The sequence below is a fragment of the Perna viridis genome, chromosome 7, assembly GCF_037379345.1.
Source record: "Perna viridis isolate PV_CMFRI_1.1 ecotype Kerala chromosome 7, ASM3737934v1, whole genome shotgun sequence".
Classification (NCBI taxonomy): Eukaryota; Metazoa; Mollusca; class Bivalvia; order Mytilida; family Mytilidae; genus Perna; species Perna viridis.
Genome location: NC_142451.1, coordinates 4384293 through 4672650, shown reverse-complemented (window position 1 = coordinate 4672650; position 288358 = coordinate 4384293). Strand labels below are relative to the sequence as shown.

General features: G+C 32.9%; 13 protein-coding genes and 1 long non-coding RNA gene across 26 annotated transcripts; 8 read left to right on the top strand and 6 right to left on the bottom strand.

The window, feature by feature from the left end:
• Nucleotides 1–46613: 46613 nt before the first annotated feature.
• LOC148611042 (uncharacterized) lies at nt 46614–48384 on the bottom strand. Its single transcript, XR_015924044.1, has 3 exons — nt 48144–48384; nt 47628–47682; nt 46614–46985 (listed from the first exon to the last, which is right to left on the bottom strand). It is a non-coding gene; the product is annotated as an uncharacterized LOC148611042 (long non-coding RNA).
• Nucleotides 48385–50117: 1733 nt separating this feature from the next.
• LOC148611041 (organic cation transporter 1-like) lies at nt 50118–60075 on the top strand. Its single transcript, XM_088595206.1, has 10 exons — nt 50118–50335; nt 53088–53271; nt 53601–53704; nt 54848–55002; nt 56198–56366; nt 57157–57378; nt 57747–57973; nt 58281–58462; nt 58912–59063; nt 59861–60075. The coding sequence occupies exons 1-10, from the start codon at nt 50193–50195 to the stop codon at nt 59934–59936; spliced, it is 1614 nt and encodes a 537-aa protein (XP_088451332.1). The 5' UTR covers nt 50118–50192; the 3' UTR covers nt 59937–60075.
• Nucleotides 60076–61080: 1005 nt separating this feature from the next.
• On the top strand, nt 61081–78118 carry LOC148611040 (nose resistant to fluoxetine protein 6-like). Of its 2 annotated transcripts, XM_088591102.1 has the most exons (15): nt 61081–61530; nt 62246–62397; nt 62880–62955; nt 63716–63809; nt 64497–64732; nt 66728–66895; nt 70935–71031; nt 71599–71691; nt 72185–72350; nt 72713–72792; nt 73585–73689; nt 74646–74772; nt 75976–76162; nt 76413–76555; nt 77828–78118. In XM_088591102.1, the coding sequence occupies exons 1-15, from the start codon at nt 61146–61148 to the stop codon at nt 77951–77953; spliced, it is 2235 nt and encodes a 744-aa protein (XP_088447228.1). In that variant the 5' UTR covers nt 61081–61145; the 3' UTR covers nt 77954–78118. The 2 variants fall into 2 exon arrangements, with proteins under 2 accessions (XP_088447228.1, XP_088447229.1); XM_088591103.1 differs by lacking the exon at nt 62246–62397 and having other exon boundaries at nt 61392–61530.
• A 4344-nt stretch (nt 78119–82462) lies between these two features.
• LOC148611039 (DBH-like monooxygenase protein 1 homolog) lies at nt 82463–89803 on the top strand. Of its 3 annotated transcripts, none has more exons than XM_088591098.1 (10): nt 82468–82905; nt 83570–83716; nt 84365–84538; nt 84937–85020; nt 85824–85997; nt 87307–87576; nt 88230–88421; nt 88678–88737; nt 89125–89412; nt 89700–89803. In XM_088591098.1, the coding sequence occupies exons 1-10, from the start codon at nt 82606–82608 to the stop codon at nt 89772–89774; spliced, it is 1764 nt and encodes a 587-aa protein (XP_088447224.1). In that variant the 5' UTR covers nt 82468–82605; the 3' UTR covers nt 89775–89803. The 3 variants fall into 3 exon arrangements, with proteins under 3 accessions (XP_088447226.1, XP_088447224.1, XP_088447225.1); XM_088591099.1 differs by having other exon boundaries at nt 82469–82905; nt 89125–89406; XM_088591100.1 differs by lacking the exon at nt 88230–88421 and having other exon boundaries at nt 82463–82905.
• A 117-nt stretch (nt 89804–89920) lies between these two features.
• On the bottom strand, nt 89921–101104 carry LOC148611038 (DBH-like monooxygenase protein 1 homolog). The gene is made up of 11 exons (XM_088595205.1): nt 100820–101104; nt 99645–99791; nt 97964–98137; nt 97114–97197; nt 95901–96071; nt 95466–95568; nt 94497–94663; nt 93379–93570; nt 91229–91288; nt 90677–90925; nt 89921–89995 (listed from the first exon to the last, which is right to left on the bottom strand). Exons 1-11 carry the CDS (start codon nt 101102–101104, stop codon nt 89921–89923), a joined length of 1707 nt encoding a protein of 568 aa, XP_088451331.1.
• Nucleotides 101105–107742: 6638 nt separating this feature from the next.
• Nucleotides 107743–129334, bottom strand: LOC148611037 (kelch-like protein 36). Of its 5 annotated transcripts, none has more exons than XM_088591094.1 (8): nt 129177–129334; nt 124920–125230; nt 123706–123806; nt 122638–122818; nt 113122–113237; nt 112240–112440; nt 109810–109926; nt 107743–108110 (listed from the first exon to the last, which is right to left on the bottom strand). In XM_088591094.1, exons 2-8 carry the CDS (start codon nt 125174–125176, stop codon nt 108016–108018), a joined length of 1068 nt encoding a protein of 355 aa, XP_088447220.1. In that variant the 5' UTR covers nt 125177–125230; nt 129177–129334; the 3' UTR covers nt 107743–108015. The 5 variants fall into 5 exon arrangements, with proteins under 5 accessions (XP_088447220.1, XP_088447223.1, XP_088447219.1 ...); XM_088591097.1 differs by lacking the exon at nt 129177–129334 and adding an exon at nt 126529–126688 and having other exon boundaries at nt 107743–108141; XM_088591093.1 differs by lacking the exon at nt 129177–129334 and adding an exon at nt 126529–126687.
• On the top strand, nt 121481–147400 carry LOC148611036 (uncharacterized). Of its 2 annotated transcripts, none has more exons than XM_088591092.1 (13): nt 121481–121865; nt 132715–135498; nt 136029–136083; nt 137172–137367; nt 140962–141105; nt 141307–141495; nt 141886–142141; nt 142679–142811; nt 143015–143574; nt 143857–144050; nt 144664–144772; nt 145319–145561; nt 147251–147400. In XM_088591092.1, the coding sequence occupies exons 2-13, from the start codon at nt 132723–132725 to the stop codon at nt 147307–147309; spliced, it is 4914 nt and encodes a 1637-aa protein (XP_088447218.1). In that variant the 5' UTR covers nt 121481–121865; nt 132715–132722; the 3' UTR covers nt 147310–147400. The 2 variants fall into 2 exon arrangements, with proteins under 2 accessions (XP_088447218.1, XP_088447216.1); XM_088591090.1 differs by having other exon boundaries at nt 135996–136083.
• A 6213-nt stretch (nt 147401–153613) lies between these two features.
• Nucleotides 153614–168224, top strand: LOC148611035 (uncharacterized). The gene is made up of 8 exons (XM_088591089.1): nt 153614–154226; nt 163797–163884; nt 164109–164269; nt 164733–165042; nt 165332–165418; nt 165805–165923; nt 166621–167468; nt 167751–168224. The coding sequence occupies exons 1-8, from the start codon at nt 154097–154099 to the stop codon at nt 167910–167912; spliced, it is 1905 nt and encodes a 634-aa protein (XP_088447215.1). The 5' UTR covers nt 153614–154096; the 3' UTR covers nt 167913–168224.
• Nucleotides 168225–173123: 4899 nt separating this feature from the next.
• LOC148611034 (carbohydrate sulfotransferase 1-like) lies at nt 173124–178276 on the top strand. Its single transcript, XM_088591088.1, has 3 exons — nt 173124–173246; nt 174998–175169; nt 176093–178276. Exons 1-3 carry the CDS (start codon nt 173144–173146, stop codon nt 176982–176984), a joined length of 1167 nt encoding a protein of 388 aa, XP_088447214.1. The 5' UTR covers nt 173124–173143; the 3' UTR covers nt 176985–178276.
• Nucleotides 178277–191219: 12943 nt separating this feature from the next.
• On the bottom strand, nt 191220–198958 carry LOC148611033 (ciliary microtubule inner protein 2B-like). Its single transcript, XM_088591087.1, has 6 exons — nt 198768–198958; nt 197210–197457; nt 196163–196341; nt 194633–194771; nt 192696–192917; nt 191220–191723 (listed from the first exon to the last, which is right to left on the bottom strand). Exons 1-6 carry the CDS (start codon nt 198827–198829, stop codon nt 191638–191640), a joined length of 936 nt encoding a protein of 311 aa, XP_088447213.1. The 5' UTR covers nt 198830–198958; the 3' UTR covers nt 191220–191637.
• Nucleotides 198959–202093: 3135 nt separating this feature from the next.
• On the top strand, nt 202094–205281 carry LOC148611032 (neuronal acetylcholine receptor subunit alpha-6-like). Its single transcript, XM_088591086.1, has one exon. The coding sequence runs from the start codon at nt 202204–202206 to the stop codon at nt 203392–203394; it is 1191 nt and encodes a 396-aa protein (XP_088447212.1). The 5' UTR covers nt 202094–202203; the 3' UTR covers nt 203395–205281.
• A 2753-nt stretch (nt 205282–208034) lies between these two features.
• Nucleotides 208035–233121, bottom strand: LOC148611031 (uncharacterized). Of its 4 annotated transcripts, XM_088591083.1 has the most exons (8): nt 231994–233121; nt 224462–224479; nt 220362–220476; nt 218758–218898; nt 218214–218240; nt 215269–216216; nt 212702–212781; nt 208035–208171 (listed from the first exon to the last, which is right to left on the bottom strand). In XM_088591083.1, the coding sequence occupies exons 1-7, from the start codon at nt 232887–232889 to the stop codon at nt 212713–212715; spliced, it is 2214 nt and encodes a 737-aa protein (XP_088447209.1). In that variant the 5' UTR covers nt 232890–233121; the 3' UTR covers nt 208035–208171; nt 212702–212712. The 4 variants fall into 4 exon arrangements, with proteins under 4 accessions (XP_088447209.1, XP_088447207.1, XP_088447210.1 ...); XM_088591081.1 differs by lacking the exons at nt 208035–208171; nt 212702–212781; nt 218214–218240 and having other exon boundaries at nt 212825–216216; nt 231994–232836; nt 233016–233118; XM_088591084.1 differs by lacking the exons at nt 208035–208171; nt 212702–212781; nt 218214–218240; nt 218758–218898 and having other exon boundaries at nt 212825–216216; nt 231994–232836; nt 233016–233118.
• Nucleotides 233122–233528: 407 nt separating this feature from the next.
• Nucleotides 233529–255764, top strand: LOC148611030 (phosphatidylinositol polyphosphate 5-phosphatase type IV-like). 2 transcript variants are annotated; one of them, XM_088591079.1, is made up of 11 exons: nt 233529–233615; nt 237158–238419; nt 245117–245240; nt 246939–247036; nt 247363–247487; nt 247908–248027; nt 249168–249254; nt 249414–249584; nt 250473–250588; nt 251843–252026; nt 253626–255764. In XM_088591079.1, the coding sequence occupies exons 2-11, from the start codon at nt 237194–237196 to the stop codon at nt 253703–253705; spliced, it is 2331 nt and encodes a 776-aa protein (XP_088447205.1). In that variant the 5' UTR covers nt 233529–233615; nt 237158–237193; the 3' UTR covers nt 253706–255764. The 2 variants fall into 2 exon arrangements, with proteins under 2 accessions (XP_088447205.1, XP_088447204.1); XM_088591078.1 differs by lacking the exon at nt 233529–233615 and having other exon boundaries at nt 253626–254006; nt 254238–255764.
• A 2620-nt stretch (nt 255765–258384) lies between these two features.
• Nucleotides 258385–282033, bottom strand: LOC148611029 (uncharacterized). Its single transcript, XM_088591080.1, has 7 exons — nt 281834–282033; nt 269910–269999; nt 267806–268048; nt 267366–267432; nt 264074–264241; nt 262499–262598; nt 258385–261975 (listed from the first exon to the last, which is right to left on the bottom strand). The coding sequence occupies exons 1-7, from the start codon at nt 281913–281915 to the stop codon at nt 261886–261888; spliced, it is 840 nt and encodes a 279-aa protein (XP_088447206.1). The 5' UTR covers nt 281916–282033; the 3' UTR covers nt 258385–261885.
• Between the last annotated feature and the right edge of the window lie 6325 nt (nt 282034–288358).

Below are 288358 nucleotides of genomic sequence, written 5' to 3'. Positions count from 1 at the left end.
GGAATTGCTAAAATCTGGAAAAAAATGAGTGGATCCCTACGGTTCGTCGTAGCGTCCGTGCGTCTTGCTTTTGTGTGTTCTTTGTTGCTTTTTCATTTCGAGTCATTAAACTTGCTCTTTGTTATTTTTTTCTTTTGGCATTCCTGGCTTTATGTGGCCTGCAAATTTCCTCTAGCTGCTTTTAAATATTGTATTAATACTTTTCTTTCTTAAGGGGGGGTAGAAAATTTCAATACACCTAGCAGAATATACAGCACAAATTAATGTTTATATCGTTTATAAGAGGAGAGTAATCAAGGGAACCAATATTCTAGCGGAAAACAAAAGAAAACAATCCAGAGACAAAGACCAAACATGAAAAACACAACAAAGAACACATTAAGTAACTACAATCATACATACAAGTAACAAAAGCAAATGAACAACTCGCATTCCACTAAAAACTAGGAGCATGGACCTGGTGCACCGGTAGAGTAAGCGTCCACTGTCTAGAAACACTCGCCGAGTTGCTCAGAAAAAGTCAAGTCCGGAGTAGACGAAAGAGGAAAGGAAAACAGCACCCAGAAACATGCTCTATCAATATGATTGGTATTTTTTATTTTACAACCAACGATCTATACCACTACTAAAGTTCCACGAGGTTATTACCAATCATGTAGCCAGTCTTCACTGACCCGAGTTATTTGATATGTGTGGTTATGAATACTGCTTGAATAAAATTGCTCTTTGATTTTAGGTCTTCATTAAAAATTGAGAGGCTTTGCATTGAAACACGCGTATTGTACATTCGTATTTATCAGGTGTACTGAAATTTTCAATATTGGAAAAAAAAAATTGTTACAGACATGAGTTGTACATAGTATTTAATAATGTTTACGGCGGTTTGACAACATACTGCTTTAAAAGCTATTGAGCCGATGGATAAATTCAATATAGAAGGAACAAGGAAAATAGGTCGTATTACTAAAGACACAAAATGAGCTTCCCTCGATGGAAATTATTGGACAAAATTTATTTAAGCAAAACGTGCGATACTTTGTTATTCAAATTAATGTTTTGACATGTTTTGACTTGTGTAGTAATTTAACGTTATGGGTTTTTATGCACACAACACGAAAACTTTGTAGCTCTTGACTGCATCCATTAACTATAGATTTTTAAATGGAAATGAACGCACATAATTTACCTTACTAAATTTAATGCAATGTATAAAATTCTATTGAAGCCTTGTTGATATTATTCCTGCAGGGTTATTTAATGATATAACTGTATCCGTCTAGAAGTTTGCAGAATAAATTTTTAAAATTTCTTTCTTGAAATTGTCATTTCGCCATTCCTATTGCGTGTTTAATCAATATTATAGAAAACATCCTAATTGGTTGGTTGTACCTGAAAGGGTTTGGTATTTTTTATGTAATCGACTGACACTTGCGTCAATTGGTCTGCTGTCTACAATTCAAATAATCTATTCTCAAACTGATAAGCAATACTATTTATACCCAATCCTTACTTCTGACAACAAAGATTACTGAATTGGACCATATGCATTTAATTCAAATATTATGCAATTCCGTTAAATGAAAGGTCACCTGTTTGAACCTTAAAACAATCCCTTTTAAGCTAAGTATCATTAAATCGACAAAGACAGACCCGCCATGCAACGGAAAGGGATCGGTGTAATCATCATAGATTTCAGGATAAATGATAGTTGAAGTAATTATCCACCGAATTGTTCATAAAATGTTACGTTCGGGTTGGACCTTTCCTCACAAACTTTTTGTTTAAGGATGCGATTTTACATTTTTTTCAACTTCAAATCAAAAAGAAATATGTTTGTACACCAAGCAACAGGTGATCACTATGCTGGAGTTTATCATCGACAACATATTTGTAACTTTTCGAGGGACAATTTTGCAACAAAGTATCGTCTTTTCAATGGGCTCGAATTATTCCACTGTCCTAGGCGATCTGTTTTTGTATTCTTATGAATCGGAGTTCCTTCACAATCTTGTGAAAGAATGCTCAATCATTTAATTGCACATATCGATATTCCATTGCGTCATTTTTATACCTTAACCTCGAATTTGACGACAATAGTGATCTCATTAAAAAAATATATGACAATCTATCTATCTATCTATCTATCTATCTATCAAGACAGGCTGCATACAGTGGGGATATGGGAATATTATATCAAAGAAAGAACCCTAAGTGGCCAACTCAAAAAGAACAACTAAAAATTTAGAAACAATCAAATGAAGTTTTGATGAAAGAGTTACGAGATGATCTACTCACATTTTATGTAGTTAGAATACATCACTAGACATTAACACAGGTGAAATATCTGAAGATGAGATCATTCATGCCATTAAGAAACTGAAAAACCAATAGTCGGACATAGGACTAAGTGTGGAAATTTTGAAACAGCCATTGAATAAGTTCATGAGGGATGAAGTTATACCAGCAGAATGGAAACAAGGAAATATTGTCAAACTACCACGGACAGGACAACTTGCTGATTGCAACAACTGGTGTGGTATCTGTTTTTTGTCAGTGTCAGGAAAAAGCTTGAGTCGTATTGCACCAGACAGACTTAAAGAATCAGTAGTTTTCAGGGAAATGCAAAGTGGCTTCAGGAAGAATATATCTTGTGTTGAAAATACCTTTATATTACGAACTTATATAGAACGGATAAATGAATGGAACACATTGCTTTTAATATTAATAACATACAATTTTAAAGACCTTTGATAGTATACATAGAGAGTCGCTTTGGAACATCCTTAAACATTATGGGATTGACACAAAAATTACCAAAATCATCAACAAAAAATTTACAATGTACCTAAATGTTTTGTAAGACATAATGGCGAGCTGAAAAATTGTTTTTGATAATATCAGGAATAAGACAGGGATGCATTTTGTCTCCTTTACTCTTTCTCCTTGCAATTGACTATATAATGAGAAGAGAAACAAATGAACCAAGAGGCATTCAGTAGAGACAACAAATGCATTGGTTGACATGGACTATGCTGATAACATATTGTCCCATACTTTCCAGCATATGTAATTGAAATTGAATGAAAAAAGCAAAGAGCGAGGACAATTGGGTTGAAGGTAAGTGATAAAAAGACCAAACTGTCAGCACAGTGGTAATCTTATAATGAATGGCCACCCAATTGAAAGAGTAATCAAGGGAATCAAGATTCTAAATCAAAAGAAAGTAACAGGGACAAAAACCAGACATGGAAGAGTAATCAAGGGAACCAAGGTTCTAGCGGAAATAAAAAACAGTAATCCAGGGACGAAGACCAAATATGGAAAACAGATATACACAACAAAGAACATTAAGAACTACAATAATACATACAAAGTAACAAACGCAAATGAGCAACTCGGACTTCACTAAAAACTGGGAGCATGGAGCAAGTGCACCGGTAGGGTAAGCGTCCTCTGCTTTTCTAGAAACACCCGCCGAGTGAGTGACAAGTCATCGAGGGTGTAAATATGGTATAATTAAGAGTCCTAAGTCGGAAGTTAGGATTGAATAAATAACTTTTTATTTGAACTACAATATAATTCAAATCACTTACTAAGTCACTCATGCCTTCTAAAAAAATATTTCATTGTATTTCTCAAAATATACCATATCCAATTATCCCATTGTACATTGTCTTCATTATATATTATAAATGTGTTTTTTTTTTCGAAAATATAAATAAATATTGAACCTTTAGGCTTTTCCCATATGAGGAGTACCATTGCAATATTTATCTGTTTATTTAAAAAACGATAAAATGAAGGCAACGATCTTAGGAAAATATATAAATTTTTGTATTCAACATTTTCCTTAATTGCGTGAAACAGGAGAAGAAATGTTATGTATGGTTCATTTGCCATCAGCACAGATTTAATATAATGATTCTTTTAAACATTGTACAGACAAATATAACTGGTACATATTTAGCAACCATAACGAATCTTCCTAGTCGTATACCATTGGATATCTACTGTCCAAACACCGAGCTTCTCAGGTTTTATATTTAAAAGTTATCATAATTAGATTGGATTGTAATTATAAATACATTCCAGATTTAACGAAATTTGAAAAAAAAATACAATAATAAAAGGATGAGATTTTATTCTGGCTGGCTTTATTTTCTTGAAGGAAAAACGTTTGTTGATTACCCTACTAGTGCATTAGAATCATTATTTTATTCTTTTGGTTGCGCATTTACTTTAAATATTTTCTTTTACTTGGTTTTAGAGTGAAGCTCCATTTTCTTTTCCTCATTACAATTATTTACATGAAGGATTTGAAAATCAATGTTCAATTGCTATTAAAGGCAACTGTTTGACAAAGCACAGGCAACATATATTGCTGTTCAAAAGTAGAATTAAAACATTTATAGAAGTTCGTCAAAACAAAACAATTCTTAAAAAACAATTATACTAGTTGCTTGTCGTGTTTGAATGTATTGTTATAGCTTGAATACATGGACGGAGTACTTTTCTCAAGAATAATATGATTTCTTAATGACCATTTTGTAGTTAAGACTATAGCAATAAGATTGCAACGACGCGTGCACAGATGCATTTAAGACTCATTCAATTAATGTTGATTTCAAAATACAAAAACAAAAAAACCAAAAAAAAAGATGATGATAGTATAATTCAAGTATGTCGCATTAGTGTTTTAAAATGCCTACCTCTCCTATTGTCTACAAGGAAAAGAAAACCACTTTAATTTGTAATGATCGCATAGCTCATCGCCAATTGGTCAATATAGTACTAATCATAGAAAGAAACAGTTAAGAGCTGTACGTATATTTAGAGATCCTGATGTCTTTTTCCGTAAAAATCTTGATCGTCAGTTCTTTTTCGTGAATGTTGTCTAATATACAAAATACCTACAATATTCAGCTAGATTTATCATATCAACTTAACTACATTTCGGTGGAGATGTCAAGCAAACTTCGCCTTATTTCTATCGGATGTCGGCTTGTACAAGTAGCACTAGATAACTATATTCTGTTTCTTTTCTCTAAGTTACGGTCGTAAAATGTTTTGAGTTGCTCATTTACTTTTGTCACTTTGTATGTATGACTTTAGTTACTTTATGTTCTTTGTTGTGTATGTCTATTTTCCATGTCTTTGTCCATGGATTACATTCTTTTGATTACCGCTATAACCTTGGTTCCCTTGATTACTCTTGATGCAGATTCATTAATGAACAGATTCGGATATAATATTTTTTGTTAGGTCTATAAAAAAATCAACATTTAGTTTATCAACGTCCATCATGTATAAGGATTATGAAGCATTTCTATCGTCTCTAATGCAGAAAGGGGTTATGTCTAATCTAATACATACAGCGAAATGATCTTTGCATAAACAATTTGAAGCTAAGATAAATTTTCGTTTATGTCATGAATATTGGAGAGCAATTAAGAGATGTCAGGGTCTTTTAAATTGATTCACTTAGAACCTGTTGTTAATGCTTTATAAGACACTGTAAAGTACAGAGAAAATCATTGCAATACATGAAAAAAATCTAAAGGGTGCAGGGCACAACGGCAAAATCAGTTAGGTTCACATGAAATGAAGGAGAACATTATATTGAGCCAAAAACTTTGAAATAAATTGCTACTAAATGAGGGATCAACAGCATTCAATGAGATATCTCAAACGATCGTTTCGTTTCCAGGTATAACGTCAGGGAAAACAAACCTCTGAGACAATTTGAATATTACAATATTACATTCAGATAAGGGACTCCAAATGGCAGCTGTCGACAAGAATACGCATTCAATACATATGATTCGACTATATCCAATTGAGGAAGTTTCCGAAATACTGCAGTTGTAAATCTTGTTAGAAATGTTAATTCGATTATATTTGACAGTAATCCCGGAAATATCCCGTCTGTCAGCTTAAAAGGATTAAACCAGTTATTCAGTATTTATTTGCAGTAGTTGGAGAAAATGATGTCAGAATCTTTAGAAAAAACATCGGTACAAGGTTTCTACATCACTTTTGGTAAATATGTTCAGGTATGCGTGCAGATATTCGTTTTCATTTTATCGCGACATAAAGTTGCATTTGCATTTTCTATCATGTTAATTTGTAATACTGGAGTTACCTGGACAAAGCAAAAAAAAAAGTAATTATACTGTATTTTGGTGAGAAGCAGACAACACACCTTGTGGAAGAGTAATCAGGGGAACCAAGTTTATAGCGGTAATCAACAAAATGTAATCCAGGGACAAAGACCAGACATATACAAAAAAGAACATAAAGTAACTAAAATCATACATACAAAGTAACAATAGCAAATGAGCAAGTCGGACTCCACTAAAAACTGGGAGCATGGACCAGGTGCACCGGTAGGGTAAGCGTACTTTGCTTTTCTAGAAACACCCGCCGAGTAGCTAATAAAAAGTCAAGTCCGGGGTAGACAAATGAGGAAAGAAAAACTATGACCCGTTGAATAAATTAGTTTTCATGGTGCAGATGGATACACAATAACGATCCACGAGTTCATGATGACGACCATAAAACTTCTGTAGTGATGACTTCAATCTTGTAGCAACGTAACCCTGTTCCAGAAGCCTATTTGGTAGAGTTCTAGCGCGATACAAAAAGTCTGCGTAGTTTCGGCAAGCTCTGGCATAACGTATGAGTTATGATATGAACACTCCATACGCAGGTGCCGAAGGGATGTTGCAACAGATGAAAGGAAAGTTGACAATTATGAATGAAAAGTCATCACGTTTGTCGTAAAGTTTGGTCAATAGTTTTCCTCTATCATCGATTTCTAAGTGTAGGTCAAGATATGAGGTTGACTTCACAGTGTCTGTAGTCTCCTTTATCTCAAGTTTTTTTTGGGGAAGATGCGATGTATCAAATCCCCGAAATTAGGATTGTTTAAAGATAATACGTCATCTATATAGCGGAAACTGAGATCAAAGGATCTAACTATACGATATTCTTTTTTTTCGGATCAGATCAGCTATAAGGTCAGCCTCATAAGTGTCAAGGAATAGGTCAGCAAGTAAAGGAGGACAATTTGTTCCCATTGGAATGCCGACCGTTTGTTGAAAAACACGTCCACCATACTGGACAAATATGTTGTCGATCAAAAATTCCAGCATTTTTTAAACATCTTCCTCTGCATATTTGGAAAATGATTGGGAATTATTTCTTACAAAGTATGAGGAATCTCTACCAAGAACTATAGTATTTGCCAAAGGTTTTGAAGGAATAAAAATCAAATTTCAAAAAACTTTTTGTAAGCAAAAAAGAGCATGGTACAAAACGGAATAAAAAAGAAAAAATCTATGTTGTTCTATGGTGTTTCTATAGCTAAATCTGTTAAATGTAATAAAGAGACTTTCGTCCTTTTGTACTTTAGATCAATTTATAAAAGTTTTGGTGATTTACCAATTAAAGGAGAAAATAATTGTAATTAAATATTTAGGTAGATTTACAGATTAATAAAATGATCCAAAAGGTACGTAAAGAACTAACACAAACCATAATTCGTGAATTGTTTTTACTATAACAATAATAATCTATTGAAAATACTTCAAAAATACCCGTAAGATACTTTCACATAGGCTTATCTATAAAGAATTTATCCTATATAAATGGTACATGTTTTTAGAAAGTACAAATATAAAAGCTAAATATGAATGACAAAAACATACGCAAAATGTAACTAGACGGCGAATTGAACTTCAGTCACGATTTTTACACGAAAGAAATGATACATTCAAGGCAATATTTAAAAAAAAACTATAAAGAGAACGGATCAACACGACTTGCTGTCATCAATGCGATGGCAAGAATACAAACGACGGATACTTGTAAGTGAACCAGGAAGACAGCTCGCTTTACTGGGTACAAAAATGATAAGAAAAAAAAACATTGATCATAATACACTTAGCCGCACCATAATCTACTAAGTACACATGTACGTAATGATAAGTGTATTACAATGTTAAAGAATGAACTCTTGCGGATTTATTTGCAGCTTGAACATGTACTAAGTAACACAATACACTACTTAAAAGTAATATATCAAAATAAATAAAGTAATTATTGAGATAAACAGAAGATAACTTGTATTACTAAGTTTTCGTTTTTAATCATCACGTTTTCAACGATTTCTTGCTAACATACAGAAACAAACTACTAAAAAAACAATTTTATTTTACAATTACATTGACGCAAATATTGTAAGAAATGTTCCGGGAAAGACAGCATCTTCAAATTATAAGCTTTATTTTACAAAACATAACATCGACCAATCATATCAGAAAATAAACAGACGAAGACCGTAAAAGCCCCTATTATTCACGATCAATCTAAACATTTTGTTAGGTAGTAGAGGGTTTAAAAACGGTCACTGACAACTGATATATAACTGAGTTCTGTTTTCTACATGATAACAGGAAGAAGATATCGGTCACATTGATAATAGCGCAATATATTCAGTGTACTTCAACATAAATAAACAAACATTCTACTTAGGATTCTCTATTACTAATGTCCTGTTGTTAGATATCAATTCAGTTTATTAAGTACAAATACGTACATTTGAAGGACTTATCTAGAAAATATACGTACTTAGCTTTAATGTTACTTTAAGCGAAAAAATACAAATTATAAGACTTGTTTTTTTTTGTTACAAGTAATATACCGATTCTGTATTTTGAAATATTATCCACATTAAAAAAACACAACATACAAATGTTTTGTTATAGAAAGATTTTCAGCTTTCGAAGGACTTCACCTGGAGCAAAATCATTGCGCAAAAAAGAAAGAGAGGGTAGATTTTCTATACGATTTTAGGCGGTTGCTCATTTTCGCGCATTCTTTCAAGTAAACATAATCGTGGGTATCAATTTTCGCGGTTTTAAGAAATATCAATTAATAGTGCTACAATCAAATTTTGCCGCTGTTATCAGTCCACCTTCAAAGTAGCAAAAAGAACACAAGGAAATTTTGTACGTTTTAAGTTGAGTAAATATATAATTCCTGCAAAAGAAGTATTGAGGTATTTGATCATCATTAAAGTACGAGTATTACAAATATATATATATATATATATATATATATATATATATATATATATATATATATATATATATATATATAGATATATATATATATATATAGTCTACCTTTTAATTAAAACATGAGGTCCAAAAGTAGAAGATGAACGTAATTCAAGTCTGTAGAACGATCTCTGAGTATTATCACATATCATCTTTAAATAATTTAAATCTAATTGTTGAATTGCTTCAGCAAAAATACCTGGACAATAATTCCTACGAAGTTATTTCATTTTCTTAAAAATATAATATTTGAAGTTTTAATTTCTATCTGTCTTTTTTCACGGTTAAACACTGCATGCAGTTTAAAAACTATCCCTTTATGATGACCATTAAGTGGTTGAAAATACATTTTGTACTGATATATAAAACTTCATGTGCCTAAGTCACAGTAACAGTATGATGCTTCTTATCTTATCTAATTGTTACATACGATTTATTTTTGTGTGACTTTTACTTTTAAAGGTATAAAACAAATTTACCGAAATCATAATTAAGAAATGATTATGAATCATGTATGCTTAACATGAAATGTTCTAAGACATTGATTAATTTTTTGACGATGATGGCAGGCCATCGCACTCACAAGCAAATAATATTTGCAATAAAAAAATCAATAAGATTAAGATAAACAGCATTATACAATGACAACCCCTAAAAGTAAATGACTGAGATTTAATTATTCTAGCGTTTTAGGTTTGAGGTAAGTCTAATTGTATAACATATTTGCCACATATTTTAAAGAGGGAGGGTTGTTATCACGCAAAATTGCCCCCCATTTTTTTGCGCCTGTTTCAAGTCGGGAATTTATGGCTTCTGTATGTCTTGTTTCGTTTTCACCGTAATTTTATTTTTATTTATGTTACCTAAGTGTATCGGGGCAACTCTTTCGTTGTACCTGTGTATAATGATGTTTTGGTGCCAGCTGCAGTCTGACCAATGGTATGATGGTTTCCTCGTTGTTCATTAAAGACCAATGGGTAGCCTCGGGCTGACATTTTCATCCCGTTGGAGTTGTTGTATCTTTTACATATACACCATACCTTTTATCGTTATATTTGTAGTTGATGGAAAAATAAATGTAATTAAATACTGGCCTTGCCGTCTTACTAACAGACAATTAAATTACCTCGGAAAAATATTTTATTGCGGTTAAACAATATTAATGATATTGGGCTGAACATAACTTTACCTAAGTATATTTTTACGGAGGTAAAATTAACTTTTGTGGTTAAAATCAAAATATAAATATAACAAAGGCTTGGAATAAAGAAAAAGCGCTTTGCAAGTAGGCCAAAAAAAAAAGGCAGATATTCATTGAAATAACGAAATTACTGACTGATAAACTCTAGGCAATAGTCAGAAGGAAAGTGCGTAAGTGACAAAATCAAGGCAATTGTTTCCGTTCAGGGATACTAAAACAATGTACTTACACCATTTCAGAGCATTATTCGTAGACACAAAACCACTAGGGTTTTTTTATGCTGTAAAAATCATCGGCTTTTATAAAAAACGACAGAAAATCATATCATGGTTTAGAGTGTTCAAGAGTAATCAAGGAAACCAAGGTTAAAGCGGAAATCAAAAGAATGTAATCAAGAAACAAAGACCAGACATGGAAAACAGACATACACAACAACGAACATTAAGTAACTAAAATCATATATATAAAGTAACAAAAGCAAATGAGCAACTCGGGCTCCACTGAAAACTGGGAGCATGAACCAGGTGCACCGGTAGGGTAAGCGTCCAGTGCTTTTCTAGAAACACCTGCCGAGTTGCTCATAGAACGTCAAGCCCGGTGTAGACGAAAGAGGAAATGAGAACTATGACACGTTGAACAAATCAGTTTTCATGGCGCAGATGGATACATCGTAACGATCCACGAGTTCATGATGACGACCATAAAACATAAAAACTGTCGTGATGACTTCAATCTTGTAGCAAAATAATCCTGTTTCAGAAGCCTGTTTGTTAGACACTTGTAAAAAGGGAACCACTTATTATAAAGTATATAGTCAAACCTGTCTTTAGTGACCTTACTGTAGTAATATTATTATCATTTCTATTGAATAAAAAAAGAAGAAACATAATGTTTATAAAGTCTTTGGACTTGAGACATAATGAAAAATTTGGTGGCAGCAATTTGAAGGGAGCAATTTGATGGGAGCAATTATATATTTTAAATGTGAAGTTACAAACAATTGTTTAATGGGAGAGTTGGGGATTTCACACAATAACAATAAAAGATCAGTGTTACAATTATGCATAATAACTAAATAGTCATGATATGTCCGGTTAACTATGTTATTTTATTAACTGTAAACAGTCATGAAAAGTCGAACTTGATATTGACAACATATAGGTCTACAGAACATAAAGTTTTCCCTACGAGAAGTTAATATAAAACCCTAAGATATAGAAATAAAAAATAATTATGTTTTCATGTACATATATGTACGTTTAAGATAGGCGATTAAATATATTCGTATGTTTTTTGTTATCCTCATATCGTTATCTTCTCTTAGAGATTGATGAAAATTGAAAGTCCAGGGCAAAGAGTAATCAAGGAAACCAAGGTTATAGTGGTAATCAAAAGAATGTAATCCAGGAGCAAAGACCGGACATGGAAAACAGACACACACAACAAAGACCATAAAGTAACTAACATCATACATACAATGTAACAAAAGCTAAAAAAATAGAAGACAAAATGTGATGACTTCTTGTCTCGTAGATTTCATATAAAACTCATACGTTATGACAGAACTTGCCAATACTACACAGACCTTTTAAGGAAGTCACAATGAACTCATGAATCGTTATCATGTATCCATCTGCCCCATGAAAAAACCGATTTGTTTACGTTGTACCGTGTCAGTTTTTTTCCTTTTCCGTCTACCACGGACTTGACTTTTTATGAGCAGCTCGGCGGATATCTATAGAAAAGCAGATGACGCTTACCCTACCAGCGCACATGCTCCATGCTCCTAGTTTTTGGTTGAGTTCCGATTGCTCATTTACTTTTGCTTCTGTCTCCGTGTTATTGTTTATTATTTTATTTTTGTTGTTGTGCGGGTCTATTGTCTTTGATTGATGGTTTTCCCTAGATTGCATTTTTTTTCATAAACGATTTAATATTGGTTCCATTGATTTCACTTTCATACCATTATTATGTTATCATTAAAGTGTGTGTGTGTGTGTGTGTGTGACAAGTAACATGTCATTTGCTACTTTTCAATTATATTTGAATTTTCATCCTGTATTAAAATATATATTTAATTGCACACGTTATTCTTATCATGGATTTTTTTTTTTATTTCAATAGCCGATACTATACTTTGTTGTCGACTAACATGTGATTTATTGAAGTTAATATAAAATATTTTAGGACGTTCCAAAAAGCGGGCTTTAATTGCAACAACTGATTTCAATTAAAAAGAAACATGATGAAATCGCAGCAACGTGCATTATGCAATATGTTATCCGAAAGAAACATGCTTTTATTGTATCCAACTGCAACATGCTTCTGGTGTAAAGAGGGCAACACCAGTAGAACATTTCCATGTTATTTATAGTTAACATGTCATCAAATTGGTAATCAAATCGCAAGTAATCATTGTGATGAATGACTGTAAGGTGGTAGCAGTTATCGGGTCTTTTACAGGACCCTTCCTGGTTGTGTACCATTGAACCACGCACCATTCAGACATCAACGTTCATTATATAGTATATTAATCTAAAAGAAACATGCCTTTTATTGTACCCAACTATTTATTGCTCATTTGTCATCAAATTATCAACCAAATAGCAAGTTATCATGTAAGGAAAGAATAAAAGGTATTACTAGTAATCGGGTCTTTCACAAACCCTTCCTTGTCGTTTGCTATTGGACAACACACGCTCGGTGGCTTAGAAGAGTAATCAAGGGAACCAAGGTAATAGTGGTAATCAAAAGAATGTAATCCAGGGACAAAGACCAGACATGAAAAACAGACATACACAACAAAGAACATAAAGTAACTAATATCATACATACAAATTAACAAAAGCAAATGAGCAACTCGGACTAAAACTAAAAACTGGGAGCATGGACCAGGTTTGAATTTTAGAATTAAAATAATAAAAAAAAAAGATTCATTTGCTTCGTTAAAACCTCCACAGTATTTGGTTCTAATGCTACAGATGAGAGATTTTTCCTCGAAAAACGTGTACATTATATCGCAATTTGAAATATTTCTATGATTGGAATTGCTGTAATAAACGGTAGAATAAACGTGCTTAAATATGTTGCAAAAATGCCAATATCTATCGGAAATAAAAAAAATATTTTCGATGATAAAATATCCAAGACATTCTAAGACGTCTCATATCTAATGTTTATATATACAACATTTTGTGTAACCACACTGTTAAATGGACACTTTGATTCATCATATTTTAAATTGTTTTTTTATTGTTTTTAAATTTTAGACATAAACTGTTATATGGTGAACAAATATTTTAATTTTCAGATACTAATTAATAGTTGTATTTTAGTGATACATGTATAAAGTACTTTTCTTTACAAGAAGTTATTGCACATGAAGAAAAAACACACAGATTTTATTGTATTATCCAATTATTTATATCTAATAACCTCCAGAAATAACGATCAAAATGCCTGTTTAATATATTGATAGGTCAAACTTAGTTGATTTGCACTATGGAAAAAAAGGCGGGAACATTTTCCCCATTTTTTTTCCTATATAAGCTGTCAAAACAGTCAAAACATATCAACGTCACAGATTCTTCAGGATAAATTTAAATACTTTCCGTTTGTGTTCTAGATGTATTGAATATATCTGAGGCAAAAAGGCCAAATTGAGGAAACGATATGCCATCCATTGTCTGTTTTTTACACAGATTCTACATCCAGGACAATCTAAATGTGTTGCCATTTGCATATAAGAGTAATAAAGGGAACCAAGGTTCTAGCGGTAATCAAAAGAATATAATCCAGGGAAAAGACCAGACATGGAAAACAGACATGCACAACAAAGAACATAGAGTAACTAAATTAATATATACAAAGTTACAAAAGTAAATAAGCAACTCGGACTCAAACTAAACAAAGGAAATTAACAAATAAATAATGGTTGGGGTACATAAAAAAGTCACTCCCATAAAAACAGTTCAAACATTCGTTAGTAAAACAAAAAATAATTACGAATTTTGGGTTTGATATCCCAGTTCTTCTTTTAAAATGTCATTTTCAGTACGATCTTAAAGGAACATTCTTAATAGACAATTGAAATAAAAGAAAAACTCAAACACCACCCAAGGTTATAATTATATTACATTGTCAACGTCTTCATTATAGATTATTTTCCAAAGCCGATCAAACTCTGTTGTGTTGAAAAATTATACATGTATAACATTATTGGCAGCTGGCAGTATTCTTCCCGGAAAAATGACCGACGGAATCACCGCAAAATACAAACAGCTATGTCGGTCAACACATATAAAGTAATTTAATTTTCACCATAACATTGGATTTGGCTACAGCATACATGATGAAGAAATACCACGCAGCGGTAACAGAACGCTGTGCAAGATCTAATTTCAGTTAAAATGACCAACACTTAAATTGTACAATTAACATGACCAACACTTAAATTGTACAAGGAACATGACCAACATTTAAATTGTACAATTTCCTTTATTGTACAAAGCGAAACTAAACAAAACAATGCTACCAAGAAATAAAACAAACATAAAAAAATCTATTTATAGGATTGATTGATTGTTGATTGATTGTTGGGGTTTAACGTCCGAGCAGCAATATTTCAGCTATATTCAGACAATGAACATGAAATGGATGATAAAATGAACATGAAATGAAAAAAAAAGGATGGGTCACAAGGATAATAGGGTCGACAAATTTTGATTGCCACTGGAAAAAGGGGGGATGGGTAAGGTCGGGCAATTTAGCCTCCTGTGGCGGAGCGCAAAGGTTCCTACTCCTATCGAATACCACAGCAGGGTTCTTTAACGTGCGAGGAACGTGGCATCTTTCCGAACACGGTGCACCACTATGGTTTGCGGTCAGGTTTTCCGTATTATAGCCTGACAACCCCAGCATGTAACACGCCAGGGGTACCCCATTCCACCACCTGGGGCACACATCCCAGTTGCTCTGTGGGCAGAGCGCCTAGCCCCCGGATAGGTTTCTGAGCACTATTTAGTCGCCTTTTACGACAAGCTTAGCGCTGCTGCAGGCCTATTCTTTTAACACCCGGACCTGCACGAGGTATTTCATCTTTGACCAACTTGTTTTAAAAGTGACCTGCTGTTGGAATATCATGATACTATTTGAATACTGTGTCCCTCTATATCTCAAGTACTCCTGCTTCTGAAATCCACTGGACATACAATCACATTCTCAGTAATATTGTCAAGTCCACTGACTGGTCTGAAACTGCATTCCAATTTGGCTTTTCACCTTTCCCTTCAAATTTTGCCATCAAGGCTCCAATATACTTATTGACAAGTTGTTCTTTTATTACATTCTGGGAGAATAGATGGGATATTTTCTTTTTCTGGCTTCTTATTGTTACTCGTCTTGGGTGTCTAAATTTTCATCATTACTATCAAAGGCAGTACACACACGTTTCTGTCTGAAGCACGTTTTTCATGGGTTTCTGGATACTGCATCTGTATTTTTCATCCCTGACTGTGAAGTACGTTAAGGACATAAGCTCCTGTAACCACCTGGCTACTGTCCTGTTGACGTTTTCAGTGTTTTCATCCAACTAACTACTGCATTATCTGTACAATGCACATAAAAGAACATACTGTCAATATTTAATAAATAACACTAATCAGTTCTGACGTTAGGAATTTCGTGAAATTTTACTGACATTTTCTCAAGTATAAAGGGATTGAAAAAGCTTCCAAAGAATATAGGTCACCTTGCTTTTAATGAAGATATGAACACAAAGTGTTTTATCAATCTAAAAAGAACCTTTTATTGTTAAATTTTTGAACCATATTCACAGTAATCTGAAATACTTCTCAGGTTGAGATTTTTTATCAAACTTGCGGTATGAAAAGGTATCCATTAACTGATGATATAAACTCTTTTAAAATGGGGATCAACGATCAAATTAGAAGGTTAATCACATTTGTGTATCTCTTCTGCACAATTTTGTTTGGTTATTGGATGTTTTCTATTCCAAATGTTATTTTTGATTACGTTACGTCATAGTCATTGACGGGACATCTTTACAAGCTTCGAAAGAGAAAGAAGAAATAGAATATTAAAATGGCAGTACAAAAACTTGACAATGAAAAAAAAAACGAAAATAAAATTATGGACATGTTAAAATCCGTATTCATATTCGAAAATTTAAGTAACCACAATACTATACTTATACTTCAATAGGGAATGACTCATCGGGATCTAAATTTTCAACACTTACAAATGTACGTGGAGCATTTCAAAAGTTAGTACATGTAATAATATTTTTACCGAACAAAAGGAAGAGAATATTGCACGACAGCCGCTGGTAAAGTATTTGTACATGTAAGACAGTGCATATATACATACCATTTGTACTTGTAGAAGTTTGTGGCGTACTTTGTATCAAATTTGAAATAAAAAGTCCTACTCTGATATTGCATTATTTTTTTTGCAAATGGACGACAGTCAATCATTTTCATGAGATCTAGATTTCAAGTGGACTAATAAATACAATTTAAAGGCCGAGCGAACCGAAGCAAGAACATTTGTGGGGATAGAATGTGTAAGAAAATCATGACTTCATGTAAAAAATATATCCACAAATTTCGGGGGGGGGGCATTTGCTTAGTCCGCCACTATGAATCCGCGCCTGGATGAGATACTCTGCATGAAACTATTTCTGCATTTTTACCCCAGTAAATAAACTGGAAAATTGTGTTTAATTTGCAATAATACGGAACTATCTTTGATATTCCTCAGTTCAACAACTTTTCGGGGTTAGGAAAACTAGCTCACATTCTCCAAGAAAAGAACATTATTCCGTATTTCGTCTTTCCAACCCGACACCCGCTAAAACGTTTGATAATCATATTTGCATGACTCCCCCAAAAACTGTCGGACAATGTTGATTATCAATTTTTTCAAAGTCTATGTATTAGTAACATTTGGTAGAGGTTTTGTGAAATTGTAGTCGTGAGTTTGTGTAGAACAGACAGACACTCGGACGGATGCCTGGCATTACAAATAGTCATCAAGGGAACCAAGGTTATAGCGGTAATCAAAATAAAGCAATCTAGTTGCTCATAAAAAGTTAAGTCTGGGGTAGACGAAAGAGGAAAGGAAAACTATGACACGTTGAACAAATTAGTTTTCATGGTGCAGATGGATGCGCCGTAACGATCCACAAGTTCATGGTGACGACCATAAAACTTCTGTAGTGATGACTTCAATCTTGTAGCAACATAACCTGTTCCATAGGCCAATTTGTTAGAATTCTAGCGCGATATAAATAGTCTGTGTAGTTTCGGCAAGCTCTGGTATAACGTATGAGTTGTGAACACTCCATACGCAGGTGCTGAAGTGATGTTGGCACAGTTAAAAGGTAAGTTGACAATTCTGTATGAAAAGACATCACGTTTGTCAATAGTTTCCTTTACCGCCGATTTCTAAGTGCAGGTCAAGATATGAGGTTGACTTCACGGTGTCTATATTATCCTTTGTCTCAAGTTCTTTGGGGAAGATGCGATGTATCAAATTCCCAAAATTAGGATTGTTTAAAGAAAGTACGTCATTTATATAGCGGGAACATAGATTAAAGGATCTAGCTAAACGATATTCTTTCTTTTGGATCAAATCAGCCATAAAGTCAGCCTCATAAGAGAGAAGGAATAGGTCAGCAAAAGAATTTTCAAAGCGGCCCTTGAACTTCGACATCATATTGCTTCAACAGTAAAAGGGAGATAAATCGCAAATTTCGTGCCAAGAGCGACGTCACAAATCGACGTCGATATAACAGTTTGCGGCATACAATGCGCAAAAACAATAGTATGCTTTGTCTTTACGTAACACTGACATGACGTTATTCAATTACAACTGCTGGTAACTCCTTTCTGGTAACACAATGGCTTTGCTCATGTTTGTTTGTGGCTTAACACATTTATCAAATTAATCGTTCCTGGTTGTCTTTGACTTAAGACAGGACAGTTCCGACGTCTTTGTTAGTGGCATCAGTGTCAAAAATGAACTGTAACTTTCTTTTTTTTTAATATGCAAATATGAAACAAGACACCAAAACGTCTTTAGTTTGTTGAAAAAAGATTCATATTCCTCAGTGCAGTTGAAGGTGACATTTTTTTCTCATAATTAATGAAGCGCTCTTTTAATGTCTGCAAAATTTAGGATATATCTACGGTAATATGAGAAAAAGCCCAAAACGTTTCTTATCTCTTTTTGATTCTTTGGCCTTCTTAGAATACTTGGAATTCTTGACTGTCTCTATCCTTTCCAGGTTTCCACTAGACTTTTGGATAAAATATGACCTAGAAATCTAAGACTTTTGTGGGGGGAAAACACACATTTTGATGGTTTTAATTTCAGGTCTGCTTCATGTACTATTTGAAAAAGATTCTCCATACTTTAATTGGACTCTGGGATTATTGCACCGAGAATAATGATATAATCTAAATATAGCAGCAATCCTTCTACTAGTGTGTACTACTACTTCTAAGCACATTCTCTGTGAGTCTTTCAAAACTAGGTACAGGCCTTGACAGGTGGAAAAGGCAGCCTTTTTTTCAGACTATTGTCAAACATACTTTATTGTTAAAATAGGAACAAAAGGATGAGACACAAGTTTCACAACTTAGTGGATTCCTCTCCGAAATACAATTATATAAGGGTCTGAAAATTTCCCAACCATGTTAGAACCGTCAAATTTGCAATGCAAACGGTTTGGTCGTTCCCTCCGCGGAACTCGAACTCGTACCGCTGTGACATCTATGGCAACACCGCCTGCACAAAGTCCAGCGCCCTAGACCACTCGGCCAGCTAGCCTATATAAAAAAATATAGCTTTCGCTGGCCGGGTCATTCCGCCTCGTAGGATTAATCCAGGGCTGTAACTTAGTACACGATGTATGGTAGTACGGGACAGTTCATCTAGGTGTTATTATGTGGGATAGAGGATCAAATTAACGATACATGTCACAACAAATCAATATTATACAACTTCTCAGAATGTGACGACTCTGTCCGCTGCTCTATGAATATATATATTACATACATGAAGAAAGACTTTCATTCCCATTTGCCAGAAATCTATGCTCAAATCTACACAACCGGGATATTTTGCATATAAGAGAGGTTATCCAATTGATATAAAAATCAACAAGAAATTCACTTTTCTGGAATGGATTTTTTTAGGGTCCCTTATTAATGCTATTTGAATGGTTCAAAATATAATTATGTGTACCTTTGTACCTTTACAATTCTTCTTTGGTAATTAATGGTTCCGGAAAATAACTAAGTACTATGTACAATGTTACCCGTTCGGCCATTCGGATATTTGTGGCTAGCTACTGTTAATATATCTGAATTCGGGACCATGTGACTACAGTTGACCAAGGAGATAAACTGAAAATAAAAATGGCTATTGTGCCTGGCTTTTGGCAGGCAGTTGAATGGACATTTTGTCAACATAATGTCAAGTAGCCAATGACTTGCCAGTTAGGAATATAAATCACATATAACTCTTTCTACAATGAGTAAAATATGATTTTATCTTTCTAAAAACTCCTTTGCCAGGGTGCCTGAACGCTGTCGGGTTAGCATACAATGCATGAATACAGTTAATTAATGTATTTCTATAAATAAGTCTATGTTGGTGGTAACATTAATAATTTATTCTATGTCACAACTGAAATTTAATACATTATTCTGCCTGAACCTACAAACATATTACTGTCTCCTTTAGAGGAAAAACAAAGGTGTTAAAACGTGATCAAACTAAATTAGAAAAAAAATAACATAGATTGAAAATTAGGAGATATGATAGCTCAAATTCTTTCTTTTTATTTCATTTTTATTATGTAAGAAGAAATTACAATGAAAGCCAACTGTAAATCGAAACCTTAGTTAATATACCACATAAGTTTCTTCAAATACATCGAATTACTGAATCAACATTTCATGATGGAGAGTCTGTAAAATGTTTCATTAAAGTCCTATATATAATCTACGTATTCAAGAAATGGAAAATCAAAACCATTTTGTAGGTTAAAATATCATTGTCTTTGCCTGTAACATAATGAAAAGAATAAACTCAGAAGACGCATGGTTAAATGAGGTCTGATTTCGGAGAGGGATTGAAAAAAAAAAATAAAATGAATGCTATTATAAATTGCAAATACATTATACTTATACAACGACATCTATTCGTGATTATAATATATATTTCAACAAAGGTCTTTGTTTTCACCCAAATGATATGAAATATTTTAACAAAATATAAGATTTTGCTATAGTTAATCAGATACAATGACAGTTCAAAAATGTTACAGGTAATGGAAAATTAATATGACACAACAATCAGATAAAACAAGGCTGGTCCAATGTCATCTTCTAAATACCCCCTGTCCATGGACTAGTTCTTTATACAATACACTGAGTGGTGATTAACAAACATAGTTCCAGTCTGGTTTAGCTTGGCTAAAACTGGTTAAGGAGTCAAATTTTACAGTAAGTAAACAGTTTGGCGATCTATAATTAGTTGATTTTTGTCACTTGTCAATAATATTGTTGACTGAAATAATAGTAATACATCTTCTTTTTCTCAACATGGTATCAGGAGAAATAAATTACGGATCGATATATAGGATTTTAAAGCAAAATTTTAAACGGTAAATTATGACCTTGACTGCCTTACTTCATTTAGATATGACTTATAACAGGCAGAAATTTGCCATTTGAAGTAGATGTTGTTTTAATTGTGTTAAATTTATTGAAGATGAACAACATATTCTTTTACATTGTCCTGTGTATATATCTTCGTTGATCCCATTACAATTTATGCTTCATTTATGGATTTTACAAATATTCAGAATGCCAGCGCCAGTAACTTCCACATTGAAAATAGTTAATTAAATTTGATTTGAAACTAACTGACTGATTGTTTAATTCTCTTTTGAGCAAACCTGGATTGGTACTAAGACGTCATTAACGTCGATTGGTCTGCATTCCGCAATTCAAATAATCTCAAAATGAAGTATTGATTACGAATGAATTTTCAATATTTTGGCTGCCGTTCATTAGAAATTAAATTTTAGGAAAGTTTAATTTTGGAACAGGTGATACGTAATAACCTGGTTTGGGCCAGTTTACACATATTATAAACTGCTTCTTGGTTTAAAGTGTAAACTGCCGCAAAATAAGTTATTTTGTATATCCTTTTCAAAAATAAGAAACATTACTTAAATGAACAACATAAATGAACAACATAAAACAAAACCAGTAAACAATATATACTATATATGTAGTCCTGTTTAAATAGAATGTAAAAGAGTAATCAAGGGAACCAAGGTTATAGCGGTAATCAAAAGAATGTAATGTAATCCAGGGACAAAGACCAGACATGGAAAACAGACATTCACAACAAAGAACACAGAGTAATTAAAATCATACATACAAAGTAACAAAAGTAAATGAGCAACTCGGACTCCACTAAAAACTAGGAGCATGGACCAGGTGCACCGGTAGGGTAAGCCTCCTCAGCAAAAATTAAATTTACGCAAAGATATACGCAAGGTTTTGGAATAAGGTATGATATGAAATATAAAAAATATATACATGCATCAGCCGATAGGTGAAATATGTAGACGGAATAACGTGTCATCACTGCTACACTGATGATACGCAAGTATATTTACTTGAACAACCGCTAGATAACTGGAACAACACATCTGACTTGAATCTTGCCTTTCCGATATAAGCATCTTGATGTGTAGTAATATGCTAAAGCTGAATGAAGATAAGACCGAACTGATTATTTTCGCACCAAAACATAAAGCCAAAGACCTCTCGAACTGTAGTCTTCGTTTTGGAGGAAACATCGTAAGTAGTACTGATTGTGTTAAGAAGTTAGGAGTCTACTTTGACAAAACACTCTCGATGACAAAAAAGATCAGTGCAATATCAAAATCTTGCTTTCATCAGATTCGCAATATTGGCCATATTCTTCGTTACATCACAGAAGACGCATGTAAAACTCTTGTTTGCTCAATGATAACATCAAGACTTGATTACGGGAATGTACTTTTATATGGACTCCCAAGTGGTGAAATTTAAAGGCTGCAACGAATTCAAAATACCGCCGCTAGAGTTATATTAAGGAAAAGGAAATCAGATCATATCATCCCAGTGCTGAAATCTCTCCATTGGTTCCCTGTCTCCGTTGTCAATTCAAGTTGTTGCTGTACGTTTTTAAAGCTCATACAGGCAAAGCTCCGTCTTATATTCAAGAACTGATTAAAATCTATAGACCGTCGAGATCGTTAAGATCGGGATCTCAATCTTTGTTAGAAACACCGACTACCCGAACAAAATCATCCGGTGAAAGACGATTTGATAGATCAGCTGCCTTTCAATGGAACGCTTTGCCAAATGATTTGTGGGACACAACAGTGAGTGTGGATGTTTTTAAAAAGAGACTAAAGACCCATCTTTTTAAGCAAGCATTTATGTGATAACTTGTATCAATCTGTTTCATTTTTTATAGTATTATTTCTTTCATGATATTACCATACTTGAATGTTTTCCATGCATGTTTTAAATTTAATTTTGGTTTATTTATTTTATATTCTTTCAATTTTGAATACGTTTTCTTAAACTTTACAAATTCGATTCCAATCAATCATTTAAATAAATTAAATTGCTTTTAAAGTAATAGTTTAATGAAATTTATATTTGCTCTAAATTAATAATTTGATAAATTTCATAATATTAAATTTGAATAAATATCAGATTTAAATAAAAAAATGTAGTCTTTTAAATTGTAATGACAATTAAATTTCAAATTTAAATGAAAGTAAATTAAAAAAAAAAAGGATGATTTATTTGCAAATAATATGTTATTGAAATGTGTATGGTTCTATTATTCTGTGTATGCATATCAATACATGTGCCTACAATGTTGGAAAAAAGCCACATTTGAGCAGCTGATTTATGGCAATTTTGTTGTATCTAAGTACAATCTTTACATGTATCATACATGTACTATGTGTATTTTTTTTAGATCATCACTTATTTAAGTCGAAACCATACACAATTAAGGACTGCTTATGGCAGTTTTGTAATGAATTATGTTGGAAAGGGTAAAATTATCAAGAACAATTTGACAAATGGTGAGGGAAAAAAAATAATGAAACCTCCATGCACAAACCAATAAAGTAAAGTATTTTATGTAAGGAACAGAGGCAACAAATATGAATGCATTCCAATTTTTTTTTCTGAAAAGATTATAATACATACTTATTAATTACATTAAATAAATTTTTTCCTATAGTACAAATGACAAATCAATAAATAATATAAAATGAAGTTCATACTTCTTTGTCTTTCTGCAGAGTTCAAATCATGACTTCTTACTGTAATCAAATATATTATATATATATATAATTTATTCTGATTAAACCGATGTAGTACAAAGGTATGCAGAAAAACATATTATTACAAATTGCATTGAGTTGTACAGTTGCGGAGGGAAATACAATCATAGTTTGTTTAGAGGTCAGAGAGAATCCAGAGTGTCATTTATAATTCTAATGAATTTGCACAATTTTCTTAGTTTGGATTGCTGTTTTTGATTCATAACAGCACTAAATTTTAAAATATTACAGTTAGATATGAATTTTTTATCAATGTAAAACTTTCTATCGTTTCGAAAATTTGGACATTCCATCAGGTAGTGGTATTCATCACCAATGGCCTCTCTGCATACAGGGCATGTTCGTTGATTACGCTCTATATTTTGCCATCTGCCGCTTTCTATTGGTAGTTTGTGGTTCGTTGTCCTAAACTTCGAAAATGTAATAATATCTTTGTCATTTAGTATGTTAAAATATCGTTCGAAGTTATGTGAATTCTTGAATAACCGATAGTTAATAGTTTTTGGTGAGTTGTTGTTTCCTGCCCATTTCTGCTTATACTGGCCCTCTAGTCTTTGTTTTATTACGTGTTTTATATTAGTTGTATTTTGAAAAGTCCAAAGATACGGAAATCCACAATTATCGAGAATATTTTTCATCTTGTCTAGAAGTCGTGATCTAAATGTAGATATTTGCGTTAATCTAAATAGGTATTTAAATATGATTGAAGCAATTTTGTTTTCTTTTCCTGTTATCAGTTTTGTCCAAAACGATATCATTTTGGTTTGTATGTCTATTATGTATAACGGAAAAGATAGAAAAAAGAGACAGGTGGATAAAATGTACCTCATCCAAATCTAGCACTAGTAGTAAGCCATATCTTATAAAACAACACCAATAATTGCGCAATTAAAAAATGAGTTATCTTCCTTTCTTTAGTAAAAATGCTCTGCTTGATTTGTTTCAGAGATGATGCTGTCTTATCAAGACTTCTTATGATAATAATGATAGTGCTGCCACTTAAAATTATGATAAGATGAGTTTAAAAATGTACACACTTTACAACTGTTAAGAAAGTTATTTTTATAGTAGAAAGAAACATAATTCTGATTTTTGAATGATTTTTTTCCTATGTGTGTCAATCAAAAGGCATGTGCAGTTGATAAATGAATAAATGCTTATAAATAAAAGCATATATACTGAGAAGCTACAGTGCATTTCTTATACTTATATTGATTTATTGAAGAAAAAAGTTATGTTTATACCCATCAAAATAAATAAAGTAAAAAAAATCACTAATTAAAAAATCAATATAAAATACAAGAAAATATCAACCTTTTATATAATTTTAAGATTTTTTTATAATTTATGAAAAGAAATAAATTCAATTCAATTGCCTCATAAAGATTAATACTAAAAATAAAGACGGTTGATACAAACAAATTTTAGTGATACATATATAATAGCACCACAACATACACAGAAACATGATGAATACAACTATATTAACGTTTCTAACATATAATTGGTCTGTTTTTATACAGAGTATTGTTATATCTAGACATACAAATTCACCTTGACATTGCTTAAACAATAATTGTTTTGATAATGTGGTCAGTTCTTATTTGTCATTGATGTTATCTCCCTTTGACCAGTACACACCTATACTAACGAACAATCAAGTTGTGATTTCATTTTATTTTTTATCAATTATTGTAGGAAAAAAACATAATTATTAGCAATAAACATATCAATTTCTTTAACGATTACATGTACAAATTTATAGATAATGAATGACCAGTTTTGTTTTTTGTTTTTGTTTTTTGTTTTTTTAAAGTTCATGATATTGTATTACAATTTAAAACAGGTCATTGGTGTTATCTCCCTTTAATTAATACATGTACACAACTACATTGTTAAAAAAAAACATGATTAACTGTCCAGTTAATTATATAAAAAAAAATATTTTAAATTATTCCCTGAACTACATGCATTTGAAAAAAAATACATTCACTTACACTTTGCTAATTAAAAATCTCACAAAAATGGAATGGTGCCTCATTAACAGTGTCAAATGGATATAAATTATCAGGCTTAACGAAAATAGATGAGGAATTTTTTTAATGTCACAAAAATAGAAAAATAAGGTATCAATTATAAATTTAATGGTTCTACTTATGCATGTATAAGCTTAAGTTTTTACTTTACAAACATGTAACTGAGCAAATATCGACGCAATATTTGTTGTTTAAGGGTATGGCCTGACATATCTAGATGACTTACTAACTATTCTTCTTGATCTTAATTTTTCCCCATACATTTAGATCATTCTGATAATGTTGTCTACTTTTTATCAATGTTCGTATAATCGCATACGTTTGGTAAGCAGACGAGTATCATCCTTCCCAGTTGTTCTTTGCTCTGTACAAAAAGTCAAGAGCAAGCGCCTTAATCTGATGTTTCTCCTCTTTGATGGTCATTTTGTTTTGCCTTGATGTGGTTTTGCAATTTCTGAGGAAAAAAAGCTTAACATTAATACCAGTACAAAAAAATGTACTTTAAAAACCATTGTATTGAAGTATATTAATTTTTGAGTATTTTGAGATAGAAAAAGAAAATGCAATGTATTGTTGACCAAGAACTCAACAAACAACAACAAAGTCGCAGCTACATGTATGATAATATGAATCAATCGATATAATTTTAACTTTAGTTTATACATCCATATTAATTTAAAACCCACAATCTGATCTCCAATTTTGATACCATTTCATGCAGATAATGTTAAGTTGCTGTACTGAACAACAAGGGGACATAAAAAAATTCTCATATACATCGACATTATTTATTTCAGTTTATTTGTGGCTGCTTCTCATACATTGTACAATGTAGTTTAAATTACAAGCTGCACATGTTACATATTGGCTAGCATTTTGTTAATGTCCAAACATACTTAACTCTTACCTTGATACATGCACATTTGTATGTGCGGGTACATGAATGATTACTTCGGTTTTTCTCAGAGCTTCAACTGTATTTAGTTATCCATACTGCTTTTCATTTTGTGCTTGTACTGCCTGTTTCAATTTCTCCTGTTTTTCTTCCAGTTTTTTTACTTCCTGAAAAGAAAAGCATATTGAAAAGTTTTTAAAAAGGGAGGTAGCTGGTAGTGGACTACAGATAAAAACTATATAAATGTAATACATGTACATTGTAACATCAACCAATCATGAGTGACTATTTTCCATGTTCTTCAGTTTCAGTTTTTTAATAATTGATTAATTAGAGGTCTTCATCTTCCACAATAGAAAATAATTGCAGTAGAAATAAATAGATTTTTTGCATGCTCTAATGTGATACATGGAAATTATCGGTTAATACTAACAAGACTAAAGTTATGATATTTTGCAAACGCAAACCACGGCGACTGCCAGATTTTAAACTTAATGATGCATCACTTGAAATTGTCGACAGTCATAATTATTTAGGATCATTGCTGAAGTATAACGACTCATTCACTGATGCCAAAAGTAAATTGGTTGAACAAGCTGAAAAGGCATTATTTGCCGTTTACACTAAAATTCGAAACTTGAATTTACCTATCGACATTCAATTAAAGCTTTTTGATTTTATGATTGCTCCTATTTTATTATATGGATCTGAAATTTGGGGATTCGAAAACACAAATTCCATAGAAAAGGTTCACTTGAAATTTTGCAAGCGCATTCTTAATGTTAGAAAAAGTACGCCAAACTTCATGGTGTATGGAGAACTTGGGCGATTCTCTTTAGACATAGATATAAAGCTGAGGATGGTGTCATTTTACTCTCGCCTCCTCAAAAACGAAAATAAACTAAGTTGTATTGTATTTAAACTTATGTTTAATTTACATTTTGATAATGTTTGTAATTTTAAGTGGATCTCGTTCCTGAAGTCAATATTTGATTCATGTGGATTAAGCTATATATTCACCGATCAACAATTTATAGATTTTTCTTTATACAAACAACTAATTAAGCAGATATTGCAAGATCAATTCGTTCAAAAATGGCATAGTGACATTGATAACTCCTCTAGAGAATCTTTCTATGAGTTATTTAAGCAAAACTTTGGTCTTGAAACTTACTTACTTCGTTTACCCGAGAAATCCCGAATCTGGATAACCAAATTTAGATCGTCCAATATAAAATTTCCTATAGAAACAGGACGATGGCACAATATACCTAGACATGAACGAATATGTAGCTTATGCAACGAAGGTTTATTAGGAGATGAGTTTCATTATTTATTTGTATGTAAAAATTCTATTGTTGTAAATCTTAAGAAGCTATATGTACCAAAGTATTTTTCATCCCACCCATCAATACACAAGTTCAAGGGTATGTTTTCAAATTGTAATACAACTTTGTTATCTAAAATTTCCATGTTTATCAAAAAACTGTCAGCTATATTGTAATTTAATGCATATATTTTATGTCATTTTTGTATATCTGTCTACCTTGCCATTTTCATTAATTGTATTTGTATTTTCCTCATGTTACACATAACTTGTGTCTGACTGAAATAAAAAAAAAGAAGAAATAAACTAACAGAGTACAATATATATGTTTGTCAATAATACATGTACATAGAAACTAAAGACAACATTTACTTTGAGCCCTTTTGTGTTTTGCATGTAGTTGTACATGGACCAGGACGACAGTAATAGCATTTAAATTAAACTTCTTCAAAAAAAATTATTAACAGTCACTTTTCATTAAAAAAGATTATGTGATAGTATGTAAAGCCGTTTGATAAATTCAAAGACACGTTTAGTGCATGAACAGGCCTGGGACTATTGCAATGTGATTTTGTCTGAGATTGAATTTCATTTCATTAGCAATTTCCAGAAGCGATGAATCAAGGGAGACCAAGTAGGGACATTTGGACTTGATAATGGTACATGTACATGTAGATCTGAGGCATATAATTTTATTCAATAAGTATGCATATTGTTTAAATCATATTTACGGATAATTCCCTTTAAGAAAACTCTCAAAACAATTAATTCTTTGATGTTAATGAACTAAAATCACTAGGGCAGATCCTGTTTTTAGCAACCCCCCTTTTTTCCCATATTTCTGGATGTGCATTGTTATAACTATGCATATTTATGACAAGGGCTAAAACCATAAGGGAATGTGTCCACCGTAACGGGAAATACATTTATCTTCATTGATCAAATGTACATGTACAATGACATGTAATTATAAATACTGACATGTCATGCGATAGATACTGCGACTTGAAAATATACCTGTGCCCTAGAATGTAAATTCAACCCTTCGAGTTGTTTCATAAGGTATCACATCTCATTTAAAAGACGCATTCATAGCGAAAGAATAAGTTACAGCAGGGAAGTAACTGGAGACTCCATTTTTATCTGAAAGTCAAATCTTATTCAGTCATGGAGGACAGAAAAAAAAGAGTCGTCTTTGCTTCAAAATATAGACTTTTCAAATGAAAAAAATCGTATTCAAGGGAAAAAATTTTACCCATTTAAAAATCCCAGCTCTCTCGAGAAAAAAATGGTCTAAAGAGTAAGCAATTATTACCTCAGTTTCTGAGCATGTATTCCATCAGTTCTTCAAAAAATAAACCTGCTTGATCGGTTTTGACATCAAAGTTCTTTGCAACATAAACGTGTTTGCACACTCCGAGGTTACTGCTGCGAATACAGCATCACTTCATTATACGTTTCACGGGTAGAATTCAAAGTGAAGACATGTTTTATCAGTCTCAAAACACAAAGTATTTTTACTTTTCTCTCATTCCAAACGAAATTTGAAAGGGTACCAATATCTTAAACAGTAATATATAAGCGAAAAAATCTTAATCAGATTCCAGTAGGGAATCTAATTTTGCCAAGAGAGACAGAGATAAAAATATTATTGTGTTTTGTCTTTTAACCAATCAAAAAGAAAAAAAGGTAAGTGTCAAATTAACTTTTATAGTTATATTGCAATCAATGTTGACATATTTTCAAAATCAATGTATTTAAAGGCAAAATGTGGATCATCGTACGGCAAGGTTAATCGATTAATATAATTATAATTATATCTTTTCATTGCTTTGTATACGATTTCACCTTTAACCCACAACGTCGGTTAAGTTTATGATAATAAGAACACTAAAATTCACACATAAACTAGTTTTAAACTACGGTGCACTTGTGTATGATTGGGATCAGCACGGACAGACTTCAAACTATCTCTATAATCTAGAACAAACTTCATACAAACCAAGGATATGTGATCCCAAGATGGACGGGGATTCATTGGAAGGCGGACCCGACTAGCCCTTTTTACATAAAATCTTGATTTTCATGTCTGCCATGCAGAAGTTGTCTTTCCTCGCTACGCTCAGCACTTAATTCTATGAATAGCCCACCATTAAAAAAATAATAAATAAATAGTCTGAGTTGGCAAATTGCTAGAAAAAAATCGTTCTGCCCTTGGCTAGTTAATTGAAAATAAATATTCTCATCTTGGCTAGTAAATTGAAAATAAATATTCTGACTTCCGCAAAACCCTTGAAAAGAATTGGCTCGTTACGCTCGCCATAGTTTCATAGTTAGAAAAGTATACATGTTTAAGTACTCCACAAGTTTTATACAACACCCTAATAGTCTTCAATGGCCATAATAAATACATGTACATAAATGACTTTACTGGGGTAATGTGTAGTAGTCCATGGGCCGGGAGGGTCAACCATTGTGATTTTGAGGTACCTTTATACCCCCATTACCGAATTAATTTGTCGTCAAAGAATATTCTCCGATTCTTTTTCAGTATAAGCGTATATTTGTACCCCACTTGGTAAAAAAATCAAGATTGTTGAGACTCAATTGTTTGATCGTCCTTCCTGTGAACAAACTAAATAAATATAGGTATCATTATGTAACAACATGTCTCAACTTTAAAATGGTATCAGGAAAGTTGCAGTAACGCTTAAGGTTTGGGGTTAAAAAATGTAATCATACCCTGACATATTTTTCCATGTCAAAACTCCTAGAGTACTTATGCCTGAGTAAAAAATAGCTTATATGGTATTTTTTGCCTCAATGAGGTATATAAACTAGCCAAAAAAAGTAATAATAAAAATACAAAAATGCTCCAATATATTTTTTTGGCGGCAAAATGATTCGTAAATAAGAGGCATAAGGGTACCTAAAAATCATATTATGGTTGATTGGTGGTGGTGGGGGGGGATGCACCAGGGTTATCTCAGCCCACGTACTATATTTCAATATTGCAACTGTAGATTTCATTCAAATACATAGATATGCCAATCTGTTCCCTAAAAAGTTCCTTGCAACATTTCCCTTTTTGGGGCATATTTCAGGTCCAGGAATGCCACCTGTAGATATAGTAGAGTCTATGCCTTGTACTATGGACAATGAACTTCGTTTAATAATGTTTTTAACAAAAAAAATCATAACAAAGTAACACATGCTTTGATAAAGAACCAAAACCACATACTTTGGTAACCCGGATCTGCACATTTAAAAGTTCATATAAAAAATAGACTATGAGTATGGAAAATAAATAATCAAGCCAAAGTTATGATAAACATAAATAATATGACTTTCACCAGGCTGGAAATAACATTTCTGACCAGAAAAAAAATGGCTCCCCTAAGAATCTAATTGACGTCCCCTAAGAAAGAAAGAAAAAAGCAATGGACAAAACTGGTTAGCCAAAATACTCGAAGTTAGATTACGCTAGTACATGTAATATCTTTGTGTCTTGGAGAGACGGCTCCACATTTGTCTATCGGCACTTGGCGCGACATATAGAAAAATCAACTTTTCATTGAGCAGATGTAGATTTTCTAACAATCACCAATAAACATATCCACATGTACGAAGAAGAACACAAACATTATTTTTTAAGGCTTACAATTTCCTAACGTTTCAATTTGATAGGTACTAGCATTTTTAGCTATGTGCAAAAACTTGAACCCCATTTTCATACAATTAAATTTCCTCAACCCGTAAACGGAAAATTGGAATTAAGAAAAAGATGGCATCTTAACTCTATACATATACACTTTCCCATACTGTCATTTTTCAATTCGTCTGTGTCGTCGTTAACATCACCCGTGTCGTCGTTGTCGTAGACTTTGTCTTATTTTTGTACGAGAGATTGACTATTAGTTTGTTGAACTTTAAACTATGTGGTAACAATGTTTTAAACCAAAAAAGGAAGTCAGTATTGATTTTGGGGATTATGGTCCAAACCTTTACGATTATGGACAAAATAGGCCAAGGGTCCAAAACAAATATTTCATAGACTATGAGTAATAACTTCAGTTCCGATACATATACATTTTACATATACATATATTCGGAAACATGCTTGTCTATGAGGTAAATTTTAGAAGCACTGTCCCGGTTAGATTGCATGAGATCGTTACCCTCATTTATTTATATAAGAACTGTGGGTTACCGTAATTGCATGTACTAAGTCTTGCAAAACCTTATTTAATTCATGAAGTTCAAGATTAAGTATTAAGTTAAAAATGACGGATATATTTGGATAGTTAAATTTGGTACCGGCGCCCATTTGAATATTTTATTCTCTGACCGAATTGTAGACTCAATAGACAGGATTGCTCTAGAAAAAAAGTGGGTTACAAACAAGAAATGTTTAAAGTGTGTGTTTAAATTTGGTTCTCGGCTATTTGTTACAAACATGACTGCATTTATTGTTCTCAAGTGTTCGAACTGTCGAAAACTTACACAAAATATATAATCATAATAGGTGGAGGTTCCATTCCTAGACTTCCTATTGACCCGCCACAGCTAGAGTTTTAGTAATTTCTTTGATATCAATCACATACACTTTCACATGGATGAATACATCCTCATTTTCTCTTAAACCATACAACTCAGTTTCGCTTTTCATATTTCAAAATCGTTGTCAAACGAAACAAATATCTTTGGTGAGAAAATAGGATGAATCAACCATGTCCCTCTTTCGAGTAGCTCTTTTATATCTGAGGGTTAGAGAGAGAGAGAGAGAGAGAGAGAGAGAGAGAGAGAGAGAGAGAGAGAGAGAGAGAGAGAGAGAGAGAGAGAGAGAGAGAGAGGGGGTGCTCTGATAAAGGATTACATGTATCATATTGCCAGAAACATACATGAGGTTTAACAAATGCTATCTAGACCTGGTACTATTATATTTTTAATAACAATTCCGTATGCGTACTAGTATAAGATAACTTAAAAAAAACTTGCACTAGTATCTAGTATAAAACATTAATTGTTTTGTATGTCAAACATTTCAATATGCAAAATAATATGCATCAACAAGGTTTTACAGAACGCTGACTATATACATATAGCATGTGAAGAAATGCTGTTTTGGCTTGGTATTTGGTGGCAGTCTTGCGGAAAAAAAATTGAAATGAAACTTTGAGAATACATACATGTACCAATAGAACATTCCGAAAAGATTAATTGGTAAATCGCAAAGAGAGAAAAAGTAAAGCCAAATATATAAAAGCTTAACTTTTATCGGATAGAAAACTCACACGATTGCAATAATGTAGCTGGACGCCGAGCAACAATAAGATTTTGCATTTAAGTTCGACAAGACAGGGATGCTATGGCCCCCACCAACTGGTACACATTTAAGTTCGACGAGACCAGGATGCTATGCCCCTCCACCAACTGGTACACATTTAAGTTCGACGAGACCAGGATGCTATGGCCCTCCACCAACTGGTACACTTTTCAGTTCGACGAGACCAGGATGCTATGGCCCCCACCAACTGGTACACTTTTAAGTTCGACGAGACCAGGATGCTATGGCCCCCACCAACTGGTACACATTTAAGTTCGACGAGACCAGGATGCTATGGCCCCACCAACTGATACACATTTAAGTTCGACGAGATCAGGATGCTATGACTCCCACCAACTGGTACACATTTAAGTTCGACGAGACCAGGATGCTATGGCCCCACCCAACTGGTACACATTCTATCAAGATATAAGAAGATATAAGATTAAGTTTGTCGTTCCCGTAAAGATGTTGTATGTCGTTCCGGAACATCGGAAGCAATTACGGAAACTGTATAACTTGCGTGTTCATTTATCTTCTGGATCAATATATTAGGATCAAGGATTATCCGAATGCTCTGCAATTTGTGGTTTAGTATTTGAAGTATACTAGCATATTTTTTTTTAAATTTGAGTGAACGGCATGGTATCTTGAGGAAACGACGTGGTATCTTGAGAGAATAATATGGAGTCTTGAGAGTGTAATATGGTATCCTGAGTGATCGACATGATATTTAAGGGAACCACATGTACATTTTGTACTCTGAGAGATAAAAATGGTATCTTGAGAGTACGACATGAGATCCTGAGGGAACGACATGATACATGTATCGTGAGGGACCTACATTGTACTTTCAGGGAACATGTATACTGAGGGAACGGCAGGTGTTTTGAATGAATAACTTGTATCTTGAGGGAACTTCATGGTATTTTTAGTCATCAACTTGATATATGGGTGCAAAACATGATACCTGAAGCTTGATTAAACAATGTGGTAGGTTAAAGGAGCGACAATTTTATTGTTTTCTCCAGTCGTTCTGTTTTAAACAGTCTGAACTATAATTTATTATCCAAAAAGTGAAATCACAATGTTTCAATGATTTTGTGTTTTTTTCCCGGACTGCGTGTGTATTCTGCATTTTGAACATTTTTCTTTATATATGGCTTTCTTGCTAGCAGTACATTTTGGAAATCCTTTTTCCAAACAAACAGTTTTATTGTATTCAAAGTTTCTAAGAATTACACTTTATTGTTATGAAAGAGAGAATAAATAAAAAAAAATCTTTCCATGCACTTTCCACATACAGTAAGACTATGAAAGTAATGATTCCCAATGAAATACGTATACTAAGCAAGTTTACCATGCTTCGAAAGATTCATAGAAATATTAATCTTTATAATTTCTTGAATTACCAGATTTCATTGTTGTTGTTCCCTATTTCAAACACAATACTTTAGTGATTTAGTTTTTATTATTAAACTACATCATAAACTGGTATAATTATTATAAAAAAATCATAACCCATAATTATATAGGTTTCTATCTGTCTACCTGTCGATCTGTCTGTCGATATATCTTCTAAGTACATCTCCTTTAACTTTTGAATAAGAATTTAGAAGCTTTGTGTGAATTGTAGACACTATACATGTACTTGAGTATGAAGGAAGAAAATGATCCACTCATGGAGAAGATCATCCAACTTGAAGGTTTTAATCTTGAATTTAGGGGTATATTTTTTGAGCGGGTTCACAGTATACCTAATACATAAAAAGAACCTGGGTTTTCTGATTTGAATATAACTTAAACTGTAATTAAACCTGGAAGGGTAGTAACAAGCATAAGACTGAGATACGGGATTTGGTGATTTAATTGATAGTATACAAAGTCCGCTATTGTTCATCTTTCTGAGACATCATTCAAAAACAGCTGGCATAGTAACCTGCGTTAAGAATATTGGACAAAATCGACACAATCTGCAACACCATAATATACATTAAAGATGTTTTAAAACGAGATCATACTCTGTATCACACTCTGTTTAGTTTGTATACTATTGATAAAACTTTCCTTTGTCCTCCCCCTTATTTTTCTTATTATGTGATGTGAAATATCAACCTGCATTAATACACTTCAGTGTTGATTTCAAACGTCTGGACACTATCAGCATTCCTACACAATCCCCTAAAACCACAATATGTCACCAGCCTACTTAAAATAGAAGATTTATTATTCTATTTGCTGATAAAGGCATGTGTGTACTACGTGTTTAATTTGAAAATAAGTTAATTGTTTCCTGCTTCAGCTGTGTTGCAAACATTGAATGTTTTCCCGCGTTAAGCTTTCATCTGGTGTAATTATTTTAAAGTATACAGGGATTTTCTTAAAATCAAAACCATCGTCAGTGTTAATAGCGTAACATATTTTTGTGCACAAACTTTAAAGATGATACAAGACTTTTTTTTCTTACCACCAAATCCTTGATTACATGTAATTAAAACAAGCCTTTTTAGTTTATGTTTTGTTAAGGGTCATATGTAAATAATTAGTTGTATGAAATTATTAACTCTTTAAACGATAAGGAGTAAAAGCCCTTGCCGATAGTTGGTCTTACATTTGAAAACCTATCGAAGTTAGCAGTTTTTTTTTCTGCAGTATATTGTATCAAAAGTACATTTATACACTTAAGATTATTTGTTACCCATACATGTACTACGTATAGTTTATTAAATTCCCCTGTGTCTTATGATATATTGAATGATATATAGACATGTATATGATGGTGATGCAGGTGCAGGCGTGTCGTCAGTCTTGTTTTGATAATGATTTGATTTTGTTTGCAAAAACACGAACGCTTTATACATGTATTAACTACATGTATGAGTTTCATAAGTGTTCATAGTTTAGGCATACAGCCCTATTGACATTACTAACATATGATATTGTACTCCATTTTTATAACTTTATTAAATGTGTATGAAACTTTTAATAATGTATGCGTACAAGTCATGTACGTGTACCACGGAACCGTTTCTTCGATTTTGTGTTTGATTTTAGGGGTTCTGACCGTTACCTTTTAGGGTTTAGGGGGGCAAAACCTAGTCCGCTTTTTCCAATAGTATCCTGTATAATGCATTTAATCGCAATCCAAATTGAGAACTGTGTCGAGTTGGAATGGTCTATTATGCTTTTCCAAACTCGTGATGGTTTGACTTCAGAGGCAATATCAATCAACGGTCCTGGGAACATTTCATTGGTGTTACCACTTGGGCTTGCTTCCACTTTTAAATATGTAGACTGAGAGGTACATGTATATACCGGTATATAGGGATATATACTAGTCGGTCTGCATGAGTGATAATGAAAACAAACCCGCCTGGTGCTATGATGTTAGCGGCCATTATGGTAAGGGGCTGGGTAAATGACTCTAATATAGTCACAAATTAAAAAAAATGGATGTTATTATAGTTTGATAATCTTCAAGTACAAAAGTTAGAGCTACTATATTGCTATTGCGTTCGACAGATCTAGAAGATACTAAATGGACATGATGGTAGAGCATGAAACAACACTCTAATTTTCGTCAACACTACAGTTGAGGACTCTAATGCATGATTAATCCATTGGACCATTAGTTATTAAATATTATTAAACAATGCATTAACGTTTCGAGCGCTTTAAAACACAACAGTCAGAGACAAAAGACAATAGAAGTTTCGTCAAATACATTGAAAGTCAGAACTTGGTATAATTTACAGTTAACGATATTCTGTTTGAATGAACGCATATGTTTTATCGAAGTATGATCAGTAATAGAGTAATACTATGGCGTTGTTTATTATGGTATTATGCATTCACCACAACATTCTACATAGACTGCTTATAGTTAATGTCCCGTCTTTTAATTGGTGCATGCATTTTTTTAACATTTCTTATAAATTTCTTGAGTGATTATATATTTTTCAATTGTTGGATCGTGTATTGACGGGCATCTGTCGAGTTTGCAGACCTCTTCGTTCTGATAATTCAAAAATGCAAATGCATAGCTCTGATAATTACGTCTCCCGTATGTTTTATTGGATCATTGCTGTTGTACTAAAAAGGCATCAATGACTAATAATAAAGTTCTTTGAATAATTACAATGCGTTCTGTCTTTGTTGGGGCACATTTGTAGCTGTTTAAATACTTAAAAAAAACTATTTCTGTTGTTGAAAGTAGGGGTGCTTTATTAAATACAGGATGTTGATTTATTGTTTAGTATCGCAATTGCCATGAAAATCAGATGCAAGGTTTTAGTTTCTAACAAGTAAAGAAAAATGGATGATTTTGTACATCGAATCAGAACAAGAATTTCGCTCATCTTTGACAGGACCAGGCCTTGCAGATTTATATATTTTCATTTTAGAAATATTTAGTAGCAGAAAACAGATGAGTGTACATGTATTTCTATAGTGTTATAAATAAGACTCGTCCAACTATGAACTTGCGTATGCCTGAAGTAATCAAGTAGGGTTGAATGCAGATCCAAACCTTTCATGGTAGTTTCAACTTGGGTTTTAAGCCGAACAGTAAACACAGAGATCGCAATATGCTATCACATAAAGTATGAACTAAGATCAGATTTTACAGGATTATAAATCGGAGGTCCGTCGGGTGCAATATGTAACAGCTAGTGGATGAGAGAATAAAAGAAGTTAAAAACTCAGTCTGGGTCTTTACACGACCACTTCCGACCACTACTCGACGAGTACTTTAAGTATTCCCGAGCTCCTGTAACCAATTCTCAATATTATTCATTTCAAAAAAGTCTAAAAGGAAGACTTAGGTTGACCCGAATACTTTTGTCAATCATGCCGGACCCGTCGCACAACCGTTTAAATAATCTTTGATTTGGTATGAGCATGTAATTTGAACCCAGTTTTAATAGTACTATACAAACACTACAGTGTATATTGCCTTGGTAATTTCAATTAAGCTGAAAAAAAAAATATAATCCTCATAATTGCACGGTATTTTACTCATACAACTTATTGAAGATATTAACATTATACAAAGCGTGACCGCTTTTTTGTCGGATTACATTGTGACAATTTTGACTTGACGGGAGTAATGCTTGATTCGACGTTATAGTGAAAGTGTTCGCTTAAAGCGCTGAGGTTCATGGATTCAACCCCCGGCCTATAGCTATGCCATGAAATAAAAAATGGTTACTGATTTTCCGCTACGAATGCAGCGTGACGACTGTTTGCTCTAGCGACAGAGAATTTTCAGGATAGGATAGAATAACTTTATGTTGGGTCTTGCAGGGGCGGATCCTGGATTTGAGTTTAGGGGGGGCGTAAAATGAATTTAATGCCGTGCAAAGCAAGGCAAGAAATATTATGGGGTAAAACTTGTGGAGATTTTTTTTTCTTACTGGATTAGGGAGGGGGCGTACGCCCGTTACGCTAGTCCTTGGATCCGCGCCTGTCTTGGGTTAGCACAATATAGAATCCGGGTAGGCGTATTGGGCTAGTGTTGCAGGGTCTGTACTATTTTATGCCATTTTTCTATATAGCATGACATACATATATTTGCGAAATCAATCAGTGCGTGAAAAGGGTCTATTTCTATACTTTACATTGAAATTTCATAACTTGATTTTTTATCGCACCTCTCTGCCTTCATGATATCGTACCCCTACTCGGTATGTAGTCGAAGAATAGATGGACAGAATGATAAAATAAACGTAAGTTGGCAAAATCTGCATCACATGTAATACATAAGGGAGTCTCGGATATACTCTAACATGTATATCTCTACTTTCCAAGTAAAAAAAAAAGACTAACATTGTTATTTTTATTACAAGAAATATCTGAAACTAAAAAACTGATGCTAGTCAGTTTGGTAAGCGTTCATTACTGACTGTTTTCTTTACGCATATGCATTTATTAAAATATATTAAGACCAACGGGCTAGTGGGGCTGCATATTTGGTATTGCAAACACCCATGGACAAACTATAGGCTCAAGGATAGATTAGGACCCGTTGTATATCCCACAAACTGGATTTAAAAAAAAATACTCGTAAATTTTTACCACGAAAAGCTTATTAAAACCATCATTCCATTAGTTCAGTTTTGACTAAATAGATTGATTAACCGGTCACGAGATCTTATTGGAAAAGAAAGTGATCGTTCATTTTACTTTTAGAATTATCGATAGGGTTAATTGGTTATAAGTCGTCTTTTCATATATAATCGTTAAATTTGTTATCACTTTAATAGTATATATTTTTTAATTTTCAATTTGCACTATCGGCGCACATACAAACACACCCACAGAGGGGAATAACAACTACTGATCGATATTTATCATGGACACACCAGTGAACTCCCTCTGTTATTGAAGTGTAATAAGCCTAACATCGATCGACACTATTTTGCGATGGAAAGATTATTGTTAACAAATACACGAGTAGATTTGATTCGATAAGTAAAGGTTTTACCTGACGGTACATCGCAAAACTTAAGATATGTTGTGATATAGTTAACACACACGAATAAGTCAGACATTTGTCTGTAATAACCTTGTGACCAATGAAGGTATTTATTATGAATTTTAAAGAAGGACTGACATTTTACAGCAACAAAAAAAAAACAAAAAAAAAAAAAAAAAAACGAAAGTGCACATCATATACCGTATAAATGTATGTGTGACATGGTAATACCAATGCCAGTAAATGATACATTTCAAGAAACAAAAAAATTTGATAAAAATATTTGTAAGAAGCTGAGTAAATTCATGGTTTTTTTTTTTTTTTTTTCAAGATTTCAAGATTTTATTTTGAAACTCAGGCACATTACAGTGCAACATAAGCATGTTATACAATACTAATCAAATATATAAAGACAATACAATATACATAGAATTACAATTAATGAATTCAGAAACATGGGGGATAGTGAGTTGACAGGTTTAATGTTTGATAATCGAAGTTTTGTAATATATAATCTTTGAGTAGGGTTTAGGCGAAGTAAATATGGTTCCAACACGAACTCATTTTTAAACTTAAGATAAAATTGCCCTCTCGATGTATTAGTAAGTTCAGCATACCACTTTTGAACGAATTGGTCTTTTAATATCTGTTTGGCATGAGTCTTCAGCCATAAAGAGCTTACATGTAGATAATCTGAGAAAATGAAAGTCAGACCAACTTCATTAAAAGTTGATTTAACAAATTTGATCCACTTTGTATCTAATAAACCATTCTTGTTCAGGTTATATTGTAAAAGAGCAAATTTTGCAGATAACTTATTAGAGCCAACTAAAGAGTTCCAAAAGCACAGTATTCGACATTTAATATCAACAATCAATGGAAACCGACCAAGTTCACCGTAAACTACATGGCTAGGGGTTGTTGCTCGAACTTTAAGAATTTTCTTTAAAAATTGCAAATGCACCTTTTCTATATTATCATTCTTTTCATACCCGATTACCTCACAACCATAGAGCAAAATGGGTCGGACTAAAGTGTCAAATATTTAAAGTTGTAAATCTATGGGTATATTAATGTTTCGTATCTTATAATATACAGAATACAACGCTTTTTGTGCTTGTTGAACAAGCTTTTTCTTAGTATTATCAAGATTACTATTATAATGGAGCAAGATGCCTAAATATTTACAGGAATCACATACATCAAGCTTATTATCATTGAACATAAATTTTACATTTTGAGCGATCTTCTTTTTAGAAAATATGACCACCTTTGTCTTCTCCACATTAACATTTAACTTCCATTCCTTACAATAATCTCTAAAAGTATCAAGCATTTTTTGCATACCTTCAGCACTTTCTGAGATAAGTACTGTATCGTCAGCATAAAGAAGTATAAAGATTCTTAAATAAAATTCTAACATATCATTACTTAAATCGTCAATTAAACCTAGTGATACCACATCATTATTTTTTAAATACTTCTCTATATCATTTATGAAAAGTGAGAAAAGGAAGGGAGATAAATTTTCTCCCCGACGAACCCCAATATTACAAGCAAAAAAATCCGAGTTAATTCCATTTTTAGTTACACAAGATTTTACATTCTGATAGAGGTTGTAAATTACATTATAACATTTTCCGCTTATATTATTTTTGTGTAATTTCTGCCATAAGCCGGCTCTCCAAACAGTATCAAATGCTCGGCTAAAATCTACAAATGTACAAAAGATTGTTTTATTCTTTGAGAGATATAAGCTAATAAGTGAATGTAAAATAAAAATATTATCAACTGTCGAGTGAAATTTTCGAAACCCTGCTTGTGACTGAGATATAAGATTAACTTCGTCTGAAAACAGAGATAACCTATTATTCAAAATACCAGTGAATACCTTCCCTAGACAGCTCATCAAAGTAATCCCTCCATAATTTTTGGGTTCTTTCTGACTCCCTTTATTTTTAAATACAGGGGTAATAATTCTTACTGACCAACTATCCGGGACAATTCCCGTATCAAAAATAAAATTGAACAATTTTTCATATATAGGAATCATAACATGTAATGAGTATTTTATGTATTCGTTAGTTACACAATCCAGGCCACTTGCCTTTTCATTATGAAGATTCAATATAACATTTTCTATTTCTGCACGGGATACAGGAGAATTAAGAATCTCATTGCAATCTCATTGCTCTCAAAGTTAACTTCATTATCTATATCTATATCGACATTCGGAACCGTGTCCTCGTCATCAAACTCGTTCATTTCTTTAAAATAATCATATAAATCTTCCAAAGAGACTTCAATCGAACTGCTCTTATCTTCAGAAAAACGATTCAACAGTTTCCAAAACTTTTTGGTATTTGACTTCGAGGATGTTCGATTTTCAGCAGTTATATTATTTTGATATTTTTGAAAACTCCTGTTCATAGCGAGCTTGTATTCTTTACTCGTGTCCGCTAATATTAATCGATTTACTTCAGTTTTCGATTTATTATATTGCTTTCTCGCTATATTAAACTCGCGCCTCTTCACTTTACAAGTTTCGTCAAACCACGGACGAAGTTTTCGAAGTACTCTTGCCGACCGACGACTTTTGTTTAATAGTACAGAAAGTGGCCTTAGCTGTTCGGTTAAAAAGATTATGTATGCCATCGACTATCTCGTTAATATTCTCCATGTTAATTTCACTACTCGCATCCTCTAGATTACAAAGCTCATCGACCATAAAATTTAATTCAGTGAACTCTTCATCTTCGAGGATACGATCGATGAAATCATCATGCTTTTCGTTATCCCAACGTTTCGCCTTTTCTCCATGATCATTTCGCTTATCATCGTCATAACTTTCCGTTTCTATATTTCTGATGATATCTAAAGTTAAAGAAATCGGCTTATGTACGCCCGAGAACATGGGGGAAAACTCTCCTATCTCAAATGCAGATATATAAAACAGTAAATTGGATGAACATAGACAATAATCAACTATAGTTAAATCTTTACAAGTACGCTCACCTTTGAACCGGTCATTACCTACTCTACCATTTATTATATAAACATTATTTTTTCTACACATATCTAAAAGTTTGTGACCATATGTATTTGGCTTGCCTGTACAAGTACTTTTCCTTTCTAGAGGAAGACCAGCCCGTAATAAGTTTTCATAGTCATACATAAAAGTTATAAGATCTGGATTATCAAACAAATCAAAAATATCCAATAAAGAACTATCTGGTTGAACAAAATCTGGTAAATTACATGTTTTGGCATTAAAATCACCTAAAAGGCATATTTTTTCACCCGTTTTATAAAAATCAAACATTTCAGATTCGATCTCAGTAAAAGCTTCATCTGATGCATACCTTGTGTTTTCTGGTGGAATATAAATACACCCTAATAATAAATCATATTTTAACCTTTCACTTTTCATTCTCATCCATAATACAAAGTCTGACTCTGAATCTATAAATTCAATTATTTCTTTAAATAAGGTTTTATAAACAATAATAAGACCACCTGATTTTTTTGTACATTTTTTTCTATGTTTTGCTTTAAATGAATATCCATTAGGTAGTTCTAAATTGTCATACATATCAGTTTTAGTTTCTTGAAACATGAGAATATCATAATCTTTTATAAATAATAAAAAATCTGGGTTCAAAAACTTTGACTTAAGTCCACATACATTCAGACAACCTATTTTTAATTTATGTAAGTTACAGAAATTGTTGTTTATATTAGGGTTTCTCTCTCTATCCCACCTGTCCTACTTGAATCTGACAAGCTGATTTCCTGGCAAATTTCTGCCTCGGCCCCCGGCTGTTTGCTGGCCTGGCACAAAGCGTTGTCCATCTACATACAGTTTGTCCACGACTATAGATGCGCGTTTCCCTTGATCTCTAAATTCTTTCATTATCGGTACAAGTTCCTTACGTCGATTGCTGATTTCCGGTGGATACTGTGAGTAAACTTTTTGCGGTTTCCCCCATAGATTTTCTTGTGCTGCTTTTATAACCGATTCTTTGTCCCTAAAATGAACGAACCTAGCAACTATTCCTCGTGTTTTGCTACGATCATTATTTCTTTTGAGCCGATGTACATTTTGGAAGTCTATGTTGCCATCCAATTTCAGCTCATGGACTAGAAAGTATCGCAATACCGCCTCCGTATCTTCTTTCACATTTGGATCTTGATTAAATGTTTCAGTAATATTTTCAAACATTAAATTATATTTCATAGATCTTGTTTGTTGATCCAACAGTGTTTCATGAAGATCGTTCGTGTGTGATTCTAACTCCCTACGGGAAAACTCTAATTCTGATATTCTATTACGAAACTGTGCCATATCGGTTTCGTTAACATTTAATTTTCTATCTTGATCCTGTACCGCCTGTTTTAACTGGTGTATATCTTTGTCAACAGCATCAAATTTACGCTCTATAACCGACAACCTTTCACACACGCTATCGAGCAGATCAAGTTTATTTAATTTCAATTGAATGTCTTGTAATACAACTTGCAAATTCGGTTGCAAAGGATACCCTTGTACCTCATTTTCATTTGTCAATTGATTTGTTGATATTGTTGGTAAGGGATAACCTTGATCTTGTCCCGAAACAATTTGAGGTGCGTTCGATTGTACTAAATTGTGTATTGGCGTAGGCGTATACACATTTTGCATCGGTGGTTGCAAGGTGTGAAATGTTTGCATAGAACCGAGTGGAGATATGACTGGTGGTGGTCCATATAAGGCTTGATGGGCATTGTGGACTGCATTATAAGCTAAATTGTTTTGGGGTGTAGTGGGTGTACTCGACTGCATACTTAACTCGCTTAAATTCAGTCGCTTTCTCTTCGATCTTTTACCCATAATAATATCTTCAGGAGATTATAGTCTGTATTTGCAAACTTCTTCGTCAAATCAACACTAATCATTGTTTCTATAGAATGAAAGACTTCTCCAGACTATGCAGATGCAATCTTATTTCTCCGGTTTGAACACACCTGCCAGGGGAGTTCATAGATAGGGGAACCTAAGTCGCCTCAGATGTTAATGAAATATGGCGTACATCATCGGAACCTCTCTAATTATTGCCATCTATTTCAGAGAAAAATTAAGTGAATAAGAACAGTTCCGGATTTTTTTGGTTCAGATAACTTACTACGACAGATAATTTGCATATTGACTGATTGAATATTCAAAGACAAAGTTCACTTTTTTGTTATTCAAATAGGCATATAATGTACACACATGCTTTAAAGAAGTGCAAACGCATGGACTACGTGTATGTGTGTGTGGACTGGGAAGCAATGTGGACGGAGTTACCTGCCTTTCTCGTTGGGCATTGTTTATATGAATAATATTTGTGTTAATTATGGACATTTAAATTGAGATGCTTACTTATATGGAAATTATTTTAATATTCTTTATGTTTGGATTTGTTTTGATTCTGATATCATAATGTGTTATTATCATTTGTGAAATTTAATAAAAGAAATGACACCGTTTAAAATGCTCACATTAAATTTAATGTCATGGTAAATTTCTATTCAACTTTATACTCAAAATTACTATCTACCTATTCGATATGAACGGTCATATATATAATGACTGATGATAATGAGTCTTGATATTGCATGCTTCCTCCTGGAAGGTGTACTATGATTTATTTTGTAAATTTCAGGATACAGATAATGTACCAATTTTATACATTAAAATGATCAAAATGTGGTAACTTACTTACATTGTTATCATAATTAGGTCTGTTACACAATGAGGGTACAGAGACTCATCTGAAAATTCATGTTAACAAGGGATCGCCAGGTTTTAAGTAGACTTTGCAGAGGTTGCAACTATAAAAAAAAAATCTTGCATACATTTTTTGTACATATAACAGTTCACTTTCATGATGTTAAAAACCATTCTTATTAATTTTTCATACCGTACAACTTTCAGTACAGTAATATAATGTAAGTCCAGATACACATATCCCTGATATTCGCAGTGGTATAATGCTACATTTTTATTTTTAATGTAACATTTGGCAATAATGAAAAATAATGTACTTTAATTAGAGAAGCCAGTATGTCACTCCTGTAACACTAAAGTCACAAGTGCAGGCGATAATGATACCAAAATTAGCCTCCGATGACTGCATGGCATCCTCGACTTCTGTTATTATTAACTTAAAATGTCAAACTTTTTCATTTTCGATTTTTTAAACTGCTGACCACATATATTATTCCTAGGTCAAACCAATATGTACAAATGTACATGTACATGTACTAAGTCCAGTGTTCTAGGATTTTTCAAAAATTGAGTCTTCCTTGGGAAAAATCCATATAAAATCAACATTCCCACAGTCAATGACTGCTTTCCTAACAAAACAAATCCTTACAGCATATGAAGTTTTCAACTTTCCATGGGAAAGTGTAACCAAGTACCTAACTTTCCATGACCCAAATTTCACTTGCCCTGGGTAACGGGAATAGGAATCCTAGTTGGTTGGTTGGTTATGCAAAATTTGCGTTCACAGCACAGAGTTATATATAAATCCTTGTTCACAGTAATGGTTACGTTTAAATTTAAAAGTATGGTTTAATTGGACTGTCCATTGTGTTGGCTTAATGTGTAAACACAAGTGGAAAAAAAGAGATAGACACCTTAATGCATACTGTATATGCATGCACAAATGTATATAGTAAATGTACCCGATATCAGAATAATGAAATTTCCACTGGGCTTTGCCACATATAAGAAACAAGAACATACTTAATGTATTCAATTTTCTTTTATTATACATGTACAATGTATCACATTTTACCACAATATGTCTTATAGCAGATACTGAAAACCTTTACAACTGTATTGTGTTACATTTTTATATTAAGTGTCAGTCTTGGACAGATACTTTCCCCTGGAAATAGGTAAATACATGTAATATTTAATCTGGGCCTTCTTCATGCTCAAAATATAATGTGTTGATTCTCCCATACTAAACATTTACTGAATTTAAGTCATTGTGTGTCCAATATGCTGTTGAAATGGGTCAAATCAGTTGAATAATTTACATGCAAGTCATGTTTCCTTCTGCTTCATATACATGTGCATTGTCTATTAATTCAACTCACACTGCTTAGGATGCTGAAAATTAAAACAAACCAATATCAATATACATGTAACACATATAAAAATTGAAAGCTTTCAAAATTGTAAGCTTATAATATCTATATAAGATTATAAATTGCATGTACAATGTACTTGTACTATTTTGTTAAGACCTGATTGAAAAGGATGGTAACAGCTGTGATACTGCACTTGATTGTGTTTTATGATGCAGGTTCAGTATGTATTCAATACATTGTTAAGTAGAAAATACATGTTTAATGACAGTTCCCAGGTGGACTCATGACATATTTAGCAATGAGTAGGAGGTTCGATTTCTCTTGTTCTGTAAATCATTGTAAAATTGAATGGTTAAATGAAATAAATTAAAATAAAAAAGGAACAACCATTTGATCTCTATGGGAAGAGCTACATTTGTAAACTCTATCCTGCCTTACTATTTTGTGAAAAAAAGGTACTGCCTTTATTATTTTAACAATTTTATAAGGACAATCATTGATCCTGTTTTTTTGTTTTTGTTTCATAAAGTGAATATTTCAATGTTTCTTTTTTATTTCATTTTTAAGCATACCCTCCCCCACACACAAAAACAAAACACACACACACACACACACACACATACATGTAAAGTGCAAATGATACAATGTATTACTGACTTACTGTTGTCTGTTATTTTTGGTTTGTAGTACTATAGTTTCTAAGCATCTTTTTAATACTGTAATTAAGACGACTTGACTGGTAACGTGTTTGAAATAAATGTACATTTTGTAAACGAAGGTTAATTTCATAATACTGCTTTTCATGATAAAATTTCTATCTTAGTAACTGCATCAATATTAAGCAAATTAATTTCGTTGATGAAATTAATCTTGTTTACGATCGCAGCATCTCATACATTATGTATTTCAATGGGCGGTTCCTAAAAACACACATTAGAAATGGCGGACTAACAAAATATGAACAACAAACTAGCCATGTGTGGAATGAGCTGTAAATGTGAGCTAGATCAATAAAATTTCTCAAAAATGCAAATAAATATCATAAATGATGATAAATCATTGTAAAATCTGATCATAATTATGAAAACATTAGGTACAAATAGGCAAAATCAAGTTTTTTCATAAAACCAAGGCTCGGTTTTACCAGGACAATAATAAACATGGCTTTTCCACTTACTTGGTTAATTTTTTTTTATATCTACCAGATTTGTGTATCTTCTTATGATAAATCCAAAATTTACAACTTTCTGAATCGATCACAATTTCGTGTAAATCTGTCCACTCGATCGCTAGAAATTACATTTTGAAAAAGTTATGTTTAAAATCTTAATGTCATATAGAAATTTTTAACATGGCGGCAACCGGAAGATTGAGCCCCCTGCATCTGCCCTTCACTATCCGCCATGTTTTTTGGTAGATACAAGTACATGTATTAGCGTTATGATTTAAAAGTTTTTTTACATTTAAATCTAAAATTTATATTTGTAGATAAATTCATGAAAATTTTATGTATATTAGTAGTTTAAAGCGAAAGTAAATTTGTATTTATATTACATAAATGTACATCAAAACATTAAAATTTCAAATTTATTTTGTTATTATTTTTTTCATAAATGACACATTTATTTGAAAATAAATTTAAAGAAAACACGAAAAAAAACTTGAAATTTAATGAAAAAATTATTCTTCACGAAAGATAAAAAATAATTCGTCGTAAATTATACTTTAAAATTTAAACTAGAAATTTAATAATTAATTAAAATATTTAAACGTATCATTTCGTGCAGTGATTGTGTTACATGATATTCATTCCATTTTATTTTGTCTATATCTATTTTTTATAAAATGCATGTTATGTACAGCGCTTTGAGTATATGTATTATAGATATAGCGCTTTATAAGAGATGTAACAATAATAATAAATGATAATAGTTATGTGTAGTGGCAAAAGTATGCTATGACTCAAAATGATGAAGTTGCTTTGTTTATCTTTGATATTACTATATTTAGCTTTTTTTGCCAAATGCTGTTTTAAATAGGTCATGACAGAAGACGATAAGGTGTCAGGTGACCCGATTAAGTATTTTCTTCATGTAAACTAGATAATTTTCATCACCTGTCTGAAAACGAATGAAGGAGAAGGAACTATAAAAGTGCCAGTCATTATGAAATTTAGATAGTGGCTAGGGTAGAGGTGATTCATGGAGTAGAAAAACCCTACGAGCAAACATTTTTTTTTGGTCATGATATGCAATATATTTTAATATGTCACGATAGTAATTTCGGTATTCAGATAGTAATTTCGGTATTCAGATATGTATTTTTTAGAACACTATAGTTTTCAAAAACAGCATACTAAATCAAAAACGATAACTCTTGCAAATTGCCAATTTCATACACAATCTCTAGTTTTTATCTCAAAGGTGCAAAAACCAAATGACAAATTCAGATTGGTTATATGGTCTGTAAATGTTTCTGAATAAGGTAAAACAAAAATCTGAATTCGGTGGGTTTTTTTACATGCATGAGTCAACTCCTTTCCGATTTGTATAAAAACTGCTACTTAAAATAGTTTTAGGCCATTCTTCAACAGCATTTCTGTACGTAGCAAAACGATATTATTTAACAATTTACGTGTTGTATTTGAAACGACAATATATGAAGCGCTAAATGAAGTAGGCAGGTTATTTCTTTTTCGGGGAAAGAATATGCAGAATATTTGCAAAATGAAACTTGGCCCGGTATTTGCAATAATCATTTTTATGCAATAACTTATTGACTTGTAATAAAGCAATAAAAACTTCGACTTAAAGTGTAAAGACATGAAAATGAGAGACAATTATGTATGGCATTAACTGGTTAATTTCTCTGAAAAGCAGGGGCATATTATACCTCCAGTGTTCCGCAGCCTTGGTTTTTAGAGACGACCTTTGACATCCTGGTCAAGCATGCATTCTAACTACTCAACCATGTTTTTTTTTTTTAAAAACCAAATGGCTGGCATAAAATAAACCTTTTAGGAGTACTGACGTTAATAATAGTTTACTGACATCAATTTCGTACAACCTTCAAACAAACTAGAGTTACATGTATCAAGTTACACATGAGTTACACTATTCAGCAGAATAATGTTTTGAATTAATGGACACATATAGCATATGCTTTGGCACGCGAGTTTAATCGGTAAATGTAAAATAAACTATTTAAAAACTATTTCATATTCGATATGGAATACGATGAAATCCTGGAGAGTATTGGAGGCTTTGGTAAATATCAAAAGGCTTTGCTGCTGTTGCTGTGTATTCCATCAATATTTAATGCCATGTCGACTTTTATGTTGAATTTCATATTAGGAGAGCATGCACACAGGTATGTTTAAACATCAAAGAATCTTTACAAGAAAACATTGTATCATTGCAAATAAAATACCTAAACACTTTTCAATACTCAATGTTTGAATACCATTGAACAATTTATCGGCTTCATATGTTATACATGCATTATTTTCCTATTGGTAGCCTTTCGTATAAGAATACTCACTGTTTTCAACGCCTTTGCTCATACATAAACACTTTGCAATAAAACCCACCTCGTTTTTTTGTAAATTGATACATGTACATGCAGTAGAACGGAATCATCTTCATCAATTACTGGTACATGTATGTATTAATCGCATCATATATATCCTATTGTGGGTTCCCTGCATGTATTAAGGACCATTGCAATAAAAAGTATTAACGCAATATTAAGAAATTAGTTATAACTATGCTCTTTGTCTGACCAGTATGGTAATCAATAATAAAACATTATTGCATGGATATTGTCCTAAAAATTCGGTAAATAAGTGGAAGAATTGTTTAGTTGTAAGCTTTTTTTTCACATTTTATTTTGTTTAAACATACGTAACAAAGAATAATTTCAAATGATTTTACATTTTACTTTTTTGGCTAACAATTTCTAATACAAAGGTGGTTTAACTGAAAACCGATATACTTTTTGAGGCGTAAAAATAACAAAACAATTCACAAAATAGAGAATCGTTGATACTCTTTCTAGGGTTAATATGAACATAAATCACTCAAAAGATAGAAATTAGATCCACATGACTTATTTTAACCCTAACTTTTCATTGTCAGAGGTAAAGGTGCGACCCTAAGAGTCGTATTAATAAACATCATTTTACAAATCATTGGATGGTTTAAATCCAGTGAGATCGTCAACCCATGGTGGAATAAGTGATTCAGTTCAAAACAACCTTACTTAAAGACAGTACGTAAACTTCGAATGTAAAAAATCATTGTATCACATTGGCTTTTCTTAATAAGTCGCACGGTATGTTATCCTGTAAACAGAGAATTCGACTAAAGTCAATGATCATTATTTTACAAAGGTATCGCTTACAGGGGACTGTGTATATAATGGATTATACAATATAGCATAATTATGATGCTTGAGGTATTCGAAAATAAGTATCAAGAAATGTAACGTCGACTCGCAAAATGAGGATTGAAAACTGCTGATTAGATCAGTAAACGGGAATTAATGATAGATTTAAACATCAGTCAGTCGAGATATGTAAAAATGAAATCTAATTAAATTTTGTAGTTCATGCTACATTGTTTAATTTTTGAATACCAAGGCAGTTAACATGGAGAACATTTCACTTATTATAATAAATTAAACAGTCTAAAATTTGAAAAGGAAGTTGTTGCATACAAAAACATCAAGCTATTCTTAGGTAGTTTGTCTGTGTATACATGTTATGTGTCGTGTGAATGTTTTTTTTCCGTCTATTGCTTCTTGCATCGTCTTTTTCGTGGATATTTTTCCCGATTGTATTTTTGTTATTATAACTTTTCTTAATAAAATAATGGACTGATAAAACATCCTTGGATAGCATAGGCATGATAAGAAGCATTTTAAAAGAAATAATAATAAAAAAGAAAAAGAAAACAAAATGTTACATTTGGTTTCAAAGATTTAACCAACCTTTTGAATGAGTGTTTCAAACTACAACGTTCGTAGATAAAGACCACACAAAGACAATACCAACACAGAAAAACAAAGACAACACCAATACCGATAAACAAAGACAACACCAATATGTATAAACAAAGACAACACCAATACGGAAAAATAAAGACAACAACAATACCGATAAACAAAGACAACACCAATACCGAAAATCAAAGACAACAACAATACCGATAAACAATGACAACACCAATGCGAAAAAAAACAAGGACAACTACAATACAGATAAACAAAGACAACAACAATACCGAAAAACAAATATAAATAAAAACCGATTAACAAGTACAACACCAGAACTGAAAAACAAAGACAACACCAATAAGGGAAAAAAAAAGACAACAACAATAAGGAAAAACAAAGACAACAACAATATCGAAAAACAAAGACAACATCAATACCGATAAACAAAGACAACACCAATACCAATAAACAAGGACAACACCAATACCGAAAAACAAAGACAACACCAATATCTATACACAAAGATAACTAAAATACCGATTAACAAGGACAACACCAATAAGGAAAAACAAAGACAACAACAATATCGAAAAACGAAAACAACACCAATACCGGTAAACAAAGACAACACCAAGAAAAACAAAGACAACTACAATACCGAAAAACAAAGATAACTAAAAAAACCGACTAACAAGGACAAAACCAGAACTGAAAAATAAAGACAACACCAATAAGGAAAAACAAAGACAACAACAATATCGAAAAACAAAGACAACATCAATACGGAAAAAAACAAAGACAACAACAATACCGATAAACAAAGACAACACTAATACTGATAAACAAAGACAACACTAATACGGAAAAACAAAGATTACCGAAAAACAAAGACAACAACAATACTGATAAACAAAGACAACATCAATACGGAAAAACAAAGACAACAACAACACCAATACCGAAAAACAAAGGCAACAATAATAACAATAAACAAAGACAAGACACACTTGCATTGTAAAATGGAAGGTAAACTGTCAATCTATTTAGCAGACAATGGGTAGTATCCGTTTGTATAACTTAGCATCATCTTAATATTTCATATTTAAAGTGTCTGTCTTTTATTCAGATGTAAAATTCCTGGATTGGCAAACGATGTTTACTCGCCACCAGGAGAGTATGACGTAAATATAACATCCGGGTTTTACACCTACAACATCACCACGTGCAAAATAGAGAACAACGGCACTGAATCACCATGTGACAACTATACATATGATTCAAGTATTTTTACTGCAACAATCGTTTCTAAGGTAACCCTATTGTCTTATTGACATACTAGAATCGGTGAGGTCAATTACTATTCGCATTTTTTCAGAAATGGGGAAAACATATCAAGTTGCACAAAGCTGATAAAAATTGAGCATAATGTAATCTTCTAGTAAGAATGTCTTTGAGTTATGGAAAAAGTGTCAATGTGGTTTTAGAGTATTAGCTTCTGTTTTAATAGCCTTGATTTATTTCTAGTTTATGATTAATAATAATCATAAAAAGAGACAGATATTCAACCCACATACTTTCATTTAATTTCTTTAAGATTCATGTATGATAAATTTATATAATCATTGTATTTTCGTTGAAGTTTGATGTGGTCTGTGATAATAGGATGTCCAGAGCTCATGTACTGATGGCACATTACATTGGTTTATTGGTTGGTTCAGTTATCGGTGGTTTTGTCGCTGACATGTACGTATTTGAAGCAGTAGTATATTAGCATTTTGCAAACATTTTGTTAACCTTATGTTCGGGCAGATAAAATGCTTTAACATTACATGGTGCTTTCGGAATAGTGAACAAAAGAAATTTCACTGGCTGTAGACCTTTGCATCAATGAAGGCCTTCAGCATCATCTGTTTGTATTTAGTTTTCTGGATTGTTTATCAGTAAATGTGACCGCTACTTGCATATGTTTCTTATGTCTTGCTACTTGTAAAATTAAGAATTCATTTTGATGTCATTGTTGAAAATGTGAGGATCTATTTAGAATGTGATTTTGACTACATAGGCAAAATTATTTCACATGATTTTCATATTATTGTCACCTGAATTGAGCAAATAAACTTAGTTACTGAGTTCACGTGAAATTCACGTGCATTTTTCACATGAAATTTATGTTAAGTGAATTTCACATAAAAATCACGTTAATTTCATGTGTAGTTCACGTGAATTTCATGTAAACCTCGAGTAACATGAAGGTCATCTGATAAATATTTGCCTATTAATAGTAGGAGTGTATTTGTTCCAGTGTCTACTAGAGTTTAGTGGAGTCCGAGTTGATTATTTGCTTTTGTTACTTTGTATGTATTGTTTTGATTATTTCATGTTTTTATTGTGTGTGCCTGTCTCCCATTTCTGGTCTTTGTCCTTGGATTACATTCTTTTTTTTTCCGCTAGAATCTTGGTTCCCTTGATTACTTTTTGTATAGAAGAAACTTGATGGAAACTTGAAAAAAAAACTAGAACCACTTTTATGTTTTCCAACCGAATGAACTAGAACGTCAATTTTGGAACATTGACACAAACAAAAGATGCATCAGATATATATGATTCAAGAAAACTTGTCCTTTGCACAGGTTGCAATTCAAAACACAATCTTTGAAACAGAACAGCGTTTTTTTATCAAGCCTTGTTGTTCCTAGACAATTTCCAATTTAACTTGACGGTACAAATAAACAAATTTAAAGCAACATTGTCAAAGGATAAAACGGGAAATATTTATGTGTAAATTCAAATATTCTTTGCATTGTGTATATTAGTTTGAATTGCATATAAAATAGAGATCTTTTCAAATGTATTTTAAGGAATCAAAAATCATCATTACCTTTTTAGATTTGGTCGGAAACTTGTGTTATGTTCAAGCATAGTGATGGTAGCAATATCAACAGGACTCCGGCCATGGGTACCAACTCTTTTCGCCATGGGAGTCCTAGAATTTTTCAATGGAATAGGCAGTATGACGTCATACAACGCACCGTTTTTATTAGGTAGATAAACACTATTGGCGATGCCCCAGTGTTAATGAATACAATTCCTGAAATTAAATACTGGGAGTTCAAAAGCACATAAGATTACATTTAGGATTTGGTGTTATTATTTTTACCAAACATTTCAATCTAAAAATGTAAACAAACAGTCGTTAATACCTATACATGTTTATTCATATCACACCTATAAATAACACTTTTGTGGTCCTCAGATTTCCACACCTCCCATCTATTTGCCTTGTTCTTTTAATAAGTTCCTTGTTTCTTGTTAACATTTATTATTTTGTTACTTCTTTTGCTCTATAAAGATAACGTATTGTCGTTAAACAATCCTAGTTTCGGGGATTTTATACATCACATCTACCCCAAAGATCTTGAGGTAAAGGATACTACAGACACTCTGAAGTCAGCTTGATACAAGATTGAAATCATCGTTGCAGAAGTTTAATAGTCGTCATCATAAACTCGTGGATCGTCACGCTGTATCCATCTGCACCATGAAAACTTAGTTGTTCAATGTGTCATAGTTTTCATTTCCTCTTTCGTCTACCCTGGACATGACTTTTTATGAGCAGCTCGGCGGGAGTTTCTGGAAAAGCAGTTGACGCTTACCCTCCCTGTGTACCTGGTCCATGCTTCCAGTTTTGACTGAAGTCATTGAATTTTTTTTTATTTTGAATGTATCATTTTGGTTATTTTGTATTTTTGTTGTGTATGTCTGTTTTCCATGTCTGGCCTTGTCCATGAATTACATTTTGTTTTGAAATCCGCTAGAATTTTGGTTTGCTGAACCGTTCATTTTGTTTTTTGAGTACTTTTTTTCTGTTTGCAGTAATTCTTTGGCGTACATTGTCTGTTTCCTCTTGAGTAAGGTTTGTAATATTTTATATTTGTTACTTTTACAGGAAGTTGTCTCTTTAAAACACGAATTTTCTCCCCTTTTCTACTCTGAATTTAATGCATGTCTCATGAAAGCGAAATTACCGGCATTGGCTTGAAAACTATACAAGATAATACCGGTAAAGCTATACAAATCGTGTCTTTCTTTGACATTTTTCTTTAAGTTCGGAAACATTTCTGAAATGTGTCAATATTGTGACATCTAGTTCAGTATTGTTTTAAACATTATCAAAAATAAGTCTACAGTTAATTAACTAACTAATAAGTTTTCATATTTATAAATATTTCTTTTCAGTAACGGAATTACTTGGACCAAGAAAGCGTTTGTTTGGTTCATTTTGTGTTTATATCACATACTGTATAGGGAACTACATCCTATTGATAATGGCTTACTTCCTACGTGATTGGAAACATCTAGTTTGGACCATTGGTCTATTAGCAGCGCTCTACGCATGTACCTTATTGTAAGTACCATAAGAACATATCTAGTATGGACTATTGGTTCACTGCCAACACATTTTCCTTATTGCCAGTTACTGGGCACATCTAGTATGGGCTATTAGTCTATTAACAGCGCTCTAAGCCCCCATATTATTGTGAGTAACTGGACATATGTATGAACCATTGGTTAACTGACAATACTCCACATATTTCCCTTATTGTCAGTTACTGGACACATCTAGTATGGACCATTTGTCTATTATCAGTGCTCTAATAATTCTCCTCATTATGAGTAACTGGGTATATCTAGTAGGGATAATTAGTCTTTTAACAGCGCTCTATGCATTAACTTTTTGTAAAATAATGGACACAAATAGTATGGACCATTAAACAATTAACAGCGCTCTACCCAGTCACCATATTGTAAGTAACTGGACCATATGTAGCAGCGATCTGCACATTGTACTTATTGTAAGTAATTACACACATCTGGTATAGACCATTAAACAATTAACAGCGTTCTATACGTTTTCTGTATTGTAAGTAACTAGATACACCTAGTATGGATCATTAGTCTATCAGCAGCACTCTACACATTTCACATCTAATTCTTTTCAGTGGAAAAGGCTTTCTCATTTTTATTTTTATTTGGATAATTTTTAGAACTACCCTTTTTACATTTCAAGTTAAACATTTATGGTTAAAATCGCTTTCTATGAAGTTTTTGAATGATATGAAATGAGTGGCTTTAAGTTTTGCATTCAGTCTAATGGGTAAAATATGAATGGTACATGTGACTGAACTATATTTCAGCTTCATAACAGAATCACCAAGATGGCTAATCATGAAAGGGAAAACAAAAGAAGCCATTAAAATATTGGAAAAAGTAGCAAAAACTAATGGAAAGATAACTGTTTTATGTGAAGATGGTATTAACTTGAAGAAGGAACAAAGGTTGTCCTTTACAATGTTTGTACGAAAATTACTAAATTCCAAGACGTTAATGTACAGACTAATCGTTATGTCGTTTATATGGTGTTTTATTCTGTGTAGATACATACATAACAAGCAGTCACATTCTGGTATAACAAAATAGTTATGTTGGATTCAGATCAGAATATATATTGTCATCCTTCTAGGAAACAAAGGAACTTTAAAGTGCATATCAAAAGTAATAGTAGGAGTAAGAGCTAAACATGTTCCTATTTCATGCATATTCTTCCATACATGTACTTCCATAGTGATTCCTGTTTTTGTTAAGGTTGATTTAGGATTTAGTAGTGAAAACAATTTACCGTAAACTTTTTTCTATCAGATGGTCATATATTTTTTTTTTCATTTTTCCCGTTCGATTGATACTTTCTGCAGTAGTCTTAATAAGATGTATAATTTCTGCTCTGCAGGTTGACTGTGTCAATGGTATACTATGGGATAGGCATGAATGTTGCAAAGTTTAGTGGAAATATTTTCGGAAATTTCGCGGCGTCGTCGTCAGCAGAAACTGCTGGTGTACTGTTTAGTTGGGCATTAACAGATCGAGTGGGAAGGAAGAAACTTCTGACTAGTGCCTTAATCCTTGGTGGAATTTCTTGTTTATGTACCATCTTCACAAAACTTTACGCTACCGAATGTGAGTTTGTTGTCTCAAGCATTCTCGTTAATGAATAAAACGAACACTCATTATATATTAGTGGTCAAGCTTTTCGTTGAAAGTATTGCCCATTTTAATGATTGTCTATTTTAAAATCGTGTCATTTTCTCATATGATATATTATCAACTGATGCTGCCGGTTTTAACTTAAATTTGAACTGAAGGATAACAGAAAAAAAAAATTTAAAGCAGGTGGTAGAGTTACTTTTGAATACCAGTTTATCAGATGGAACTCCATATGTTGGAAGAACTTATAGTTTTTTAAATGTCTTTTTTTCTCATCCAGCAGAGGCATGGATTATGACAGCTCTTGCTATGATTGGTAGATTTTGTATCTCCGTTGGATTTTTCCTTGTTTACCTCTTCACGGCAGAACTATTTCCCACTATGCTTAGAGCTTCATCTATCGGTTTCTGTAGCATGCTTGGACGTGTAGGAGCCATTGCATCTGCTTATATAGGGGAACTGGTTTGTATTTGTGAGATATCATTTCTGACCTGCGCATGTGATTCAGCAATTTGTTTAGTAAACATTACTAGAATGTTATCAATAAAATACGCTACATTTGTTATTTAATGTTACTGTATAATTTTTATTTTTATTCAAATTATAGTTTAAATGTTAAGAAAGTTATTTTCTTTCCGTATACACATAAAATTTCGAAAATATTCGACGTGTATTTAATTCACTTATTTCACGTATATTAGTTATTTGCGAAAATAAGTATCTATGAATATGAATAACAAGTGTTTAACATATTGAAAGTTTTAAGGTAACGCGATCTTAAGATCTCGCGAAACTGTTTGAAAACTACCAATCGCGAAAATAAATACAATATCAGTAGTACATTGATTTTTTTATTCGCTTCCTTCCATACAATATATCGTTAGACAAAAGTTTATCTTTATTTATTCAAGGGTACAACCATTCAATCAGACTTTGGAGTTTCCTTACCATTGATAATTTTTGGAGTATTTGGATTGGTTAGTGGAATTATGACACTTACCTTACCTGAGACAACAAAAATAATGCTACCTTCTACATTCGAAAAAGCCAAAGAATTGAAACGGTATTAAAATTATTCATATTTGAATGATTGGTTGAAATTAGTACATGTATGAAGTCAAGAACATTCAATGTAAATGTATTGTCTATTCATATTCCCGGTTTATACCTAATTTTGCCATTTTGTACTATTTTATATCTCCCATCCCAATATGTGGTTGTTAGTTCCATGGCTTGTTTCTTACTTATAATTAATACATATATAACACACGTTAACTATGATTCTATAGACATAACAGTTAAAGGACCTGACTAAGATAAGTGCCGAATCGGGGCCACATGTAAAGAGGGCAGGTTTAACATTTTAAAGCACGAGAAGCGAGCATATCTAAATCTAAGTTGTGCTATCGAGAAGCGAGCATATCTAAATCTAAGTTGTGCTATCGAGAGTAAAGAAACATTTCAGCGGTCCTTTTCACAAAAAATCTTAAGTGTAAAATTAGTCTTAAGTTATAATATCATAATGGAGTTAAGTATTGCGAAGTCACAACTTACGACTAATTTTACTCTTACGATTTTTTTTGTGAAAAGGGCATCAGATCAAGATCTTGGTGAGGGAATATTGATTGGAATTACATAAAAGCAGTACAAATATCTAAAATGATTATGAAACCAACGCTCCGTAGTTAAAAGTCAAGTACTGGCTTGTAATTGGAGCAGTCTATTCACAACAAAACTAGAACATAGTTTATAAATCAATGAATAAAATGGCCTCAAAACAAAACAATGAATTGTATATCAAACGTATGTGGTCTCCAAAAAACAGTTTACGCACTAATCATGTATTTTTAAATATTTTAGGTCCAATAAAAAGAATACAGGGCAAAGTCATTCTACAGAATTAGAAAACTTAACAACTGCGAAACCTTCTGACTAATAATTACGTATCAACAACATTTAAATAAGAAGAACATCTCATTTGTTCAACGTAGTTGAAAGTGTCTCAGAAAGATTTTAGACACGATGTGTAGTTAGATTTTGTAGAATACAGTTAGACATATAAAAGTGTTCTATCAACATTTTCAAGAAAAAATAAAATAGATATAAGAGAATTTTCCATAGATTGTTCCCCGTTATTTTCTCAGAACGAAATGTGTCAAGTGAAAGTTTTCAATTGACAAATTTGAATCGCATCATGTGGTATTTCTTTATATTGTAACGAATCACAATATGAGAGCATAGTTCTACATAAGATGAGGTAATTAATCCCTCTTAATGTCTAGCAGTGTCAATGGTTATAGGTTTAAAAACGGGGATGGCTCCTATTATCAGGAACCCGACAATATTTCGTGTTTATACATAGTTGGGCTGCTTATTTTATACTGGGAGCAAGCCCCTGAGCTACTTAAAATATGAAAAAAAAAAGAAAAAAATAGGCTTTCGATCTCGATCGTGGAAAAAATACGTATCTGATAACAATATACGGCACGTGCATGAAATGTGTACCAACTTGTTAGAACGTACCAAATTGTCCAAACCCGGAACCCGAATCGAGATGAATGCGTCAGATCGACACCGAATGGAGAACGCGATCATTAAACAATACGAGAACGAAACTAATTGGATCTCACATCGTGACGGAAGGTGGCACCGGGAGTTTCTTAATCGGTCCAAAGAGAACTTAAACATAAAAAAACCTATCGAATCGCATAACTGCGTACCCAAGCTTTATATGTCAGAATCTTTTACCAGCAACTAAACATACAGGAAGAGCGGGTTTATAAAATAGGCCTATATTTAATTGTGGAGTTTGATATCCGTCTGTCCTCTGTGTTAGATATGGCTAGTTTTTCACGGATTTCGTAACTAGTCCAAATTCTGATCATGCTTACTTTATGACCCAAGAAATTCAGATTACCAGTAGCAGTGTTTATGCACAAACATGACAGCGAAGTTTTATTATATTTAAGTCGTACATGGTTTTTGACATGTATCAATATAGATAACTATCAAAATCCCTTCTATCTAAATATTGTAAACTTTACTGATGACTAAGTATCATATTATTATTATTATTTATTAACATACACCCGACGTAGATATAAATACCAAATATCTAACCGCATCCTTACTTTGAAGCTTCAAAATGCCTTGGTTAATGTCATGTCTAATTTTCGCTTGTATCACAATATCAATGGCACAACAAAACATACAGACATACGGACAGATTCGGAAGAATGCATATGAGGCATTGAATCATTCCATTTATAGTTATTCTTCCTCGAAGAAGGTTGCTAGGCAGCTGGGACATGCATTTGATATGGAGGAAATTTTAAAAACAGTTTACAATCCTTCAAAAGACCCAGCAAATTATACTGATGTAAGCGATGCTTATCCTGCTTCTGCTTCCTTTCTAAACCCGTCAATGCTGAAAGGACTACTACCGTTATTAAAGGATAACGCTCAATGTTTAATTGATGTCCAAAGTGTTATTCAGGGCCTACAGAATGGTGACCAAGCAGCTATAGGAAGTACGTGAGTTAGGAATGTCCTTTATTACATTTGTCAAGTACTGTTATACTCACACATATAAAAATGTCGATGCTTATACGACAAGGTTAATCATCTCATATTTAAAACGATCATATTTACATGTAAGTATAACTTGTATAATGTACAACTTCCTCTGAAGCTAAGGGAAATGTCAATCACAAAACGAAGCAAACTTTTGTGTGCGAGCTTTATGTATTATAAGGTTTGGAACCGGAGCGTCTTGAACATGAATTGCATAAAACTGTCCTGTTGGAAATGGGCAATTCAGGAGTCAATTATTCACCGTTTAGCTCAGGTGCAAAGTGGCTATTTTATTTATATATATTTTTAAAAAAATAAAAGAATAAAAATCTTAAAATAAAACATAGTTGTAAAGTAAAGGCGTAAAAAGCCTTTTAAGATGAATAGAAGTTTTACATAGCCCTGCTATTTGAGACATAACCTTTACCAACACGACATTATCACCGACAACATTATAACGAACGGGGATGTGTTCATACAGTTCATTTTTTTCAAGAGCGCTAAAAGTTTTTTTTTTCAATTGAAGTATTTGAAAATACATATGTACATGAAACCATATGATCACTAAGAAAAAGTCAAGGCACTCATGAATAGATTCATTGCCTGATAACCCAGTTTTATTAAGGCAGGGAAAAAGAACAATGCTATAAATAACTTTTAAATTTGTTTGAGTGATTGATGCCATGGCCAAACCCCCATCTGGAATACTTTCTGGCGCTACGAATTGGCCGGGAGCTTATGATGAATGTCACATGGTCAAAACGGATAAATTTGACGGGAAATACTGTTTAGTAACGATGTATACAACCCTTTTGAAAAGTCATGTATGTATCTTTCTTAAAGCAAGTTTCCTCAAACATGCCGCATCATGTAGTTATTTGTGTGCATTATTATATTTGTTTTTCCTCATAATTAAGTAAGAATAGTAATTAAAATCATACATACAAAGTAGCAAAAGTAGATGAGCAACTCGGACTCCACTAAAACTGGGAACATGAACGAGGTGCATCGGTAGGATGAGCGTCCTCTGTTTTTCTAGAAACATCCGCCGTAAATAGTCTATATGCCATGATCGAAAATATTTTTTTATAAAATACATATTGATTAAATAAGTTCATCACAATTTTGAATACGCATTCTGAGAGTTTTTTTAGCTTAATAAATCAACAAAAACCGCAATCGAATCAAAAGTTTGAAAATATTTCCTCAATATGCAATATGTGGTTAAAACAATGTCCACTGTAAAATTGCACATATTGTAGAATTAGAAATATTTTCTTTCGATTTGTTTATTTTCTCCTAATAGCCTATGACCATTAACGCTGGAATATGCATGCCGAGCAGCTGTCAAGAGGCGGATATTTTAACTATACTTAAACAAGGTAATATATTTAACAGGGACACAACTAGGGACGTGTATTATACACCGTCTAAAAGCGTCATTTTAATTGTTAATAAATCCCCAATAATACAACTACAGTTATATAAATATTGAATTATTAAATGATCATTTTTAAGACTGATAAGGTCTTAATGATGTTATTTTGTGAAAATTAAACCAATACAAAAATATTTTTAGCATTCTGTTTGCATCAGTCACATTTTTTTATGACGTATCGTTTGTGCTTATTAACCGGCCTCAAATAGTATCATTTTCGCCGACAAATTCCAAATGCGAAAAATTGTCAGTGCAGAATGAGAGGTCATAGTGTTTGTCATTCATTATGAATATATACCGAGTAGTTGCATTGTGCTATTTCAGCTTTTGTTTTAAAATCATTCATGGTGTTTCCATTATATACATATCTTTTCAGTGTCATTCTATCAAACTTTGGAGTAGTCATGGTCGTAGCAACAATATATGACATTGTCATAAGAAAATTACGTTGCCCATTTAATGAATGACTGCCAGTAACAACACTTATATAAACATAAATATGTTAAGATACAACGTTAAAAGTAAATACTAATTCTTTCGGTGCATTAAGTTGACATAAAAAAAAATGTTTCAGTAAAGGGAAATGAGCGGTAATACAATTATGAACTTGTAGCTTGTTCGTAAATCTTTTCTACTAATAACATGTTTTGTAGTGTGTCTTTGTCAAGTTTGATACTGTCTACAGATTTAAGTATGCATTTCAGCTTTGCCTCAAATATCAAACAAAACAGTCTTTCCGTATGCCATTAAGTGCCCGGATCCAGACCCAACATTAGATACAAGGGCCATTGTAGTAATGTATGTTTGTACTTATAATGCTTATAAAATCCCGATATCAATTGTGTACAATCATTTCTTAAAATCAAAGCTTCTCTTCTAAAAGAAAATTATTCGAAAGTGTAGTCAAGGGAACTAAGACTAGAGCGAAAATCAAAGGAATATAATCCAATGGTAAGGAAGAGATAGGAAAAACGGACACACAAAACAAAGAACACGAAACAATTACAAATGTCATTTAGAAAAAACTAAAAGGAACTAAGCAACCCGGACTGCACTAAATCTTGGAGCATGGAACAGGTGTACTAATAGAGTAAGCGTCCTCTACTTTTTCAGAAACACCCACCAAGTTGCTAAAAACGATTCTCGAGTTAATGATAAGAACAATGACACTTCTGTAGCCATGACTTTAATCTTATACCAACAAAACCCTGTTCAAAAAGCCTTAGTCAAAATGTAAGAAGTTTAGCACCTTACAAACGTCCGCGTCGTCACGGTAAACTCTGGTATAACGTATGAGTAGTGATGTGAAAACTTGACACGTAGGTGCTGTAGGAATATTGCCACAGATGAAAGTTGTCAGTGCAGAATGAGAGGTCATAGTGTTTGTCATTCATTATGAATATATACCGAGTAGTTGCATTGTGCTATTTCAGCTTTTGTTTTAAAATCATTCATGGTGTTTCCATGACATACATATCTTTTCAGTGTCATTCTATCAAACCTTGGAGTAGTCATGGTCGTAGCAACAATATATGACATTGTCATAAGAAAATTAAAGAAGCAAAAGAAAACTGAACACAACACAGGAGTCGTAAACGTAGCATATATTGGCAACATGACATTGGATGAAAGAAACAATTCGAATGAGACAAAATCACCATCACAAGAACCACAAGAGATAGTCAACGTCGATGAGGAAACAGTTGTCGAACATAATCCTGGTATATAACCATAATACAATAATTGTTTGTTTGTTGGGGTTTAACGTCCGAGCAGCAATATTTCAGCTATATTCAGACAATGAACATGAAATGGATGATAAAATGAACATGAAATGAAAAAAAAAGGATGGGTCACAAGGATAATAGGGTCGACAAATTTTAATTGCCACTGGAAAAAGGGGGATGGGTAAGGTCGGGCAATTTAGCCTCTTGTGGCGGAGCGCAAAGGTTCCTACTCCTATCGAATACTACAGCAGGGTTCTTTAACGTGCGAGGAACGTGGCATCTTTCCCAACACGGTGCACCACTATGGTTTGCGGTCAGGTTTTCCGTATTATAGCCTGACAACCCCAGCATGTAACACGCCAGGGGTACCCCATTCCACCACCTGGGGCACACATCCCAGTTGCTCTGTGGGCAGAGCGCCTAGCCCCCGGCTAGGTTTCTGAGCACTATTTAGTCGCCTTTTATGACAAGCTTAGCGCTGCTGCAGGCCTATTCTTTTGACACCCGGACCTGCACGGGGCTACAATAATTGTAATATGAGACAGGTGAAACCTGAAGCGCTACCGAAGGAACATAAATTCAAAGCAAATTTCAGACCAGATATATTGTTCTTATAACCTCCCAATATGGAAAACAATTGTCTTTATATCAGGTTTAAATTGTCGTTATGCATTCCACTAATTTACTTGGGTAGAAATGTCTATCGGCCAAAATGCCCGACAGTCGTAAGAATTATGGGTTGATGCATGCCTCTTGGCAAATTGTACGACATTTATAAGAAGATTACGCCATTTACATAACATTCGGGCGCCATGCTTTGACCATCCCTATCTTGGAAAAAGCTATTATTCGATTTGTATTTAATCATCAAAGCTAGCGTATGTTTTCCGAGACCTGTGTGGTTCTCAATCGTATTTACAAAGTATACGAAAGTGGAGCTGACATGACGGTATTTTAAGGTGTTTATTTTACATGCACAAACCGGATATTGATGGTTTTTTTTTCTAGCCATTTGTATAAAGAACCCAGTTGATAGTACAACTAATAAACGCTCGTTTCGGGAGCATATTAATTGCAGGTACCAAGAGGGGCTAAGGGCGAAAGATAGGGAATTGCGACTGTCTTTCCATCCATCCATCATCCAACATGAAGCGAGGGTGAAAGCCTTTCCCTCCAAAATCTTGAAGGGGTGAAGGGCGAGGGAAATGAAAGTTGTTATTGTCTTTCCAACCCACATCTAGATGGGTGAAGGGCAATTGATATGGTAATTGACACTGTACTGTCCAAAAGGGAAAGGGCGAGAATATTGAAATTGCTACTTTATTTCCATCCAACATCTTGAAGCGGGTGAAGAACGAGGATTATAGAAATTATAAAAATCCCACATCTATTAGCGTAAAAGGCAATTGATATGGTAATTACTACTGCCTTTTCCATTCCACATCGAGCAAGGGACGGGCGAGAGATATATCAATCGCTAATGATTTCCAAACCCACATCTAATGGGTTGAAAGGCCCGGTATTTGGAAATTGATATTGTTCATCCATTTCTCATCTAGTAGGGGTTTAATTAGGTTACGGGACAATGAAATTACTTCTGCTTTACCTTCCAACATCTAGAGCAGGTAGTTGGTGAGTGATATGGTTATCAGTTCTGCCTTTCCATCCTACATCTATAGGTATAAAGGTCGAAAGATTTGGTATTTGTTACTGTCTTTCCATACATCATATTGGGTTACCACGATAATAGATAATTGCAAAGAACATTACTCTAGATACAGACCACAAATATGATCACAAATGGAAATTATCTGTAAAATCTTCACAATTGGTGAAATGAATTTATAATTGTTCTAGTGATTAAGACTATATTTGATTAATAACTTTGGTAATGATATATTTTTTTTCAAATGTCACACACAAGTTGACAACAAAGCTGACAAGACGCATTACTAACATTTTTATGTTCATCACCTTTGTCTATTAAAGGAACTGCAGGAAAACTGTTGTTATCCTTTTCTCTATACACAAATACTGAGAAGATTCTAAACACGACACAAGGATCTGGTACACTAACAGCTGTAAATGGAATCCGGTTTATATCCATGACGTGGGTAATTCTTGGACATACTTTTGCCTTTGGACTAAGTGCAGTAGGTTAGTAAACTTTTACACCAATCATTCTTGATTAAGCGGACTTAATATCATTCCTTAAAATGTTTAATTATCCTGGAATATAATTTATCAGTAGACACATAGGAATATTCTATGAAATATCATGTGATATAAACTAAGATAGACACATGAGAATCTTTTATAAAGTATCCATGAATATAACGCTGTAGATAGACACATGAAAATCTTCTGTGAAGTATCCTGGAAAATAGTTAGACACGTATAATAAGAATCGTGTATTCTGAAATAGGAAAAGCTGGAAAGGAAGAGTAAACAAGGGAACCAAGGTTATAGTGGTAATCAAAAGAATGTAATCCAGGGACAAAGACCAGACATGGAAAACAGACATACACAACAAAGAACATAAAGTAACTAAAATCATACAAACAAAGTAACAAAAGCAAATGAGCAACTCGGACTCCACTAAAAACTGGGAGCCTGGACCAGGTGCACCGGTAGGGTAACCTTCCTCTGCTTTTCTATAACCATCTGTCGAGTTGCTCATAAGAAGTCAAGTCCGGGGTAGAAAAACGAGGAAAGTAAAACAATGACCCGTTTTATAAATCAGTTTTCATGGTGCAGATGGAAATACAATAACGATCCACGAGTTCATGATGACGACCATAAAACTGCACTGATTGTCTCCAAAAGATCTACGAATTTTTCAGGATCCACATTGAATTAATACCACTACGGGAGCAACAAGTATTGTGGTAGGACTGTAGACCCTCTTTGACAGTTGTGAGTATAGACGTTAAAAGTTTTAAAAGATGTTAGGTGGTACATTTTGCAGATCCAGCTATGAAACGATATTTGTATGGATTCATGTGGAGTTTAGAAATCCAATATATAGACGGTAAATCACAATCACCGTCCTTGGTAGAGAGACCAAAGATGATAGCACAGATTTATGGTTTCCTATAATCTCTTCTTTGGAGAGAGTGGTAGCAGTATAGGTCTTATCACTGCTATTATTTTCTACCTCTACCTCTGATAATAAACATTGGATGTAAATGTTTTGCAGACAAAAACAATGTTCTTTTGGGCTTTGTCTGCTGGTACGACAACATATTTGTCATGTATAGTAGACAATGTTTTTGCTACATCGGTTCTTTGAAAACCGATGTAGCCTTGGCACTCATTGTCCTACTTAAAACTTTCATTCGTTTCAAAATTACGGCCTTTAACCACTCAGACAGAGAATCAATGTCTTCTTGTTCTCGTTTTATCCATTTTCTTGCATGGTCCTCGACGGCATTCATAAGAACTTTAAAATTATGATTCCAATTTATGGAGCGTGGTTCACGGTACTTGGGACCTTTAGAAAGGATATTACGTTTCGTTTTCGTTTTCGATGATGGTTAAATCTCCTGTAACGACGTGACCAGAAGGACCATATTTGAACGGAGAGTTTTTGGAAGAACAGTCAGGCGGTTTAGCCTTGAAGTCCTCAATCTCGAGGTTCTGCAATAGCCTTTTATAATTGAAAAGTTTGGATGCAATGGGTGAAGTATAGGAATATGAAATGATTGGTATGGATTTGTCTTTGAAATATGGGAGAATTTTGTTGGTAACGTTTTTGTGATGGCGGATGTTAGCCAAATTAATTGCATCTATACCTTTGTTGACAAACGGTAGTGGAAGAAATGATCGCTTTTCTTCATCTTGACTTTTCACACAAACTGGTTTAAAGAGTCTGTGGAAACCGATATCCAAAATGATGGCAACAAGTCTGTGTAATGATGAGGTGGGGTCAGAAACAGGAGTGTCAAGACTTGTTTTGTAAAGGGAGTGTAGTAAAGTGAGAGGTATAGAATAAAGTTTGGTTCTAATGTGATGAAGTCCAAGAGGTTTTTGTATGAAAGGAAGGAGACCATCTAAAGAGACATCATGTAACTTAGGTGACGTATAGTGGCGATGGCCATGACTCCTTTCTCGTCTTGGATTTTTGTCAAATAAATTCATCACATTTATGCTATTGTTATATTGGCTTGAAAGGTTTCCCATACTTTTGATGTTGTCATTGCATCCGTAAGGTATTGCAGTACCTAGTCAGCATATCCAGTACTCCTCTCTTTCTCTTGCGTTTCTCCGACATATACTAAACCACATAAGTTGCATTCTAATCCATATATTCAGTTTGTTGATTTGCAACTTAAGTCATCGTGACTTCTTGTATGGAAGGTATTGTTTGTAAGGGAACTGGAGAAGTAAGAGTCGGTTATAAGAATGTTGCAAGTCTTGCAATTTTTAATACCACATTTTGATTCGTCATCGTTGTAGTCAAATATATCATTTAAAGTGATGGAACATGGTTTGATAATTTTGAAATAGTCAGAATTTTTGTACTGGAATAGATGGTCTGCAGACTGAACGTGTGATTGGGTACTTTTAGTTGAATTGGTCGGGGCACTTACCATACCAGATGTGAGTGTGCTAAGATTCCCATCTGGGGACACCACATTCTTACAAGACAACAGAGTGTCCGATGTGCTGTCATGTTTGGACCTTTATATACTGGCCGACGTCCGAGTCAGTTTTTTTTTTTCATTCCTTTTGTAAAAACCATTATTTTTTTAAAAAGAGATTGTATTACTGGGTTGATGATACCCTCGGGGACAAAGTCCACAGGCAGAGGTATCGACCCAGTGGTGACAAAAATCCAAGACGGGAAAGGAGTCATGGCCATCGCCACTATACGTCACCTAATATTGTCTTGGAATTATATATCCAAAGAGGATATTAAGAGGAAATCTTTCATGGCAATACCCAATGTGAATCAAACATCCGATTTACTGCCAATAAGGCCCTTTATCACCCCTTTTCCTTTGCAGCATTGCATCAATAAGATACTTGATTATCAAAACTTGATAGGGTGGCCTTCAATGAACATAAAATCTAGACTGGGTACTGCAATACCTTACGGATGCAATGACAACATCAAAAGTATAGGAAACCTTTCAAGCCAGTATAACAATAGCATAAATGTGATGAATTTATTGACAAAAATCCAAGACGGGAAAGGATTAATGGCCATCGCCACTATACGTCACCTAATATTATCGAAGGGAAAGAGAGGGGTACTGGATACGCAGACTAGGTACTGCAATACCTTACGGATGCAATGACAACATAAAAGCCCCGTGCAGGTCCGGGTGTTAAAAGAATAGGCCTGCAGCAGCGCTAAGCTTGTCGTATAAGGCGACTAAATAGTGCTCAGAAACCTAGCCGGGGGCTAGGCGCTCTGCCCACAGAGCAACTGGGATGTGTGCCCCAGGCGGTGGAATGGGGTACCCCTGGCGTGTTACATGCTGGGGTTGTCAGGCTATAATACGGAAAACCTGACCACAAACCATAGTGGTGCCCCATGTTGGGAAAGATGCCACGTTCCTCGCACGTTAACGAACCCTGCTGTGGTATTCGATAGGAGTAGGAACCTTTGCGCTCCGCCACAGGAGGCTAAATTGCCCGACCTTACCCATCCCCCCTTTTTGCAGTGGCAATCAAAATTTGTCGACCCTATTATCCTTGTGACCCATCCTTTTTTTTCATTTCATGTTCATTTTATCATCCATTTCATGTTCATTGTCTGAATATAGCTGAAATATTGCTGCTCGGATGTTAAACCCCAACAAACAAACAAACAAACAACATAAAAAGTATAGGAAACCTTTCAAGCCAATAAAACAATAGCATAAATGTGATGAATTTATTTGACAAAACTCCAAGACGGCAAAGGAGTCGTGGCCATTGCCATTATACGTCATCCAATATTATCTTGGAATTATATATCCAAAGAGGATATTAAGAGGAAATCTTTCATGGCAATACTCAATGTGAATTAAACATCCGATTTACTGCCAATAAGACTCTTTATCGCCCCCTTTCCTTTGCAGCATTGCATCAATAAGATACTTGATTATCAAAACTTGATAGGTTGGCCTTTAATGAACATAAAATCTGTTGAATTGTATTAGAGTAACATTTTTCTCCAACTTATACAACTCATTTATCTTTGTAGATAATCTTGGAATTATATATCCAAAATTCATTCAAAGGAAATCTTTCATGGCAATACTCAATGCAGAAGTATCAGTAGATTCGTTCTTTGCTTTAAGGTAGATATACTAGTTAAAATGATTATATACGTCTAGATAAATAACAATACTACCATAATGATCCTACTCTTTGAAACAAAGAAACTAATGCATATCCTTTACATATGTATATGGATGAAGGAAAACAACCTTAAAAAAGATTTTCTGATACGAAATGAGCAATGTATTGCACAGCACGACATGTGATTTGCAAGAAGCAGGAATTGCTCTCCCTTCCTGTGCATCTGAATTCACCGCCAGTGTTTTTATTTTGGGGTTCATGCTTCTCGTCTCTGTGTTTATTTTTTTTGCCAGTTTATCCGTTTTTCGTTAAGACTAAAAATCATATACAAACATAGCATCGTCTTATGCTGGTCACAACGTTAGAATGCGATGAAAAATTAAATGAGTGATTGAGTATTCAGAAGAACCAAGATTCTGGTGGAAATCAAACGAATTTAATCAAGGGACAAAGACCAGACAGGGAAAGTCGTGAAAAAATCTATTCAATCAAAAAGCATAATCATGTTTTAATTAAAATATTGACTGTACTATAAAATTAAATCTGCTTTACTATATTTATTTCAGTGGTACTTTATTGGCGTACCTGGTGTTACAACAACTACAAAAGGAGAAAGGAAAGATCAATTGGTTCTTGTTTTATTTCCATCGGTTCTGGAGGTAAACGTCACAATTATTGTGGTACTCCGAAATATAGTGAAAATAACGAGTTAACGTCACAATTATTGTGGAAATATAGTAAATAACGAGTTAACGTCACAATTATTGTGGAAATATAGTAAATAACGAGTTAGATAATGGAATAGTTATTGTGTTACTCAGAAATGTAATGAAAATAATAAGTTAGATATTTTGGTAATTGAAGTCTTTTTCTGGCACGTTACAAGAAACATTTTTATGTAAGTTTTCTTTTCAAAAATATAGCATGCAGATAAATTTTAAGTAGCTAAAATAATTGGTCAGTATTACAAAATTGTTTATTTTTTTTTTACAAAAAAAATCGTATTTAAAATAATTGATACAAAGCACGGACATTCATTTTAAATCGGTTCTGGTGTTGAATTATTTGCTATGATTGTTTATGGTATTGAAAAAGATGTTGACAGTTTGGTCATAGAAAAAGTAATTAATTCACCATAATGTCATTTGATAGGTTGACCCCTCCATACATGTTTGTTCTTATGATATTTGCTGCATTATTTGCATACATTGGTGATGGACCATTTTGGCATTTGATTAGTAAAAATGCTGACAACTGTCATACCAACTGGTGGTATAATCTTCTATACATTAACAACTTTGTCAAAGAAACAGATGAGGTATTCAAACTTCTAATATTAGGGAAAAAAAAGGTTCAATATATAACATGTTTCTATAAGGTTGAGACATCATTCATTGACTTTAATTTCTTGATAATTTCTGCGATAACTAACATCTTTTCCAGTTTACTTCAGTATAATGGGTTTAAGTTGGAGAGCTAATTATCTTTCTAATGAGATAATTTTTATATGATATGCCGACTTCAAACCTTTCTTGCCTAATTCAGGTCGGATTTATTTTTAAAACACTTTATAAATGACCTTTGATGTGTTTCAAACTTAAACAGTGGGTGCAGCTTTTATGTCCAACTATCACGTCTAGATGAATGTTTAAAATCATATTTCCATATTATATATTTCAGTGTTTTGGATGGGCATGGTACCTTGCCAATGACATGCAGTTTTTCGTAATCAGTCCTTTATTTCTTCTTACACTATTTTAGTGAGTATAGATTTGACCAATCAACTTTCGTCGTAGGCAAATGAAAGAAAATATAGTTTTGCTTGGCAAACAAATTCATTTTTGTGATTTTGGCTAGAATAGAAAATTCACGAAAATATATTATCCAGTAAATGATTCTATTAATTTGTTTTTAAACAGTAGGATAATGATGTTCGTATTACATTTCTTGGTGGCATTACCGACTATGCTAATAACACAGACATGTGGTGCCAGCTAATATTATGCGTTGTATATCACACATGTAACATGTACACTAGCTATAAGTTATTTTTGAGTTCAATAAAATGTATTACAATGAATATTTATCTGTTTGTGTGTGTGGTGTTCTTATTTTTTGCAAAGGGACTTTTCTACTATTTTCTTGATTTTTACATTGTGTAAATCCCCATCTAATGGACGAGGTATAGAAAATCAATCAATCTGTCAACATACATTGCTTATAAAGAGTAATCAAGGGAACCAAGGTTATAGTGGTAATCAAAAGAATGGAAGTCAGTTTTCATGGTGCAGATGGATACACTATAACCATCCACGACCATTTAAACTTCTGTAGTGACGACTTCGATCTTGTAGCAACATAACCTTGTTCCAGAAGCCTATAAAGTATAGACTTTGTCTTAATAGAGGAGAAACCCATTTGTCTTTAAAAAGGAACATCATACTGTCCTCGTTATATTCAGAAAAAGAAAAACAGTGAAAAACATTACAATTTTGTAAAGCATTTAACAAATTAAATGTAGACTACAACTATTTAATACTGTTGATCTGTAGCTCAAAGATCATTGGTGGTACCATATTGGGAATGTTCTGGCTAGGATCTGCGATAACTACTGGACTTGTTTCACGTCACTATCCACTAGGTATTACACAATCTGGGTAGGTAGCGTATTTTTTTTTTATAGTTTATATGGTTTAACAGGACGTGTAAATGCAATAATCAATATCATAAAAGCGGTATCCGAGGCCATCGAAGCTCGAAATCCGATGGACAAAACGATGAAATGACAAAAGTAGACAAGTACGTAAAACAAACGGAAACCACATACACAATAAATCTATATACAATACCGACCCGTTGTACCGCAAGTTTAATGATCAAGCGATTAACATTTCTTACTTATTATCGAAGACCAGTAGAAATATCGACGTAGGAGAAAGCATTGGCGGAAAACAAACCGTTAACATCTGAACAAAAGATAAAGAATAGGTTAGTCATTTAAACACAAATGAATTAAAATTTAAATAAAAATAATTAACGAGCAGCATGAACATAAAAAAAACAGGAGGTTGTTGGAAGACAACTGCCGTATCGCCTGTTAAAGGTAATGCCCGATGTAGGAGGAAAAGAATCTATGAAAGATACAGTGTCAATCACATCAAAGCGTACTGTTTGTATGGCATATAAAGCATATACCATGTGGGTCATTCTTGAATTACCAAAAAAGTAAATAAAAATTACAACTTTTTGAAAATGAAGAACTCATGGTGATACGAAGTACAGCTTGAAATGATAAATGCGAAGTGAATTAATCAGGAAAACCAGGATTCGAAATATAATTAAAAAATTTAATCGAAGGATAACGACAGGGAAAATAGACACAAACATCAAAGAACATGATATAACCAAAATAAAACATACAAAGAAACAAAAGCATATGAGCAACCCGGGCCCCACTGAAAACTATGAGCATAGACTAAGTGAACCGGTATATTTTCGGTATAGTTAGATGATTTGGATTCATCATTTTTTTTTCTTAACAAAGTATGGATAACTCTATCAGCAACAATACAACTAGATATATTGTCTGGACTGATTAACTTTATTTTTACAGACCACACGCCGCTGATTACTTCGACAAATACTATCAGAGACCATACACACGTATTGGACCATACTTAGTTGGTATTCTCTGTGGTTATTTGTTGTATATAACCAAACGCAAGTGCCATATTAACAAAGTAAGTTTTATCGATAGGTATTTTACAATGCGATACGTTTCGATTCTGCTTATCAATTAAAAATGAACATATACAATACCGCACAATTTTCTTGTAGTGCAAATGAAAGAACTTTTATTGTCTTTTAATCCGTTTTATATCTCCTATGTTTTGTAACGAGTAGTTCTGAAAACTAAATTAGTATCTTGAATTACCATTGTATTTGGTACTAATGCTGTTGCTGAAAGGTTACTCCTTGAATCACGTGTGTGGAATTTACAATATGTATATTAGAACGGGTAATACCATACTATATAAAAAGTAAATATGATGGTATTAAATAAAGCTCCGTGTCCCACTTTATGGGCATTCAATGAGTTGACAGAAACATACGTATAAAAATAACTAGGCTATTACATGACATTTTTAATTCTTTTAATTTTCAATTCATTCGTGATGAAAGAGTAATCAAGGGAACCAAGGAACTAAAATAATACATACAGGATAACAAAAACAAATGAGCAACTCGGACTCCTCTATGATTGATTGATTGATTGTTGGGGTTTAACGTCCGAGCAGCAATATTTCAGCTATTCAGACGATGAACATGAAATGGATGATAAAATGAACATGAAATGATGATGAAATGAAAAATGGGATGGGACACAAGGATAATAAGGTCGACAAATTTTGATTGCCACTAGAAAAAGGGGATGGATGAGTAAGGTCGGGCAATTTAGCCTCCTGTGGCGGAGCGCAAAGGTTCCTACTCCTATCGAATACCACAGCAAGGTTCTTTAACGTGCGAGGAACGTGGCATCTTTCCCAACACGGTGCACCACTATGGTTTGCGGTCAGGTTTTCCGTATTATAGCCTGACAACCCCAGCATGTAACATGCCAGGGGTACCCCATTCCACCACCTGGGGCACACATCCCAGTTGCTCTGTGGGCAGAGCGCCTAGCCCCCGGCTAGGTTTCTGAGCACTATTTAGTCGCCTTTTACGACAAGCTTAGCGCTGCTGCAGGCCTATTCTTTTGAAACCCGGACCTGCACAGGTCCGGACTCCTCTAAAATTTACTGCGTAAGAATGCCAGTTTACATATTAAATAATACGCAAAAGAATTGATGAAATTATATATTAAAAGTATAAATTCAGCTTTAAAAAGTATGAAGTAACTACGTCTACTTAGTGAGGATTAGAACTAAGTTTTATATTTGTAGTATGTGAACCTTGTTCTATGGGCAGTATTTACTGTCATATCAAGTGCTGCATTGTATGGCGTATACAGGAACTATAATGGTCATGAATTTTCCACGGATTTAGCTGCCACGTTTAACACCCTTCACAGAACAGCATGGAGTTTAGGAGTTTGCTGGGTAATATTTGCTTGCGCAACAGGAAATGGAGGTGATTACTAAAAGGTCATATTAAATATAAAGATCGCGTCATGTTGATACTGCTGGTAAATCAGCTGAAGTATTTATTTGACAAATGTCGAGTTACAATCGTTACTCGTGCGAATAGAACTAAATGATTTATATATATAAAAAAATGAAAATTAAAGAATAATGCTATATGACCACAAAAAAAACCTTTTAATTAATGTGTTCGAAATCGTTTACAACAATAATACATGCACCCAAACGTGTACTTGCAGGTATCATCAATACATTTCTGTCATGGAAAGCTTTTGTACCTCTTGGTAGATTAACTTATTGTGCATACTTGGTCCACCCAATTATCATGTTTTATTTCGTTGGTTCAAGAAAGAAACTGCTTCACTGGGATATTCATGAAATCGTAAGTACAACTACAGGTAGTCATTTGTTGCATTACGTACATTTAATATCGGAATTTTGTTTAAATATTTAATTGCCATCTACAATTTATTACAGTACTAAATTAATCCAAGTCGATATTGCTACTTCTTCTTCATTTTATGTCTCCATTTTGAGATAGTCGGTAGTCCATGTTAAGTAGCACTTCAGTTAAAAATCATGCAAAATTTGATTCATGGCTGGAAAACCTACAATATTTTAATTTTTGATATTTTGTTTGATTGCCATGCAAACAGAAATTAACATTTGTTTTTTTTCTATAACCCATGTTGTTAGGAGATAAAAATCGTATAGAATGCACTGTAGATTTCAAAATTTAGGGAGATAAGTCTGTAAATGACACTCAAATACAATATAATCTACTGGATTTTCAATGTTGATTATCCCGTAAGGGAAGACAAATTGGAATGAATAATTACACATTTCATGATATGGACCTATAAATCAACTTAATTACAAAAACAAATATGGAGCCTTTTTTGGGTGCATCACATTTTTAAGATTTTGTATGATTCTAACAGACTGCTACTTAATAATTATGTTGAAATGAACCACATTCATAAAACATTCACTACCGAATTAAAGCGTCGTTAGACAGCAAATACGTTGAACGGTTCGTCAGAAAATACATGCAAATTTGGCACTAAAACACCAATAGACAATATATGCGATCGCCAGAAGATACACATGAACCTGCTGCCACACAGTAGTCAGACCCTGTCAACACGATTACGACACTACAGCGTCTTTTTAACACGTAATGTTATCGACACTCGGTTGTCTCATCTTGGAAACAAAAATTAATGCATGAAAATACATTTTTTTCCTTTTTAGTGATTGTCATTTTTCCTTTAAATACTGTATAATGTTATGTGTCTGGCTTCCATCATGATGTTTCTATTTTCTGTCATGTGTTATTCGTACCAATATGTCCCTTGTTACAGTACAGACACAAGTCAAGATATGGTATAATAAAACTGCACGAAATTACATTTGACAAAGGTTCATATTGTTTGAAACATAAGCACTTATGACGTTTATCTTATCCAAACATGTGGTTTTGTTGTCTGTATTATCATGTCCTATTTATGTAGGATGTAAGACAAGGACTATGAATGACTAAAACTAATTCTGACGGAAGTGACGCAAGCGCGGAGGCACTGTTTCGTCTCTTAATACGACATTGATCTCCATTCATCATAGGCATAGTCTAAAAATCATATATTTTTTGTAGATATACGAGTATTTGGGCAATCTCGGACTGTCATATGCCTGTGCGTTTGTTGCCTCCTTGGCATTTGAAGCTCCTATGATGGGGCTGGAGAAAGTTCTCTTAAAAAGAGGAGAAAAGAAGAAATAAACTTTGTAACATGGGTATTCTTCAATGAAAAATGTTGATGACTTTCTTTCTATCAATTAACCTAAAATATTGTAAATTTTTTATTTTGTTATTCGAGATTAGTACCTGTGACATACCAATGTATACACTGTAACATATTTTTCTAAGAAGCATCGTACAAAGAAATGCGTTCTTTTCATATGATAACGCTTGCATTTGTCGACAACTGTAACAGTGACGTGTACGTATTGTTAAAGTATTATTGTTCGTAGGTTACCAATTTTCATGGTTTCCCTGGGTAGGCAAAACCACGAAATTTGGTCCCCATTGCAAAATATAAATAACCAGACCCTCCTAAGAGTGAATAGTATATAATATGAACACTGGAAGTCTTGAACATGAACAAATATTGCAGAAAGCATAAAGCACTTGTAAGAACTTGTAAAGGTAGTAAAACAGATAATGTATATATCAAAAACACTGACAAATAATGGAGCAGTCTGATTGCTTAACACAAACAGGGCAGAAAATGAAATAAATAAAACAATAATCGAATTGTTTTGGTATACAAAACATACAAAATCAAATATAAATCAACAGATATAGATCGGGGATTTGAACGTGCTAACAAAATCATCCGTAAAGATCTCCTCGAGTACAAACCTAAGAAAAAGAACAAAAGAGGTCCTATTTGTGCTTACATACCATCCAGCCTTTGGGAAACTCTCGCAGTTACTGCATTCAAAGTGGAAAGCCTTTCATAAACATCCCAAGCTCTCCAAGCTCTTTCCTGGAGCCCCGGTCCTGGCATTCCGTAGGCCTAGGAGCCTAGTAAGAGCAGAGATTTCATCTCAGCCCAAACAAAATACAACAGGCCAGTGTCGACCATGTGGAGATAAAGAGATGTAAGACCTGTACCCAGATGCTGCACACCAAAACGGTTAAAAACTACTGCACTGGAAAGAAATTTGCCATTTTTTGCGAAGTGACTTGCAAAACCGAAAACACCATATACATTCTCCAGTGCCGATGTGGTATGCAGTACGTTGGCGAAACAGTTCAACAGGCGTATGCATGGTCATCGCAGTGACTATTGTTTTTGTTTGTTTGTTGGGGTTTAACGTCGGAGCAGCAATATTTCAGCTATATTCAGACAATGAACATGAAATGGATGATTAAATGAACATGAAATGACGATGAAAAAGGGATAGGACACAAGGACAATGGGGTCGACAAATTTTGATTGCCACTAGAAATAGGGAGAGGTGGGTAGGGTCGGGCAATTTAGCCTCCTGTGGCGGAACCCTATGGTTCCTACTCCGGCAGAATACCACATTAGGGTTCTTTAACGTGCGAGGAACGTGGCATCTTTCCCAACACGGTGCACCACTATGGTTTGCGGTCAGGTGTTCCGTATTATAGCCTGACAACTCCAGCATGTAACACGCCAGGGGTACCCCATTCCACCACCTGGGGCACACATCCCAGTTGCTCTGTGGGCAGAGCGCTCTAGCCCCGCCTAAGGTTCTGAGCACTATTTAGTCGCCTTTTACGACAAGCTTAGCGCTGCTGCAGGCCTATTCTTTTTTTTTTTGTGGAGTCTGAGTTGCTCATTTACTTTTGTTACTTTGTATGTATGATTTTAGTTACTTTATGTTCTTTGTTGTGTATGTCTGTTTTCCATGTCTGGTCTTTGTCCCTGGATTACATTCTTTTGATTACCGCTATAACCTTGGTTCCCTTGATTACTCTTTTTAACACCCGGACCTGCACGGGGCCACAAATGCAAACCAGACCTCCCTTTAAGTCGCCATCTTAGATCCGCCGGACACACCCAGGAGGATCTCCACAACATTGTTGTTACGATCATAGAACATAATAAAAACTGGTCAAAATGTAAAAGAGTATCTCGGGAAAGCTTTTGGATGAAGAAATTGCAAACAACTTCTCCAAAAATAATTCACTTTTAGGTCTTGGTCTAAGGCTGGTACAGCACTACTTGCTATACACCAATACGCCGTACTACTATATTTGGACTTTTTTTAAAATTATTTTTCACAGTTAATTGTAACTTAAAAACACCCTCTTTGTTATTTTCATACAGGGTCCTTATCAGTTGCTTATGTGAGACTTTGATAAAGGTACAATCACCAACAGCGCACGCGATTCAGCTTCTGAATCTGTTTTGATCTTGAACTTTGTGAGTTTTATGCTCGCGTATGTTTTGTGCGTTTTATGGTCATATAGATCAAATTGATACAGGGAAGATAACGTAAACTTATAGAAGGGTCTGAAAAATTCCCAACGATGATAGAACTGTCAAATTTGCGAAGCAAATTTTTGTCTTTCCCTCCGCGGGACTCGAACTCGTACCGCTGTGACTTCTATGGCAACACCGCCTGCACTAAGTCCAGCGCTCTAGACCACTCGGCCACTCGTACCGCTGTGACATCTATGGCAACACCGCCTGCACTAAGTCCAGCGCCCAAGACCACTCTGGCCGAGTGGTCTAGGGCGCTGGACTTAGTGCAGGCGGTGTTGCCATAGAAGTCACAGCGGTACGAGCTTCGCAAATTTGACAGTTCTAACATCGTTGGGAATTTTTCAGACCCTTTTATATATATACAATGTGACGACTCCATCGGATCAAATTGATACAGGGAAGATAACGTAAACTTATAGAAGGTCTGAAAAATTCCCAACAATGTTAGAACTGTCAAATTTGCGAAGCAAATTTTTGGTCGTTCCCTCCGCGGGACTCGAACTCGTACCGCTGTGACATCTATGGCTTAGTGCAGGCGGTATTGCCATAGATGTCGCAGCGGTACGAGTTCGAGTCCCGCGGAGGGAACGACCAAAAATTTGCTTCGCGATTTGACAGTTCTAACATTGTTGGGACCCATATATATATAAATTCAAATTGTTAAAAAAATAAACACAGACAAAGTCATGACAGATAGGCGAAAAATTCCATTAAAACACTCTAACATCAAAATTTCAATTCTTTATTTCTTGATCAATAAATAATATATCACAGACAACCTTTTTAACAGTTCCATGCATTATAATACAGCCATTACTAGGCCACTTTAGTCACACTGTGTAATATGTCTTAACCTACATTGTTGTAGCTAGCTTTATCTGTTTAGGGAGTACCAAAATTAGAAATACAGATATATCATACGTGTTAAGGTCTATCCCATTTTCTTATGAAAACCCCGTGACAAAACTTTTTGTCATTACAGAGTTATTTCCAGAAAAGCGAAAAATCGTATTTCATAAAAAAAAAGCTTAATCAGAACCGAAAGCTGCATCTTTTTTTCCAGTACTAATTGACAATGTTTTGAAAAGATTTGAAGTTCCCCGGTTACGTGATCTCATGACTTAAAACGATGTCACTAAATCTTTAAAACCGTAAGTCGTACAGACTTTGATCCTAGATTGATCCTTCTCTCTTCAGTTTTTTGGTATTTCTTTAAACATTTTGAAAATCCGTCTAAAAAAATTAGGGATTTTTCTATGTTAATGAAAACATTATTTGCGTATCATTATTAATTGACTGTTCTAATATGACTTCCTTAAAAGCTTTGCGACCAAAACTGTGGATGATTGAGCAGCACGCGACTTATTGTATTGGGGAGGTGGCTTGTGTGTGTGTGTGTGTAAAACACTGCCCACCTGAAATCGTGTAAACAAACAAACGTAACATTCCGATGTGTATTAGCTGTTTTCATTGATTCCAGTAGCGTGAATGAACATCAAATTAATATCTAATAAAAGTATTAAACGTTATCTTTTAGAAAAGATATACTATATCTTGTAAAAATCATTTAAACGCGTACACTGTAGCACTCGCCACGTGTGCCATCATGTATGAAAACAAACAATAACAATCGTGAATGCAAAATTGTACCTGTCCATGTGTGAACACTGTGACTTTATACTGCAATTAACTATTGCGATACCTAAATAGTGCTACTTAACTCGCCCTTTCCTTCATTATAAATAATACAAGGCACTAATTTCACTAGTGACCATTTCGAATAACATAGCGTAAAGTGTACAGCCAAATATGTACAGTTATGGCGGGTCTAAGGTTACCGTTATAGGTCATGAAAATGTAAAAAAAGTACCGTAAATGTCCTATTAGAATCGAAATAAATCATGAAATTCCAGTTTATTATTGTTTTGCCATCTTTCTCAATGACCATCTGTATTAAGCAATAACATACTTTAACGGCTACCTGTATTCAGCAGTAACCTGCCATATTGAACTGTGGTTAATTTCAAATTCAAAATAGTTTATTAAAGAAAACAAACATGGAGCATTAAAGAACGCTATCGATGCATATATACGCAAATATTGAGAAAGACTACAGCTGACACAAAAGAGATAATTGAAATGATGCAATTAATACCAAGGGAGAAAACCTAATTCTTATGTAATAATTAAATTACAAGATCCGAATGTAGTGAACTCTACCTGAAATAAACCTGCATATAAGAACAATCTGGCATATCTGACCATGATTTCACCCACATTGGTAGGCTACTTTTGATGGGTTTGACTGTAAATAAAATGGAAAGACACCTTTCTTGATTATCTAGCGTCAAAAGATTATAGTTTATCTTACTGTCGGCACAAGGTAAATAATCATTTATTTATTGGAACAATGAGAGTAACACGTTATAGTGTATTTCTTGTCACTTTAACATTAACATCTGTCAAATCATCTCCGGTACAAACTTTTGCACCTTGGGAGCCAGCACCAACGGAATCATACCTTTTGCACGACGTTTTAGACCATCTTGGTAACTACCATGTATTTTGGAAGTTTAATTCGACACACATTACATTGGAGATTCACGTAAATACTAGTGGATATGTCGGTTTTGGTTTCTCGCCTAATGGTAAGATGTATCCATCTGATGTGGTAATTGGCTGGATGAAAGATGGAATTTCTCACTTTTCTGTAAGTACATACGCTGTATACATTGTTCTGACAATTAAACCAGTTGAGATTGATGGCATTGTTAAGTACCTTCACACCAACAAATTATATTTGTACTTTTATATTATTCAACATTGCCTTGTAACACACATTCCTAACAGGCAAGGCGCAAACTAACAAGTGTTCGCTGAAGAATCAGATGATTTTTTTCAAACTGATACATGTAATATGGTACATATAGACAACCTTACTATCAAGAGGTTTTCCAGGCAAAAACCAGGCAGTGGATCGCACATGACAAATTTTGTTTTCAAACAAATTTCACCTATTTCATATTACAAATTTTGGTTTTGGATTAACTGCAGCAATAAAAAAAATAAATTGGAAAGAAAGCATTGAAATTCATTGGAAATTAATTTGAGCAAATTTTAGTTGCAGTGTTAGGGAACTTTAAAATCTTGTCTTAGCCATCCATTGTTAATTCAAAACGAACTTCATACTTTTTACATACATATATGGCAAATATTTTACATTGGAACAAAAAAAAAAAAAAAAAAAATTGTGTGACAACATTTACCCTGTGCCACTCATATCTTAGGATTGATTTTTACATAGGCAGCTTTTTAAAAAAAGACTAAATTTGATCTTGTGTTTTAAACGCACTAAGTACATTATTTATTGTCAGGATCGTCATACTGTTGGACATTCCCAACCACTGGTAGATGATTCTCAAGACTATCACCTTTTACATATGGAGGAAAACGACAACGGCACAATGCTGAAATTTACTCGACCTCTAGTCACTTGTGATGGCAATGACACCGATATAGTTGTACGTTAAAATTACAGGAACGCAGTGTTCATCAAACGGAAATTTTGTCCACAAACAAGGGAAATAACTCTATAAAAATTAGCCATACGTTTTATTTTGTGACATTCTGATATCAAACTCAAAGCATCTTAGTGATCAAAAGTTTTGTTGATGACGCTACCTTATGTTCATTGAAATTATTCCCATGAAACATGTTAAATTTATTGAATTTATATATTTTGCTTCCTTTATCAAAGTAAAACCTTAAATAAAATTTCAAGAAATTTAAAAGAGCCAAATAAATTTTAGAAAAATGTTAAGGACCTCCTCAACATGTTAGGGAAAATCAATTTTAATTAAAACAAAGCAGTGAGTGAACCATTAAATATAGAAATCACAACTGTTTTTGTATTTGTAAGATAATTACCAATGTGTATATCATTGAAAATTCAAAAAAAATATGTCGGTGCAAAATGAGGGTCGTGTATTACCATTTGTGCTATCGTGATAGCATTAACCTGCATTTTTTATGAATCTACACTACTCACGCGAAAAAAAAAACAACATTGAAATAACTATTACTCATTTTTTATCATGCAGTAAATATTTGGCGAAATAGAAAGACCGGTCTTATTTTGGTAGCTGTGATCCTACATATATTTCTTTAAGGATGACACAATGAGAATAATTTTCTCATACCACCCTGACGACCCAGTTGACGAAAATAGCCTACAGTGGCATGGTGCCGACAGAAGAGGAGCTAAGAGCATGCTTCTACTCTCAACATCTGAACAGAATCCCCTTCCAGATGACGCTCAAACTAAGGATTTCATTCATCATAAGGTTCATACCTTAGTTAGCTATTGTTATAAACTGACTTCGTAATAATTGAAGTGACATCTTTGTTATCAATGATTAAAATTTTCGTTGAAGTTATACTATTATACAGACCGTGCTTGAGCATTGTACTTCAATCCACTTCTTTGTGTACATTTTGTAACACTGCTCACATATAATTCTTGGAATCAACACAAAACCGGTGTTATTTAATCCATTCGTGAGGTTTAAATTAAAATTAAAGAATTTATAGCAATACTATTTTTTTTTTATAATTTTAGATGAACATAAAACTCAAAGATTTTCTGTTTTCAATATGTATATTTTACAATGTTTTTCGATTCAAGACTACACATAAGTATATATTCATGTACAAACATTTTGCTTTCTTCATTTTTACCTAGTTCCATATTCCAACAAAACGAACCACATATCAGTGTAGAGTTCTCTCATTGGAAGAGGTGAAAACAAAGCACCATATGGTAAAGGTAAGCACTGTAGAGAAATATTAGTCGATGTTTACAAACCTATGCTTTATATTATAACATTCATCTGTAATAAAATTTTTGTAATCAAATTTGTTTCGGAAGATAAGGCAGAATCGAACTTTGATATGAACGTATGATATCAGTCCGTTTGAATGCCGATAACCAGATACATTACAATCTAAACATATCATGAGCAAGAGAGATTATGATTTCCCTATCAGAAAAAAATGTTGATATCAATAAAATTGATGAAAACATGATATACTTTTCCAATAAGAATTGTGCATAACTACATATTTCATTAAAGTAGCAACAAAATATATATACATGATATTTGAGTGTATAAAACGGTATAAAATATAGGTATGTGATATTTGAGTGTATAAAACGGTATAAAATATAGATACCTGATATTTGAGTGTATAAAACGGTATAAAATATAGGTACCTGATATTTGAGTGTATAAAACGTGATATTTGAGTGTATAAAACGGTATAAAATATAGGTAAGTGATATTTGAGTGTATAAAACGGTATAAAATATAGATACGTGATATTTGAGTGGATAAAAAGGTATAAAATATAGATACGTGATATTTGAGTGGATAAAAAGGTATAAAATATTGCATCTTTAGTCTGGACGCTTATCTATTCATTGGCCTGGCGTGGACCTGTGCTTACAATTTATCTATATTCATTGGCTTGGCGTGGACCTGTACTTACCATTTATCTATATTCATTGGCCTGGCGTGGACCTGTACTTACCATTTATCTATATGATATGTTTCACTTATTGTTTTTTAGTTTGAAGCTGTAATACAGAAGGGTCATGAACCTTACGTCCATCATATGAACGTCTACAAGTGCAAAAACTATCCCAGGAAGTATATAGGTACTAACTTTGAATGTTACACTGGTGCTGATTTGTCTAGATATCCCTGTGGTAACGTTGTTGCTGGATGGGCAGTAGGTAGCGGGGTAAGTTTTCATTCAGATTTCCATACAATAATGTTGTAGCAGAATTGGCTACTAGCAGTTTGATGAGTACTTGACCCGGGCATCATGCCGGATGGTGATTTGTTAGCTGTTGTGTTATTTGTACTGTCGGTATTTTGATGAGTAATTTATCAATATAATGAGTAAGGACAGGATGCTGGCAATGTAGTTCGCGACTTATCACAACACCTGTTGTAGAGAGTAATCATGTTTGGTTAATAGTTATAAAACGTTTTAAACAGTTGCACTGCCGACAGTGGGAATAAACTTGATAAACGATAACGTTGTAGGCGGATAGTCTTTCGACAGTGAGGAGAATGATAAATCTAGATATCCCTGTAGAATGTTGTAATTATTCAGTCTGTAGGAATTTTAGTGAGTAACCTGACAAGATATATCAGTGTTAACCTTATAGCCGGTTCGGGTGTTACATAAGTTATCTAGATATCCATGTGGTAAACAAGCTGATTGAGCTAGGGGTTTAAAAAACTGAAATGACTTTACATTTGAAGCATTAGTCATGTGTTCTTGTCTTTTATGTGATCTGAATGATAATATAAAAAGGTGAATAGGTTTTGTTTCTGTTTCAAAGTTGTCTTGGTTGATTTCTTGTTGTCAATGGCAATACTTAAACATCTATGTTGTTAGTCATCGGAAGGGATTCTAGGTTTGAACTCCGTGTGTACGCCAATACGTCTGTCTGTCAGTCTGGCAAATACGTTTTCTGCACATTTTTGGTCACGTTTGCAGATATTCATTTGATATTTTGTGGATTGCTTTATAATGACAGGTTGCAGGTCTTGTTAGAATTTTATTCCGTTTTGTTAATCTTTTGTTGAGTAATGGCATTGGACTTCGAAAATAAGTGTAAATTATTAGTTTCCTCACTTTTTTAAGTTAACAAATTATGCATAGAGGTTGCATTTTGTTCTCAACAACAGATTTTGGTACCGGTATTGTACTTTGTATTGCTATGCAATACTCTCATAATGGTTGTTATAAATAGAAGCAAAAGTCGTAAATATGTGTATTGTGTATATAATTGCATTCTCTTAAAGTATTTGTGATATTTCGGATTTTTCCTAAAGTGTTTTCGTTAAGCTCTTGATTTTTGGTAATAAATCTGCATTATTTTGGTTTGTTGTGTCCAATCTCAAGTAATGAAATATCAATTTAGTATAACATATATAGCAAAATACACGTCTTTTTCTGCTAAGTTTGTACTCAAAGTGTCCAGAGATTGAAGGTTTTACGTTGTATTTTTTTTCTCATTGTTGTTTTTGTATTGTAGCCGTTCAATTTTCCAACGAATGTTGGTTTACCGATTGGAGAAAACGAGCATGAATATGCATACATTATCGAAATACACTATAACAACCCTGGATTTGTATCAGGGTTGATTGATAGTTCTGGCATCCGTTTCACATACACCTCTCATCTAAGGCAACACGATAGTGGTATCTTGACTATTGGTGGCTACGAGAATAGACAACAGATTATACCTCCTCATTACAAAAACTTCACTGCTCGGGTGGAACTTCCAGAGCAAGTTATTACACAGGTAATTGTCTGATCAACAGACATCAATGGTGAATACAGCAATATAAAGCCCACTGATAAAGAAAGAAATATGGTTACAGAAAAAATAAAAATTGAGATCCAGACGAAGACCATCATACAGAAAACATAGCGAAATTTTGGCAAATAAATTGGGACATAAAAAAGTGACACAAAACACAAGTGCACTAGATAGCTAAGCGGCGTCTGCTTTTCTAGAAGCATATTTATACCATATCTTTCTAGAATGAATCAGACTTTAGTATAAAAGACTTGTTATACATCCAGGTAAAGGTTCGATCTCATTCGGAGTAGGTTACCTCTCATAATTAATAACAATATCATTCATTATATGGAAATTGTCGTACTGTTATATTGAAACCAATAAGTAAATGTATATAATTTGTGTGTTTTTGAGTAATATTTTATACTACATAAACTTTTTTTGTTTTTGTTTTTATCAAATAATTGTAGCATTGTCTGCCCGTGGTAAAAGTTTAACAATACCTTTTTTATAAGTTGTTATTTTGTTTTTCTTTTTCTGGTTTCTTCATGAGACCAAGTTGGTATGTGTTTATACCGAAAATAAATTGCAAATTAATATCTTATATTGTTAATGAATAATACAATTAATAATACAATTTTGAATTTGTGAAGGCTTTAACTAATGCATCTCTAGACGAGGTTAAACTATTTGGACTATGGCAGCATGCCCATCTGATTGGCAGAGGTATCACAACTAGGCATTACCATGGAGACACTGAATTGACACCTATTGCAGTGGACAACCATTACGACTTTGATTTCCAGGAAACAAGAATGTTAAAAAATGAAATTTCTTTGCGAAAGGTATTGGAAAGAAGTTTCAGCTACAAAACTGAAAATATCTAATTTCCGATTTTATTTTATTTTGTTTTTGTTGATGTTTTTGAAAATTTTAAATAGATATCGTACATCAAAAAACCTGGATCCCTTAATAAGCGGTAAGATAGTAACAATTTAAACAGAAGTAAAAACTTCAAAGTCTCTACCTAAACTAATTAGTATTTAATGTACTTTTAAAACTGCACAACCTTTTTTAAATACCTGTAATATTTTATTATAGGGGGACACCATACAGGTTGACTGTACATACGATTCTACCGGAAAAGACAATCTGACTTTTGTGAGTCTCCATTTTCTTTATTTTTCTACATTGTTATTTGTAATACAGATATAGTTTTAAATGAATATGATTTATAGTTGATGAAAAAGTTGGGCACATATATTGATTAAATGATTCATTGTGACCAATTAAGTTAATGTACTATTTGTTTTCTTGGTCCCTGGACTATTTATATCTTGGTCTCCGGACTATTTATATCATCTTCATCGTTCTAATCATAGTATTTTACTCACAAAATACAGTTTTAATCCGTTTATAATTTTCAAAATTGATAGATATGTACGTGTGATAACATCTTCATGCATTTCCTTTGCTCGTAATTTAGGTTTTGGAATTAAACTTTACGCGAAAGCGAAATTCTGTTATAGAAATCTATTGTTGATTCAGGGAGGATTTTCCACAAGTGACGAGATGTGTTTTTCCTTCATCTATTACTACCCTCGACTGCCCTTCCATATGTTATTACAAGCCACATTATACGACACCATACCTGGACACAACAAACTCAGTTCTACTTTCATAGATTGGGTTAATCATGAGACAATTGTAAATGAGTTTGTTGCTTCTATGGAGACGTACGACTGGTCAAACAAGACCGTCAGGGATCAATTCCAGGTTGATTTCTTGAATAGTACAGTAACAAGTTTGTTATACTGGCAGAAATCTGGTGTAAGTGTAAGTTAGAATCTTAGTTTTGTCATATTCAATTTCACCCGAAGTATAAGTGCCGTATTCGCGACCAAAATGAAAGTTGACATGTGGGACATTGCTATTTGTTTTAACGAAAGCTATAAAACAGTGGGTATGGTATATTTAGAAGTTTTGATTTTTCAAATGCATATTTTGTTTGCTAAGGGCTACTTTTCTGAAATATTCCGTGTCGGAGACAAAATGAAACGCGTCCATTTCAAGAAAAAACATAAAAACTGTACAAAGTATATTTGAATTTTATATATTTTCAGGTGGTAAAATCAGTATATAGACTAAAGGAACCGAACTTTCAAAAGCCCGCACCTTCTACAAATTGTAAAGAGTAATCTTTCTTAATAAAAAATACTGTTTTAAATTTATTGTATTAATTTCCTTAAAAGAACAGACTTGCATATAATAAAATAACAATCTAGAAGTTTATACAATTGTATTTTATTTCAGACATACGAGTAGGCGGGTCAATAAGTTTTTACTAAACATCGCACATTGAGGGAGGTGGGTGGTAGAGTTTTGAAGCTCGCAATCTATCCACATGTTTGAATTCCAACTGAAACAAAATGTAAATCGTTTACCTTGCTCTAATACAGACATAATTAAGAAATTAATCACGTGTACTTTTCGTAGATATGTTAGACAAAATTATGCAAATTATGTTAAATAAGTGTTCTGATATTCGTACCAAATGCTTTCGTAAGGTGAATTTAACCAACATGGGATGGAGAAATTTTGATAAAACTGCACATTTTGAATTCATGCATTGTTTACATTCATTATAAAGTTTGTTTCTGACAGTTCAAGTAAATAAATTTCCACTCATACGAACTACTGATAACGTTTTCTGCGAATTGGGTAATTGTTATTGAAGCGGATGTAAAACCATTTTTTTTTTCATTTAGGAGTGTTGAATATCTATTATATTGGGGTTTTGTTTATATTCAGTAGCGCATATCGTTATAGCTCAGTAAAATTTCGTGGTACTGTTTTGGTGATATAGCCCTTTATCTCAATGAGGAGCAACAAACACGGATCTGTAACTGATGCAAGAAGACTCTCATTTTGGTTTGCTATCCTCTTCCAAAATCTATCTTTATTTTAATGTTCAAGTGATTGGAATGTAAGATAGGAATCATATCTAGAAGCACATCTTGGTGAAGTACTCTACTAACCTCACATGTAAATATGATCATTTTTATATTATAGTGAAAGTACTTCAACTTTATAAACTTACATATGATGGAATCCTTGAGTAACAAGATGCCCTGTATTTGGTCTTCTCGATGTTTTGTCTGTACAGTAACCTGGAATGACGGTCTTCCCAATCATAACCGTCAAAAAACTTCAATTTCTCTGCAATTGATTTGTTATGAATCTCGGCAAAGGTGTCGAAAATGGGATCTGCTAGGCAACCATCCAATGGCATTCTGGGATAGTAAAACAAGAATGCAATGCACATTTCGTCCGTTGTTGCTTCTCCACCCTGTGTAAAACCAAGGAAAACTAGTTTTAGAAAATTAATAAAAAGTCACGTGCTTGACATCAAGACAACAAATGAGATATGTCAGCAGGAGTTTAAGGTTAAAACTAGTCGGTGAATTTGAAATAGCGAGTAAAGTCAATCTTTCTAGCTGTTTGTAGAGTGCATGTCTGAACTACTATAATGATGTTAGAAAATTACAATACCGTATGTCAATCTTATTTCGGTTATTTAATATTTTTATACCATAGATTAAGTTTGTTCTTGGATTTGTGGTCATTATCGTTTAATGATTTATGAACATGCCTTCGTAAGATTTCGCCTTGATGTAGAGTCGTAAGTACACTGAGTAATTAAACTGTCACCCTGAAATAAATAATATATTGTCGTTAATTTGAAAATCACCCTTAAATACAAAAAATTAAATACTATTTTCTCAATCTACAGTAAAAAAAACTTTTATCCAAACAATGATATAGTAGTAGGTTGGTTTGTTTGTTTTTTGGGGGATTTCAACCACGTGTATGCTATATGACAATTAAGTTTTCCTCAAGGGAAGACAACTCTTCTGTCGGGAGTGAACTACATGGATTTTATGGAGACATTTGTAGAATTTATACATGTGTGATAATTTTGTTTTCATTATAGGACGACAAATCTTTTAACAAGGATAAAAATTTCTTAGATTGAACAAAAAATAGTATATTTTAAATAACTCGTGAAGTGTCATGGACTGTACTGTGTTATCAAACTCATTTTCGAACGAATTCAGGCACCAGACCAAATATTGGCAAACAAATACCAAAGCGACAGCTATAAGCTTATTATCTCAAAACATGGCCTAAAGGTGAAAACAGGATCTACATACATAATTCAATGAACCGAATAAAATAAATTGCATATTAAAACTGAAGGTAAGAGAAACAAGACGTCATACAAAACACTAAAGCGCTAGCAGTATGAACTCCAACGAAAATAAAAGAACAGCGTTACAATGCCCCCCGCGGAAAAAAAGTGCGGAAAACTGCCCCCGCGGAAAAAAAGTGCAGAAAACTTTGAATTCACTGAAATTTCTTAAGTCCAAGGGCCGTAACTTCTGAAAAAATCATTCAACCGTAACCAAAGTCGAACTTCTCATAGTAAGACTACATAAAGATATATTAATCATTTGGTAAAAGTATTACAAAAAAGTGCGAAAAACTGTGAATTCAATAAAATTTTTTGAAATTCCAATGGCCATAACGTCCGTCAAAATCATTCAACCGTGACCAAATCCGAATTAAACTGTAACTCTTCAAGATATGGTCACATATCAAAAACAAACTTATTTGGTAAAAGCATTACAAAAAAAGTGCGGAAATGCGGACGAACGGATGGACGCCCGGCATTTCCATGTCCCTAGGGGACAAAAAGAAAAGTACAAAAACGGGAGTGACATCAGGTGGTCCAGAAGGGCCTCTAAGGGTGCACTATATAGTTCACTTAGGCGCACTTTTTCGCACACCAAGTTGGTGCTGTCTAATTTTGTAAAACTTAAATTTAAGTTGAAATTTATACATAGACAGATAATATATGTAATAGTAAAAAAGTGTACTTTAAATGAAGAAACGTATCCGGAATATTTCAGTCCCATGCCGTATTAGGTTTTCTCCTCAGAATCAGCTGGCTGATTTTCAAAACATCTTATTTCGCACCAACTTTCGGAACTAAAATTGCGGAGAAAATGAATCGAAAAGGGTGTTTTTATTTTTACCTTATTACACCTCCTTCATGCATGCTTCCGTCCTGTGCTAGTTTCTTAGAGCTTGATATTTTATAAAACATAATGGTTTCTATGACAATAATCACTAATTTACATTTGAATTACTTTAACCTTCGCACACCAAGGGTTAGATAAATATATACTTTTTATGGAAAAAAAACACTTGAAATTTCGGTGTGGACTACCTCAAAACAGCTTGATTTCAACTAAATGAGACCACATTTTCATAACTTATCTAACCTTATAGTACTACCTAAGGTAATAATATGTATATACTTTCTGGAACTATGGAGAACAACTGATTTGAACTTGTCTTTGTTATTCACGCCAAAGTACTTTAAACCCGCTGCATTTTTTGCGCCTGTCCTAAGTCATGCATTTCTGGCTCCTGTATGAATTGTTTCGTTTTCACTTTCAGTTTTCTTTCATATTGCAAAAGTACATAGGGGCAACTGTTTCGCTGTACCTGTGTAGTATGCTTCTTAGTGCCAGCTGCAGTCTTTCCTGTGGTGTGAGGATTTCCTCGCAATTCATTGAAGACCCATGGGTGGCCTTAAACTGTCATTTTTCATTCCAGGTGGGTTGTTTTCCCTTTGACATATTCATCATATCCAATCTCGTTATATCATGTATTAAATGTTGCTGTTAATTTATAATTTTTGTGTTTATTTCTTCGACTGTCCACTTTTCTTACCATTTTTAGAGGAACCTCCTTTGGAAAGAGTCTTATCTGTTGGTAATTGAAATCATACGCTTGATCGTCTGCAAATGGTTCTATTTCCTGGCCATTCCGTAAATGATATGTAGACATAGCATATGCAAGAAGGTGTGAGTGTTGCCATGCAGCAAAAACATTCACTTCTTGTCCAGGCATGTCTTTCAACCCCTTGAAATGTAAAATCACTTTAATTTATGTTTACTTAATGAAGAAAAAATACACAGATCATAGTCTAACAAATCGATGAAAAATTTGATATTGTCAGATGAATTAATCTACAAATGTTGACTGTGTATTGGTTGCTGTAGTTATAATAATCCATAAACAGTAGACACGCTAATTGTCTATCTATAATATTTTCTCATGGTGCGATAACACTTGAGGTTTGAATGTTTGATGTAACTCCCCAGGTACCAAATTCTGCGATTTATTTTCAGACACAGAAAAAAACCTGAACATGGTGACAAGAAATATGATATCTGTACTTTTGTGTAAATTCAGATATGATGTTAACCTAGATAAATTTATAGATTTTGTTCTCTCATTAAGTGTCATCTTAGTATTTTAACAAATGATTGTTTGACCATGTACAATAATACAAGCCCCGTTCAGGTCCGGGTGTTGAAAGAATAGGCCTGCAGCAGCGCTAAGCTTGTCGTAAAAGGCGACTAAATAGTGCTCAGAATCCTAGCCGGGGCTAGGGCGTTCTGCCCACAGAGCAACTGGGATGTGTGCCCCAGGTGGTGGAATGGGGTATCCCTGGCGTGTTACATGCTGGGGTTGTCAGGCTATAATACGGAAAACCAGACCTCAAACCATAGTGGTGCACCGTGTTGGGAAAGATGCCACGTTCCTCGCACCCTACTGTGGTATTCTCCCGGAGTAGGAACCATAGGGCTCCGCCAAAGGAGGCTAAATTGCCCGACCCTACCCACCTCTCCCTATTTCCAGTGGCAATCAAAATTTGTCGACCCCATTGTCCTTGTGTCCGATCCCTTTTTCATTTCATCATCATTTCATGTTCATCGTCTGAATATAGCTGAAATATTGCTGCTCGGAATCCGAACAAACAAACAAACAATAGTACAAATAACCTTTTCTATACATTCGGCTTGACAGAAACCTGTCGTGACAAAGTTTGTTTCATGAGGTGGTATTAAATGAGTTGGTCCAATCTGCACGCCAGTCGTTAGAAGTCCAGCGTCATATTCTCGAAGCTCTGGTGTGTAAGTTATACGCATGCCTGAACTATCAACGATGTCTACAAAAGACAAAGGAAATGCTACCTATGATGGTAAAAATTAAAAGGTCTGAGTGAAATGTTCACTGTTTTATCAATGTAATTTCAATAATAGTATATGATTTTTACGAAGCACAAACTCCAGGATTGAGCAGAATAATAAGATACTAATTTTCAATCAACCAAGACTTCAAACAATTCCGATATATATATAGAAAAATTAAATTCAATATGCTTGCAGGCGCTCGTGTGTTCAAAGTTCAAGTTTTAATATTTCGACTGGAAACAAATCCTTTCAGCACAGCAGCTCAAAATTCGGAATCCCTAAAGCATTGTGATGTTTTTTCTTGGGTCTCACTTACATGTACCACTTCCATGTCAAATGTGGTACCAAAAACACACTGAGTCTAGATTTATGCATTGCAGCTACACAATTTACACGCGCGCTGAACAAAAATAGTCTAAATAAAACTGAGAATGGGTACTTTAAATTCATATTTTTTAATTTACTACACAAGTGAATGAATATTGTTTAAATATGTGAGAAAATTGCCTTCATATGCATGCTATTAGCAGAGAAAGGTAAAAAAATGGATTTTCAATATTTAATGTTTAATCTGTCTTTTCTTTGGTAATTTTTGTGGAGAAAAACTTCTTCGATCATCGTACCATTAATACTATAAATGAAAGCCATATTTTCCATGTTTCGCAATTGCGTGCATCTTTATGTTACCTTGGAAAATACTTCTTACATATCAAGTAGAAGAAACCATATAACTGGTTAGTGAGAATGGTATCTTTGTTAATTGCTGGTTTAACTCACCATCACGAAGGTCGGGGTTGTTATAATGGACTTCCATGATGTATGTAGCATCGTCTTCAGGCTCACCAATCGGCATGCCAACTTTCGCGGGGAAGAAAAAATCCTGAATCCAAGAAATAAACAATTCAAACAAACGACAAAGAAGTACATGTACATGTATGATTCCATATAAGTTCTGTCTACTTTCATATCGATCTGTTGTGTGCCTGCAAAAGTCATCTATACCTGTTTTTTATTTATTTATTTTTTTTAATTTTGTGTGTGTTTTCTTTTTTTTTTTTCGTTTTACTTTTTGTTTCCTTTTTTTCATTCCACACATCAAATGAATGTCAGCACAAACTGCATATCTTAATGCACTAATTAGTCTGTTCACTAAAATCATGGCCATATACCTACCAAAGTGATGATGTAGCGAAATAAAGACGATATAGTTACCTGTCCACCGTATTCCCATCCGAAGAAAACACTTCCACATGGTGCAACATCTCTACCATTGAGATAACAGAAATAATCTCGGTTGATCCATTCTTTACTTAGGGTTGGACACTTATAGACTAGTATATGATGGACATATAGTTCATTCCCATGCTGAATATGTGGCTCAAACTGAAAGAAAAGTTGAACAGACAGATATCACTGACTATTTCACTTAATACCATTAAACTTTGATTAATTAGTATGTGGGAAAATAGCAATGACGAAACAGTCATAATCAAGGTAGAATATAGATCTACTGCAAGTTGTAGATACCGAGAGATATATTGAGATTAATTATCCATTAATTATCGAGTGATCGTGTACTGTTATAATGCTAATATTTCGTTTTTACGATTTACAATAACTAAGACAAGTAAACTCGATGAGAAGGTCAAACATTTTAATTTGTAAACACACTCTGCAGAATAGTGACAGAGGAAGGTAAAATCGTCTGCCACTTTTAACGAATATATACACAAAATACCGAATCGTTTGCATGGGGTGGATCAAATAAGTCAAAATCCAAAAACTTGACCTAAACGTGAACACATGAAATAAAGAATATCTACATACAATGTAGCGAACTGAATTTACAAAGATTACATATAAAAAAAATGAAGATTTGGGAAACAAGACGTCACATAAAAAATGAAGATTTGGGAAACAAGACGTCACATAAAAAAGCTAAAGAACTAGCAATATGAATTCCAAGAAAAAAAAAACTGGTAGTGACATCAGGTGATCCGAAAGGGTAAGCATGTCCTGCTCTGCAAGCAGCACCCATCATATTGCAATTTAGTATCTGAGTAAATGTTAGTACAATAGCCATCATCAATTATTTTTAAATAGAGAATTTGATTTTAAACTTGATATCACAAAGCAACAAATCATGCAAAAAAAATACAGCATAGAGCCAAAAAAAATACCAAAAGATTTTAAATGAAAAAAAATATACCTCTCTGAAATCACTAACACGAATGCAAGACGTTTCCAAATAAAGGATAAAATGAATTTACAATTAAAAAAATGCAACTAAAATATTTAGCCGTACCTGCGTGTGAATATTCGTGTACCTCGAATTTTGGACATATTTTTAAAAACAATTTATTTCATTAATCATAGAATAAAACTCAAAATAAAAAGCCTTCTGAAAATACCTATAGCTCTATACCTTGATCATGTGGTGTTTCTTCCCCAGATCAGAGAGCGAGAATGTCTTGCATCTGTAGGTTGTCTCTTGGGGTGGTATTCGGTACTACAAGTATAATATACATGTATCGTAGTCATTACTTATATAATGAAAAAGGTAATCACGATTACAAATTGGAATATCAAAGTCAATGTGGTTCATTGTCACTTTTAAGCTTTTGAACTAAAACATTTTAAAAGATATTTTTTTTAAACAATAAAAATGTGCATGATAAATAAGTTCTCTTTTGGTCAGAAATTGGCATTTCAATAATTATTTAAAATCATTCTTTTTTACAGATTGATATAGTAGTAGACTGTTGTAGTACATTCCCATAATCCCATGAGAAACAAAAATGTTACGTTTGTATTGTTTCTTTGTTATCATCACTCTATGCCATCAGCCCTGCCAAGAAGTATTGTTTATATTCTGCATGACTCAGTTTGGTATCTTACATTGAACTACATTTCGTGACTTTATATTTATACTGTAGCTAATGTATTAAACCATAAATAAATAAAAAACAATTTTCAAAGCAGACTCCTTTTTGTACTTTGTAATTTGTTAAATTTCTCACTCTGAAATTAAAAAAAAATGTCGCATTCAAAAGTGAAATCACTCATGAGATGTTATTGTTCAATGAATATCTCAATGTTCTGTCAATGTTTTGATAACCAGTTTATTTTGAATGAGAAGGGTGTTAAACTCTACGTCATAATAAATAAGGATGACAAGTCCATTCTTCATCTGGTTAGTAAAACGAATCCTATAAAACAGAAATAATCACAATTATAAGCGATGTAAATATATCAGTAAATTGAATTCAACATACCTTATCATGCAACAAGTCCCTTGTCATAATATTTCCTGTAATTTCAGGTTTGACGACAGCATTCAGGAGGTATATAAACTTTACACCCCTGCTCTCGCTACCATGCCATCTCATATCCTCCTCAGAATCTGGGTCTTCATCCCGGTGGGCAAAAATTATCCTTGCTGTATCGTCCTTCAAGAGATACAAATCGTTTTAACTTTTGTTACTTTTTTTCTATGCTTCATATTGCTTACAGTTGTAGAAAGGAATAGTGAAAACATAGCAAAGACCTAAATGTTAGTTACATATAAGGAAGCCCATTGAGCTCATTTTCGTAGACTGAAAAATATATTTTCGCCTAATAACGCGAAACTTTTGCATATTAACTCGAAACTTGCACGTAATTACGTATACATGAAATAACGCGATAATTTCGCGTAATAATGCGAAACTTATGTAAAATATTTCATATATATTATGAAAACAAGCATTATGGAGACCGAGATTTTATTTTATTTTTTTCAAATGTCTATCAGTTAGTTGAAATGTACGTAGCAGTGAGCTTCCTCGCTGCCATATTGGTCCTTGAAAGTGAAAGCATTCTGAAACGATGACAACCAAGAACCTATTAAGCGGCCGCCATTTTCTTGACATATCAAACCTTCATAGTGATCCCAACATAATCATTGGGGAGAGGGACAGCTAGGTAATTTGTATGCCCCTGCTTAAAAAAAACATTAGGTAGGTAGCATCTATTGGCTCGGTTAAGTGCAGATACATACTTTATATTCTTGTCATTTCTGTTGTTGATGCATTTTTATTTTGGGAGGAAAATAAGATAGCTTCAAGATTCAAGTGAGAGTGTTTTAATCCACAAGTTTATATCTGTACTCACATTATCGCATATAAAAACGAGTAATACTTTTCTCTTGATAGTATTTTAGTGTTCATGATTGGTTCTCCTATATTCCGTTTTTGTTTTGTTTTTGTTTTTGTTTGTTTCTTGTTTTGTTTTATGTTTTTGGTTTCTTTCCGTCACATTTTCATCCTTGATTTAAATTTACATTAATGACCAAACAAAATATAAATACTACTTTATATAAAGAACAAAACAATTTTAAATTCCTCCATTTCGAACTCCAACGCTAAAAAGGGAAAATTGAAGTATCTAGAAAAAAATTAGTCAAAGTGTAAAAATACAAGCGGACAAATCATGCGTTTTCTTCTTTTATAAATACAAACAAGACAAACGTTTCGCGTTATTTCGCGAAAAGGTCTACGAAAATGAGCTCAAAGAACTTTCGTTTACATACATCTATCGATCAACACAAATGGAAGAAATGGCATGTCATGTGAAAACTCAAGAAAACTCTAAACTTAACTATAATGTGCTGAAATGTCTTAATTGAGATAACTCAGTAGTATACAAAAGCAAAAGTCCATATCATTTCATAATACAAAACTTGCACATCAAAATAAAAGATACATGTATACAACGTATTTTTCTTTTTGAAATGAATTATAAGAGGGGGTGAATGCAGCCAGCCTCTCCGTTTAGTAATACATGGTTAGTAGATAATTAAGTGTTATGCTTAAAAACGAAGTGGTTGGTATTAAATTTCATGTTACATTTGTTATAATAATTGTGATACATATATTTGCATAATGAGATTTTTGAATAAACTATATCTTTATATACCGATATTTTATAGTCGTTTTCATCACAGGTATCAAGTTTCCTAACGAACTTCAGTATTGTACCGAAATCATTTTCTTCTCCATGTAGAAGGACATAGTCTTGTGATCGGTCCTTTATTGGAGGGCTGTGTTCTGTTGTATGGTAATCCTAGATATACCAAAGTAAATAGTTGATGACTTACAGTTCTCGTATACGGATTCATTCATTCCCATGTCAACAATTCTGATATTTTGATTAATTATAATCTTTTTAATAGTATACATTGAATTTCAAACAATAGTATAGTATAATTATTATAAATGATTTATGCTAATTCTGCTAAAATTCTATTTGTTTCTTGGTCTCCTATGAACTAGTTTTTGTCATTAACCATTAACATACCAAGACCCGATATCAGTTTCAGAGATTTACCTGCAAACAATATTTCACCAGGCCCATGAAATGTTGTTATTGTTTTAAGCCATGACACTTTATACGCATCTCATACAGACACTGTACTCATTTCAATAATTATGCTCGGAAAATATCTCAGCTTAATTAAAGGAAGTTCCTAATATGTTAAATTACCAATGAAAAAAAAATGGAAAAGTAGGAAAATTAATGATGACGAGAACATGGATATCAGTAATATTTGATATAGTTTTCAATCGTTATGATATTATATTATAATTTTCTATAGTACAATATTTTCACATGTTAGCACACTGACAATTACAGAAATTATATGCTTGTATCAAATGTGTTATTTTGAAAATGGTTGGAAATTATTTTAAAAGACATTGAGCTGGAGTTTTAGAAGTTCGGGAAAATAGTATTTTATTTAAAATATTAAATCGGTTTTTCAGGATAAAAAGACTAAACACACATACAAATTTTATCATTTTTGTTGCCTCTTTAAACTGAAAAGATTGCCAACTAAAACTTTTATTACACGATTGCAGAATAACTAATGGATATTCATCGCATTTCTCTTCTGTTACAGAATGCAAAATAAAGCACGAGTTGTTTCCATTGAAACATATCGGTGTCCAGTGTCAAACTTAAAGCTTCCTATAATGGTTTTTCATAATGTTATGCAAATATCAATTAGTTGCAGTTATTAATAAGAACTTTCTAAGCTATATTCAATTTGATATAACAATAATGTAATCTCTCTTTGTACATTACAAACTTACCGCAAAGTAAGTAATTCCATCCTTAACCCAACCGACGACGACGTCGGAGGGGAACATTTTACCATTAGGAGAAAGGCCAAAGCCGACATATCCCCGGGTTCTGGCATGAAGCTCAAAAGTTATATGTGTTTGGTTAAAATTCCAGAATAGGTGAAAGTGTCTATTAGTATCTAAAACATCGTAAAATGCGAAATCTTCAGTTGGAATCGGCACAAGAGAAATAAATCCTTTTGGTAAGCTAAAAACGGCTGTAAAGCAAGCACATAAGATAAGTATCGTGTACATAGTGGCATATAAGAGCAGATGGAGATGCAGTTTTATAGCCCCTGAGTATGTTACGCAAGAAGTCCTACTCGGGAAATTTTTCGGTGGACAAGGAGGCCAATCATATAGTGAGAATCAGGCATATGTGGATACATCTTTTTGTGATATTTTTTATCGCAGAAACGCAGTATATAAACCGATAAAACACTTTTGACACAAATTATAGAGCTGAAATAGGATGAAAAAGAGTAAAAAATATTTGGCCTGTTTTGTGGGAATTTTAATTAATATTGTGGTGAGAAATTTTTGTATAGCGTATAGCAGTTAATCAAATTTTCCAATAATTGAATCTTTCTCCATTATCCTAAATCTGTGTATAAGGGTTGTCTTTAGGATGCACTGGATGTAGTTTAGTAATTCACTAAGTCCGCAGAATCGTTTACATGTAGTTGGTTTAAGTGTATCAATGTTTCGGTAGTGTCTGATTCTTATAAGGATCTGTACTTAATTAAATGTTTATACAAACACAAAACGACAGATATCTTAATTGTTTATGTTATGATATTTGCCATTGGCCAGCAATGACCGTCTACATTCCCATAGTTGTACATTGTGTGTATCTTAAATATCACCTGTTTGGTTTCCTTTTATTACTGAACTATTAATCTTTACCAGTAAAAAAATAAACAAATACTTCAAATTAAATTAAAACATGTAAAATTGACTTTCACATCGATAACCTAGTTTTTTTTTAAATGTTATATTAATATAATATCAATACAATTTTCTACACGTTCGATCTACAACAGAAATCAAAGACTGGAGTCTTCAAAGTTGCTAATCGTCAAATATTCTTTGCCAATGATTTGGGCTTGTTTTCAACATCCAGGCGAATTCAATGGTCTAACTTAACTACCACAACCATTTCCTTAATGGATTGACTTGGTTCAGAATTACAAAAATCACAATTTTTAGAAAACTGAATTTTGGATATTTTAAGTCGATTGATTTTATATACATTCAAATTGTTTTACATTTCACATCTTGTGACTATATCGTACATTTGTTAATTACTAGCAAAATAAGTGTATTGCTTTTTGAAAATAATACATACCTGAAATTTAAGAACGTTACAAAAGTTATGTTTGTTTTAAAAGTTCATTAGAGCTTGTGTTGTAATGTTTTATATTTCCCGACTTTACTTTTGAACTTTGAACTTTGAACTTATTTGTGTAACGCAACAGTCCGTCAATTAGCTAAGATCAAACTTCAAGCAAAGTTGCGATATGCTCTATTTAAAATCGTGTTACTGCGATCGTAACCGTGATTACCCGAAAGTTCTCGTATGAAGCTAGAACTTACGGTTCTACGGTACCGATTAGCAGCATAAGGTGGTGTAGTAATATAGAGTTATGCAAATCATATACGAATGTACAGTATTAAAATTACGAGTGCAAGAGTCGGTAACAATACTAGCGACTTGAAAAGGAAGAAAGAAAATTGTCAAGGAAAGTTGGTTTTAATGTCATGGAATAACTAACTTCAATTTCGTCGCCTTTGTCCCACGAGTATCAAAGAAGGTATTTTATTTCATTTGTTTTTGGAGGCTTCCAAATAAATCTGATCTTGCAAAAACTTTTATAACAATGAAATTAATGTACCATCATATATTTCTCCAAAGACAGATCTGATTAAAACTAAAAGAGTATTATTTAAAGATCTTTTTTTTTCATGTACAACAGAAGCTGATCGCTGTTTTAATTTTATATGAAAATAAATATCTAATACATGTGAGATTCATAGAATGTTTTTATTGTGTGTGTGTGGTTTCTTGCTTTTGTTACCAAAGAACGCCAATATAGTAAAAGAGAAGATATTTTGAGGGTTCTTTTGCCTGACGTCACGGCGTCAGGCATATGTAAGGCTAAACACGACTTCCGGTTTTGATCTGTTCCCTGGCAATAATAATTTAAACCAAGGGACGTGTAAAAATTTGTAAACTAGTAATCAAACTGGTACTGATCTCATCAAAGTATGGAAAACCAGTTCAAAGTTCACAGAATCCTATGACGACACACGCATGAGTGATACGTAGGTGAACTCTTTTTGTGTCACCTAATCATGTGACCGGGCTAAGGGTAAATCAGCATCACCGGCTTACAAGCGACAAGTATATAAAAATCATGGACGCGATCTCGTTATAATAATTCACTGTCAAATAATTCGGTTCCAACGGGCCAGCCTGGTTCAATCGGCTTCAAGATTGTTTGCATCAACATATATAAATTTAAGAAGAAAGAAAAGATAAGATGCGAGTTTTCAGAGGAAATGTACATCAAGGTATGGAATATACTTTTGTGGCCTTGGTGACTTGCGTTTCCATGGAAGAGCATCTTAAAGGTCAAAGGGTAAAAAACGAAACTATACCGATTGTGTCGGAAAATGTTTTATCCTATAGTTCTATAGCGTGTATACCATTTCCATGCTGTCACTCATCTACTTCCTGTTTACGGAATACTTATGTGTTTTATATGGAAAATTTACAGGATGCAGGCGCGTAGCTGAGGCCAAATTGAAGTGTAGGCAAAATTACGGCAGGGGGTCTGACCCAGAAGGTCCAGGGGGCGAAGCCCCCCCTCCCCCGAAGCTCCGCGGAGATAGCGTTTTAGAGCATCATTTATGCCTCTTCTGGATGTATTTTATCTCCAAAAAAAAATGGCAAAATTAAGTGCAGGCAAAAGCTTTTTTGCCTAACGGCAGCTACGCGCCTGGGATGAATTAAAAGAATGATTAATTCTAATGCAATATATTTAACAAGAATACAATCAGTTTAAACAGAACGGATACGGAGACATGTAGCGCGACCAAAATCACAGAAAATACAACGACAATTCAATTAATGGTTTCCACTAGGTCCTCAACATGTGAATATTTTACTTTATAATGTATCCCTCCACTTTCGTGGGGAGGCATATTGTTTTCAGACTGACTGTGTGTCTATCACAAAGTTTGTCAGCGCAACTCCTCTGAAATCAACTGGTCAGAACTTTACGAAACGTGGTATGTAAGCTATTGGCATCACTTTCCGTCTGCCGTCGACGGCGGCGGCGATGCTGCAAACTTATAGTTTGTATTTTAAAAACAAAATTTAATTTATTATGGTATTAAGTATATCAGTTCTAACAAACAAAAAAATCCTTCAATAGTTTTTAATATCCAAACACATCTAAGCATATACTGTTATACTGAAAAACTGGGATCATATTACCCATTTTTCATGCTTGATTGATTGGCAATTTTTGCAATCATATCGATGTTCGGTCACTTTTTATGTACTACCTGGTTTTTCAGATATAAGGTGTGCTACTACCATATTTGAATTGATGAATGTCAACATCCCACCTAAATTAGGTCAAATGGCCTGCAAATAACACTTCAGTTACACAGTCAAGCTTAGGACTGGGTAAATTGTTCACATGGAGAAGTAATTAACTACCACATCAACCTTACTCTGAATATTTCCTCTCAAAATAATATCAAACATACTTGTAGACCAGATGAGAGCATAGTAATTGCTCTGTACGTCTGTCCGTTACAAAATCTTGTCCCGACTGTAACTCTTTTGTCTTTTGAGATAGATATTTGCCGTGAGGCTAGATCACCTCAAGACAAAGTGTCGCGTACCATTGATGATGACTTTTGACCTTGAGGTTAAATTATTGATTTTTACATAGTAATTTTTTGTCCGGTCTGTAATTTTTTGTCTCACAAGATAGTCCTTTTGATAGTTGGCATGTGGACAGATCACCTCTAAACATACTGTCTCCTAAGTTTATGATGTGCTCTGGTCTTGAAGTTGAATTAGTGATTTTTACATGGTTATTTCTTGTCCCGGCTGCAACTTTTTTGTCTTATGTGATAGGTTTTTTGATATTTTGAATGTGGATTGAACACCTCCAGATGAAATGTCGCACAGTATAGCTGATTACCCTGGGCTTTGAACTTTGATTTCAAGGTCAAATTATTTTATTTTCAATTCCTTTTTATTGTCAAAACATTTCCTCTCACACTTATCCACTATCTACAATGGTATGCATGTGACAAATAAGTAGTGTCTATCCACCATGATGTGCAAGTGACAAAAACAAACAGAGAGTAGATATTGGTCCCCCATTTGCGGGGCCCACAGAGAAGGTGGCCATCTCATCGATTTCTAGTTGCCTATACAAATTATTGCTAAAAGATTTTGTACAAGTACCAACCTAAATTTTAATTCTACCAAATTTTTAATTATCTTGACCTACATATTATATATGTAGGCTAACATATTTATTAAATGTTAAGTCAGGAAGATTTTTTGGAAAGCTAATACTTTTTGTAATATTATTGTTTTAATATCCTATTTATGCTTGTTAGTTTGGTTTTGGGAAGTCTTCAGTTATTGAACACTGTTCGATTTAAAAACTCTCAAATCATATATTTTTTTAAAAAGCTTATTTAATTAGACTAAATTATCATCCACGTGTTTCATTTGCTTTGTCAAACCTCGGACCATAATTTTTGTCATGTCATTGGAAGAATGACAACGGCACAGGAGCTGCCCTTGAGTTAATGTTGCCAAGTATCAGTTCTGGGTGTTATAGTGAAGATTCAAAAGTAATTTATTGAATGACTATATAGATTGATATGTTGAATCCGAGTCTTGAAAACGTTTCAAGTGGCGTTATAACTAATAATGAAGCTTCGAAGCGCTTGACAAAATTGGATACACTGGGTAATTGATGAAGTGTTGATCTAGAAATATCTGTTTCTGAAGGTTGCAACAGAAGATTCATTCTATTTAGAAAGATGCTTGAATAAGACAAAGCTAATCCGCAAATAATTGAAACTAGTGTTTCGACATTTTTAGAAATGAAAAGTATCGGTTTGTACCTGATATGCTATGCATGAGTGCAGTAATTTCTTTTGATGTAAATGAACACTATACTCGGAGTTGTGGTTTTGATACTAAGTATATTTTGTATCTTCCCTAAAAGTTTATTTTAAAGTAATTAATGTGTTTTTAAAATGTGAGAGTTAATGATTTTATAAATTAATATCATATTGAAATTTAATAGTTTTTTTCTCAAGATAATGCGTTTCAATTTTACAAAAATATGTTTGTGATTTTTTAATGTTGATGGCATTTTTCAGTTGTTCCTTCTAAACAGACCTGTTGGTTTGGGGGTTACAATATCGAATGCACGGCGTGTTTTTTTCCAATCGTAAGGATTCATGTTAAGAAAATGCATAGGGGAAATTTGTATCCATCAAAACACTTCACATCAAACTCAAGAAATATGCAATCAAACCAACGGAACATTGCAATCTTAGGATATGACGACAAAAAATTAAGTTATGAAAATAGAGCACAGAATTAAAAAAAAACGCACACACAAGGAAATAAAGAAATGCATACTACAACATAGAAATACTTTGTGGAACCAACTCCTCAGAGACAACTGAACAGAAATTGCTGAAACTCTGTAGGATTGTTAGTAACTATGTGCAGTTGCCCATATCCTAATGTCATTTGGATTTGACTAATTATACGAAAGTTGTGTGACTTTTTCAACTTTGTGCATACTACAATATAGTAATACTTTGTGAACGCTACTCTTCGGAGACCAAAGTCTCAGCCTCTTTGCTCAGCAAATCCATCTAAAAATATAAAAATGCAAGAATATAAAAATCAGTACCAAAATAAGATCACCCTGTCACTCATTTTCCATACGAACCACTCAGATTATGGTCCAAATCTCAGCCACTATAAGGAATTTAGTGATGGTAATTATCAGCCTGTACATTCGCCGACCAAAAGTGGTAAAAGGGGGGATGTTAGTGGTGAGAAATTTCAATTGAAGCAAAACTGTAGACAGCCCAAGATTAGTGTACACAGTTTTCAAGCAGGCAAGTGCAAAATATGATATAAACAGGGTTTTATTTGTAAAAAAAAACCATCTATCTCCACAATTATTTGTGCTGGAGGAATTCATTGTACTTGGTCAGTTCATGCATCTTGGGTGGTAAGCAACATCCATACAAAAATTATGTCGCATTGACACACATCTTTACGAACTACTCTGTTTAAAGTCTTGGTGAAAATCACTGCGACTTCAAGTATTGGAAGGATGAAAATTTGTTAGTGCATTGATGTATGGTACTAAGCAACATCCCTACCAGATATAGATAATCTGGACTTACATTTTCTGCATAATTTACTTTGGCAAAGGTTCATATCTTAACAACTACAAGTATTAAGGCATGATATTTGATCTATTAGGACAACAACATCCATATTCTATATTTCCACTTATGATATTAATCAAAGAACTGCAAGAGGGTCATAATGAAAAGACCCTGAGATACTATTAAAATACGCCAGAATTTTAATAGTACTAATACTTCGAATTCTCCAACTTGCAAAATACATTCGAATTTAGGTCTCGAAAACTGTTTCTATTCACTTTACATTCTTTAAAATTTGACATTTCCCTCAAATATCCAAAATGAATGATCTCAGTTTTTTTAAAAAGCTAATCTTGTCAAACTATAATGTTTGGTGTCATTTTTTTTTGTGCCAATGAAAAAGCGCTATGATAATGGAAAAAAAACTAGAATCAAGAAGACATCTTTATTGTGACTTGAATTTAGTTTATTAAATATTATATATACACTATTAACGACGTATTCTGATAGACTCAAAGTATCTAACAACTTAGATGATAATATATTAGTCAACAAAACAAAATTGAGTGTTTCTAGTTCCAGATAAATACCATTCTTGAAAGACAACGTTAAGGCAAAAGGACTTCCGAATAATTTAAAATGGCGGTGATCGCATTGTATATGTCACGTGAACACATTCCCTGAACAGTTTTGAGTACCATCAGCTACCACAACACCCATCGTAACCGCTCGTTAAAGTTTTCTTCTTCCAATTTATTAGGGACTTCTAATATTGCACATGTTACATTAGAGACATCACCTTAAAATATATATCGCATTGATGACATTATCTGAAATAATACATTTAACTTTATAGGTATCATATTCAAAATATATATTTGTATAGCATTAGTGACATCATCAAGATATAGTTATCACGAATTCATAAAAGACAACACAAATTAGGTTAATAACAAATCGCAAGGTCATTTCAACCAAACATCATATTTCTAAAATAATTAAAAAGCCAAAAGCCTCCTAGTAATTAAACAAATGAATGAAAAAAACATGACTTTTGGGGGAAAAGTGTAGAATTGATTACATAGAATCGTATATGTTATTGATATTTCTTATAAAAATATTAGGAAAATTTCGCTTTACTAAAAATTAGTTTAACAAAAACAGTGAAAAACAGACAATCCATTTCAATCTTGAAAAAAAAAACAAAAACAAGTAAATTGAACTTTGTTTATGTTAACAAGCTCACTGCAAGACTAAATCAAACGATACATGTATGAAGACAACTACAAACATCCAACACCCGAAATCGGGAGGCTTAATACAAATAATACAACACCAAAATTGTTAAAACAAATATTTTTATAATAAATAAATAAATAAATAAAAAAAAACACAAAAAAACACAAATCACCCAATAAATATGAGTCAAAACTTACCGTGTTCTACAATAATGTAAGACAGGCAAATTATTCATTATTTGGGAAAAAAACAGAAAAAACAAAAACAAAAAACAAAAAACAAAAAAAAAAAACAAAACAAAACAAAACAAAACAAAAAGAGAATTCTTTATCATGAAAAATAAAGGTATTATATATACTATTTTATAAGGTCAACACGATGTGAAGAACAAATGCATTGTTAATTTTTTTTCAAAACTTTTAAAAAATCATTGATTATACGGTGAACTATATATACTTCTAGGCACAAGAGTTAAATAAGGACAATGAATGAAGGGGTATTAAAATGAAAAACTCAACACAGATCAGAGATATCCCACAGGTCAAAATCAGTAGTTATATCACACAGGTCAAAACCAGTAGTTCTATCACACAGGTCAAAATCAGTAGTTCTATCACACAGGTCAAAATCAGTAGTTATGGTAACAAAAGTTTTCATTATGCTGCAGCTACTTTATGGAACAGTCTTCCGAACCATTTCAGGACAGACATTTTTTTTTTTCAATTGAGGAGCTTAGTTCGGTTCTGGAATGGCTTGGAAGGTGTCGCTGTTCTCTGTTCTGAATGCATATAGCTTCTTTCCCATTATATGTCTATTTTTATTCATTTATTTTTGTTGTTGTTGTTGTTGTTTTTTTTTTTGTTTTTTTTTGGCTGCTCACTAGTGCTACAATGTAGTTGTTCATGAGTTTTGATATTTTTACTCAGTCTTATCATGCCTATGTCTTTTATGTGTGTACACAAAAATATGTTTTGTATTGTCCAGGTATGTCTTGTTAAATGGGCTAGTTACTGTGCTATTTGTTTTATTGCCAGTCCATGTTTTTCTTTATGTTTTGTGTAGTTCATGTTTGTGCGTCTTTGTATTTTGCTGTTCTTTGTTTTTATGCGTTGCATGCCTACTTACATGTGCAATCTCTATGCTTTGCAGGTCTTGTGAATTTGATATATATATGTTCGTTCGGTTAAAAGTACAGACTTATGTTGTCTGTTATTATTTGTACCGAATCTAAATAAAGTTTTCGTAATCGTAAAAAATACCTTTCCGGAACCGGAAGTCCTCTTGCCATTGTCCTCGAGATATACTGAAGTACTCAACATTTCTAATGGCTTGTCCGGTTTCCATCATAGACCCACCAAACACGTAGATTCTGTCACCTGCAAAAAGAAAGGTACTAGTCTCTTTAATGAACACAAAATGAAGCTAGATTTTTTTTGGATGTTCCAACTGAAGATCTTAACAGTTTGATGACTTATACAATTTGTTTGTTTGTTTATTGGGGTTTAACGTCCGAGCAGCAATATTTCAGCTATATTCAGACGATGAACATGATATTGATGATAAAATGAACATGAAATGATGATGAAATGAAAAAGGGACGGAACACAAGGACAATAAATCACAGGCTTCTAACATAATACACATGGCATGTCGGAAAGAAGATACTAAAATCGTACCTATTTGATAGCAAGTCACGCCATGGAGTAATTCATGGATTTAAAAACTTCGATTCTAGTTTTTTCTTCTTTACCTAATTTCCGAATTTGGCAACAGATTGGACAAAAACGAGTCTCATGTTAAACAAAGACGACGAACGTCCTAAGGATACTGAGTTACCGGTGCCGCATGTAATTGTTTAGATGACGAACGTCCTAAGGATACTGAGTTACCGGTGCCGCATGTATTTGTTTAGATGAATAACTTGTAAATTACATAATTGTTGCTCTAAGTGTGAAAATTTAAATCTTTGATAATTCGAGTATTACCATAATCGTATTTTTGTAAACCCAGTAAGAGACAAATGCAAAGATTTTATTTCGTGACATTAAGTTCGAATTTGACGAGATTGCACTAGCCGTGGAACAAATATTATATTTTGATCTATAAATGAGACCATTACTATACAGCTTAATACATTGTTTTGATCTGTCCAGAATTGCCATTACACATGACAATTATTTGTTCCTTAGGGGCAATTCATCAACAAAAAGTACAGTTCACTGCTTTTAATTTCTTACAAATTAACAATCTCGTGGGAATATCTATCTTAACAGTTTTAACAAACAATAAATGCATTAACGATATTATATTAGAATTAAATTAAATTCGATAACCTACACTACACTGGAAGGTTGGATATAATCTATACAATGGGGTCGCCTCTATAGAGAATTTTACAGTAACCTTAATCCATCTCATGAGTTCCTTGTCAGACCAAACAGACTTTCTTCTTGTGCATCCAGTTAATAGAGGACGAAGTCCTCATAACCGGAAGCACTGCATAAGAGCCTGATTTCAGTCTGACAGGAAGTTACGTTCTTCGGAACTTTTCACAAAAAGTTACACAGTTTCGTATCTTTTTCACTAATGCGTTTATTATATGGTCTTTAATAACTATTTAAATTCAGATACGACTTTCCGATATGTCATAAGAGTAACCAGAAAGGCCAAAGTATGAACACAAAGATATACCGGTCTCACTAATTAGCGACTGAAGTATCAAGAAGCGTCAAGAAGGGTGTAGCCCAAAATGTTTCCCAGAATGTCTAAAGGTAAGAGTAATCAAGGGAACCAAGGTTATAGCGGTAATCAAAAGAATGTAATCCAGGGACAAAGACCAGACATGGAAAACAGACATACACAACAAAGAACATAAAGTAACCAAAATCATACATACAAAGTAACAAAAGTAAATGAGTAAATTTGACCTTATTAGACCTTTGATTCCAAGATTGCCTAATCAGAAATTGAGGATAATTCCCAAAATGTCTGAAGGTAAATTTTTAACATGAATTAATATATTTTTTTACCAAGAATATCAACCAATATGTTAACTGTATAGAATTTATTACTTTAATTTTGAAAGATAATGTTTTTATAACAATCTTGTCCCCATGTGTTTTATTCTTTTATTCAATTCAACATCAATATCCCCTTTGTCCATGTTGTCAGACATATTTAATTATTAAAAAAAACAAAAGGTGTCGATTCGGAAGACCAACTTAATCCTTTTAAAAAAACAAACAAATTCTAATGGTGTTTGGCTAAAATGAGAAAAATATAAATAAAAATTCATATTTTCAATAAATTTTACATTTTGTTTCTTTTATTACTAATTTTTCCTTTTTAGCCATTTTGGGAATAAAGCTATTTTTTCATTAGACATTCTGGGCACAATTTAATTAGCCATTCCGGGATTAGACATTTTGGAAACATTCCGTCAAGAAATGGTCGACAACAAGCGCCAAGATGTATATAAAAAGACAAGAGGGGAAAACAGCGACAAGACAATTTTTAGATATTATCTTTATATTTTATTTTGTCCTCTTATGTGTATTAACTTTATTTTTACGTGTCATCAGTAGCACCTTGCTTTTTCGAAAATTCGTACGGCCGTTACAATATGCGTCGACGGATTCTATAATCCTATTTTGAAACACCTGACATAGATGTCTAAATAAAAATGTCACCTATAACTATGGCAGCTGCGCTATGCCTGCCACACGCCATGCCTGGTAGGTGGTTTCCCCAAGGGGAGATCATTTCCCCCACTATATCTGATCCATTGGCTGTTCTGGACATCGCTGATACACTAGTAGTATATGAAAACATTCGTCGTTCAGTCATAAACCGATATTTTCCACTCTGTTTGTCCATTCTGCTTGATACCCCTATTAGTTATAAATATCAATAAATTTGTTTAGATGTAATCGACAGTTTGATTTGATGATGTCATGATATGAACTTGGAATGAAAATACTTGGTAACCTTTTTGCATCTATCCATCACGAATTCATCAATTAATCCAGGTCAAGCGGGTTTGAAATATAAACAAATGTTTAGTTTGTGTCCAGAAGGACCTTTTGTAGTTAAAACAAATTAAATATAAACATTTTTTTCAATCGGCGGGTGTATCTAGAAAAGCAGAGGACGCTTACCTTACCGGTGCACCTGGTCCATGCTCCCAGATTTCAGTGGAGTCCGAGTTGCTCATTTGCTTTTGTTACTTTGTATGAATGATTTTAGTTACTGTATGTTCTTTGTTGTGTATGTCTGTTTTCCATGTCGGGTCTTTGTCCCTGGATTACATTCTTTTGATTACCGCTGTGACCTTGGTTCCCTTGATTACTCTTTCATTAAATTATGTTTACTTACACGTATAATCTTCGATGATCGTTGTGATTGCTAAGGGGAATCACAATATTAATTTCATATTGATTGATACCTACAGAAACCTGCGGTTGAAGTATTTTCATTATAATCAAGATACTACAAATACTTCATCACCAATATCATAAATCGTTTCAAATTCACGATACTGTGATACTGATTTAGGATTTTAAACTACTGACCCCCGACAAAATATAGATGTCGTCCATGTGACAAGAGACTAAATCGGTCTAGACTTTGAGGCAGCCGTTGTGGGTAGTCTTTATCTAATTCCTTCCATTTGTTATTCTCATAAATCCTGTTTATAAAAGATGTTGATTTGTATTTATAAAAGATGATGACACAATTAGTGGTAAAGGCCATCAATATGACCCAGTTGTTACAAATGGTTATCTGAATAAAGTAGTGTTTACCGAGATTGTGTTAAACGGAAAAGTAGAAAGAGTAATCAAGGGAACCAAGATTTTAGGGGAAATCAACAGAATGAATCAAGGGACAAAGACCAGACAGAGAAAACAAACATACACAACAAAGAAGTAAATGAGCAACTCGGACTGCACTAAAAACTGGGAGCAAATACCAAGTACGCTGGTAGGGTAAGCGTCCTCTGTTTTTATAGAAACACCCATCCAGTTGCTCATAAAAATCAAGTCCGAGGTAAACGAAAGAGGAAAGGAAAACAATGACACGTGCAGATGGATACACCGTAAGGAACCACGAGTCCAAGGTGACGACCGTAAAACTTTTGTATTGATGACATCAATCTTGTAGCAACATAACCCTGTTCCAGATGCTTAATGGTATGACGTCTAGCGCGGTAAAACAAAATCTGCGTAGTGACAGCAACCTCTGGCATAATGTATGAATTGTGATATGAAAACTCCATACGCAGGTGTTAAAGGATGTTGCCACAGAAGGAAGGAAAACGACAATACGAAATGAAAAGTAATCGCGTTTGTCGTATTATAATTTGGTCAGTTTTTACCATCGATGTCTAGGTAAAGATATAAGGCTGATTTCAAAGTGTCTGTAGTATCCTTTATCACAAGTTCTTTGGGGGTAGATGCGTTGTATAAAATCCCCGAAGCTAGGAATATCAAACGATAATACGTCATCTTTAAAGCGGAAACTGAGATCAAAGGATCTAGCTAAACGATGTCCTTTCCTTTGCTTCAGATCAGGTATAAAGTCATCCTCATAAGAGCTAAGGAAAAGGTCAATAAGTAGAGGAGCACAAATTATGCCCATTGGAATGCCGACCGTTTGTTGAAAAACGCCTCCACCACACTGAAAAAATATGTTGTCGATCGATATAAAATTCCAGCATTTTGAACATCTTTTTGGCATACCTGGAAGTCGATTTGGAGTTAGACTAATTGTAGACTTAGTAGAAATATGGATGTTTAGACATCAAAAGTCTTTTTATGCATTATATACAGATATATATACGAGTAACAACGATGTATAATGTATTTTAGTCAGGATTTAAACTGAGTATTGGGAACAGAGTTTTCTTCCAGGATCCACATTGAATTAATACCACTACGGAAGTAACATGTGTCGTGAAAGTTTTGAAAGAGGTCTGGTGGTACATTTAGCAGATCTAGCTATGTACTTTTATTAGTATGAATTCTTGTGGACTTAAGGAACCCAGTACATAGGCAGTAGATCGCAATCATCGTCTTTGATAGAGAAACCAAAAGAGGATAGCAAAGATTTGTGGTTTTATACTAACTCCTGTTTGGAGAGTGTGATAGCAGTAAAGATCTTATTACTGTTTTTCTTTTCTACGTTCTACGTTTACTTCTGATAATAAACATTGAATGTAATGCGTTTTACAAACAAAAACAATGTTGTTTTAGGCTTTGTTTGCTAGTACAACAACATATTTGTCTTGTATAGTAGACAATGTTTTTTGCTACATCGAGGTCTTTGAAAACTGATGTAGCATTGACACTCATTGACCCGCTTAAAACTGTAATAAGTTACAAAATTAGAGACCTCACAGCCTTTACAAACTTTGATATCAATGTCTTCTTGTTCTCGTTTCTCGTTTTATCCATTTTCTTGCATAATCTTCCACGGCATAAGAATTTTAATGTTTTAATTCCTATTTAAGGAGCGTGGTTCACGGTACTTTGGACCGTACGGGAAGATTCGTTTTCTATGAATTTTAGATCTCCCGTAGTTTTTTTACCTGAAGGACCATATTTGAATGGAGAGTTTATGCTAGAACAGTCAGGTGGTTTAGGTCCTGCAATTGCCTTTTAGAATTGAACAGTTTGGATGCAGTTGGTGAAATATATGAATATGAAATAATCGTACTGGTTTGCCTTTAAAATACGGGGAAATGTTTTCTTGACGTTTTTGTGACGGTGGATTTTAACCAAATTAATTGCATCTATACCATTGTTGACAAACGGTAGTGACAGATATGATCGTTTTTCTTCATTTAGCCTTTACCACAATCTGGTTTAAAGAGAAACCAATATCCAAACTTATGGCCACATAATGAAGAGGTAGGTTCAGAAACAGGAGTGTCAAAACTTATTTTGTAAAAGGAGCATAGCAAAGTGAGGGGTACATAAAAGAGTTTGGTCCGAAAATGATAAAGTCCAAATGTTTTTTGCATGAAAGGAAGACCATCTATGGAGACATCATGCATCTTAAGTGATAATAAAACTATAAAAATCTGAGAACAAAGCTCACTAAATGATACCCCGTTTCCAACCACAGTAAGCGTATAGACAAAATATAAACAAAGTTGTCACGCAGAGAAATGATTAAGCTAATGCATGGAAATGACCCCACAATACTGCATAACCATATAAAGCAAAGGATAGAAAAACTTGATAAGGAAGTGTCATTTGATGAACTTATAAGACTGATTGTAGACTTAGTAAATATGTAGAAGTTAAATGTTAAGACGTCAAAAAATCTTTTTGGCATTATATACAGAAATATATCGTCAGCAGTCAATTTCCATCAGGACCAATTAATTACATGATAATGTTTTATAGTGAAATTTAATTAAAGCTTCAATCAAAAAGATGAAAAAGAAATTATTGTTCTGCAAATATAACATCAGACATAGACGGGCATAACATTTTATAATGGAATGATGCCAAAGTACAATGTTTACAAAACTATTTACAAAAGAATATATTATTACTTTATTATGATAATAAAATACAGGACAAATAATCATGAAAGCTGTAAGAATTTTTTACAATAATTATAGATGAAACATTTATAATATAATGGACATTTTATTGCCCTAAAGTTTTTCCATGTTTGTTACCGAATTAAGATTTTCTAAGCTCGGGTATAGAAACTTGATAAGGAAATGTCATTTGATGAACTAATAAGACACTGATTGTTGATAGGGAATGAAAGGTAAAAATAAAATAAACCGAACTGATAATATCTAGACAGTAGCTATAAAGAATATTCTAAAAGGAATTCAGGAAGTTCGTATAATAAATGGCATGCAGCCTGTCAAATGACCATTCTTTAAGTCAAAAAGTCGTCCGGTGGGATTTTTCTAAATAAAATTTGTCGTCAAATTCGAGGTACAGGTCTGAAAATGACGCGGAGGAAGCAGTGTCAGTAGTCTCTTTAATTTCTAGTTCTTGTGGATATATAAACGGAAGGAATTTAAACTGGCATGATGCATGAATTCAATATTTTGATAGGATATTCATCAAATTGATTGAATCCAAATAAAAAATGGTGTTGTATTTTATTGCTAAGCATTAAATTCTATTTTAGCCAATACCATACGAGATTAAAGATCGTACTGAATTTTAATGAAGGAATACTACCAAGTTTACGACATAGCAAATCGAAGAATTCTACATCTGATATTACAATCAATTCCCTAATCAATACGAATTTTATGAATGTGAATGAGAAGTTTTCGACTTTCTCCATATTTATGTCTTTTAAATGAAAATTAGTCTGTACTAAAAATGTAATGAATCCGACATAATGAGTATTGTACGATGGAATATACTTGGATACCACTGATATTTTCATCTGTTACTAACACAAGATGATTTAAGACAAGAAGTTTGACATGGCGAGGTTAACTTAACCTGACAAACATGAAGTCAGGGGTCATGTAGTTATGATAACATGATGGTAGAAGAACTATAACAAGCCAGCCGACATTGTTCTGAACATTGAGTCATAGTGATGTGTGTCTAATAAGGTGACTGATCACTGTTCAATATTGTCATGAATATGTGCACTACGTATTTCAGATTTCCTTGAGGTCTCGCATCAGCGAAACAATAGCTTCGTCGTTCCCTGATATTGGGGTACCAATCTCTTATTATCTATAACTCCTTCTACACCACGGATTGGAATTCAATGAAACTTTCTCATAATCTTTATCATCTATTTTCATTGTGCACTAACTGTTTTAGATCTTGGTCCAAATCAATTTGTGGTCAAAAGTTTTCGAAAAGGGAGCTGGAGGGGTTAACAACTAGTAAGTGAGCTCAAAGTTGTTATGGCGCCAATTATTTATTTTTAGAGGTATCATCTGTGCCACCACACACATTTATCTGATTGTTTTAATTGCAACAGTCTACATGCACAGGTATTTCAGTTGTTATACATATACCATTACATTTATGTACCTTAGGTGTGTGAGTAGCGATCGTGAGGCATTAAATCTGGAAAATGGATGTTACGATAAAGCAATTGGAGTCTAATAGAGAAAAACCAGATAAAGCCATCAAGGAACAAAAGTACAGACATGCTGTAGTGAAGAAAAGTGGTGAGATTAGATGGGGATTTGCGTCAAAAACTGCCCTGCTACAGTGTAACATACAGACGAATAATGTGTCACAGGTCTTAGTGGTTCTTTGGAATATTCACATGAGACTAACGCCTAAAGTTATCATGTCAAAATTTAAGAGAAGCATGTAAGAAGAAGGCAACAGAAATGGTGAAAGGCCTAAGATCATCTGTTCCGAGTTGTTTGAAATGGACGAAGACAAACTTGGAAGGGCTGATTTGAAGTATGTACCACAGTCTATGTAAAGATTATTTGATTGTTGGTGTTTAAGCAGCAATGTTTCAGCTATATTCGGCGATGAGCATGATATTGATGATAAAATGAAAATGAGATGATGATGAAAATGAAAAATGGGATGCGACACCAGGAAATTAGGGTCGACGAGTTTCGATCGGCACTGGAAACTGGGAAAGGTGGGTAGGGTTGGGCAATTTAGCCTTCTGTGGCGAAGCCGAGACTACTTTCCCTGTCGAATATCACAGCAGGGTTCTTTAACATGCAAGGAACATGGCATTTTCCCACAAGAAGCACCACTACAATGTATGGTTTGCCGTCAGGTTTTCCAAATTATGGCCTGAAGATCCAAGCATGTATCATGCCAGGGTTACCCCATTTCACCTCCTGGAACACACAACCGAGTTGCTCCGTGGGCAGAGTGACCTAGCTCCCGACCAGAGTTCCTAACACTATTAGTGGCCTTTTACGACAAGCTTAGTGCTGCTGCTGGCCTATTCTTTTGACACCTAGACCCGCATCTCTGTATAGAGAAAGAAGCAATGTTTAACGTGCTTAGCCGAGAATACAAACAGTGTTTCTGAAATTAAATAGACCACAGCTGATTTCAAACAAGGATCAGTACTAAAACTTTGATAGAGGGGATTGTAATAAGGAAAGAAGGCATAATATTTTTTTTTACAATTTCACATTTCATTACATTACATTTAAGAAGCACAATCGACTAAAATAATTATTTGCGCAAATGGGTTGATATTTTTTAAAGCAGGTAGCACAAACGATACACTGCCCAAATAAGTTGTGGCGTAAAATGCTGTAAAAAAACGGCGCAGACGGATATTTCCCTTTTTTTCTAGTTCGTTTACTGAGTCTTCAAATCAAAAAGTTCGATTTCCCTATTACTATTATAAATTTGATGGACTGCAACCTGTGATTTAACAAAACTAATAATCATTTTTAAAATTAAGTTCAGTTTAATTCTTCATTTAACTTAAATAAAAGACAAAGCTTAAATGAGAGCCGCATATCGGTATAAACAAATCTAATGCAGTAAAATCCTTACTTTTAAACCTTTCAATATTTCTTAATATTGCATTAAAATGTTACTTTTATACTTAATGTTACTAAACAACGCAGCATATTTCGAAATATACAGGATTGTCATTGTGATTTTTTAAAATGTTTTTAAAGGCAAGGGGTTCTGGATTTCATTTGTTCATTATTTAGTTTGTCACGACTTATAAATTATTGATAATTATAGGTACCGGTTTCCTTGCTATTTCATTAATTGTTTTTATCAAAATTAATATCTGTGGTTACAAAAATACATTTGTATTGTTAAGTCATGATTGGAATTTCTATTGTTTATCTTTAAAATTGGAACAACTCCGGAATTAAAAAAATGATCCCATCAATCAAAGCCCTCTCGGAGTCCTTGTAATGTTGACATTGTTAGGCTGCGGTTTTGCATACATAGATCTACCCAGTGTCATTAAATTTAAAAAATATCCTAAAAATCCCCAGCATTGTATATGGTGAGCCTTTAAATATCAATCTACAATACATTAAGGTCTTCCTTTTTGTTTTTATTCTGAGAATGATTAAGGACCAATTTTTTTTTTGATAGTAAAAATTTTGTCTGTTCACAATATTAAATGACTATTGTTCGCGTTAGTAAAATATAACCACTCCTTGTACAGAAATCAGGGGCGGATCCAGGATTTTAGATTGGGGGAGGCGCACAGTTTAATTTTTTTAGGTTCATTTTTTAAAATTTAAATAAACCATAGGTCACATGATTAGCAATCACGTTGAATGATACTGTTTCATATACTTTGAATGTTAAAACGGATGGAATGCGACTTCATTAATTTTCATCGTCTCTTCAAATACTTTATTAAGTTGAGGACAACACATGCTTTACAAATTTAAGGGAGTCACACGCCCGCCACGCCCCCGCCTGAATCCGCCCCTGGAAATTTCAATATATGTGTACAACAGCATTTTAAGGTAAATGTCAGTATGTTTGCCATGAATATTCATTAATGGTCATAAACATTCTCAGTCAAATAATATAACAATATCTAAATTCATATATTTATTATTTAAGCAATAATTTGTAATATGTGTTGCAATCATTGTTAATTCAAATAGCATTTTTCATTACTTTTTGATTTACAGCGAGGAATATTATATAACTATAACTATAGGGAATAGAGGTGGCTTTCCCGGTATAAAACCTCGGAAATATCGGAAACAACTTTCCGGTTTTCACTTTGATAATGCCATTTGTGATATGGACTTTGGTCTCTTTACCAGAGTTTATCTGTTCAGTAACTTTTATTGTGCTTGATTAAATGCCACCACTTTATAAGTTAACTGACCACTGACAAAGATATTTATGTTTTTATTAGATAGAAACACCTATGAAATGATCAACGTTATACTTAACTGACCACTGACAAAAACATCTTTTTATTAGATTGAAACACCTATGAAATGACCACTACTTTATAGTTAACTGACCACTGACTATTTTGTCTATTAGATTGAAGCACTTATGAAATGACCGCCACTTTATACTTCACTGACCACTGACAAAGATATTCTATAAAATGATAGAAGTTTTTATAGTCGGTTTAAATATCCTTGTTAATTTCAGTTACCCTAAAATCTTTCTTTAAAAGTTTTGGAAAAAGGGACAATTTGAGCGAAGGCCATGAAAATGTAATGCCTTGAGTGCATCGTACCAAAATTTACAATTAAAATATTGACTTGGTCAATGAATTACTATTACATAAAAACAAATGTATACCATAATATATGAATGTAAATTGCTTTTGAAAACAATCAAGCTTTACAATGAAGTATCATACTATCTTTTAGACACAAAAACGTAGATGGCACTACACATTACTGGGGAAAACAAAAAGTGATGGTAATATACATTTATACATTTTGATTAGCTTTAGAGATTAGTAGTAATTTCAGAACGTATGAGGGAGATTTGAAAAAAATAGCTATATTTAATGATTTGCTATTATGATTGTCATGTCTCATCGAGCGACTATAAAGAAATCTCAAAGCATTTAACATAGAGGTAGTATCCCAGACAGGGGAATATGGTCATTGGAAACTCTGGGCATGAAACCAAAATAAACGATACTTTCAGTTAATTAATAATATAAAGTAGTATAATTCTCTGATCATGTAAGTACCTTAGAAAAATGACCAAAATGTAAATATGTAACAAGATCAGATGTTATTTTCCGTGTTATGTTATTTTCTCTTGTGTCTCTATTTATTTGGTCACTATTCAAAAACAGTTCGATCGTGGATAATGTTAAAGAACGTAAAGTTAATGGGTTGAGAAGAATGTAATCAATCTTACATCAACCAATTATAAATCGATGTCATTATAGAAATGTTTTTGTTTATGTTGTAGATTGGTTTTAATTTATTTGCTCTCAGTCGTGTTTTTGGATTTTATTGACACGCTGTCGATAGAACATTGGATCGTCAAATAGTCAAACGGGTAATAATGCGAAATAGACATTAACTATAAAGGTTGCATTTGCCTTTTAGCTTTGTACTTGATTTTATTGGAAATATATCAGAGTCTGAAAAATCGTTAACAATTGTCGCATTAAAAGACAGTTTTCACCTGCTTGCATCTATTGGTAAACGGATGAGTCTCTTACAAGACGCATGATGAAAAATAGTTTACAGTTCATCATAGTTGTTGTATGTATAAGTCATTAGTTCAGTGAATTGCTGGTTTCCATTGTTTACTGGAAGTCATCGTGTAATGTTATTTAATCGGAATATTTAGTTGTCAGTATTGTCTCTATACTGTACTCCAAGTGGATGAATTAGGCCAATAAGGTATGTATACTAATCTGTTTGATGACCATCAGGTTACTTTACAAGGATAAAAGGTCATATATACCGAAACCATCGAGTGAAACGTTAATGCATTTCCTTGATGGTACGAGGTAGTAACCGTTCTATTATTAATTTTTTTTCTATCGGTCTCTATTTATTCCTTTGCGTGTAATGTCGTATTCGACTTCGACATCCCATACTATTTATAAAAAATTTTGGACCATCGTGGTTTACCATAGCAGTCCCTACAGTTTTACGCCAAAACAAATTTCTATTAATATGATACTCCTTTTCAATTTCTTGTATACAATTTTTATTTGGGGCTTTTAATATTTCCGATAAAGTTACCACTTCAACAGCTAATACTTAAATGACATTTTTATTGTTAATGGAAGAAATGAAAGACATTTTTTTAATTCAATAATGTAGCTCTACGTTTCAAGCGATTACAGAAACATTTCAATATTATTTTATGAATGGAATCACAAGCTGCAATGTATTCTATGTGACAACTAATCCCTATACACATCCGTGTTTGTGGTATTTCCCGTTATAACTACATATATAATCACTAGATACATCCGTGTCGTGTGACAGTTCCCACCATAACTATATTACTTTAAACACCCGTGTCTTGTGATATTTCCCGCAATATCTATAATCACTATACATACCATAGTGTCTTGTGACATTTCCCGCCATATCTATAATCACTATACATACCATAGTGTCTTGTGACATTTCCCGCCATATCTATAATCACTATACATACCATAGTGTCTTGTGACATTTCCCGCCATAACAGCCACCAGCACAATAAATTTCGTTCTGGAACGTGACAGTGGATAAATTAGAGCGAGGTGATATTAGATCAGCTCCAGCCTCCCATACATCATCCTCTGGACTATATACCTCACAGGATGATAAAACTTTACCGTCCTCACCTTCACCTCCTGAAATTGAGGGGTATATATTAAATAGGGTTGTAACAGCAAAGGGGATTTTCCACCTACATTGTCCAACAATCAAGAGACAACAACCCCACCAGGATGAAAAATTTCAACTCAAGGCCATCCATGGATCTCCATGGAACGACGAGGAAACCCTCACACCACAAGGCAGACTGCAGCTGGCCTCAACATTTATGTGCTCTCCGTGAAATAATACTTAACCCCTTTATCCGTAATATCACCTTTGGGTTTATAGCAATCCATGTGTTTCTTACAGGACGACGATATTCTACGATTCTACGATAAAAATAAGATTGATTTATCAGAATTGGAATTATATTACCTAGACTTTACCTGTACCTTGACTTTATTGGGTCTTCACATAGACTTTATATATTCTGTCTGTTCAGACTTGGATGACACTAGTTGAGTCGATTTTTTAAAGCTCACTCCCAGTATTATACACAGGCAAAATTATTTCATGTGATTTTCACATGAATTTCACATGATTTTCACCTGAATTGAGCAAATTAACTAAGTGACAGAGTTCACGTGAAATTCGGGTGAATGGAGCCTTCACGTGAAATTCACACGAAATGTTCACATGAAATTCGTGTTTAGTGAATTTTCAATGAAAATCATGTTAATTTCATAAGAATTTCACATGAATTTCATGTGAAGCTCGATTAACATGAATTTCATGTGAAAAATATTTGCCTGTTTAACAAGATAAATGTCAATGTCAAAATACCGGTAGATGTGGTGAAGGAACATTTGTTTGTTTGTTTGTTTGTTTTGTTTTGTTTTGTTTTGTTTTTTGTTTTTTGTTTTTTTATCAGGTATCTGTCATTGAGCTTTAATGCTAAATAATGCTTTGTTTCCAAACTTACCTATAACTAAAATTTTGTTTTCAAATACTGCTACAGCAAACTTTTGTCGAGCAGTTTTTAAAGCTGATTTTTCTACCCATAAACCAGACAGCGGGTCGTATCTGTAATAAAAAACAGAAATGTAACATTGTGTTGTCAATTGACTCTGTCTTTAAACAATACTGTATGTAGGCACGTAGGTTTGAACACTATTGTTTATGGTGTTTTCAAGTAACCTACTGATCATAAATCTATGTATTGATTATTATTCAAGGTCCATATCAATAACAGTGCCCAACTTGTATCCTTTGTCTCTATTTAACTCCAAAGACACACCACGCTTACATAGATACAATATTTGGGTAAAGCCGATTGATTGGCATGGTAACCGTGGCATCCCTTATCCTTAAATAAAAACACCCATTAACCCGTGTTGCTTTCAATTTCCGAAATGATTGATACAGCATAGTATCTACGTTTTTTTTAATTTTAGTGGAAATTCAGATGTAGAATTTTAGGATCAATTCAATTCATCTAATCTTTTAATAATTGATTTTTATTAGAAGGGCAAGCTTAGTACATGATATGATATATTAATGACAGGTATTTAATTATAAAACTGGCACTAAGCAATTCACTTACGGTAAAACGTTTCCGTGAGGTTCAAAGAAATGCTCGAAAAACAAAAGTTTATACTTGTCTTTTAAACTGTAAAAATTATACATGTATACATACATGTAAATATACACACGACGATATTACAATTAACTGTATAGAAAAACATATTTAGTACTATAAATAAAGAAACATGTTTATATCCACTTAAAATATAAATCCTCCTACAAAGAAGAAATTGTTCCGCGAGTTTGAAACCCCGTCCACTCGAAAATGAATAAATTATAAAAAATAACCACACTGAAGGTACTTATGATAAAACAATTCACTACCAAGAATACAATTCAATTCAATACCAAGTATAGGGACCCCAATTGATATGAATCTGGTTTTGGGGTTTTCTTTTTTATATATGTTGATCTTTCCTGACACACTCACAAAGACGCTTTATAGAAACACGTCTTCGTATTAGGTTGACTCATTTGGGTTACACGTAGCTTGTGTTGTATCAGAGCCCTTTAAGAGTGATTTACCAAGACAAATTTGTGGTACATGTAGCATTTGTTGTGAGTGGTGACCTTTATGATACATTTAGCCTTTTCAGTACCTCAGTAACTCACCTAGAAACCTTCGGGATACAGATAGCCTTAGCTGTGTCAAATCCTCCAATAATGTAGAGAAAGTTTCGATATACTGCCACACCAAAGTTTGATACTCCTGTTGTAGCGTTCCAATGGTCAATCTTAATCTGATATGACTGGATCTCTGTTTTATCAGCGGTGAGTAGTATATAAGAAGCGTCCCCAGTACCACTACGGTTTATAATATAAAGTCGTGTCTGTAGTATTGGCTTCTTAGTGATCAATCCATTCATCATTGGTAGTTATCATTGTTTTAATAGAGTAGATCTATATATTGTGCCGTATTTAATCTGTAACAGGAACGGGAAGCCATTTTAGTAGTGTATACAGAAAGGTGATAAGAATGGTTCATTCAAAGTTTTCAGCATCTGCTTCTGCAGTCCTCGAAGCTGTGACCTAAATTTGCTTTACATGACCCAAAATTTAATATGAATAGTCTATTATCACTGGTAGATATCAATAAACTGGTAACGTCAATTCTTTTTTTTGTTTTTGTTTTTGTCAAATGACAAAATATTTGGCGAGACGAGTTTGCTGCAAAGCTTTACAAATACAAAGCAAATGCAAAAAATAATAGACTGGTCCTCAAATTGTAGCGAATCGGTGGACAAATTCAGGTTGATTTAGGTATATCTATCACATAGTACTGCTCTAAAATCTTACCTGTAGAACAAAGTTTGTGCAACGATGTCTATGAATTACAAGATGAAAGCTCTATCAGTAGACGCAAGGAGTTACGACAAATATATTCAAAATTAGACGATATGGAATGCATGCGTGAAATCAACATGATTTGTTTGCTCCTCCATTCAGTATTAAAATTGTTGTTTAGATAGGATTTTCCAAAATAAAATGGTTGTTTATCTATTAAAATACTATTTAAATGTACAAATAAAAGCTGCAACAGTTGACATGTATATGTTAAATGACGTTTAAAAAATATAAATTTAGTTTCACTACTATGATTGATATTGACAAATTTTAAACATAAAACAGAAAAGTGAAAGTGCTAGATACATAGAAACATACAAATCTTCGATTTTACGTCCTACTGTGTATGTTTACACAAAACTATTACTGACGCAGTAAGATTACAGCAAAACATAGACACCATAAAACAATAGGTTTAGTTTACTAATAAACTCCAGCTATACAGAGGTGATAATGGAATGAATGAAACTGAAAAAATCTGAGAATACAAATTTATCGACCGATATCGTGTCCATCTTCACTATGAGGTTATATGTATGCCGTTCGCCATAGCTCTCTCTATTATACCGAGCATAACATCACTGATTTAGTTATATCCATGGTGTTCTTGTAATGACTTCCGGATTTATTTCAATTTCATTATCATTGACAAAAATAAAAACACGATATAAACACGAGTTTACTTCGCGTAATAATTATCAAATAATCCCATCCTAACCAACTTATATCTGACAGAGATGAAACTGATCCATACTTACATTTGTCCATTGATCTGAGTGAATTTTTCTATTAGCAAGACACTGCTGCTTAAGTAACACAAAGATGATTGCTTCAGAAAATAACATTTGCCCTTAAATAATATGGAAGATGTACTCACACTTGAAGATTTGAATAAAATTTCATCTTACAATACAAATGTTTAAATATGGTACACCACTTTAAGTCTCAACGCATTGGATGACACCTTGCCTATTTAAATTCTATTTTAACAAATGTTTACGAAGCCTTTTGAAGCCGAAATTCTAATCGAACAACTATTAAAAAATGCACTACATTTAGATTTAAATTTCAGAAAATATTTGAACAAATAGTAATAATTCATTCTGAATATATTTACACAAGCTTATCAAATTTAAGTGGTTAAATAAAAATTATGCATTACCCAAATAAAATAATTGGAGTAATTTATTAAGTAGATATTAAGACATATTAAAGAGTGAAAGTACATGAAAGAACTTTATCTCTTGTATCAAGATTTAAACAAAAACGGTGTTTTCCTTTAGGTATTACGGTAAATAGCCTGTTTGTTTACTGTCCCATAGTTAAGATAATCTACTGCCCTAATATATACACTGCATTATTCTATCACCTAGGTTCCTGTTAAGAGTGACGTCCTCTGTCCATGTCCAAAATTTTAAACGGTGCCGGAGAAAATGGGATATGTTCAAACAATGCATTAAACAAATATTTGTTTATAAACAATGAACTTGGAGATTAAATAACCTGTGCACTGTAGGGGTCCAAAAAATCTAGAACAGTCCTTGATGTGAAGACTATATGACTCGTAGGGTCCAGAAAATCCAGAATGGTCCTTTAATGTGAAGACTATATTACGGGTAGGGATCCAGAAAATCCAGAATGGTCCTTTAATGTGAAGACTTTGTGACTGGTAGGGGTCCAGAAAATCCGGAATGGTCCTTAATGTAAAGACTATGTGACAATTATCTAGTATCATTTAGTCTGTGATGACTAATAGCATCCTCTGTAAGCACGTACTAGGTGTAACGAAAACCAGTGAATTTTGAGGTGTTGTCTGTACAAATAAAGTCCGAGAAATCTGATATAAATTGTCTATAAATGCCCTAAGCAATTTTGAGAAATTGTCTTTTACAATATGATAAACAAGCATTCGATAGGAATACGCCAACCCCCCCACCCCACCCCCACCCCCCAAAAAGGGGGGGAGAAATAGAAATATTAAATTGTTCGTTCTACTAACCACACTTTTCGTTTACATAGCAATACTTTGTTGTTCAATTTATCCAGAAATGCTTTCCACAAAGTTTCCCATTACTGGGTTAGGCTTTAACTCACAGTATTATCAAAACAAGTAAAGATAGTTTCACAAATATTTCACTTCTCAATAATAACAATACTGTTATTCTCCACGATAACTGTAGTAACCAGTTGCTGTGGTAGGATGGCATTGGGTGGTTTTAATGACACCTCATTCACAATTTTGTCTCTGAATCTGATGAGAAACATCGATAGTTAATTTGCTCTCTAATTGTTTTCCAATAATCATTTAAACTTAAAACTTGTTATATGCTTATTCAGAATCGGGGAATTCTATTGACAATCTAAATCAATTCTAATTTACATAAAACGTTAAACAAATTCAAATGGTTTGTATCTTAAAGTTTGTTCATCTATTGAACGCTGACGTCATCGTCTTTCTCATCTAAATGCAATCAATAACAAATATAAGTCATCATTATATTTTGATTATTTGCATTTATGAGTCGAATTAACATTTAACGAGTTTTCATTAGCAAATAGTTAAGGTCCATATTCTTACATGACAAATCGCTATTTCATACACCGTTTACGCGACATGATAGAAAGCAAGAGAGAGAGGGAGAGAGAGAGAGGGGGAGAGAGAGAGAGAGAGAAAGAGAGAGAGAGAGCAGACTAATTGTAAGTGCAGGATAAAATAAGCACCTAAATAGGATTATTGGTTAAGATTAACTTGTGTCTCATGATGTTAATAATCATAAGTAGACAGCGAATTAATATTCCTGTTTTTTGTAACAGTGCATCGGAATAATTATTTTATGATTTACACAAGCAAGAGTATTTATATTATAAATACAGATGATAATGAATATAAGACATACTACATTCACAGGGTGGGAGATGCCAGGGCCGCAACCAACAATATTATTCAACTCGTCGTTTTGATTCAACTGTGTCTATTTACTAAATTAAGGATTTTCCAAATTTCACTATATACATGATAAATTTTATCCATTTCCCTACAACCAATCTAAGGCTGTAATTTTTCAATTTTTGCTTGACCCCATTGGGGTTCCTACTAGGACTCTGCCTTAGACCTGGTTGGTAACTTGACGACCCCAGACCCCGGCTTTTTATGTAACACCCATTTAAAACATCATGTGTACGGGCCTGCATACGATAATGAGTATTCATAAGTTCACTGATTTAAATCTGACGAAATTTTTACAAACACTGTAAATGATACACTTTTAACACCAATTAGTTGATTTACTCTAAAACAAACATTGGCTACTGGGTAAAGCTTGTACATGTAAGGTATAAAATACATTTCAAGATAAGAGACGGTTAATGTCCGGTTGCCACACATCTGTTTTCATGATATTTATCACTTCCTGTTAAGACTAGAGATAGACGGTTTGTTTGTTGCTATCAAAAAAAAAAGAAAGAAACTTTACAAGTTTATTACCCATATACTGTAAGAACATCTATTAACTCAAAAGAACTTACCATATCTTAGTTTCCAATATCTTCACCACACTAATGTACACTTCTATACATAACGCATGAAATGAACCCTGCTTGCAACTTTTGAATACATGTTTGAATAGCAATTTAAAGTAAATGACTCGTATATAGTAATGAAAGTAAAAAGACAATAAAAGAAAAGTTTAAAATGCCCTTTGATAAAATCACCTCCGATGTCAGTTAAATTTGGTAGACTGAAAAATCTGAACTCAATAGTTTTCTATGTCCTTTTGTAATGTTTATTATCAATCAGTGTGTTTAAATCTGTAAAAGCTAATTAAAAAGTAAATAGATTTGTCTTAAATTACACCTCGACCATTGGAGACCGTACTGTAATTCAATAAAGGTATATTCAATATCCGCACATTAAAAGGTACCAGCTGCATACATTAAAATTTATGTTCGATATACCTATTATTAAATAAATTTAGACACATACTGGAATTGGCATTTATAATACAAATTCATTGATAAATTTGAATTTGAATCAGACGCTTTACGGTATATTTACATTTGAATATTGGGTTAATCCTTTAATCGAACAAATTTTGAAAGTATTTATTAAGTATCAAAATAAAATACTTTCCAAATTATCTTAAAGTTAACCGGTATTAAATGAGAATTCAAAAATATTTAAACAAGGTTTTAATCGTTTCAAGTAATTTACTGAAGAATGTTCTGTTTAATATCTTTTTGTATTATTTCCTTACATCAAATGGACAAATTACTCTATACGTGCATTTGAAATTAGTGTGTCTGCAAGTTTATGTTTTCTCGAACGTATCCTTGCCCATGAATTTCCCCTCTTTAATACCAAGACTTTTCATTTGAACTTTGGTATTCACTTTCTTTACAGCTATCATACTCGTATCCGTCATTAAAACTTACACGATTCATTAATAGTAATAGTATACCAATATTCCAAAATAATTTTATTTTACATTTATTATAAGATTTTCTGTATGTATTGTTTATGCGTGCCTCTAAAACAACAAAGAGGACTAAGAGTCATTTGTTGAGTGTTCATCATACATATCATCATTTGCTTCATGTTAGAACGGTTTAATAATGGAGTAAACAAATTTGTTGGTGTTTATTTACATGTTTATACACTGTTTGCCTTTTTCCTGCATGATAAAATAGGCATGTTTATCTGTTTGTTCGACTCTGGGTTTGTTTCCAGTTATCAAAAATTTAATGTATCTCTTATCTTACCCTACCGGTACACCTTGTCCATGTTCCCAGTTTTTATTGGAGTCCGAGGTGCAGTATTTATTTAGGTTATTTCATGATCTTTTTGTGTGCTCCTGTTTTCTCTGTTTAGTTTTTATCCCTGGATTGCATTGCGCTTTTTTTTTTTTACTACAATCTTGGTTCCCTTGATTACTCTTATTCCATTGGTTCTTGCTTTTCAGTATTTACCCGACAAGATAGTTGTATATTATTCTGGATTGCAATTGAACCTTAACACGTATGAGTTTTAGATACCTTCATTTCATACACCCGGTCTGGTACGCATTGTCTCTGCTATAGTACAGATGAGATCAGTTCTAACCTTGGTTGTAGAGACCAGGCATACCCTTTGATGTTGGCATGCTTACGAGTCTTGTAGAGACCAGGCATACCCTATGATGTGGGCAGGCTAACGATTCTTGTAGAGACTAGGCAGGCATACCCTATGATGTGGGCATGCTAACGATTCTTGTAGAGACCAGGCATACCCTTTGGTGTGGACAGGCTACTGTAAATTTTACCTTATTTTTATTTTCTTCATTAATGTTATATAAAACTCATGGTACCAAACCAAACAGGGATTTTTATGATTCTCAAATAATATTTTCTAAGTTTTTTTCCTTTATTTATATATATATGTTTATATGTTTACAAATTACTAACCAACATTTCTTTAAAACAAATTCACTTGTCATCTGTAATAGTTGAAAATGTTTTCAAAACAAAATGTGACCTTTGTAACACAATGCATGTACTTTTCGACTTAAAACTAGCCATCATGTTAACCACCAAGAAATTCCTTTCAAAACTGTACTTCAGGCATTAAATGCATAACATGTTACATAATACGATATAATTATTTGTAATTATACTTGCCTGACATGCCTTACTTAAGAGATATGTGAAACAGACGAACTTAGACTATATTCTAAGTAAATCATTATTGATTGAAATTAGAAAATTACCATCTACAACATTTGCCATCATAATATGATCTTTTAAGTTCTAAATTATAAGTCTGAAAAGCAATGGTATTCCAACATTGACCTTAGTAATTGAATGCAAACTACGATATCAAAATTCAATTATTGGTGGTATTAAAAAACCTAAGTTCAATTATTCTTACATGTTCCATAGAGAATTCTTGATAACCTCAAAAACCCTTTGGTAAGATTAATTCTAATAGATCTGAAAGCTATATCATCGATGGTTTGTTACAATCCCACTGTTTTGTATTATGTTATTTCCTCACCAGTGCCCGGGTGATACAGTGGATTCAAATACAAACAATTTCAAAGCAGTAATCGATTTTTTAAGTAATACGTATTGACAAGGACATAAATAGTATACGAAAAAACATATTTGCTTGATTGGATACTTATCTCCTTGTTTCAAAAGATTAAAAACACTACTTAGAATAACTAAGTTTATTATCTATGTATACATTTATAATTTACCTAACATTGTGTGATTATGTGAAACTGTAGAGTTACCGAGTAAAGTCGCTCATAGAAGAATTATCTTTTTACTTCTATGATAAAGCAACTGTGTATATGTTTATTCCTATGTCGTTTGTAACTTGCTCTTCCTCGGTCGTCTTCATGGTGTACCCGATTTGTTGCCTTGTGAATGTCTCCATTGCGTTCCCAGCTTTGTTTCATTATTAATGTCTTCATGGTGTTCCCCGCTTTGTTTCTTTGTTGATGTCTCCATGGGGTTCCCGGCTTTGTTTCTTTATCAATATCTTCATGGCGTTTCCGACTGGTTTCTTTATGAATGTCTTCGTGGCGTTCTCGGCTTTGTTTCTTCATTAATGTCTTCATGGTGCCCCCGGCTTTATTTTTCATTATTGTTTTCATTGTGTTGTAATTGGATATTCCGTTGTTAGCACTTCGGTAATTTCTTTTTTTTTTTTTACAAAAATGACCATTCCAGATCGGAAAAACTCAGAAATAATTGTTTTACAATACATTAATCTCCTATAACGTTCCGAACTGTGATTAGCAGAATGACTTAAACACTACACTGATTTTGATGCAAAGGGAATAGAACAGCTTTGCCATTTTCCAACAAGAGAACTCTATTTGCCTTGAATATGAATAATTTGTTTATTTTGTGTAATACAATCCTGGTGGATTGGGGAATAACTAAGATAGTTCTTATGCTATAGAAGTTTGTTACATGAAAATTGGGCATTCTCTATCTCCATCTTTCAAGTCTATCAAGTCACTGAGTTCTATCAAATTTGCTTATATGTTTATTCATGTATATCTTTATGTTTCATCAGGTTGTACAATGAATGAAGTTAAAAGACTAGCCCTTGAGATATGCCAGAAAAGAAGCGATATCAGTGAGGAAAAGAAGGAAAGAATTAAGAAAATGTTGCTTGATTCAAGGATAGCTATACCATCCCAATCATCCCCATCCACATCAAATGGTTTAGGAACTTCTGTCAACAATACAGAAAATACGAGAGTGGTTACAAGATTTTCAAAGCGGCGAAAAATATTTGGCTCCGACATGTGTCAAAATCTCGGAGAACTTAAAAGAGAGACTCGCTGGCCTTCTCCGGCTTGTGTATTAGCAACGATGAAAGAAACACCAAAACTTACACGTCAACTTTCTACCATTGTTTCTTCCAAAATACCAAAAGAAGGTCACAACGGACATGCAATACAGGTAAACGGACATGCAATACTGGTAAACGGGCAAAAATCTGATAATCAAAATAACATGTCGTTTTTATCCCCTAGACGGAATACCATTCCATCAGAAAATGAATTCAAACGAAACGGTCATGTGTTGAGCCTTCCAACTAATAATTTTGAAATTCTTTCTTTTGATCCCTCTAAATACCGAAAACAGTACACATTACGGGAGGTTTATAGAGACTTATCTCTTATGAGGAGAACTGTATCATCCTGCCTCGCTCCACAACCAACAATTACCAACCTTACTCAGAAAACCATTACTCCAGATATAACCGTACATGCTTCCTTTGACGACACTAAATATGTAACAGAAGACAATAACAATTTTCCAAACTGTGATAAAATTGTCATGAATACACAGAATAAAGAATTAAGTAATGATGTTAATCAAATAAATTCCGCTAATTATCATGATAAAGAAAAACACTCTTATTCAAACGAGCCACCTCTTTGTGAGTCTTCCAACTTTCAAATTTCTAAAACTGATTATTCTTTGAATTGTTCTAAGGATAACAAGCAAAATATGGAAGGAAACAAGACAATGTGCGATGAAATTTGTGATGATTCATCAAAAGATTTATATAGCTTGAACAATCTTGTGTTAGACGAAAGAACAGGTGAACTTAGCACTGATAACGAAACTAATAAGCAAATGTCAGTTATTGAAGAATATGGGGATGAGAATTTTCACAAGATGGAAGTGAAGATTTCTCTTCCCACTGTAGATCAAGATAGTGATTATTTGTCGCCTTCTGCTTCGGACGATGAAAATATTAAGAAATTATACGGAAGGGATGAAGAAAAGGTACATCTAACGAACACTGCAAACTGCGAAATAGATGATGAAAGTTCTGTTAATTCAATGAATGATTCTGAATATTTAGTGTGCACTGTTAAAGAAGAGGGAACGGACAATACAGAAAGCAGTAATAAAAATAAATTTGGAACTGTTAGTGATAACGATAGTGTTATGAGTGATCGCTCAACCTTATCCTCAAATTCAAGGAAAAACAAAGAGCAGAAAACTGAGACTAGCGGCAAAGATTTGAAGAGAATAAAACCAGTATATGATCCTATAAATATAACAAAAAAGAATGTAAATAAGGATGTGTTTACTGTTCTGATTTCTAGCAAACAAACATACGATAACATCTACGAAAGCATTGACAGTGTGAATAATTCAGACAAAACAAATAATAGAAGGAAATTATCTGAAGATGAAATGGATATTAAAACTATCAATCACAGTGATGTTACGAGTAAAACGAAGGATCAAAACACTTTTGTAGGTGTTAATCCACATGATAATATATCAATAGATGAAGATAAAAGTGAAACGACAAACGAGTTTAAAGTAAACAAAACAAATGCGCTTGTCAAAATAGATGATACTCAACATGCACTTTATGAGTCAAAATTTAAATTAACTTCCAAAAGGACAGGAGGAATGGCCCTAAACAACAGACATTTAACAGCTAATAGAACTCCAGAATATTCATTTATCAAAAAAGTATATTTGAACAAAAATAGACAAAATGTGTCACTTGCCAGACAAAAACAAGAAAAAAAATCACCAAACAAAACTTACAAAAAGGCAGCTGAAAACAAAACCCACTCAACTCAGACATTGAAAGCTACTACCCTAAATTGGACCCCAAAAGGATTTCAGGGGAGCGTTTCTACAAGTCTTTTCGGCACATGTAACTGTCGTAAACACAGGCAAGGAGCAGAAAAACAAATGAAATCAAATTCCATAAGAAAGGTTAATATTCTTAAGCAAAAATCTCAAAACACAAGACTGCACACCCCCTCCAAACATACTTCACAGACATCGAGGCAAATGATAGATAATAAATTATGCAAACATGGTGGGAAATTACTGGAAAAGAACAATAAAACTCAACAAAATATGGATAATTATAATTCTTTTAATTCCTGCTTCAAGACATTGATTACTAAAGACACGCAAAGTTTGGTAAGGACAACTAATGTTTCCCAGGCTTCCAAGGATAACTGTTATACGAGAGTGCATGGAAACCATACCAGACCAAGCATACAACATACAAATAATAACAAAATGTCCCAAACGGGTGAAAATGTGAAAAATTTAACATTCGCAGGCATTGAAAAGGATGATGAAAAGGATAAATGTAACGATCAGGTTTTGTCTGATGACATAAATGATTCTGTTGTCGAGGATTCCGACGATGGCGATGATTTGAATGACGATGTGGATATTAACGACAAGGGACGAAATGGGAAATATTTCGTTCATTCTGGAAAAAGTCGTACTGAATTTACTCTGTCGAGTGGTTTTGGGAGTAGAACGCCTTACAGTGAATATGAATACACTGATAGAGGTGAGAAATAGTTCATATTCATGTTCATTATATCTATCGTTCGTACATTTATTGTTAAATAATTTTTTCCATCATTGATCGCAGTGATGTCAGATATCAATAGGCGCAAATTCCAACCCAAATTAGATGTCTAAAAAGAATGCTTTGATCATCCTACACAACGCATCATATTGATATTCGTTATGTTATTTTTTTTAAACAATAAAGGATTATTGAGTTTGCTGTGATATGGGGATATGTATATCATCTATGGCCAATTCATATTCTTTATTGGCAATGACAGAAATGCAACGTGATTAATGTTTTAAAACGTATTTTTTTAATCAGGTGTCAAATCTTACGAAATTTGTGAAGGGTGTAAACGTTGAAGAGAAAGAATGTTATTAAAAAAAACCCGTTTTTTTTTTCACTTTCATACCTATTTTGAAATTATTCTATTCTTTGCAATATTTATTTATTACTTCTCATTTATAATTTACTCGATGAAATCTTTACAGAAGTTGCAACAGATCTTATTTCCAATATTATAGATGACGTCATTGATTCGGTGTGGCAGGCGAACGTGTCAAAGTTCAAGCATCACGTGTAAGCATAAACGTACACGATAAAGACTTATTTATATATTTGATTATCTAATATTGTGTAAAAAAGGAGGAACTCTGAGTTGACATGAGTTCTTATTTAATATATCTTTCCACAATACAGTCTATCCTGTCTGTGGTAAATGATCATCCTAAAATTCAAGTTGAGCCATTTAGTTACCACGTGTATTAAAGAGGTAGACCAAGGGTAAGGGACATAACTCATGAAATCAGTGATATGTTTGTATTATATTCAATTTCACCAAAGCCTCTCAAGCTTTCGTTTGAGTTAATTAGATTCTTACATAAGATTAATGTAAAATGCCGAATACAAACGTTCCAATGATTTTTAAGAATTATGTCCCTTACACCAGGTGTACCTCCTTAAGCAATAACGTTTCTAAAATACGGTGATTAAAAAATTCCATTCTAGCCAACCAAATCAAGCAGTATATGAAGACAATTTGTTTAGGTGATTTCGCTATACCTTGGAAGGTTTGACAATAAGTTTATAATATCAGGAATTGTTCATGATTTATCTTTGTTAAAACAAATGCTTAAATATGTTGTCAATGTCAACTTTATTGTATTTTTTTTCAGTTTTTTTTATGTATGTTTAGAATCTGAGAACAAATTAGACTGAATTTTGGTTCTGAGCAGTTAACTAGACAAATAACAATGCCACAAAAGGGTATCTAAAATTGATTATATTAATTTAAATCTAATTTAATTTTGGCGTCCTAGATTATATATTTCTAGACCAATAATAAAACGAAGTCAAATCATTCGTTACAAATATCGACGGCAGTGTATTTAAAATTATTGTCTGTAGATATCACACAAAGTAGCTTTAGCGTGGAAGATATTTCAATACAAAAATGTCTCTTTTATCTTTGTGATAAAACAAAATTTTGATATTTCTCGAAGATAACGATACTATGTCGTGGGAGATATAGGAAAGTAACGAATATGTAAAGGGTTGAAAGGTAAGAACAAATAAAAAATTCCCCTGAAAATGAAGCTGGTATATTCAAATACACATTTCTTTCATATATGTGCACCTTTGTATTAAAAGTGTTTGTTAACTTCAAGCTGTAAAACAGTAGACCTTACTGGAGCAGAGACTGTAGGCTGTATTGTTCTAGTAGATGAAGACAAACAACCACCATTATCCTTTTCGTGTAATGTACTGAACCCTTCCACCTATCCAACAACTGTAGACACTTACGAACTTCTGATTGGAAATCTTATTGAAGTAAATATTTCAAACGACACTGAGGTAAGGGAGGTAAGTCACATTTATTTGTCTGTTTATCAACATAACCAAGATCATGATTTAATAATATGTATAACGTAAGTTCGTTTTGGGCTATGTCTTCAAGTCTCTTAAAATATTCATGCGTAATGTTCATGTCGTCGATTTTGGCAGGTGCAAATTTGATGTTCTTATCTAAATTCCAAACAATAAAATAATGGCAAACGCAAATTCATTTTATTTAGCCAGTCTACATTTTTGACTGTAGTTTGCTAACTTCTAATAAACAATGTATTGCATTGAACAATACAAAAATTCCAGTTAAATATATTGCAGATTTTACAATGCTGTACACGTGTTTCAAGGAGTAACCTCCAATGACATTAGTATCAAATACATAGGACGGAGTAATCAAGCAAGGAAACCAAGATTCTAGCGGAAATCAAAAGAATGTAACCTAATCCAGGGACAAAGACTAAACATCTAGCAACTCGGACTCCAGTGAAAACTGGGGCATGGACTAGGGGCACCGGTTGGGAAAGCGTCGTCTGTTTTTCTAGAAACACCCGACGAGTTGCTCATAAAAAGTCAAGTCCGGGGTAGATGAAAGAGGAAAGGAAAACTATGACACGTTTAACAAATCACTTTTCATGGTTCAGATTCATACACCGTAACGATCCACGAGTTCATGATGAACATAAAACTTCTATAGTGATGACTTGTAGCAACATATCCCTGTTCGAGAAGCCTAATTATAAGAAGTCTAGCACGATACAAAAAGTCTGCGTAGTTACGGCAAGCTCTGGTATAAAGTATGAGTTGTGATATGAAAACGTCATATGCAGGTGCTGAAGGGATGTTGCCACAGATGAAAAGAAGTTTGACAATTCTGAATGAAAAGTCATCATGTTTGTCACGTTTGATAAATAGTTTCCTTTACCATCGTTTCTAAGTGTAGGTCAAGATATGAAGCTGATTTCACAGTGTCTGTAGTATGCTTTATCTCAAATATTTTGGGGTAGATGCGATGTATCAAATCCCCGAAACTAGATTTGTGTAAGAATAATACGTCCTCTATAGAGCGGAAGTTGAGATGAAAGGATCTGGCTAAACGCTGATCTTTCTTTCGGATCAGATCAGGTATAAATTTAAAAATTAATTGTTTACAAAAACTACCCAAAACTTCAACTATCGAAATAGGAAACCAATTTTGTCAACAAGAATCTACTTTGTGCAATACAAGAAACGAAGACTCGGCGGATTAGGGATTTCAAAACATGTAACAATGCAAAGTTTGATAAATAGCATATTGTATTAATTTTGGGTCAGACAAGTCTGACTACATGGTTGATTAAATTGAATTAAAAAATAAAATGTTACGAGAACAAAGGAAAGTGAGATGAAAACATAGAGAACACTCATACAAGGCGCCAATTTTTACACAATGAATGCTTGCATTGGAAATATAAAGGTTGTGTTTTTGTTTTGTTTGTGTATATTTTAAAAGTTTCACTATAGCCTGTTTGAAAATATTTAATCAGTAATTATATAAAGGACCCGCTATGCTTCCATATCGACACCGTATGGTTTAAGATGGTAGATACTGCGTGCATCTTGCTTTTATACGTTGTGTCCATCATTTTATTTTACCTTCGCGTGTCGTACGTATTTTTGTAAAGATATCATGACATCTGTACTATCAATTATTTATTGATTTTGTTCAATTTGATAATAATTTAGATCGTGCATTGGCATCTCTAGAAACAAAAAAAAAAAGAAATAAATAGGATGGTAAATATTACATACCGTTTATTTATCTTTAGGTATGTTATCTTTTATTCACAATTTATTTTTAGGATATAGAGTTTATATATATGGCAATGAGTAATCAATGTAACCAAGGTCATAGCGGTAATCAAAAAGAATGTAATCCAGGGACAAAGACCAGACGTGGAAAACAGGCATACATAACTAAGAACATAAAGTAACATGTTCTTTTATAACTTTAAAAGGAAAATCAAATTAAATTATTGGAGATATTGAATTGCACTTATTTAATAGATGAATCATAGAGCAATAAATAAATAAAAAACAATGGTAAAAGTCCTTTTACTGTCATAACTCGAGTAATTCCTGCAACATTTATGACCATTATAGGTAAAAGTTGATATTAACATTGTAGTAAAAATACCGTATGACGGGCATTTTTACAGGTTGTCAATTTTGGCGTATTTTTGTCTAAAAAGCCAAAATACTCAAAACAACACGCCATATGGTACTAAAAATAGTTTTTGTTGTATCTATACTTCGGCCTTTTGTGACCTCTATTGAATTTAAAACGGTCCGTCAATGAAAACGCGTTATAATCAGTTTCCCGACACGTTGCATACATTCCCTTGTAATTAAACAAACTGATCATTTGTGTATCTTAGTGCTAATTTATTTTTAAGTCCTATTTTCTATTTCAATAATTTGCTTCAGTCATTGCGGTGGAAAAGCCATACTTCAGATCCGCTATTCCGTATTTGTAGTCACTTTATACCAGACAATTTTCTCGATTATGCAATGATAAAAATATATGTTGTTTTGAAGAAGACTAGCCATAAAAATACATTAATTATCGTCAGAATTTGGGATTTTGTGTCGTGATTATAGATTCTGGAAACATTACATGTGTCGTTGTATGTCTACTCTATCGTTAATGATTGGGTAAACCACACTTATTCTTTTGTTGTAATTGATTTTTGTGTTTGACTTTCCGTTCGTTACATTTTCTATCGTTTTTGTTTTGTCGCTGATGTTTATTTTTATCGAAATGTTAACTTGTGTTTTAACTGTAGTCACATTCAAATGACCTTGTGTCTGTATAAATTTCACCATGAATAGAAAATGGTAATGTATATTTTACTTTGATATTTAAATCGAGGAAAAACAGGCTAAAAATAGTATCCAATAAAACTGCTGATAGTGGTACAAGACAAATATCAAAAGTCAAGATCATAAGCCTCATAGAGAGACCAGAAGTTATCAGTAAATTCTAATATGACGTCCTTAACAGGCTTAGAGACCACACATGTGGTCGATTTTCGATTGCCATATGAGCAGTGTGCCATTATGTATGAAACCAAACAATTACAATCGTCAATGAATGAAACATTGTTCCTGTCCATGTGTGAACACTGTGACCTTATAATACAAACGACTATTACCATATCTAACATCGTTCTACTTCATCCGTTCTTTCCTTCATTATAAAATATACAAAGCAAAGGTTTCAATTGTTGTAGCTAGCGTAAAGTGTACAGACAAATATGGCGGGTCTAAGGTTACTTAATAGATCAAAACAGTGTAAAAAAGTACCGTTATTGTCCTATTAGAATCGAAATAAATCAGGAAACTTCATTCTATCATTGTTTTACCACGGGCTGACCATTTGTGCCGATATGTTACCCTTTGCTTACGCTTGGGGTAAAATAAAGCGGCATAAACGGTCAGCCCATGGAAAACCAATGATAACATGGAGTTTCCGTGATTTATTTCTTAAACAAGAGGAAGAATATCACAAAATTTAAATAAGAGGAGACATAACCAATCAATAGTTAATAGCGCTTTTGTTTTTCTTTTAAGGGTTTCGTCAAAGTAGCGATTCCTTTTGACAAATCCAACATGCGGTTTTTCCATGAGCCTGTATTAAGGGCATTTGACAAGAGAAGTAATACCTGGGTCAGCCTAGACTCATACGAAAACATTTACTTCGATGAAAATGATTCGGTAAGTTGTCATCTTTTTTTCTAATATCTTCATATCATGTTAATCATTATTTACAAACCGACTTTATTAGATGCCATTATGACATTCATTATTGTGCCAAGGATACATATCGTTTGCCTTGTACAAAATTTGTTTCATCATTGTATGTAATCATAATCATTTTAGAAATTACCCACTAAAACATATAATAATATATTGTAGGACCTATCTGTATTGGAAGCAAACATACGTGATGAAAATATATACGTAGTTGTCGCTCGACCAACCACAGAGCATGTTACATTTAACAACGATCTGGTTGAATACGATTCGCGTATCGATAGTGACGTCACACTGTCAAGTCCAATAGGATCTCGAGTAAAGACCGACAATGTTTCAGTCAAATTCACGGTTAGAATTTTTCAATATTTAGTTGTTGCTCATCTCATTTTAAAATGCAAAACAGGAAAATTACTCTACTGTTTATACTTCTACTTAAGCTTGATTTTTATTGTTGTTTTATATGCTTAAAAGTCTAAAAGCTGCCGCTAAACAGCTTATTTACCATTAGAGAATAAAAATTTTGACATTAATTTTCAATATTTGATTGTTTCTCACCTCATTTCAAAAATACAACACTAAGACAATTACACTACTATTTCTACTTGTTGACATTGTCTTTTAGCTTGATTTGTTGTTGTTTTACTTGCTTTTTCCAAAGTGTTTGTAAAGTCTAAAGGCTGCCGCTACAACAAAACTTAGATACTATGAGAGATTTAAAGTTATGACATTATTTTTCAGTTGTTGCCAATAAGTGCTGATACAATAATAGATACTCGGGATGCAACCCCCGGGGATGATTCACAGTCTTTAGTCGGTTCTAGTCCTATTATTATGGTTGAACAGAGCTACAGGAACCCGCAACCATTGTTCATCAGCGTTCCTTGCGAAAAACCACAAGCCAATACCGTAAAAAGACGGTTGTCGTCTGCTCCACTTCCTGAAGATATTATGACACAATCAAGACTTTCCAAATATGCCATGCACGATTTTATAGGTTTGTAGAAATATACAAGATGTTTGTAGACATATACAAGATGTTTGTAGGTGTTATATCAGTTATTTAGGAAAGTCAATCATTTTAATTAACATAAAAGAGCCACACAAACCAAACATTTAGGGTGAAAATGAATGCAACCAGAACAGGATAATAAAAAAAGGACAAAAAGGAACATTGGAAATATCATTGCAAAAACCCGAAAATCTGCAAACATCGCAATGGTACCGATAAAAATGGTTGGTTAAACCAGTTTTTGCAGCGCGCTAAACCTCCTGCTTCTATTGCAGTTAATTGATTTCTGTATATTGCAATACAAACAAGCAGCATCGCATTGCCATTGGGGAAAGTTGATGGAACAAGTATTCAAAATAAAACAAAAGATATTTTGATAATATCATGAAAATTCATCGTCTATAATATGTTTTGTAACAAACACAGTGTTACTATTATAAACAACTTACCAGTGATTTGATGGTTAAACTTTTAGATTGAAGATCGTGTATATACCTTTACGCTTTATGTGGAATTTTACAGGAACGTGGTCAGAAACAGAGAGCCACTTGGTAAGAATTGGCGGATGTGATAGAATGAAATGTCAACTCATGACCCATCGAGACGTCACTGATGATAACAAAGCATCCTTCTGTATACATGAAGAGAAAACAACGTAAGTTTAAAATGACGTTCAAATAGCAATAGAATATAACATTGATAATGATGTGATGTCGTTATATTATGCTGCGTATTGAGCCTCGGCGAAAACATATGTGTGTAAAGAGTCTACTTGTAAAACCATTGAACTAAGTACATTATAAACAACAGTTGAACATAAATATATATTGTATCTAATATTTTGTTTTGCTTATATAGATGTTTCGTGATGGAAACAAGAAAAGAAGCTACAAGGCCAAATATACACAAAATAGCTCTTAGCCTGCTACAAATTATAAAATATCAGCGTGTGGTTGTTTCTGTTCTCCAAAATAAAGACGTGATCCAGGATCTTACTGTTACATGTGATCTAAGAACAAGGTATGCCACTAGATGGCGCCGTCGACTTGAACAGGAGTATGACGTCACGTCAAAAATGTCCAGCTTGAAAGAGGGAGATATTATTTCATTTAATCTGAGAGGAAATCTTACCTCTCTTGGTAAACGATTTCATATATTCCGTTTCCATGGGTCGCAGAGCGTTGCTGTGAACTGGAATTTACAAGTAGTTGACAGATATTCCCAAAGAAGTCTGGAATTTTATTACGGGTTCGTTCAACTTCTGAATTTAAAGGCTAAATCAAAGAAATTTGAAGAAGTAAAATCAGTTGATGGCCATGATTGGGATACTCTTCTCGAAATTCCTGTTAGATTACCAAAACATCAGATTGGATCAATACCTCCTCCAATTAAGGCGAGGCTTCAAATGGTAGAGGAAGGTATGCTTCAATATCAAATATTTTCTCGATATGATTGATTTTCATTACTAAATTACTTATAAACTCCTGCATGCAATGTTTTTTTTTTACATTTAATATTCATAAACAGAATTGTTGTAGTCAGTGTAAAATGATTCCTTTCGATATATTATATATTCATTTCAAACATCACAGTATTCTAACTCTGAAATATCTAAATTGAAGTAAGAAGTTCTTTATGTCAAGGATAGTGTTATAAAATGAGAGTTGTTTTATCAAAAAAATGCCACTTTGACTATATAGGTCCAGTAACTCTCCGATTCCTGTCTTCTATTGCTGAATGTTTGGCGGACCAATGGATGACTGTAGCTTCAACTTTACAGATATCACATGCTAGACTACAATCATTAAAACGTCAGAACATTAACAACAATAAGCAACTTGTGAAGGATTTACTCCATACATGGTTCAAAAACATGCCCCATGCGAAGGATAAGGTAGAGAGTTTGTCTTTTAGTGTCTAATTCACGCAGTAACTTTACAGTAATGTTACAATGTTTTTTGGCATCTTGTTCCTGCTTGAAAAGTGATTAATATGGGTTCTGTTTTCCTATTTGTAACATTGCGATATATCATTGAAACCAATTAATAATGATTAGACAAAATACAATCTGAGTAATTTTAGGTTTTCATTAAGTCAAACGTTGACTTTATGTGCCTACAATTATCATCCAACATTTCGATTTGATAACTTAAAATGATTGAATTAAACACTTATTTCACAACATACTACTCATTTACTTTAACATTTCTACCCATTGCTTATTCCCAAACCTATATTACACAAGAGATAATAGTGATGGTAAAGTGTATTTTACACCCAACACTTTGTACTTAGGTCACAATGAAGTTCTGGTTCACAATAGCCAAATCAGGAATTTTTTGTCACTTTGATAAGGATGCTGTTTTGTAAACTGTATCGATAGAAATTATACAAAATAAAGAAAAAAATGTTATTTTTTTCCTTGATCGTTATTATTTCGGCTTTTCTTTAGTTATTTATTTGCATTACATTGAGATGACATGAAAAAACTGTCTTTCTTCTTACAGACAACGATGTTGGTTAGTGCGCTGAATGAATGTGGGAAACAATCATTGGCTGACACACTAGCACAAGAAACTGAAAAATACAATAGGCAAAAGTCAAAACTTGCAACAGGTATTGTATGCACTTAGTTTTGTTATCAAAGAGTAATCGAGGAATCAAGTTTCTAGAGGAAATCAGTAGAATATAATCCAGGGACAAAGACACGACAGGGAACACACACACAACATGAACATAAAATAACCAAAATAATATGTTCAAAGCAACAAAAGTAATAAGCAACGCGGACTCCAATAAAAAACTGTGAGCATGAACCAAGTGCACCGGTATGATAAGCGTCTTCTCTTTTTCAAGAAACACCAGCCGAGTTGCTAAAAAAGTCAAGAGAGGGGTCGATGTAAGAGGAAAGGTAAACTATGACACGTTGAACAAATCGGTTCAACGAGTTCGTGATGTCAACCATAAAAGTAACATAAACAAAATATGAATACATGAATATATCAATGACTCATTGCACGTTGAGTAATATCTCAATTCAATTCAGTTGTTAGGAGTTTGACTATTGTACTTGTTAACATGCTCTAAATCATACATTTATTTAACCCATTCCAGGTAAATAGTTATAGAATTAGTTTTGTTTCAATATTTTGTTCATTGTAGAATATGGGCTGCTGAAAACCTTAAACACTTTAATCAAAAGTCCGTCGATTGTTTTGAAATGGAAACAGTTAGCAACTGAACTTGGTTATTCTCTAGAAGAAATTAATTTGTTCCACAACTCAGCTACCTCAGAAGAAGAGAGATGCTCGAAAATGTTAACGAACTGGTGCGAGAGCGGGGATGTACATTCCCTCAGGATTCTAGCAAGATGTTCTAGACGGATAGGATGTAAATATGTCGCAGGTTCGTAGAAATTTATTTAGACATCGATTCAAAAATAGTGCAATGCAGATCAATCAACCAAAATATATGGCCTAAACGTGAAAAGGAGAAACAGAGACGATATACATAATGTAGCGAATAAAATATCATTACATATAAAAAAACAAAAGATACAAAAACCAATACAATATTAGAAAACTAAAGCAATTCCAATATAAACCACTTAAAATAACTGAAATTACACCAGACCGCCCACAGGCGCGAACACTGAAAGGGTAAGCATGTCTTGCAAATTATTCTAAAATAAGTTGAATATGAAAGAAACAAAAAGTACATATAGACAATGGTACTGTTACAGGGTGTTCGCTTCTGGTGGCTGGTGTGTTTCTCTCTAATTTGTTTTGTTTGCTAATTGGTATGTGCATAATATGTTTGTCTGTACAAAATCCCTTTCAAAACTAAATGTCATTCTTCTTGCATCATTTTGCCAATATAAAGCCTTTAAACTTATAAACACTTTAGTTTCAATTAATCTTCTGACATCTACTGCATTAGGCGCGCATAGAACAAAATATGTGCGGTCCAGCTTAAAGGCACAGCTTAAATACGTTTCTTCTTATCATCTAGCCATCAGATATACCTTCAACAGCACCCAAGAGAGCATTTCGATACTTGACATCAATTGTAAAGTTCAAAATGAAAAAAAAAACAACCTCAGTTTTTTTTACAAACCCCACGGTTGCACATTGTTACTTAAATCAGTCCTGTCTTCCTGTCATCCAAAAAATGCCATTCCAAAGTCACAATTTCTGAGACATGGCCATATTTGCAGCGGTGACCAATATTTCAAGCTTGATGAAATCTTTTTTTTCGCCAAGAAAGGCTATGTGACGTTTCGGATCTAGCGATCACGTCAGTTTCCCAAGTTAAGAGGTCTGAGTCTATGGAAAAGAGGATGAAAAACACAAGTTACCGTGTTCCTTTGGTCTTGACATATAATCCTCACAATGTTGCAATCCAGAACATCATGATTCACATTCTTGGAGACGAATACATGTCATCAGTGTTCAACGAATGGCTTCTAATTACTGTCTATAAAAGGAAAGAGTCTGAAAGCGCACCTTGTTACGAGTTTTTTCAAGAGTGCCCCCCCCCCCTGTAAGTTACAGAAGCACACGGCACAGTATGCGAACACACTGTTCGGCATGCCCTTTTATTTGGGAAACTGATGAGGTCGTCGGGCCAGCAAACGTCTTTAGAAATTTCAATCTTGAACTTGAAGCATATTCATAATGATCAAGATCAATTTTGAAGGGCATCTTGTCTCTGTGGTAGGGATTGACAGTTTTCTCCTCAATACTTTTTGCCCGAAGGCCGAAAATTTGGGCTCATATATTTGTACGTTTTATTCTTATTTTATTTGTATTTATTACCTTTTTACCTTTTAAACGTTCACTAATTCATAATTCTTAAAGGCACAGCCTTTGTTTAATTAGGTGAATCTTAGTTTGTGATTAGTTACTACTGTATAGAATACATTATCTAAACGGCAAAATAATACTTGGAACATCCTAGTGTTTTTATGATTCACTAGGCAATAGTATATATATTTTATACAGCAACCATTTAGGTAGTAGACTGAAATGATATATTAGTATTGTATATATATATCATTATATGCACAATTTCCTTTCGTATTTTGTTTTGTAGATCACCTGTTATCTGTTCTTGTAAAGCAGAAGCAACTTACATGTAGCTATAGTAAATAAAGACCACAATAGAAAGGACACGAACGTTACAACAAAAAAACAATTATAGATTCATGTCAGAACTTAGAAAAATAAAACAAAAGGAACATAACATTGAGAAGTTACTTTGGTTTAACACACTAGTACTCTGTGTAAATAACTTCAGATGGAACTTCATTTTACATGGTATTCAACAAATTGTCCAAATTGATATACATTGTAAATTTTGATATGCTTTATATGTGCTTAGAATGAAATATGCAAGAAGTACTCAAAATCAAAACTATCGAAATAGGAAGCCAAATCAATCAATTAGAGATTCTACCATACGCAAAACAATTGATGAAGCCTCGATGTGCAAATTTGGATAAATATGACGAATGAAATCTGATATAATTCGGGTTCAAACAACACTGACCACTGGGTTGGTGAATACCTTCGGGGGCTTTGGTCATCAGCAGTGGCATCGACCCATCGGACATAAAGTACAAAAATATTGCTATTTTCGATATACTGCACACGTGTTTTAATGAGTTACCAATTATCACTCTAATAAAATGAAATACATGCGTAGGTGGAATAAAAGTGGTTAATTCAGAAGATTAATTTTACAAAGGAAAATATAAGCAACTTGTTTTAACTTGTCTTAATTAATGATATAATACATTTAGATCGGTCAACTCTAAACACACAATTAAGCAGACTTTGTTATCGACCATGTTTCCAAAATCAAGACATACCATGATATTGAAATGGTAAGCTTGCTACGTACCTTTTAGGTTGTCATTTTGTTTAGACCATAACACTACAAACTAATTCTTTTTATCCCAAACAATTATTTAGTCACTTGTTGGGGAATTAAAGGTAATTAAGACAAGACTTGCCCTGAATCTGAGCGATTCCACGGATAAAAATATTTTAATTGTTTAAATATAAGTACGCACAACATGGAAATGGTCTGTAAATTCAGCATACAGAGGTATTTAAAGACGCGGTTGCAGAAGGGATCTAGGAAACACAAGGACAACTAGGCAAAACATTGTTCTGTAGAAAATCGAAGGAATGGTGCATCATGAAGTTATGAAAATGGAAGAAGATTCAACGAATGCGTGGGACGCAGAGCTTGGAAACCAAAAAAAGAATGGACAAGAAAGTTAACAACTGTAAGAAAAATGAACTGGGAGGAGAACCTCAGAATGAATCCTATCTCGATCTTTATTCTTATATGTGGCATGGAAGATAAATATATATCAACGACAACAACCGTTGGAGTACAGGGACAAAACCAAAGTAAAGACTACAGAGATTTATATGAAAAAATGATTTAAAAAAAAAAACAGAAAACCGCGAGAAAACTCACATAAAGTGTTAAGATTAATAAAATGGTTATATATTGGTGACTTAACATCTTTAATCTAGCTCAGGTTTTCGTACTAGTACATAACAGAGTATCCTTAATTGATAATAAGCTGTCACCCTGAAATAAATGATGTTTCTTTCATTAGACGTATAATCAATTAATTAATTAATGGAATCTTGAAACTAACTTTTTTGAAAGTCTCAGTAGTCAACCTATATATTCAATTTGAAAATTGAAAGCAAACAATCATACATCTACATGAAAATTGCTTACACACTCTCTTGTGATTTTATAAATAGCCACACTGATTCTAAGAAGCTGGAAATTCTGGTCAACAATATGACTGTCCAGATTGGAAAACAAGTGTTTCCACAGACTATAGAAAACCTATGAAGACAATATATGGACCACACCTGTTCGGTCTCCTCCCATAACAGTATGTAGATAGGTTTTTACACGGTCTGATTCAGAAAAAAATCAAGCTCTGGCCCAGCCCTTTAACTTTAGTTTTCTTTTTTTAAGATGATCTTTAAAAATGCTAATTTCAATATTTTTAATCTACCTAAATAAATTTCAGATTGAAAACAACTGATACCCTTTCGTCTATTACATACTTAAACTGTTACCCATACATAGATGGCATAGGATGTTTGAAATCGAAAATTTATATCAAACGTATTGATTTTAGTTTTCCAACTGTAACTTTCCCTTTCACAGTGACAGTATATCAGCATCTTCAGTCTATGAAGTATACATTTCATTTGTTACCATAGTGCATATGATTTGTACACTTACTTTTTACGTAGACCTTGTGAACTGTCAAATAAGCTTCTAAAACAGGATATGTCTAGCTTCGCTGCTTTCATCACTAAATTAGTTTTATGGCCATCACTAGAATTTGATTGCTTAACAAGAAGTTTATATCTCACAGAAGAGACATTACATATACCATCAAGTAGATATCACGTTTTACCGGATTGACTAACTTCCAAACTTGACGAATTTTAGAATGCACTATATAGTTACTTTTAGGCGCACTGTTAAGCACACCGAAGTGACCCAGTACAAGTTTGTAAAACTTCAAAATTAAAAGTTGAAATTTGGTGGTTATATTGTTTTAATGAAGTGAAGCATTTATATATAATAATACAGTTGTAATAAATGTATTGGTGAACAAGTGTGATTTAAAAGAAGAAAGGTAACTGAAATGTTTCAGTCCACATTCGTATTAAGTTCTCTCCTCAGCATCAACTAGCTAATTTTCAAAATACCTCATTTTGCACAAACTTTTGGAACTAAAATTGCAAGAAAATGAATAGAAAAGGGTATTATCATTTTTGTCATTTTCCACCTTCCCCATGCATGTTTTCATCATGTGCTAGTTTCTAAGCCCTGGTGTTTCAAAAAACATAGTATTTTGGCTATTAGTTTTGGAAAGGCACTCCAAATTTGTACTAAAACTTAGTAATATTTTGTTCAGTTTGAAACCATGGCTACTGGATTTTATGACAATAATTATTAATTTAATTAATTAAATTAATTGTAAATTACTTGAACCTCCACGCAGCAATGATTAGAAAAACATGTACTTTTTAAGAAACAACACTTGAAATTCCTGTGTGGAGTGCCTCAAAACAGCTTTATTTCAATAAAATGAGATCAAATTTTCAGAAGTGACCTTACCGTATGGAACTACCTTACTCACCTGCAATGTGACGTGTGTCGTGTGTCAAGTAGAACTTGCAATGGTACGCCTGGTCCATGCTCCCAGTTTTTGGTGGCGTCCGAGTTGCTCATTGTTACTTTGTATATGTTATTTAGTTATTTCATGTTCTTTGTTGTGTGTGTCTGTTTTTCATGTCTGATCTTTGTCCTTGGACTACATCATTTTGATTTCCGCTAGAATATTGGTTCCCTTGGTTACTATTTGCTCTTCGCAACGCATGATTTCACTTCCGTATTTTTATTGGCGTTGCAAGTGCCTTATTTTGTGTGTAAGTTTTTTTTTAAATCTAAGTTTTTACAAATACAAGTACTTTATTGGCACAAACTCATAAAGGAAATATGGTTATGATCCAGTTACAACCTGTACGGCATAAAAAAATAACATGATTTAACATGTTACAAATGTTATAGATATTAACATTATGGTGTATTGCATAAATTCAAATCAATTTGTTTCTCATTTCGAAATATTTAATTTTATTATTGTTTTGTTTTTCTGTTTCGTATGAAGGTTTTTTCTGTTTCCACGTTTTTGCCATGTCTTGATTCTGATGTTTTAGAAGTCTCCATTTGTGTCCCTGCTTCGATATTTTTGCAGATGATTACAATGTGGTTTTATTAATCTAAAATGCTACTCGGTCAAAATTTTGACAATTCAAAAACTCAAGTACATTTGGGCTAGAAAAATCCTGTGTTGAGTTTTGGTTTATAATTGTTTCCATTGTATTACGTCTTTGTAATAACGGAAGTGTTATGATGTTATGAATATTTATTTTCTTGTGCATCGTTATCATGTTTCCATGGATAATTTGATCATTTAGGGCAATGTTGCATTAAATGCACTCGCGTTCCCTTTTGACATGTTTAAGTTTTTTTAGTTCGATTTTCCGTAAGATATTTCAATCGAGTTTCCTAGGTTTCCAAAAGGATTATGATTGAAACTGGTCCCGTAAGAAAATATGAAATCAATAATTATTTGAATGATTAATGATAGATAGTTTTAAAATTTTATAATGTGCTTTACATGTACTAAACCGCATGATGCAGACGCAGTGACGTAATTACAAGTAGTCTCCTAAGAATAATTGTTGTCATGCACGGAACAGTGCTTTTAAGTCATAATTCAATCAGCGTTTATAATTTATAAAGGACAATATTATAGAGATTACTGCCTCAACGAAGCAAAAAAAAAGAAATAATCATGTTTATTGAATGAACTGTTGCTAGGTATCGGAAACGTTTTTAAAAGGTTTTATAAGGGGTAGCATAACGATTGCATGGTTTTAATGTATAAAATTGGTGCGACTTTTGAGAAAAGTTTTGATATATAATATATACTTTTTAAAAAAAAACTGTAATATACAGAGATACACAGGAAATACCTGGGAATTGATAATGCTTTTACCATTAAAGAATTGCTGTTCATTTGTAATAAATATTCGCGCATGGTTAAGGATAAAATTATGATAAAGAATAATCAAGTGAACCAAGATTTTAGCAGAAAGCAAAAGAATACAATCTATGGGTAAAGACTAGACATGGAAAACAGACACATTCATCAAAGGACATGAAATGACCAAATTAACACGTACAAGAAAAAAGTAAAAGAACAACTCAGACTAAAAAAAACCAACTGGGTACCATAGACCAGGTGCACCGGTAGGGTGAGCGTCCTCCACTAAAACCCTAAAACTTTTTATTAGCATCACAATAAAACTTAATAGGCAGTCTTTCTACTATTAGCAGATATTGACTTATATGCCATATTTTTTGGCAAATTTTAATCTAGAGCAAATTCTTGAAGTATTTATATCAAGTGCTTCAAGTAATGGCAATAAAAACATATGGTCAAAGAGTGATTTAGAAAATATCTATGAAACATATCGTAAATTTTAGGTATTTTGAAGAAACAAAAGTCTCGCAGGAGTATTATTAAAAAATGGTTCAAAACTCAATCGCATGATTTACAAGTATTTTAAATTAGTCGTGCAAATGGAATTCACCTTAAATAAGTGAACAGCTTTCTGATTCTATTTTTTGTTCAAGTTGTTATTTACCGTCCGAAATAGTCATTGCTGTCCACAGTTCTCTGGAAGATTGACGTGATAAATATCAGTAACCATCGTCTGCATTAATGGCATTAGTTCAATATTACACGTTGACAACAACGTTGCTTGCCAATACGTTACGCCTTTACTTGGAACGGAGAAGTCAGGTATCCAAAAATAGCACTTTGTCCTGTAAAGTTAATTGACAACACAATTTGAATTTCCCTGATTTTCATTCGTTTCAATATTGCCTATCTGAAGAGTACTTTAATATCGTCAATGTTTCTGAAATTGCATGGAAACGCATTGTTTCATTGAAGTTTACATGTAATTGAGATTGTTCTCTGCCATGTGATTAACTCTAAACAAGGCTAAGCTTTAACGATATCGAGTGAGTAAAAACGTCACAGAACTGTCGCCTACACTTCATTTACTCAGTATAATGTTACATAGTTTGTATGCTTTCTGCGTTATTTTTACTGCTGATGTAATCTGATCAGTTTTATGATCCAAAAATTACGTTAGCTAAGTCATCGCCGCTGCGAAGCTCATAGTAATGTTTTTGTACATTACCATACTGGCTGTCATATTAGATACATACATAGAGATACAAAGCTAGAACGTTTTTAAGTTAGATATCCTCAAGCCGAGTTGTCTACAAGTACGTTTATTTTCTCATCAGCCGTTTGAGACCTACATATATAACCTTGATCGTTAGTCAAATATAAAGTCTTAAATAGTTATTTTCTTGTCAGTGTTAAATAACATGATGAAAGCACGTCCTTATTAAGATTCCTTGTTTCCAGTAGGACTCATTACCAAACACAGGGGTTATATTGATGCCCGATTCTGACCTCTTAAGTACATTGCACCCTGTGTGTTCATGACCACAGTGACAGTTGCCGATGACAAAGTTTCATATTCCCATTCTTTACCATTCAAAATCGTTTATTGTTTGTTCATAAGTATAAAACGTGTTTTGCAATTTATTATGTACTTATACTAACATTAAAACGATTTCTCTTAAAAGTTTATAATATACCTTTCATCAACTGAAGTGGTTTGTAAACAGACATTTTAAGTTATTCGTAAATATAAGTCAAATTATGTGTGACACAAGTTTAATGGGGACCAACATCAGTTTATTGTTTGTTAAATAAAGGTATAAATTTGTACTGAAACATAGCGTAAGCTTTGAACCTGATGTTTGGCTAGGTTTAAAGTATCTAGCATGGGTTTTATTCTGAGATTGACTATTTGTCCAAGCGCTGTTTTATTGGGTTACAAACTATTTACTTTCTCTAAATAATTCATAATACCACTGTTTGTATTGTAACACGGATTTTTGTCCAATTAGCCAGCTAAACGTGTATTGTTAAATTCTCCGGCTTTAAATGGTAAGTGTCGTTAACGCTGAGAAGAGGATGGAGTAAAAAAGTTCACGATGTCAATCTCGGCGGGACAGTTTTATGTTCAAAAGACAATATTGTTTGCGTATAGATACATTTATTGAATAATTAAATTTGAATTACATCTTACAATTGTACTTAGTAGACTACGCTGTCGTGGGCGTTACCAACCGTTAAACGAGATGAAATAAAATTTCCATATATCTCCCAGGATTAGAATTGGATGTAACTTGGCATAGAGTTTAAAGACAAGATAGAGGGGAAGCATGTCTAACGCACTTGATAAAGTGATACAAGTTATATCAAAACCACCAAAGTTAAGACAGGACTTTGAGATACAGACGCTGTTACCATGGCTACGGAAAAAGTCCCAGCTGTTTTCACGGCTAAAAACAGGTATGTAGAGTTTTTCTCTTACTTGTCGATGATATAATGCTCAGTAAAAAGGTCGTCTTTATTCTATATGAATGAAATCTTTCACACGTGCACGTTATATGTGACCGTCCAACGTTAGAATTCCGTATTGACAGAAAAGGCCCCTCTGCAATAATATAGGACCAACAATGAACGGGTGAAGTTTTATTCTGGAATGGGAAGTCGTTTATAAAATTTGTCTATAAACAACTTTAAAATAAAGGCACAATAGGTATTCAGATTGAAAGATATAAGTTATGTAGGAAGTCTCACAAAACAGTTGATATATAAACTAAATACAAATACATGTGTAGGTGTTGACTGTACTTATATCCCAGTATAAGTTTATAGAAAAAAGAAACTATATTTGTACTTCAGTGGTCATTAGTAAAACTTTCTTGGCTTATGAACTCCATATGATTTTCACTTCATTAGTGAAGTTTTATTTAACTGTCGAATTAAGAGACGGGTTGAAAGAATGATGTGTATTACACGGTGCCTATGAACTTTACCAATAGTTTAGTAAACAAGATGGGACGAATGTTAGTTTGGTTCACTAGGTAAATGCGTTTTATGTATATGATTTCTAAATAAAGAACTTTTATCTCTAATATAAAAAAGACATAAAAGGGTTTCGATACAAGAAATACATGAGTATCTCTTTTCAATAGGAATTAATATTCATGGACACATGATTTTCATTTTAAAGTAAATACTCTTATTAGAATAATTTTACTGTAATTTTGTTCTTTATGTCACAATATATTGACAATTTAAGCTTGAACTGATTCTCTGGTGTTTTTATTCTAACGCGGGCGGGTCGCTTGTCAAATTTCAAATCCATGCATGTGAACATTTATCAACAGAGATTCACTAAACTGTATATGAAGTTAAACTCTTCTTTACGAATGTAAACTTCTCATATATGACATTCCAATATTTTGTCATTGCCTATGTAAGCAGATAACACAGTTTTCTCGTATATACAATGAGACTTTGGTGCACCTTTTTCCTAATATATTTGGATGAGACAGTAATATTTATGAGCTTGTGATTTTAACCCCATTACGATCTGGCTTAAATGTTATTATTTTCACATTTTATTCATAGAAGGGAATATGACTAAACTGTTTATTGATTTTATTGTCCGAGTTGTCGTGAAATAAGTTTTCAATATTTTCCTTTTAACAATACTTTTGTAGCTATCTATATAAAACAGGCAAACTAAATCCTGAAACGTTTGCTGTGTTAATTAGGAAATAAAGCATTGGGTAGACTATGACCATGTTAATACATTTAAACTATAAATTATTGTGATTGTCAATATTAAAAGTACCTTATTACTTTGCAATGTCATATCATGGACACAAAAGAGAAATACAATAGTAGTTCGAATAGAAAAAGAACAATATAAATAAAGCCAAATAAATTATTCAAAAAATATGCTACCGATAAAATACGTGTTTTAAATTCAAGGAATAATAAATAAATACAATTGTTTCTTTATCTATGAGTCAGTCAAAACGGGTCTATAGACAGATGATATAAGATTAAGATATTAACATTGCTTCCGACATAATTTACATATTGTGTTTCCTTGTCTCGTATTGATATAATCTGTTAAATCAAAAGAATGTTCTTTTTTTATGCAGGGAATCAGTTGTTTTTGCAATCGGTATTTCGCTATCCCTTCCGGTCTAAATGTAAGCCGTAGAAAGTCTCATTTCTATACTCTATAGTAAACCATGAATCTCCTATTGATCCATGACAGAGGACACAAATGCGCAGATATTGTGCTTTATAAGGACAGGGATAATGACATGTCTTATAGTTAATTGTTGAAAACTTCTAAAAGACGACCTACTGGTTTGTTAAAGAGTGTCTTAACATTTTATCTACGTGTTATAACTTGGTATAAAGAGATATTACAAACTTCTGCTAACCCTTAAAGACAAGACTAAAAGACAAGCCTGTTTTCTGATGTGGAAATTTCAAAAGCAAACGAAATTTTAATATGCAGTGATACCCTGCCCTTTCTCACGATACTATCCCTCTGTTAATGGCTATTTAAATGTGTAATGTTCGTAGTTGCATTTGGGATTATGATTAAAGGTTTAAAGCTGACTTTAATGGGATTATTTACCAATCCATACTGAGTTAGATACCAAGTAATATGTAACTACAAATAACATATAGTTCACAGGGCGTACCAAATATTTCTTTTGGTTGAAAATGTTCTGGGTCTTCCAATTAAACGAAATCTTACTACAGTTGCAGTTTCATAATTGTATTTAGACAATTGTATTCGAAAGAAATACTTTTATTCAAAGTTTCACTGACCAGCTTTTGTTATGTAGTAAAACAGATGGATTGGAATTCTCCTTTAATGAACATGTAGTCGTGTGTAAATAAAACACTCAATTTAATTTTCAGTTTAATTACTATTATGATATCTTAAAATATCGGAACACTGTTATTTTATGGCTCGTTTACATTTCTTGCATATATATATATATATATATATATATATATAATATATATATATATATATATATATATATATATATATATGTGATCCTAACAATATAAACTGGACGACAGTTTTTTCCGTTGTTAAAATGCTTTCCTGCACGTTTTTCCTGTGTTATGTAATAGTTTGCTTTGATTCATCAAACAAAAGTTGGAATTGCCGATTTTGGTACAGAAAAGATCACAAAAGTACAACAGGCTTTTGAACGAATTGTGTACTTAGCTTTTAATTAATAAGGACAAACACTTGTTAGCACTTTAATTCCAACAAGAGTCCTCCACGACTGTTCATTTCTGTCAAGAGTCGATGAAAATTGTTTGTCAGTTGAAGGGAACATTTTCTTTAATTGGGACTTATTTGTAGATACTTGACCAAGATGGTGGGACTCCGGGGAAACACAATGGGGTTTAATTTGAATTTGATGGGTCCTGGTTATTATAATCATGTTAATGTAAGCATAAATGTTTCAAAAGTAAATGAATGATTTCTTTTATTCTAAAACAAATGCTCGTATAGTAAGTTCAAAGTTGATCATATACAATGCTTTTGTGGTTAATTTTATGACGTTTTCATAATGTTCACATATACTGTAGTTTTTCATGCATAGACATAACCATTCATTAAGGAAAAAAAGTAAGAAAAAGAAACTAAGTTATATGCAATGACAGCGAGACAACAAACCTAACAAAGAAGTATAAGGAGTTAGAAACACCAGTGAAAAAGTTAAAGCACTAATAAGCTTCCAGAGGTCTCCATATACGCAATAAAAATGGTTCTGGTCCATTTTAGCGTTATTTCGTTTAATCCCCAATCTTCTGCATAGAGGTTAAAGCTTCAAATGACCTACACATGTCAAACCATAACATATAAAGCCCTGCCCCTAATGACAAATTAGTACAGACCTGGTTAGAGCTTTGAGGAGTCCTGATGAGTAGTACTAATGCCTGGAGTCCTGATGAGTAGTACTAATGCCTGGAGTCCTGATGAGTAGTACTTATGATTGGAGTCCTGATGAGTAGTACTTATGATTGGAGTCCTGATGAGTAGTACTAATACCGGGAGTCCTGATGAGTAAGACTAATGCCTGGAGTCCTGATGAGTAAGACTAATGCCTGGAGTCCTGATGAGTAAAGTACTAATGCCTGGAGTCCTGATGAGTAAGACTAATGCCTGAAGTCCTGATGAGTAGTACTAATACCTGAAGACAAAAGAATCAACCAGAATACGTAGTAAAATAAGAAGTGTTTATTAGGTTTGTGGAGCAGTTTTTCTGTAAATAGTTCAAATGGGTATAGATTTGATTATAAAAATAAAACATAAAATAAAATATAACATTTATTCCCTTTGCGTCATACTGTCTAATTCTATTTAAAAAAAGAAAATTTAAAGACATGAGCAATTTGTAAGAGTCTTTAATATGTATTTCATGATAAAAATAAACTGTATTTACATAAATTATTAGTTCTTCTTCATTGCTATCCGCAGGATTGTGTAGGTATACTTTTATGGGTACACGTCACTCTGTTATCAATTAGTCTGTTTTTCGATTTTACCTTGAAGATTGTCGAGTTACAATGTAGATAATCGGTGATCAATTTTACTTAATATTTTATATAATTAAATGAAGGATATCTATATTTCAAACTGACAACGTCTCGCGTGTAATCTTCTGAATTGTTTGTATTACTAAGATGGAAGACTCTGAATGGAGACTTCCTGGGGAAAACATGTTACTCTCTTATAGAAACGTGTGACCCACGCCTGTTCAGATCTTGTCGCTATAATTTTTGTCAAGTATTTTTGTGTACCAAAAATATGCGACATCAAAATAATTTGAACATCAAGTAATTTGATATAGGAAAAAAATGTTTGAATTCTGGGCGTTTGGTACGGTAATAAATATGTAATTTCATTCTTTCACTCTCTGTAAACCGGGATAACGTGTACGGAGACATGATCGTTTTTGCTACCTTTGACCGTTTCAATCAGTTTTCATGTTGCCTTTCATACGGTTTTTTTTTACTAAATTGAAATGGGTGTATCCAGGGGGAGTGTAAAACTTTAAAAAAAAATGTGCAAAGTTGTTCAAAAATAAGAAAATGAGATAGAGACTGGCCCCCGTTTTACGATTTTTTTTATTGCAATACCCACCCCTACCCATTTTCAACTTCTGGCTCCGCCTCTCCTGAAGTTCGGTAATCATTTATAACACTTGAACTCTAATTCATACTCGGAGAGGATGTGCTGCCATAAAAGCGACTGAAAAGTAATACACAAAACTTTTATCATATAGATGAACAAGTTTACGTTAGTTCTCTGTTATGACTTATTTTGTACTGTAGACCGTTTTTATTTTCAGTGCGATAATTTGCTTGTTTCGTTACCATGGATTCTTGTCATTTTTTATATTAGATCGTCCAATAAAAATTCTTAATAGACTTGATCAATGATTGACTGCCACAGAGAACGAGGTCCACCACTCTCCTTCCATGTTTTATATCAATAAATACGGAGTTTATGGACACTACTTTTGTACTCATGACAAAAGTAAGATGGTATATAAAATACGTGCATATAATAGATTTAGATAGAAAAAGGAATAAAATATATGAAAAGTATCATAATACCTTATGATAGATGACTGTAGTTTTAAGACAACGGGTTTTCAATAAAACCAGACTTCGGTCATCTATCGAGATTATCTCTGAACTAAACCAAGACATTTACAGAGATTAACGACTGTTTGTAAGAAACAAAAATCTGATTTAGCCGATGCTGTTATTATTGATTGTCATTAAATATTGATGTTGAATTGATCTGGTGATGAAATATAAAGGTCTTGTTACAGACCATTCAATAGATACAATAAAATGGAACTCAAATATTACTACAAGACACGTATCGATATTCAGATTAGTTTTCTTAAAAAGTTGTGAAATAATTTAAATTGTTCACAACATGCTGACTGAGATCCCCTTGTTAGCAAGTTAATTTTAATTCTTATACTACGCCTTTTGGAACTCCAGATATAACAGATACCCGAAATATATTAATAAATTACTAGTTAAGCTCCCAAACCAATCACAGAAAACGTGCATTAAGTTAATGAAGAAACACGAGTCTCTTTGGTAATGTCAATATGATCATTTTAATAGTAGAGTTTATATTAGAATTCGTTTTTGTTTCTGGCCATCATCCTGAATACAGTCACTTGTTTTGCTATATTTAATGAGCTACGGATATTTGTATCACTATACCCTTCATCTTAGGCTCAAATAAAAAAAAACAATTTTCGGGTGTCTAGGTGAGTGCATGAGGTACATACTTTATGAACTTTCTTTAGGGTTTACCGACGGATAAATAGAGCAATATACTTATTGTAAATACTTTCACTGTTTATTTAAACATAACCCGGGCAGACCTAACGATGGAGATTTATTTCACGCCATCTTCAAGTTGTAATAAATATCCAAACAAAACTCTTGACTACTCCGAAAATTGTCAACATAAAATCGATCAAGTACCTGTAATTTTATTGGACCACTTTATTATTTCGTTAAATTGGTTTATTGAAGGCACTCAGAAGGCTGATGTGTGTCTTAACTGACAGAACTTACTATTAACTGTGTAAAATGCTTAGTTTGAATCGCGTAACTGCAATGAAGGTCCTTACATTGAAGATGGGCAGGTGGTAGTAAACTTGAAAATAACTATAATATAACTGTTGATTCGGCAATTCATGCCATGATTTTATGTTAATGACACTTGATTCCATCATTCCAAAAGAAAGACAAATACCGAGACTGAAATCCGTTAAAAAACGCAATTCTAGTTAAATATAGTAAAGTGATGAATAGTCATCGCTCCACCAACTTTTACAATACTCTTCAAAATGATATTATGTGGTACCATCTTTTGAGATCGATTTTTACATTTACATCAAGAGTGGAAATACATGTACAATGGATCATCTGTGGATCAAGTTTATCTAAAAACTAAAGAAAAATTATTTCAATCTGAGAAATTTTCAAGCCTTATATTTGAAATAACTCGGACTGGGGATGGAGCAATCGCAAACAGAGTAACTAAATTATCCACCGAGGTTTTCAGAAACACAACACAACCAAGGAAAATGCATGCACTTAAAAACTAAGAGAAAAATCTTCAGCATCAGAACATATACCATTTGACCGTTCAATAGCATTCATTGGTTTCCCCCCCCCAGGTTTATCACAAAAGTCAATAAGCATAAGATACTCTAAGTGAGACAAGGTTCATGTGTAGAGCTGGGGACTTATGTTTTGTTAACACCTGCATTCTCAGACGATCAAAACACGATTGATATTAAAACCACAAAATAATAAAAATGGCAATGTAAGTATTTCAAACGATAAAATATTGTATAGAAAATTCCCATACGTGGCAATAATATAATGTTAAATGCGATTTAATGTCCTAAACTTCAAAGGAGATGATCAAATTGTATTGGTTTATTAGTTTCCAATGTTCTCTTCTTTTTATTGTAGTATTTGTTACCGTTTTTATTACTAACAACAAGGGAATAATGCTGGGTCATTGTAGTTGCACTTTCGATGAATCGGAACCAAAACAAGTCATTTTCTTCTAGACCTACTCTAGTTTATTTTGTCGTGAACTGAAAGGAAAAACCTGCAGAACGACACAAATTTTACCTACCTAAATTAACATGACTGCTGCACATTCTAATGCATTATATCTAGAACTTATAACTTGTGCGAATATGATACAGGACATTTGAAATCGAAACAAACTTCATGACAAACGTGGTGACTTCTCATTCAGAATAGTCAACTTACCTTTCATCTGTGGTAACATCCCTTCAGCACCTGCGTATGGAGTTTTCCCATCACAACTCATACGTTATGCCGGAGCTTGCCGTAACTACGCAGACTTTTTGTGTCGCGCTAGACTTCTTACAATTAGGCTTCTGGAACAGGGTTACATTGGTGCAAGATTGAAGTCATCACTACAGGTGTCAGTTTCACAAAAAGTCGTAAGTGTAAAGTTGATCGTAAGTAATGACGTCATAACAGAAAATGGCATTGTTACGTCATGACTTACGATCAATTTTACACTTGCGACTTTTTGTGAAACTGAAGCCAGAAGTTTTATGGTCGTCCCCATAAACTCGTGGATCGTTACGGTGTATCCATCTGCGCCATGATAACTAATTTGTTCAATGTGTCATAGTTTTTTCTTTCCTCTCTCGTCTACCCAGGACTTGACTTTTTATGAGCAACTCGGCGGGTGTTTCTAGAAAAGCAGACGACGCTTACTCTACCGGTGCACATGGTCCATGCTCCCAGTTTTTAGTGGAGTCCGAGTTGCTCATTTACTTTTGTTACTTTGTATGTATTATTTTAGTTACTTAATGTTCTTTGTGGTGTTTGTCTGTTTTCCATGTCTGAAGTTTGTCCCTGGATAACAGTCCTTTGATTTCCGTTAGAATTATGGCCCCATTGATTACTCTTTCACTTTTCTTGGTGGGCAATATACAAACATCTCAAGCTATGGAGTAGACAATTTATGGTTTAACCAAGACTGTAGTACATGTAATTTGTATATTGTCATTCTTAGAGGAGCGAAGATGCTGTCTCATAAGCATCTAAAGATAAGCTTTGTTGATTGATATTTTTATGATCCTCATCACAATTTTATTGACCGGTATGAAGTTTCTATTTCTCATAGTTGACAATATATCAGGGTTCATCCGTACTGTCCTCCTTTTCAGCTTTTATGTTTTTTTGTTTGTTTATTTCTGTTTTGGATAAGTATCGTTTCTAGCTTTCACGTTTTGGCTAGGTACTTGGATTTTTTATGTCTCTGAATTGTCACTCGGTTTTGATACTTCGGTGTTTTTTTTACAAATAATATTCAGATTATAAGGCTTAGAAAATAAATGGTTGTTCCTCATACCTCAAATCATAGGACATTTCAAAGAAGACACATTTGTTACATTGTAACCATGTGTGCTACTTTTATACATAGAAAGTTTAAAAGGAAGTTACAAATAACGAAACGTTAGCAGCATTCTTTGTTAATATTTTTAATAATTATTTTCTATGAATGAATTAAAAATGCTGCAGAAAACATACCAACATTGTTAACTCACGCTGACACGATAATGAACCACTGAATTCTTTAATTATTTTACAAGTTTTATCTTTGGATATAATTGATGAAAACAATCACACCAAACATTTACCGGATTACAATTTGTTGAAAATAATGAAAACTCCATTATATGCAAATAAAATTTAGTAGTGGATTATTTCAATCGGCAAACAAATGACATGAAAATATCTGTTGGAAATAATTAGAACCACAATAACATGTCTGTTAACCAATGACAAATATTTATCTGAAAACTATTTACATCACAATAGCAGTCATAAATTCGTTATGAGATAAAGAATGATTTGAAATCTCAACATGTATTAGAAGGGAAATGTAGTCTAAAAGTATCATAGGAACAATGGCATGATGATTTAGTGCACTATACGCGTACGCGACGGTCAAATCGTTGGTCTTTATAGTCATGTATCATATACTATGTCAGAGCTATGTTCAATTTAAGCGTATCGACATAAATTTTGATCAGATTCGAACCCAAGAAATTGTCAAATATTAACACAAAACTCGCTTTTTATTCCATATGACATTTAGCATTGCATTGAAAACCTGACACCTTTAAACCACCATTTTTAAACATGTAAAACCCCTCAATTAATTCACTACCACGTTCAAAAACCAAATCATTTGGGATAACAACTAATTAATAGAGGACAAGATGACGTCCTCTCGTTTTTATGAATTTGAACACCGACAAAGGGAAAACAAGGAGTAACGCAATTAACCTGGGCACTTAATGCTGTACGTTGAACGTGAAACAATATACGCCATTAAGAAAATTCATTCAAAATGCAGAACTTTTGCCATAGGAAATAATTCGTAAACAGTCAATGTCATGTTTTTATTTGCAGACTACCTAAAAGACATAGTACGAAACTGTGGCCATGTCACATACAAGAAAGACGAAATGATAATAAAACAAGGCGACATCGGTGATTGGTTAGTATACATAAGAGTGTTCGGAATGTTAGTAATCATATCATCCAATTTACACGAAGCACACTATGTATATCTTTTAATATTTTAATACAATTTTTTTTATCCAAAAACAAAATTGCAAACAATCACGGTGATTTAGCTGTTTGGACAACTTTTTTATCAAACATTGAATAAAAAAAGAAATAGGTAGAGTATGAAGTTTGTGTATATTCTTATATTTTCAGCTTTTACATTATACTTTGTGGTAAAATTGGCATCTTCATTATCAACAAAGATAAAATAGATGATGACGGAGATGACCAGAATGCACTCGCTCTCATCGGCAGCAGAACTCCTGACGGAGCCCTCGACAGATCTAAGCTAGGGAACTATGTTTGTCCACTTGGTAGGTTATCATTAGGCTTATAGATCTGGTGTTCAAAAGGAATGTATACAGTCTTTTTAATCGATCTAAGGCCTTTAAAACACCTTCCTTTATTTAGCCTTGTTTTAAAGCATTGTAAAGTGCTCTCCATTAATGATTTATTCATAAATTTTAAAGTAATTGGAAAATTACATTAAGCGAAGCAGTTTTGTCTTTCAACTACGCACGAAAGTACAGTAATTAAGAGTGAATAGGTGAAAAAAGTATATATATGCAATTGTCATGAACTCTTATCATCAGTTTTAGTTGAAACGAAATGTCAGATAAAGAATATGAACTAAACACACTGTCCTGCCATTTACAGCAGGTGACTTACAAATAATTCATCACTGTTACAATACGTAGTTATTCAACATTTAACATCTCCATGGAAACAGAATTTTTATCCCGTTTTTAACGATATAAATATACATCTTTATCTTAGGACCAGGTGTTCCGTTTGGAGAAGTCGCTCTAATGTCAGAAGATTGTATCAGAACAGCATCTATCGTGGCAGAGGAGAAGACTGATTTACTAGTGGTGGACAGATCACTATATAATAGAGCTGTTAAAGATGTTCTGGCCAGAGAATTTGAGGAAAAGGCGGCTTTTATCAAAGACAATCCTCTCTTCTCTACTTGGGCACCACGGTACAAGAAACAGCTTGCTATGGCGTTGTACAAGGAATCATTTCCGTACGAAAGCATTTTAGTTCGACAAGGAGATCCCTTGACCAATATATATTTTATTATAAGGTAAGCACATGATAAACATTCTTTAGATAGTGCGAACTCGTTTCTGTGAAATAGTGAATGATTATATGACATTAAAACTGTGAATGGCTTATTTAAATGTAACAACTTTGCACGCATCAATTTTTAGGTTTTTGCTTCATAAATGATGCATTTCGGTTGGAACTTTTTTGTTGGCAAGTAAATGAACTAGCCAAATATTTCAAAAAATATTTAATGTTTGTCCTCATCGATTTTTACATGAAAGTCACTACTTTTCCGTTATTTAAGCTCTTGTGAATTTAAATTGTAGCGGGCAGGTAGAAATGTTGACTGATACGTCACAACATGTGTTTCAATACCCAAAAGTCTTCCTAGATGCTCAAGACGAGAGTGAAAAGTAAGTTCAACTCTTAATTCGTACATATTGTGTACAGATAAGTATCCTAATTCAATTTTAATAAAATAGAAAACAGATGTCGAAAACAAATTTGAAGTAACAGCATTTTCATTGAAAATGAAAGAACTTTGTTTATATTTTGTTCATATTGGTGCTCTTCCTCTATAATTTGGTCGAGGCTCATATCAAATACATTCAACGGTTTTATTCAAATTACCCAATGCTGTGTATCGAAAGTGTATTGGACGCAGTGACTGACATTTTGACATTTACACCATACTAGTACAATGACTTTAATTAGAATGATATGAATAGCCCGTGTATTGTTTATGAATACAATATTAATTTTAAATGATATAATAATATCATTGGTTTGTTGTCTTTAGATTGGTGAAGAAATATGAGCGCGTTCGACCACCAACAGATCCACAATACACAACTATAAAGAAAAAAGATCACATAAAAAGTACTAAAATGTGTTACCTTGCCAAAAATGAGAGTATTGGTAAGTCAATACTAGGAGATTGAATTAAGTAAAGATCTGTGTCATCTACTTTATAACGCTCTTTTGTTGGTTGTATAGAACAGAGGACGTTATGTCATTTCAAAATTAAACGTTTTATTTTGCTTTATCATCACGCTAAAGCTATCATTATTTATGAAGAAACACACAGATGCAACACGAAGACTATTACACACTGTTTGATATAACATAATGTTTAATATGTCTTAATTACCATCAATACATGACGAACAAGATAGTTCTTTATATTATGTGGCAATTAATGCTTAAATTGATAGTTTTTTTTAATGTTTGTGACGAATACCATTAAACAGAGCTATTATAATTTAAATACGTTATTGCTGATGCATTGTTTTTGTTCTTAGTGAAAAAGTGATTTGTAAACTAGAAAAAAAAAACAAAAAGTTACAAATATGTTGGTGGTGTAAAGTACACTTTATAACTCTAAAAGCAACAGTAATAGAATCGATTTCATATATTTCATTCAGAACGAAAAGTAACCTTAAAATTATTTAAGCATCATACTTAGACAAACCCCCTTGTGATGAAGACATGCTAACGAAAAACCAAAACACAAGATAAAATAAAATAAAAAAAAAGAATAATAATAAACAATAGTATGCAGGTTTTCCATTTGCTTTTTAAGCTTTGATCAATATTTTTTTATGATCAATTATAGGTGAAATGGAGGTATTATTAGATTTAGATACTTACGTACAGACTGCTATGTGCACGGAAAAGACAGACGTTTTAGTGCTCGAAATGAAACATTATGAAAGACTATTTGTAAAGAAACACCAACGAACGATTGATTCAATGCGACAAATGTTGGAGGTTAAGATAGGGACGAGAATTGACCTCTTAGGTAAAAAGGAGGAGGTCCCTTTGCTAAATTTGTTACAAAATAAGGTGAATCTTATAAACAATCCAAAGGCGCCTTCAGAAAAATATGTCAAAGAAGAAGATTCTGTGATTGCTGCTGAAAGACAATTTTTTAATCATACTGGTCCTTTAGTAGATATAGATGGCCCAGGTAGTGTATTCTATATGATACGTGTACGTGAGAAATCTAAACAAAGATCACTAAACAGGATGAAGGGAAAACAAACTCCAGGAAAGGAACACATGCATGCAATACGGCTTCCTCAGTCGTTAATAATGGCGGCACAAATGGCAGGTGCTTCTAAAGACATCGAATTAATACTTGAAAAGGCTACAGAAGAGCAATCAAAACAGGGAAACGTGAGATCATCAGGAACGCGAAAAAGTCCGATGTCATTCCGAAGAATACAAAGTGCTGCTAAACCTTCAATGCAAAATGAAAGTGACGATTTAGAGGATGATGTTATAATCGATGATCGAGAATTGGCACAATCACTTCCGGAAAGGCATCAGATAACGTCATATGACGAGGAGGATGAAGAAGCATCGCTTTCTTATTTGGAATCAAGAGTCAAGGATTGGTTGTGTAGAGATAATCCACGGAGAGGTCCTCAAGTAGCCCAATTAAGAAGATTACCTGTACAGGTATGTGGTAGTTCCGTCAGTGGTCTTCATTACAATGTCATGTTTGAAATAAAAAAAACAAACATCTCTTATTTTATAATGTGTAATGTGAATATAAAATGACAAATATTGGTACCATTCAAATAACACAACTGTTTTTTTTTTTGTAACCAAGAAATCTCTTTGTGTATTAAGATTTGCAAGTCTATATGACATTATTGGCTGAAGAATGCCTGGCATTTGGAGCTATGAATATTGTAGGGTTTGATTTGTTTAACGTTCTAACAATTGGTCTGTTTACAGGAACTTGATCCGCAGCCAAAACCAGGAAAGAAAATTGTTATCCGGAAGAGAAACAGATCATCTAACTCAAGTCACGAGAGTGCTCGAAATGAAATGCGATCAGTCATATCTAAAGATGAAGATGATCTAGAACATTATAACATATTACTAGCGAGATCATGATAAAAGCATGGGTGTCCTAGGCATCGTCAACATGTTTAATTTATGGAATTATTAGTTTTTTTTTAAAAATTCTGGAATATTTACGATATGTAAAGTATCACAATTAAAACGAAAATACTTATTCAATATTCATATTAATAATGGTATAAATGATATCGCCAAGAAAAATAATCAATGTTACGGTACATTGTAAAATATAAAAATAAATGGCAAATACTCCTGTAAAAAGGGTTTTTAAGAAGAGTAAAAGAAAAATATCATTGAATAACAAACTTATTGAAAACGTAAGCAGCTTTAATGTTATTTTTTGTGGGAGTGGGGAGGGGGGGGGTGGGTGAATGCTAGTCAGTACCGTGTAATGAATGTAAATAAATTGTCGTTACATTATACCATATTTTTATTTATTCCATTCAAATGTTTTGGACATGTTCTACATTCCATTATGAACAAATTGTATCCCCTCCTCATCAATATATTTCCTCCCTCCAATCTTAAGATAAGACATCATATCACAATTTTATAAAATGAATGTATATATACTGTCAAGTCTATCTCGTCTCCGTAGATTTTACGATATTGAGGGAAAAAGAAAACTCAGCAAACAGGATCTAACAAAAAAGATAACGTTTTAACGCTGTTTCATTCGTGTCCAGTAATATTCCATCTGCTCCATAATAATGACTTGTCTCTCTTCGTTCTTCAAAACTTCATACTGTCCACATTACGAACCGCGTTTATCTCTTTCTGGATAAAGTTTTGACTACGATATAATGTTGTTATTTCTGCAACAAATGCAAAACGTTATGCACAGTAATTTCGAAAAAAAAACAACTATAAAAACTAAGGCGCCTATGACGATCTCTGTAAGTCTGTGAAATACCCAAATCGTGCTCTGTCATTTTGACACTTCTGATTTTGAATAATTGGCATTTGTCCCCACATTGTATGTTCCCACGATTGTCTAATTTGGCTGAATTCTGATCGGATGTCCACTCCAATTTTCTGGTCAAAAATGCTTCTATCAAACTACCTTACGGCCGACTAAAACGATACAAGCAGGTATTATTCTAGTTTATATAGGTTTTGCAAAGGTGTCATATCATTTTCAGTTAAAATTGGAAATTGTTATTAAATGTCAACGTTTTGCACGTATAAAGGTGGGGATCTTGTACTTAATATAACTAGAATGGATATGGTGAAGTATGTTAACAAGACATATATATTCCTGAGCCACTACAAACATCTACATAGCTACTTTTCAGACTTTTTGTATCGCGCTATAAGTCTAACAAATAGGTTTCTTGAACAGGGTTATGTTGCTACAAGATTGAAGTCATTACTACAGAAGTTTTATGGTCGTCATCATGAACTTGTGGATCGTTATGATGTATCCATCAGCACCACGAAAACTGATTTATTCAACGGGTCATAGTTTGCCTTTCCTCGTTTGTTTACCCCGGACTTGACTTTTTATGAGCAACTCTGCGGGTGTTTCTAGAAAAGCAGAGGACGCTTACCCTACCGGTGCACATGGTCCATGCTTCCAGTTTTTAGTGGAGTCCGAGTTGCTCATTTACTTTTGTTACTTTGTATGTATGATTTTAGTTACTTTATGTTCTTTGTTGTGTGTGTCTGTTTTCCATGTCTGGTCTTTGTCCCTGGATTATATTCTTTTGATTACCGCTATAACCTTGGTTCCCTTGATTACTCTTTCACAAAACTTGTAATTACAACACAGATGTTCTGTTGATAACTGAATATGTATTTAATTTTTTCGTTTCTGACTATTTTAATGTTGTTTGCAGATGCTTTTTTTCCAAAACAATGCAACCTGTTATTATGTTTATCTCTTGATTAATAATTTATAGAATTGATTAACACAGTATGTTTCTTTCTATTATTGTCAGGACATACATTTCCTCAGACTCTTCTTTACTTGGTTGGTTAATATGTTAATACAGTGATCTCTAGAGTTCATCGAATTGCATAAATTTAAAAAAACTTGTCCTCGGCAGTATTAGACCACCGTAAATATTCATAATCAAAGCAATATCATCAATACGTCAATTCGTATTCAAGCTGATCTTTGCAAAATTTTTTCATGTTAAGAGATTGTTTGAAATTGTATATTATGGATGTAACATCATCAGCACTACTACCATAATGTTTGCAATATGAAGTCGGCTTACAAAGGAACAGTCTACCAAAATTTTAAAAAAAGTCGTCATACGGTAATTACTTCCGGGGTTGTTCTGTTTTATAGAGATGTCATTACGTGGTAATTAAGGTAATGTCATTGTTAATGGTTCGCGCTGCAAACCCCATATATAAGACCCAGATTAATAGAAGGCTATAATTATCACACATTTTTTTCTATTGATAGCTTTAGTATTATGTAATACTACCACATATATTTGTTTGAGACACTGGCCGGGTGATTCCTCCTCGTAGGATTAATCTAGGGCTGTAACTTAGTACACGATGTATGGTAGTACGGGACAGTTCATCTAGGTGTTATTATGTAGGATAGAGGATCAAATTAATGATGCATGTCACAACAAATCAATATTATACAACGTCTCAGAATGTGACGACTCTATTCACTACACTGCTGCATCGGATCAAATTGATACAGGGTGGATAACGTAAACTTATAGAAGGGTCTGAAAAATTCCCAACGATGTTAGAACTGTCAAATTTGCGAAGCAAATTTTTGTCGTCCCCTCCGCGGGACTCGAACTCGCACCGCTGTGACATCTATGGCAACACCGCCTGCACTAAGTCCAGCGCCCTAGACCACTCGGCCAGCTAGGCTATAAAATATATTTGACAGTTCTAACATCGTTGGGAATAGCTATCCAACGATATAAAAAAAATCACTTGACAACGGGGCTCGTTAATCCGTCATGTTCTCCTAAAGTGGGAAATACTTACCTTTTTTCGGTCTTTTTCGGTAACGTCAAACTTTACCTCGGCGACGGAACATACCTTTACATGTTCATACGGTAGTGAATGAAACGCTAGACTTGCTACGACAGTTGTTATATATGTAGAAAGTGTAGCAAAATTAGTGACGGGGAGGCTGTGGACACAATTTTTTCTTCAGTTTCAAATGAATTACAAGAAGTTAGAATAGGGGATTAACATACCGAAAAGGCAGATAAACAAAGTTTTTCATGAAGAAGGCGATTTATAAATACATGTAGCACTGTCTAACTATCTAATCATTCTATTTCAGATAGCTGTATTTTACGAAAGCATTTTCTGATACTCATTTTATTAATAAGACGTACTTGTATTGAAAGAAGAGCTCATGAAGTAGGCGATTTATAAATACATGTAGCACTGTCTAACTATCTAATCATTCTATTTCAGACAGCTATATTTTACGAAAGCGTTTTCTGATAATCATTTAATTAATAAGACGTACTTGTATTGAAAGAAGATCTCTTCAAAATAAAATGGACACATGATCGTTGCGTTTTCTGTTATTCATTTCCTGTCAAAAAATGAAGCGATTGATCGAATAATTCTCTTGTTTTTATTACACTTGGCTCTCTGTTAGAAAGTTCTTCGCTGAGTAGCTGTTCTACACATTTCCGCGTTGATAGGCTAATCTCAAATGCGATAATTCTAATCCAGATGACGCAATTGTCTTCATCATGGGCTTTGAAATTACATCAGACGGAACAGATGAGAATGTTTCACTTTGGATATTAATGTCACTGTTCTGCCTAAACGAATTTATGATTAATTCAATAATGAAAGTGTGATTTTCAGTCATTTTTTTTTCGGAATGTCGGTACTTTCTATAAGCTTTTGCAAGGATTTCACGTCCGCGATTGCATCATGAGCATCATATGAAATGCCTAATAAATCGGCTACTAACGCCACCTGACTGAAACTTTTCTTTTCAATTTTCTGATTTATTAAAAATCTCCATATGTGGCAGAGTATCTATAAATCCTACACACTTTTTCCTTAAAGTTTGCCACATCTTATAAAATTACCATTAAGAAGGCAAAAGGAATAACTTTTACCCATCTATTTACATTTTATCTTCTTCTACTATTGAAAAAGTCATTTTGGAAAACATGATAAAAATATTGAGTTTTTTTTTCCAATAGATGAAATGATTAAAAATATAACATTTTTTAAAAATATTTCAGTGACTTCGATTAATTGACTATTTTACAATAAAAAAACTAAAAACAAAAACAAACAAAACAAAAAACAAACAAAACAAAAAAACAAAAAAAAACAAAACGAAAAACGAAAACAATCAGCGGTGGATTATAATTTCAACTGTAAACAATTATTTTAAACATTTCCAATACTACTCATGCTGTTCAACTTTCATTTTGATGAGCAAGACAAAGTTAGAAACTTCATGATTAAAACATGGTATAAATATATGAAAATAATATTGACATATCAAAAATACTATAAAAAGAAGCTAAAAAAAACCAAAAAACAAAACAAAACATGAAGACAATGCTTTAACGAGTAGGATAAATCACGTGTTGTTCAATTTGCTTATTTTTGTATAGAAAATAACACCCTATAATTAACTAATCAGTGAAAGAGTAATCAAGGGAACCAAGGTTATAGGGGTAATCAAAAGAATGTAATCCAGAGACAAAGACCAGACATGGAAAACAGACATACACAACAAAGAACATAAAGTAACTAAAATCATACACACAAAGCAACAAAAGTAAATGAGCAACTCGGATTCCACTAAAAACTGGGAGCATGGACCAGGTGCACCGGTAGGGTATGCGTCCTCTGCTTTTCTAGAAACACCCGCCGAATTGCTCACAAAAAGATATAATGCATTCTTTTACAAATTTATTCAATATTGAAATAGTTCTGATATCGACCAAAATTTCATAATTAAAACTCTCAATATACATCATACAGTTTACAACATGTTTGGCAATTTCAACAAACAATAAAATGAAATTAAGAATGGTCGGCATTCGCCATTATATGCCGACACTTGACACCAATTACTGCAATAAAATCAGAATCAATCGAAACATTTCTGTTATTTTTTTTATAATAATTATATAAACACCGTGTAACTACATGTATATATTGCATGGACATTTTCTCTGTGCTTTCTATTGAAATTAACAAGCAAATCTTTGTTATTTATTTATAAACATATGTTACAGACAAGTTAAAACTGACAAATCTTTTCTTCTTTAATCTTTTCTCATTTGAGTATGAACGTGCGTGTGTTTGTTTTCTGCACTTTCAGCCTATTGATGAGTTTTTGGCTTACAGGAATATTCTTCAAAAACAGCAATGCTATTTATAAAGATCTCTGTAAGTAAATGTTCTTAAATTAAAACTATCAAATAAATGTCTTACTCGTTTTAAATGTTGATGTCAATGGGAATACAGAGTACGGGATATGTTAACATGATTCCATTTTTATCTCATTTCAATATACAAAGTTTCATCCCGACGGCAAAACAATAGTTGTGCCTAATGTGACGTCATAACACATTCACAAATGAATAAATAACTATTACATTGATTTAATAAAAAAGATGGATTTTTTTCTCATCAGTTGACAAGATTTTAGAAACTCTTAAAAATTCCAAGTGGGGTCTTGGAGGCAATTGGCTAGAACGGGAGAAACTCTCAAAGTTCCAAGTGGGGTCTTGGGGGCAGTTGGCTAGAGAGTCAACAGTCCAGCCGCAAGATGTACATACTATGAACGAGGTTTTCTGTTGGATATCCCGGAGGGAGAGCTTAGCCACCAACAACTGTTGAAAAACTAATGTATATGGACACATAAATCAGTCATCATCCGAACTTGTCTAAAATCAAAGGCAACCATACTGTTGTACTGTTAAGAGTACAATTTGTCGAATTCAATTTTTGTTCAGTATGTACTCTAATCTGTAAACTTATTCACCATTTATCTACAACATACAGTTAGCCGTGCCTCCGACATCAATAGCTGGACACAATCAAGAAAAGATAACATGATTTTGTCTATGGAGTAATTAATGGAAGTATTTCAACCGTACTTAAGTTTTGGACGCATGTAACAACATCTTTAGTATGAAATAGTAATAAAGGGAACTAAGGTTATAGCGGTAATCAAAAGAATGCAATCCAGGGACAAAGACCAGACATGGAAAACAGAAACAGACATTCACAACAAAGAACATAAGGTAACTAAAATCATACATACAAAGTAACAAAAGTAAATGAGCAACTCGGACTCCACTAAAAACTGGGAGCATGGACCATGTGCACCGGTAGGGTAAGCGTCCTCTGCTTTTCTAGAAACACCCGCCGAGTTGCTCATAAAAAGTCAAGTCCGGGGTAGACAAACGAGGAAAGGACCCGTTGAATACATCAGTTTTCATGGTGCAGATGGATACACCATAACGATCCACGAGTTCATGATGACGACCATAAAACTTCTGTAGTGATGACTTCAATCTTGTAGCAACATAACCCTGTTCCAGAAGCCTATTGTTTGAGTTCTAGCGCTATACAAAAAGTCTGCGTAGTTTCGGCAAGCTCTGGCATAACGTATGAGTTATATGAACACTCCAAACGCAGGAGCCGAAGGGATGTTGCCACAGTTGAAAGGAAAGTTAACAATTCTGAATGAAAAGTCATCACGTTTGTCGTAAAGTTTGGTCAATAGTTTTTCTTTACCATCGATTTCTAAGTGTAGGTCAAGATATGAGGCTGACTTCACAGTGTCTGTAGTATCCTTTATCTCAAGTTCTTTTGGGTAGATGTGATGTATCAAATCCCCGAAATTAGGATTGTTCAAACATAATACGTCATCTATATAGCGGAAACTGAGATTGAAGGATTTAGCCAAACGATATTCTTTCTTTCTGATCAGATCAGCTATTAAGTCAGCCTCATAAGAGTGAAAGAATAGGTACAATAGAGAAATTTTATTCAATTTTCTCCAAGAAGATCTCAAATGTCGTTCGAGAGCAAAGTTGTACAAAATATCTTACGTTTTCCAAATGCATAATTCTAATGTTTACACCAAGAGAAATTATTTTGTTTTTTGTTAATCACCATTTACATTCTAGCTTTGGATATCTCTTACCCAACTCCTGTTGTCATTCTGACATATGCCAGGAGCGGATCGACTTTTCTAGGAGAAATATTCCGTCAGTCTATGGATGTTTTCTACTTATTTGAGCCTCTTCACTTTCTGTACAATGTGCGATACAACTTGACTTATTACGAGTCAACTAAAAGGTAAATTCTTTCAATCAGTTATAGCCAAAGAGGTAAGAACATCATTAGATATTTTTTTTACTTGTCAAGTTTCAATTAAACTCACTATTGTAATCAACTGGTTAATAGATGGTGTACAGTGAAGGGTAATAACAAAATGCCTTCTTCTAAACGGTTGTCTGATTGGCAGTGCCTTCGTTCAGACATTTCGAACATTTTTATTTATGTAGGCAAATTAGAGGTCCACTTGGCCTTACACAAGTAGACAGGTTAGGTTCAGTCTACACATGTATCCTTGTAGAGTTTCTTCATTTACATTGGTGAATACTGTTCCGAGCAAATAATGAATTAAAAGACGTCGCGAGCGCAGTTTGATTCTCTACTTGGGATGATAATAAACAATATAAAATGTAATAACTTTTTTATTGTATATTGTATATAATAGTATTGTATAGATTCTTTACAAACTTACTATATCTCCTCTTCAGAGGAAAAAAGTCATCATTAAGCCCGTACTTTTACATTTTTTTCGCCAGTTTCTGCAGCTACTTATCACAGGCAATTGATATTTGGATAGCTATTTATAGGTATGCCATATTGAGGGATTCGATTTCAAACTTTGTTTTCACTGCTACAATATAACAATGTTATTTTTAGTTACTTCATGTTCTTTGTTGTGTGTGTCTGTTTTCCATGTCTGGTCTTTGTCCCTGGATTACATTCTTATGATTACTGCTATAACCTTGGTTCCCTTGATTACTTTTTTAATTAACGATGAACGTTTTATTTTACCTATGGCTTTTGTATTACTTCAGCTTTTCATTTGAATGTTACTAATATGATCTTTGAATTGAAATTGTTACCAAAATAAAAAAAAGTACTATCAAATACAATGATTTGCTTTGTAATTGTCATAAATAATGTACTATATTTTTATTTTATAGGCTGTCAGATACGAAATTACCGGAGACAAAACATATCCTGCACAATATTCTAACCTGCAAATTTACAAAACTACCTTTGGAATTCTGGAGAGGAGATTTTCGATATAAATACAGTTTCCAATTTCAAAGGTTTTTCGAAAAGAATAGAAAAGAAATCAAGCAACGATATTCTAGACACACCGATTTTAAGAACGTCATCACTGATTTAGAGAATGAGTGCAAAAAGGCAAAAGTTATTGTGATAAAGACAATACGAACTCCTATGTTTGTCTTGAGCGATTTGATATCAAGTAGAAGCGATACAAAAATTATTCACCTCATCCGCGACCCTAGACCGACTTCTTTATCTCAAAGTAAATATATCTTACATATCCGTACTCCACCAGATTACATCAGAAACCTTTGTGGTAGAATGCTATCCGACATTTCTGCTGGTGACATGCTATCTGCCGTTTTTCAGACTAAAAATATAGTTCGATTGAAGTACGAAAACATTGCTGTGCATCCAGTAGAAATGACTAAACTGCTGTATAATTTCGTCGGTATAAAGTTACATGAATCCATCATCAACCAAGTGGAACTAATGACGTCATCAGGACAATCACAGGTTGGACCGCTCAGTACAGTAAAAGGAAATTCATCTGCACAAGTTGACATATGGCGGAAAAAAGCAAGGTTTAGATTTGTTCAGATAGTAGATAATGCATGTGGAGTATTATATAAAATAATGGGTTATTTACCAGTTGAAAATGAATTAATTCTCAATGATACATCTGTGCGATTATTTTTTAATCTTCAAGAAGAACACCAAAAGTTTTCATATCTACAAAATTACCCGATTGGCATGATGACCTCCGAAATAATGTTAGAAAGTGTCGAATCGGAATTATAAATATCAAGTACGCTTAAAGCATAGCTTCATCATGCTACATTACGCCCTCTGGATTAAATTTTATTCTGACATACTCGGAGGACAATTGACATTGCTTTTTAATCTCAACTGGACCGAATTCAAAAAGGAGTCAATCGATCTTTCTATATACTAGGTCGATGTCGATTGAATTATCTCTGTTCAAGAGAATCTTGTTATAATTCTATCGACGGATAGCCAACATCGATAGAATATTTTCGATACAAATGCCATTCTAATGTATTTAACAATATCAGATCCATCATATGTCGAACTAAGTAAAGGTTTTTTCAATTACTTTTTACGGGATACTTCGTTGTAGTAGGACCTTGAAGTTTTAAAATTTTGCACAACTATTGTTCTGTACACATTGCACACGAAATAAGTAAATGAATGTACAATCATTGCCGTTACAATAAGGCGATAAAAGAGGGACAATGCTCTAATTTCAGTAACGATTTTCCTTGTCGATGCATTTTATATATTCGCTCGTCATGAATATAACATTTTAGTATTAAATAGTTATTAAAAGCTTTGATTATTTTTTTGATAAATGTTATTTTTTAAATGAAGGAAATTTTATGTAATATAGTTTTAAAACTTAAAGTCACAAACTTCTTTTCATTGAACGCTGTTTATACATAAGCGCCAAATTCATGACGTATTTTGTCAAGTAAATGTTTATAAATAAGCCTAACAGTCGACAATTTCACTCGTTAGAATCGTATGTAGTAATACATGTGATGTCATTACCACATACTTCAGCTTGCATATAATTTTCACGTGATTGAGATATGATAATCATATGTTTGTATTTTGTATGATGTTGTCATCAGTGTGACTCTTCCATATTATTCCCATGTGTAACAAGCTAATATTACGAGAATCATATGATTAATATATTGAAAATGTATAATTTACACATTAGTATATGATTTTCACATGAATCGTGCAACATGTCAGATTTCTGTGTTGTGTTTAAATTCGTTACAATTACGTTGGACGTCTAATTGAAAACAGATACTTTTATATTTAAGAAAATATATCAGTTATTTGGCAACGTTAATCACTTTATATAAAATTAACAACTCCCTTTTAATGGAGAGTATTGTTTTTCGGTGTATAGGCGGTTAGTCAAATGAACTACTTAGTTTATATATTATTTAATTGTGAATGACAATAGGCAAGAATGAATCTTCCTTATTTTGTAGATGCTTTACTTGTGTATATGTACACGTTTATTATTCATTGTATCAATGATTATATGCAATAAATTCTTTATAACATTTGTGTGGTGGGATGTGTAATTCGCCATTACATTGTCAAAAGCATCTTAGTCATTTAAACCTATGTTGGACAATAGAAAATATTCACCTAATGATTAATTATTGCCAAAACAATCATAATACAGGAATTATTATTTTTATTTAAACTGAAGTAATTTATTGAAATTGGTTTAGCTCCCTTTGTACATAAATTTTCAAAACAATCTAGAGACCATTTTCGCGTTTCATTTTCTGCCTTGCAATTTATCACACACAAGTTTCAAAATAAAAGAAGAAAAAGAACAACACTTAAAAGGAGAAATTAGACGATCTAAAACTATGGAAGTGCAAACTATGTGATCGACATTAATCTTAATTTGTGCATTGTTGCATGGTGGAATACTAGAAGAAAATACTTAATTTCTCTACTAAATGCAACACTATTTAGAGCTATGACGGCTATCATATTTCAATCGAATCCTTCTATTTGTTATAAATGTTATAAGTCTGTCTTACTTCTACAAGCTCGTGTAATAAGTAGTAAAAAGAAACCAATCTAATATGAAAAAACTCTAAAGGAGATGAAACATGAAACAGAAAATGGAAAAAAATATGACCCAACATTGTTATAGTCCCCGAACAAATATACCTCTTTTATTTTTTTTTATTTATTGCTAATTATGAGCCAGTCAACAAAATATGATGACCGCATTGTGTTCTTTTATTTTTTTAAGAACGTGAACCAATGACGCCGTTATGCTAAAGACAAACAAATAGGTCCAAAATGTAAGTACGCCACTTAATCGTTTTACAAAGTTCAACATTAAAGTGTGTATTACAATTAAGACTGGAAACTTATTCTCGATTGTTATTTGTTTGAAAATAGTTTCCGAAATTCAAATGTTGCCCAAAAGGCAATCAGGCTTTCATCACAACGTTTTGTAATACCATGAAACAAATACAACACAAAGAAGGCAAGCCAAAAATAAACAATATATTTCAAACAATAAAATCGAGAAAAAAGATACTACAATTAACTTTATCGATGTATACAACGTTAAATAACTCATAAACTCTAGGTAAAAAACATACTCCCAAATATTATATGAATTACAAAAAATCCCAATCATATATGAAAGGAGTTGAGCAAGTTATACATGCTACTATGGTACAATTCTGACACAATTTGATATGAAAGTTTATAAAGAAGTTAAGATAGCTTGGTTGACATACCCTAACTTAACAGCTGAGAAATGTAAACATCATATGCAGGTTATGTTACTGCACAAGAAAGAGAAATTTATAATTTTCAAATCTTAATCGTCTCGCTCGTCACATTTGAGATGAATTCAAAACAATGTCAATATGCAAAGATGCTGATGAAGCACCTCTAGCCAATTATGACAAATATGATGATGTTCTAGCTTACTATATGATGTTGTTCTAGCTTACTATATGATTTTGCAAGATCATTTTCAACCAAAGGACGGACTGAATACATTACCATTCTGGGTTGGTAAAGAAATTTTATCATTTTATGATGTTTTTTTTGCAGCAAAACCACCATAATACGTATTTTCAACATATGAAGAAAACATATGTATTGAATGTCTGACAAATGAATTTGGATGCTGGACTATATTGAACGATATCGATGATCGAAATCAATGACAATGTAATCAAAATGTGGTCTTATATTTCGTTATTATTTCTACGAAAACAAACAATGTGTTATTCTTTCATTAGCTTCTTGAATGGCCACACGAAATATGATTTCAAAATTGTAAAGGTGTCAAGTCTCTTTAAACTGCTTACGTTTATTCTGACAGATAACATCTTAGGTCTCACTAACCACTTCCAGGTCAAATGGCCATCCCCCTATGTAGTACCAAAAACACACTGAACCTAGACATATGCATTGTAAGTGCATTATTTGTATGTATTATGATTAAAAGTAGTCAAAATAAAGCTGAGAATGTGTACTTTAAAATCATATATGTAATTAACTACAAAAGTGTATGAATATTGTTTACATGTGTGAGTAATTTGCCTCCATGCTGTCAGTTAGCAGAACAGGTAAAAATGTGGATTTTCAGTATTATTTATTCAAGTAAATTTTGTGAAGAATTTCTACTATGATCGTACCATTAGCATAATGATTTTGGAAGCCTTATTTTCCAAGCTTCGCAACGGTATGCAGCTTTAAGATGTCATTTGTCCTGGGAATTCACAGTGAGACTTTGAAAATTACTTTTTTAACATGTAAAGTAATGGAAACGTTAGAAGTGGTTAGTGAGACCTTAACTCTTTATTCCAATAACCAGGTGTGGATCTTGAAAATAGAGATTTTTTAACAGTGTTTTAATATTTAGCAACAAATATACAGATAATAATATCATTTCCATTATGAATAGTGAGATAGAAGATTTGTTTGACATGTTTGATGGACATAGTTTCAACAACCAATATACATCACGATTGGAACAAATAAAGTCACTCTCCGATCTTTTTTTCTTTCCATTTGATTTTACTCACATTTTAGTTGAGTTTGTTACGTTTTTGATACAGCTTTTAATTGGTTTGTGCTGTGTGAGATTTTGTTTTGATATTCGGTATGTGGTTTGTGTTATGTGAAATTTTTTTTTATATATTCCGAATGTAGTTTGTGCAGGGGTTTTTTTCTGTTTGACACTTGTCTTTTTACGATACTATTAACTGATATCAGTGGAGTGCTTTTGTCCTCAGGTATATTAGATTGATGTAGCATTTTATATCTTTATAACACATAATTTATATTATATATCATACTATAATCCAACTTATTATTTCGTATATAATAATATTTGTTGCACACAACGATGATTTCATACCATATGCATGTCCAACAGCTTGACGAACACCAGGAATTGTGTACCTTATCACAAAAATTGATTAAAGATGTACTGGTTGTGGTTTAAAAAGATTAAGCAATCCAGTTTATAATGTTTGATAAAATTGCCATTAGATTTGAACCCCAGTTTAGAAGACAAAGACCCGAATTAAGCCAGATATCAAATTAATTCGAACATATATTATTGAAAATATCGGTAAGTCTCATAGCAGGAAGTAATCTTTATATACCGTGGAATGCGATGATATCGAAAAAGCAATTTCGACGGAGAACGCCTACAGTTTTTTTTTCAAATCTTTTACAAAATGACTTTTGCTCTTATTTGACGAAAAGAGTATCTGAATTACGTTACTCTATTGTCAGTATTTGTATTCTGAACAGCTGGCAGAGTCAGTGTACAAATAAAAGAAAGGCATTAACCCCGAAGTGTTGTAATGAAGTCTTTTGTTATTGTTATAATAGGCTTCTGAAGAGAACTATTTCTTCTTCAAATTAACTTTCATAATAAAAACTAGTTATTGGTAAAACTTTCCTCAAAGGGATGAGAAAGGATGATGTCCTTAAAATTTTAGAAAAAATGGAGGTTTCTTTTGTACCATATGTTTTTCATAATTGACTGCATCAAAACGACGCAATTGTTATCATAAAGTCATTTTTATCTCTAAAAGAGTAGGTGTCAAGTCAAAATAACTTTAACCCTAGGTATGAACATGAAAACGCGTTATGCCATGTCAACTATTATCATCTCTGTAAATGTTATGATGTTTAGGATTTATTGTAGAAATAGTGGCACTGTTAATGGTAAGTCATACATCAATGTAAGTATTAAATAGTAGTGACAAATTGATTGTGATTCACGCAAACTCATGGCGAAGTAGAACGCGGAAACGTATGGAAGGTTTTATTAATAACTAATTTTGAATTAAACTTTGATTGGTACCGATTGATATTTATCTTATTTTAATTTATGCACATTCTTGGTGACTTTATTAATATTAAAGAATGTTATCAGATCCGCATCAACACAACTTGGCAGCCTGTTTCTTTACCCTTGTGGTGTCGGCCTCATAGCTAACACTGATACTGCCATTAATTTCAGTTTCTTCTAAAAGATGAAGTGTTGTCATTCAATAATCACCAATTTGGATAAAAAAAAAACAAAATATTGTTCGTTGGTCACCATGACTTAATATATGGACAAACTTTTTAAATATTTGAAAATGTGCACCTTTTTATCAAGCACGAAAACGCCTTTGAACATGTTAAATGTTCATTCATTTGTTGTTTCTTTTCTTTTTGTGATCTACACTGCGACAGTTCTATCCTGTAATGTATGTTTTCTTCTCCTATTGTTTCAATGTATACAATTCTATATATTTGCTCTTGTTAATATATGTGCAACTTTTGTTACTTTGTATGTATGATTTGTTGTCTATGTCTGTTTTCCATGTCTAGTCCTTGTCTCTTTTGATTACCGCTATAACCTTGGTTCCCTTGATTACTCTTTATTAGATAAGGACAGAAAACTGAGTTGGATAATATGCTTAAACCTACTACATATTAAGTACGTGTGAAATCAAATCTCTTTGACAAACGTGATGATTTGACTTTCCCATTGTAAGAATAATCAAGGGAACCAAGATTCTAGCAGTATCAAAAGAATGTAATCCAGGGACAAAGACCAGACAAGGAAAAGATACAAAAACAACAAAGAACATGAAGTACCTAAAATAATGCATACAAAGTAACAAAAGTAAATGAGCAACTCGGACTCCACTACAAACTGGGAGCATGGACCAGGTGCACAAGTAGAGTAAGCGTCCTCTGCTTTTCTAGAAACACCCGCAGAGTTGCTGATAAAAATCAAGTCCGGGGTAGACGAAAGAGGAAAGGAAAACTATGACACTTTGAACAAATCAGTTTTCATGGTGCAGATGGATACACAGTAACAATCCACGACTTCATGATGATGACCATAAAACTTCTGTAGTGATGACTTCAATCTTGTAGCAGCAAAACCTTGTTCCAGGAGCCTAATTGTAAAAAGTCTTGCACAGTACAAAAAGTCTGCGTTGTTAAGGCAAGCTCTGGCATAAGGCATAACGTATGAGTTGTGATATGAAAACTCCATTCGCAGTTGCTGAAGGGATGTTGCCACAGATGAAAGCAAAGTTGACAAATCTGAATGAAAAGTCATCACGTTTGTCGTAAAGTTTGGACAATAGTTTTTCTTTACCATCAATCTCTTAGTGTTGTTCAAGATATGAGGCTGACTTCACAGTGTCTGTAGTATCCTTCATCTCAAGTTCTTTGGGGTAGATGCGCTATATCAAATCCCCGAAACTAGGATTATTTAACGATAATACATCTTTATAGCGGAAACTGAGATTAAAAGATCTAGCTAGCTAAACGATGTTCTTTCTTTCGGATTAGATCAGCTTTAAAGTCAGCCTCATAAGAGTGAAAGAATAGGTCAGCAAGTAGAGGAGCAAAGTTTGTTTCTATTGGAATGCCGACCGTTTGTTGAAAAAAACATGTCCACCACACTGGACATATATGTTGTTGTTAAAAAATTCCAGAATTTTGAAAACAACTTCACTTTTCTGTCGGAAATATACCATCATCTTTATCCTTTAAATGTAAACACTTTTCAGAGTTGATCCGTTTCTGTCGAATCTGTAATCTGAACACTTTTTGTACAGCACTGATACTGTCAAATAAGCTTTTGAAGTCATGGGTATGTAGCCGTTGTTGATATCATTACTACAGACGTTTTTCGGTCGCCATACAGTTTGATTGGGAGATTATTTGCAGTTTCTACCTTAAAGATGAGATAAGATATCTTCAGTCAGATTGCAGTCTTACTGAAGTGACAACCTACTGAACTTGACGCTAACTAGCTGAGTGGTGTAGCTTCTTCGCCATACTATATCCGAGAAAACGCTAAATGAAAAACAAGAGCTAGGTTTTATGACTGGCAGGAGTGATTTTGCCATTCCAAGTTTTAAATCACACTACCATGCGTTGCAGAAATTAAAGTTCATTTAATTTCCATTGAAATATTAAAATTCTTGCCTGCCGCTGAGTGAATTATTTTTGGTGGTTTATTTTTATGCAATATCCAATTCAAAATTAACTGTTTGGTGATCATCATTTGTACTGGTGTGGTGATTTTTTATCCTTTATATTGAATTTGTAGTAATTTTACACCATTTCCATGTTATTTACATTATAATTATTGTTTGAATGATAAGTATGTTTTTATAACTTTGCTTGTAGACAGTGTGTCGGGGAACTGCATCATATTAGCTAGACCTTTACCATTATTATCTTATTCACTTGCTATATGACGGATGCCGTTTGGTAAAACAGATCATGCTTGGCCTTCAGGAGCATCTGATGTCATTCCGTTTTTTTGTTTTGTTTTGTTTTTTTTTTTTTTGTTGTATTCTGTTCTGTTTACTACATTGTGTGTGTACATCGTCTTTGCTACCTGTTTTGACCCTCTTGTCATGCACTTAGATTTGATATATCTGTTTTATCTCAGTATTGAGGCTTTGGTTGTGCTTTCCGGTATCAAGAAAAAATATCAACACAATTTTAGAAGTTAGTTTACCTGAAAGCATACCTATTTTGTCTTATTACGGCCTAGCTTCCTCATATTTTAAAATGTTGATAATGTTTATTTTATATTTTTTTGTTTTATTTCAATTAAAAATATGGAAAATCGTGTTTGTTGTATTTGTTGTTTTTACGCCAGTAGACGATCTATACGTTTTATTTGGTCTTTCTTATTTTTTGAAAGAGTAACAAGAGAAACCAGATTCGAGCCGTAATCAAAAGAATATGTGTTCCAAGGATAAAGGCTAGACAGGGAAAATAGACACTCAACAAAGAATAAGAAATAATCAATATCACACATACAAAGAAACAAAAGTAAATGAGAAACTCGGACACTGGTAGGGTAAGTGTCTGCTATTATTGAAACACTCGCCGAGTTGATAAAAAAATGTTACGTCAGGGTAGACGAAAAAGGAAGAAAAACTATGACAAGTTCAACAAACAGATTTCAATGGTCCATGAATAGATATACCGTAACGATCCACGAGTTCATGATGACGGCCATAAAATTTTGAAAGTGATCTCGTAGCAACATAACCCTGTTCCGGGAGACTACTTGCAAGAAGTCTAGCGCATAACAAAAGTCAGCTTGGTTTCAGCAAGCTCTGGTATAAGTTGTGGCATATAGTATATAATGACAAAATACCAGCTAGTCTTTACATAGTTGGTTTCCGGTCCAATTACAAAAAACGTGACTTATGTATAATTACTTACTATAGACTAGCCATTTGTCGTTTATTAGAACTTGTTGGTGCTGAATATGTATTTATATTTCGATACTAATGGATTTGACAACTTTTTGTTTAAATTTGATTTTAATGCCGCTGAGGTTACTGCATGAAACACGTGTACAGCGTATCAAAGTGTCCAATATTATTTGATTGGTACTTTAATATCCAATGGGTCGATGACGGTTGACCAAAGGTCTGACTACCAATCATTTCATATTATCAATAATCGAAATTTGCAATATAACAAATTTTAATATTCATAAAACACCAAGGCTTCTTCCTTGTACTCCACAAGGTAGAACTTTTTGGTGATGAATTTGGATTTCTTTTTCAATATTTTTGGATCTGAGAATTTCTTGTATACAAACTAATGCTGCAGATGAGAGTTTACTCTTAGAAACACGTGTACTGAATGTCCAACTTGGCAATATTATATGATTGATACATTTTTTTTTATTTATAACAGTTTTTATTTGCTGCCAAATGTAGTTTTTTGAAACGGAAATCGGTAATACATTCGTATTTACAATTTAAAAACCAATATTGATGAAGGTTTTGTTATAAATTTTCCGAAACATTTCCTCACGTTTCTAATCGCAGGCAAATGACAAGAAAAATGCCAATCGAGATAAATTATTCTGAATAAACTGCATACACATGTCCTTGATGAATTAGTCATACAGTGATTATTTTCTATTAGATAAATGATCGGAATCGGAAGCTTTCAAGTCACTCGTAATATGGTATTAGCCTATCTAATATACAATAATTTCTTAAAAAAAAAAAGACTCTCACAAAACGCACATCAAAAATAAGTTCATATAGATATAAAATGTATATAGATATATAGTTTTGTTTACGCATTGAATGTCTCCACGTGTTTCCATTACTTTCAGCGCATACTGACGGTAATGGTGCTTGGAAAGATGGACCAACAGCTGTCGTTATATTGACATATTATAGGAGTGGTTCCACATTTCTAGGTGACATAATCAATCAGTCAAAGGATGTTTTCTACGTATTTGAACCTCTTTTTTATCTTACCCACGTTTCAACGTTAAACTATTACAACAGATCCAAAAGGTATAATATTTTAATCAATGTGAATGAATGGAACCAATTAAAAGTTGATGAAAATCAAAATATAAATTTAGAGCTGTTACTTTAGCCGGTCAAAAATTTGAATACATGTATAAACATGACGGTGTTTTTTTTTAAAATCATTTCAGCCTTTATTCTTCACAGAGTAAAATAACACATATTTTCACCCGGTGGTTCTTTTCTTTCATCACTCGTGTGAAGAACAAATGCTAATTTCCCTACTGACATTCTTTCATTACTCTTGTGATGTGTCCGCGGAGGGAATGACAAAAAATTTACTTCGCAAATTTGACAGTTCTAACATCGTTGCAGAAATAGTTTAAATCAAGCCTAGGCTTTCGGTTTCTTTCTTTAAATCTGAAGAAAACTTAGGAAAACGTAAAATTGTGAGACATTACTCGCGGAAATTTAATCACTATCCGGTGGTTAAAAGCTACGTGAATTGTTATGGTCGTGGATCATTGTGGTGTATCCATCTTCACGATAAGAATAGATTTGTTGACCGTGTCACAAGTTTTATTTCCTCTTTCGTCTATCTCAGACTTGACATTTTATGAGCAGCCAGGTGGATGTTTCTATAAAATCAGAGGATCCTTTCCCTACCGGTGCACTTTGTCCACGCTCCCAGTATTTAGTGGAGTCCGGGTTGCTCATTTACTGTTGTTTCTTTGTTTTGGTTGTTTCGTGTTGTTTGTTGTGTTTGGCTGTTTTCCCCGTCTAGTCTTGCCCTTATACATGTAATATATTCTTTTAATTTCCACTCGAATCTTAGGCAACATGATTTGGTTAGATTTATGAATTCAAATTGATGCTCAGTGTCTTGGTTTAAACCAGACAAGTGACAAAATATGATTCACCAAACAAGCTATGCTTGTCTACTTTCAGAAAATCCAAGTTAGCATTGTTAGAGGGAAAAGAAACGATAAAAAGTATTTTGACCTGTCAATTGACAAAATTGCCTTTGGAATTTTGGAAAGGTCTGCCTTTCGTATCTTTTCAAGGGAGACAATTGCAGGTATTCAATAATAAAACGAACACAAAGGTACAAAAGATGGGCCGTTATCATTTTTTAAGAAAAAATACTGATTTTTATCGCAACTTATCAAATTTACAGGGCGAATGTAAAAAGGCAAAGAAAGTAGTAATAAAAACCATTCGATTTCCAATGCTAGGCTTAAGTGATTTAGTTTCTAGGATGGGGAAAGTGAAGATTATTCACCTTTTAAGGGATCCAAGGCCAACAGTATTGTCACAGATTATAAGGACAACACAACAAGATTTTCGTAAATATACAAAAGATTTTTGTAACAGAGTATTGAGTGATTTGTCTACAGCAGACCTGTTCAATGTTTTGTTTCCTACAACAAATGTTATTCGTATTAGATACGAGCATTTTGCGTCACATCCTGTTGATATGACGCAGGTATTGTTCAAGTACCTCAATCTTAATTTAACGAACGATATCATAAACACAGTCAAAGAAATGACTTCCGCAAACAAGACAGAAAAAGAAATGGAGCAAATTGGAATGGCCAGAAAAAAGCCGAACTCAACGCAAGAAATCAACAAATGGCGGCGTTTTGCCAGATTTAAGAATGTGAAGGTCATCGATAGAGAATGTAGTATTTTGTATGAAAAAGTTGGATATTTGCCAATCTATAGCATCAAAATGCTGAGGGACAAATCGGAATTCGTTTTTAAAGATGTTCAAAGTAATATCAATAATCACGAGTATTCAACAGACAATAATTTCCCTAGTGGTTTTATAACAAGGGAATTAGGATACAAATAGGGTATGTTATGATCTGAAGATATTGGAAACAAAGTATTAGTCTTTGGTTGTTGAAGTTACGAAAGATATTCGATTTCTGGTTTAAAAAAACGTTAAGATAAAGATTTGACCTCTCTAACCTTTTTTACACAAGTTGAATGATTTATTATTACATGATGCATACCAGTAAGAGTTATGTGTACTGTTTACATTGCCGTATGCAGAAATAATGAAGTAAAAGTAACTGATGTACGCGACATCAATAGTATGACTGCTGTTCTTACGTTTGATGAACCTATACGCACTATATGCTTTAGGTCCCGATTGCTTCTTAGTATATACTTTAATTAATATTTGAATACGATAAATGAAAATTGGCGTAAGATCGTTAAAACTTAGAATCAATTAATATATTATGTTGCGTCAAGATTGAAGTCATCACTACAGAAGTTTTATTGTCGTCGTCATGAACTCGTGGGTCACTACAGTGTATCCATCTGCATCATGAAAACTGATTTGTTCAACGGGTCATAGTTTTCCTTTCCTCTTTCGTCCATCTGGACTTTTTATGAGCAACTCGGCGGGTGTTTCTAGAATAGCAGAGGACGCTTATCCTACCGGTGCACCTGGTCCATGCTCCCAGTTGTTTAGTTGTTCATTTGTTTTTGTTACTTTGTATGTATGATTTTATTTACTTTATGTTCTTTGTTGTGTATGTCTGTTTTCCATGTCTGGTCTTTGTCCCTGGATTACATTCTTTTGATTTCCGCTTTAACCTTGGTTCCCTTGATCGCTCCTTTGTTGAGACTGCTAACCGGACTGTCGTGTGTTGGTGGATTATAAATTACAACCCTTTGAAAAACTTGCTAAAATGGAAAATATTCCTTAAATATAAAAAAGGACTATTCTGAACAATTGAATAAAATACTACAATGTATCTATTGTAGGTTGTAAGAACTAAAATTTTCAGCAAGATTAACACGTGCGTCTTCCAGAGAAAAGAAAATAAATTTGGAAAACATCTTGATTGCGGCTTTGATGCTTATCTAGTGGGGGTTTGGCAAGGGTTGTGTTTTTTCTTGTACACACGAAACCTATATAACATTAAATAAGTGTTATGCTTGAGGTTCTGTTTGGTGAAGCATGATCTTTGATCAGTTTAATTATATTCTGGAACTGGCACTGCTGTGTTTAGTATTATGCTTGGCTTGTTATGTTCCCAATTTTTATTCAAGACGTTTCCATCGACAGTTACATTATAAAAATCTTCCCTATGTTGCATGTTGCTTAAAAATTATTTTTTTTTTAAAAGTTACCATCACTTCATATTTGTTTATTCCGGAAACAATAACACATTATTAATATTGTTAGCGACTTCCTGCACTCGTAATTTCAGTACTTTACATTTGCATATGATTTCCATAATTATATAATTACTACTATTATATATGTATGTATATACGTGTGTGTGTGTGTGTGTTGGTCTAGGGCGCTGGACTTTGTGCAGGCGGTGTTGCCATAGATGTCACAGCGGTACGAGTTCGAGTCCCGCGGAGGGAACGACCAAAAATTTGCATCGCAAATTTGACAGTTCAAACATCGTTTGGAATTTTTCAGGCCTTTCTATATATATGTGTGTGTGTGTGTGTACATGTATATAGCCATTGCTAGTTGTTTAATCCGGTCACTAATCTGGTTCCCTGGTCAATATCATAAGCTTGTGGAACGAAAGCATGAAAGCATTACCCACACTTCCTGGTATCCATTTGTTTTGGTTGAAAAACATTCGGATCATCATGGTTACGAAAGAGTGATCATATCAAGGCAACCAAGTTAAGCGAAAATCACCCAATTTTAGAGCATATCGCATTCGTGCCATTTCGGATTTTGAAAGCAAGCAAGATCAGTGCATAGAATATTTCATGACTAGCGACTTTGAAGACTTCAGTCTTTGATTTTTTCCGACGCAGTCGGTATAGTTTCGCTTTTTACCCTTTCACCTTAAGGATGCTCTTCTATGGAAACGCAAATCACCTGATCACAATTATGTTTCCCGATTGGCCAAATACTACTAACTTAATGGCGTTCGAAAAAAACTGTATCAAAAATTTGAAATTGCGTTCGAAAAAAAAAAAAACAATGGAAAATTTGACATTGCGTGCCATGTGTTATTTTCTTGAAAGAAATGCGGAAACTCAGAAAAGGAACAAAATTTTAATGCGTCGGATATCTTTTCTTTTAAGTATAGTACTTGTTTATACTAGACTGATAAATTGTTTAGTGCATTGAAAAGGGAATTTATACAGATGTGATGTTTAAGTTATACTCAGTTGTGATTGACGGATATTATATTTAATTCTGGTTTGTGTTTGTCAAAAGCAACCACTATGCTATCTGGCATTAATAACAGATAAAGTTACACTGTTCATCTACATAAATCAGTGCATAAGTGTATTTTGGGCACAAAAAAGGTTCTAAAGAAAGGCAAAACCAACACTGCAATTAAAGAAAACTCTCTCTCTCCAACACATTTACTATAGAGATATAATTAGTACCTTATCATGTACGTTATGCCAAGTCAGAAAATGTAATAGCTCATGTATATAATATTGCCATTCTGTTAATTTTGTATTTATTAATGAAAATAAAAAGACACGATACACTTTATGTAACGTTTGTCTAGTGAGGAAGAGAGAACGGGGTCGAGGTTAACAAAGAGATACATAGCCTCTGCAAATAAATATTACATGTCCATATGTATTGATACTAAAAAACATTATTCTCCTCGTTTGCCAAAGATATACGGTATAAAGCCATACAAAAACATTCAAAGCAACATAAATATCATGATTCTTTAATTACAGAAATTATACATGACAGTGACTAAATCATGTTGTATAAGGAACAATCACGTGCTTTCAATCAGAACACGTGATCTTAAAATCTATCTTTGACCATTGGACAAGAATGATAATAAATTCACATCATTCGAATTGCTGATGTTATACTTCGTTGTAACTTGCCATTATCTAATGGAAGCAAACGGGATAACTAGGGATATTGTTTGAGAAGCACTAAAGCATCCTTACAAGATAAAAATAAAGCGGAAGCTGCATAAATCGATGTTATAAATATTCATAAAAACAAAATCTGCGATTCAAATTATCCATTATATAAAACATTATCACAGTCACTTTTATATCATTGTATGTACATAATACTGATGAGGATCGAAGAGACAAATAAAGAGGACTGTTCAAACCGACATTGTTAGTTCTTTGGGAACTTTCAATGCATTTTCTGTGCTGTGGCCAAATGTTTCGCCATATCGAAATTTCTGACCTGAAATAAACAAGCATTTATAAATCAATAAACAAGTCAAATAGTCCCGTTTGAAAACATTTAGAGTTAATCAACATTCAATATTTAAATGTTTTAAATTTTAGAGAATCAATGCCCGAGAAGAACAATCCCATTCGGTGTAAATAACCAACTTAACAGGTGTAAATGCTAACTAGAAGTTCAAACGGGAATATTGATTATACTTGAAACTTCAACTTTCAAATACATTTTGAACTTTATCATCCAAACGATATATATATTGTGAAAGAGTAATCAAGGGAACCAAGGTTATAGCGGTAATCAAAAGAATGTAATCCAGGGACAAAGACCAGACTGGGAAAACAGACATACACAACAAAGAACATAAAGTAACTAAAATCATACATACAAAGTAACAAAAGTAAATGAGCAACTCGGACTACACTAAAAACTGGGAGCATGGACCAGGTGCACCGGTAGGGTAAGCGTCTTCTGCTTTTCTAGAAACACCCGCCGAGTTGCTCATAAAAAGTCAAGTCCGGGGTAGACAAACGAGGGAAGGAAAACTATGACCCGTTGAATAAATCAGTTCTCATGGTGCTGATGGATACACCATAACGATCCACGAGTTCATGATTTTACACTATACAGAATAGTCTGTGTCGAATTTGATGCTTTAATTAGCATGTTGATAAGCTAGGCGAGCTTAGATATTCCATGCGATATTTTGAGAAACCTACATTTTTGATAATCACCGGTTTAAAGATCAGTTTCCAGCTTTTAATTAAATAGATGCGCGAATGATGTCTATTTCAATGTGAAAGCCGATCAAAAATGTATAATCCACAATTTCGAAGTCGACAGAAAATGTCTAGTAACACATTGCTACCGATACATAGCATCAGAAATATCAAAAGGGCATATGACCGAATAGTTCTTCACAGCAATATTTCTAAATATTCCTTAATATAATTTTTTTTTAACAAACTATACCTGGAATGTGGCCTGTGTAATGTGGCACCAAACCACTTTCTGTGGGATATATTGGTTTGCCATCTGATTTTGGTCTTGAAACAGTTTGTTGTTTACTTCCGGTAACATCAACTGACTTAGCACGCACCAAATCGTCTGTAAACTCATTCAGTGCAAGATGTGTTATAATTGGATATCCCATTCCAAGCTGACCCCGACTACGTGGAACGAAACCAGTATACCCTAGTAGTAAGTGAACAGATAAAACATGTTATAATTGTTTGTTTGTTTGTTTGTTGGGGTTTAACGTCCGAGCAGCAATATTTCAGCTATATTCAGACGGATGAACATGAAATTGATGATAAAATGAACATGAAATGATGAAATAAAAAGGGATGGGATACAAGGACAATGGGGTCGAAAAATTTTGATTGCCACTAGAAATAGGGAGAGGTGGGTAGGGTCGGGCAATTTAGCCTCCTGTGGCGGAGCCCTATGGTTCCTACTCCGGGAGAATACCACAGTAGGGTTCTTTAACGTGCGAGGAACGTGGCATCTTTCCCAACACGGTGCACCACTATGGTTTGCGGTCAGGTTTTCCGTATTATAGCCTGACAACCCCAGCATGCAACACGCCAGGGGTACCCCATTCCACCACCTGGGGCACACATCCCAGTTGCTCTGTGGGCAGAGCGCCCTAGCCCCCGGCTAGGGTTCTGAGCACTATTTAGTCGCCTTTTACGACAAGCTTAGCGCTGCTGCAGGCTTATTCGTTTAACACCCGGACCTGCACGGGGCTGTTATAATTGTAAGAGATATTCAATGCAAACGTTAAAGCGATAATATCTTTCAGATAACGGCTGTAAACGATGAAAATTAAAGGTTTCTTAATCATTTTCCTACTCTGTACTTTGTTTTAGAAGAAGTTAAACGATCATAATACTTTGAGAAAAAATGCATCGTACCAACTTGTTTTACGGCGAAGTCGATAGCCTTGGAATACACAACCAACTGGACAACACTTGAGTAATATCAATTTAATGAAACATTGAGGTCTGGGTTTTTTTACAAGTTGGATTATTTTGATGAGTTTTCTTAAGTTAGCCCATCAGGACTGAGGAAAAACCATTGTTCTATAACAAATGGAAATAATTTCTGTTATTGTCCATACATAGCTGTTTAAATAAATTATTAAAATTATGCCCAAGCTTTCTGTATTGAATGAAGCTTCAAAAAGAAAGCTTGTCCGAGCATAACATTGCAATGTCGTTATCATTCTGGGGTTACAATATCATTTAAAAGTTGTCTAAAGCATTTCAGGTAACCACAGTGATTAGTTGACGTCTTGTCCTTCATGTATAGAACACATGGGTTCACTTCTTAAACTCTGATTGCAGTGACGGATCCAAGGGGGCAGCAGGGGTCAAGGCGGCTCCACTTAGAAAATTGCAATTTTCGTGATCCACACCGGTGGTCCCATCAAGAATATATTTTTTATTCCCTGTCTATGCGCCTGGTAAACGGTTTACTTTATTATTTTACAATTATCATAGGGTTCAATTCGTAAAACATCAAATTAATAAATTCCCAACTCAAAAGAAAGACCAATCGATTTTTTAAATACAGAATTTGGGCATATGCAGACCCTAGCGCCACAAAACTTGTGACGTCATCAAAATCGAAGACTTTGAAGTAACCATGAACGTGATGACTATTCTCAGATCTAGATATTTTTCAATTTTTTTGGGCGCTCGGCCCTGATAGAATACTGGAAACGTTCAATTTGTTATTTTCCACTGGGAAATCGGGCATAGAAGAGTTCATTTTTTTAATTTCTCCTCTTATTAACGATTGCACCTTAGCTTGTGTTTGGTCACAGATAATGTTTTAATGGTCTTTCTTCAAAAGCATCTAACATTAAATGATTGACTGACTACTTGTTATACTGTTTGACTTACCGGACATAAATGATTTCTTAGCGTCGTTGTTTGCCATGTAAAATGGAGACTTGGAATGCTGGAGCTTTGATTTAGAAATGTAAGGTTTCGCTTCTGAGGCAACTGGCTTCAATGGTGTAAAATATCGGCTTTTTATAGCCTAAAAATATAATAAAATTGACACAGTAAAGATTTAACATATTTGTCCAATAGATATTTACAGATATTCTAACGCAGAAAATGAAAAGTACAAGGTTTTTTTTATCAAAGTTTGGCAATAAAGTCTTTGTATAAAAAATGAAGCATAGTCGTCATAAACATATGTTAAGGTGGGTCACGCCTTAACAGATTTTCTTGATTTTTATTAAATAAAATATATCATGAACATAGTCAAAACGGAAGTCCCTGACTTTGATTTCGGAATAACTGAGTCTTAAGAAATGTTGTTGAATTATTTCACAAAGAATAGAATATTAAAAAACTGACCTATACATTATAAATGTGAAATGATCAATCATCTGACACTTTTTTATGTTCTTAAATAATATTAAGTCTACGATTTTGTTTAGGGAGAGGGGTGTTTGAAAAAAGTCTCATTTACATTTCTGTAGAACATTTATTCCGCATATTATCTCCATTTGCGAAAGACTCATAAGAAAAAAATGGCAATACAAATTTGTCATATATGGTTTAATCTCATAATCTTTTTAAAAATGATTTTTAAATAAAGGGTATTTTTATAACAAAATCCACTATTTCCTGGTTAAATATACATTTCTGTACAAGTTCACAAGATGCCCGTAAAAAAGGTACATGTTTACATCCACCTTCATCTTGATATCTGTCATTCTGTATAAACAAGATATCAAGAGACTGGTGAAGGGTAATAACAAAATTATATAAAATCTACGCTGTAGTCTACAGGAAAGTCCGTATAACAAATGGCAATGTCAGGGCAAAAACCGGAAAACCACCGCCATGGTCCTGACTTGGTACAGGCATTTCACAATGAAAGGTGATCTCATACAAATGCGAATGAATACAGGACAACATATATGAGAAATTATTTGTTAAATATAGAGGTAAGCAAGAGTTCTCCCAGACTCCCATTCCTATTGAAACTTACCATGTTGATTATTCTCTATCAATGAATATGATTGCAGTAGCTTGGCAAACGATGAATGTTTTATATTACAATATGATTTCCTATAAACGTCAAGCGATATATACTACCCGATGTATCTACCCCTGGGCAATTTAGATGCAGAAATAGTCTATTTGTCACATTACATTAGAAATATTCATATAAGGTACAGTATAATACTCATTTACACACAACACTGGTTGGCCGTTATATTCGTATGTTACACTTCTTAATTACTTCTTAATTATAACATTAGCATCTGAATATATCATTGGTTAACCGTCGTCATGTGCCGCTTACAAATGTATTAACCATACCTGCATTTGTCACCGTCATCACTTGAATTTTTACATACTAAATTTGCCCACCCTTCGCCACTTACGACCTAAAATTCTACATTAACATACCGGCATTGGTTTTCCGTCTTCATTTGTGACCTGTTTCCCCTGTTGCATGATTTCTGTCAATTTTAAACCTTTCAGTTTGGAATCGTAATCTTTATAATCAACTTCAAAATCTGTTATTGCACTCTTACATGTTTCAGCATATCGCTTTCCGAAAAAGTGTTCACTGCGAGGGATAAAACCTAAAAAAAGGACAAAACTTGCATGACGGGTCGAAATACCGACTGCTTAATTAAAACATGCTATCATCCTGTTATAATAATCGATTTGTATAGGATGTATTCGTAGAAGATTCGATAAATATCTACGTTTCTTGAAGAGGTATGTTGAAACGTTGCTCTTTAGATCAGCGTTTTACAAGGCCCATTACAACGTTTCCAAGACGATACAATAAGAATGTGTGCTTGGAATGGTAAATTATTTTGAGTTACAGCTGCCCGTAAATGTAAGAAACCCAGTAAAGTAAGATATAAGACAAAAGAGGATATTAGATTAAAAAACGCATTTAAATATAGGAATTATTTCTTTAACACTTGAATGAATTCTAATAGCTATTGAGAGGATATATATATACACGGGGAATATGTCAACCAAAAAACATCCCCACCGGGATAAAAAATGTCAGCCCAAAGCCACCCATGGGTCTTCTATGAACGACGAGGAAAGCCGCACACCACAGGGCAGGCTGCAGCTGTCCATAGAACAATAGTATACACTAGCATGTTTATACATATACATCCTGCATAGAGTGTGCAAAGACTGAAGGACTTTATAAATCATTACTTCTATTCCATCTGTTTCAAATGCAATATAACTATATATTGAGAAAAAAATACTTCGCATTTGAATTAAGTAAATTGATCATGTCATATTATGCGATTTTTAAATGCTTTCATCAAAAGTGGTCAACTATACACTGCAGTCACACAGTGGGAGGTAAAATGATTTTATATACAGTTTATAAGTCATAAAATACTTATCTGAACTTCATATAAAAACGTTTTAAAACTTTAGTTCTTGTATATATAAAAACAACAGTTGTATAACAACCTGTGTATCCAGGGATCATGTTTTCAACCAGTTTTTGGTCTCCCCAACTCTGTGTCCTTGATCTGAGCAAAGACGATCGGAAGTTACTTCTGTCATCAGACATTAGTGCTCCTGGTGCACTTGCCCGTATATCTGCCAAAACAAGTTTCCCAGAACTAGCCACATCTTTGTTGTCTAACAGTCTACATGTAGTTTTGCCAAAGGTGTTTCCGATTTGATATTTGAACTGAGGACAGAATCCACCATACCTTTAATTCAAAGAAAATAGTGCAATAGGAAACTTATTTGGCCAAAACTTTGACCAAGCTTCAAAACCCCAAAATTAGATATTACAGTGAAATTTGGTACATATCTTAGCACATGATCTCCAGTTTGTGTCTCTGTATAATGTTTGTATTCCTGTTTTTTGTTGTTGTTTTTGTCTTCTGTATTTAACTGGTTTGAGTTTTACGTGATTTGAAACTCAAGAAATTTAAAGATTAAGCACAGATAAATTTCTAAAATATGCTAATTAACGCATAACTAGTTGATTGTAAAATATAGATTTTCGATGTAAAGGTTAAAAAGTGATCTTATGTAAGACAATCAAAGCTTTTAAGAGGCTTTCCGGGTAAAATTCAGGCAGTTGATATGATATGGATGGCACAGAGTAAATTTCATCCCACGGATTTGTTTTGTTCCGAAGTAATGTATCATATGCATGTTAAGCAATATATATTAAATCGACAATGGAAAGCTCAGAAAATGATTATTAAAGTTCCCTTTCAATGCAACCAAATTTTGCTCAAATTAAAGAGTTATCTCCCTTTCTACAATGAATTTCAATGCTTCCTATATAATTTATTTCTATTTAATCATTGAAGTAAAGAAAAACACTTTCAACTTTGAGAAAGGATGCATTTGTAGTATGACATGCGTGAAAAGTTTTTGAAAACAAAATTTGTCAATTGCCTGTTTTTTGCATAGACATCCTCTTACAGAGTGGTATTCATTTTGTAGAGACAATTTAATACTACAGGTATTGTAATAAGTATATCTCTGTGTTCGTGTGATTGAGACTGAAACGCAAAATGTTCAACAACGTGCTCAACACAGCTGTCATTGTATGGCTAATTAAGTTGTGTTTATACACAAACATGTAATTGTACAATTTAGAATTACAATCAATAGCTGAACATTTTATTTAACAATTAAACACGCTCATTCCCTTAATTCTGTTGAACCTAATCAATAACACGTATTTGCCAATGTCTGTACATGACCGAAAGTGGACCTCATGGCAGAAATACAAAACAGAATTTCTATCTACAATTTATTCGGCAGATAATTCACAAGTTTGAATGGATAATTGGGGTACTTATCAGATTTTTTGTGATTTATACCATACAAATGTCTGGTTTTATCATGATTAAGAAGTAAAAAGTGTATAAACGATCAATTTCTTCTGTAAATATTTAATGAATTTATGCACTATGTACTCAACTACAAGTTAATTAATCGTTTGTCAGGTATTAAGTTCTTAAGGAATACAAATCAATTGTTTCTAAATTTCACTTACCCCGGTGTATGATAGGGGTCTGGTGTCATCAAAATACTTTTTCCATTCGGTGGTAGCGGCATTTCCCTTTTTACCGTTATTTATATGTAAAGAATATCACTTCGGTAAGACTTAGCCACTTTATTTTCCTTTTAACGCCAGGTCGATTTCGTATCTATGTAACGAATCCATTACGTCACGTCATTGTTCCGATAGGGGAGCTCGGGAGAGATTTTCTTTCCACGGTCATTGAAATTAAATAGGATTAATACTTTATTTAGACGTTGTGTTTTAACGGTAAAAGTAATCTGCCATTTAAACATTTAATAAACTGTTTAAAGAGCCAATTCCATACAATAATGTCAGTTAATTTCATTATCCATACAAATTCGAAGGAGAACACCGTTGTGCTGATATTGTCACCTTTGATTGGATTTTTTTTATTCGCAATTAATTCATAGCTTTGAATACGTATTATAGTTTTGACAGGACATATTTTCTGTGTAAATCTTGTATGGATGCATATGAATTTCTTCAATTTTAATGCGGATATTGTATTATACAATTGTTCTGCACATGCACGATGTCAAAGGTTTCTCCTCCGTAAACTTAATATATTGACTGTCTTCTGTAGTTTATCAATGCCTTGATACATGTAATACGAGTACACCTCTACATAATGAAAGGATTATATTGTTAGAATGACGTCTTTTTTGTAAAGACATATTTTACTAATGCAAATTTAACATCAACAATTATATTTCAATATTCAGTCTCATTTTCGTTTCAAAGCATATTTCGCCCTATATACTTATGTTGAAGTGGTACAATCCGTACATTTTAAACTTAAAGTGATTATGGGTATTAACATTTATATATCTATATCTAGGACAAAAGGTTGAAATTGATACATATATACATATATTGATTTTCTTCCAATACCAATATATATTTAAAACCTTAAATATTTTGTCATTTTATAGTCTGTCAAAGTTTATTAAAGACTTAATGGAGAGTTTAAGTGCAATTGAACAATTTCATTTACATGTTCAATACGGGGAATAAAATATTACATTAAAATTTTATGTCAAATCAATAATTGTTTCTTCTCAGTCGAAACATTTCAATAAGATAGACTGGGATCCGCACAACCAATGACTATAGAAAGAAAAACATATATTTGTGGATTGAATATACCTGTCATTGTATGGGGGTTTTGAAGGTATTCTTATGACTCAAAATCGTGTTCTAGAAAAAGTCAACGACAGTATACAAATCGTGGTTATTCTTGTGAAAGAAAGATATAAATCGAACAGATAGAAGTGCAAAAGAATATTGTGGATACTAAAGAGGGTCAATCTATCGGCAAAAAATCGATCGATATCAAGTAAACTGAGAAGGAAAATAACTGGAAAGACAACAAATACAGACAGAGAAGGGCAACACGAACTTCGCATAACACTAGAGTGAACTTGAGTGATCCGAAAAGGTGAGCTGTTCCTGCTTCTTGCAGGATACTCGCCATGGTGACCGATGAATTTTATATCTATGAAGGGGGAGACAATCTATGACAAATGTATCTCCCATAGGTCAGTCTGGCCATATTGACGATCGTAAAACTTACGTATCCCCCATAGGTCAGTCTGACCATAGTGACGATCGTAAAACTTACCAAACGATGATTTTAGTCTTTATGGTAATAACCGAATGTAGTAATATGCATTAGTGTTAAAAAGTCGCCATTCTACGGTAAAATCACATTTGTAAACCAATGAAAGCAGATTGTAGCCGACTGAACACAGTACTGAGGGAGCAGCCTCTTGATTTCTAGGCTTGGGGAGGGTTAAATCTATATATATATATATATATGTCTAAAGGATATAATAAAGTAAATAATGGGCAAAATTGTTCTATAGACACAAGTTGGGGTTCTTTTATCCAAAATCCCACTCTTATTGTAGTTTCGTAAATCACACGAGTAATAGTAGTGCACGCGATTCGACAAAACCATTTAACAACACCTAAATTTTAATTATCTAGTATTTATGCTGTGGGGGTTCATCGTTACCATTGACTGAATTAAGAAATAATTATTTCTATTTTTTCTAGATTTTTTTTTGTTTTTTTTGTTTTTTGTTTTGTATTTTTTTATCCGTTTTGAAAGAATCACACGAATAACTACAACTAAAGCTTCCGATATCGGCCTACAGGTAAATGTAGGCGGGAGCAATGGTATACAACAGAACAGAACAGAACATATTTTATTGCCAATTAAGGGCCCACAGGGGGCTACATGAGTATAGTATACATACAAAGAAAAAGAGCATTGATTCGTTAGAAAAGTACAATTACATAATACAGTTATATTTATACATTGATAAAATAAATTTTCCAACTGCACTAAGTATTTTCTGGTTTTCAGAAGTAAGGAGATAAATAAATTTTTGTTCATTATCTAAAAATTTGAAATATGAAACTTCGTTTTCAACCAACTTAAAAAGAACCTTTCTATCATTAGAAAAATTTTCACACTATAAAAAAATGAGTTACATCTCCTACAGCATTTACCAGACGTTTGTTACAAAAACGTTCATTGCTAGGAATGTTAGAGTATCGATCCATCTCAATCATAAGTTTATTAGCAGAAATACGTAATTTAATAGTAGATTTTCTTAGAAAGTAAAGCATATACAGAAATGTAACAATCAACATCTATATATGGCAAGCCGTTTTGATATCTATTTGAGAGATAATATATGTTATATATTTGATAGAATGCACAATTAAGATATCTTATTTGAAAACGGTTTGCTATAAACATCAGGGGCGTAGCTAGGCCTGTTTTAGTTGTACGCAAAATTACGGCGAGGGGTCTTGGGGGGGGAGGGGGTCGCTCAAGGCCGCCAGTAAGTCCGGCAAGGCAAAGCCCTGAGGGAAACTCCTGAATTTTAACGATTTTGGAGCCAGTTTTTCAGAGCGTTCAGGGTATGCATATGTGATAAATAACCTTTGTTTTTATTTCTGTTACTTTTTGCGTATAGGCAGCTACGCCCTTGAACATCGGTAAGTAAGTCACCAGAATAGAATACAACAATAAACGTTGGACTAGTGCAAAATGGCATTGCTTTACTGAATGTAAATCCTATTATCTTTTTAACAAAGAATCCAGAAACACCTTTGTTTTATCTTCAAACAACTTTGAAAAAGGGTCTCCGAATTGCAATAATTGATGTAAATAAGAATTGTTTACTTGTTTCGGTGTATTTATTGAAATGCTTTTAAGCTGAATCAATCGCCATAATGAAAGGACATTCCGTAGGAAATATCAATTCGAAATAGACAAACATATCCTTTAACTGAATTTTCATTTTGATTGAGTACAATCACCAGCAAATGTAGTCATTGTTGCCTTGTTCATGGTTAGATTTAGAGCATCTGAAAAGCATGTAAAACGGAAATGTGGACTTTGGGTGTAATTTTTTGCATCCTTTTTGTGAAGACCGAGTGTTCGTATTACAATATAAAGGAACTTCAAACGACATTGTTGAATGGGTATAATGCTGATATATTACCAGTTACAAACAACAACCCACTTCATGTGTTCGTTAAATTATTTATTTTGTCCTTGAAGTCGCTCGATGAAAAAACTCAGGTTCTTACAATATCTAATTACTGGCAGCTTCAATGGAAAAGTGATGTAATTAAGTGGAACGAAACTGATCATAACTTTACACACATATTAGTTAAAGCACGGGAATTGTGGTTGCCAGAAATATTCATTGACAATACTAATGTGCTCGGATTTTCTGATGATATTACAGATTACGTCAAAGTGAGGTCAGATGGTATAATGACTTGGTATTCAACACAGGAACTTAAAACGTCTTGCGCGGTGGATGTGTCTAATTATCCTTTTGATACACAGGGATGCCATATAAAACTAGAATCTTGGTACCACGACAATGGCAGCTTAGTTTATGAATTTGATGGTGAAGGAATTCAGATTTCAGAACAACATTGGGTTGAAAATGGCGAGTGGGAAGTTCTTGATCTTTCAGCAACAGCAGATACAATTAGTTATTCAGATAGTGCCCATTTTTCTGGAATTGAATTTATAATTACATTAAAACGGCGACCTTTTTACCATATCATTACCACAGTCATTCCATTATTTATTTTGATATCGTTAAACTGTTTATCTATGGTAATTCCTACTGATTCAGGAGAGAAGCTCGGATTCTGCATGTCCAACTTTCTGACAATGATCGTGTTTCTAACACTAGTCACACAGAACATGCCGTGCTCATCCTTCTTCATCGCGCGCTTAACTCTTCTGATAACTTCACAGGTCTTCATCGGGGGTATTACAACAACTCTTGTGGCAATAAGCATACATGCGCATAGTAGAAAGGCCTGCGATGAAACACCGTTCATCTTCCAGGAGGTATGTAGGTTATCCCGAGGAACAAATTACAAGATAGACAGAAATAATTCCGTGTGTAACAGTGACAAAGATAAAACAGAAACAAAAACAACTGAAATATTTAACAGGCAAGGTATTGGTCGGAAGATAGACACTTTTCTAGCTGTGTTATTGTTTATCAATGTAGTCGTTTCTATAGTAGTCATTATAGTGATAAACAGCTAAACCTCGTATAAAGCATGTATTATTGTCATTAGAAGAACGAAAGGCGATACACTTCTTTCTCTGAACCACTGAAAGGACACACATACTAATCTCTACATTAGACCTGCATGCTTACTATGATGTTGTTCTCATTGGGTGTGTAGGCGAAATTGCCATGACGGAAGTATTTTGAATTATTCTTGGCTAATGAAAATGGGAGAGAGAATCCTGTGTACTTTCTGTGCTACAAAAAAGGCATATAGAAGAATGCATGTAAGCAAAGATGACACAATATGGTACAGTTGACGAAGAAAAGACTGTTAATGATAACAATCGTTGTCACTTTGAACAGCTAACACCAGTACAACTTACATAATTTGATCGATTGAAACACCAAATAACTCTAATATTCCGTAAAAAAATAAAGTAATAACTGACAGACTAACCCGAGCGATACTGAGTTACCACAAAATCACCGCTTTCGCCAACAGAAAACTTCTATAGGTACATCACTGTGTGCACAAGAGCACGTTTCTTCAGCTCGGTGAACTGTTCAATGAGAACTATCAGTTTGAGACTGGTTACGGGTTTAATACGTTTAAAACAAAGTGGTCCTTGGCCAAACCACTTATTGTTCGGTCAAAGATACATAGAGTACAATCAATCTCTTTAATATTTGAAATAGTACGTGTATGTGAATGTAAAGAACACAAGCCGTAGCCAGAAATTTTGAAAAGGGGGAGGTGCACTTGTATACAGTTCCATTTTTCAAAGTGGGCGCACATCCAATTTTAGCAGATTTTCTCTAAGAATTTAACATATTTTAAGCATAAGGAGGGTGTAATTGCACTCATGGCATCCCTTCTGGCTACGGCCATGGTACATCGGGCATATATCCAACCCTTTCAGCTTTCGAGGAGTAGTATATTTATATCTTTGTCGGGTTTACGTTTACACTATAAAATGTCTTTAAGTAGCTGTCCTTGTTAGAATCATGCAAAATCTGAAAATTGCGATACACACAAAAAAGGCTGCATATCATTATTTTTGTAATTAAGTTGTTTTTTTTGGGGGGGTCTATACTATGAAATGTGTAATTATTCATTCAAATCTGCCAGCTCTTAGGAAATAATCAACATTGAAAATCCAATAGATTCTATTGTATTTGAGTCGTTTACTGAGTTATCTCCCTTAATTTTGAAATCTAGCGTATTCTATAAAATTTTGTCTCCTAAGAACAAGGGGTATATGAAAAACTAAATGTTAAATTTTGTTTACTATGACAATTCAAATAAAATATAAAAAATAAAAGTATGTAGGCCTTTTACCCATGAATCACATTTTGCATGATTCTTGGTTGGAGTGCTACTTATATAACTATCTTCTCTGTTTTGTCTTTCACGTTCAGGCATGGACCTGTCATTAAAGGTCTCTGGTTTAGGCCATGATTTTGGATTTAGTCGTATATGAACTAAATAATCGTTGAAAGAGCGATAACTAAATTTTATTACCGAACATTATGTGCAATACCTTTCACCAAGAATTGTTAAGTCTTCGCCCCTACTATAGTCCGTTTGAGTCTCACGAATCTACGAAAAAAAAATCTTGAATATTAATGTTGTCAAAATCTTTTCTACAACAGATCTTTTCTGTAGTACATACGAAATGGGCGAAACATTTTCAGAATTTTATCTTAAACAAAATATTCCTTAAATTAAGACTTGAAATGTTTTGCATGAAATTTTCTCACAGCTTCCACCTTCAAAATATACTTGCTGTGCCTTTGATTCCTTTTATGCCTACTTTAATTAAAATCCTGGGGCCGCCCTTTCCATCTTCACAGAAAAACTGCTCACCTTTTATATGTATGGGTAAACCTGGGGTGTGAAAGAAGAACAGACAGACATTGACAGGCATTTTAAATGCTTCTATCCATTAAAAAGCAATTCAATATTTATTGGCTATTTATTGAGCAACCTTATAAAAAAAATTGAAGGTGCCGAGTATAATTCACAATTTCCAAGTGATAAAAATAATCATCTTTAAAATGTTTTATGCCTACCAGACTCGGTAGATTTCAACATAGTAACATACATGTACATTTATAAATAGATGGCAGTCCTTTTTAACAAGTGAACAGTATATAGGTTTCACAACATTTTTTTTACATGTTTCATTTTTTCAGTCAACTGCAATCATATCAATCGTAACACAAAGGAACTACAAGGGATAGTCATACATAATAATTCAGCAAAATACATAATTAATACATGCTTTACTTTGGCAGCTAATAAATTTAGAAATAAATTTAAAATAAAACTAAAATGCTTGAAGACAGGATAAAAATGACACAATTGTTTGGCTAATTTAAGAACATATTTCAGTAGACCCACACAAAACCATGCAATCTAAAGTTTGTAACAGGAAGCAAGGACAACCAACAATAATCTACTCCAGTAATGATGTTGTCTGGCATGTTATTACTTGCCTAGGTACCATCCTAACAAGTTGGGGTATAGAACCCCCCCCTTTAGGTTTAGTAGGAGTACACACATGGCCAGAGTCATGATACACAAATGGTTGTTATTCTGGTAAATCAGAACATTCTAGTAAATCCAAGCATGATGCTTTTGCAGAAATAAAATTCAAAGGAATTATGAAGGGATTTTCCAAAATATCTTCTTTTAATTTTTGATACATTTACGAAAAAAAGTAACAAAAATCCATCAATGAAGAAATTAAGCATTATTTAAATTATTTGTTACTTTTCCTTCTTTAAATCATACTCCTGATCATACTTTGGTTCAAGTTCATATCAAAAGTTGGGTGATCTAGAACTTTTAAAATTTACATATCAAAGTTCCTAACTTGCCATTGTTGCCAATTTGGAACTGTTGTTGGTTAACGTGATTTCATTACATCCAAAACTTGTTAGAGATGACAATTTCAAGTTTATTAATACTGGTATAAATCTGTTTTGTTTAAACTTTGCAATGACATAAGAGTTTTACAATAAACTTAAATAATACTGATGACTTAACATAAGCCTAGCACACTGTAATACAATTTAAAACACTAAAGTCGAAATATAATAGTGATGTAATAATTAGGTATAAATAAATAAAAGGTCAATACAATGATACAAAGTTAATGACAGACATTCATGAAATGGTTTACATTTTTCTAGAATTCTGCTGATAGTGGCATATGATTCCAAAACCATAGACATAATATAAGAAATTATCATATATCCCCTGTGTGTTTCATTCTGCTGACATATTTTAAAAAAAACAGTATCAAAACTAACATGAGCTGACCAGAAAATATCAGCCGTTGCCAGTGACTATCCCCAGAAAATATCAGCCATTGCAAGTGACCATCCCCAGAAAATATCAGCTGTTGCCAATGACTACCCCAGATAATATCAGCCGTTGCCAGTGACTATCCCCTGAAAATATCAGGCGTTGCCAGTGACTATTCCCTTAAAATATCAGCTGTTACCAGTGACTATCCCCAGAAAATATCAGCTGTTGCCAGTGACTATTCCTACAAAATAGCCGTTGCCAGTGACTATCCCCAGAAAATATCAGCCATTGCCAATGACTACCCCAGAAAATTTCAGCTGTTGCCAGTGACTACCCCAGAAAATATCAGCTGTTGCCAGTGACTATCCCCGGAATTTTCAGTGTCCAAACCATAAGACAACTAAAACCTTAATATAGAAGCACTAATGACCATAAACAAAAAAAAGTATCGAAAAATCTGTTTCATGGTTTGTGATATACCCTGCTGTGATTTCTGATATCCATAACTAAAGTGAAATTACTAAGAAACATAATATTTCATGAGATACTCACTTCCATGACATGACTAAATAATTATAATAAAATTTATAAAACTATTGGTAATGACTCCGATATTTATCAGCTCACATCAATTTCCAAAAATGATCTATGTATGAATATCAAGAATGTGTTATAACAAAGAACAATCTAGCAGGTAGTTTTCATAGGCACTAATACATAATAAAAACCTAAAAAAAACCAAGAAATCACTTTTTAATAAATTTTCTTCTCATTGTCAACACTGAAATTTTCTCATTGAGTAATATAAAATTCTTTGAAATTAGTATTATTTCCAATGTAACATATGCACTATGATTAAAGCACCCAAACATCAAAAACATTTTATTCTCCAACTATTAACTTTGTAACATTGTAAATAAAAGATTGTAATATTAATCATCATATACAATAGTCCGAGCTCGCTGCATTGTCATTGGTGTAACCTTCCATCCTCCACCTCTTACAAATGGTTTAATATTATACCGACTGAGTAAGGTGCTTTCAGCATGCCCTACATCCATCCCTGGACTAAAACACTTGGGAGACTTTGTTATTACTCTGTCTTCATCATCATCAGACAATGAAGGGCTCTCAGATGAATCGTCTTTAGAACTATCTACAGAATACCTGTAACGGGGACTTTCTGTCAGCCATTCAAAATTACTGTTTCTCTTCATTCTAGCCTGCTGTAAAAGATGCTTAATTCTCCTCTGCTCAAAAAGTTCTGATGTTGTTTGACCTTGAGCAGCAAGAGAGGTCAAATTATCAGATATTAATAGTTGTTTAGATCCAGTTAGTCTCTGATGTTTATCTTCTGGTGGGATGTCTTTGATGAATGTTAACTTGACATGTTTGTGTGGTTTAGATTTTTCTTTCTTCTTCATTGATCGTAACAACTCCATTTTCTCCACCCATGTCAACCCATCTAGGTTAGGATGTTCTTCTGCTGGATTCTGTCAAAGAAAGAAATGAAAACAATTCAGTGTCTGTACAGATAACCCTCCCATGCCTATTGATTGCCTTCCATAAAACCTGCCATTCAAACAAGGGTAGAAACAGAAGTCCTTACAAATACTTTCTGACAAAACAACACTGTTTAAAGTTGATAAAATTTGAATATAAAACAAACTTCATACTTATTTCTTGGAACTAAAATATGAAAAATATCTTCAAAGTATTTTTACAATCTATGAATAATGTGCATTCCAGAATTTTACATCATTCGCCCAGGATTTTTCATCCTAATAGTGGTAAAACATCATTCGCCCAGGATTTTCCATCTTGGTAGTGGCAGAACATCATTCGCCCAGGATTTTCCATCCTGGTAGTGGTAGAATTCTTCCATTCAACATTGTTCCTATCACACATCCTTTCACTCAAACTATAGCATTTAACTAATGCTTTGCCAGTTAAATGCTAGTATCAAGTTAGATCGTTCTATTTGAGGAGTTAAGTTAGAAAATGTGTAAGTAAATTTATCGACTAACGTTCGAATATTCGTAAATATGATTAAAACTGCCAATACAATACAAAATACAAAAGTGTATCAATACAGGATTTAGCTATCAAATATGGCTTTTACCCGTCTAATACATCATACTGGCCTAGGACAATACGACATACTGGCCTAGGACAATACAACATACTGGCCTAGGACAATACAACATACTGGCCTAGGACAATACAACATACTGGCCTAGGACAATACAACATACTGGCCTAGGACAATACATCATACTGGCCTAGGACAATACAACATATTGGACTATTTAGTCAATGAAGTTATAATTGCATAAGGTTTTCCATTTTGGCCGAGTTATTGATCCTTGGCTGGCAATGTTGGACCAGCTACACCTCGGACCAACAACTGAGCCAATATGAAAAACCTTATGCCTTATGCAATAATACTATAATATTGTTGTGTTACTTGATGTTAAATGTGTTTAACTTTAATATAAAACATGTCATCTTTTCTCAATTGTTGTAACTTGTAAAGTAAAGTCAACTTTCAAGATAAATGTCACACCAACAGAACCATTTTAACTTTCATTATTTCATCATTAACTAAATAATGATATAATGCTACTGGAATAGAAGTCTGAACACAGCCTGAATCATTGTGGGAAAGTAATGGTTGATGAAGGAAGCCATCAACTGTAGGTGTTCCATACTGAGCATCAATGAAACACAGACCAAACTGTTTACTTGTCTTAATAAATCATAATTTACAAAACATTTAGTAAACTCTTTTCATGCTTAATCAAATTACTTAGTTTCTACAAGTATATCTAACTAATCACAATACTATTAAAATCAATTAAGTTTCTTTATACTTAATTATGTTCAATAAATAGGAAGTCAACATACACAGAGAACAAAATCATATATAATAAAAACATGGAGAGAATATCAATGTAAGGCTAGATAAATGCTAGGTCCTTGGTTCAGTCTAATATTATGCAGCTACCAATTATTTCAAGGAAACAATAGTGCGATTACCAAGGTATTAAAATTGATAGATGGTAGAATGCTATGAGCACAGACCAACCCATTAAGCTCTACTACATTTTTCACCATAGAAATTGAGTGAAAATGGAAAATAGATAATCATGAAAGAGTAGAATAAGCCCTGGTCTATACAAGGTAGATCATACTGTGTACTTACATGTATCACTTTAAAGATCCATCATTCATATCATTTCACACTTGAAAGAAAAATTTCGATAAATGGACACATCTTTCCAACTTACAGAAAGGGACTGCATAAACACCTTCAAGTAAATAGACTTCCCAAACAGTATTAAGCTTGTGCTGTCAGTGTGTACAAAAAAAATAGATATGATCTACCTTCAAAGGTTCAATTAACTATCAAACTAAAGTCATAAGAAATAAATATATTTTTTTAGCATATGAAATAAGCATAAAATTCTTCGAACAGGGATATGCATAAGCATTCAATTCAACAAAGGAAATCTAGGAATTTCAAAAAAATGTATTTTCTTCTAAGACAGTTAAGGAAGCAATAAAAATTGAAATAAAAGCATGAGTATTGTACTGTTAGTATGGAAACAGTGTGAAAATTCTAGTTAAGATTTTAATCCTTTAAAGAGAGACAATTATCACAGAATGTGACACTGGAAGTGCTCTGCTGTCTTTTCCCACTTTCCTTGTCAGTAAAATGTACACACTGGTTACAGAAGTGGTTACTTGTGAACACAACAATATTGAAAGGTGAATATTTTTTACATCAAACTAGGAGTTTGGGAAAATGAATTTACAGGAAAATAATTTTGACATAAAACAAAGGTACTGCACAAGTAGTGGTCAGGGATGTATATTTTGTACCAAATAGCTCATTTTTCAATTAAAGAAAAATTTTTGAAATTTGAAACAGAGGTCGTGTATTAAAATTTGAACCACCAGAGGCATTAAAAAAAATCAAGGACATTCAAAAGTTAAGTGAACAGATTTCTAAATCAGCATGATACAGACCTTGCACTATTTAGATGTACTTGAAATATGAGAATTTCCAAATGGGGGGGGGGGGGGCACTCCTTAAAATACTGTTTTATTTCCAATATCCTTATTTTCTGAACTCCATTTGTAAAAAGATTCTTTAACTCCTAGTTATTATCCCTTATTTAGCCCCTGTATGTATAAAATACATGCACTACCTGATTAGTAAGAAACATGCAGTCAAAGACAGAAATACCAAATATAGTTCACTACAAGAAAAGTCTGTATAAAAAACAACAAACCTACCAGTACAAATTATTCTGAAACACAAAAATACATGACAGATTTCACTTTAATTGTTTAATATACATGTATCATAAGAAGTGTCCATGTATAATTACACAATTGGAACAAGTAATTTTTATTTAAACAAGAGGCTCCCAAGAGTCTGAATCGTTCACCTGGTCGAATTTTGCCTTTCAAAGGCAATAAATTTAACAAGAAGTTGTCCAACAATTTTGACTCAAGAAGTATTTGGTAGGACTTATCATAAGGATCATTTCAACAATTAAAAGTTTCTTTTAATCTATCATAGTTTTCAAGATATTGATTGAAATTTGTAAAAAAAAGTCATTTTCCCCTTTCAAGGGCAATAACTCTTACAAGGAGTCATCAGACAACTTTCATCCCTGAAGATTTATGTAGTCCTAATAAGGATCATTTCAGCTATTGAAAGAATTTGGCTAAACCTAACAGTTTTGGAGATATATGCAAAAAACTACTGTCTGACCCTTATGTTCTATTTTTAGCAATGGTGGCCATGTTTTTTGATGGATCAAAAATCCCCACAGCAGTTCTATGCAAGATACACCAAGAAACATTCATACCAAGTTTGATTCCAATAGATCAAATAATGTCAGAGAAGATTTTAGAAAGAAATAACATTAAAAATTGCAAAAATTGTTGAAAAAGGGCAAGAAGTCAATTATGGCTTAATGGAATAAAACCAAAATTTGAACAGAGATAGATCGCATCATGATGAAAACTTTAACTTGACAGGAATTTAACTTAACCTAATGGTTTTGGAGATATATGTGAAAAACTACTGTCTGACCCTTCTGTTCTATTTTTAGTAACGGTGGCCATGTTTTTTGTTGGATCAAAAATCCCTACGACAGTTCTACGCAGGATACCCCATGGAATATTCATACAAAGTTTGGTGACAATTGATCAAGTAGTGTCAGAGGAGAAGATATTTGAAAGAAATAGCAAAAAAAAACAGCAAAAATCGTTGAAAAAGGGCAATAACTCAATTATGTAGAGATAAAGCTCATCATGCTGAAAACTTTAACCTAGTCAGAAATTTAGCTTAACCTATAGGTTTTGGAAATATATGTGAAAAACTACAGTCTGACCTCTATGTTCTATTTTTAGTAATGGCGGCCATGTTTTTTGACGAATCAAAAATCCCCACATCAGTTCTATGCAGGATACCCCCAAGAAACATTCATACCAAGTTTGGTTCAAATTAGTATAGTTATTTCAGAGTTCTGTATAATTGTTAATGACGATGACAGGCGCCAAGTGATGGCCATGTGAGCTAAAAATAATAAATTGTATACAGGTATATATAATTGTAAATATATGTATATGAGTGATGTGTTCAAAAGCTAAAACAGTGTAATTGCAAAATTTACAAACATTAAATGTTTGTTTGTTTGTTTGTTGGGGTTTAACGTCCCAAACATTAAATGAAAAACCATGAAATCAATAGAAATTTAATGCACAAGATATAGGTGATAGATTATCTTTTGATATTTTGTAAGCATAGACAAATTATATGAAGAATTTTAAAAAAATCATCTTAATTTATTTGTATTGTTGACAAATAGGAACTGAAAAAGTGATGATAAAAGCTTTGACAATATTTCTTGGCAACCAGTCTCAAGGTGGTCATTTGAACTGTGCTTGAATCAATCAGTAATTTACAATAAGAAATGAGTTATCTCCCCTGGAACATAAAATACCTTTTTTGTGGTCACTTTTTTAGTGGCTCATATCTAGCAGCCAAACTAACATATGCCCTTCCCGCAGTATCAAACCACATCTGAAATCAAATACACTAATGCTACAACAAAGATCAAGATCTGGTTTAAATAATACATAGGCAGTGATCATCAAATATATCTACTTTGTACAAGCTGCATGGTAGCGATTTGCATAGAAAATTAAAAAAAAAATTAAATCTGCAAAATAATTTTGGTGAAAAAGCTATCTCCAGCAAATCTACGAAAATTGTAACAAGAACAAACAAAACTGAAAAACAGAACAGAAAAATATGGTGGCTATGTACAAAATGCCATTCTGTATTTCTACAAATCGGTATGACCTATGACATATAGTTCAAATACAAACAAAGTGTACGGTGTAATGCAGTGAACTTGGTTTTGTGACAAACAGGATGATTATGAAATCTTAGCATGCACAGATAAAAAAAAAATGTAATATTTCATGGAGAACAAGTTTCTACTCGAAACTATGTCAGTTTAGACAGGTATTCAGTTAACTTTTGCACTGATATCTTTAGACAGGTTTTCTGAGTATTCATGGTTTGGATTGTACAGTTTTCATAGGAATAATCAAATCGCCATCAACAATCCTAAATAGTTCTAAGTAAATAGACTTAAAATTTTAATCTTGATTTGTCACAGGTTACCAGCCATTTAATTATGATCTTAATTCAAAAAAAAAAATAATCTACATGTATATTGAGTGCAGTAATTATCCAGTTAAATAATGCCGGCATGTGTTTAAACCATTGTAGAAACTGAAAAAAGATCAAATACTCTCAACATATTGGGGATAAAGAGGAAATATTAACCATATAACATGCACAATGACATCTCCCTATAGTTAAAAACGTATATTTATATTCCTTATATTGTTATGGTGTGAAATAAAATGAATTGATTTTTAGGTTTGCTCATACATGTATCTATTTAAAACTACTGATCAAATATCTTACAAGTTCCAGAATTGAATACAAAAGATTATCTGACAAAACATTTTTTTGTCCCTGAATTCTAATTCATAGTAAGCATGTCTGAGTAATTAAAACACTCTAGGTTTCTCCTCATTTATTTTCTCACCAGAACTATAGTGTGCTGTGAAATAGATTTAAGAAGGGAATATACCAGCTTATTTTTTATACAAATGTGAAATGAACAGCTTCTCAAATGCACATCTTATCTCTATTAAAATTAAAAAAAAATAAAAAATGATAAAATGCAGAAAACATTTTTTTTCTATTTATTTTTTTTTTTTTACTTTTTTTTAAAACCTGAATTAAAAATCAATTGAACCCATTTTAAGCCTAATTACACACAGTTATTCAAATTGATGACACATTACACCATACTTTATTAAAGGTGTCATACAGGCAGTTGAAAATATAAAGATGTGAAGGTTATAGGAGACAATATAAGCACATTGGAACTACTGATATATATATTGAGATACACTGCACTATATTTATGGTTGCCATAGTTACATGTAAATGAAAAAATGTCTTTGATGATAGTATTTATTGCAATTATTGAAATACAAAGGTATTTAATGGAACAGCTGTATAGTGAATAGATAGCTGACATTTTCTTTCATTCCCAAACTCAGTGCAATAGTAATATATATGGACTCAAATTTTAATAGAAAAAGGAACAGTTAGGGTGAAATGCAAAACTTTTTTTTTGAAATTTTTAAAACCATTATAAAAATAGTAAATATTTACATAGATCAGCAAAATGTTTTCAATAAGTGTAAACATGTAAACCCATCTTAAATAAGCTCAGTAAGACCACGACATCAAAAGCGTTAAAGCAACTCTTGATTGGGGGTTGAATGTGCACTGTGACAATAATTGTGAAAAATGACCCTTTGAGCTTTTTAGTTAAAAGTCACAACCCCTAAAATCAATTCAAGCCTTCCTTTAGTGGTAGCACCTTGTGATACAATATCAAAAAAATGTATTCAATTAAAGTCAAGTTATTGTCTGGACATAAAATAATGCTTATTTTTGGTTCCTAATTCATAAAGTACTCAAGTCACAACCCCCAAAATCAATCCAATCCTTTTCCTTTTGTGGTATGGTGAAACATTTACATATAGACCTATTGACTTAAGTTATTCACTGGACACTAAATGTCTAATGATAACATCATTATACATGTACTAAATTATTCAAATTTCTATGCCACATTTGTTTTCTTTCTTATAAAAATCCATAAATTTAACTTCTGAAGATCATTAAAAAGTTGGAAGATAAACAATTGTAGTTTCAGTGGTAAATGGGATGAATTATGATTAAGGTTTTAAATCCTTGGGTGCACAGTTAATGGTAATATCAAAGGGAATACAGGTGAAGTGCATATTTGATAAACAAAACACACAATTAGAAGGATGACCATAAAAAATTAAAAGCTGAACAGTGTGAAAAGAGTTTTAATTAGGACACAATACATGTTATTTGTGTGGTAAAATGTTGGTTTCTGGGGTGAACACCGTGCCAGGACAAGTGAAGGAACTTCAACGGTAGTACCCCATCGGCCACTGCTATCTCGTGTCTGACTGGTGGAGGGGACGGATGCTCACTAAGTATAAAAGCAGCCACTTTCTGCAGACTTTCCCTATCCAATTCATAGGTTTTTGAGTTCTTGGTTGATTGGCCAAATTCAGAAGTATTGACACTAGATTTATTACCATCAGTACTCCAGAGTGTATATTGCATGACCTTCATATTGTCAGGAATAGTAAACTCTGATGGATAGGGTTTTACTGAACAGGCTTTCTTGTCTGTGTGAGGAAGCATTGGCTTTGGTAATGATGCCCTATTTATTTCAGTTTGAGAGCTTTGTATTTTCCTACTTCTAATATATCCAGCATACTTATGGCGTAAAGTTTTCATTGTACTTCTTTTGGAATTAATAAACATCTTTTGATCTGAGCTACTGGCCCTATGCGTTTCTGTTCTATCAAGTTTGGCTTGATTTGTTAAGTTTATATCAGTTACCAGCATGCCAGATTTAGACTCTGGGTAAATGACAGGGAAGTGATCAAGTCTTGTTTCTGACTGAGATCGAACCATTGGCTGACTAGCCTTAGATTTTACTGGTATATCTGGTGTTTTCAGACTAGGAGAAGCTGTTAGAAAAGTAAATTCTTTCTTTATTCTTTCTTTTGGTGTGAAAGAATTAGATGGATGCCAAACTGGAGATGTCCTGTTACTGACTCTCATTGCATTTTTCATCTCTATATTGTTATTAGGAAAGAGTTGAAGAGCACAAGGTTGTTCTAGGCCATCATTTTCTTTAATTGTGATGTCAGCACCAAGACACATAGTAGAAAATTTTGAGAGGCTAATTATATCACTGTCTTGATCAGAAGTCACAGCTATCACTTCTTGGACCTCCTTGTCTTCGCCATCGGTAGGCAGAGGTTCTGGTGAGTTCGCCAAGCTGCCGTCTCTGCTTTCTGGCTTCTCTGGAAGCTGTTTATAGACCATCATAATATCAATTAGATCATATTTTCACAGTTTGAGCCATCTAAGTGGTTTTACTAAGAATGACCATAAATTTAATTTAAACATATTTTAATGTTAAAACATTCTCTTTGGAATCAGTCCTGAGTCTAATGTAACTTAAGCAAGGATTCTTCAATATTTTTAATTATTTTAATAAAAATTATATTCATTCATGCAACCAACAATACAAGCAAATTTTAAAAACTCTGTGTTGTTCATTTTGATACCATTTTTGAGGTCTTCATCCAGTATCATAATTTTTTAAACATTAATCTTAGATAAACAGTTTATTACAACCAAAGTAGAATATACTGTCATAATAAAACCATGCATTTATTGAATGTTATTCTACAATAAAATATTTCTATACCAAATCAACTCATAAAATAAAACAACTAAATTTAAGTCATCATAAGAAGCAATATACCAAAAAAGAATCTTTTTTTATTGCAAATGTATGTAAATAATTCAAAAGTTATCTAATTCCTGTATTTTGCTAAACAAATATTGTATTTATCCATTTAATCACTACAGAACATAACACAATATTTAGCTATTGGGGGCAATCTGTAGATGCACTGAATAATTTATAACTCTAAATCAATTTGTATTTGAATTTACATAGGAATCTATGAAAATCAAAACTTTCAGTTCTAGTCCATGTTTAGCTTTAAAATTAGTCTATCAGTAAATACCACCAGGTATATATTACCTCCATGTGAGCTAAACAATTTTCTGGTCCATAATTTATACAAAAGAGCAAAAGTTCTAGGTAAACTTAGCCATGTTTTAAATCTGATTGCATGCAGACAATTGATTGAAATCACAAATGTTTTAAATAAACCAAAATACTTGTAGATATCCTGGTACTTTCGAATTCTTGGATTTATGGAAATATTTTATTTTAATTTCTAGTTGTAACAACTATTAAAGCTTAAAACCAATATATCTCTGATGTAGGTTGTGATGTGGTATACTATGTCCTAGATTTAGTGCAATGATTTTACAAGAATGATTATTTTACCAAATACATATCTCTATACATTATTTCTACCAATTTAATGAGTAATGCAAAGCTAATTCAGTTGTAAAAAAAGACCTTTCCAAAAAAATAACTTTATTAAAAATAAAATTACTTTCATACACAAACAATTATTTAATGACAGACCATGTTCATATATTGATTAGGGTTAAATTAATGTTAGAAAAAAATACTTTGTCATCTAATGGTTACTTTGTATAAAGTTTCACATCCAGTTTCTAGTGCAAATGGTTTGGGAACAAATGGTTATTAAAAACTCTGCAAAAACATTAACAATTTAGTGTTAAAAGTTCATGGCTATAAAGGTGTGATTTTTACAAGAAATGAACAATAGATTTTGAACCCTGTTACACTCAAATATAAAGAACTGTTCTTTAGAACAATTCATTCACTAAATTACAACTAAAAATATGCATACATGTGAATTGTCGTGACAAAACAAATTAAGGATCTGATATAATATGGGCTCAAAAAAAGAAAAAAAAAAAATATTCTGCAAGATGGTGGAAAGTTGGCTATTAGAAGACTGCCATGACAGTCTTTTGATTATAGCAAACTCCTAGAACTCAGATCTCAAGTCAGCACAAAAGACTCATTGTACTGTGAATAATCCCAATCTTACAGAGCATTTCAGGTAGTACTTGTCTCATACTGATTCTATCCAAAATTTCCCTTTTCGTTAAAATACATGTATGTTAATTTCACATGAAATAACAATAAAGACAAATGATGACATGCACATCTTATAGAACCCCTCCCCCCCCCCTCATTCAAAAAATAAAATTGTACTATCTTGTGAAAAAATCAGTCACAAACACTTAATTAAGAGATTATGTCATTTCAAATTTCATTAAGCTTAAAGTGTTCATTATTATACTGTGATTATTGTTCAAACAAGATTGTGTTGTCATGGAAACAGTACCTGCGACACAGTCTGCAAAGGTCTGTCCTGAAATAATGTACATTTTTAAGGAATATCACAGCTAAACATGAACTGTATTTATATAGAAGTAATAAGTTTAGTCTCCTTCTTATTATATTGGGCTGATCAGTTAATCATTCAAATGTAACTTACATCTCCTGTCAATATAATAGTGAGTAAATTCAATAGCATCCTTAAAATAAGTATATGAATTGGCTCATTTCTGCATGTTTATTAAAAAATGAAACTTTATTCATAATAGATTCAAAAGGAATTGTTCTATTATATATGTTTTGTTATGGATCAGTATACAAAAAACTTGTACAAAACAGTTTATGATCCACAGTTGGATAAAAACAAGACTTAGTAAGATACACATAATACACACTGTAATACTACACATGCATAAGTTGACCACATGTCTAATACATCAATTATTGTCTCTAATGGTGAGAGGACTATAGAAGCTCCATCACAACCAAGGTGCACTATGGGAAGGCTAGTACTACTTAGTGAGATAAAAAAAAATATTGGCAAAACATACTTCACTCTTGGAGCGTGTGAAATCCATTGAAGCATACATCAGACTGGATTCTGGGCGTTTGATTGCCACACCCTTTATTGAGTCCATCAGTATGTGGCCCAGTGCCCGCACCTGTACCGTGCTGTAAGGCCGAGTTTTACGCTGACAAATGAATAGTGAGCATGCTCATCAATGTGTTACGTGTGATCGTGTGATGTGCTTGTGTAGTCATTTAACGATCCCTATTAAACTTAATATAATAATTCATAAAAAAATATGTTCCTATGTCACCACTATCCTAGCCTTTATGTCTTGGTCAAACCTGAACAATTTCTTAAATGAATGTATTGTATTTCCTGAAGGGAACAAACGCACTGAAACATATTAACCAAAAATCTTTATTGATTGAACCAAATACATTTGACGATTTTAACTATTGGAAAAAAAGTCAAAGAAATATCAAAAACCCTTAAAGATTTCACACCAGGAGATCTACCTATGTATATGTATATAAATGTTTATGGTTTATATTTGTAAACAAATTCTTTTATCTCTTGAACCAATACATCACAGACCTATTTAAAAAGACAGTTTTAACTTTTTAAAATGTTTGGGTATCTCGGAAAACAAAACACTGATATAAAATTGTTTTAGGTATTATTTCAAATGTTTAACAACTTCAGAGAATAATTTACCAAATTGATTTAAAGAACATGTATGACATACAAATTTTGTTTACAGAAAAAGATGTACCTAAAAAAATCATTAAGTATTTAAAAGTTAGCAAGAATAAAGTTATTGGTGTCAAATAAATCACAGGAGCAGGCCCCCTCTGGCCTGACAATTGACACCCTACCCCAATTTTGGAAATTCCTAAATCCACCACCACCTTAACCACGGTAAATGTGTCACAACTTAATCAGTCTGTAAACCTTCCCCATCACATTTCCATATGAACTGACTACCTATTATATATCAATAACACCCTGTTAACCACTGCTCCCTCCTATAGAGCCTCTAACAAGGTGATTCCTCAGTAAAGTTCCAAAATCTACAGCTATCAAACTAAACATTACCTTATATGAATGAATTGAAAAATGTTTGTAGAGCTGTAGTATATTTCTGTTCATATGAAACAACACATATTATGACATTTTATGATATTTTCATTAACTAGAAAATCTTAAAAATAGCATTTAGAAAAAGCTATAAGCTTCATAGATTCTGTGAAAAAGCTGTAACTTAAAGTACTATTGAAAAAAGCACTATCTAAAAATTGTAGTTATATATGTACACATATGTAGTTGTATTCAGAATTATTATCTTCTATTTCAATTTTAAGTATGACAATAATAGACCCGAATTAATGATAGGGGATAACCTGTTATTTGCTTTATATGTAAATGAACCAGAATTTGTATAAAATTGTATTAGAACAACATTACCGGTATTTCTAAATGATTTAAAAAAATTATTACTGAAAATATCTCTTATTTCCATTGACCTACCCTAGCTACACCAAGCCTACTGAGCCATATTATAATATCACACACAAGCACATAACATTATTGTACATACACTTTGCTTATTTGAGTATTAGCAATGTCCATGAGTACAATACTGACCTGTTTTTCTGCCGCTACACATGTCAAGGCATCTAATGCTCGTAGATTTTGTTGTGTTGTAGCGATACTAGCACCATCACTATTGGTAGGTTTACCCTGAGAATTTAACTGTTGTCTAAAAAAAAAAAAAGAAAATTGGTACGAAGGATATTTGTAATACATAACAAAAAATGACTTTATGAGGTTTGGAGATAGGAAGAGTGAAGAACTCTAAAAAAAGTACTCCATGAAAATTCCAACTTTAAACATGTAAATTAGGTACCTGGGTATTACAAATTATGAACTTTTTCAGCATTAAATTAAGTCCTTTAAATAAAGACCATTTCTCTTTTAAAATATTCATGAACAATGAACATTTTTACAACGTGTAAGTTTGACCTTCTAAAAAGGTTTGCGTTGTTAAAATTTCCAGAAGACACAAAAAAAAAAAAAAAAAAAAAAAGAGAGAGAGAGAGAAAAGGACAAAACAAATTTGTAATCATTATAAAGTGAATACCAATGAAATAAGTCAATGTTTAGCCTCTACAACCAAGAACCAAAATAAATAATAATTAACAAGATTTTATGGCCTTTGTCATTTGGGATGCTTTAACAGAAGGCACAAGGTACATGGTTACAATATAAATAATTATATAATAATATATTAATTTAGAACAGTACTTTAGAAGCAAATATACAAAATTGATTTGATTGTGAAGTATTTTAACATCTTTAATGAATTTTCTATACAATTCATCTAAAAGGCATTTAACGGAAGGTTCTTCAGTAGTCTTCCTATAGTACAGGCCATATTTTTAAACTATTAACCCAACCTCCTATTATAAACAAGTTCAATAATTTCAATAATCAGTTGTATAAAGTTCTATAGATGGCACTTTTCTAACTACAACCATAACATTACAGTGCTTCAATTTCAGATATTTAAATGATTGCTTTGTTGGGAAAATTTTATTACGTCAACAGGTCTATGAATATCCTAAAATGGCAATGCATTTTTCTACCATTAAATGGTACTGCAAACAGTTAATATTGAAAAGCACTTCAAAACTTTATTGATCCAGAATATCCTCGCCATGTTTCCCTAACAATACTACTGCTTGACCAACAATTTCAAATCTCTCTTCATAAAAATCATGCAAATGATGGTACATGTAGTAATACAGCATTATGTTAACATAGTACTATTGAGCCTGTCATGCATTCTTGTGAGGAGTTCAATATCAGCATGCTTATGAGAGCTTGGCTTTAAGTTTAAAGTTAAAGAGTAATCAAGGAAACCAAAATTCTAGTGGATATCAAAAGAATGTAATCCAGGGACAAAGACCAGACATGGAAAACAGACAAACACAATGAAGAACATATAATAAATAAAATAATATGTTCAAAGAAACACAAGTAAATGAGCAAATGACTCTAACAATATCTTCTTCTCTAATTCACACTGCTGAAGTTATAATTGTACAGATGTACATTCTTGTACTACCAAATACAATATCCACAATGTCTTTGGTGATGTTTTAGAAAGTTGTACTTGGTGTTGAAAGGGGAGTAGTTCATAAAATAGTACAGTAGTATATGTTTATGTCATATATTTATATTTCCTCTCATCAAAACAGTATTATAATTACTTATACCAGTAAGTTAAAATTTATGACCACCTAAAATGAAGGCAGAGCACTCCAAAGGGAGATAATTGAACATACAGGTTTTACATTTAATACCATTAGAAGCAATGAGGCATTCTTTATTTGTGAGCTTGCTAACAGTATCCCTAGTTTGTGTCTGTTACAATTTGTCTGTTTCCAAATACACCACAATTTCTTGGCAATAAGTAACCATTTTACAGTGAGGATACTTTAATGCACAATGTAAATATACATTCAGGGTTTCTCCAACTGCCAATAGTCATGATAACCAATTCAAAGAAACCAGTCACATCTTTTTAATACATTGTATTCATAAATGCTTGGCCAGTGAGCTGGTCCTGCCAACCACCAGAATGAGTTGGGCATGAATCATTATCACCAGACAGCATGCCTACTGTTTCAACTGGAGAGTATCTAATCATTATTGTATAAAACATTACCTGTAACTACATGGCACTCTCATGCAATGGTAATTTGATATTTCAGTAACCATTAATTGAAAATAAGATCATATCAAAAACAATATTTTATTCATGAAATACTTTCTCATTCCTTATATTGATTACTTAGGAAGAAGGCCTATATTAAAGAACTGTCAGAAAAAAATTGAATTAATCAGGTTAATTGCCATTCAAATTGATTTCTAAAATTACTTTATTTCAGTTAAATTAATTTCTTTCCACTTTTAAATGAGGATTTTTGAGAAAATCATTTAAATGTAAGAAATGAATGGAGATGATTAACTTGGATTTTTTCCAATTATATGCTGTATAGACTTTCAAAATATCAAACAAAGCAGAGTGAGGACCTTAGGTATCAAGTCTCATTAGTTGACAAAATTTGGTATAATTACCGGTATATACTTGTAATAGAAATAAATGTTTTTTTATCTACATAAAGTCCTATATAATACTAGAACATCCAGAGTATAATTTACACATAATGTATTTATTGTTGGCAAACAACAGCTGTACTAGCTTTTGTTTTGTGACAGTCTTTTTATTACAGGACATTCGGAAAAAAGTATCTTACCAAATTTAAAAATACATGTAGTCGAAAAATACATGTTAACATCAAGTACTATCAAAAGATATGTTTTTCATGCTGTAAAGTAGAAACGTATTAACAAAATCTGACAAGTATCTATTACTACAATTCTATGGTCAGAATATAACAGTACACACAATTAAGTATGAAAGTTGGCAGCTATTCCATAATAATACTTTATTGAATTAAAATTCTTATAAAAAATGGAATTCTCAAAACTAATTACATTGAAATATTTTGGGAGTTGATAAACATTGGGAATTCACTGGATGATAACAAATGACATAACTTGTACTTGGAAATGTATATGGGTGTAAACCATAGCTAGAAGGAAGATGCCAATGAGGGAATCACTGGAATAAGATCTGGAAAGCATGTCCCAACATAAAGTCACTTCATCATAAGATGATGATGTAGTGCTGTTACTACAGATGATATATCCACCAAGAAAAATATATGTCATTCTTGCCACATAATTTATAATTACTAAAAACACATGTTTACAACATGTGTGTACAACTGTATACTTGTTTATGTAAAATTATAAAATTGCAAAGTAAAATGAAAGCTTATTTCAATTTTGTCTTCTTGTCCCAGAATTATATACAAACATGTACCATAGTCTATACCTATTGATTTATCATAACTGTAAACCTGATTATAAATGTACCAAGCATAACAGTTCACTAGTACACCAAAGACGAGATTTAGTAGCAGTCTGTGTAAGAATCATGCAAATTATGAAATATGTAATACATCCCAAAAAAGCTATACATTTTTATTTTTGGTACGTTGTTTTATGGGTAGATATGATGAAATGCAAAATCATTCATTCCAATCGGTCTGTTCTTAGAAGAACATCGTAAAATCAATAGTTTCTATTGTATTTCACTATCGTTTACAGAGTTATCTCCCTTTAACTGAATACTATAGTGCACTTTTTATAAGTTACATCTCCTAAAAAAAGCCACATGTTAATTTTTGTATACTATAACAATTTAAACAAAATATCACAAAATAAAAATATGTAGGCTTTCCAACCATGTATCTCAGTTTGCAAGATTCTTAGCTGAAGAGCTACTTACAAAAATAAATCTTCTATTAAAAAATAACTGCTTGTGCAACTATATGTATAATGTACATCTAACTGGCAGTGAGACAGACAATAACATGGATCTACCAACAGACAAAGACAAGTATGAACAATCAACATACACAATGTACTACAGTTATACTAATGTAAAGAGGGGGATTTACTGTATTTAGGAAAGTGTCCAGAAAGTCCTTTAACATAATGAGAGGATGAATAAATGAAGCTACATGTATAAGAAATGGCTACATAAGAGTTAAAAGATCCTTTTTCCAAGTACATACAATTTAGTGTGTTACATGTATTTACAAACTTACCTAGGCAAACGCCATGAGCTGCATTAATCATAAAATAATAAATGTAATCAACAGTATCTTTAAAGCATTCAATTACTATACTTTGAGGTATAAATAAATGAACCAATTAGATGATAGATACATGTACATTACACTTCTGTAAATTTCACTTACACTTGTATCAATTACATACATGTATGAACAAACATGTATTTACACATGATTGTCACCTTAAAACAGATCCCTTCTGTTGAGTGAAAGCATGAGACTCAAGTAGTCAATGACATTACCAAAAAAAAAAAAAATCATCAACATCATCCTTGGGTCCCCATAATATTTTCTGATCAAATAACTGAAGAAGTATTCACTTTAGTAGTTGTTTGGATAATCATAAGTCTCCTGGCATAGTGTACACTAGTGTAGGTAATCATAAGTCTCCTGGCATAGTGTACACTAGTGTAGGTAATCATAATACTTGCTGAGCTGACAGGGAGCTAAATAATCATTGACCGAAGTCTTCATAGCAGCTAATCGTCAAATATTCTTTGCCACTGATTTTGGCTTGCTTTCAACATCCAAAATTGCATGAATGCAATATGCTCTAAAATCGGGTGACTTCCGCTAGAATCATGGTTCCCTTGATATAATTACTCTTTCGTAACCGTGATTACCCTAATGTTTCTCAATCAAAACAATTATCAAAACATCAGGGCCCAGATTTCTTCATGTGTTGCTTGTATGAGAACAGGAAGTTTAAATTTAAGATTAAATGACAGGTTAGCATTGAACTTAATGTGATATTACTCAGTCTCTGATTCAGCCACAGGTTACTATATAGGTCATAAACATCATCAGATATACTGTGGCCCTGATAATGTTATTGACCTATATAGCCAATTGTAATGAGCCCCTGGGTCTAAATAGGAAACTGGGTAATATTACATTAAGTTCAATCTTGGTCACAATATATCTGACTGCATGGTCATTTCATCTTTTAATATAAACTTTCTTTTCTTATACAAGCAAAAAACACACATAGACATGTGTATGATGTTTAAAGAGGTACATTTTGATCTAATATGAAGCTAGAAATGATGGTAAACACAGCACGGATTAGCAGCATAATGTGGTGTATTGATATATAATTATGCAAATCATATGCAAATGTAAAGTACTGAAATTACGAGTGCAAGAAGTCGCTAACAATACAATTATTTGGATTAAGTGTACACTTGTAACCTATTACCTAAGTCTTGGCATCTCCATCAAACAATAGATTACATGAAAAATTAACATTCAACAAAACCAGTGAATTTCATTATATGGCACCTTGTTAACAGGTAATGCATTTACAGTACAAGTAGCTAAGTACAATACTTGTTGATGGGTAGAGCATGTACAGTACAAGTAGCAAAGTACAATACTTGTTGATGGGTAGAGCATATACAGTGCACGTAGCAAAGTACAATACTTGTTGATGGGTAGAGCATCTACAGTGCAAGTAGCAAAGTACAATACTTGTTGACAGGTAGAGCATGTACAGTACAAGTACCAAAGTACAATACTTGTTGACAGGTAGAGCATATACAGTGCACGTAGCAAAGTACAATACTTGTTGATGGGTAGAGCATCTACAGTGCAAGTAGCAAAGTACAATACTTGTTGACAGGTAGAGCATGTACAGTACAAGTACCAAAGTACAATACTTGTTGACAGGTAGAGCATGTACAGTGTACGTAGCAAAGTACAATACTTGTTGATGGGTAGAGCATGTACAGTACAAGTAGCAAAGTACAATACTTCTTGACAGGAAGCGCATGTACAGTGCAAGTAGCAAAGTAAAATACTTCTTGACAGGTAAAGCATGTACAGTGCAAGTAGCAAAGTACAATACTTGTTGACAGGTAGAGCATGTACAGTGCAAGTAGCAAAGTACAATACTTCTTGACAGGTAGAGCATGTACAGTGCAAGTAGCAAAGTACAATACTTGTTGACAGGTAGAGCATGTACAGTGCAAGTAGCGAAGTACAATGTAGTCATTACAGTCGACAACACAAAATCAGTCCATGATATATTTAAAATTGCATGTATAACTTCACTTTTAATTAAAACACCTAGTATTGTCAGTTAAAAACAATATATCATGTACAATAAACATGTACATGTATAAAGTCATAATCAACATCACATAAAATATAATTTGGTTTCCATCGAAACAAATAGGTTATTTGGTGCTCTTTTCCTTTGATTTTTTTAAGTTTATTTCAAACATACTTCATATAACTAATAAGTGCAAAGTTTCAAACCAATTAAAGTTACATTGTAGTACATTGTACTTTAACTTTTAAGCAGGCCCAATGGATTTAGAATTTTGTGAATGCAAACTGACTATCAAAATTTTCAATGAATCTATTCTATATAAATTTTATAGTTTCCCCAACCATCAAAAGCATAATTGGTACCAAATAAATAATACTCTGACAGTGTAGACAGTAATCATGGCTCAAGTCAGACTATAATACCTGTATAAATCTATTCCTTTTATCCCTTATCCCAAACTTACACCTGTTTATACCTGAAGTTGAGAAATGACATTTCAATGTTTATGGTGTACCTGATTCAATGCCAGCCACAAATCTTACCCATTCATGACCACTTATTTTGAAAGTTGGATTGCCAACATTGTGGGGTACATCAAAGTTTTGAATTGATCTGTCAAGCAAAATGATACAGATATTTACATTTAATGTAAACTGAAAGGGGGTTTTCTTTCCTAGAGCCTATTCAATATGTATTGAACTTGTACGTAAATAAACATATCAATACCAACAACAGAATTATAAAGAAGATTAATTCTTCTTATTCCCTGCTTTGTAGTTTAAACCAAGTTTAAAGTTTGGATTATTGTTCAAAACATTATTACTATTATTCTAAGCCATAAATTGTACAATGTATACATGTGTGTAGAACTTTAACATCATTACATGAACACATACATTGCTCCCAGTTTTTAGTGGAGTCTGAGTTGCTCATTTACTTTTGTTACTTTGTATGTATGATTTTAGTTACTTTGTGTTCTTTGTTGTGAATGTCTGTTTTCCATGTCTGGTCTTTGTCCCTGGATTACATTCTTTTGATTACTGCTATAACCTTGGTTCCCTTGATTACTCTTTCAAAAAAATATGCCAATGAAAAAAAATATAAAAGACCTTGAAGATTGTACTAGCCCTCCCCTTTAAAATTTGAAAGAAAAAAATTGTTTGTATGCATGATTATACAGTACTTAAACCAATGGATGCAACTGAAATTGATATCTGACATTGATCAACAATCAGTTATGGATCATTTCAAATTCTGTCAAACTGATCCATCTAACCAGTGAACAGTTCAGTTTTAAACCATGTGACAGTTGATTAGTTTGTACATGTACATGTATATTTCACAGCAAAATTTGTTACATTTTTTTCCATTTCACACAAAACTACTGAATAATATACATGTAACGTTAGCAATGAAATTCATTTTCTTATATATTTGTATCTTTTAAAAACTGCAAAATGCAATAACTTTAAAATAATAATTTTCATTTAAAAGTTTACGGTTGAAATATTTGATTTGTTCTAATTATAATTCCACATCACAAATCCTTTAACAACCAGTCAATAATAGCCATTTAGGCCATCAAATAATTCTGCAGATTCATTCATGGAGTGAAACCCTAAAAACTTCAGGCCTTAAAATCCATGATCTGTCCATGTCAATGTAAATGTTACAGCAGGACAAATTAAAAAAAAAAAAAAAAAAACATACCATGAATTTCTATCACATTTTTTAGTATCATCTAAAATTTTAAAACATAAATATATGCATTACTTGGTGGTTGATCTTTGGGAATCATGCAGTTGTTTATATTGATGTTTATGTTTATCATAATGCACAAACTACATGTAGGATATGATTTACAATGTACACATATATCAATGAACATTTGACTTGACAATTCACATGATTCAGTACCCATCAAATACTTATTCATTGTTATTTTTTAATGTGTTTTCTATAGATTAGGTCAATGTTTGTCTTTTATGAATATTTTTACTTCATTTATTTTAAGGCCTTCTACAGCTTGCTTTATTGTATGGGCTTTCCCGTCATAGAAGATAGTGTAGTGACCTGCTAATGTTTAATTGTTTGTTGCTTGGAATTGTTGGATGACTGTCTTATTTGCGATCATACTACACCTTCTATTTTTATATCAAAGTCATTACTAATATACAACATACAGGGGCGGATTTTATGAAGAGGAGGCGTAATTATGAGAATCAGTATAAAAGGAAACCAGATAATGAAATGTTTAATGAATGTATACGATAAATTACCATATTCAATACAATATTTAGCAGATTACTATAGTTTTTTTGGGGTTTTGTTTTTTCTTTGAAAAGGGGGTTATGCCCATTACACTCATCTGGACCTGCCCCTGAAATGTATTTGCATGCAAATGACATGTACAATTCATTGCAATAAGCATTTCAATCATATACATGTACCAGTATACATTTTGTTCATATACATGTATTTTAAGATGTTTGCATTGTCCTAAATCAAACATCAAGAGTCTGAATTAATAATTAATAATGGATTGAAATATAAACCAAATGATACAAATACATGTGTACATGTACAATGTACATGTCAATCCATTTCAGCATGTATGTTACACTATAAAAAACATGCACATATACATGTCAGTCTACTTTCAACATGTGTGTTACACTATACTAAATGGATGGTTATCTAGAAAACAATCAAATTAGACAGAATGAAGTTTATCAATCAAAGACCTCAGGTATCAACACTTGATCAAAATTCCAATTCTGATTGAGGGTAAACATTTAAACCCTACAAGAACTGAATGTATGTACATTTTGTGGTATCTAAAGAGATCAAAGTCACAGAGTTTTAATATTATACCTGGAGTCCTGGATTTAATTTGGATTAAACAGCACAATGTGATCAAGCTCTAATCCTTTAATTCCCTACATTGTGATTGTGAGTTTTTACAAATACACAATGAACCTCCACTATGTCAAAGATAAATTACAGGTACCTACACTTTGTAACTGGAATGTATCAATCAAATTATGTACATACAATGTAAAACTGTATATAATATTGATTAAGATAAATGCTTTAAAACTCTGGATTTTAGTAAAAAAAATAGAAAAAAAAATACATGTATGTACTGAGGTTTATGAAAAAAATTCAGTTCAATATACAACAATAACAGCAGTATGAAATTGGAAAAAAAAACAAGATACATTGTAGCAGCTGTACATGATTTTAGAAGATACATGTATCTGTACAATGGGACAAGTAGGAAGAGCATACATGCATTTGTAGATCCATTGCATTTGTCAATCTACAAAATGTACTTGTATAATATGTACATTGTACATGTAAATCTACATGTACATGTAATTATTTAATAATCATAATTTTTTTTAAAATCTAATTTTGAACTTTTGACATGTTCTAACTTAAGTATGTATTATGTATGATGATTTTTAAGTGCACTTGTAAATCTCACTAAGCTGGATAATTCTTCCATGTGACATACCAGGCATCATACTTTTAATCTACTTGTTTGCAAAACCAACCCTTATGTGTTAAACATTTAAATTGGATGAGAAGGTAGATTTACCTACTCATTAAATATAGATCAAACTAATCAAGTGAAAATAATTTATCACATACAAGTATCCTGCTAATACTAAACAATCATGATGCTTTATTTTGCACATAATACCCAGATTTAAAAATTTTAAGAGGAACTGAAATTTTTATTGATAGCTTAAAAATTAGGTGGTCTAGTGCAATTACACTATAGAAACCTAGAAATATTGAAGTAGTTGTGTTATCTAAACTTGCAAAGCATTAGTAGAAAACATTGTTGTCATTAAAAACAGGGCTTAAGGATTCTCATAATTACATGTATTTCTTGCAAGTAAAAGGTGGTCAAGGGAAATTACATGTACATTTATGCATGTATTTGTGATAGGTAAAGATGTGATATGAGGAAACCATCCAAGTTAAGTAGTTATGTAATTTTTTGTTTGTATACAAGGTCAAGGTTGATGAAGAATCAGTTGTAAAAGTTTGTAAGTTTAGTTGGTTAATTAGGTAATTTTCTCATAAAAGCAGAAATTGTTTGACAGACATACATGTATGACAAATGATCAAAGTTACATGTAAAAAGCAGGGCAAAAAACATATAAGAAATGGCCCCTAATTAATGTTGCTACAACTTGCATTTTAGGAAATTTAATATTTTCCACATATTAAATTGCATATACATGTACATTGTACTTATTTCTTATTTTCATTGTAAATCTCTTTTCAGACAGGCAAAAAAATTAATATGTATATTTCCTGCTCCTCACTTATTTTTTGTGCCTACCCTAATGATCATTGTATGGCCAGTTTGACTCAAGCACTCTTCATGTATAGAATGTTTCCCCATTAACTCACTGTCAAATGTTTTTGAAAAATAGAACAATTTCCCTACCTACATATCATTTTTTTTTCTTGCTGGTAGCAGGAAACAAGACTATTATTTTTGTTTCACCTTACATGTACTAACAGTATTTCACAGGTAAAATCTACATTGACCTGCATCTACATTACATTTCGTGCATGTATTTAACCAATACATATCTAAGAATGAATAACCTTCACCACTGTACATTGTACTTATATGTACATACATGTATCAGGAAATATATGACACAGAGATATTGTAAAAATTGATTCTATTTGCTTAAAATGTACCCAACAAAATTTAAAATTGTTTCTGCATACACAGCTTTTTTGCTACATGTATTTTTTAATAAAACAAATGTACAAACCATTTATATGTACAATGTACATTTGTACATTAATTACATGTATATCAACAGATGCATACACAACATTAATAGGCTTATACATGTATTTATACTGCCAATTACATGTATGCAAAGAAATTTCCAAGAGAAATCCAACAAAGCAAAGCAAAAAAAGAAAATTGAATATTTTGGCCTTTTGTGTTTTTAGTATAATGCACTGTTCATACCTGTATTATTATTTTGCTTTTAACACAAATGAACACAAATGAATTTGATCATTTTGTATTTAAAATGCACTAAAAAAATTATAAGATTAAACATAAAGATGCATCTCCATGTAGATCAAGCTGGGAAATTACCCCTCATGTTAACAAAACTAAATAATAAAAAGTTTTCAATTTACAAATGTACATGAATATAAAACTCCTGTTAACCAACCAATTACATACAGGCACATGTACAATGTACATTGCAGATTTGTACATGTACATGTATATACTGAATCAGGGACCTTAAATCGCTGATACATAAACATGTATGCAGAATACTAGGAAGTACATCTAAGCAAATTGCCAAGGTACACTTTCACATAAATAAACTGTGATCTTTTCAAAAAAAGTTATTTCATTTGATTAAATAAATTTGTAATTGCTTTCTGTACTTACACAGTGACTGTCTGTACATTCTTATTATTGCCTGTTGGTAAGCAAGGAACTGTGACTTTTGTTGGAGGTTTCCCTGCAGACTTTTTACCAGACATGGCACGAGGAGTTTTGGAGTCTTTTTCAACATCACTGGAATGGTCAGACTCAGATTTCCATGCATGATTGTTAATTACATGTTCCCTAGTCAATTTATATTTATAAGCCTGACTAGCTGCATCGCTATGGCTATGATGTTTATGTTTGCTACATGTATGAGAACTTGAATGAGGTCCTGTGTGTGATTGAACAGAATTACATCGACATGCACCATTTCCAAGTGAGGTATTTTCACGTCTTGTATAATTAAAGGCAGCAGTAATGAGTGTCTGTGAGTTATATGGCTGATTACACTGAGAACAGATAGTTTGGCCTGAATATATAGTTCCAGTTGTTTGTGTAGATGATAAACTATTATTATTTTGAAGTCCCACTTTCTTAAGTTCTGTTGGTTCTTTTGTCAGATTTGTTGGAGAATTAATTCCACTCAGTTGTGAGTTTTTTTCTCTATATTGTTCAATATAGGATTTAGAAATTGGGTAGTGTTTGAACACAAAACTACCTTGAATTAGATTTTTCAATCTATTTTGTTCTCTCCACGAATGAGTAATTGTTTGCTGTGTTGGCTTCTCCTTTTCAGGTTTGCGTAGGACTGTTTTTGAACTACAAAACCATCCTGCAACATCCTCATTTCGAGAAACTTTGATAGTTTTTGGTACCTTCACATCAGTGCGTCCTTTAGATTCAACCATGTAATCAGTCAGCCAAAGTTGATCATCAATTTCCAATAGTTTATTCTGAATTTGTCTGTCAAGGAAGAAGTTAACATCGTGATTATTGTCAACTGATATCGAATTCATACTCCCAATAAAAATGATCTTGATTTTAACTAAAAATAGATTTTAACCGTCATAACATTTTGAATTATTTAAAGTATTAGACGGAATAAAATGCACATTTAACTCCAAATTAAACAACAGTGCAACCTTTTTCTTTCAGTGCCTAGTGTAAATTGACATCTAGACACCTCACCATGTGCGCCGTCCTCCATTTTCAAACAACCTTGTTGGTAAGACCAACCCACTTGGCTGTTCTATTAATTGACAAATTTAAATCTCTTGAAACCTCGTGTAAAATTTTTGAAAAATACACTAAATGAAAATTAATTAGTATGAAAAAAGTTTCCACATACTTTCATTTCAAAAGATATTTAGATACAACTTAAAACCTGAATCAAAAACTTTACACGGGGAGTGAATAGAAGAGCAACGTAATTAGGAATTTATTTTGATTTGCAACATCTAATTTTACTGAAAAAAGACGGGAAGAGATTAATATCAACATGTTATTAAATTGTTGTTATTTTTGTTTGCTAATAATATTATGTTCATATTTATTATGAAAATAATTTTTCTATAATTTGACTTTAAAGAACGACAATCTCATTTTCAGCTTACATATATGTATTTTTATTCGCCTTATCCCAAGCGCATGTATAACTCTGAGCACCTGTTGTTTGCTGAGTTTGCGCATTGCTATTTACATTCCAAGATGGTGGCCATAGACATAAACAAATCCACTCACCGGTAAAACAAGCTCACATTCTCACTTGTGATTGCAAATTCATTATATTTTATGAAACATTACAATACAAAATAAGAAAAATCACACATTAAAAACTCAGACAGCTTCATATGTTTGCATGTTTTTTTTAATAACAGTCATTTATGTATGATGCTGAATTTATACAGTTGCTATGGTTTATTCGTGATAAATAATGATTAAGAAGCGTTGAATGATTAATCAAATAATAACTTTGTAACTAAATTCATACCGTTATGCATTAAGTGGGGAACAATAATGAAGGTAATTCCATTTTTGTTGCTGTTGTATTATACATTGTCATTGACCACTTGACATATTTGCCAATATGGCAATACAATTATACATGTACATAAATTGTTTTGTATGTATACTTCAGTCTTCATTAGTCAAAGTTAACTTTTTTGATTGATGCCAATTACATTTAATAATGTACTATCTATACATTTTATGTACTTACAATTCAAAGCCATTTGACCAAGTCCGATATATTTTTTCAATTTAATATGAGGAAGGCAATGGCCTTAAGAGCAAGGGAAGTCTGAAGCAAAGGTATCAGGTTCCCTTTTCAACAAATTAGACTTCATTCCATTGATAATTTGCCAATTTAAAAAAAAAAATTTCATTAATAAATGGGAGACACCATTCCAAATAACGGCATTATTATTAGAACTGTTCTTGGTTCTACGTATATTGTAGTGTTTTATTAAAATCAGTCCAACGAATATGTTATGTGTAGCAGGTGTTTTGAATACATTCCAAAGCTTCAATATATACAGATGTAGCGTTTTGCTTTAACAAAAGTTTCTCAAGTAGTCAATATGGTAAATTTTTATACATTTAAGAGGGAGCTTCACTTGCTTATAAAATATAATTTAAAATGACCTTTACATGAAGTTGAGTTTAGATTCATAGTTTTTGTTAGCACTCAATGACTTACATGTATCAACCTTTATGAACCTTGAAAAAGTGATTTTTTTTTGTCGATTGTCTAAATAGATCAATTTAGAACTGGAAAATATTTACATTCCTCTTCTTTTTTCATTAAATGAAAAAGGTATGTTGCCATTTTCAAATGTTTTATATTTTACTTGGTACATCAATCATCAAAATACAACCAGTGGTTTTTACAAACACTCTTAGCAAAGTTACCCTATTTTCTTATAAACAGCCAAATACCAACAGCAGTATTCTACATGTATATATATTTAGACAATTACAAGTGACTTCTCCCTCTAATATACACCCCTTAGTTGGTGATATATCTATTATATTTCAAGAGTTATAAAAAAAAAAATTTAAATGACACATTGTCACGTTCATGGGTAATTTCTAGCCTTATTTCCTATCTGCTGTGTTTTCACTGTAGATTCAAAGGTTACAGATTGCAAGACAAAATTACAAGCTGTCATACATGAAAATGTGTTCTTAATTCTGGTTATGAAAAAAATTAATTGAAATTGCAGAAACGGTTCCAGTATTGACTTCAGGTTATAACTAAAAAGATCATGATACATAGATGCACTGGTGGATCATTATGTTTATCATTTTGTCAAAGCAATGATGGAATTGAATACAATGTGTGCAAATTATGATAAGGAATTACCAGACCAGATCTCATTTATTGTCCTATGGATAATTATGTTTTTATATTAGATTTTATTGCCATTTATTCCATTTGTTCAAAGTTAACTTGATCCCTCTCCAATTTTATTTGAAAAGCTTAATTTGAGGTTTCAGCAAATTAAATTTTGTTAGATTTTTTTCACTGTTTATTTTAGTCATAATGCTACAATGTATACACAAAAATAAGGACTTAAATCTGCTGATACAATTTGTTTAGATTTAGTTTTTAATTTTGCTAGACTGACTACCAGTAGATTACAAGTAAGATATCCTTTGTTTTCTAAATATGGTCACAATTTAACATATGACACAAGCAACTTAGTAAGGATCAAATGGAATTTGCAGCTCTCAGACTAATTTCGAGGAATATATGAACTACTTTATTTTTTGGAAGTGCTTTAGGTTTGCCTGTCTCATAGTTTTCCTTCCCTCTTTCATATACCCTGGACTTGACTTTTTATGAGCAGCTCTGCAGGTGTTTCTAGAAAAGCAGAGGATGCTTACCCTACCGATGCACCTTGTCCATGCTCCCAATTTTTAGTGGAGTCCATGTTGCTCATTTAATTTTGTTACTTTGTATGTATTATTTCAGTTACTTCATGTTCTTTGTTGTGTTTGTCTGTTTTCCATGTCTAGTATTTGTCTCTTGATTACATTCTTTTGATTTCCGCAAGAATCTTGGTTCCCTTAGTTACTCATGTTAGTTTTAATTTTAAAAGTTAAAAAAAGTAAAAAAAATTGTGTGAGATTGACATTCATGTAGTTAATCTGAATTGAATAGAAAATAATGTTACTTGTATGTATTTTCAAAAAATGTTTGAGCTGTAACATCACAAGTGGTAAAGAAATTAAGTACATGTACATGTATAAACTTAGATTTCTTTTTAGTCTGTTTCAAACAAAACAGCTGATTGAAAGGTTAAGTTTTTTTTTTTTGCCTCGTCTGCAACAAAAGTCACAGAAGGGGTGAAATTAAGGTATTGCTTTCCAAGCATTAATGTGAGGCAGTTTAATATTAACCACTTGTGCTAGTTTATGTTGAATAGTTTACAGATATGTTATTTTCTTATTTTCTGTGATTTTCAATCAATTTTGACTCAATCTGATTTTCTTGCCCCTTTGTATAATGATGACCTGAAAAGAAAACATTGTGCAGCCTTGTTTAGACAATTTGTGAGATGGTACACATAGTCTCAAAGGCATAAAAAATACCTATTTTTCCTATGTACATGTGATTTGAATACATGTTTGATTCTCTTTTTATCTTTGTATCATGAGTTTGAACTATTTTCACATCCATTTTTCAAATGCCTGTATTTGACCTACTTGTACTATAGTAAAGTAAAATCAGCCTTCAGGCTAGAAACCACTAATTTCACTTCCCATAGGCTTCCATGCTAATTTCACAATATTCAATGGCTTCTCTGGACTTTACCTTAACTTTAACCTGCAGAGGACTATATATCAGCATGATTCTACATATGTCAGCTCACAAACCATCAGAATGGCATGTGGGGTTAGCAGACTTGCAGTGCAGTATTGGTCACCGGAAGTGAAGTGTCTATAAATAGCATGGGAAATCCCAGTGTTTTCACAAGATAGGGGTATATTTAGAAATCATTATGGAGATTAGGCTTCACATCACAAGAAGCAAAATGCACCTATAAAATGTACAGAAATGTTTTTCCTTTCAGAAACTGTTTAAATTTTTTAAATAAGATGAGAACTTTTTTCACAGCACTATGAGGAACAGGGGTAGTTTCTGTGTATGACTATTTTTGCGTACATTCCAAATGCTCATTGGATGAATTGGTGGTCTGTAACCTAATGAATAAATGCAGGTTCTTAAGATATTGATAGTTGGAATACAATATCAAAATACTTTTGTTTTACTTTGTAGTCTGAATTGATATGGAAAGCAGATTGGTTATGTACCATGGAAAGTAATGATGATGGCACTAACAAAGATAAAATAGATACAAGACCTCCTGTCACAAAGGGTAAAAAAGTCAAGAAAAAGAGTGCTATAGCAAAATTAGCAGAGAAGAGAAGACAGTCAGAATCTGGTAGTGAATTTGGCTCTACTACATCACTCAGATCTAATACTAGTAAAGTAATAACAGACAACAATACTACTAATGTAAACCTAGATGGAAAACAAGATTTGAAAGTTAACAGTAGTTCAGAGAAGAAAGATATTGAAATTTTTAATTTAAAAAGGGGAGATAACTCAGGTACTTCAATAAGAGTAACATCTAGTGAGGGTAAACACGACACTCTTCTGTCAAATTTGGATAGAGATACTCTCAAGAAACCTGAGCAGTCAAAACTAAACAGTTTAAATCCGACTGAAGATTTTGAAAGATTGAATGTTAATAATAATTCTTCAGCTGGAAGTTCGAAAGTAGATGATTTGGATGTGACCAATAAACCTATACCAAGACCAAGAAATTACAAAGTTTTAAGTGATGCATCAGAAATATCTCCAACAAATTACATGGACATTGATTCTGACGGGGAAGACAAAAATAAGAAGGTAGAAGATGATATAGTCAGTAATAAAGCTCCATCTGATGCAACTGTTAGGAGATTTAGAGCACTCAAAGTAGCAAATCAACGATCAGAATCGCTAGAATCATTAAAGAATAGCCCTTTTGTGCCTAAACCTCCAGACACACCAAAATCTGGAAGAAGACACTCAAAATACAAAGGTGAAAAGAGGAACAGAGATCCAAATTCATCAGGAGAAGAACAAGATAGCTCTAAAGCTAAAAAACAAGATAACATTGAAGAAACAATGTCAACAGATGAGGTATTTGTTAATGATAAACTTACTGGATCCAAAGCTAATCTGAAGGAGAGTGATGTTCAAATGAGCCCAGGTAGAGACAGTCATATTGGTTCTGAAGTAGATCTTGCTCAAATTACTGAAAACTACAAACATGCTCTTCATAGTGATACTGGATCATATGGTAAACTGCCTCCGCTATCGCCTAAATCTCATCCACCACCCCTTCCATCTGATGTAACATCAAGAACATTACGCACAGCTTATAAAAGTGATAGAAAACCTGATAAACCAAGTTTTGACAGTATCTCTAACAGATCTTCTGTCTCATCAGCTATGATGATGCCTATATCTATTAAGGAAGCCAGGGCTAGGTAAGATTGATACATTAAGTTTTTTGTATAAATATGTCATTCCTATTAGTTTATTTAGTTTCATTTCAAATTTATCAATTAATTTCATTACAGAATTCTTTGACTCTACCAACATTTTGCTGTCTGTCAGGGTGTCTTCAGCCAATTACATACTAATAGTTATTAACTTACTTTTATCCCTATGAATTTTTAAAACAATTACTTTTTTGGATAACAGTGCAATAAAATTCCCCTTACCTGTCACCCTTGCAAGTAAAAATCAAACTTTAAAACTTCAAAAATAATTATTTTCAACCTTTAAGAAAACCTCAGTTGATTCTTGATTTTGCACATTATTGATGATTAACTAGATTGAGACCTGGTGCGTTAATTACTGAGCAATCATTGGATTAATCTAAATGCAGTTTTTGCTTTGCTGTTAAATAATTCCACTTCTTTGTTTTCATGCACAAATGTAAATAAACACAGAAGATTATGTTTCAACATTCCAGATATAATTTGCCATGTATATATTTAATGTAGTGCACATTACTTGCTAGCAGGAATGTTTTGGAGAAAATTTATACTATTTAATGACCAAACGAAATATGAAATAAAATTTCCTGGTATGCATTTTGCACATATATATATATATATATATATATAGATATATATAGATATATATATATATATATAGATATATATATATATATATATATATATATATATATATATATATATATATATATATATATATATATATATAGCAGGAATGTTTTTGAGAAAATTTATACTATTTAAATATATATATATATATTAAAGATATGTATTAAAGTTAGCTGAAACATGTACAAAGGGACTCAACTCACTTTTTTTTTGAAGTTGTGAAAAATTCTCTTTTTGTATGTACACAGTTACATTGTAGTTCATTCAGGACATAATTAACTTCAAGTTTCTTCCCAGATGCCTTACAATGAAGTTATTAAATGCTTCCTGATTTTTTTTAAGTAAACAATTTATAAGGGGCACATGTCTTCTCATTGTGACAGTGGCAGACATTGCCAAACAGAAAGACCAAACAGACAGAACAATGACGTCTAGGTGTCATTACTCTTCTGGATTGTAGAGTAAAAAAATAGTTTCTTATGCAGTGTTAATATATCAACTGAGATGACCTGTGGTTCTCCCATAAAAAGAGGACAAGATATTGTTATATTTTTTATATTAGTTTGTTTGTTTGTTTGTTGGGGTTTAACGTCTGAGCAGCAATATTTCAGGCTCAGCTATATTCAGACAATGAACATGAAATGGATGATAAAATGAACATGAAATGATAAAAAAAAGGATGGGTCACAAGGACAACAGGGTCGACAAATTTTGATTGCCACTAGAAAAAGGGGGGATGGGTAAGGTCGGGCAATTTAGCCGCCTGTGGCGGAGCGCAAAGGTTCCTACTCCTATCGAATACCACAGCAGGGTTCTTTAACATGCGAGGAACGTGGCATCTTTCCCAACACGGTGCACCACTATGGTTTGCGGTCAGGTTTTCTGTATTATAGCCTGACAACCCCAGCATGTAACATGCCAGGGGTACCCCATTCCACCACCTGGGGCACACATCCCAGTTGCTCTGTGGGCAGAGTGCCTAACCCCTGGCTAGGTTTCTGAGCACTATTTAGTCACCTTTTACGACAAGCTTAGCGCTGCTGCAGGCCTATTCTTTTAAACACCCGGACCTGCACGGGGATTTTTATATTAGAGTGAATGGTATTGATACACTTGTAGTTTACTATTTGGGCAAAGAAAAGCAGGTGGCAAATATAAAACAAAAGACATTAAAAATAGTTCTTACTTAAAATGTTTGAAGACCCAAGATATTCAATTTTAGTTACATTGTGACATATATTCAGATAGATAAAAATATCACAATTCACAAACAGACATCAAGAAATGGATAATAGCAAGCAAGGTGTTTACTGTTCATATTTATTCCATAAAATTGCTCTGAAGAGATTATAAGTATTGAATACTCAAATGTAACTGTCAAACAGTGTAAGACCATGGCCTAATCTACCTAGAGGGAGACATAAGCAAAAAAACATCCTCTTGTTTGTCTTCTTCTCCCATTTGGCTTTGATAGGAAGAAGTTTTTGTAATTGATTAAAATAATATTATTTTCCGAACAGAATTTACTAAAGTAACCCTTCTCTTCAATGTCTAGATTAGGCCCTAAAAACTTAAAAGTTTTAGACGGCTCATCTTTGGTAATTTCTCAGTCTCTCTAACCCATATTAGATTAAAATAATATTTCATAGCTATTTTTTTTAGTAAAATTGAGTACTGGTAATATAACCACTTTCTTAAAAATATAAATTTGTTTTCTTTATAGAATGGATTTATGAATTTAAATTAAAATCTATATGTATATTTATAAGTTCAGCTGGTTTGATATCATAAAGGGGAATAATTCAGAGTTGTTTTAGTTACAAAGCATAGTGATATACTTGTATAAAGATACATGTACATGTATGCACTTTTCATTAGTCAACTCCTTCAAAGACATGATATTTATGGGAATTTAGACAATTGCTCAACCACAACTTCTGTTTATTTGAAATTCTTTTGTACAAAGTACATTGTCAAAGATATAGACCTATGAAAATAAAATGGAGACATTCTTTTCTATGTACTGTGCATGAAATCTCCAAACTTTATGGTTATTTAAAGACTGAGTAAAGTGTAAGTTTATCAAAACTCTGTAGTCTCTTTTGTCCTGTGTCTGAGTTAGTACATGTGGATAGACATGTAGTAATGTAATGTAAAAGGTTAAACTTATTTTACAGATTTTGACTGGTGGCAATTTTATGCTACCCATTTCTGTTGAAATATACAAAATGTACCGGAAATAATGAACCGTAATGGAAGTAGGTTTAGCACGTTATTAAACCTGGTGTAACCTTCCTTTTATTTTTAAATGTCTGCACAAAGTCTGGACAAATGCAGTGCTTTTCAACTTTCTAGTTTTTACCCTGATATTGCCATTTGTTAGACTGTCTTTTTGAATATTCCTTTTGACAACTACCTAGAATTTAACACTGAACAGTTGGGTAATTTTGCTATTACCCATCATTTAGTTGCTTGAAATGTGTGGAATTCATTTATCTAAGGAAAAATATTGAACTTGTGGTTTGGGCTAGCAGCTGTACTAGGTATTTTTTGTTCTGACGTAACTGAAAATTTGGGGGAGGGGATAAAAAAAGTCTACCTGTCTGTTTATTAAATGCAACTGCTTCTAGTCCTAGGCATTTATTGAATTTTGTTGAAATAACGCAATGTTAAACAACAAATGTAGATTTGCATGGAGTAATTTAATCAATGTTGGATGCCTGTTAAGGGAGGTACACTACTGTCAACACAAATTTTAATTTCTCCACTCTCCACAGTGGAGATATTTTGAGTGGAGTCACAGTGTCTCCACTCTCCACAGTTGAGTCACCATTTAAAAAATTGTCTGTAATAAACTTCTTCTGTCTTTAAACCAAGGTATATTTAATGATTCTAGCAGTTTAATAACATTTCAGTAAAGGACAGAAAAAAATATTGAAAACTATTGAAATAGAGTAATTTTATCCCGTTTTTTACTTAGGTGGAGTCACAGTGGAGGACATGAGTGACTCCACTGTGAAGAGTGGAGAAATTATGATTTTGGTTGACAGTACTGTATTTCATTATAAGGGTTGTGGTCTCACTCCAATGGCCACCTTTCTATGTAGTACCAATAATTCACTGATCCTAGATCTATGCTTTGTAAGTGCATAATCTGTATATACATGCATGTTGATCAAAAGTTGTTAAAATGTTAAAACAATATCTCTTGCTAATTTTGTATAGATTTTATCATTCAAATGAAAAACTGAGACTGGTTATGTGGTCGGTAATTGATTGTTAATAAGAAATATATATAGATTCCTCCCATCTGATTTTTATAAAGACTTGCTGCTTAACAGTCTAAGTGAAGCAGACATATTCTTTAGTGAGTTTTTCTAGGTATTTTGGGTTATTATTCTTTCAAACAACCTAATTTTTTCACTTTTAAAATTCATAAAGATCTGAATCAAATAATGAATATAGTCGGGATACCAAAGTAGGTCTGTGTTACTGTAGGTCCAGGAATTCATTTGTTATGCCTGCAGATGTCTAATGTTTAAAAGATTCCTCATCAAACCAGTTTAATGGTATGAAACATGATTGTACATGACCATAGATGTTCTAGCCCAAATATTATTTGACCTGGCATTCAAAATCCTGAACTTATCAGATAATCTCTTTAACTACTTCATTCAAGTTCTATAAAACTTCAAAAGTATGTGATAAAGAAAAGATCAATATGTTTTGCCATGTAATTAAAGTTCTTTCTGTTTAAGGAATTTTTCAACTATTGCTGCAGATTTTTTACACCTGGATGAATTTTGATGCAGTGTTATAAATGATATACAGTGTAGTTTAATTATTGATTTTTCTAATTGATTTTTCCCTCTAATGTCCTGTGAAGGGTTCACAGAATAGACTGTCATTTAAATAACATGTGACAGAAGTACCAGTGTAAATTGTTTACCTTAGCGATCTGTGGATATTGATGACAGTAGAACTAACTAATAATAGTCGATCGTGTTGAGGATATAGTTACATGTATATAAAATAAAAGTATGAACTGTTCATGTAGCAAATGTAACATAAAAATTTGTCACATGCTATCTGGGTAAATTTTGAAAGTATATGTATTACATTGTTAGAGATGAGGGTAAAGATTTTCCTTGAAGTGGATAGGTGTAGGAGATGATAATGTATCAAATTCCAGTATCTAAAGTGAGAAGGTAAGGTCTACAGGAATATGGATGTGATTCAAGCTGGAATGATATAACTAGTGATATGATTACATGTAGTATATTTATTCTATTTTTTCTACAGTTGTCATTCCTATTTTCAAACCATTGTCAAAATTTTGGTAGCATATAAAAATATCATTGTTCATTTGTCTGTCTGTCTGTCTGCCTGTTAATATACTTTAATGATAAACATAACTCCTCCTTGAGGATTTTGATGAAACAGTATTGATTGATACAAAGGCTAAGTGTCATAATGTAGATGTGTTTAAAGGAAGATGATTTTATATATATTCTAAGGAGAGGTGTTTCACTTAAAGGTCTACATGTTTACAGTCCAAGGGAAGTAGGAAGGTGGAGGATATTCTGTTGCTGTTCACAATTCTAGTATTTGTATGTGATATACATTCAACTGTGAAGTAAACATGTAGCAGTATTCGAAAAAAAAAAAAAAAAACATGTTTAAGTTCACATAACTATTTGCCAGAAGATTTGACAAAATGTTAGAAAGTTTAATTTGTAAAGATGTGTTCAAGACCAAATTACATGTCCAACAGTTTTCAGGTACAATATGGCATGTATTTAAAAGAGTAGACACTTTGAAGTACAATCATATTTTATCATGTGTATGTATATTGAGTTTGACATACTTGCATATAGTTGCTATAATAATCCTTATATTTTGATTAAAAACGACTTTGGATCTTACTAGCTTGTAAAAACATTCACAAAATTGTTCAACCAATACAAGAATGTCATTCTCAAATACTTGTATACAAAGAATGAAAAGCTCAATAATCACCCAATAAGATGACTTAATTGTTGAAATGACTGAGCTACTATTGTGAGGGATATAGTTATGATATTGTTGTCAAATCGTTTTTGATAGCATTTATTGGTATTAATATTGATACCCTCATAGAGTCTTTAATTAAAAAATAAAATGCTATATTGAAAAGCAATTTTAGGCATGACATGGGTTTTGCCCTTATTGTATGACTTATGATGTGCCTGCACATTTTGATTGATATTACATACGATGAGGATATAACATTTTGTATGTTCAGACAATTTTGTATGGTCTGGAGCTGGCATATCAGTTAAATGTTAGTTTGTGCATTTGTGTTACTTATATTCAGTTCCTTTATTTCTGTTGTGTTTTTACAAGGTAATCAGACCCTTTTTGAATTGATTTTAAGGTGTGTTTAATTGTGTTATGTTTTTCGACATTTTATTTAGTTTGTCTAATGGTATCACTCTGTTTTTGTTGGTTTTTTTTTTATTCCTCATTAAAATTCCTGTCTATATTAACAATCATATTTCAGATATCTTTAAGTTTTTCAGTTATAAGGGGCCAAAAGGGCCACATCCCAAAAAATAACTTTTATTTTTGGTCTTGTGTTGAAATGTTTTCAATTGAATTTCAAAGTTTGTGCTATATGGTGTCCAAACCAGTTGTTGTGTCCATAATGAACTGTAAGTCCCTGTGCTTAAGTGTGTCAAAAAATAATGTTGTGTCCACACTTGCCCCAACTGAACATAGTTCAAAGGCTGTGGTCATATCATTTTGCTTTTTTTTACTTGTCCATCCATTGTGGATTAAATTCTTCTGAATCCAACTATTTGGGTTTGTATAATATTTTTGTTATTGTTCAAAACTATATAAACTTGGTCATATCATTCAGAGATAGTGAATTATAATTTAAATGAAGGTATGGTATAATGTGCCTCAAATTGAACATGAACCAGGGATGTATAACTAGAAAAAGTAAAATACAGCAATGTAAGTAATCAATTATGACAGTACCAACCAATTATTGTTCTGACTTTTACAGGAGTGGTTCTGGAGGAAATGCCTCTGTGTCATCAGCAGTACTCAGTCCTGAAGAATTGGAGCGATATTTCCCTGAAAAAAGACTAAAAATCTGGGCTGGATGTTGGAATATGGGAGAGTTAAAAGTTAGTGTTGGCATGAAATTAGAAATACATACTACATGTAGTATGCAATAAGATATGCAGTCATTAATCAAAAATACATGTACACGAGGAAAAATATACCTCATTAATCCTTCATCAGAACTTGTGATTTGTATTAGGCAGAATGTGGTTCACTTTTGAAATATCAAAAATTAATGTAATGTAAAAAACATACAGTCAATAGCACTTGATGGTACCATACATGTAAAGTTGCATAATTAAAAACACTATTTTTTGCAGTGAAATAAAAGTGAAATATGTTTATAATTCGGTGTGAATCCAATGTGTCAAATATCGCAAAGAATGTAGTACCAGAATCAAATCAATAGATTTTAACATCTTCCAATTGATCTATCAATTAAGGCTTGTTATAGGGCAGTCATTGTCTGGAATTCAGTCTAATCGATGTACGTCACCCCTTAACTGATTGTTCATTTCCAAAATATTTTTATCTGATTCAAGTTTATTTATAATTTGTCAAAAGAATAGGCCTGCAGCAGCACTAAGCTTGTCATAAAAGGCAACTAAATAATGCTCAGAACCCTAGCCGGGGGCTGGGACGCTCTGCCCACAGAGCAACTGGGTTGTGTGCCCCAGGTGGTGGAATTGGGTACCCCTGGCATGTTACATGCTGGGGTTGTCAGGCTATAATACAGAAAACCTGACCACAAACCATAGTGGTGCACCGTTTTGGGAAAGATGCCACATTCCTTGCACATTAAAGAACCCTGCTGTGGTATTCGATAGGAGTAGGAACCTTTGTGCTCCGCCACAGGCGGCTAAATTGCCCAACCCTACCCATCTCTCCTTATTCCTAGTGGCAATCAAAATTTGTCGACCCTATGATCCTTGTGTCCCATCCCATTTTTCATTTCATCATCATCATCATCATTTCATCTTCATCGCCTGAATATAGCTGAAATATTGCTGCCCGGGCGTTAAACCCCAATAATCAATTAATCATTTATAATTTGTCAGTTTACAGTTGTTAATGCTATGGTCTCACTAACCACTTCTAACGTTTCCATTACTTTACATGTTAAAAAAGTAATTTTCAAAGTCTCACTGTGAATTCCCAGGACAAATGACATCTTAAAGTTGCATATTGTTGCGAAGCTTGGAAAATAAGGCTTCCAAAATCATTATGCTAATGGTACGATGATAGTAGAAATTCTTCACAAAATTTACTTGAATAAATAATACTGAAAATCCACATTTTTACCTGTTCTGCTAACTGACAGCATGGAGGCAAATTACTCACACATGTAAACAATATTCATACACTTTTGTAGTTAATTACATATATGATTTTAAAGTACACATTCTCAGCTTTATTTTGACTACTTTTAATCATAATACACACAAATAATGCACTTACAATGCATATGTCTAGGTTCAGTGTGTTTTTGGTACTACATAGGGGGGTGGCCATTTGACCCGGAAGTGGTTAGTGAGACCTTAACTTATATTCAAATACTACTCAGGAGTTATGGCCCTTTTTTGTATAGAAAATACAGACTTCCTTTTATGCCACATTATCTGTGATCAGTGGAACACATTTCTCAGTAAATCTTTACTAACTATAGGATTGTAGTTTCTCATTAGATGATTTCGTGTCATGCCACATTATCTGTGATCAGTGGAACATATTTCTCAGTAGAATTATTTGACTAATTGCAGGATTGTAGTTTTTCACTAGATGATTTTGTACTACCAGAAGCCAGTGAATATGTACAGGATTTGTATGTCATTGGTACTCAAGAAAACAGTATGCACAAGTAAGCTGTCAATTATTTATATTTACTTGTGTATGTTTTTAGTACCACTTCCAATCTGTCCACACATTGTATTATAAATTGAGATTCAGATTGAATACTTCTTTTATTATACTTCTTGGGGAGGTAAAATTTATTGCTTAATTATACATGTATGTAATTTTTAGATATAACTTATCAAAGAAAAGGATAATATTCTTACAGAATTGACTATCCTTCATATGAAAAGTAAAAGTAGCCCAAAGTAGTAACTTTATAGTAAACTTTGAACCTTGTCATGTTGTACATTGTCTGATTATAGTTAATCCCTGTTATATCTGTAATTTTAGGAAGGAATGGGAAATACAGATCCAGGCAACTTTAGGACCTTCACATGTTTTATTCCATTCAGCCACTCACGGTGCTCTTCATCTTGCCATATTTATACGCAGAGATCTTATCTGGTTCTGTTCCAGTAAGTGTATAATTATATAAGTATATGGTATAAAGCAACATGTTACATTGTACACTACAATCCATAAGAAGCAAATCACCAGCTGCCACCAAAAAGAAAAGGAAAGAGCATTGATACAACAGAAATTGTCATTTAACAAAGCCCTTTAGTATACATGATTTTACAAAATCATAAAACATCTGCGTAACTGCTCTTGTTATCATAAAAAACATAGTCAGTGTTGTAAGACTTTTAAGGATACATACAAGTATCTGTAATATCTTTGAGAACTGAATTGTCACAGTTCTTTTGCATCTTAATATATAAACAAAACTGAAACATTTTAGGGTCTATTGTCTAGCAGTATATACCACTAGCTAGTTGTACACTTTTATTTAATGCATGTCAAATCAAAGCCTTTTAAATGTGTTGTATTATTAGTGCCAGAAGAGGATCAAGTCACTACCAGGGCTGTTACCATGGTGAAGACCAAGGGAGCAGTTGCTATATCATTCACATTTTTTGGAACATCATTTATTTTCCTCAATTGTCATTTCACCTGTAAGTATTTCATGTTTTGAAATAGGTTTCACCACATGTTGACATCTGGTTGAGATTGTAAATAATTTATTTAATTTGGTTTATTTTGTTAATTTTTATGGTAGACATAGAAGAATTAAAGAAAGAATCCTGAACATAATTGCTCATACTTTTAACATCTATTCATTTCAGACACCACAAAAGTTGTACATTACTGTCTTCTTTCATTTGAATATTCTGTAGAAGAAGATACTGTGAAAGTACTTTAATTCCTGGATACAAATTTTCATGGATAAGGGAAGAAACACAAATTCGTGGATTTTTTAATTCATGGTTTTGAGGTTTTCTGTATACACATTTATTTAAATCTCCTTTTGTTGGGAACCAAATATCGTGGTTTGGTCTACCCATGAAAACCATGAAAATTGGCACCCCATCTAAAATAGTACTTTCACTTTTAATCAATTACTTTAATAGTCAGCATCACACAATTGTAAATTCATTCAAGGTTGGATCAAAGACAGTGCACTAAAAGTGTTTTTTTACCATTTACCACTTGAAATAAAGATGATTAAATTACAATGAAACTTTTTAGTAAAGAATTATTACATTCCTTATATAACTATTTTTTTTAAATCAATTAATTTTGCATATTACAGTAAATACTTATGTTTTGGATCTTTAAAAGGGTAAAATCATAACAAATATCAAGAAAGACAACCCTGGTTAAGAAATATTGATTAAAGCAAAATCCAGATTGAAGTGAGGTTGACTATGATTACACAATTATGTTTCTAAAATATTTATTGTGTTAAAAATCTAATGACCAAAATCAGACTGTTCATTCATGAATTTGATATGCATTACCGGTAGCAGTTTTAGATTTTGGTCACATGAACATTTCTTCCAATTTAATTTTCCAAAAGTTATATTATTGTTAAAAAAGAGTTATGAAAAATGCTGTTTTACTTTTTTTAGTCAACTGCTAACTATACAAAGTCAGGATATTGTAAAATATATGTACATTTACAAGAACAAGTTTAAAAGTTGTTCCTTTGTTTAGCTGCTACTGAATTTTAGAAGTAAAGTATTGGTGATTAGAAGTTTATAGTGTGTGAATGTTAATTTGATCTTGCAAAATCATTTTTTTTTTTTTTTCAGCTGATGATGGAAAGATGAAAGAAAGAGTTGCTGACTTCCAGAAAATTAACTCATTACTCAAGCTTCCAAAAACTCCAGACAGACAAGGTACCAATTACACTCTTACTGTTTTACTTCCATACTTTTAGTGTGACAATTTTTATCTCAATCTAATGTACCTCAACTGAATACGAAATAAAAAATATGTGCACACATTAGTCTTTATGACATATTTGTATTTAAAAGTACTTTGTTGTATATTTGTAGGAGAAGTTTCAGCAAATTTTGACAGTGTGTTCTGGCTAGGCGATCTTAACTTCCGAATCGACAAAGGTCGTAGCACAGTAGAAGATGTAGTAAATGCAATAGTAGGACAGGACCATCCTAACTTCGAAGACTTGTTACGAACAGATGAATTACTGAACTGCTTACTTCATGGTAAGATACTGTATGAAATATCAGATTATGGAGATTGATCAGGACTGTAGGTTTATATCTTGCTAGGAACTTAAGCGTACTGCAAGAAAATTCTTATCTGAAATTAACTTCCAAACTCTACATTAAATTCCAAGGATACTATTCTGAAAATTGCTTGAATAATTTCATTTAAATAATTGAAAAAATACATTTTTAAATGCATTCTTTAACCTAACTCTTGATTTTACACACTGTGTGAGACTTGATTGTAATAAGAATAGGCCTGAAGTAGAACTCAGTTTGTTAAAATTCATTTAAATCAATAAAAATATATAAAACTGTAAATTTTCCATTTAAACACTTTTAAAAGAACACAAAAAGAGTGTTGAATCACAAGTTGCCATGCAGTATGTTCTTAAAGTATTACAAAAACATGTTTATGCTTTAATTTACAGTCCTAAAAAGATTAAGAAACCGGCATTGAAGTGAAATGCCTGAATTTATACTGTAATTGCCTTCATCTAAGTTTCATATATGGAAAGTTAACAAATTTCAAGTTAACCATTCAAGTCAAAACAAACTAACTTTATTTTTCTACTTATTTATGCATTGTAATTTCTTGTTGAAATAATGCAATATATAGCACATCTATGTAGTTGGTGGAAAGACTTATTGCACAACTCAGAAACTACTGCACCAAATCTCATGAAAATTTCTTGGTAGTAACGGCATGATATGTTGTTATGTATGTTACCAGAACATTATGATCTACTGAAATTGTGGGTCTTATATGCCCCTTTTAACATTGGAAAATGGGAAGACATGCAATTTTTAGGCAAACTTCATTTTAACTTACAAAGGCTTTACAATAAGAATGGCTTTCTCCATGTGTGACAATTTCTTTTTCAGAAAAAGTTTTCCAAGGATATCAAGAGGGCAGAATTAATTTTAAACCAACATATAAATTTGACTTAGAAAAAGATGTATATGATACATCATCTAAGTTACGCATTCCTTCCTATACCGTAAGTATTCTGATGATGTATATTGCTAGAAATTATAGTAGAGTTTAAAAGTTAAAACAAATGGAAAGAAATCAGTTTAAAAATGTTATTGAAAAACCATTAGACTGACAAATGTCTAGAAAACAGAATTAATATTAGACAATACAAACATGGTAATATTGGTGTATTTTTTGTAAGTATTCAGAGTTTACTGTTTTATTGTACATTAATTGATACGGCATGCATACTAAGTTTGCAGTTTTGCAGATTTCTATGTTTTTTAACTGAGAGCTTACACATAGTAAAGAATACCTGGTAGTCAGTGGTTAGAATGGATCATTTGGATTGGCTATCATTCTCTAGTTATCCAAGAGAGTGATTTTGTCAGATTTTAAATATCATTTGAATATAGTGACAGAGTTCATTGATTATACAGAACTCTCATTTTCTAAGTTCTTCAATAACTGGACTGTTAACCATATACTGTAAAGATACCAATTTTCGCTATTTTCTCACTGGACAGAGAACCATGAAAAATAGTACACACAAAATTGATTTTTAACACTGCATAACACATCTTTCTTAGAATCTGCGAAAATTGATACCCACAAATATGTTCACTTAACAGAATGCGTGAAAATTGATACCCACAAATATGCTCACTTGACAGAATCTGTGAAAATTAGCAACCACAAAAATTGATATGTTTACAGTAAACATACTGACAAGCTCTCCCGTAATACAGTAAACATACTGTGGAGCTCTCCAATAATACAGTAAACATACTGAGGAGCTCTTCAGTAATACAGTAAACATCCTGAGGAGCTCTTCAGTAATACAGTAAACATACTGAGGAGCTCTTCAGTAATACAGTAAACATACTGTGGAGCTCTTCAGTAATACAGTAAACATACTGAGGAGCTCTTCAGTAATACAGTAAACATACTGAGGAGCTCTTCAGTAATACAGTAAACATACTGTGGAGCTCTTCAGTAATACAGTAAACATACTGAGGAGCTCTTCAATAATACAGTAAACATACTGAGGAGCTCTTCAGTAATACAGTAAACATACTGAGGAGCTCTCCAATTACATTGTTGAAGATACTTTTCTCACCTATTAACTAATCATTATAACATAAAAAGGAACAGTAGAAAGATCTACCAGTATACAGTAATCCACTGTATTTTGTATTAGTGCCTAATTGTGCTTTGAATAGAATAGTTCTTACTTTGATGTGTTTCATCTCTAAATAATTTTTTTTCTAATTTTCAGGATAGAATTTTATTTCATTCCAAAAAGAAGAATGGTATATCATGTACATGTTATGATGCTGTTATGAATCTAAAGAAATCTGATCATAGACCGGTGTATGGGTTGTACGAGGTTATCCTGAAACCAGGCAGAGAGGGGATCCAGTTGTCGGCTGGACAATTTGATAGAGAAGTTTATGTTGAAGGTAAACAGCACTAATCCTGATACAATTTGCATTGTAGAGGCATTTTGTATACTGTAAATGTATTAGTTTTGGTGGTGGACTGAAAAACAACGACTGAAGACTGAATATTTAGTGCAAGAACAATACTACACATTCCTTAATGATATGAATGTAAATACATATGAAATCTCATTTCACCCAATACACCATTCTACAGTCTGTACAGTCCATGTACCCAATACATCATTCTACAGTCTGTACAGTCCATACAGTCAATACACCATTCTACAGTCTGCACAGTCCATACACCCAATACACCATTCTACAGTCTGTACAGTCCATGTACCCAATACATCATTCTACAGTCTGTACAGTCCATACAGTCAATACACCATTCTACAGTCTGCATAGTCCATACACCCAATACACCATTCTACAACCTATACACTCCATACACCCAATACACCATTCTACTGTCTGTTCAGTCCATACACCCAATACGTCATTCTGCAGTCTGTACAGTCCATACACCCAATACACCATTCTACAGTCTGTACAATTCCATACACCCAATACACCATTCTACAGTCTGTACAGTCCATACACCCAATACACCATTCTACAGTCTGTACACTCCATACACCCAATACACCATTCTATAGTCTGTACACTCCATACACCCAATACACCATTCTACAGTCTGTACAGTCCATAGACTGTCTCTTTCTGAATTTCCCTACTACATACTGTAAAAGCTAAAATTTTTTGGGGGATTTAATTTTGTTTATGTTATAGGTAGAACAAGTCCACAAAAATAAGTCCCCATGAAAATTTATCACCAAATATATATTTCAATTTTAAATAAAACATTATTCTGAATTCAAATGCACTAAAACTTACACATTTATATATAAAATCAGTAATCCTAATTATATTCCCTGAAAACATGTAGCAGTGATTAACTTCACCTATGTGTGCGGTAGAGCATGTAATACATTTGTCATTTAACTAGCAGAACTGTGCAGTTTATACAGAAGTGCACAACAAATGAGAAAGCTTGAATCAGAAGTAGAATCCCCCTAAAATTTAATCAAGAATCCATGAAAATTTTCAAAGACAAAACCACGACATTTTATCCCTATGAAAATGAATGATTATACAATAGCTAGGTCAATATGCTTTCCTTTAAATCAGTGAAACACTACTATTTAAACCATAAAAAGTCTCAAAATTTGACAGATTGAGTTCCAGCACACACAATGGTGATGTTTAGATAGCAGAATCTGTCTTCCTTTGATAAAATGAATATCGACTGATAAATTTTTTTCAGGTTGTGACTGGACATTGAGATGGAGGTTTGATTTTTCCATCAAATCTCCTGAATTGTCTGATAGAATTTTAATCTCCTTTTCTATTTTCCAGCTAACTACCTTTAGAAATTCATCCATTGATTGTTATTCAATTAATAGAAGACCATCTCCATCCAATGAACATTATCATTTTATGCTCTATAAATTTTGCCTGTAAGATTGCTCTTGATGTTACATCATGTTTTCTAAAATAACAATGTCATTGTTTATAAAGTTTTCTTTATATGCTCTATAACTGTCTTTATTCTAGCTGGTAAGAGGAGAAGCTTTCAACCAACAGAATCCTTCAAGAAAGACAGTAAACAAAGCAGTGTTTGTTCCATACAGTGATATAAGGTGCTATATCTGTGTTACACTTCAATGAAAGAACGGTTGTTCATTGTACAACGAAAAGACTTACATCCAATATAATCAGGAAAAGGAAGTTGAGAGAAAAGAATAAGCCATTTTTCTGAAGATACAATATAAAGCAGTTACAGGCATGTGACCTGTTTATTACACTGGATAATAGAAGCGGTGTAAAAAATAAACCTGAACTGTTAACCCATGGATGAACCAAAGATGTGGAGCTGAGACTAAGACTTAATGAATCTCAAGACATCAGGTCAAAAGTTGAAATGACAGACATCAGGTCATGTCTAGTTATTTTATCTTACAAGATCATGTTTTTTAGATACTTTCATGTTCAGTGCAAATCTATTGGCTATATTTTATAACAGTGAGATTCTGAGGTGATGTGCCAAGCTAAACAATATGTCTCTCTTTCTTTAGTTTAATTTGAAATTTTCTGTCAGTAATGTGTAAATTTGAATCTGAATTATGATCAATATAATAGTCTCATTCAATATTTTGTGCATTTTAGAATCTTCCTCATCAGTGGTTGCTGTTGATTGTGTCACTGTTCATCTGGCTTCCTGTTGCAGATTGCTATAAATACTGCTATTTTAAGCCTTAATACTTATAATGTATTGACTTATGTTCCTATGATAAATAGTAATAGGTGAAATTCTGATGCATTTTAAAATTTTTAATACTTATTCCTCTCTATTTGTGAATGACAATATTTGTAGGTATTTCCTAGAAATGTAAAATGTAAAGCAAATGTAAAATCGCTTAAGAAACGGTTTTCGAAAGTAAAATTTTGTGCTTGAATGTATACTGCAGCAAAACAGTGAAAATTTGTGCACCACAAAAAAATACTTGTACACTTCCTGAATGTATTTCAGTATTACATTAAATTCGTCCAAATAATGTACATGTTATTGAGAGATTGTATTTTTTTTTACTATATTTATTTATTTATTTGTTTATTTATTTATTCATATAAAATATTTTCTTCTCATTTATTCTTGGCTGTGTTCATTCTGTATTTTGGTTTTTATTTTCTAACAATTTATACATGTATGTATTTTTTTGTTCTTAGAATACAAAAGTGACATTGTAATAAAGAGGAAGCTTTAAACTAATGTGGAAAAAAAATGGAAAATTGAATTAAAAAAAAATATAGAGAATGTTTTAAGAAATCCAAACAAACAGCTACATAAAAGATATTAAAGCCTAAACCAATTATCTATGTGTGCTATAAATGTAGCAATAATTGTTGTGTAACATTAAACTGACAGCTGACTTTGACAAGAGCTTATAGATAGCTTCTGATTCCACTTTTCCTACAAAATACCTATCAGAATGGAAACTTAATTTCATTATTTGAAGTCCAACACTTCGCTAGTAACAAAAAATCAGGAGAAATTGAAAGATGAAAAGAAGTGAAACTTGTCAAATCATTCCTGAGTTATGGCTTGACTTTTAGATAACTGTATAATACAATACACTGTATGTCGGTCAAAAAGACAAAAACAGTTTTAATGTATAATTTTCTATAATTATAAGGCAGCAATTGTTCTTATATCCAGATTTTGCATTTATAATCATGTTCACATTATTCACCATTGTACCATTATTTCAACCAAGTTGGGTGTAGTAAGTTACGGTATCTTGGGGCCTGTTTTCTAAAGCTTTTTACTTTTTGTCTCTAGAATTATAAGTTTCCATCATTACATCATAACATTTTTACTCCTTAAACCTGGCTATTGTCCTGTAAGGCTTCCTCAACTCTATTGTCCTGTCAGGCTTCTTCAACTCTATTTTGACCGGCATCAAACTCCATTTTTATCTTGACAGAAATCTTTCGACATTGATATAAACCAAAGTAACATGTTTGTTCAAAGTGGACATTTTAGTTTGGTTAGATCATTTTCATGTCATTAAGTTCATTTTAATTAGGAACAATTAGGATAACGAGGTAAATTAACATTTGTTATACATTTCTGTTATATTAGTGGTTATTAGAAGAAAATGATAATGAAATAAAAACTATAAATAAAATTCAGATTTGTTTGTCAAATTTTTACTGTACTTTACTGGTAATCACAAGTTTATTATTTTTAGAAACTTGTGTTTGTTCTCCTTGTTCTAGTTTTTTTCCTGTCACTTTATACCATATTAACACAAATTTGCAAAATATTTCGAAGTCACAACCATCTTTGTTACAAATAAAAAAATGTCAATGGGAACAAGAAGAAAACATTACAAAGTCATAACCATGTTTCTATGGCTAGGAACATCAAAGATAAAATTCTTACATTCCACATAATAAAAAATGTATAATCTTGAACTCTAATTTCATTCCTCCAAATTCAAATATTTAGTTTCTTACATTCATACATGAGTCTTATGACTGGTGGTGTAATAAAGTTTAAGGTCCAATCCACGTAAAGTTCAGACAGCCAAACTAATGTTCAGGGTTTCAACATGTAACTAGATATTAAGTCAGAACATGTTTACAAACTATCCTTTATCCTTTTGAATCTAAGTTGATAGTGCACATGTTTATACTGTGATCATTTACCTTACAACAAGAATACTGACTTCAAGGGCAATAACTCAAACATTGATCGACAAAATGGCATAGATCTGTCTCACCATGCTGATCAATTTTACCCTGTTAACATTTTGCATAATTGCACAATTTGACTACTAGTCTTTTTTTAGTAACAGCGGCCAGTAGTTTCTGAGAAGATTTTCAAAATTGGAAATATAAAATTTGGGAAAAAAATCTGCTTCAGGACCAATGATTTATTCATCCCATAATGGATCTTTCTGAAAAGTTTGGCATAGGTCCTATTTATCATGCTTAACAATTTTACTGCTAGATTTTAGCTAAGCCCAACTGTTTTTATTTGCAAAATTCTGCAATTTGACCCCTTTGCTCTATTTTTAGTGAGGGTGGCCATGTTTTTCGCAAGATCAAATACGTAAACCACAGATTGTTAAAAGATATTCTATGGAACATTCATGCCAAGTTCTGTTTCAATCCATCCAGTAGTTTCAGAGGGAAGATTTTCAAAGTTGGAAATGTAAATTCGGGAAAAAATTCCATCTCATTCATCAGTCAACTGATCTTTCTGAAAATGTTGGCAAATATGTACGTCCATCCCATCATGTCGAACAATTATTACCGCTGCCAGATTTTAGCTAAATCCAACTGTTTTTGAGTTATTTGTAAAATTCTGCAATTTAACTCCTATGGTCTATTTTTAGTAACGGTGGCCATGATTTTCACAATATCAAAAATCCCCACACAAGGGCTGTTAAAGATATTCTAAGAAACATTCAAGCAAAGTTTGGTTACAATCTGACCTGTAGTTTCAGAGATGTTTGTAAAAGTATATGGATAACAACAGACACAGTGATGACAAAACTTACATGGCCTTAAGACCAGGTGAGCTAATAAAAAATTACATCTTTCTATAGCAATGAACTTCTGAACAAAAACTATTACAATGTACTTTTTTTGTGATATCAAAATCTTGATTTTGGATTAAAATCTATTTTTACCAAACTATTTGTCAATTTTTTATCAATTATATTTGCCAATATTCTATTTGTACTAAATTTGAGTTTGACACTGTTGTACTTTTTTTCTATATTTTCAATTGTTATTTTTTAAATTAAGAAACATTATGACGATTGTGGTATAAATTTTATATGCATTTCTACAAATGGTTTTAATACGAAAAAAAAATTAAAAAATTAAATCTGTGATTTTGAATAAACAATTAAGCTTTTACAAAATTTTCCAGAATTTTATATGGACACAGACATGTGTACAATATGTCAGTACAGCACTTGAGTGACATACAGACATACCAAGCGAAAACTTAAGGACACCTGGATCAGTGATGCAGAGCTATTGTCAGCATAGTTTATGAGATTTTAAGCTTACAGCAGTATATATCAGATTATCATCATATTGGAATGTCATCAAAGCTCATATTTCAATCTGAGTAATGTATATTTTCATAAAAGGAGAGACACAGTACAAGTCATCATGCAAAAGCAACAAACCAGATATCTAATAATTCCCTCTCATAGAAAGGGCAATCAAGGGAACCAGGAATCGAACAGTAACAAAGATAGTATAATCCAAGTATAAAAAATAGGCAGGGAATATAAAACAGGTAATAACCAAAGTAACACATAAAAAAAAACAACAAATGAGCAACCCACAATGCCACTTAAAACTGGGAGCATGGACCAGGTGCACTGGTAGGGTAAACACCCTCTGCTTTTCTAGAAACACTTGCATAGTTGCTAATACAATGTAATTTCCAAATAGAAGAAAGAGGAAAGAAAAAATATGATACAGTGCTAATGCAGGTGTATACACTATAACAATCCATGATTTCATGATGACAACCATTAAACTTTTTTTGTGATGACTAATTTCATAGCAACATAAGAAGCTGTGAAATCTGTTACAGAAAAACTGTAATAGGCAGACAAGGTGAATGCAATATAGGGTGGTGTTAAAGTGAATAGAAGGACATAGTAAACAACAAATATACCTTGATGTTTACATGTATTGTCCACTGGGTGATGTCTCAAGTTGTATGTTCCCCCCCCCCACCAACAAAAGTTTAAAGCATGTATCAAGAAATAAGAAACAGTAATGGACAAAAGTTTTATTTCATAAGTCTCTTGCCATATACAGCAGATAATCTGTCCTGCTGGAGAAAGTTTTATTTCATGAGTCTCTTGCCGTATACAGCAAATAATCTGTCCTGCTGGAGAAAGTTTTGTTTCCAATATAAATATACAAATTTATAAACCTAAGTATCCAAAACATGTGTAAATGTCCAAAAGTGGATAAATAATACAACTTAGTGTAAATAACAAAGACCAAACATTTACTTCCCTGTAAAAATAAAAGTGACCTGCTTAGTTTAGACTTACAAAGCCAAGTAGAGTAAAAAAAAAAACTAAAAAAAAGTTTACAGAAGAGTTCTCGTCTCAATTTAAAAAAAAAATCATTTACATGATAATTTTACATGTATTATAGCATAGTAAAGCTTGGAATTGAATTGCTAAAACACCATCTATAAAGCTAATTTGTGACATATAATAATCAAAGCCCTATTAGATACAGATGAAACAAAACTTTTGTGTGACATGAAGATTGTAACAACAATATAAACATTATAACAAGGAGAATACCAGGTATATAAGTAGTCAGCTGCCTTAAAAATTCACATTCTTGGCAATCATTTTCTATATATTCTGGTCTAAAGAAAAGTAGGGGACAAAGTCATTGCAGCATTACCTTTGAAGACTGCAAATTAAATTAGAAAAACAAAATTCGAATTTCAATGTGTAACTAGTAATGAAAAAGTAGAAGTGTAGAGTTCTAGTTTTTTTTGTTCTTGTTTTGTTTGTTTTTTTCCAAACTTGAATTTCACCTTACTGCGAATTCAATAGTTGAAAATGCAATACAGTTTGAAAATACATGCATACTTGCAAAAAATAGGTACTGAGGTTCTATTTTTTTTTTTATTAAATTGATGTTTATTTATGTAGACAATAAGCAACCTAGAAAATTACAGGAATAGATGATTCTCCTTGTAATAATATTTTGAGGGTTAATGATAATGATTTTTTTTGTCTACTACAGGATATCCCTACAATGCTTTTCTGCATTTCTTATGTAGCATTACCAACTCTGGGATTTTACCAACAATATCCTACAATGCAGCCTAACTTGTCTGCATTACACAGGGATTTTACCAACACAATATCCAATGCCTATACATTACTTCCATACACTTTACATGTGTCTATTTTACTTCCTTTATTCCTTTTACCCATTCAACTTGAAAAGACATCATTATAGTTAATATTTTAACCTGAATGTTAACATACTGCAGTAGAGACAAACATAAAAGTATAAAATAAATTGTTTGAATTACTGACTACCTTTTTGCATGCATAAGTCTGGTACCAACCATGTATATTGTGTTAGTAAAATCCCAAAGAAAAGTATTGACAGAGTAACAAATGCCAATAATTTAATGATAATAGTCTACATATTGCACTAAATGAACACTGTAATCTATTATGGAATGAAATAAAATTGTCCAAAATGTTGGCCTGACCCTGTAAATAATCACCACTTCGATCATCTGTTTAATACCTAGATTCCACAATGACAAAAAGAATGCCATGATATACCATATGACTGGTAATTTTCTTAGAACAAAATTTTTGTGGTCCATAATGGTAATTGGAGAACTGGTTATAAAATTCGAGCTACTTACTGTAAAAATAAATGGAAATTATATTTAATGACTTAAATTTGTGCAATTTCTCAGTAACTTAGAAATAATGCGAAGATAAGATTGTAACAAAAATTTCCCGTCATTAGGTATTACTTGTTTTAACTATCAAGTTTAAGCTCAACATGGGAATAAAAGAAACTAAACAAGAGATCAAAATGGTTTTCTATGGAATTTAAGGGCCTTGCTTTAATATGTCAAATACTAATTTGACAGTGTTCCCACAACCACATAATTCACTGTTAAAACAATCATTATAAATTTGGAATAATCACAACACAAGAACTGTCCACCAAAAACAAATTTAAGTTAGAATTTGAAATGATTGTAGTCTAACAATCCTACAGAATTTCTCAGATATAAATACCATGATAAATTCAAGAGACTATTCATCCTGATCTCATTACTAATACACCTACTCCATGTATACATAAAAATGGAGTAAATTTTATTTCTAAATATAGATCAAATATGAATAATCTAAAGGTATTGTCATTTAATACAAGCATTTAACACAAGACAGTTATCAAATTCGGAGTTTTGACAATACAAAATATAACCGGATGTGAACAACTTAGATTTCTTAACACAGAGATTGCACATGTCAACTATAAAAAAAAACAACCTTGAAATTCTTTTGGCAAAATAAATGGAACAAATTATCATATACAATGTAAATAGCTGAGAAAATGAGTATACACAAGATATTATCCCTCCACGATAAAGTACAAATTATATTTTAATTATCAATGATAATACAGTCAAACTTGTTTCAGGGATCACCTAAAAGACTATGATTAAAATAAACTTATGTAATGCATTCTATGTATATTTCACCTGTATATAAAGAACACTGGTGATTTTGGTCTCTTATGGAAGGTAACATAAGACAGATGTAACTACATTATCATGATTTGTATAAGTGATTAGAATTCCTACCAAGTTATAGTTTTCCTGAAATTTAATGCAAAAGTTTCAAGTCCAAAAGAAAAGTCAATAAAAACATATATAAAATCGAGAAAAATATAATGATAAAACAAAACCATAAAAATTACTTTTTTTCTGATTTGATTGGTATAAATAATAAAGCAACATTTCACTGGTATGCTAAAGGAAGTGTCTCTATGAGTATAGGATTTAGTCTTTACCAATCTTTTCAATGATAACAAAATCATGGAATGCACAAACATTGTCTTGCGTAAATACTTTATGTCACACACTTAATTATTAAAGAGAGAAAAGCAATGTTAAGAATAAAAACCTATTAAGTCGGATTTCTCTCAGTTTTTGAGATCAATTTATCAAGGATTTCTACCTTTACAAAAACGCACATGGAAAACACAGAATGTTTAATTCTTTAAAGTCACTCCATAAAAGATAATTAGTAATGTTCAACTTCTTGTCACTTTCGTAACAGAAAAACCATATTAGATATATAAAAAAAAACGGATAGGAATGTTTTAGTTACTAGTAAAAGCAAAACTAGGAATGTGTCAACCCCCGAAGGTTGAAAACAAGTGAAAGGAGGAAGACCAGCTTCCATTTCATATTGAAACACCTTATCAATACATGCATGATTACCAAAACTTAACAATGTTTTTTAATTTTAAAAATAAATTACTTAGATGCCATCTCCCATTCTTTAGAATTACCTATTCATCTTTACATTAGGAACAATAATTTAAATATTGAGATGTAAAACAAAACAATGCAAAATCACAGAGCACTTTTAAAAGTCAACAAAAACAACAACATAAAAACTGAAAAAGTTCTTCTAGAAAAAGAAAGAAGTAAACTGCATTCTACACAGTTCTACCACAACTCCCCATCACCACCAGTTTACTCAGTGTCTTTCTTGTCTTCTCCTGGTCCTTTAGAAACTGGAGTTTCTTCATTAAAAAGTGGATTTCTCACTTCCATTTCACCAGTCTGAAAGAACAGAAACAATTATAGCTAGTAAACAATACAATACTTATGTGTTCTAGATCTAAAAAAACATATGCAAATGATCATGTATTCAATATAAAAAATCTGACAATTTTTATTATGTTTAAAGTCATTATACACTGACCCTGAATATTAAAAAACCTTGAAAAGGGAAAGAATGCATCCTTTCATCAAAACAACCCATCTTAGCATTAAAAATATTAAAATCTCTACCATGATTGTTATGATGTGTTAACAGAAGTAGACACCCAACAACAGTATACAAAAATTTATCTGTCAAAAAAAGATTAGTATTGTAGCTGTAGCATATATTTCTACTGAAAACAAATGATTATTTCACTATTCCTGAGCTGTTCCTGGTCCCATTGAAGTTTATATCTAAATTTGAATGGAAAACCATAACAGTTATCACAGTTATTATCAAAATATTGACAGTTAGCAGAATATCTTAATATTTCATAAATGTAAAATTTTATACAGCTTATGTATGCTTTCTATTACTCACTGGAGCAAGACCAGGACACTCATACACTGTATAATCTCCTTCTTCATTTTCCTCTTCAGATTCATCTTCGGATGCATCATGTTTCATCTCACCATTAGCCCTGAAAATATAAATAATGTCTGGCTGAAGAAAACGTCAGCAAAGTTTAAAGAAAATAGTCTGCTTGAAGCTTTTCTTTCTCTCTATAGATTGTAGGTACATGTATAAACTTTGAAAGTAATGTAAAAAACCTACACTAAGTACTGCTGTTAAGAAATAACAATAAGTAGCAAAGTCTACAATAATAGCACGATGAATCAATGGAAATAAGCTCTTTTCATACTAATACATTATTTTTTCTTGTAAAAAACAAAGGTACCTCACACTGAATTCTATCCTATTATATTATTTACTTGTGTAACAATCAGTCTCTATGTTGTATGTTGAGATATTCCATGGAGAGAATTGGATGTATTACTGAGCGAATTTTATGGTGTGTTTGTTTGTTGTTTCGGATAATTTTTTTACATAAAAGGCCTTATAAAGCTAGTTTAGCCCCACGACAGTCATGTGTGGGTCTACAGTGTGGAGATATTGGTCATTAATGTGTCTGTGTCGTTATTCAAATTATCAGTTTATTTTGAAAAAGGTTAATCTCTCTGTTACTATGGATTTTATTACTTTTGTTGTTGGCCCCTTTCAGAACCTACAGAGACGTTAACACTTGTAGAAGACCTTTCGGTGATCTCTGAATGTATTTACTATTTTGTATAAATTTAGGTTATTCCCTGGGGCATTTGTTGTGTTCCTTCTTCTAAAACAATATTTCATGCCTTAAATCAGTTGTTCCAAATCCAACACAACTTCAATGAACAACTGATAATGCTTTCTTCACTTCAAACGTCTACATATTCTAACAACTAGTGTTTAAATCACATGTTCATTTGAAAAAGGATAACACTATTATTATAGAGTCAGACAATGTGCCAAACTGTTAAGTAGCCTTAATCAAGCTCCATTACATGAAAACCACTCCCTGGCACTTATAACTGGTTATAGAATAAAACAACTTTGATATCATATGGACATTGATCACCTGTTCACACCTAATGAGAAACCATTTCATCCAAAAATCAATGCATTAATGGTATCATCAGTTCAACAATAATTAGTTTATCCTGATCAACAATTTTACTATTTTTATTTTTTTAATAATGACAGATTTTTCAACCGAAAGTAGTAATTGAGATACATACACATTTCAAAGTCAATAACAGTAACTTAAAAAAAACAGTTAAATTGATTGATTACCGGTAGGTTTAACAACCATGGCAGATATCATGCATTTCAGGAAAAGAACCTTTGACCAATCTGCTTTGTAATTGTCAGACAGGATAAGCCAGATCTTTACTGTGCTAACTCTTTGAAGCAACAGCCTGCAGGTAAGCATGCCAACAAACTCGGATACATTAGCTTGACTTCCAGCCAACCAGTCACCACTCTTAACCCTTCATACCCCATCCTTGGTGGAGAAGCAATGATATCCACTTTTAAAGTTAGCAAAGACAATTTTGAAAATGAAATTAAAAAACATACTTTTCCATGGCAATCATTTGTTGTTTTTGATGTTGATAATGATACATCTGAGCACTCTGAGCCAACTTCCTATCCCCTGGACCGGACCCCATTCTCTCCTTAGTTGGACCAGTCACACCATAAGCAGGATAATCTACCTCACTGGCAGCTTTTATGTTTTTATTTAATCTACAATGAAAACAAGACACTTTAAATTCACTTCTACAAGTACATATAAAATAAACAAACAGTATTTTTCAAATAATTTTGAAAGGATGAAAATCAGGTTAAATAGGAGAAAAAAAATTTGTAACAAAGCCTAGAATTATCAAAGGCCCTTTTTTACACTAACAAAAAATATTATTATTATTATACTGAGTTTGTTAGCAATAAACATTGACTACCATGTACATACTTCATTTGTGGGTATAAATTTTTGTGATTTAAAGGATGTCAATTTGTAGATTCTTTAATTCTCTGAAATAATAGTTTTTTTCAAACAAATGAATGTGAAATTTTCTTTTCCTTAGGAACCAAACTTCATGGTTTGTCAGGCACATGAAAACTAGGAAAAATGAGTTACCAACAAACGATGTGTGATTCCTAAGATTTGTCCAATAACTGGGCAAACTTACTTTGAAAATAAAATGTTAAAACTATGTGGAAATCTTGCTTACTGTTTTTATTCACTTGAAGGATGAATGACTTATCACTAAGACCTTGACATTAAATTGAAAATGTAAATTTGCCATATTAGTTTATGGCCTTCTCACTATGACCTAAACCTCTTCATTTTTTTAATAGAAAATTTCATCATTAGACTACATAATGTGAAATTTATTAACTATAACTTCAGAACCTAATAACTTAACACTGACTTTATTTAATAAGACATCATGACAGATAAGTAATTAAACATGATCAGATGTAATGAACTTGTAAATTCAATTTACCAAGTCAGGAAAATTACCATTACATCATGACTACGAAATAAAGATTTACAAACATCTCAGACTAATTGTATGTAAGAGAAGGTGTTGAAATTTATGACAAATCTCCCTTTATTGTTAGATCAATTTAGGCCAGGACAGAAGAGGAGTTTTCAAATCAATCTAGGCCAGGACAGACAAGAAGTTTTAGATCCATTTAGGCCAAGACAGACGAGAAGTTTAATATCAATTTAGGACAGGACAGATGACAAATTTAAGATCAATTAAAGCCAGGACAGATGAGAAGTTTTAGACCAATTTAGGCCTGGACAGAAGAGAAGTTTTCAGACCAATTTAAGCAGGACAGATGAGAAGTTTTAGATGCATTTAGGCCAAGACAGATGAGAAGTTTTAGATTAATTTAAGCCGGGACAGATGACAAATTTAAGATCAATTTAGGCCAGGGCAGAAGAGAAGTTTTTTGATCAATTTATGCCAGGACAGAAGAGAAGTTTTTTAGTCAATGATTTTTAAGTTTTCATATGCTCATTTAAAGGGAGTTGCTCAGAACTTCTCAGTCTTAAGCGTTGTGTTCAACTAGAAGTCCTTCTACTTCCAACAACTATACCCTTCATGTACATTTCATTTTAGAATTTTATTTTGTATAAAAATATTGAATTTAACTTGTTCTCTCATTCTCAAACTCTACTTTCTGTGCAAAATCTGTGCTTAAAAATCTTCATTTAATCAAATCTTTATTTATATGAAACATTATACAGGCATAAGTACATGTAAACTTAAATAATTTAAATGCCATGTCAGAGGATCTGCAATGTATAGATAATACAATATTGATACAGTGAAGATAGTCTACAGTGTAGGTGGATTTAAATTTAATTATTGTCATGACATATAATATGGCATTATCTAGACCATGACATACAGGACAAATTTTATCATGGATCCAAATTTACAAAAGAATATTGTAAATAAATTAAGTCCATGCCATGACTGAGAGTCATGTAAACTGTAATCAAGCTTTATTTCTACCATGCCAATATTTTCAGTATTCATGTATTTCTACATCAAACACAGCAACAATTTTGGCAATTTATCAGTGAAAGATAATCCTCTGATCAATTCAGTAAAATAATTCATCAGTATTATCAGTAGAAGTTGTCTACATTGGCATGTACATGTATATTGGTACACCTGTCCAGGTGATAATGATGATAAAATACATGTTAACCAACATTTGACCACTTTCACAATAATTACAAAAATAACAATTTTACAATTAGTTAGAAATAACCACAGTATTTGAATATCATTCAAATATGAGTGGAAGGGATTTCTAAGTTATCAGTTAAAAAAAAAATAATAATCCTTTATTCATATAAAAAGCTGTTCTATTAATCCAGAACTAAATCATTTTGATAACACATGAAATGTTCTAAACAAAAGTGAAGTAAATATTCAATCAAATGACAAAAATGTTTAACATTTTTTCTTTCCATTTTGTTCCTATTGTCAATGCATGAAATAAATTCTTAATGTTTCCAGAAACCATATGTATGGAACACTTATAAAGTATCTTCAGGTCAAATGCTTTCTCATTAATCAATTAACTTCAAGTCCTTGCCATTAAAGGAAATATTTTCCTGAGACCATGCCTTTGAATGCAATAAGAATTGTGACTTTCAACCCACGCTAATGAAATTTCACCATCAAAAGTGATTTGAATGTCCACTCCTGACAATAGCCTAAGCCCCAAGAGAGACCACCTGATAGATCTGAGTGCTTCTCACTATTATCATGTTGAAATAAGGAATGGCTTGTTGTCAAATGACAACTGAGAATTAGAAAAGGATCTTATAAAAGTGATCTATGTCTGAAAAGTCATTAGAGGAAATGAAGGAACAAACAAATAGTTAGAATCTGTTATGACTGTTGGTGTCAATTTGTATCAAAATGACATAAAATCATACTGGTACACATTTTTCTACCCTTTTTCAAAAGTGCCCCCCTTGGATTTTCAATATGCCTGATTCAGATTTGATTGTATCACCAGACTTCTAAATTTATTTACGCTTAAATACTTAAACGTGCTTCGACACAATAAAATTATCCCAGTTCAAACTATTTATTTTAACTTGCAAACATAAATGTTGGACTTATGGAAAAAAAATGAGAACTTGAGCTTTAAGTGTTCATAGTAATAAAACAATTTACAATAGTAATGAATATACATATACATATACTCCTGTACTCTTAATTCCTCATATTTTATAACATAACATACACAGCGTTGATCACAATTATAATTTTTTTCTGATATAACACAAAAATAATTCTTACTAAGACGTCCAATATTTATGACTTACTTGTACCAACAGACACCAGCTATGATAAGGCCAACAAATCCTGCTAAACTGCATGCAGCAACAATGGCTGTCAATGAAAGATATAAGCATTAATCACAAGAAATTATGTACAACATAAGTAAGAACTACACTGTTTACATCTAAGATATGGGCATGTTTTACGTTCAGAAAAAATAAATCAATAATTTGACTTGTATTCATTGTACATATATTTGAAGGGTATAAAGAAGGAATGACAAATGCCCCAACTCTTAAAAATCTAGACCTTGACAAAAAATATTGCCAACTAATCTTGAGAAATTTCACAACACACTTTTACAAACACATCACATCTTTTTTCATGCACTTTGATTTAAAGATAACAAATACAATGTTTTCTGAAATATAAAACAGAATTGAAAGGAACAGGCTAAGTCTAGCTCTCTTCTTGAATTACTTACCAACAAAGACAGCATCAGTGCCACTGATGAAACTACTGCCAGCATCATTGTTTTTGTTTTGAACCTGAGGTAGAGGATTAGGGGGTGGAGCATTAGTCTGTGCCTTGGTAGTTTTAGGATCTTGTACCGTAGTATCATCCTCAGCTTTTGCTTCAAGTTTCACATCAGCCTCATCATCATCATCAAGGACATCTTTTTCTATTCTCTTATCATTACCTATAACTTCTTGCCATTTTGAACTTACTGTAATTAGAAAAAAAATCTATAAAATTTAAATACAATCCTTGAAAAACAGACTTCTAATGCACTATAATTACATCTTAGCTTACTTATTTTTTTTTAATGGACTGTAGTTAAATGTAGGTCAACAAATATCACATTGATTTCATAGGCGATTATTTGTACAGGTCCTATTATAAACTATTGTAGACCTACACATAATGTCTTAGCTGAAAGCAATGGCATGCTTCCTCATTCTATCATAACCTCATGATAGAAACACTAACTTAATGGTTTATGTCAAATTTCAAGGCTTTTGTGCTCAATTAATTTTACTGCAGAATAAAAAATATTCCACTATTGAGTGTTCAATATTGTTTTTTATTAAAACGTGAAAAAATAAAAAGCCTCACTTTAAGCGCATGATATGTCCACTGCCCTTTTAACTTGTCTTTATGCTTTTAATGAATTTATATGATCAACTAGAAATACTGTGAATACCCTCCCCCCTAAAAAAAGTAAATAAAAAATGCACAAAAAATTTGACACTATCAAGGCTACCTCAAATTTAACTAAGTTTGTTGTCTTGATTTTTCACCCATACATTTCTATCTTGTTTAAAACACACTTTTCTGACAAGGTTACCAAGTACCTTTTATATTTATTAGTCGATCATCATAACAAATGGTCTGTTTTAAAGATTTTTTAACTAATAAAATTTCCTTGGCCATTTCCAGCCTTTTTAAAAAAGTAAAACTTCATAACACAGAAACTTAAAATTTGATATTTATTCAAATCAGAAGGGAGCTTACTTCAATAGATATGAATAATTCACCAAAGTTTCATAAAAGTTAGTGAAAGTGTTTTTGAGTAATTGTGCAAAAACTTGAAAATCTCCCTTTGATAAGTATAAAAATTCATAACATGGAAATGAAAAATTTGAAATTTATAAAAATTGAAAGGGAACTTATGTCCATAGACATGAATAATTCACCAAAGTTTCATAAAAGTTGGTGAAAGAGTTTTTGAGTTATTATCCAAAATCTTGAAACCCCTCCCCCTTTTTAAGGAAATAAATTCATAACATGGAAACGAAAAATCTGAAATTTATAAAAATTGAAAGGGAACTTACGTCAATAGATATGAACAATTCAACAAAGTTTCATAAAAGTTGGTGAAAGCGTTTTTGAGTTATTGTCAGAAGTGTGGATGACAGACGGACAACAGTATACCATAATATGTCCCGTCTTTGACAGACATATAAAAAGGGTCAGTGACACTTTGTACTTTTTATCAATTTCTCTGTTGAATTATATTATATTGTTGTTATTGTGTTCACTCATGTAACAGTCAATCTTCCTGGTCAATCTCAATAATATTAAATTCTCTACAAACAGTTCATACCAATATAATTGTTATCATACTTGGAATCAACCATCAAAGCATGGATAATACTAATTGTAATAATGACATGAACTGGAATATAAAGATATGGGTCAACAGCCACCAGTACATGACATCAACTTTCCAGGATAATGATCTTCCTTTGTTTGAACTGAAGCATCAAAATCAATGTCACCTGATACAATCCTGTTTATTGAAAAATCAGGTCTTTGACTGAATTTAATCAGTAGCAGTTATTGAAAATAGGTTATTACTCATTTTAATTCCCCTTTACATTTATATATACAGCTATGATACAATATCAATATTGCTGATTAACACTGTCAAGGGAATTTTTTGCTCACTAGTTTTTGTAATTCTGTTTATCAAAAATTATTGTACAATAGAACATTATTTAGATTCTGTTTGCAGTGTTAAAACAGCACAAAAAAGTACTATATTCATAAATATAGGTCAATACATCTAAGCAAAGGGTTCTTACAGGATTTCACACGCCTTTGCTCATATTGGGGCCAGGAATCTTTCCGTGCTAGGAAACGCAGTTTTCTCATTAATTCTGCATATTCATCTTCTGAAATAGAAATAGAAATTTTATTTATGATTCTAGTCATGAACTACTAAAGCTGGTATACATGTACATGCAGAATAAAAAAAGTACATGTTTCAGCAATAGTAAAACACTTGTCGTGTAGAATAACATGCATTTCAGCAATAATAATAGACTTGTCTTCGGCTACATACATGTGTATACTCAATACTGATATCTAGATAGAACTGTTGACTGATACTATACGTGTAAGTAACTAAATAAATATTTAAAGATCTGTTATAATAAATTCCTGCTTACCAAACTAAAAGGTTTTCTTCAACCAATTTTGCAACTATAATTACATTCTGTTTAATGCAGTAAATTAAAGAACATACATGTATTTTAAATGTCTTAGAAATCCATTTAGCAATGTTACAATGAGCTCTATAACATTTGACAAGAACTGTAGGTGATGGTTATCAAATAGAAATATAAAGGATAGTTACATATAAACAAAAATGAAATATGTATCTCATCAATATAAAAGTGAGATAATTAGCAATGATTTTCATTCCCCCTTGTGCCCTAATAAGGAAATCATAAATGTCATATTAGAATATATATACATAAAATTCTCTGTGATCAGGTTTATTGATCTTTATCTATGGTAGTGTGTAGTAATACCATAGGGAAATGAACATCCATCAAGTAAACTCTTATCATACAGTAACTAAAACATTCAAAGCCAACATTACTACTGTATATGTAAATAGTAGTGATCTAGCCACCCCATTTTCCAAAGAAAACTCCTCCCTATGTTATTGGACAGAAACTAATTAAATTTGATTTATAATAAGCCATCTGTAAGTTTTTTTTCTTTTTGTGCAACATTAATGTTATTATAAAAAAAACATGGTACTGTGATGTCATAACATCAATTTTGACTACAGTCCACCATTCAAGTAATCCCAAAGTAATTAACATTTTGGTTAGAGATCAAGTTAAGATTGGAATCAAATAGAAATTCAATTAATCGGATGGTTTTGCTTGTAATTTCACAACTTAGTTTGCTCCTGTAACTAACTAAAACAATCATGCCTGCGTATAAAACATTACACTCATGTTACTATCCATTATAAACTGTTCAAGAATAGGCTATATCACATAAATTGTTAAAAAGTTAATCCTAAAACATAGCTATATAGAAATGAACTATTTTCAGGGAATTATAAAATGCATAAATTTGTATCAATTTCTTCGTGAAAAAAAAATGGTACCAGTATTCAGCCATTGAATAGTTGTATAAAACTGAACACAAGATTTTAGTTTGAAAATAAGATTAAATATTAGAAAAGACCCATATACTTATGCTCAAGTTATTGTCTGGAAACCAATACACTTCACAACCACTCCTTTTCTGACTTGATGTATCTTAAAACCATTCTTAGAGTCTTGTGGCATACATGCATGGAAAAACAACAGAAGATCTGAGAATGCCAAGAGAAAGAATTGCACAACAATAAAATACCTGATACATACCAACACAATCTTTTAAATGTTAGATTCTATATACTAAAATGTCACACACATGATTTACAATGACTGAACATCAAAATTGGTAGTCCTACGGAAATAGACTTCTGTCATTTGGAAATCAATGATCTTTTCCACTATAAAGAAAACATAAATCTTCATTTCTACAATTGAATGAAGCCTCGTTATGGTTGATGAGATAAATCAAAGCCATTAAGGAAATTTTCTATCAAACCTAGACATTGATAAGTAGTTTTCTATTTGTTAGAATATAACCAAGCTTTAGAATGGAGCTAGGAACAGATCACACAAAATGTACATTTGTTCAGACAGTCACTAAAGACAAATCTCAGAGGATGAAATAATGGCCTTAGTTTGATCTACTGAGGGACATGGTCAATACACAACTTCAGTTACTACAGTACAAGTCATGAAATAATGGCCTTAGTTAGATCTACTGAGGGACATGGTCAATACACAACTTCAGTTACTACAGTACTAGTCATGAAATAATGACCTTAGTTAGATCTACTGAAGGACATGGTCAATACACAACTTCAGTTACTACAGTACAAGTCATGAAATAATGACCTTAGTTAGATCTACTGAAGGACATGGTCAATACACAACTTCAGTTACTACAGTACAAGTCATGAAATAATGACCTTAGTTAGATCTACTGAAGGACATGGTCAATACACAACTTCAGTTACTACAGTACAAGTCATGAAATAATGGCCTTAGTTAGATCTACTGCAGGACATGGTCAATACACAACTTCAGTTACTACAGTACAAGTCATGAAATAATGACCTTAGTTAGATCTACTGAAGGACATGGTCAATACACAACTTCAGTTATTAAAGTACAAGTCATGAAATAATGACCTTAGTTAGATCTACTGAAGGACATGGTCAATACACAACTTCAGTTATTAAAGTACAAGTCATGAAATAATGGCCTTAGTTAGATCTACTGCAGGACATGGTCAATACACAACTTCAGTTACTACAGTACAAGTCATAAAATAATGGCCTTAGTTAGATCTACTGAAGGACATGGTCAATACACAACTTCAGTTACTACAGTACAAGTCATGAAATAATGACCTTAGTTAGATCTACTGAAGGACACGGTCAATACACAACTTCAGTTATTAAAGTACAAGTCATGAAATAATGGCCTTAGTTAGATCTACTGAAGGACATGGTCAATACAAACTTCAGTTACTACAGTACAAGTCATGAAATAATGGCCTTAGTTAGATCTACTGAAGGACACGGTCAATACACAACTTCAGTTATTAAAGTACAAGTCATGAAAAATGACCTTAGTTAGATCTACTGAAGGACACGGTCAATACACAACTTCAGTTACTACAGTACAAGTCATGAAATAATGACCTTAGTTAGATCTACTGAAGGACATGGTCAATACACAACTTCAGTTATTAAAGTACAAGTCATGAAATAATGACCTTAGTTAGATCTACTGAAGGACATGGTCAATACACAACTTCAGTTACTACAGTACAAGTCATGAAATAATGACCTTAGTTAGATCTACTGAAGGACATGGTCAATACACAACTTCAGTTATTAAAGTACAAGTCATGAAATAATGACCTTAGTTAGATCTACTGAAGGACATGGTCAATACACAACTTCAGTTATTAAAGTACAAGTCTAATGTAACATTTATAGAAAATCCATTTAAGCACTGATTATGGAAGAAAGAAATGGAATGAAGTTGTATAAAAAATACACATCTATAGATCTGGTATTTAATGTTTTCATAGATTACCCAAACTGCTAGTCTGAGCACTCTTAATTTCTTCACTTCCATGCCACATGGTAAGTTTAGAAGATTACCCAAACTGCTAGTCTGAGCACTCTTAATTTCTTCACTTCCATGCCACATGGTAAGTTTAGAAGATTACACAAACTGCTAGTCTGAGCACTCTTAATTTCTTCACTTCCACGCCACATGGTATGTTTAGATGATTAGCAAAAACAAACTGATAAATGTACCTTGATTAATAAAGTAAAGGGTTGACACCTGAAGTGTTAATATCTATATAATATGCTGTTATAAAGTTGTTATAAAGTAATTCCAAACCAAGTAAGAAGAGAGAGATCACACTTCTAGAGACCTGACTATAAATCTGACGAAGAGAGAGATCACACTTATACAGACGTGACTATAAATCTGACATCCATAACTAATACTTCTTAAGCAACCAAATCAATGTGTAAATGTTCATAAAACTGTATATAACTTTTTCCTATTAATTACACCTAAATATGGATCCTTACTTGTAAAATAACCATTAATTACTTCAGATGTGTATTGATTAGAAAGAGCTTCTTTGTGAACACATATTTCTGTTTCTAAATCAAATTTCCAATAATATCATTGACTGAATACCATTCCAATAATACCATTGACTGAATACCATGAAAGAGAAATTTTCGCATGGAAAACTTATAGAAAAAGTTCTTTCATAGCTAAATTTAGCTTAAAGGACAAAAGCAGTAATTCAGTCTGAAGACTTATGTGCAAGAAATGTAAAATGAAGACTTTCAATTCTATGTAGACAAATCACTTCAATATGGTTCAATGAATTTAATATCAGACTTAATTAGAAAGCACTGAAGCATCAATCAGAATAAGTAACACAAATGTGTTATATATATGTATCCTTGACATACATCTTTTGAATTTTACAAGAACTTTTTTTTTACAAATATAGTACATGTATAAATTGTAGATTCTACAAAAAAGTTTCTATAGAAGTGCATACATGTATAAATTATTATACATGTACATTATGTACATGTAAATACATATGTACATGTACATGCAGAAGTAAAAGATCATTTGTTTAGTACAAGAAAATCAAAACTGATCCCTTCCTTACTCTTATAAACCTTCTGTAGCTACTGAATACTATCATAGTTACTTTCTTTGTATTCACACCTACATGTACATGTATATAAAGAAAATAACTGTGACAGTAGCTACATGTACATAAATAGTAGGATTAATCAGTGTTCAATTTTCCCAGCTGACCCTACTTTTTTTATAGTAAAAAGACAATACATTCACTGATTTTTTAAGTTGTCCAAAAGAAAACCAATCCTTGATTTTTTTTAAATAGTTGACCTAAAACTGATATTTATCTCTCCCTTTCTGGAGAATGGGTGTTCATGGCCATGCATGGCTTTCATTTGAGACTATTTAACACCGGTCCTTTTACTTGAAGATGAAGATCTAACTTACCTATTGTTTTATATACTTAGTTTGCCTGATTTGGTTGTACTTGTAATATTGTTACATTTAGTATCTTAGTATTTATTATCTTGCAAACAAAAAAATGTCTTTACTTCAAAATTTATACAGTAGTATATTTCTATCATTACCAAAAATGTACACATACATGTAAAGTACAATGCACATGTACACACATATACTTCTATCAGTGTTCTCCCCAGTTCCATTTAGCATTATGGTAATGTAATGCTATGATACTATCTAAACTGATTTTCCTGTAGATAATGTTACAAATGTGATGCTATAATTTCAAAGCAAAAGAAACTATAAACTATACATCAAAATTTTCTAGTTTACCAGGATGCTATCTGAATGTTCTAGGGGGGACAATGTTACATGTATTAACAGCTAGACCTTTAATTATGACCACTATTTACAATGTATTTGAAATTAAGTACTGAATAATAGCACCTAGCCATACGACTTGCACATAGATTTGTTACATGGCACAAATTTACATACATTCCCCGAAATTCTTTATTGAGTTACATTGCATATAATGGAATGTAGTCATGTAACATACATGTACAATGTATGTAGTGAAATATACTACAAATGTACCAAATGGGAATAAAAATCTGTTGCTATCATACCAAACAGATGGTAAACAAGCAACAGTATTTTTAGGAAATCCCAGCACTGAAAGTTAAATATAATGAGGATAAACAGCCTTCAATTTCTGAAATATGACGTCAATCTTGTCCTACAAACAAGAGAATCTGGTCAATTTTAAACATAAAAAGATTTCTTGATAAAACAGTTTCTGTTAGAGATAAAAGCCAGTTTTATTGAATGGGGATTGATTAATTGACAAATTCAAGAACTATTAATCAACAGACCTTGTTTATGATAACCACATCTGAAACCATCAATGGGAGGTTTGGAGATAACACTGTTTGTTTTGCCTTGCTATTGTTCTATACTGCAAGCAGCAAGTACAAGACAGTCTTCACATATTGTTAAAAATTGTGATTTTTTTTCAACTTTAAAAATATAAATAAAGTAGCCAAGAAAAATTTAACAACTGATTTTTGTTCTAGAATAGTACATTTCTTAGACACAAGAAATCTGGACACAACTGGTAAATATCCCCTGTTCATTGGAGTCAGAGTTTATTTTTGTTACTTAGTATGTATTATTTTGGTTATTTTATGTTCTTTGTTGTGTTTGTCTGTTTTCCATGACTGGTTTTTGTCCCTGGATTACATCCTTTTGCTTTCGGCTAGAATTTTGGTTCCCTTGATTATTCTTTCATTTCTTTTAGCAACAAGTTCCATACATGTACATGAACAATACAAGTTGTAGATGTTACTGAAAGTTCTTACTACTGTTATTCTACATGTACACATACTTCCCACTACATGTGCACGAACATTTTGTCAAGAAACACATCAATACTTGAACTCAAGAGATTTTTTATGAGATAACGTGTAAAATAAATCCTTTTCTTAATTGATACACGTGTACAAAAAAAAACACAGTTGAAGTTAAATGGAGGAGAAAAACTTGAACACTGGTCATTAATATTGTGTACTACAAATTCTTCAATAAACATGTACTTGTAAACAGTGAAATAAATTAGTAGTAGAACTACAGACGAAGTCTATGTAAAATCAAGCAGGTCTATGATGAAATTGGCTCAAGTTGCTTTAACATGAACAGTGCTGTCTATGTAAAATTATGATGGGCAAAAAAATCAGTTTCTAACACTGTGTATATGCATCTGTAATATACACAGATACATTATGAACTCTCTATGTTACAAATTAAGTGAAGCCAGTTTTATTGACTATAATATGAATAACTTAAATCAGCATTGATACAGGAAGTCTAGTCAAAAACAGCTTGTAAGACAGCTTAACCTGTATATACTGAGTGCAGTTTTTGTTCTTACAAAAATAATCTTAATAACTTGACGAAAATGTACTGAAAAATGTAAATAGAATAAACTATGAACTACAATGAAGTACTAGTAAAGTTGTTGGACACACCACATTCAATCCATCATTCAAAATGTTTTATTTTCTTATGTTATTTGTATTTTTGCGTAAGCCTGAATATGGTTCATTTCTAGCTTCAAATGGAAACAACAACACTTCTTAGTTAACTCTTCCAATGGATTATTGAGTAGATATGGTTTATTTAAACCGCCCACATTATTAACTGAAATGTTGAAGCCCCAATCAATATCTGAAGTCTTTGGTGATGACATAGAAGTTCCATCAGAGGAACTGTGATAAATAGCTTTGGGCACAGCAATATAATGCAATTATACGAAAAGTGGTTTGTCACTACAGTAACACAATTTCTGCATATCTACCAGTAGCCATAAATAGCTGTATAATAGAACTACAGGTAATCTCAGAGGAAGTCTTAAGTGGTTTTACCAAGCATAAGTTCAGGTAAAATTGTATGGAATTGTCTCATCATAAACATGTGAAATACATGCATGTTGATGTAGTACAGTTGAGGTTTTTTTAAATTTGAAATTTATACAAAAAAATTTAATAAAAAAAAACCTCTCCCCTTAAAAAAAAACTCATGGGTTACCATAGGCCATCATAAAAACAAATTCCAAGATTTCCATCCAACATTATTCAAAATTAGGGGCAGGCTGGCAAATTTTATTTTTTATCATTTTACGGAAAAATGAAATCAATTTGAAAGAAATTGACCTAAATTGGAAAAAAATTGAAAATAAAATTTTTCAGGGAGAGTAAAAATAAAAATATTTTTTCACTTTTTTATAATGTTTTTTTACTGGATCATTATGACATGAATTTTAGGAAACAATTTCTTTCCCTACCTATATGTATCTACCCAAAGTCAGGAGCTTAGTCCAGTAAGGTAGGATAAGGGGAAACCAGCATTAAATGGGGCCTACATGGCCTCAGTATACTACATTTTTTGTTGTAAGTATACATGTATTTTTAAAGCATTATAGATTGTAATAAAATAAATCCCCTAGGCTACATGAAGATTTTTTTGTCTTGACAACAAAAAGAGAAAAAAAACTGAGGAAATCTGAAGCAAATGTACAATGATACATACAATGTATATGTAATTAAATATACAGTTAAAAACACATAACAGTTAAATCTGGATATGAAAAGGTGGAACTCTACTTCTATCATGTTTAAAGTAGAAGAATATCATGTCTGGTTTACTGTTCCCCTATTTACTCAAAAAAATGCTAAAGGCTTTTTAAAAACAAAATTTAATTTACTCCCCTTAAATCTCTTAAATTAATAGTAGTGTTGAAATGAACATCAAAGGTTTTGTGTCTACCTTTATCTTGTGGCTTTAGTACAAGCACATTTGTGCATGCAGTGAAAAAAAAAACAACTTAAATTGCACTAAAACACTATCTTGGAGCTACAAAAAGTACATTTAAATGATGAAGCATAAATATTTGGATAATTTTACAAGCCTATCAGGCTTTTGCCAACAATTCAGTGCCAAAGTACAGTGCTATTAACAAATGTACAACAATGTAGTAACTATGGATCCAGGGTGTCTGACAATCTGATAACTTGTTAGTCACCTGGTTTATTTTTCAACAAGTCATACATTTGTACCTACATGTTAGTGTACATGTAACCCACAATTTATATCAATATGCATGAATACAATGTACACGTATATAGATACATATAGCTACACATGTATTAATAAATGTACATGTAGTCATGTACATGTCCATGAAGCTTATATTTGTAATGTTACATACATGTAAATGTAAACATATATATATATTTATGTTCAAAGTTCATTTAGCCATGTAGCAACATTAAAACATATCAAACTGTTGGCCATAATACCAAATATTAGCTGCTTGCTTCCCAATCTAGAACTTTTATTAAACAGTTCATTAAGTAATGAACTTTTAAAAGAATGTTAAGTACTGTACATTATACAATCATATTACATGTTACAGATTATTTACATGTACATCAACATGTACAATATCCTCACTAGGTAGAAATAGAGGCAACGTGCCCAACCATTCAGACCTAAGCCTTTTGAGAGACCTAATAGACACACATTGTATTCTGTAGGTGTATTTAAATCAAACAATTTTACAATTTCTGAAGATCTGTGAGACTGTAAAATGAAGTACAGCAATAAAATGCCTTCCTCCTATGTCCCTCTATCTTCAGATCCTGCCCAGAACATTGAAGGACATGTACATTGTGTGTACAGTAATTGGGATTAACATTTTGGGAATGAGCCATTTTGAATGATCTTGATACTTTCAATGGGACATTCTTTAAAAGTCTTAGAAAAATTTACTTTTGAATTCAATGATTTAAAGGGACATTTTCAGCTGGAATGAGATAAAAGACAAATGCTCCCCCTCTAAACCCAATCACTGTATGTAGCAAAACAAAAAAAACAGGCTGCTGAATTGACAGAAATATGTACCAGTACATTTCTATCTACACAATTACACACTATGACTACACAGGTCATTGTCAAACTGGGTATACAATCAACAATGGGTACTTTCATTGTCTAAAAAAATTAAATAATGTGTAATCTTTAGCAAAAAAATATAGCCCAATCAGTGCAAAACCATGTGATAACAAAATGGAACATCTCTAGATGGTTGCTGAATGATGATGTTTGGGAAGTAAACAATATTCCAAAATCATGGCAAGGAAAGTAAAACAATGGGTCCTCAAGCATATCTGGAATCCATTGAGACATTTCTATTTGCAAACATGATCAGAAAAGGTCACAAATTAAAAAGAGGCAATGGATGCTCGTCCATGCATTCCACCAAGGGGAGCATCTACAGGCTAACTGTCCACACATCCAGTTTGAGTCAATAACACATGAAATTGTGACGGAAATGCATCATTTATGCAGGGACAAAAATGAGTAGTCGCCCAGTAGCCAATGGTTACTAGATTTTGAGCTGGACTACCAAATTTTTCGGTAGAATTTAGTAGAACATATAGAAAATATTAAACAAAAACATGGCCTGTGCTACCATCTGGAATTTCTTAACTTTTACTCCTTATTTAAATGTACTTTAGTAAAGTGGAAATTTTAAGAAATTCATTTTAATATACAAATACATGTACATGTATGTACAAAATGATACAAATACAATAAAAGTTATTAAATCATATCTGATGTACATGTACTGTAACAAATATCAATTAAAAATGATAAAGAATTAAGACAAAATACACATTTAACAAACTTGAAAGACAATTTTAAACAAATACAATGAGAATAGGTACAACAAATGTATGGTGTACATGTACATGTATTACAACCCTACTGGGGATAAAAAGGTCAGTCTAAAGTTTGCACATCCAGAAAGATTATTTGGGCACATGAATCAGTCTGGCACTTTTAACTCATAATGCTGCCATTCCAAACAGCAATCACAAGCTAGTGAGTCTTGATCAGGCAAATTCTTCTTACAGTACATCAGGGTTCTCCACAGCCTCTTTTTGCATGGCGCTGCGCCATGTGTTACTTTCCTTGCGCCATGTATTAAAATTTGCATCATGCATTGCAAATCAGCACTGTATTTCCCAATTACTCTTTGTTTATGAATCACCTATACATGTCATAAATCTATGATTAGCGCGTGCGTTTATTCTAAAGGTAATTTCAATGTTTTGATTGGTAATTTAAGGGGGTTTAATGTGTCAGGGAGTGAAACATGTGTAAACACATCTCTGATCTGTCAAATTTACAATTATCATCGTTGGCAAAATCAATATGATTAAAATTCGGATGAAACGGACGTTTTACGGTCAAAGTTCTTGTGGTTAAATTATGAAGAACTTCTTAAATGCAGGTGGTTTAATGGTATCAACAAAATGACCACACCTACCAGTGGTTTTCATTTCTCTAGAGCTATGGACCTATGGTCAAGCCTAGGGAAGGGAAAACTTTACCTTTAATAACTGAAATACAAAGTAGACAATACAGACAGCAAAAAATACCATTGTTGGTTTCTATGTTGTAGCTTGTGCTATTAAATACGGTATGTCACATCCAACCTTATACTTTTTTAGCAATTTATTTTCTGTGCGAAAGGACATGCGCCACAATACAAATTTGTCCAACCAGAGAGAGAGCCATGTGTTTATTTTGATCCATGGTGGTCCCTGAGTACATATGAAACATGTACGTTCACACTGGTCCTTCTTTGTAAAAACTCAAATTCTAAGAACATCCCATGCGTCAGCACTGAAGTACTTTTTAACACATGGGATATTCACATTTTTGCCCATGATTTTATTTCAAATTTTTGAAACATCTGGTAAAGATGATGCATCGACTTTGACACCAGACATCATAATTTCTATGACTTGTTACATTTGTATGTGTCTGACCAACATAAATTCTGTCCATTTTTAAGTACAGGGTCTTGCTGCCACTATCAAATATGCAGCCTATTAATATACATGTATATAACACAAATAGAAAACTGTCCAGTTTATTAAATGTGAACACAGTTCCCAACCAATTAAAAGTTCATTAATAGTACATTTGCAGGTAAGGTCGACAATATTTCTGTTAAGAAATTGGGTGTTTCTGTTACAATTCTGTACATGTATGTTATCGATCAAAACCGGATATGCGGATGATCAGCCAGAAGAGGCTCCCCATCCAAGAATGCGTGGACAAGGAGCCACTGCCATTTAAAAAATAAAACAATAACACAAAATTATACATGTAGTCTATGATTGGTGATGGATGTTAAATAAATAATACAGAGCACCAGCACCTGTTGAACGCAATCAAGTATTGCGGCTCCTCTTTGAAGGGGGCTTTGATACTAAAGTACGGATTGTGCTGCACTGAACAGAAAGTTCAACCTCTGAATATTGTGCAGAATATATTATGTGTCTAACAGCATAGACCATGTCATGGTGTGTCTACTATGTTTACTATAATATCAAGGTTTTCATTATTTCAATAAAAAAAATAATGTAAACACATGCATACCAGCAGAGCAAAAATCAAAAACGTAAACAAACCTGTTCTGTATGAATTGACGCTCTTAAATAGATTCCCAGGAAGGACAAGTAGAAGTCCTATAAGAATGTATATGAAAGCCATTTGGCAAAGCACTACTTTTAGCTTTGAGTTGCTACATTTTGAGCGATTGTTCTCTTGAAGACATTTTCATGACATCTGTTTGGTAGTTATCGATCACGTTCGAGATCTTGACGTCATTGATAAAAGAGGTGAAGAAAGGATAGAAATTAGAACCAACAGACGCTATAAAAGTAGAAACGTATAAGCAAAATTGACGGAACGAAACAAAATGTTAGATTCTGCGCTTGTTTTTATATTTCCATTCGTTTCTCATTATCACAAAAGACTGTACAGTGAAGTTACGTATACATTGAAATTACTTTGAAAAAATATTTTGACGAGTTACAGAAAACGTAACCATATGGCAAAATTGTCGGCATATTTTTTTCCTTCATTCTTATGAGGCTGACTTTATAGCTGATCTGATCCGAAAGAAAGAACATCGTTTAGCTAGATCCTTCAATCTAAGTTTACTTTATATAAATGACGTATAATCGTTAAACAATCCTAGTTTCGATACATCGATCGCATCTACCCCAAAGAACTTGAGATAAAGGACATTACAGACTCTGTGAAGTCAGCCTCATATGTTGACCTACACTTAGAGATTGATGGCATGGGAAAACTATTGACCTAACAATACGACAAACGTAATGATTTTTCATTCAGAATTGTCAACTTTCCTTTCATCTGTGGAAACATCACCCGCATATGGAGTTTTCATATCACAACGCATACGTTATGCCAGAGCTTGCCGTAACTACGCAGACATTTTGTATCGCGATAGACATCTTACAGTTAGGCTTCTGGAACAGGGTTATGTTGCTGCAATATTGAAGTCATCACTACAGAAGTTTTATGGTCGTCACCATGAACTCGTGGATCGTTACGGTATATCCATCGTACCACGAAAACTGATTTGTTCAACGTGTCATAGTTTTCCGTTCCTCGTTCGTCTACCCCGGGCTTTACTTTTTATGAGCAACTCGGCGGGTGTTTCTAGAAAAGCAGAGAACGCTTACCCTACCGGTGCACCTGGTTCATATGCTCCCAGTTTTTAGTGGAGTCCGAGTTGCTTATTTACTTTTGTTACTTTGTATGTATTATTTTAATTACTTTATGTTCTTTGTTATGTTTGTTTGTTTTTCATGTCTGGTCTTCGTCCCTGGAATGCATATTTTTATTTCCGCTAGTATCGTGGTTCCCTTGATTACTCTTTTATTCATTCATTTATATTTTTGGACTTAAGTAGAAGTCTTTATACAAAAAAAAATCAGACATGAGATGATTCATGCATGTCAAAAACCCACCAGATTTACTATAAGTTCTTATACAGAAGCACTAACAGACCACCTAACCAGCCTTAGTTTGTCATGCATCCGATTGCTGCGCTTTTGAGATAAAAGCTATATAGAATGTGCATGAAACTGGTACTGATATTGACCGCAGTGAAAGATGGACAGCAACCTAGTTGCAATACCACCTAGTCTCGTATAATGGCATTAATGATGTTTGTTTGTTGGGGTTAAAGTCCGACCAGCAATATTTCAGCTATATTCAGACGATGAACATGAAATGGATGATAAAATGATCATGTAATGTAAAATGGGATGGAACACAAGGATGATAGTGTTAACAAATTTTGATTGCCACAAGACAAAAGGAAGGGATGGGTAGGGTCGGGCAATTTAGCCTCCTGTGGCGGAGCGCAAAGGTTCCTACTTCGGCAGAATACCACAGTAGGGTTCTTGAACGTGCGAGGGACGTGGCAACTTTCCCAACACGGTGCACCACTATGGTTTGCTGTCAGGTTTTCCGTATTATAGCCTGACAATCCCAGCGTGTAACACGCCAGGGGTACCCCATTTCACCATCTGGGGCACAGATCCCAGTTACTCTGTGGGCAGAGCGCCTAGCCCCCGGCTAGGTTTCTGAGCACTATTTAGTCGCCTTTTACGACATTCTTAGCGCTGCTGCAGGCCTATTCTTTTAACACCCGGACCTGCACGGGGCGGCATTAATGATATGTAGATACTTATAAAAATTCTAAAGCTTTACTTGAAAACTCAAAATCCCGCAGTTTTTCGGAAATCGGTTCTCTTCAAATCTTTGACTCTTTAAATCTTTACAGTATGTTGTAACGTGATAAATTGAAATGTTGTTTAAAAGGTCTTTTGCTGATTCTAGAAATTATGTTGTTCTATGTTACAAATCCACATATTCTTTTAACCATTTGTGGATTTGCTCTCAAAAGGTTAAAGTGTGCAACACAGAAAAGCAGGTTTGCAACATGCTTGATTTCCTCACTGATAACATATTCATCACATTTGGAGAAGCTATTTTTCACCAATAAGTTGGCATTTCAATGGGCAATAATTGTGCTCCTCTCTTAGCCGACTTGTTTTTGTATTCATACGAGACTGGATTTCTTCAGAATCTCGTAAAGAATAAAAATATAAATCAAAGACTGAAGTCTCCAAAGTCGCTTATCGTCAAATATTCTGTCACTGATTCTGGCTTACTTTCAACACCCGAAATGGCATGAATACGATATGCTCTAAAATCGGATAAATCCTCTAAAATCTCGGTTCTCTTGATAAAATTGCGTACTATTTCGTAACCCGAATGTTCACATTTAATCACTTGCATATTAAACAACTGGCAATGGCTAAATATAGATATCGGGGTCCTGATATATATAGTCAATTGTAACGAGCTTCTGTGTTTGAATTGGAAATTGCTATGGCGGTAAACACGGTACAGATCTGAAGCATTACGTGGAGTATAAATATAAAATTATGCAAATCATATGCGAATATAAAGTACTGAAATTACGAGTGCAAGAAGTCGCTAACAATAATAGCGATTTAAAAATGCCAAATTCTTTAATTTTACATACAGATATATTGGTTATGAATTGTTCAATAAAAACCCTTCTTTTGGTATATGGTTACCTTCTCAGTTTCCACGCCCCGTGCAGGTCCGGGTGTTAAAAGAATAGGCCTGCAGCAGCGCTAAGAATGTCGTAAAAGGCGACTAAATAGTGCTCAGAAACCTAGCCGGGGGCTAGGGCGCTTTGCCCACAGAGCAACTGGGATGTGTGCCCCAGGTGGTGGAATGGGGTACCCCTGGTGTGTTACATGTTGGGGTTGTCAGGCTATAATACGGAAAACCTGACAGCAAACCATACTGGTGCACCATGTTGGGAAAGATGCCACGTTCCTCGCACGTTCAAGAACCTTACTGTGGTAATCTCCCGGAGTAGGAACCATAGGGGGAGCCACAGGAGGCTAAATTGCCAGACCCTACCCACCTCTCCCTATTTCCAGTGGCAGTCAAGGTTTGTCGACTCCATTGTCCTTGTGTCCCATCCCTTTTTCATTTCACCATCATTTCATGTTCATTTTGTCATCAATTTCATGTTCATCGTCTGAATATAGCTGAGATATTGCTGCTCGGACGTTAAAACCCAATAAACAAACAAACAAACTCAGTTTCCGCTAAATACATGACGTATTAAAATTATCGTTCAACAATCATAGTTTCGGGGATTCTACACATCTCAATAAAGGAAAAACTATTGACCAAACTATACGACAAACGCGATGACTTTTCATTCCGTATTGTCAACTTTCCTTTTATACTTCTTTTGTAAACGTAGACAAAAAATATTGGAAAAGATTACAATTTTGACAAAGATAATCATCCTAGTTTGGAGAAAATTGAAGATAAAATGTTTGAGAAATATTGTTTTACTTTTCAATCCACCAGTGAGGAAAAAGTAGCCAACATTATAAGCAAATTTGATACAAAAAAGGCTACAGGTGTTCATAAAATTTCTGTAAAATTGATAAAATGTTGCAGCTTATCAATTTTAAAACCAATTACTAATATGATCATTTTTTTTCTATAGAAACTACATGTAGTTCTTTTCCAGACAGGCTAAAGGAAGCACAGGTTACACCTATGCAAAAAAAGAGCGATCCTTTCTTGAAAAATCAACTATAGACCTATCAGTATTCTCTCTATTCCTTCTAAAATTTTCGAAAAAGTGCTGGCAGAGCAACTCTCAAATTTTTTTGTGTGCATTCAGGAAGGGACATGGCTGTCAAACAACTCTGCTAAAACTTTTGGAAGATTGGAAACTTGCTTTGGAATGAAATCACTTTTTGGCTGCCATTTTTATGGATTCATCTAAGCGTTTGACTGCCTTCCTCACAATATTTTGATATGTAAACTGTCTTCCTATGGCCTGTCTGAAGAAGCCTGTAATCTACTTTCATCTTATTTATCAAGTAGAAAACAACAAATAAAGATAGGTGGTATTGTAAGCCAAATGGCAGATATTGAAAATGGTGTACCCCAGGGATCAATACTGAGGCCTTTACTATTTAATATATTTATCAATGACATTTTCAATGGCCAATACAGAGAAAATAGAAAAAATACAATAAAGGGTATTACGGTATTTGTATTATGATTATAACTCTTCTTTTGAGGATCTTGTAATAATGGCAAATATGCCTTCACTACATATAAGACGTGTTAGAGCCATGGCAATAGAAACTTTTAAAATTTTACATGATCAAGCACCACCTGTATTATCCGATTTAATCTGTAAACAAAACCATACTTATAATTTCAGATACAGTAACTTTTTACAGATCCCTCATGTAAAAACTACAAGGTATGGGAAACAATCATTTAGGTACGCTGCTCCAGTCCTCTGAAACCCTCTTCCTGATGAGTTCAGACAGTTCTCAAATTTTAATCAATTTAAATCTATGATTTCGAGATGGGAGGGAAAAACTGCTCCTGTGTTGCCTGTAAAACATGATTTGTGTTACCATGACTGAAGCAGCGCACCTAACCCAAATTGCTCTCTGTGTGGTTCTGTTTAATTTTATTGATGTTTTGCTTGCCTATCTTGCTTCAATTTACGCTACTAGTTTTATTGAACAGCTTATCGCTTGCTTTGCATTTAATTTGCTTAAAAGTGCTTGTAAATGTCTTAACTTGTCTTTGTCATATTTTATTTATGTCTCGTTTTATGTATTGTATGACATGTATGCATGCACTCACTATTTTATCATTCACTTTATGTCGGTTATAAAAGCTGTTTAAGAGCTTATGTTATTTTTGTTACATAACTTGCCGACTTTAAATAAAGATTATTTGATATGATTTGATTCCTTTCATCTGTGGCAACATCCCTTCAGCATTCGCGTATGCAGTTTTCATATGAAATGCCATATCTTAATAGCCGTAAATACACGGACTTTTTGTACCGCGATAGACTACTTACAGTTAGGCTTCTGGAACAGTGTGGTGTTGCTACAAGATTGAAGTCATCACTACAGAAGTTTTATGGTCGTCACCATGAACTCGTGGATCGTTACGGTTTATCCATTTGCACCATGAGAACTGATTTGTTCAACGTAGCATAGTTTTCCTTTCCGCAATTTTCTACCATAGGCATGACTTTTTATGAACAACTCAGAACCATTGCGGTACCAGCTACCCCGGTGATGGAACATCTATTTTTGTCAGATTTATCTTTGGCTTGACTTGTTAATGAATTGGATAAGTGTTCGCAGGGACTATATATTACATCCCCTGGTGTTTATGGATTGGATTAGTGTTCGCAGGGACTATATATTACACCTCCCTGGTGTTTATGGATTGGATTAGTGTTCGCAGGGACTATATATTACACCCCCTGGTGTTCGGTAATTTCATCGTTTTCCTTATTTGTAATTAACAAGTCCTACGCGAAAAATTAACATATATTCAGTAGTAAGTAAGTAAGTAAGCGTTATGTATGTCCAAATAAGCAAAGTAACGTCTCCTAGATAAGGAAGATAATAAATCATATTTCGCGTTTTGTATTCGTTTGAAAGTCATTTGCGTCAAGCACTTATATACAGCACAGTGCCAAAAGTGAGTTCTTAATAATTTAAAAAAATCTTTGAGATAATCTACATATTTTTTAAATGAAACAAAAACATTGTCCTATCATCAATCTTGATTGATCAACAGGGTGATGCAAATCAAAAGACTTTTTGGGTTGAAGTACTTTGCAATAGCAATATATAAGTAGAACTCAATAAGACGACAAAGATTTAATTTGTTTTACATGTAAATTGTGACCATATTTTTTATTTAATCTTTTTTATTATCGTACCGGTATTGGGGAACATGACAATACAGACATAAAATCCAAAAAATGGTTTATTTTCTAGATATTTCTCTTTCATGAGATTAAAACTTCTGTAAAATCACTGGTGAAATGGCTTCAAATATAGATTTAAAGTATAGATTAAAGGGGAAATTAAAAATGGGACTCACTTTTGGCACGGTGCTGTATTTTGTAAAATTTCAAAATATCTTTTTCAAATTGTGCATGAATATCCGCATTAACAAAGCAATACAAATATCTTTTAAACCATCTGAACACAGTCTTC

Bases quoted from the DNA above. Each gene is read 5' to 3' on its own strand.
- LOC148611041 (XM_088595206.1), top strand. From the start codon at position 50,193: ATGGAATACGATGAAATCCTGGAGAGTATTGGAGGCTTTGGTAAATAT. The intron at 56,367-57,156 runs GTAAGTACCATA...ACTATATTTCAG, and splicing joins CTCTACGCATGTACCTTATT to CTTCATAACAGAATCACCAA. The intron at 57,974-58,280 runs GTGAGTTTGTTG...TTTCTCATCCAG, and splicing joins AAAACTTTACGCTACCGAAT to CAGAGGCATGGATTATGACA.
- LOC148611040 (XM_088591102.1), top strand. From the start codon at position 61,146: ATGCCTTGGTTAATGTCATGTCTAATTTTCGCTTGTATCACAATATCA. The intron at 61,531-62,245 runs GTACGTGAGTTA...AATTTGTTTGAG, and splicing joins TGACCAAGCAGCTATAGGAA to TGATTGATGCCATGGCCAAA. The intron at 63,810-64,496 runs GTATGTTTGTAC...ATATCTTTTCAG, and splicing joins ACAAGGGCCATTGTAGTAAT to TGTCATTCTATCAAACCTTG.
- LOC148611039 (XM_088591098.1), top strand. From the start codon at position 82,606: ATGAGAGTAACACGTTATAGTGTATTTCTTGTCACTTTAACATTAACA. The intron at 87,577-88,229 runs GTAATTGTCTGA...GAATTTGTGAAG, and splicing joins CAGAGCAAGTTATTACACAG to GCTTTAACTAATGCATCTCT. The intron at 88,422-88,677 runs GTATTGGAAAGA...ATTTTATTATAG, and splicing joins ATGAAATTTCTTTGCGAAAG to GGGGACACCATACAGGTTGA.
- LOC148611038 (XM_088595205.1), bottom strand. From the start codon at position 101,104: ATGTACACGATACTTATCTTATGTGCTTGCTTTACAGCCGTTTTTAGC. The intron at 96,072-97,113 runs GTATAGAGCTAT...CTTTTCTTTCAG, and splicing joins AGAAACACCACATGATCAAG to TTTGAGCCACATATTCAGCA. The intron at 91,289-93,378 runs GTAAGAAAAGTG...TATTTATTTCAG, and splicing joins AGGAGGTTCCTCTAAAAATG to GGTGACAGTTTAATTACTCA.
- LOC148611037 (XM_088591094.1), bottom strand. From the start codon at position 125,176: ATGATGAATGGATTGATCACTAAGAAGCCAATACTACAGACACGACTT. The intron at 122,819-123,705 runs GTAAGTTTGGAA...CCTCAATTTCAG, and splicing joins AAACAAAATTTTAGTTATAG to GAGGTGAAGGTGAGGACGGT. The intron at 113,238-122,637 runs GTATGTATAGTG...TTTTATAAACAG, and splicing joins AAATGTCACAAGACACTATG to GATTTATGAGAATAACAAAT.
- LOC148611036 (XM_088591090.1), top strand. From the start codon at position 132,723: ATGAATGAAGTTAAAAGACTAGCCCTTGAGATATGCCAGAAAAGAAGC. The intron at 137,368-140,961 runs GTAAGTCACATT...TTTTCTTTTAAG, and splicing joins ACGACACTGAGGTAAGGGAG to GGTTTCGTCAAAGTAGCGAT. The intron at 145,562-147,250 runs GTTCGTAGAAAT...TTTGTTTTGTAG, and splicing joins AGGATGTAAATATGTCGCAG to ATCACCTGTTATCTGTTCTT.
- LOC148611035 (XM_088591089.1), top strand. From the start codon at position 154,097: ATGTCTAACGCACTTGATAAAGTGATACAAGTTATATCAAAACCACCA. The intron at 165,043-165,331 runs GTAAGCACATGA...TTTAAATTGTAG, and splicing joins AATATATATTTTATTATAAG to CGGGCAGGTAGAAATGTTGA. The intron at 165,419-165,804 runs GTAAGTTCAACT...TGTTGTCTTTAG, and splicing joins GCTCAAGACGAGAGTGAAAA to ATTGGTGAAGAAATATGAGC.
- LOC148611034 (XM_088591088.1), top strand. From the start codon at position 173,144: ATGAACGTGCGTGTGTTTGTTTTCTGCACTTTCAGCCTATTGATGAGT. The intron at 173,247-174,997 runs GTAAGTAAATGT...TTTACATTCTAG, and splicing joins TGCTATTTATAAAGATCTCT to CTTTGGATATCTCTTACCCA. The intron at 175,170-176,092 runs GTAAATTCTTTC...TTTATTTTATAG, and splicing joins TATTACGAGTCAACTAAAAG to GCTGTCAGATACGAAATTAC.
- LOC148611033 (XM_088591087.1), bottom strand. From the start codon at position 198,829: ATGCCGCTACCACCGAATGGAAAAAGTATTTTGATGACACCAGACCCC. The intron at 197,458-198,767 runs GTAAGTGAAATT...TTTGAATTAAAG, and splicing joins GACCCCTATCATACACCGGG to GTATGGTGGATTCTGTCCTC. The intron at 191,724-192,695 runs GTATAGTTTGTT...TGTTTATTTCAG, and splicing joins TTACACAGGCCACATTCCAG to GTCAGAAATTTCGATATGGC.
- LOC148611032 (XM_088591086.1), top strand. From the start codon at position 202,204: ATGTGGACTTTGGGTGTAATTTTTTGCATCCTTTTTGTGAAGACCGAG.
- LOC148611031 (XM_088591081.1), bottom strand. From the start codon at position 233,080: ATGGAGGACGGCGCACATGGTGAGGTGTCTAGATGTCAATTTACACTA. The intron at 218,899-220,361 runs GTCAGTATTGTA...TTCATTTGTCAG, and splicing joins GTGTAGCGGCAGAAAAACAG to CGTAAAACTCGGCCTTACAG. The intron at 216,217-218,757 runs GTATGTTTTGCC...GTCTATAAACAG, and splicing joins TCACACGCTCCAAGAGTGAA to CTTCCAGAGAAGCCAGAAAG.
- LOC148611030 (XM_088591079.1), top strand. From the start codon at position 237,194: ATGGAAAGTAATGATGATGGCACTAACAAAGATAAAATAGATACAAGA. The intron at 245,241-246,938 runs GTTAGTGTTGGC...GACTAATTGCAG, and splicing joins GGAATATGGGAGAGTTAAAA to GATTGTAGTTTTTCACTAGA. The intron at 247,488-247,907 runs GTAAGTGTATAA...TTGTATTATTAG, and splicing joins TCTTATCTGGTTCTGTTCCA to TGCCAGAAGAGGATCAAGTC.
- LOC148611029 (XM_088591080.1), bottom strand. From the start codon at position 281,915: ATGGCTTTCATATACATTCTTATAGGACTTCTACTTGTCCTTCCTGGG. The intron at 268,049-269,909 runs GTAAGAACCCTT...TTCTAATTACAG, and splicing joins GCAAAGGCGTGTGAAATCCT to TAAGTTCAAAATGGCAAGAA. The intron at 261,976-262,498 runs GTGAGTAATAGA...CTGTTCTTTCAG, and splicing joins AGTGTCCTGGTCTTGCTCCA to ACTGGTGAAATGGAAGTGAG.